The sequence below is a fragment of the Polypterus senegalus genome, chromosome 6 (genome assembly GCF_016835505.1).
Source record: "Polypterus senegalus isolate Bchr_013 chromosome 6, ASM1683550v1, whole genome shotgun sequence".
Taxonomy (NCBI): Eukaryota; Metazoa; Chordata; class Cladistia; order Polypteriformes; family Polypteridae; genus Polypterus; species Polypterus senegalus.
In genome coordinates this window covers 90,509,553-90,797,910 of record NC_053159.1, presented here as the reverse complement: position 1 = coordinate 90,797,910, position 288,358 = coordinate 90,509,553, and positions in this window count along the sequence as shown.

Here is a 288,358-nt window from a genome sequence, read left to right as displayed (position 1 = left end):
CATGACATTTATAACTTTTTTAATGTTGTGGAGGATAAACGCCTGGAGGTAGGAAAAGAGATCAGGGAACATGGGACTTCCCATTTATTATGTACTTAAAAGAATGCAGAGTAATGTGCTTCAGAATATTTTATCAAGCATACTACTGTCACAGACCCACGCTGTCAAAGCTCAGCATATCCACTTAATCGGCTTGTTCCTGTGATACAATCCTTCTCTCTCCTCTCTGACTCTTCTCAGGTCAGGTTTTGCTATCACCTTCTCTTAAATAACAGTGACTAATTAGTTATTCAGACATGATCAAAAGAAAAAAGTGAACATGCATGATGATAAATATTAGAACTGTAATGGCTGCTTATTTTCCAACCACAAATGCATATATTTTTCCATTAGCCTTTTTTCTGAAATATGAATCTGAATTTGATTTAACACTGCTCACTACTGCAAAAGGTCCATAATCTTGCATCCCAAAACTTAATATCACGTGTTACTAATGACAGTTGGTGAAGCACAATGTTTTTCTGTTGGCAAAAGATGCATTAATAATTCTAAACGTATGAAAGAAAAAAAATATTATTCATCAGATCCAGTCAATTGTTTCTTGCTCAAATGAATTAGCAGTTCTTTAGGTTTCGTTTGTCAGCCAAACTATTTAAATGTCTGACTTGTTTTAGAGAACCAGTAGGACTGTTTATCTCAAATGAAAAGGTGAATCAAATGAATGGAATAATTGGATTCACTCACTCAAATGAACTGCATTAAATTAATCCATTAAAAAAGTGCCAAGATGCCAATCGTGGCTGTTAAAGTATTTTTTAAGCTCAAATCTTTACATTGTTTTCATTATCTACTAAAGACAAAAATGAATCTAAAAAATGGTTGAATGAATAAATGAACACAGACTACTTATAACATAAGGAAGTTTGAAAGATTTATTCACTCTGAACAGCTGTGAGTTTACTGGAGTGTAGGTCTCTCAGGACTGTTTGTTTGCTAAAAGCTTTTGCTGCTAAAAACAGTTTTTTTATGTTAAGCCCTGCTGAACAAACAATGCAAATTAATTAAACATAATGGATAGGGTTAGCATTACTATAGGCTCCCTGTTGCCAGCCTGTTTTCATTTTTAAAACAGCTGCATCACAGTGTGATATTAAATCCTATCACGACTTTACACAGTGATGTTGAACAAGTTCACTTGACAGTCCCAGGAGAGCTTCATTGAAAGAGACATGCTTGTTCTTTGAATATGGTCCATAAATGTTGTGGCTGGAATTCATATAAAGAATTATGTCGAAGGCTTGGAAAATTGAATAGATTACCTTTTAATTGAATTGCTAGCACAAAGATTATTAACACTGAACTATACTAAGTTATGTTATAACAATTACAGTATATGCATTACATCATCTCAGAGCTTATATCTACCTTTACGCTTATTTGCTTACCGGACACCTTTATCCAAAGCAACGTACAAAAGACGTTGACATAATTGAGTAAACATCAGTCAGGAGGAATGTTTTGGAGCAAGCATTACAGGACAAGGTTACAAAACAGATCACCACAAGTGAAGAGCTTGGAATAAGTTGCAAGCTGTTTATACTACATTGGTACCAGGAACCTATCAAAGCCATTAAACTAGACCCATTCACAGAACAAGACTTTTCAGACTCTTCTTAAACAAATTTAGTACCCTGATGATGACATCATCTCACCATCCTGGTGTATTGTTGGATGCTTTTTGTATTGCCATGATAATGAGCAACACAAAACCCACAAAATGGCAGTGGCAGGTGTAAAAAAAAATGGTGTAAAAATTAATGTTGAAAAATTATAAACTTTTAAGTAATAAGTCAAACATAAGAAACTGTCAAAATCAGAAAACCCCAGAAAAAATGTAGAACTAATTTTTAAAGCCTCATGAAAACTCTAGAAAGGGCAAATAAAAATTACAACTATCCTAAAATGCGAGTGTTTGCTCCTTTCTTTGCTGACTATTAGTCTCTGGCTATGAGGTGGCTTTAAATGTCACCGCAGAGTCTCTTTTGGGCCAAACCTAAGAATAAGGTTTCGAGTCAGGTTCAGTCTGAGTTGGGTATCAGGACATCAGAATAACAGAACTCCACAGTTATCTCTTCTTGCCCTTGCATCCTTGAGTCCAATGAAGCCCTTAAACGGGCTTTCTCCTGTCTGTCCACATTATTAGAAGCATAACATGATCTCACATTTCTCAGTTTGAAAGTGGGTGCTGCCTCCGAGCAGGCAGACAGAAGAGAACAGGCCTCCTGAAAATGCCGTCTACTGTAATCCTTAAAAAGGCGTGACTAAGTATGTGCATCAGTGGGCTCTGATGTACCAGGGTTAGTCTCTGACTATTCACCGAAGCTGCCAGCATTGGCTGTAGCTTTCTATGATGCTGTAAAGTAAAAGTGGATTCAATAGATCTTTAAATGTCCTAAAATATACAAATACTTACAGTAAGTATAATTTTACAGTTATTTAAAATATTGATTCTGATGATTAACACACAACTAAATGGAAAATCTGGCTTTAGTAAATTATTGTACACAACACCTCAAATACCTGGAGCAGCATACCATACATCTGCAGCAGAGAATGCCCTCTGTATCAGACTTTTATCTGTAGATGATCTGTATTGATTCCAGGCAGATTTTGGATATTATAAAATCTATACATAATGCCAGCTGTGTGATTCAGCTCTCCCAGAGTATTTCTATACCATCTGTTCCAAATGTAGTGTAATTATATAACTGGCACAATCTGTGGTTTCCTCCGCACAGAGAACAATCAAATCACTTTTCTAATGTCTAATCCAATGATTTGAAAATCATTTCTTCATTTTCTGTCTAATGTAATCATGGAAGATGTACTCCCACATACTGTACATGCACTATATATTTGGAGTCTTAACAGGGTATCTTGGGTGTATTCTCTCCTAGTTAGTGAAAACACCATATAGTGAAAAAGCACAAAACCCTAAAGGATATGAACAAGTAGTGAAAGGAGCTTCACTCTAACTATTGTGAACTTCTGTAAATTACCCAGCCTGTAGACAAGTTTTCTGGAAGGTGACATTTCTTATTTTGTTATACTACTTTATTATAAGAAGCATGGCTGTTTTTGGATAATTATGCAGTTAATAGAGACAATATCAAAAAGAATTGCTTCCTTTTTTATAATTACCCACTTAAATGAAAATCATCTTTTATGTTCCTGTATTGTGTATGAGATACAATTTATGCTCTTCATTTTGGTTTGCTAAAATATTGGGGCAGAGGTAACTGTTGGTTCCTGCAGCGAAGTCCTCATGCAGAACCTGTGGAAGATTTAAATAGAAATGTGTGCACTTTACACTTAATTATGCAAATAGCCTGCTGAACTGAGATACGGGGGTCTACTGCAATTTGGCATGTATATCTCCATAATGTTCCTTTTATATTACGGCTTTTTTCAGTTTTAATGAATCAACTGTGCTAGCTTTCTTTTATTTTAGTCCACCACATTCTCCTTGCCAACTGTTTTAATGATCTGGGTGGGCTTCAGCAACTGCCTTCTTGTTTGATGACTGCCGCCAACAAACCTTTAAATAAAACAAGTGTCTGTGTATATTTTTTCATGTTTTTAATTGTAAAAATAAACCATAACAGTATTTTTAAAGGGAGGTAACAAACATTATTCCTCTCTATTATCAGTGATTTCTCAATTAATAGATAAGTCATGACAACTCATGTAACTCAGATGGTATAGTTTGTAGTAGTTATATCTATGCATTACATAATCGGATGCCTACCTTATCCAAATTGCATCATTTTAGAAAAATCAGTTTTAAAGTTAAGGTTCTGACTTTTGTTAGAAAGCATGACATTAAAGGTCACAGAAATAAACCTCACATGTAGAAAACAGGCTACCATAGGGGATATTAATTCCCACTTCAGCGGATGCACAACTTGCCTTGAGCTATTCCAGTGTGTGCCAGAGGTTACAGTCAATTGAGACCAAAAGAACATCATTATCATCCAGAAGCAACAAAAATCCACTTCTTAACTATAGAAACTGCTATTCAAGACTCAGCTAAGCTTTGATAACTCATCAATGAGAATGATCAACAAGAGAACAGACCAGAAAAAAACAGTTTCTACCGGTCATTCTGGTAGCTCTGTATCCTGTAACCGAGCATTTTGACCAGTGTGTCTCAATTTCAGGTCCAGCTTACTGTTAAGTGTCTACAGTGGGATGTCAGACTTTTCAGAATGTCTCTTGCTTGGCAAACATTTGTTGTTTATGAGTCCTGTATCAGATAGAGCCTGACAAAGGCCACCTATAATATTGATAGATTTATTTATCAAATATATTAAAAAAAATTTACATTGAAGGAACGATATGTGAACTTCAGAGATACTGTTGTGACTTAAAAGATCAGTCTACATATTGAACCATCTTAAATCAGACATTACTTTTAAATGTTGGAGACACCAATTCCCTAAACACTAGACAAAGCAGTATGTACTTTCACAAAATTACATTTTTTTCATTCCATTTATAATGTCTAAACTTATATCAAAGTCAATTCAAAAATATACTTAAATTGAACAAACCTTTATTTACTTGCTTGAGATTTTCATTCTTATGAGGGATTTTGATTTCAAACAGTGAAATCGCATGGCAGAGGCACCTAAAAAAATCGTCATTGTGACATCACATGCCTGGTGACTGTACATATGATATAGCAACAATGGTGTAATATTGTACAATACTCTTTACAAAGCATAAACATACAGTAGGAATAAAATTTGAATAAATAATTGTTGCTATGAGGTTTACAATAGTTATGTTTTGAAATATCACATTGGTTTGTAAAAGTGAACATAATTATGTGTGATGGGGTTATGTCTGATGTGTTACTATGATAAAATTAACTTAATAAATTATGTAACTATTACAATTTCAATACATTGTTATGTTTTGTGAATATAAACACACTTTCATACTGTTATGATATTATGTTGTTTTTAATTACCATTAGTTCTCATATAAGTTTTAAAATTCAATTTTAAACCTATTTACGTGTTTTTGAGTAGGGTGTTTTTAATTTTCCAAAGTACTGTGAAAAAAATTTATTCAAGGTTTTTGGAAATTTATATTTACACCGTTGGCGTTGCCATTTTGTGAGCCTGCTGCTAAGACGTGGAAGCATGGTGGCACAGGTCGCAACATCTGACATCAGTAGTGCGATTGTTTAAAAGATCACCATTGATGTTCAAGTTTGCAACTATTCCTGTAAAAAAATTCAAGTACAATTTTGTTTATTTTCTGTCTGGTTCATGTCTTTTTTTCAATTGTCACACATGTGTACATAGGAGGCAGCTAAAGGGCTTGAATGAGGGTAATTCCGAGCCAGACCGGGATGTAGCAGAGTGCATTGAATCTTTTTCTTGCTTTTCTACAGACCGTTCATGGGAAATCCCGCATGGTCCTGATGATGTCAAGCCTTCTTCCGACCCCTTTGATGTCACTTTTGGGTCCATGCCTATGGATGAAGACCTTTTGCGGGTCAGGCCCCTCTGATGTAATTTCCGAGCCCGAGCCTATAGAGGAAGACCCTTCCGGTTCTGACCCCCCCGATGTCACTTCCTATATTGGCCTTTAAAAGCCGCCACTTTTACCCTATCCCTTCAGTACTATTTTGGACACAGATTCATGTATTTTTGTGCTATCATTTTTTTCAATTTTGCAGCCAGGAAACAATATAGGAGTGGTTGCCCCAGACCTTGCTATGGCTCTTGGTCAAGTTTGTAACACAGTACACTTTTTGAGTAAGATTTTCTAGTTTTCATTTGGGTTTGTTGATAATGCTGTCTGATTTTTAGCTATTAACATGTTAGTCTTCTGATCCTCCGGATTAAAATGTAAATGTCTCTCTGTTTTAGTCAGTATATGTACAATAGAAATGTGCTCTTTTTAATCTAACATAGATTACAAAAGATTTAATTTGCTACTTTAATTGAGATGGATTTTAAGAAATATAAATTAATAGTAGTGGGTGTTTAGGTGGATTGGTGATGCTAAATTGGCCCTAGTGTGTGCGAATGTGTTTGTGCATATATTTGAATGAATTGCCTTGTGATGTACTGGTGCCCTATCCAGGGATTGCTCCTACATTGCACCCTATGCTTGCTGGAATAGGCTCTGGCCACTTGCAACTCTACTCAGGATTAGACAGGCTTTGAAAATGGTATGGTATAAATGGGCACTAGGGCTGCCTATTTGAACATTGCTATTTGAAGATAATTTGAATTTATTTAAAAAGGTTTTACTGGAAGAGCTAACATTCAATTATAAAAAAAAACGTTTTTGTTTTGTTTTGTTTTACCCGCACTAATTTTGGCATGAAGTTATTCGACACGCTATGCATATCTGCAGTATTTTACAGATCTGTTTTTGTGCTTTACTTTCATAATTAGCCTTTTCATAATATTAAATGATTAGCCTGTTATCTTAATTTGTAAAACCTATAGCCAGAGCATTTTTTCTGCCCCTGTTGCATTGCTGTGCATTTTGATCAACAAGTGTACTCAAAGTACTCAGAGCAGTTTTCCTAAACGCTTCTCCACTGCTCTTAAAAGTATAATTTTGCATTGAATTCTGTCCCCTTCAAAACCTGAGATCTCTGACTGTTTATTACTATGATCTTCTCATTAAAGCAAACAGGAAACAACTATTATATTTTTGAACTGCTTTTTATTACAATGCTTTTTGAGTACGGAGTTTTCAATTTTCCAAACAAGTACTGTGGCAAAAATGTATTTAAGGTTTTTAAATGAGCCTCATCAGTGCTGTCCAATACGTTGTGTCCCACAGTTTGTCTCTGCTTTATGTGGCTTCTGGTTTGACATGCCGTTCTTAAAACAATCCATGTGCTCAGATGTGAATGAGGTTAAAGATGAACAAAAAGGATTTTTAAGCAACTTGGCACCTTGATAAATAAAGTGATTTCTCACAATACCAAAATACAATTACTGGAGTTACAATCCCCTCCATTAAAGTGATTGAGCTGGAAGATCGGAACCTTTAGAAATAATATCCGTATTACTGGTCTTATAGAAGAACATGTGAGAGCAGTGAGGCTGTTTTATAAAAGCCACCAGTTATACTTTTATCCTGATTTCTGTCCTGCCACTGTTTAAGCTAGAAAGACATTTATTCTGGCAATAAAGCAATCTGATGGAGTCGATCTATAGCCATTTTATTATATCCTACCTCTCTCAAGTTTTCCAAAAGATCAGGTTATTCAATCTATGATGATCCAAAACTAGCAACTGAAGCTATTTACAACTTTCATACCTACTGAACTTGTATTCGGTTGTGGAGTCAGCTGGGCTTTTATTTCTCTAAGCTGCACTGGTGCCTTGTCCAATTCCTCCATTTTCTGGTGTTTTTTGAAAGGAAATGAGGATTGCTAGTGAGGATGACAGGTTTTTTTTATTTTTGCTCCTTACAATCAGCTTTTCATCTATATTATTTTCCAATACTTCACTTCAATGTCTATTGCCTTTGAATGCCCAAGACCTCAGGTTAAAAGAGTTAGCGTGCTTTATTATTTGTGGCATGCTAGATTATCTGTGGCTTAAGAAGACCAATGTTACATTGTTACAAAAACTAAATTCCAAACTGACAACATACAAAGACTTTGTAATTAGTGCTACTCCTTTGTGGCTTCAGCCTTGGTGGACTCCCAGAAACAATATTTATTGACTGTTTTTTGCGCATGTTGCAAGAAAAATCTTTGGAAGTGATTTCAGATAAGCTTGGCCATTTCGGCTGTGTATTAGTTGAGCCTGCTTAAAATATATTTTTTTCTATATAAATTCCCCAACCCAGCTATCAATTGTCATTTCTTTCTCATAATACTTTTCCCTTTAAAACAGTATATAAATAAAGTCAATGTATGTGTGTGTATGTATGTATGTATGTATGTATGTTCCAGCATCATTTCCAAACGGATGGAACGATTTTCATGAAACTTGGTACATACTGTATGTTTCTCATTGGTCGACTAAAAATACTGTAGGGTAAAATCAACCCTAACCTACGCCCTTCTGGGTAGGATGGGGGGTGATCTTTCAGTCTTGTATGCATGTTATCATCCAGTTGACACTCGGAACGACCACCAGAGGGCGAACTGGAGGTGACTGCCAGAATTCTTAATGTTTGAGCACCACCGTGCCCCCTGTTGCTTTTCATATTAAATAGAGCTGGCCGGTTCCAACCGCAAGACAAGCACATTAGTGAGTCTTCATTGTTTGTTAATTTATTTTTATTTTTAAACTTGTGTTTTTTTCAAACAATTAAAAAAACAACTTCATTGTCCTCCCAGGAAATGCTGGATATTTCAGCTAGTGTATTCATAAATCTGCCACTTGATAAACTTCTGCCCCCATGTTCCTCACTTAGCTAGGTCACAATGCAAATTTGTATTGTCTCTGAATTCCATTTACTTAACCCTTCTGCTAAACTTTTCTTCATTATATTGTGTGGAATTTTTATTTGCATTCTAGGACTGACTGTATTTTTATTATAAATTCTCTAGCGGCAACATTGTCTGAATCAATATTGGAACTAGCCATACTGGCTGATCACAGAGCGTCTATGATCGAAATTGTTCTTCCCAAAGCTTTTTCTCCGTGCCTCTTGTTAGCAGTTTCATACATCCCTGCTTCACATCTCAGAGTCGAATACCAAACCTTCAGTTATGTTTGACAACTTTTTCAACAACAAAATTCCAACTCCATTAATGGCCCTGCGTACATCTGACTGGCTGTGAAAGGTGCTATTTGTGACTCAGACAACAGGGTCTCACATTACCAGTTCAGATTATTAACTACTTCTATGAGTTCTATTCTTTATTTTGTCTTGTGTTTTATCTTGAAAATTCTAAATCTTCCTCTGTAGAATACTGTTTGTTTTTTGAAACCATATCTCTTCCCAATTTGCTGAGGGTGGAGTAATACTAGGTTCCCCAATTTCATTTTCCAAGCTGGAAGAGGCCATTGGTTTTACGAATTTAGGGTGCTCTCCACAACATGATGCTTTGCAACATTGAAAATGTTGGCATTTTGGAAGCAACTTATTCCCCCTTACTTACAAATGTTAAACTCCTCCATGTCCAAATCCAAACTGAACTCTTCAATTAATTCAGCCCTAATTACTGTGATTTTAAAACAAGGCAAAGACCCAAAACATTATCCCAGCCATCTATCCATTCTTGCAAAATAGTTATAGCCAGACATTCACATGTTAATCCTTCCTTACCAGAAAGACTTCACTCGTTCTCACCAGTCTGATGATAATGTGTTGCCTTTTTCACACTCTTGAACTTTTTCTAGTCCAACAGCTTTATTGACTCTTGATGCCAAAAAGACCTTTAATCACATATGCTGGAATTTCAAGTGACAAGTTATGTGATCAGTGGGATTTGGTGAAACTTTTATTGATGTGATTCAGACATTGCATTCTTGTATTATTCTCACAAATTCAAAAATATACCACCCCTTTCATATTTTCAAACATGCCACACAAGGTTGCCCTCCCTCTCCTCTTCTTTTTAATTTGTCTCTGGAGCCCCTGGCCACTGCCCTTTGTTCCCTTAAACCAGGGGTGTCAAACTCCAGTCCTGGAGGGCCGTAGTGGCTGCAGGTTTTCATTCTAGTCATCTTCTTAATTAGTGACTAATTACTTCTTTTAATTAACTTAAATTAGGCCCCTTAGTTTTTTCTTTTTCCTTAATTAGCATTCAAACAATAATGAGACACAAAACAAGCCACCACATCAAACAATATCTGAAAATAAACAACAGTGAAGGTCTCAATAAGGTTGATCTCTCAACTCACCAAAACACTTTTGACAATGTTGTTATGAAAAACAGAAAATCAACAGTTTTGGAAATGTCAGCTGTGGCAGAACGAGAGCAACAACAAGCCATGGAATTAAATAACGAGTTTAATTAACAGTAAGAATTGGCTTCTCATTAAGAAACTGGTTGGAGTTTGAAGACCCAGTTTAGCTGGTCATCTGTTGGCTCGTTTCATGTCTCATTTCTGTTTGGCTGGATTGTAATGAGGAAACAAATCATTCAGAGGACTGAATCCTTCTAACAGTGCTATTAAAATGTGAATTAGCAGTGAAAACAGGTTACTGATTAGGAAAAGGGTTAGAATGAAAACCTACAGCCACTGAGGCCCTCCAGGCCTGGAGTTCGACACCCGTGCCTTAAACAAATCACCTGAATTACTGCTTACAGTTCACCTGAAAAAATATCATTATATGCTGATGATATCCTATTATACATTGGTAACGCTTCTTACAATTCTTTCCACATGCTTAAGGTACTTGAGTCCTTTAAAAAATCTGTCAGAAAATTAACTGAAAAAAATATTCACTTTTTCCATTAAACACTTTCCTGAATTAATTCCTACAACTAACTCTCTTAAATATTTGGATGTTTACGTTACCTCAACGCTACAAAAAGCTGTAATACCTAATTATTGTACTATAATTAATTGTGTTCAAGATTCACTCACTACATGGTCATTGCATCTCCTGTCATTCCGTTCCAAGCTGGCAAATGTTAAATGAATAAACTCCCCACCTTAATTTTATAACTGCTATGATAAACCCCCCCACCCCCACTCTATTTTCGTTGGAAGTTAGATCCTTGATCACTAAATTCTTATGGAATGTAAAGAGGCCCACTGATACTTTTCTACCCTAATTTTCCTAATGAGACTTTATTTTATTTTATTTTTTTTTTTTATTAATTTTATTACAATCAATACATAGCAATCAAGTTTTTACAAAAAAAAGAATTATGTTAAGAACAGATCGGTCCCCACCCCTGAGAGAGAGAGCAAGCCAAACGGTGTAAAATTTAAGGCTTGTAAAAATACCTAAATTAATAAATTCTCTGTGCTTTATAAACTTATTTTAAAATATTACTGATTAGATCCTGCCATGTTTTGAAAAAAGTCTGTACGGATTCTCTAACTGAGTATTTGATTTTTTCCAATTTCAAATAATATAACACATCGGTTTCCCACTGACTTAAAAGAGGAGAGTTTGGGTTCTTCTAGTTTATCAGAATGAGTCTGCGTGCCAAGAGTGTAGTGAATGCAATCTCAGTTTGTTTGTCCTTCTCCACTTTAAGCCCCTCTGGAAGAACCCCAAACACAGCTGTTAATGGGTTAGGAAGGATTGTGAGTCCAAGGCTGTCTGAAAGGTAATTAAAAATTTTGGTCCAGAATGAAGTTAATTTGGTGCAGGCCCAGAACATGTGACCCAGTGAGGCTGGGGCTTGGTTGCAACGATCGCAGGTTGGATCATGCCCTGGAAACATTTTGGAGAGTTTTAGTCGAGACAGATGTGCTCGATATATAATTTTGAGTTGTATAATTGTATGCTTTGCGCATATGGAGCTCGAGTGAATTCTCTGCATTGCTACTTTCCACTCCTTTTCTGATATATTAATGAGAAATCTTTTTCCCAGTGTCCTCTTGGATCTTTGAAAGGAAGGGATTGTAAAATGATTTTATATATTGTAGAGATGGAGTCTAATTCCTTAAAATTGAGCAATAGTTTTTCCAGCGTGGATGAGGGTGCAAGATGAGGAAAATCTGGAAGGTTCTGTTTAACAAAGTTCTTGATTTGAAGATAGTGAAAGAAATGTGTAGCTGGAATGTTAAATTTGGAATGTAATTGTTCATAGGATGCAAAGACATTGTCTATATAAAGATCTCTAAGCAAGTTAATTCCTAATTTTTTCCAGATAATAAAACTGCATATGTTTGTGAAGGTTTAAAGAGGTGGTTCTCTTGCAGGGGTGCCACAGATAGAAGCTTCTCCGTCTTAAAATGCTTTCTACATTGGTTCCAGATTCTAAGTGAGTGGAGCACAATTGGGTTATTAGTGTATTGCCGATAACGTGTGCTTATTGGAGCGCAGAGCAGGGAAGAGAGACTTTAAATTGTTATTATTACTGTTATTACTTATTTAGCAGATGCCTTTATCAAAGGTAACTTACATAAGTAAATAAATGTTACCATTGGGCTTTTGTTTTGAGCCCATTTTAGAGGTGGTGGATACATCCTTACAATTCTCCTTCCTGGTTTGCCATGGAATCTAGTATAGCTGCCCCTAGATCCCAATTTTTCCTCCTCTTCACAGCACTTAAACTAAAATCTTGTGCATAAAATCTGGGACCTTTGGTCTCCTCTAAGTTGATGTTATTATGGTGCAGGGTTGAAAAACTGCAAGATTGTTGTCCAAGGTGTCACTCACACACATCCATCTTCAACAATTCATTCTTGGGCCCCCCTAACCATTTCAGCTCTCGGCGACATGTTTAACAACACAGAGCTCTGGTTCATGTTTGGAATTTCATTCTCCTCTCTTTTTTCTTTTACTTACTACTAAGGTCTATTCTCAAAATGTTTAATGTTTCGCTATCTTTAGCTTTTCCCTCCCATCCACTTTATACTTTCGGTAATTCTCCATGCCTTTCCTTGAGACACATGATATTTATGTATGCTTGTTTGCGCAAGACATCATATCAACCTTTATCAGTCATCTGTTTGGCAGTGGGACCTTCCCTGAACACTGCTAATTTCTTGAAATCTAGTTTTACTATTTTTACTAATATTCTCTATTTGTCTATGAACCCCAGTGTTCAAAACATTTCATTTAGGATGGCTCATTGCACTTATTTTACTCTCCAAAATTATTTTCGTATAGGTCTATCCTTGTTGACCCTTCTGCAAGTTGGGCATCCCAGGTACATTTTTTCATCTCTTTTGGAAGTGCCCCCAGTTTAGGCTCTCTGGTTGTCAATTGCTTAATTTCTCTCAACTATCTTTTAAATGAATATCCCTTTCCTTTTTCAGTTTTGTTCTTTTATTGGACCTCTTGTCTCTCGCCCACTCCTCTGTCCAGCTGCCTGTTTTGCCTAAGCACAATAGCTGCAAAGGCATCTCTAACCTCTTGCTGGAAACCTGATATTTCTGTTTCTTTTACATTAGAGCAAGGTTCATTTTTCAACCTCAGTCTTTTGGAACTCTCAGCAGCGGTGATCAATGGGGTCATCTGCTTCATATGGTACAGATGGGCATGCTCTGGTGCAAATTCTTCATCACCTGTGGTTGCCATCACTTTTTTCTTCTTTCTTAAAATGTATCTTAACAGGCTATGATGTTTAGAATGTGATTCCATCCTATGTTTTCCTCAAGCAATTTTCCTTTCACCTATTTTTTTTCAACACGGCACATTTCTGTGAGTGGTTAGCGTGGAATAGAATGGAGTGGTTTTTATACATATACAGTCATTATTATTGCCTTACTTTAACTTTTTATTTAATCTGGTCCCTAGGACTACTATTTTTTCTGTTTCTCATTGTTGTCTTTTATATTCAATAAATATTTAATCACCAAAAAAAAATCAGTCTTAAGATAACGTAATACAATGTTCCTAGCACACTTGGTAAACATGATTCCTGTTAAAGAACTAAATTCTGATGGAGCAAGCACCCTCTGCTTGATACAAATGAGGTTTAAATCATCAGATTACTACTCTAGTTACATTAAAATGCTACCATTAAAAATATAAACAAGATTAATAAGTAAATCTGTTGACTGTAGTTTTCAAAGTTCCTTCATTGGATCTACATTTGACACAGAATGTTGTGACAGGTTTTGTCACTTATTTGTTTCCCAAACTTAATAATTTCCATACTCTACAGCATGCACAGTGATGCAAATCTTCTTAAAATTCTAAGGAAACAGTAAACTTTTAAAGGAGGGAACGTCTACAACTTTAGCACACTGAACATATGAAATGGTCTTCCTACGAATATAAAAGATCATCTGTCTACAGCAGCATTTAACTCAAGGCTGAAAACCCATTAGTTTAACATTCCCCACCTGTTACTATTGTTGGTAAAACTGCTGATATTGCTTATAGTAATATGAATCATTATTATGATCCTTTACAAAGTATTTCCCATTCGTTTACTGTATGTTATCCACTGTCCTAAAGTGTTACATTCTGTCATTGTTTCTTTGGTTAAGTTATCTGTTTTTTTCATGTGTTCATTGTTTAGGATTAGAATGTTAAAAAAATTAAGAAAACCAGAAAAGGTAATGAGAATAACTGCAATATTACTATTAAGATGATGACTTTTATTTTAGTGTTCCATGTCTTAAGTGGCAGTTAATACATCTTTAAGGATAAATGCTACCTTTATCTCTTTATTTCTCTCTCCCCGTCATCTAAAAGAATTCATCTTATAGTAACCCCACCTTTCCTGGAACATTCCATTTATCTAATTTTATTCAAACCTGAAAAGGGAAAACATCATTGTTTTGAAAGTAATGAGTAAGTAGATCTCTCGAGTCTTAAACTTTCACTTCCAAACAAATTACAATGTGTTTTTTTTTACTAAATGTAATGCAGCTTCATAAATTTGCATACATTATGAATAGCTTTTAAACATTTGTTACATTTATTATTTCATCTCCAAAGTATCTATCCCATTTTAGTACATGAAAACACAAAAAGGAATGAGAGCGGAAGAAAACACTCTGGGGAGCTGATAAGAGTCGATAAAGTCTCTAAACTAAAAAGTTGCGATACAGGTTTCCTAGCCAGGTAAGTTGTGGTTATGTTAGAATCTTAAGCTGGAATTACTGACAGCAGGCTACTGCTCATTTGTCTGTTTCTTACGGGAAAGGACACCATTCTTGACTGGCAGGCATGCCACCACATTGACTATCTCAGGGAATAGTGAGTGTGCTGGTTTCTTCAGAGACCTAGAACTCTAATGTCTACCACATAGTAAAATTGGGTCAGTAGAAATAATTCTGGCCTTGAACCCCTACCCTGACCACAGAAGAATCTATGAATCTTAGCACAGAGCAATTTAAACCTACTTGAGGCCAAAGCAACTACTGAGTTTAAAGTCATTAGGGCAAATTTGAAGTGAAGTTTCAGTGGTGGAGCAGTTAGCCAGTGTGCATACATGTGAGTGAGAGTGAGAGTGGTAGTAGTAGTAGTACAGTAGTAATGATGTCAAGTGTACAGAGTGTTGTGAAATTATATATTGCATGTCCGCCCCGGACACAGACAGACAGGCAGACACTAAATGTCCCAAAAACACACACGTTTATTGCCTTCTGTATAATATACAGCACCACAATGCTTAAATCAGCCAATTTGAGTCCCTTCTTTCCTTCAGTCTCTCAGTATTTCTTCCGCCTTTACTCCTCTTCTCCCAAGCTCTGTCTTCTTCCTCCTGATTCCGGCTCGTCTACTGGAGAGGCGGCCTTTTTTACTCCAGGTGCTCCATGACGATCTGCCAGCGGCACTTCCTGGTGTGGCGGAAGTGGTGCATGAGCACCCAGAAGCACTCTGGGTGTTCCTGGAATTCCTTCTGGCAGCACTTCCAAGTGTGGCGGAAGTGCTGCTGTCCAGGTTTCCATAATCATCAGGGTGCCCCCTGGTGGTGGCCACGGGCCGCAATAGGGATGAGCTTCTAAGCTCTGATCCTGTGGCCCCCATCATGCAGACCAGGGCGGCTGCTCCCTCATGGCCCAGGATAGGTATTGTCCCTCTCCCAGTCCTTTCAGGCGTCCCGGCTGAATAGGATCCCCAGCCGTCCACCACAATAGATATGTTGCAACTCACTTGTATTATTGTACAAAGAAATATAAAATAAACTGATGGATAGATTGAAAGTGTAAAACATGGATAAATATGGATACATCATAATATATTATATACAGTATATATTGTAAACAATGCACAGTACAAAGATAAAGGTTTGGGGCACCTGCAGGCAAACCCTGTATTTTATAAAACAAAATAATGAAGACAAATTTAACATGTGATACAAGAAATATCTTTTAAGATGTGAGTCATTCATTAGACTTAAAACGGTGGTCTTGCTGGTTATGAAGTTGCTGAAAAGGAAGTGATGTTATTTGCCCTCGACTTTGCCTCCGTTTACAGATCTTCAGGAGAAAAGAGAGAATAAGTGTTATAAGGCAGCTCCAACCGGTTGTTCAGAGTGGAATTACAAGTCAAAAAGTCCTGAAATTGTCTCCCACGGACATATATATATATATAACATATATATATATATATACACACAGTGGAACCTCGGTTCACGAACGTCTCAGTTCACGTACAACTCAGTTCACGACCAAAAAGTTCACCAAACTTTTGCCTTGGTTCACAACCACACACTCGGTACATGAACAAGCCCTTTCGGTTTGTACATGTTCAGTCTCTCCCTGTGCAGCGAGCGAGCGAGCAAGAGAGAGAGAAAAAGAGAAATAGAGCTAGCCAAGTGCCTGCTGGGGAGGGGGAGGGGGAGATTGCTGCAGTGTTTGCCTGCCTATCTGCCTGCCTGTGCAGGGGTGGTGGAGTTGGGGGGAGGGGATGGTTTGCGTGCACGTACTGCCTGCCTTGTGCATAGGGGGAGGGGGGGTACAGTACGTGCACGCAAACCATCCCCCCAACTCCACCCCAGCACAGGCAGGCTGAGAGAGAAAGAGAGCAAGAGAAAGCAAGCAAGCCGCGTTCCTGCCTGGCTTTTTCATTTAACCTGTTCATTGTTCTCAGTCAGACGTGCACTCTCTTTATGTTTTACAGTATTTTGTGTGCTTTTGCTGTTAACTATGGCTTCTAAGCAAGTGAAGAGTGGTGAGAAGAAAGTTTTGAAGAAAATTGAAATCGAAGTAAAGAAAGAAATTACAAGAGGTGGAAAAACTGTTTAGCAGTTTACTCATTTACCAATCTGAGAACCCTCGTGCTTTCAAGCAGCATAATGTAAACAAAGCCAGACTGCCAGTATTGTGGAGGGCAAACATGAAGGGTTGGGTCACAAGAACTTTCTTTTTGGAATGGCTGCATGAGGCTTTCGCTCCCACCAGCTAAACAGCTAAAAACACCAGAAACCCAAGAAATCAAAAGAGAGAAAACCCCTGAAGGAAAACACTTCATGCCAGAATTCGACTCATGCAAGGTTAGTTTTCTTGGTGGTTTTTGTATTACGGATTTTTTAAAAGTTAATTTTTCAGTTCATAGCGTGAATTGTTGCAATGTTACTTTTCTCTTTTTTCAAATGTTCGTTTTTTTCCCTGTGGTTAAAACTCATTAAAGTGTTTACAGATGGAGGTGTTCATAGCGCGATTAGTTGCAATGTTACTTTTCTTTTTTTTTCAAATCTTCCTTTTTTTCCGCTGTGCTTAAAACTCATTTTAAAAAAAGTGTTTACAGCTATCGGGCTGTAAAGCTAAAATAGCATGATCTTGTTACTTTTTTGGTTGCTTGTGGTTGGTTTTTAAATACACTTCGGATTTGTTTTAATGTTCCTTTTTTTCCCGCTGTGCTTAAAACTTATTTTAAAAAAAGTGCTGCATATGCTGCTGACAGGGGGGAGGGCAGGGGGTGGGTGGTGTGTGTGCTACAGAGAGAGAGAGAGAGCGTGAGCTAGCCAGCTCGTATAGCTGAGCAGGGGATCTGGGTGTTTTGTGTCAGTGTTATTCACTGTTTTTACATTAGTTTACTATTACACTGTGCATTCTGTGGTGTAATTAACTATATTTGTGCTTAATCTTTACATATATTTACATATTTACATACAGTTCGCACGGTCTGGAACGGATTAATTGTATTTACATATAATCCTATGGGGGGAAACTGCTTCAGTTCATGACCAACTCGGTTTACAACCAAAGTTCTGGAACGAATTATGGTTGTGAACCGAGGTTCCACTGTATATATATATATATATATATATATATATATATATATATATATATATATATATATATATATATATATACAGTGGAACCTCGGTTTTGAGCATAATTGTTCGAAACGTGTCGCAATCCAAAGCACTCGTATATCAAAGCAAATTTCCCCATAAGAAATAATGGAAACTCAGATGATTCGTTTCACAACCCAAAACTATTCACATAAAAATGATTAATAAAAAATATTAAGTAAAATACATAATACAAATTAACCTGCTCTTTACCTTTAAAAAGAATCATGGCTGCTGTGAGTTTCTAAACTCATGTGATTCCACCTAACGGGACGAACACGGAAGAGCGTCCCAAAGCAATTCCAAAGCAGTTCGTTGTATAAGCACATCCAAAAAGATCACAGACATGCTATAAGCGCCTGTCGTTAATGGGTCATACAAGGAACATTATAAAGATCCCGCTACAACAAGTAACAGCGCTGTTGCTGTTTCAAGCTGAATAAAGCTGGTGTTAAAGTACTGAAACTCAGCTTTGTGTTTTGGGGAGCAAGATGGGGACTCGCACTTCACAGCGCACACACACACACAGTCACAATGCTGTAGTAAACAGTATACGCTCGTACGGATGTTGACTATATGAGTGAGGCACACAGACTCAGACGGAGAATAGGAGACGATTGCCAGAGAGAGAGAGAGAGAGACGGGCGAGCAAAATAAGGAGCGAGAGAGAGAGAGAGACGGGCGAGCGAGATAAGGAGAGAGAGAGAGACGCGCTGGGCGAGTGAGCGAGATAAGGAGAGAGAGAGAGAGCGCTGGGCGAGCGAGCGAGCGAGATAAGGAGAGAGAGAGAGAGACACGCTGGGCAAGCGAGCGAGTGAGATCACATGACGCTTAGCAGACAAAGTGTATCCATACTACTCGTATTGCAAGACATCGCTTGTTTATCAAGTCAAAATTTATTAAAAATTTTTGCTCGTCTTGCAAAACACTTGTAAACCAAGTTACTCGTAAACCGAGATTCCACTGTATATATATATATATATATATATATACAGATGGATGTGGGCCTGAGTAAATGAGCAGGACAGACACAACACCTTTAAATAAAGCCCTTGTTAAAATGGGCGAGGAGAGATGCCAGGAGAGAGCTCTACTTTTGTATCTTGTAAATAGATTAGGATTCTTTTTATTTTCTATGAGTGAGTTAAGATAAAATGTGTGAAAGTAAAAATTAGTGGGAAGCTTTTGTGCATCATTCACCAGTAATTATCTAAAATTTAAGTGACATGAGATGCAGCTTTTTTTAATCCTATCTATATTTTTAAGGATTGATAAGCTATTCAAAGCTGTCTTAATATTGCTTTAATTGACTATTTTTGTACCAGTGCCAATAAAACCTGTGCTAGGGTGGCAGATTGGTCAGCACAGAAGTTTCCCAAGCTATTGGGTTTGTGTTCAGCTCTCTGATAGGACAGTGTGTTTTGAGATGTGACATGGACTCCCTTTGTTTGTGTAAGTTTTCTAAATCTTTTCCAATTTCCTCACCCATTCTAAAGATACTAAGTTGAATGGCTACTCTAAGTTCAGTCTTTATATGTGTTGTTGCATCCTCTGCATTCCCTGTTGAGACCTGGTTCTTGTCTTGCACCTTGTTATGCCAGGTAACAGTACAGCTTACCCTGTTACTCTTGAGTAAAAAAGTGTACTCAGAAAATGGATGAATGGAAATAGGGGTGGTCTATTTTGTGGTTGCATTAAAGGTAAGAAGAGCAATGCCATTTGATAACCCCCAGAATCCTACACCAAATATTAATAATATAATGGCTATTCAAAATATAACAGCATTCATATTGCTATTTCTGTCTTCACACCTCACTGTCAACTCATTCTTCATAATAAAGCATTAAATATGCTACTGCGTTTTATAAAGCTAGTCATTCTGCTGAGGAGCTTTAAAGGATCATTTCCATTAATGACAATAATATCCTCTTTTTGTCAGTTCTGAAGGCTAACTGAACCCTGCAATAGTTGTTGGATGAATGAAAATCAAGTCACCTGATGATATTTCTTGCTACTTAAACCCACAGCACTATTACTAGCAGTGTAAACTGCCATCATATCAGTGATTTAATATTCTTCTCTTTACTTCTCGCTTCACCTCAGTAATATTTTCGGTTTTAGATCTGATGAATTTATTCTTTTGAATTCTGTAAAAAGGTTGGCATTCTCTGTGGCTACTCTGTGGTGTGCACCTTTTTACTGAGTGAACTTTGATGAATTTCCATAGCTAGTGAACCATGTGATAAGGTTGTTTCTATCTGCTGCTTTCTGGTCAGAAGGGGTCAGAAGTTGCTAATCTACAAAAGAGCAAAAATAATTCAGCAGTTCAGTGCTCCCTCTCATTTCCCTCAGTCTGCTGTGATTATGAATTGCACCTTCCTGGCTTTCATCGATCTCATTAACCACGATGCAGTGCCAGGCAGTCCCAATCAACATTTGATTTTATCTTTTACAAGCACCCTCTTCCCTACAAGGAAATGCATTAATGGATAATCTTTAGTGCATCACATGTTTCAGATAATTTAACACACCCGGTCTTTTACAGTGTCAATGCTTTGAAGGCTGCACTGAAATTGTATACCTTTAATACCTGCTACGGGAATACAATTGCTCTAAAAAAATTGACTTCTAACTAAATAGTCTCTTTATATCCTGTCTTTTATACATGAATGTTGATTAACATTAAATACAATGTATAAAGCTTACACTTTAAAGCATTATTTACAAAAATCAAGAAATAAAATTGTTTTTATTTGAGATGACCACTTTTTTCCAGGTTTAGTTTTCACCCTACTGAGATTTTCAACTCCCAGTTTCCGATTCTTTCCACTGGAAGCGCTAGATAAAAATTAAGTCACTCGATATTTGTATATAAAAGCCATCATGAAACATACCATCAGAACATACTTTTCAGAGTAAACAAGATTGTGTAATAGTGTAGATGATAACCTATTAGAAAAATTGTTAATTGTTTACCAGCCTAAACATGCCACTGTGTTATATGGATTGTGGCAGTGACCAAACACAAAATTATGAAATCAGCAGGTGGTGTAAAATAAAATGTAACAGGCTCTACCAGTAGTTTGAAAGAATACAATTGAAAATTGTACTATGTTGGGCTCACAAGAACTTGTTTCACTTTGACCCAAATGCAGTTAGTATGGAAACCTACCCAATTTAACTAGCTCATGAAATTGAAATGGCAACGGGTCAAAACAAAGGAAACAAGAGCATAGCATAAACAGCTGTGCCCAAAAACAGAGAAAAAAGAAAAGAGGACAATCTGTCCTTTCTTCTTCTTCTTTTTCTACTATAGCTGAATAGTATTTGGCCAATCAACTTTAAGATACATGATACCAAGTGAACAGGAGTATGGTTCAAACTAGTAATAAGGAAGGAAAATTTAACAGTAATTATGTTGTTACATTTATTTTGGGTTTTTGGCACCGTCCTTGCATGGCTTAAGTCATAATTATCAAACTGATGTCTTTACATACAGAAATGGGCTTAGAGTACATCATCCTTATACTCTGAAATTAAATATGGTGTCCCCTCAGTACTTGGATTTTTTATTGCTATCACTTGACATGCTCTTATTGTAAACTATCATTAGAAAACATATACAAACAATACCCATCTATATGTTTCTTTTAAACCCACTTATTTTTCTCTGATGGTGTTTTAATTAATTGTGTGAATGAACAAAAGGAGTGGATGGATGAGAATGTCTCTGACTACAAAAAATACTGAAAAATGTTAACTTATTGGGCTGGACGATGCAGACTACAACAATATTCTCTTACTAGCTGTTATGTTAGTTTTATTGATTCAGCATGCAACTTAGGCTTTATTTTTGAAACCTTTTTTCAACCAAACCAAACTTCCTAAAACCTGTTTTTTCATCCTAAAAATACTGAAAAACTGGGACTTTTTAAAATATGGATTAATTCATGCAATTATTTCTCATATGATTGAGTACTGTAATGCGTTATTCACAGCCTGTTCAAGCTGTTCTATGTGAAGCTTTCAATTAAGTCAAGATCCTGCTACAAGAATTATTACAAAAACTAGAAAGTACAAACTCATAACTTCTGTCCTTAAGTGTTAACACTGCCTCCCATTTAAGCTTAGGGTTGATTTCAAAATATTCCATCTTACATATAAAGCTTTAAATGGCGAAGACTGATTTATCTAAACTTATCATTATTTACAAACCAGAGCATGCATTAAGATCGGAAGCCTACTAAAGAGTTCAAGGATGAATAACATAAGTTTGGGAGGTCAAGCTTTTACAGGGTCCTGAAGCTGTGGAATGATTTGCCTGCTAATGTAAGAGATGCCCCATCACTCTCAGCATTTAAATTCAGGCTGAAGACTCACTACGTTAGTATACTTTAGTAAACCTTGATTAGAGCTTCTGCTAAGTTGTATGTCTTGAATCTCTATCTTTTAGTCTCCTATACAAAAATATAAGTACTACAAGAATTATGAAGTGTTACTAACTCTCCTCTATTTTCTTTCTCTTCTCATTATCCTGCTGTGACACTTGGTGCCATTGATCTGTTTCAAAGCTGTTTTCCTGTTTGTGGAAAGGCATCTGAGATACTGGAAACCTTGAAATCAATGACTGTAAAAATTGAGTGGTCAGATTAGACAGCCCAACCTAGACTCTGCTGTCGAATGGTCAAGAGGGGATGTGCAACCAGTGGGCCAGGGTTCTCTAGGACTTGACTGTGTCTGGCTCTATTTTTAGCTTTGTCTGTTCAACTGATTGTAGATGCCCAGAGGAACAGGAAGACTGGAGTTTCTGTTTTTTTCTCTTCCATTGTGAACTGGCCATTGTTCAGTAGTTAATTATTGGAAAGATATTGCTGGCCCTTATGTTAATCAGTTTTGAACCACTATGTTTCCATCCATCCATCCATTTTCCAACTCGCTATATCCTAACTACAGGGTCACGGGGGGCTGCTGGAGCCAATCCCAGCCAACACAGGGCGCAAGGCAGGAAACAAACCCTGGGCAGGGCGCCAGCCCACTGTAGGGCACACACACACAAAGCACACACTAGGGACAATTTAGGATCGCCAATGCACCTAACCTGCATGTCTTTGGACAGCGGGAGGAAACTGGAGCACCCAAAGGAAACCCACACAGACACGGGGAGAACATTCAGACTCCACGCAGGGAGGACCCGAGTATATTTCCTGACAGTTTAATTAAATCTGTGTCTTTATGTATACCTATTATGTAGTTAATTATTTGTAAAGTTTGTATTTTGTATCTACCTCTAACTTGTCATGACATTCTGCATCTAAACTCAGTAAAGAGCACCATACAGAAAGAAACTGGACTGAAATGAATTAGGAGATTTAATATGAACAAAGTTGTAAAACATATATACTATAAGTGTCTAAATAACATCCTAAGCTTGTTTCAGTCATTCTGATTGTACTAAATTATCCCAAAAAGCCATAATAACTGCAAATAATAAAAGAAACTTTAATAGAATGAATAATTGTAACTCAAACATCAATCACATGTAAAACTATTAACTGTCACAGAAAGCAAGGCATCTGGAACATGACTTATTTGCTCAGTATAGGCTTCACGTTGCAACATTACACATTCTATAGTTTATAAGTGTTGACAACACCTATAAAATAGCGAGTATTGTATCCCAATGAAGTGTGAAGACTGGTTCAACATAATGTGCCTTAGTCTGAGATGAGTAATAATGACCCCATCCTTTCCCTTTTTACCCACTGCTTTCATTAACTTGTTTTATATTCTTGATGTCTCCCCATCTGTTTATAATCGACCAGTCTTGCCATGTCTTGATGTCTCTAAACACTACCAGTCCCTTAGCTTTGATTTTGCAAAGTGTAAGTTCTATACCAGTCAAGAAGAACCAATTACATTCCATTTCATACTTCTGCCTGTAGGTACCCACAGAAGCCAAACATGTAATTCAAGGCTTTCTTAAACAAAACAGTGATTGTGATTAATCAATTCAAATTTTAAAGGGATAAAACGATGTAGTTAACAAAAATGAAACAGGTTACATACGCGGCGTGCTCCATACTTTAGTGATTTTGTGAACTGGCAGCTAGTAAAATGTTATCCAAAACCTGACAAAGGTTATTGGGTTAGCCACAATGCAGGCAGGCAGCTGTTAAAAGATAATCATTTTATAAGCACTATGTTTCCTGTAAGGTCATGGGGAATAGGCATGATGGTATACATTTTTCTAAACTATTGGGTGGCTTCAGGCACCCATGTATGCAACAATTGGAGTCTAACTTCAGAGTTTAGTGAGAAAATGACACTTGTACCATCAAGTGTGCCTAGCACTTTAAATGTGCTGTGGAACTCTGGAGTGCAACGCGATCTGGGGCAGCCAGAGGAAAGTCCAGGGAAGAGGGATACTGAACTTTCTAGGTTTTTCCGGATCTCAGAAATGGTTCTGGCGATTGCCCCTGGAATGATAATGTCAGGGATGATGCCCTGGGTGGAGCGAGTGAATGGTACTTACAAAATATGGTTGCTGCGCTGAGCATTTTTGCACTACGTCTTGTTGTAATGTGTTTTCAATTGCCCTAATCGATTTTGGTGTATTACTATCAATGTCCTGGGTTCAAGGATGTTATACCAGCTACAGGAAACCCAGGCAGCACAGTCAGAAAAATGCTAATAGTTCGGTTGACTCACAGAGTAGGCAAGCACAAAAAAAAACTGTCAAGAAAACATCAGGAAATTAATCATAATCGAGGATGTAGCTAATAGTCAATACCAGGAGAGCCTAGAATTGTGCACCGAAACCAGAATGCAAACCAAACTTAAAGTTGTAAAAGATCGTAAAGTATTCGTGAACCATGATTCTCTCAAAAATACATCTTTGTTTTTAAAGTAATATTTAAAAAAAATCTTACTCTTATCCAAAAGCCTCTTCATCTGCATGCACAGATTTTCCCAGTTTTCTTCCAAAATAATGCAATAATCTTACCATTATTCCAAGTCTGCTTTTACTTTAAATGAAAATGCACACAAAGACCTCATAACTGTGCCCTATGACATCACACATTAATCACGTGACCAAAGTACATTCCTCTCCTACTCTTTGCAGCACCATTTATTTAAAGTCAAATAAGTCTTTGCAGGTAGAACAAAGCAAAATGTAGTTCTGACCTGATATTTGATTTGTGAAGTTTATTTTTTGGAATAAAGTTTTATTCCTCAGAAAATATTACCTATAATAAAAAAGAGAGATTTGAACCTTGAAAACTCATGTTATGTGAATGGCATATGAGTTGTAACAGACAATTTACAGAAGTGATTAGGAAGGATAATAGGATGTTGCTTTAGCAAACGGAGATTAAGAGGAGTCATGATAGAAGTGTTTAATATCACGAAGGGAATTTGTGGGGTAGATGCCAGCTGTTTTTTAAAACAAGCTCTTCAACAAGAAAATGTGGGAACAGATGGAAACTGTTCAGGGAATAATTTGGCACAAATGTATTTTTTTTTACCCTGAGAAGCATAGATACATGGAATATGTTAGTATGTAATGTAGTAGACAGCACTTTGAGGAGCTTGAAAATGAACAGGATTTATTGAAGAATATATTTAGTAAAATAGTCCATTTTCATGAAAAGTTTACCTCATTCTTATAATGGTAATACTGTACATAATTCCTGCCTATCTTGACTGCTCAACAGCATTTTGAGCCCTGCTGTTTTCTTCCTTTGATGAAATATGCAACATGCCCAGCACATAGTAGAACACCCAAAGAAATGGGAAATAAACTGCTCCAACAGATACAACAAAAAACAAGCATCTTGCAGAAAAGGGCTTACATTATTTTCTTTGTTATTTAAAATAGGTAAAATTAAACAAAAACAGTAATGCACAGAAGAAAAATGCTTAATTGTGTTACTTGAAACAGAAATTTCAATTAATGTGGCTTTCAGGACACATTTAGCTATACTCTCCAATTACCTGTATGTGTCAATTTTGTAGAGCAATAATATTACAGTGCCTTGAAAAAAAAACAGATTTGCACTAGATTTTACATATTGTTTTATATACTGACTTAATTTGTGACTGATGAGTTGAGTTCATTATAGCTTTACTTGTATACTTACTGTATTTGGTAAGCAAAACAAATAAGACACCTAAGTTCATACGGAACATATTTAAACTCTCCTAAAGTTTTCTATAAATGTTTCTATAAATAAATTATTTCCACTGATATTTATATATATATATATATATATATATATATATATATATATATATAAACAATATAGATACAAAGTATAAAAACAAGTGAAATACAACATTAGGTAAGATTTGATTATGTCTAGACAAAATTTAACTGAGGGCTTAAAGTTGTATAGTATAAAGTAATGGAAGACTTGAAGGTGTCACTCACATGCGCATGGGGAGCAGTGTAAGGACCCGACACTCACAGCGACAAGTCGTGCCAGGGGACAACGGCAGCGTACTAACCTCTCTCTCTATATTTCTTCAGAAAGACAGAGTGTCTGCCGCCGTAATATCGCCCGGATGATCCAAAGAGTCGCAGCACTTCCGGGTTACTTTCTTACCTCTGGTACCCCGGTGATGACATCAGCTACCCATCCAGCACCACAATTTTCCCAGCATCCCACCGTCTAATTTCCAGTCAGTATACCCCTCCTCCTATGTCTTTGAGTGATTTTGAACTACTGACCTTGACCTTTTTGTTACAGTATATGGGGCTGAAAACCCCAAACCTTTATACGACTCTGTTTTGTTTATTACAAAGGAAAGAAACATAGTTGCTTGCTCGTATTCCCTATAGGTACTAAAGAGGTGCTGTATACCTTTTACATGCTGACAATGACAAAAATCTTCATTTTTACTGTACTGTAAGTTGGGAGCTCTAAGACAAATTAAGGTCACACATGCTTGTAGTCGTGTCACCTGATTGCAGAGAAGTCTATCCGTAACAATACGGTATATTATGTTAAACAGTTACTTTTTCCATGAATAAAAATATTTTTATTTATGTGAAAGTAGCCTGCTTTTTTAAATTCTTCACGAGAAATGATAGAATAAAAACGTACAAATTAGATAAATAGAACTTATTTTTGTCCCCCGGGGAAATTTGTTTTTTTTACAGAAGATTTTCAAATAAATTAACATTTAAATATGCAGATAAATAAATATATACTGTATATACACTCACTATGACCAATGAATGACCAAAAAAAAAAGACATTTTGAAAAGAAAGAAAACTTCTAACTTGGCATTCACATCCACAAAGAGGCATTATGCAGGTGTGTTGTTGTTGGTATAAAGGAATCCCTATAATGTCTTTTTGACATACTGTATTTCTGGCGAATAATTTGTTGGCTGAAAATACTCAGTGTGTCATGGAGAGGGTGTGCAGCATTGTTCATAATGGCTCACAGTTTTGTTTTAATTCTAACCTTCATTTCTACCTCCATGGGGTCCAAAATGCATACTATAACTGAGCCTGCCCTTTTAATTAGCTTGTTTATTCGGTGGGCCTCTCTTGAAGTGATGTTACCAGCCCAGTAAACCACCGCATAGAGAACAGCCAGAAGGTTAAGAAAAAGCTGAGGGAGAATTAATATTTTAATTGTCAGGCAACATTAAATTGACTAATTGTGCTTATACTATTTTTGGACTTGGACTGCATACATTTGTATACTACATTGTTATATTTTGCATATTCATTGAAGCAATTACAATATAATGCCTTGTTTGTATCATATTATTGATTTCTGAAGGAGACAGTTTGAACCTGTGTCCTTCACACTAGAAATACAGTTTGTCTGGATTGTAAATTTCCCCTTGGAATTAATAAAGTATCTATCTATCTCTATCTATCTTTACATAAAAAAACTGAGCAAATAACAATATTGCAGTGATGTATTTAATCTAAACTACTAATAATAAAGTTGAAGTGAGGAAACGCTTTATTATATAAGACTTTGCAATGTTTAGTACGCTTTGCTTCATTATCACTTCCATTCTAATCAATGCATAGGGAAAGTGTTCAGATCTGTTCAAGTGTTACAGTTGTTAAAAAAACAGTCTGTGAATTCTAATTTCATGCAACGTTATCTGTCCTTGTTTCAGTGAAGGAGCTTGTAGTGCAGTGTATTTTATTTGACTGCATAATCCAATTCAATTGAGGTACTGCAACAAGTGCATTCACAAGTACCCACAGGGAGAATGTGCAAACTCTACACTGACAATGCATCTGGAAAAGGAGCCTGGAAAAATGAGGCAGCAGAGCTAACTATATCCCAAACATGTGTACATTAGCTTGCTTAGTGACTTTAATTTGGTTCATTAGGAGTTTGTGCAAGGTGCTGGACTAGCGCTCTGTCCAGGGTTTATCTATTAAACAACTTGCATTGTAAACCCAATCAATACTCCTTGAGCGATTTAACAAGCCAATGCTTCTTAATCTTCTTGTGCTAACCATTTCAATATGCAAAAGGAATTTAAGTACTGGTTCGCTTGCCTATATCGATATTATTACTTTTAGACACATCAAAGGCCACTCATTCATACATTAACAAATCTACTTTAGCAATACTTTCAGTATTTACTGTGGGCATCATGTGAATGACATTACGCCGTTTTCCATTAGTTCCTAGTTAGAATTTTCAATTAGAACACCCACTTTTTGTTTGTCCAAATTCAGATCATGATGTCAATCCAAAATAGTGATGTAAAATGCATACTTTAATGAAAATGTTATACTGTTTATTAGCAATCTGTTTATTTAATCAGTTGTGCACACAGTGCTGTCCAACGTCTAACTGTGGACATGTTACTACAATGTTGGAATATGTAAAATACAGCCTATTGCATTGTTATAAACTTTTATTCCAATGGAGCAAGCACAACAATGGTTTGCATTTCATGCAACTTGGTAAAACTCAACAAACTCAGGTGTGAAATCATTCCCAGCTGATCTGATTTCCAAGTTAATTCGAATGCAGCATTAATTCAAATGATTTTTCTTATTCTTCAACACCTTGATTTCATCGTACGGGATGCAAAGGGAATAATCAAAGAAACCTGTCATACAAATGCAGTATATCCTAACAAGTGTCACACATGTGTGCATGGGAAGTAGCTAAAGGGCTTGAAAGAAGGTAATTCGGACCAGTGGGTGGCAGAGTGCACTAAGCCTTTCTCTTTTTTCCCTGCAAACCAAATGTGGAAAATTCGGCCTGGGCCCTTGAATGTCACTTCCGCTTCCAGCCATGAGAATGTCACTTCTGGTTACACCCCTGAAGATGTCACTTCCTCCTTAAATCTTTAAAACCCACCATGTCTGTACCAAACCTCAGTTCTGTTTTGGACTCTTGTCTGTAAAGACCATTTTATCTCAACCTTTTCGCTTTAGCAGCCATTTTAAAAGTATATGGAAGGCTGCCCCAAACCACTTTTTGTGTCAAGGCTCAATTATTTATCACAAAAGGTATACTTGCAATTTGAAGTAGACTGAGGGTTTAGTGCTCTGTCCAGGGTTAGTTCCTGCCTTATGTTAAATGCTTCCAGGTAGTAAAATACCCGGCCCTTTCAACCATGAACTGGTCACAGTGAGTAGGGAAGAGGAATAAACAGATGAGATGATGAAAAGATACATTTGTGTAATTTTATTACTCTCAGATTGTACACTTATTTTGTAACTATGGGAAATTTTGAAAGCAGAGGAAAATGATTCTCAAAAAACATTAAAATACAGAGTGAGTCGAAATTATGTTAACATTAATGGATTATTTTTATCTCAACTACACCTCTCCAGGTCAATGGATAGGTTGTGGTGGACCATTGCCATGGCCTCCACAGTCCCCTGATTTGACACCCTGTGATTTCTGGTTATGAGGTAATTTAAATGAGTGCGTGTATAGCAGAAAAGTTTGTGATATCAATTACCTGAAGGACAGAATACAGACTGTGGTATCATCTATTCCCCGAAAAAATGTGTGTCCAGCCTTTAAATGGTACTGTTGCTCGTTGGTTTTTGTGTGTTGGACATGATGGCGAACAGGTTAAAACATTCCTGTAAATCAGGCATCACCAAATGGTGGACCTCGGTCCAGATCCGGACCAAGTGGTGGTTCTGTCCGGACCCGTGACCAGTCTGGTAAATTCACGACATTAAATAATTTTCATGGAGCATTATTTTGGACGGTCGTGGCTATTGATAGCAGGCGCTGCTACTCCAGTTAATACGACAATAGCTTCACTCAGTGCCAATAAAATTGTTAGTTTACAACAGCAGAGAGGAAGAGGGTTAAGTTAAGAGACAACATGGCTTGCTCCAAAAGGCGGAAAGTAGATGATGAAAATCGTTGTTTTAAAGATGAATGGACGGAGAAATATATGTTCATTCTTCCGGCGAGCAGTTCAAAACCGGTTTGCCTCATATGCTCCGAAAACGTGGCATTAATTAAAAGCGGCAACGTGAAGCGCCACTACGAAACAAAGCACAGCTCTTTTGAGCAAAGTTATCCCCTGAAGTCTGAGCTGAGGGCACGCAAAATAACCGAACTGATGACTTGATGACAGCTGTTCGCTTTTTCCAGAGGAAGCTGGACATTTTCAAAGAAGATCTTGAAGGGGAGTGTGAACACTTTCCAAAACTGCAGGAACAGATTCAGGGTGAGAGAAATTTTTCTCCCTATGTGGACTTCATTAACAAGCTGATTGGAAATTTCAGTAACAGGTTCAACAGCTTCTGCCTTGGGGAACAGCTCCTCCTGCTAATCCAGAATCCTTTCCACATCAGAGAAGTCAGAGGATTTTCGAAGCAGGCGACTCAGACATTCAAGTGGGCACATGCAGGATCTTTACAGCTTGAGCTCATTGATCTGCAAGGAAATGCTGCATTAAGAGAGCATTTTGAGACAACTGACCCTGCTACTTTCTGGTTACAGACTGTTTCTGAGAGTGTGTTCCCTGGTCTAACCAAAGTAGCACTGCACACCTTGACTATGTTTGGATCAACTTAGAGCTGTGAGTCAGCTTTTTACACTATGAACATTATCAAAAACAAGTACCGTTCTAGGCTTAACAATGAACACCTATATATCTGCATGAGAATGGCACTAACTCCATTCCAACCAAGATTTAAATTACTGGCAGGGCAGCCACATGCCCATTTCTCTCATTAAGAAAAGTAAAAAAAAGAAGAATTAAAAGAGAAAAGTTCAAAGCTGTGTTTGCATTTCGCCCCCTAAAAAGCCACTAGTTAAAGATGTGGATTTTTTTTTTCTTGAAAAGTAAGCCCTCAATTGTTTTTAGGCTGGGATCTCCTTATTTTAAGAACAAGGAAGAGAAAATGTTAAGTCAATGCTATGTTTGCACTTTTTAGTTATTGTTTTCTGCATTGACTTTTTTACTTGAAGTGTAGGCCTTCAATTCTTCAGGTTGGGATCTCTTTAATTTAAGAGAAAAGGAGTTATTCCACTCTGTTTGCACTTTTTAAAATTTATTTTATTATGTTTCTGTTCTTTAATCTAAAATAAAGGCCTTGAATTTATTTGCTATAAGGGGAAGGCTACAAGACACAAGATTGAGTTTGGTTCGGACCTTCTACTTGGACGAAATTTAATAACTGGACCTCAGTGACTTTTAATTGAATACCCCTGCTTTAAATCATCTTACACATATGAAGTATGTTTTGAGAATAAATTGTTTCCACCATTCAGATGTTAACATAATTTTGACTCACTCTGTACTATATTTTTCAATTGTGACGCCATTCATACAGGGCTGGAGAGTTCTGTAATATGCTAGGAAAAATAGTAATATCAAAATATTAAATGACATCTACAGTATATAGTTACTGATAATATCAATAAAATGAAAACATTTAATACTGCTATGTCAGCAGGTTCCACATACAGGTAAAATTCTGTTACAACGAATATCTTTACAACAAAATTTTCATTACAACGAAGTTTTTTTATGGTCCCGACAGTTTCCCCATATGACAGACACTATAGAAATCTTGTTACTACGAAGTACATTCAGCAGATACTTTCATTACAACAAAGTGCCCAAAAGACCTTGAAATATACACTCAGAGACAGAGCAGTTAGTTCTGTGGTTGCAGCTCAGTTGTGCACAATGATCCCCAAACAGAAACAGTGTAATTTTTTTCTTTCTTCAAACTTTCCTCATACTGTTTTTTTGCTGTTTTTGTTTCCGGTGGTTTTCAGTGATACTTTTTGCTTATTGCTCGTCAACATTTTAAAAGCATCCATTGGAATTTAACTCATTTTTACCCTCCTATAGAAATGGCAGACGAAAAAACGACAACAGTTCACATTAGAAAAAAAAACTTGAAATTCCGGTAAAAAGAAAAAAGACGTTGCCAGTGAATTCTGAATTTCGCCTTCAACTTTGTCAACTATCTTGAAAGACCGAGCAAAAAATGAAGAAAAATCTTGGGTTGCAAATATATGTGAACTGCTGCATTTGAAGACATTGAAAAAGCAGTTTTTATGTGGTTCAGTGATGCTTGTTTAAGAAACATTTCTATTAGTGTGCCACTCATTCAAGATAAAGCAAAGTCACTGTTGTGACATTTATAAACTCTTTTGGTACTTCAAAAAGCATCCCAAAGTGCGATCACTGCGTCTGTGGAAGACTGTTTATCCATTGACCGGCAAACAGCAGGCTCACAGCGCCTCTGCAGCTCACCGCCGAAGCAAACAGAAAAGATCTTGATGGGTGATGCAAAGAACATTGTAAATGCAAGGAACAGAATTACTTGGCCTCTGACCTAGCCTAGCCTGTCTGATTGCTTTGTCTGTTTATAGGAGAGTGGCAGATCACACTACAATAAATAACCGTGCTGTTCCTGTTTCAAGCTGAATAAAACTGGTTTTACTAAAGTACTGAGACTCAGCCTTGTATTATGGGGTGCAAGACATGGACTTACAGCGTGACCATGATCTTTTAGGATTTGCTTCTGTGATGCTTCGCTGCAGCGTTGTTAATCTGCTGTTGCCCTGCCCTGGCAATGGACAAACAATCTTCCACAGATGAGCCAAACGTGACGCACTTTGCCGTGTCGTCCCGTTTTTGGGGCCCCAAAAGAGTTCAGAAACCTCATAATATGAAGAAGAAGAAAAGGATTATTTGGCTTCTGATTGATAACTGTGCTGCCCACAACATGCTGTCAAATTTAGGCCCCAAAAGACTTCAGAAACCTCACAATATGAAGAAGAAAAGGATTATTCAGCTTCTGATTGATAACTATGCTGCCCACTTCATGCTTCCACATTTAGATAATGTTCGCGTTGAATTCTCCCCATCCAATTGCACGGCAGTGCTTCAGCCATTGAATTTGGGCATCATTCGCAATCTTAAAGTGTATTATCACAAGGAAATGCTGAGAAAAATTCTCATCAGCATAACTTGTAGACAGGAGGAAATTAAAATTAACGTGAAAGAAGCAATTGAAATGATTACAAACGTCTGGACGCAAGTTAAAGAAAGCACTATAGCAACAAATACAGAATCTCATTACTATGAAATTTTCATTACAACGAAATATTTTTTAGGTCCCTGGCACTTTGTTGTAACAGAATTTTACCTGTATGTTAATGTTAATTTTAAAATACAGTAGACTAACCACAGTAGATTATTGTTATATTAGCCAGTTAAGCTAGTGGAAATTAACATTTGAGCATCCTGTGAAGAAAACCCCTTTTATATTAAAGTATTGAAATTAGTTAATAATTAGAGAAAAATATTTTTACAAACCTTATTTTAACTGGGTTCATTCTTTACTGTGCGCTGTAGGTTAAATCGTGTTCATCTCATTTAATTAAGTTTTAACTCTACTGTAGTTTTAGATATCTCAATGAAAAGAGAAAAAAACAGTTTTTGTGATGTAGTTTGTGTTAGAGACACCAAATGCATGAGGACTCCCTCTACAATTCACACCACTCTTCAGCATTCAAAACGGTTATCTTACTAGTTATTACCAGACCATTATGTTCCACATGGATAATTAGTATGTATGTCTACAGAAAAAAACTCAGGGGATTTGAATGCAGCAGGAACTATTGCTATACATGAGAATGCTATCTCATGAGAAAATAAGATTAAAGTCCTTTCATCTTGCCAGACTGACATCACATCCAAAGAAGATTCCTAGCATTCCTGGCTCACAGCCTGAATAGTTACGTGCTTCCAGCAGTCTTACTGTAATTTAACTTATATTGTTGCTATTTATTGCACTGCATAACTTCTCATCTTTACATCAGCACTGCAATCTACCCAACGCTTTTTTCCTGTCCTACCCTGCAGTCTGCTAACCCATTCTAGTAGTCCTAGCCTCACATCTGAGTCAAGTCTTAATAATGCATTGGGTTCACAGTTAAATATACCTTCTTACTCTTAAAAAGTCAATTGGCCAGTTTCATACGTGCACAATTTGTGTTGTTACAATGTGTAATGTTTCTTTAACTCATCTTGGATAAAAGCTTTTGCCAAATAAAAAAATCCTAAACAAAGGATGAAGTGCATAGTGGAGCTGCCTTATGGATTCAGCATCCTGGGTTAAATTCCCACATCCATATTTTGTTTGTGTGCATTTATCACATTCTCCTCATGTCTGTATAATGGTTCCTATTCTCCAACTTTAACAAAGTTGCACAGGATAGGTTAATTGTTAATTCCAAATTGTTCCTGTGTGGGTATTTTCATGAGTGAGGGCCTATAAAGGAATGGCTCCTGGTCCAGGTTTGTCTTCAGCATTGTACCTAATGCTACTTGGCTAGATTCTGGTCCCACATAAGCATAAACTGGATTAGGAACATTTGAAAATGTATATGTATGAAATAACATTAGCAATGGCTTCAATATTGTTATGACTTAAAGATATTATGCAGCAATAAAGTGTAACAGAAGTCAAACATGCAAAATATGTAAGGATATTAAAATATATGAGGCTATGTTTAAATCAAAGTCTTATGAAAGAGAATTTAAAATCTCTAAGATATAAATTAATAAAAATTATAACAATCAGGCCAGAGCATAACAAGCCAGGATTGCTGAAGCACTGACAGGTATGCAATTATGCATTGCTCAGAGCATATGGTGGGAGTGGGCACAGGCGATGAAGGTGAGGCTAAAGCCAGAGGCGGTATATGGTAGGTAAAACAGTAACCATGGATTTCAAGGGGCAGAGATTGTATAATAAATAGGGGTACCATGTTGGAAACTGGCATTCTAGTTTCAGGAGAGAGAGTAGTATAAACTTGTGCTGAAAGCTAACAAATAAGTTAACTTGTCTATTTGACATATGTGAACAGTATAGTAACTGCGTTAAAGAAACACAGAGGATCTCCCTAGTTCATGCATAATTATGGTGTGCTTTGGGGCCGTGACACTGAAGAAGAAGGCTGTACATGAGACAGTGGGATTGAGGATAGTTTGGAAATAAAAGTAGTGTTAAGGTGTCTCCCAAGGCCACAGCAATGGCAGATTTATAAGTAATTACTGGTTTATACAGTATCTGCAGTGCCTTTCCCGGGGTTTGTTCCTGCATTGCGCCCTGTGTTTGGCTGAGATTGGCTCCAGCAGACCCCCGTGACCTTGTGTTAGGATATAGCGGGTGGGACAATGACTGACTGACTGACTGGTTTATATAATTCTGTGTGTTTGTTAATAAAAGTAATTAATTCTTCACAATTCAATTTTGAAATCAGAACAATATAATTTTGTTCTTCTTGTCCAGCTTGCAAAGAAGATGGAATTTACTCCATGTAGGAAAAAAACTGTTTTGATAATTGACAGTGGTAAATGATGCATTTTCAATATTCAGTAAAAATAATCATCTGAAGTTAAATAGCAATTCACTGAGATTTTGGTTGGCAAAAATAAAGACCATGAGACAAAGTCATGTCAACAAATGCACTTTAATTTATTTTGTACTTGGCGTAATTCCTAATAACCTTGTCTATACTGTGATGAGAATATTCCATCTTGTATATTGCCTATAAATATATCAAGATTGACCAAATTTCAGTCCTAAAGTAAAAAAAAAAGTATGTTGTTATTTAATGTGTCATAAATCCAATAGTATGATATGTTCATCATGTGGTAAGGTTTGACCTTGATCTTTCATTCAAAACCTACACTGCAAGCAGAAACTCTTTCATCTATGGAATACTCAGGATTTGCCTTGTAGCAGAAAAAGGATGCTCTAGTTCAGATATGTGATTGTATTCCCAAAAATGATTACCACAGCTCTGTGGTTATACGCCTTCCTTTCAAATATTTCTTGCCTAAAGCTGTTCAAAAACCTGCAGACTGAATATTTAAAAAGGGCTATAGAACAGCAGCATATCATCTTTTATATTCTGATTGTAGTGGCATAAATTCAGGCTCAGCCATGGCTGTATACTACAATTTCTTTCAAGGACTCAAGTTTGCATCTGTAGTGATCTTAAAGAGAAGGAAATCATAGAATTGTATAATAAACAGACTAGAAAAATGGCATATGGTTTGAGAAAACACAAATTGTTTAGTAGATCTCAGAAGGTAGCAAGTTGTACAATTATGAAAAATACATATATCTATAAATTATATCTATCTATATATACAGTATTTAGATAGAAGGAGACTGGCTGTGTGATCTAAGCCTGAAAATGAGCTTTGCTTCTTCTGTTTTTCTTTTAAAAGTATATCTGAAGCCCTCTTTAATAACACAAACAGATAGATTAGTGAGGAACTATTACTGTGGTGGTACTACTGTAGACATTAACACACTATGTTATGAAACATAACAGGAAGTTCTGACAGATAGTTAAGGAATATCCGACTCCGGCAATATGATGATAATTTTGATAACTAAGTTTACAATATTACTAAGATAGATAAAGAAGAGCTGTACTAAAAGGCTAAATCAATGTAAGAAAATAAGTTCAAGCCCTTAAAACCACGTTTGAACAAAAACAAATGTACATAAACATAAAGCAAGGATCTTAAAGTGTCACTACAACAAAATAACATGCTTGCTATGGTTAGGATTCATGTCGTCTACAGCTAAAAAATGTTTGTACAATAGTTAACGAAAGAATCTGTTTAATAAACAGAATCTGATGCCCAGTATTGTATATGCTGCTTTAAATCAGTGTTAAAATGCAACAGGCAAAATGAAAGTAAATGTAATACTGAGAAACATAAAATTAAGAATCAGTCCATTGGGCTTACACATTACATCTTCCTGCTGCAGCAGCCAAAATAAAATTGATTTTGTAATATTACAGGAACCAATGTAAACATGTTAATTATGGAAAGAAAAACCACAATGTAATATTCTCGGGAACCATTTATTGTTTAACGCAGACAGATTTGATCAAATGTCTCAGAGACCAATATACATTCTCAATTATGTTTTAAATTATACTCAGACATGGAAGAATATTTTAATCATAATCTACCTATTCCTGGATTTTGCATCACATTATAAATTGAAATTGCTTCATTATGGAATTGATAATGCAAGTGAATTGGATCAGCAAACACCTTTTTCCTTCTAAAGAAGATGGAAGCAGGCCAGATCTTTGAAGTTTAGGGTTTCATGCCAGATCAAGAGGTAAAGCAATGCTGCTGTGATTATCAGAAGCAGTGCACAGCACTAAGAGATTAATGGTCCAAACTTTTGTTGGCTGCACTTTACAGACTGAAAGGCCTCTAAGCTCTTTATTAAGAATTAATTTAGCCTTATTATTAACACTGCCATGAGATAAACCATTAGCCAAAGGGGGACTGAGCGGGATGGCACATTTTAAAGCCCATCTGGCAGGATATACTTTCTCAGTGGGCTTCACTGGTTAATAATCAGAATATCTCAACATGAAGCAACAAATCTGGTACCTTTATTTAATGCTGTAATGGCACCAGATTATGGGGCATCTTAATGAATAAGCAATAAAACCAGTCCAATATATGTTTAGTATCCTTAAAAAGAGTGTCTATAATGTTATGATGGAAAGAGAACTAATATCTTTTTATAAACATCTTTCATCTTTAAAAAAGGGTGCAAAAGAAATCAAGCATACAGCAATACACTTCTAAGTTGCAAAGATCTATATTTAAATCTTTTATATTAAGAATGCAATCAGCTTCGTAGATGGAATTGATTGAAACCGTGCTACACTGTAATTACACTGCATTGTACAGTTAGTGTACATTGTAAATTACATTACAATGAAAGGTCCTACATACTTTCATAATCACATTTTAAATGTAATTATCACCCATGGTGTTAATGTTCAGAATGAAAGTATCTCTTCTGGTAATGGAACCATTTCAGATCATTATTTGATTACCTTTGATTTGCTTCTTTCCTTGCCAATAAGTGCTTAATTTAACAAAAACCATGAGACACTTAAACAGTAATGTATTTTAGGATTTAGTGACATTATATAACCTCATATCTGAGTTTGCAAACTAATAATATAAATGAGAATAGATAATCAAAGTGAAAAAATTAAACTTGTGTTACTTAGAAAGCCATAAATTAGTACATAAATGAAGACCAACAATGTTGCAGGAATCAGTGCGTATGGCCTGAAAGTATTATAATTCACAAGAAAACTCTGAAGAAGGCAGGTTCAGTTTTTCAGATGATTAAATGAAATTTTATTTTGAGAACAAAAACTAACTGAGAAAACTGCAATGAATGTCATAATTCCAATTGTTATCAACAATGATTTATTTTTTTCACAATAAACTAGGTGACAAGCTAATAGCATTTTACGACACCATGTCAGACCTTGCACCTGTCTCTTTAGTAAATTTAAACCTTAAGTTAGGAGAGGACCCTATATATTTTTTTTTTGTTCTTTATATTGCCTTATACAATTTCTCATATTAGGAATTTGTTAGTTTTCGCATACCCCTTGGGGTCATTGTACAGCGCCCCTGGAGCAACTGAAGGTTAAGGGCCTTGCTCAAGGGCCCAGCAGAGTAGGATCTCTTTTGGTGGTGACGGGGATTCGAACCCTCAACCTTCATGATACCAGCGCAGATCCTTAGCCTCAGATCGACCACTCCGCCCTATACTGTATGTCTCATTTCCAAAATGAAAACTATTATCTGTCCTTTAGACCCAATTCCATCTATTTTGTTGAAAAACTCTCTTGCAGTTGTTGTATGACCAATATTTCACATAAGCAGTAAATAATGTTCAAATGGCATTTTTTTCAGATTCCTTCAAGCAGCATCTGGTTGGCCTTTATTAAGTAAATCATGCTTAGATCTGAATTTTCTAAATACTTACATGCTGCATTAGCAATGTAAAATTCTGGATGAATCATACCTATTTGTTTACGTTGTAGTGGGTAGTAACTTTGTATAAAGTAATGCAGTGGCAAATAATCTTATCAGCAAATGCTAGAAGTTTAACTGAATTGAATCGGTATGAAATACAGAATTTATCTTTGACATAGACTTAATTTTATTTTATTTCTTTCTAAAACTGTTCATCTTACTTGTAACTATTTACAAAATTCTGGGTTGTTTCCAAAACTAGGACAAACATCTAACTTGGGAGAGTTGGACTTAAAACCACTATCTCTCTTTCTATGTAGTCTCACACATGCATGTCTGTAGATCACCCCCAGGGCTACCCTAAGATATGTGGAAGCACCCTAGGCCAAGAGGGGGAACTGTTGCTAATCATGTCCTATCCTAGTCTCTCTATATCATGGAGGGCACCTGACTCAACCCGTTGCGGTCTCCTGCCTAAAAGTCACAGGGAAGACGAAAGGAGGTATCACTCTGTGAGCAGAGTACGACACAGGATGGAGCTTCTGTGCGATTCACCTTCATGGAGGAACTAAGAAGTTAAGCTCACATTTGGCTACCTTTTGTTTTCTGTTATTTATCACTGCTGTGGTGGGCTGGTGCCCTGCCCGGGGTTTGTTTCCTGCCTTGCGCCCTGTGTTGGCTGGGATTGGCTCCAGCAGACCCCGTGACTCTGTAGTTAGGATATAGCGAGTTGGATAATGGATGGATGGATATTTATCACTGCCTCCACACCATTGAGTGCTTCTATTCTGTTTGATTTTTAGTTGAAGTAAAGAACATATATATACCTGTATATATATATATATATATATATATATATATATATATATATATATATATATATATATATATATATATATTCATTCTGTATGTATGCATGTGTGTGTATATTTATTTTAATTTATTTCATGATGCATGTCTGTTTATTTTTCAACATTATATTCTGTGCTTAGTAGTGACTCAGGACAAACTTTAACTAACAAACAGGTATCGCTAGCCAAGCAGAGGCAAGGTATGTTCCAAAACGTAGCGAGAGGTAGATCAATTTGAATGGAGGCTGGTGTGTGAATGAGGAGGGCCCTCCCTGTCTTGCCACTCCTGATGTCACACTTCCCCTACCCCACGGTCCACATCCTTTGTCTCAGATTTGTGCAGATAAATTGCTCATATAAGCAAACTATGATACTTTGCGCAATGAGAGATGTAGCAAAATCATCTGGAATGTTCAAGTTAACTATAAAAAAAAACATCTAAATCTGTTAAGTAGTCCTTTTGTGAAAGAGAGATTTATGTTATATTTCATACTATACTTGTGACTACTTGTGAAAACGCTGCAATCTAAAAAAACATTATTATTTTCATTAGCATGGTTCATCTATTCAGAAATTGTTTTTAAATTAATAACAAGCATTGACAATACAATGAACCTAGAATGTGATCTGTTTGGTCATAATACAAAAATAATGGAAAATAGTTTTCTTTTCTTAGAAAGTTATTTATCAAAAGCAGCTTCTTGTCCATAATTACATTTTTTAGAAATGTATTATATTTAGATGTACATTGTTTCCCATTTAAGTTTGAGTAATCGCTGCATGATTACTATCTTTCTTTCCAAAGCTTCAAAAATTGGTTGAGATTCTTCCAGAGAATTAGAAATCTTCTTCAGAAAATATTATTGGAGTATCAATCAGGCAATCACCCAATGAACAGCAGGATAGATTTTTCTGTCTGGAAAAGGAGCTGCCACTGAAAAAATGTAAGAAAGGCTGAAGAACAGCACAAACAAACCAACTAAATAGCTAATTACAGGTTCAAAACTTGAAGATGACAAGTTTTTAATCCATCGTTTATTTGAAGAAATGTCATCTGAATTGAAGATTTAGGATTGTCAAAATTAGCAATTAATTGCTGTGAAAAAGGCATCAATCAGCATGGTTTAAACTGTTTATATAAGAATCAAACTGCTATGTTTACTGAAATTAGTCTTGAGATGAAATTGTCATCAAATTTTCTTTATTACATGTTGGAAATCTGGCCTAAATTCACTCATAATTAAGTTCTGAAATACAGTCTGGACATCTACAGTATATTTGTACTGAAGTACTGTTACAGAGCACACTATGAAAAGTTAATCTACAAAGAAAATATTAAGTATAGTAGTACAGTAGATTATATGTAATGGGATTTTTTACATTTTAACAATATTAAGACTCTAGATTAGCTAATCAGAGAGACAAATAACTTTCACCAAGTAGATATTTAATTTATTTTCCCCAGAAGAGAAAAGAAAGTCAAAAACTTAATAGTACCTAAGGCCTACAATGAAAATATGCTTAAAGTTGCAAAAATACTTTTGGCTGATAGCAATAATGAAGCTGAAAAAAACACTCAACTTTAATATTATTGTAGCATCCCTGCCAGGTTGAAGCCTTTTTTTTTGGAGAGACAGTTGGTTCTAAATTGAGGTAGGGCGGTGTACAACATGGAGGACTGACAGCAAGTATTGATTGATGCAGTAAGGGGGACAGGAGGAGGATGGAGAGGTTGGTTGGAGAGGGAGCTAGAAGGTTTAGTGGTGGGGTTACGAAGTGAGCGTACTTTCCTTTGTTTGTTCAAGTAAACTTTTGTGAGACTTTATTACGTCTGTCTGGTTTTTTTTTTTTTAACTTCTCTTTTCTAACCTGACGCGGAGGTCGCTACATTATGTTTCAGGAATATTATGTTGAAGGAATAAAAACCATACAAGATTCTTGGAATTTTAAATTAAAAGGGGAATATCTTTGCATATTAGGAAAACCAAGTTGGCATATACAGTAATCCCTCCTCGATCGCGGGGATTGCGTTCCAGACCCCCCCGCGATAGGTGAAAATCCGCGAAGAAGAAACCATATGTTTGTATGGTTATTTTTATATATTGTAAGCCCTTATAAACTCTCCCACCCTGTTAACATTATTAGAGCCCTCTAGACATGAAATAACACCCTTTAGTCAAACGTTTAAACTGTGCTCCATTACAAGACAGAGATGACAGTTCTTTCTCACAATTAAAAGAAAGCAAACATATCTTATCTTCAAAGGAGCGCCGTCATAAAGGAGCGCCGTCAGGAGCAGAGAATGTCAGAGAGAGCGCTCGCAAAGAAAAGCAAACAATCAAAAAATCAATACATGCTTTTAAGTATACAGAAGCACCACGATAAGGTGGCATTTTGTAGAGGAGCGTCCGTGTCCTCTGTGCAAACAGCCCCTCCGTCAGGCAGAGAGAGTGAGAAAGATAGAGAGAAGCAAACAAGCACCGCGCGGGAAGCATATCTTATATCATTGAGGAGTTTTAGTTTATATGTAATACATGTTCTGATTGGGTAGCTTTTAAGCCAACCGCCAATAGCATCCCTTGTATGAAATCAACTGGGCAATCAAACTGAGGAAGCATGTAACCTAAATTAACAGACCCATTGTCCGCAGAAAGCGGCGAACCAGCGAAAAATATGTGATATATATTTAGATGTGCTTACATTTAAAATCCGCGATAGAGTGAAGCCGCGAAAGTCGAAGCGCGATATAGCGAGGGATTACTGTACATGATTAATACATATTACACATACTGAAAAACAGATCAGAGTAACACTAAAACTCCATAACACCAACATATTGACAGAAAAAATAAAATGTTATTGCCATTTTTGGCTTCATGTTGAAGCATATTTATTTACAAAATATGTTTGTCCTGTGTTTGGAATACAGAACTGGCAGACAGTTATGTGTGAGATGATTATTACCTTCATAATAACATACAGTAGATATAGTTACTTAATCTATGAAATAAAAGTTAGATGTGCACAGTACAGTTTTCAGTTTGCATGTTCTCCCAGTGTGTGCCTGGGATTTCTGTGGGTTCACGGGTTCCTTCCCACACTCTAAAGACATATTAGTTAGGTAAATTGGCATTGCTAAATTCATTCTAGTGTTTATTGGAGTCTGTGTGTGTTCCCCCTGTGATGGAGTGGCACCATCCCCAGGTGTTATTCATGCATTGCACTGATGAGTATTGGTACAGGCTCAGCTGCCCTGCAACCCTGCCCAGGATAAGCAAGCTTGGAAAATGGATGGATGTATGGATTGATATGTGTGTGACCAAAATGCAACACATCACCAGGCACAAGCACTATATCTAGCAAATACGGCTTGTCAAATGTGAACCTTACATTGAAACCTCTGAAGCTTACTTTTGCAAAAGTGATTAGGATATAAATAATATTAGCAGTGAATGGAAATACGCTTGTGTAGTAGAGAGCAATATATAAATGAAAGATTATATTATTCAACAGGTTTATGTCAACTGTTTACCTTTGTGCTATAAGTCTTTCTCCAATTGTGTTTAAGACTAGAGATTAAGGTATAATGATAGATAAGGTCTCAAGTTAGCTGACCTAAGGTTCCTTTTCTGGCAGGTCATCTGGTGGGTAAAGAAAAAAACTTTAGATTATCTTGTAATTGATCAGTTATATTGCAGATTTCTCTTGAACACATGTGTAAATCACTATAAAGAGATCCGAAAATATAAAACAGAACACCAAACACTTGCCCACAAGTCCAATACCTCTGAAGTACTAAACCAGGCCATGGCTCTGTCGTGAGATAATGTACTCAAAACTACCATCTAATGGATGATCATTTTGTTTTCAAAAAACATTACTTACTACTTTTTATGAATGCAGCCTTTTATGAATGCAAAGATTTTGGCTGAAGGTAGGACATATAAAAGCAGATGGCATCATTATTGAAGAAGTATGATTTAAAATGAATGATATCAGCATCCAGCCGACAAAAATAGAAAGAAATGCAGGGACACAGGTGTGGAATGCAGTCAATACAAACTTCAAAATCTGAAGGGGCTAAACACAAGCGAAAACATTAGATAAAAAAAGTAGATTTCAGGAACATAGCAAATGTCAAAAATCCTGAAATCATTAAAGACGCTGAAAAGTCACAAAAAATTGAATCTTGAAAATTGGCATGAACCTGTTAAATAATGAGGCAAACAATTTTTGACAAGCATCAAGTGACTGCTATTTAATTACTGAACATACGGTAATGGTTGTGGTGCCTTTCCCTTTGATATATTGTCAAGTGTCCCAAGGTTATTAAGTAGTAGAATGGAAGTCCAGCCAGATTCTGTGGAGCTGTAGGAGAGATTATTAATCACTAGCTTGTTAACTAGACACAGGCCCAGCAATAAAATACACCTGAAAAAAAAGGTGAGTGTGACTGACAAAGAAAAATGTTTGGTTTAATTTGTCTTTGGGTTCCTCACTCTGTTTCTTCTCTTTCCACATGTGTGCCTGTTGTGCACAAAATTGCTTCACACACAAATTACTATAAATGCAGTCTTACTGCTTATGTTTTGCCAACCTGTTCACAAATAAGTACCACTCTCTCACACCCTAATTAATAAAACGTTTACAGCCATTAAAGTGTCATTACTATATTTACAACCATTAAAGTGTTATTACTGTAACTTTTTTCAAGGAAGAAAAATAATGCAACATACAGTTAACTCTGAAATAAGTAGGTTTGAGCGCAGATGTATGGATAGATGGCAGTTATCTCAAAAAAAATCATTGTTGATTCTAGCCTTCAATGATTTTTGCTTTTAGCCCTTGCTTTTGCAACAGATGGACCAGAAATAGGACAGAGCCCATCCGTACAGCATTGAGCATAAGAGAGAAACAAACTCACACCCACAACTATGCATCATCCCACTGGGCCAGTGAAGAATCACACACAACTTAACAAATTTCTATAGAATCGTTAGTGTGGTCCAGCGTACTGGGACAAAACCAAAGAAGAGAATGTGCATACTACACACACACACATTACTTGGTGTGGGGTTTCAACCCTGGACTCTTTCGCTGTATTCATATCCTTAACCAGTGCAGAAACAGAAGTTAACTATTAAGAGCAGTGGTAGTTAAATAGTAAAAAATATGCTATGTAATGTACTAACAAAAATGTGACATTTTCTTCAATGTGTGGGCCACAGACTCGATTATTGAACTGATGTTATTCAAAAACACAGCTCCTAAAAAGAGTCTTTAGCTGAGACGGTAGGTTTCACAAACATGAAAAAAACCCTGTAAAGTCCCTCAATCATGGCATTCAAACTACTAGATTATAATGAAAGAATCCAGCAAAATTCTGGGCAGTAGATTACCTGATATGGACTAATTAAAAATGTTACATTAGTAAAATTATTTTTGAGCAAACAATTCCTATAAGCCATGAGTTAAATTGTGCAATTCCTATACACCATGACTTAAATTGCAGAGTGATATTTACATTATGCAAGCGTGTAGCATGCACATTAATTCATAAATAATTGAATCTAAATTACCGCTTAAATGATATTACACAGCAATTTGTTCTAATTATTTCCATTTTAGGAATACTACAAATAAGACCCCCTTCTTTACCAATGACAAATGCAATTATTAGCATTAGCAAATCTATCTATTCTAAATGTTTCAATCATTTTTCCTCCAGATTCTACACTTTTAAAGTGATTAGAACACATCTGCTACAAAAGATGTTTTCCACTTTTCTATCTAATTAAAGCAAAGCAAAAACACTCTTGCAAAGTCATTTGGAAAATTTTAATGAGACTAAATGTACCATTCACAGTAAATCACTTTCTTGTTAAATCACATCAAAATTATTGTTTTTTTTTTAAGATGTTCTTTCAACTCTACTACACACAGTTATGTATTTATCAATTTTTCACACTTAGTAGTAGGCAGAGATTTACAATCAAGCTTTTTAAGGCCAGAAATAAATGTTACTAGTAATTCTGCTTTTGACTCTGTTGTGATCAGTTACAGATTAAGTAGAATTTAAAGGACATTACTAAATGAACGTGGTATCTCTTTGATCTTTATGCAGCATTTTCTTTCATTTCAACCATCTATTCATCTTTTCTTCCTTCCTGCTGTAAAGTGGGACAGCAGCATGCTCACTACATTTGTCTAAAGTAAAGGTGTCAGCTCACAGTAAAATCTTTCCTGTTGAACAGTCGTGTCTACCCATGGGAATTCCAAAAGGGAATAGGAGGTGTAATTATTATATTGAGCAAACTCAGGCAGATACTTTTAATTCCTGAAAGAATCTCTCAAATTAGCAAGCCTCTCACGCCCACGTTCAAAGTGACCCTTCTATTCCTACAGAGGACTACCTTCATAGTGTGGATATTTTGCTGAAATTTGTTGTTTTATTTGATGCGATATTATGTGAAGGTATTTTTTTCTTGAACCTATTATTACTGTGTCTCAGAACAACATGGAGTTTGTAATATCTGTGCATGTACTAAACACAATGCAATAAAATAAAAATGCACATAATGTTTGCTGGTTTCTGCATGTGACCTTCTACTCACATTATTTTCTATCATTAATTTTTACAGTGTAGCTGTACATAGTTATTGAATTAACCACAAGGATTTTTGAACAATGAATTAGAAACAGCAAGGAGCTCTTGAAATTAATTTCTTTGGCTGCACAGAACCCAAAGCACAAAACTACTTTAATGACTAAATAACGTTAAAAAAAAAAAATACTATAAGTTTCTTAACTTTCTTGGAACAACTGTATTTTTGGAGCCTAAAGTGCACTTCAGAATTACTTTTTATAAAATATTTAAGCTATACTTTATATTATTTTAAGCTTAAGAGTTTAAAGCATGTGAGTTGTTCACATTAACTGTAGGGAATAAAATGTATACAATTCACTAAAGTTAACAATTAATTGTTTATAAAAAGAAAGTAAACCATATGTATTATAAATGGAGTAGTAGGAAGGTGCCATATTAGAATGCTGTAGGGATCTACACATCATTCGTATCAATACCCCTCTAATGGAATAATGCACACCTTTTTCCCTGTTGAATGTTGTTTGAATTATAATGATAAGATGATATAAAGCCCTAATATGGATCATAAATACGAAATGAGTAAGCATCGTAACCTCTCTCCAGATCACTCATGCAAAAGAAACCTATGTGCCTACTTTTGATATGTGTGAATATGTTTGCGTGTTTGTGCGGTTTACAGCCCAGCCTTAATTTGTGTTATATTTTGTATTTTATATAGTATAAGAATAAAATAAAAAGAATGATTGTTGCTTGAACCTTAATACTCTTACTATTTACATCAGAAAGTCAAGAGGACTCTCAGTTCTAGTTGAGTCATACTGGTGGGAATATCTGGATGTGACAAAACTTCCATTAATTTATTGATCTATCTGTAGGGTGTCAACATTATGGGTTACAGGTGAACAATCAAAAGTGTGGAATGTGATTTTAAACAATTGATGTTTTTAAATGTCAGAAAAACTTTCCAGATGAGTTCACAGAAGCAGCTACTATAGTATAGTTCTTCTGAATGAAAAGCCAAGCCATGCCACCGTGTATCGTCCTGTGATGTGTGACCAGCACACAGCCAAAGTGGAAGGCAGGTCAGGGCACACCAGTTATCCAACTGGCGCAACAGAGTTTAAAATAAATGCTAGTTTATTAAGCAAGTACAAAATGCACAAACAATGACCACGAAGGCAGACAGGAGTTCAGATTAGAAGACAAAAAAATCACAGGTGTACAAAGGTGTACAAAAGTACATGATGAAATATCAAAAGAGGTAAGCAAAGTTTAAAAAAAGGAAAAAAACAAGCCCATAAAAAGTATTAAACAGGAAGCGCAATGCTACAAGTACCTACTTAGCCTATCACTTATATTTCCAGTTACATTCAACTGATTTCTTGGGCAAATTGCAGGAAAAAGAAGTGGCAATGGGGCAGAACTCCTGCAAATTCATGACAGTGGGCTTTTCCAGTAGGATAGAGCTCTGTGCCACAAAGCTTGGAAAATTCCGGAATGGTCCTAGGAAAATGATGATCAATTCAGCTTCACATTGAGGCCCCCTCTAACACTAGTTAGCAATAGTCCATGAGCTCCTACATCAGTACGATTTTCAAGTAAAGGTGAACATCTTTGTGCAACTTAGAGGTTTACTGAATTAGAATTGGTACTGCCTATAATGATATTAACTTCATTAAACACACCTTTGTAGACTATTTATTACTAGTATGCATATTTCACTTGTTTCTGTTTAAAAATACAATGGGGACAAATTAATAATTTAAATATATATTATTAATACTTGGTATTTTTAAGTAAACACTATACCTTGTGTCCAGTTGGGGGCACTAACAAGCTCCCAAACTCCAGAAACAACCCAACACCAGTGTTTAATTCTAACAGCTCTTCAAATACAAAGAACAGGCAAAGACTGAACACAGCTAATAACCACAATCACAAACGTTTCCTTTACTTCTCTCCTCACGCTGAGTATTGCCTGCTGCCTCCCGATTCTGAATCCTCAAGCTATGGCTTCTTCTAAGATGGACCTGGAAACACTTATGGTGAAGTGATGTGGCAAACTGGAAGTAATTCCAGGAAGGTTCTCCCCTGGTAGCGCCCTCTTTTTGGACTCCAACTCCCATGTAGCCCTGTGGCTGTTCAGACTTGGACTCTGTATGAGACAAACTCCCACCTAGTATAATGGGGGATGAACTGCCCTTGCTGTCCTCTCTTGTGGTTCTTGTGGCCTTAAGGCTTCCCAGATGGGTATTGCTCCATTTTGTCCATCTTTGTGTTATGGTATCCCAGCCAGGTAAGGACTCTACATCCATCCTCAAAGAAATGCCCATCTGTCCTCTGGGGCATCTACAAGATTTTACTACCTTGCAATGAAATATCTAATTAATTTAATTAATAGTGTATTTAAGTGTGCAGCAAGTTTAGACTTGCTAAAAAATTCAGATTCTTTCTCCAAGATTAAGTTTCTTAAAAGGGGATTCATGTACTTGCAAGAGCAACACTAAACTAAATTTTCATTATTATCAAGGTATGGAGGAAGCTTAGAGATAATGTTAATTTGCCTCAGTTACCAAGCATGACTTGCCATTAATCCTCTTTGGTACAACTGAAACCAGCTAAAATAAACCTGGCTTATTTAATTAAATGAGGCTTACTCACTAACCTTGCTTCAAGGAATACCTCCCTGGTTTTATGGTCAAATTGTCAGCATTCCATTTAGGTTTCTTTATTGCAATTTTTAGACTCCTTGCAGTTTTTACTTTTTTTCAAGTTTTTTACATCACCTTTTTCATCTGTTCCTGTCCTTTTACAACACGTTATGTCTTTGTATTTTTTGAACATGTTTTATTGTTTATTTAGAGGTTGTATAGATTAAATTAGGTAAATTTTAATAATCCCATGGGGAAATGCAAATGCATATAGCAGCAGAAACATAAAAAACAATGATACAAACTCATAGGAAATAAATAAACAAACTTAACAAGTACATCGGGTCAAAGTATTGAATTATCTGATAGCAGTGGGCAGAAAAGACCCTCAGAGGTGCATCTGAGCACACTGTGGTGGAATGAGCCTGTGGCTAAAAGTGCTTCAACAGAGCACCTATGGAGTGGATGGAGGGGATTTTTCACGGTGGCATCCAATTTTGCAACCATCCGCTTTTCCACAACAGCTTCCATTATATCCAGGATTCGCCTTCTGATTAAGCAGGCCTTCTTTATAAGTTTGTTCAGTCACTGTGCTTTTTTGTGCTCAGGTTGCTTCTCCAGGAGACTGCAGCATAGAACACCACACTTGCTACTATGGACTGTGTCTCCTTAGCAAGAACAGTCTGCTCTGACCCTACTTGTACAGCTCCATTCTGTTGTCAGACCAGTCCAGTTTGTTGTTTATGAAGCTCTGCACTACTTGCATGTCCTCCCTCTGAATGGTTACTGGTCTCAGAGGCTTCTTGGCAGTCCACTACCAGCTCTTTTGTCTTGCTAATGTTGAGTTGGAGGTTGTTATCCCTGCACCACAAGACAAGTCCTACAAGACTTTCATGTACTCTGACTTATCTCCATTAGTAATGCAGCCTGTGATGGATGAGTCATCGGAAAATTTCTGTAAATGGCAAGCGCTGGTTGTAGCTGCGTTTTACCCAAAATTACCAAAGTTCTGCAGCTTCAACTCAAAAAAATGGGATTTAACAAAAGCCTGACACGTAGAAATGATTCCACAGACAAAATATCTTGGTTTTTGAAGGTTTAGTTAAGTTTTGAAGTAAAACAGTTCACACAAAAAGAAAAAATTTAAATAACAAAAAAGAAAAAGTTAATGTTAAGAAAAGTTCAATTCTAAGCTTAATCTTGTTACATCACAAATCGTTACTTCTCACTTAACATTTCTGAACCATTTCAAAACGGTCAGAAAACTGTATGCTTATCCCATTTCTAAGCTTAAATGGGTCTTTCAAGTCCTTCATTACTGGGACTTGTTCCAAACAAACTGAGCTTATTATCACACTGTTATTCAGTTATAGTAAGAAGGTTCTATCTCTTGTTAACTATAGGGGGAAAAGACTATACCATAAGCTATGACTATGAAAGACATTAATATTCTATTCAAATTAAGCAAACATCAAAATGAGTTTAACTCAGACACTTTAACTTTCTAAGATTGGCTCTTACACTGGTATTGTGCTGGAAATCTGTTGTGTAGAAGGTAAACAGGAAGGGATACAGGGCAGCTACCTGAGGTGCTCCAGTATTATACACCATCATTTCTGACACACAGTCCATAAGCCTCACAAACGGCTGTCTGCTGGTCAGGTAGTCCATAATCCTGGAGATTATGGGAGCATTAAGATTTGAAGACTTGAGCTTTTTTCCCAATAGATGAGCCAGATTGGGTTAAAAGCACTGGAAAAGACAAAGAAAATTACCCTGTGGTAACAGCTTTGTGTAATTGAGAGTAGGTTCAGTGGAGCATGTAGATATGAGCATCCTCCACATAGCTAATAACCACAATAACAAACAATGCTTCCTGCTCTCCTCATGCTATAAATATATACAGTAAATCTACAGTATATATTGTGATGTGTGGGCCACAGACTTGCAGAAGAGAGAAGGAGGTGAGTCCAGGTTTCCAAAAATGTAAGCTTTATTGTTGTGAAGACAAGAACAATTGTAAGCATTTTCAAATGGGAGCTGTCAGTTCAGCACTCAAAAAAAAACACAAGCAAGCGGTGATGCTGATGTCATCCTGCATCAGCTCACTTCTTCAGATTAAAAGAACAGATGCCTTCCTCAGAGAAAAGACAGAAAGTGAGCACACAGCCAGGTCAGCAGCTGGTTTAAAATGTTCCCTGCATCAACTATTGGATGACAGGTACGTTCTGCAGTGAGCCTGCAAACTTGGAGTTGAACGGGCAACGGACAACCAATTCCTACCTGCTTTAACACAGCTTTGGGGTTGTTTAGTGCCCATTGGATGCTGGGATCTCACAATATACAGTATATTTGTATCCTTAATGTTTCTGCTTATACAGTATTTCATGATTATTTTGGGTTAATACTGCACTTCATTTTTACATAGTACAATTACAAATATGTCTACATACAGTAATCAATGAAAACAATCTGTTTTATAGGTCACTTGCTAGCAGCCTATTCTCTCATTAAAACTTTCTTCTTTATGTACTCATTTATTTATTAAGTACTGTATAACATTTTAAATATAGCCTATGACCCGGTGTAACATGGTTCACAAACAGATGCAGGGATGAATGGTTTTTAAATGTGGTTAATTGCTGGAGCATCATAAAAGTTTAAAACTAAATCTGAAAGTCAACACTAAAATATTTATGAATCATAATTTTCTTCTTAAGGTATAAAATATATCACTTAAATAATTTATAAAGAGTGTATAAAAAATACGTTAACCAAAATATTCTTCAGGATTTTATGTGTTATTTAAGATACTCATCCATTGTAAATAATTCAACAAAGTAATTATCAATGCTATAATTGTAAATTAAAATAGTTGAAAAGTTAAAAAAATTAATTATTTTGGGAAAGATTTAAACATACGCATTAGATTGCCACTGGACTGGCCACTGGCAGATATCTACAGACCTACTGACATTAGTTAATTGGTTGTGCAGTGTTCCTTACACCATAGCTTTTATGCATGCAGCCTTTCTAAATAGTGTGTTGAGGTTAAAAAAACTGGGATAGCACATAATCTTGCACAACTACTTCCTGGTGTGACTGTGATAGAGCTGAGTAATCTTTTTACATTTTAATTTGCTCTCTCTAGTGAAATGTTCTTACTTATTTATTTACTGTCCTGCTGGCTTCTACAACTACTTGCATGACTGACTCATCTGTCCTGCTCTCCGTGTGTGCCGCTTATCTGTCCCACAAAGAAAAATGGAAGAAATCTATTCCAATTTATTTAAAACTGAAAGAAAACTCATTCTTTTGACACTGTTGCCAGTAAAACCATATTTGGAGAATTCACACATTACTTTTCCCTTTCTTTTCTTAACTTTACTTATCTTTTCTGGGGTATATCTGATATTGTGTATAAAATTCTTCCAAACTCGGTACACTCTTGTCATTCATCCTGGGATGGTCTGTAACAAACTGTAGCTAGTGTATCAGCACAGACAAACATATGCAGTTTAGTATCACAAAACCTCACAGCTCCCTCTTTCATATTCATATTGTATGATTGCACCCAATCAATGTAAGTCATCATTATAAATACTAAGTAGGAATTATAAAATAGTAGATCATAATTAAGAAACACATTCAGATTCTTTTTTTTGGGTAGAAGCAAGCGTCCATACAGTCGCTGTGTTTGACACAGTAATAATTTGTTTTGATATGTTTATAATGTTTAGATAATATAGTATTTACTAGTAGTGTATAGTGGCAGTCTCCGCCCTCAGGGCCGGGTTAAGGTGGGTGCTATTGATGCTGCAGCATTAGGCCCATTCCTGAAATAGGCCCAGATGAAAACAGACGAGAATTTTCCGGAAGCTGAACAGTTTTCCTTTGCTATATTAACCTCAAAATAATTCTTAGAATGAATTTTGAAGTCCGACTTTCGGACGCCTAAACACAGTGTAACTTATTATACAGTTACTATTATTCTTTGTGCTGTGACATACTCTATAACGTTGTCGTGTTTATTGTTAACCGAAGATTTCAAGTTAATGCTATCAATTTTACGTTAAACAGTTTACTTAGTAATTTAGCTGCATTTTTTGCAATATCTTAAGGATTCTTGCCACTTTATTATTGTTCGGTAAGTGCCACGTAGTAAATTTTTCACCTTGAAAGTTAGTTGTAAAATAAAAATCAATGGCTATTTAAATGGTTATCTGTAAAGGTAAAACTAAAAGCTGGCCCATGGGCCCACCATGGGTGTTTAGAATTTTTAAAATCCTGAACAGGATTCTGGTCTATTATGAAATTTAAATCGTGGACAAATTTTTACCCTCAAGAGCCTGAACTGAGTCACTTTGACCCAATGTCTCTGCAAATTCATTTTTTCTTACTCTGTTTCGTAAGAGAATTGCAAAATTTTGTGTATTTCATTGTTAGGTTTTCTGCATTAAGTGCACTTTTCAGACAATTGCTATTGAATGTTGATGTTACATAGTTTGATGTTAATCTTGAGTTGTTACGATACTACGTTGTTATTATTATTCATGTTCAATAAAGGCTGTCTGGTTGCGTCGCAAGCAATTAAGGCTCCTTGGTCGGTCTGAGTGCGCATGTACGGTGAGTGTCAAATGTACATGCAACAAATGCCGAGAAAAAATAGGCCTTTTTTGCACTGCAGCATCAGGCCCAATTTCATCTTAATCCGGCCCTGTCCTACCTAAGGTTGCACATGAAAATGGATGTTTATTTTTTACTTCCATGTAAATGGAAGTTTGGTGATGGGGTCAAAAATTCACTATAGAGTTTACAGATTCTGAATCTATGATGTTCAAAATGTCTACAAATGTTCAATTCAGCATGGTGTCTGTATGTGTATTTGGGTGTGTGTGTCCGTGTAACTAAGGAAAATTGAAATTAATTTTTTTTAAACCTTAAAATTATAACTTCGTTTGGAAAATTATTTCATTTTCTGCATTACATAGAGCTCCTGGATGACTACATCCCAGCAAAAATAGGTTACATTTTAGAATGAGCAGTTTCTGAGAAATCCACCCATGCCGAGGTCTATGTACAACAATCACTCCCAAAAAAACGTTCTTCAAGCAGTGGCATTGTGTTTGTCTAGTTACCACCTTTAAGGGAATTGTTTTTGATCCAGTTTGGCCCAGTACTTGAAAAGTTCTTTGACCTATGGTAACTACATCCAATTATAACCGCCATTGAAATTGATTAATTTAGCCAGGATTTTTCAGTCTGCTCCATTTAGCCCTGGAACCAAGCCTATTGCTGTGCAACATTTTTGCAAGAGTAGATTTGGAGATAAATAATTTTTTCATGCCCCAGATTACCTGTAGCCTTGGAGCATAAGCTGTTCTCAATAGTCAGGAAACTAAGGATTGACTACTGCAATGAAGATACAAACAAGCAATAAGTTGTTACAAAGGTTCCTCTTACTCACAGCGGAGTCTCCCAATTACTTGCCTCCCCTCCACCGCAACAGTTCAAACTTGCAATTTTCACTTCTAAATTTTTTTATAACCATCGATGTTTTCTGGTTTCCTTCTCAAAACATGATCTCCTTCTTGACACCCAGTGAGCTTGAACTGCACTTTTTTTATAAAAAAAACAAAAAACAAAAACACACTTTGCCATGGACCCGGGTGTGGTGGAAGTGTGGCCAGAAGTAGTTCGTTGGGCACCTGGGGTCCTTCTGGGTGCCCTATAAAAAGGGGCCAATCCCCACCATTCCTGGGCCAGTGTCAGGAGGAAGAGGACAAAGCCTGAAAAGGAGTAGAGGCAAATGGACTGGTGGCAGAGAAGGGACTGTTGTGGTCTGGTGATATGCACAATTGACCCTGTAAATAAACTGTGTGTTGGGTGCTAAACTTGTCTCCTGCCTGTCTGTGTCCGTTTTGGCTTTCACAACACATAAATACACACACACCACAATAGATGTGGAAAGAGGCATTAAGCCTCCCCTGTATTAACATGTGTATCTATTCAGCTTGTTCATTTTATTTGATCCAATGTGTTTAGTTTCAAATTAAATATTAATGTTGTTAATTTTATTCAATTTCATGTGCATTTTACTCTACACTTATTTGTGTACATAATAAATATAAGTTAATATATAATTGATTGAATATTATTGTACAGTACAATCAGTTGAACTGTATTATAAAATCTTCCATTGATTGATTTCCTGCTGCATCACTAATGTGTAATTTATATGGAAGTTCTATACAGTATGGACCATTTCATACCAAATTTTTGATATAGTGATAAATTATAAGAAACTATATACATTGAAATCACTCCACAGATGTTTTGTAGAAGTATTAATTGAAGAAGAGGACAGATATCAAACAGAAAATAGAAGATAAGTTTTTCAAACTTTTTGTTGAGTGCACCTATGTGTAGAGATCTGTCAAGCACCATCTTCTGGACTGGGATGAAAGTGAAGTGCTTATGAAAGTGGTCTGCATAGATTTGATGTCATAATTCAAGGTGAGAGGAGCAAATTCCAGAACTAACCATAGTAATTTTAGGATTTTAATAACATACAACTGGTTATAATCAATGTTCCCTCTAAGCGGAGTATGTGAGCAGTTGCTCATATATGTTAGAAGCAATGCTCATAGATTTGACATGTTTGTTCGCATAAAGACCTGACTTTCAAACAAAATTAAACTATCAAAAAAATAAAAATTAAGCTAAATGAATTAATGACCCAATTTAAATGCATTTCAGACATAGTTGTGGTATATGAAACTCTGCTGTTGTTTCTTAGTCACTTTATCCATGTCCAAGTGAAAAGCTGAAAAGTGTTCAATGCGTTCACTGAAAAAACAGTGTTTGAGGTTTAAAACAGAATGGTTGATGTTGGAATGTTTTGTTAAAATTAATCTACCATGTAGCGCTGGACAGCATGTGCTTCTGGGAGAACGCTTTAACTACTCTGAAACAGATGGTGTCATTTTCAACATATGCTTGGAAGCAGGATCTTTTAACTCCTGGACGTCAGTGAAAGAAAGCATGGAGCGACTAGAAAGTGGACCATTTCAGTTTGACCCAGAAATCTCATATCAATTCAGTCACAAAACTTAAACATCAATCAAAAGGCTAGTTAAAAGAAAACGATTAACAGAATCTAAACAAGAACATGATGACAGAAAAGAATTTGTGCTGTGAAAACAAGTGACACCTGATGAGGCAAAAGTTTTAATAGACAAAATTTTGCTTGCCTTAAAAATAAATTCTTCATTGTTACAGATCCAGAATCATATTGTCAAGCATGCAAAAATACTGGAAAGTTGGGAATATAAGAATTAGGCCTTTGATTTCGTCAAGTGCATAATTCAACAATCAAAACTTATGTATTAAATGAAATTAGAAATTCAGACGACCACACTTTGCCAATGAATCAACTGAAATATCAATTTCAGAAATGTAAATTTTATATATAACATTTAGGAATTAAAACAAATCCATTTATAAAACTGTATTCACTGCCATAATATCATCAACATCATGTGACAGTTTATCTGTTCTTAGGACTATTCAATAGTTATACTGTATATGGAAAACAATTTCAATTTATACTAGATGGTAACGTTTACCTCTGATGGCCCATCAGTCATGTAAGGGCAAGAGGAAAAATATAGCTGCTCTTTTGTGGCAGTCTATTCTATGCTTATCAGAGCAACATTGTGTAGCACATCGTGAGAACCCGCATATCCATGAAAAGTTGAAAGATATTTATCTAATGAGTGTCATTGAGACTTTGCTAAGGGCTATTTAGGCAATTTTCTGCAAGCCATCTATTAAGAAGGAAAATTTTGAAGAACTTGTCAAAGTTGCAGAGGCAGAAGGAATTGCATTTAAACCAATAAACAAGGTTCAAGGTACTGATTAATGAAAAAATAGAAACTGGAGCTGTAAAGACATTTTCAAATATGGTTATGTTTGCTAAACAGCAGAATTACTTCAAGAAGTTATTTTCACTTTTGGACATTTGTGGCATATTCCAAGCCTTAAGTACATACTGTGAAAAGAGGATTTAAGCTAATGAAAAATATAACAACAAAACCTAGAAATCATTTAGATCAATTTTTTTTTATTGTGATCCAATTTTCTGTTTTTTGTATTTTCACAATCCACTGATGCTGTGGAGCATCATCCAGTGGATCCATCCCACTTATAGAATCACCACTGATTGTAGTCTTTCTCCCAAGGGAAATTTCTGCTGATAATCATCCCAGTAGGTGGCAGTGGAATTGATGTCCCCTAGGAGAATCAGTACATATTGTTGTATTTTACATCGTTGCGATTTCACCTTGTCCACAGCATCCATCGCAAGGCATTCTGCAAATCATTCATGACCATGTCCCATTCAATAATATTTTGATTCAGGACTCAGCGTGACCCAACTTCAAACATTGTGCCAAAATGGGTCATGAGACAATGATTTAGATGCCAAGCATTTGGATAATTTCTCCATTAATCTCCCATTCTTTCCTGTTCTCCCCCTATCCACCTCGCGCTTCTATTTATCATGAGGACATGGATCAGATGTGGCAATTAGCAGCTCCTGAGAAACAATTGTGGATGTGGACGACTCCTCACCTGTGCACTTAAGCTAGGATCGCCCGCATCACAAATTCCCCGAGAACCAATTGAACACACATACCATGCCCCCTCGCTAAGCCACGAGTGTGGTGATTATTTATTTAAAAAATGGCCTTTTTTACTTGAGCTGTGGACCTGCTACACCACGCTGTCCAGTCGTTGTACGAGAAAAAAACCCATGTGCAAAATCGTGGATGAAGCCTTGTGGATATGGTTTCTTCAGAAACATCGAAGAGGTACACTACATACCTTAGAAATATTTTTCTACATGAAAATAGGTATGTGTCGGATTAACCGGTGAAAACAGCAACTGGCCATGGGTCCAGTCCTGAGGTGGCCGGTTAAAAGGGATTGTACTGTAATCATATGTGGGATTTTCTTGCGCAGTATCAGACATGCATTGCTAATACTGGTGCTCAAAAATTGTTCGATTTTTAGAATTTGCACACACCAAGCCACTCATTTTGGTTATAGTCAGATGGTAAGTCTGAAGCCTGTAACTCAAAACACAAATGTAGATAAGAAGATAAAAAAAGAAAAAAGTGCTAAAAAACTCGTCCTATTTATTATCTAAACATTGAAAAATGTGAATTGTCTAGCACAATTTTATCTGTATACCAAAATTATGACCCTGTCACAATGCTTTGCCCATATATGCTTATCTGTGGAGTTTTATACTTATACTTTAAGATCAAAATAAATAAAATGCATTTAACTAGATGAAGTACCATTAAGCTGGGAAAATATAAAATAGGGGCCGGGACTAGGTTTTGGTAGGTCTGTTAAGCATTAAACAGCATGCAGAAAAGTGATATTAAATAGTTTACTCAAGTGAAGAATCTTTTTATAAACTCAGCGTAGCATTTTGTGCTGCTGTCAGTTGAGTTATAATATGTTGGGATTTTTTTTTTTTGAAGAGAGAGCCAATATTGCATTTGCTGGCAATATGGTGGAGTTTGGGGGTTTGCATCATAATTAAATATTTACTCTGACTTAAAATTGCAAGCAAGGCACCTGTTGACAAGTTACCAAATCATTTAGAAACAAAACTAGAGTGAAAGTACTGTACAAATATTCAGTACACATGATTTCTGAACTCTCACAAACAAACTACAGGAACATTTAGCTCAAAGAGAGCTGTAGAAGGGGTTGTTTTAAAAACAGTAATTTTGCCATGAGCTACAGTCAATTTAAAATGACTACAGGGGTTTTATGTGTGAACTTTGACAGATCTACTGAAATAACAGTATCTTCTGGGCAATGTGGATAAAAAGACTTTAAATTGAACTGTGGAAAAAAGACACAAACTAGGCTAAGAAAATGCCTTGTCTAAATGACTTGGAAGTTTTCCAGATTTTCTTTGCCTTCCAGTTGTAATGGATTTGAGTTAATGGCATCTTCTGTTTAATGGATGAAACAGAGTATTATTGGCCCTCGGGTAATTAATGGATGGTATTTCAAGAACTAAATAACCAAAAGGCAATTAAGCTAAGCAATGATACACTGACTTGGCCTCTAATCAAATAACACTTACAGGTATGGTAATTATAAAAGAGTATTCACTTTTCATAAATAAAAGAAAGCAGCAAATTGAAAATGTTCTGTGTAGTGCTGCAGTTACCGTTTCAATAAGTGTCAAGTCACAACTGAAGAAAGTGAAATACATGACAGAGATGCAATTAATCCAGTGAGCTCAGAGGCTGGTCAATTTTCTTTTTCTCCTAGAAGATATCTCTATCATAAATAGGTTTTATTAAAAACATAAATAACATATAATCAGTACGTGATTATTTATTTGATAGCATTATAATAAATATGTTCAGCAAATGAGAGTAATAAAATCTGAATGAAGCAAGTAAACAATTTTAGGTGGGGTGTTTAAAATGTTTTAGTTGAGAAGATACTGTATATGTGATGTCATTTCTATGCTTTAAGAAAAGGTATATGTCAAACTTACAAAATAATATTTTATTTAAAGTCATTTGGAATCTTACTTGAGTGTCACAGTCTTTGTTATTCTGAAGAAAAGCTTTTTGGAAGAGTTATATCTCTAAATATCATGATCTATTTCATTGAGCTTAGAGCTGGGCACAATAAAGGAACCTTTTCAAACACAGATACTTAATGCAAACATTTCCCAAGTGTATTGTCAGTTGCTATGCTGGAGAAATGTGTATTAGTGACAGAAAACCAAACTTTTCAGCCATATAGTTCTTCATTTTTTTATACGTGGTGTGGTCATCTGAGGAAATGACAGGCTGATACACAGGTACATTTTGGGGAACCAACCAGGTCGCCCCCATTTACTTAAGGTTTTAAATAAAAATAACACACAACAGCATTCAAAGGAAATATATGGCAGCGAATACTGCCACCAAAATAACATGATCTCTATCAATGGCTTTTGTCTGCTGTTAGCTGAGAGTGGAGGTACTTTCCATTGGTTGCCTGGATAAGAAGTGACCCCTTCTTTCAGTTAGTTACATTTATGGCCCAGGGACTAAAAGGGGCAGAGTCAGTTACCTTCACTGGGTGTTTTTTCTGCACTGTGGAGGAAGAAGAAGACAAGATAGTTAGCGGCAGTGACACCTCTCGGTCCAGTGAGGTACTTGGAGGTTGACCTGTGACACCCATACGTGACAATGGTTACACTGTTGCACAGTGCCTGACAGCCCAAGGAGACAGGTTTCAATCCTGGCTCAGTAACTGCAAATAAGGCTGTGTAATAACTAATATATTTACAGATTTTAAATAAGTGCAGCCTATTTTGCTTTGCAGAGCCGTGAATGGAATTTAGAGATAGACCTTGCTGTGTGTAGTAATGAACAGTAGTCAGAATTACATATTGTAAGGTTACTTTAAAAGTCTGAATACTCATCTCTGTGTTCAGGTCATACCAAGTTCTGAATCTTCGATGATGACATCAGAGTAGAAACGATTGATATACCTGATTGAAATTAGACTTTATTGTTTAATTAATTGCTTCCTCTCCTCTCATCACTTAGCTATCAGATGTGCCCACTTTATGAATTGTGCTCGCTGCTCATGTGAATTTATACGTTGTGTGGAAGAATAATTTTAGGGTAACATAGCTTTCATCTTAAAGAAATAGCATAAAAGGTTAATAAATGTCAAAAACCAGTCAAAGATCAAACGAAAAACAAAATGTACTGAAAGATGACAAAGAGATGACTACGAAATCAGCAGATATCTTGCAAAGAACCAGAATGAACAACTGTTATATGCACAGAAATTTCAAGGGTGGTGGCTCAACTAAAAGGTATAAAAAGAACCAGAATATAATAGACTTATTTTATATAAGTCAGGCGAGACTCTACATAGGAAAAGTCAGGCTCTGCATTCAGAACTAAACCTCTTGAACATGGAGAGAAAGCTAATAAGCTTTTAGCTCAACAAATTCACAAGCAAGAAGTGCGCAACGCAATCTCAGTAATCACCAACGTGAACGGAGATAAAATCATCGACCACAAAAATATAATGCACACTTTCAGAGACTACTATAAATCCCTATATACTACTGAGTTTAAAGAAGACAATACACAATCTAATGCATTTCTGGATACATTACAAATACCACAAATAGACACTTTTAGTGCGGAGGAACTTGATAAACCTCTGGCGTTATCAGAATTACTAGATGCTATAAAGTCACTCCAAGGCGGGAAAGCAGCAGGCCCTGATGGCTACCCTGCAGAATTTTACAAGAAATTCTCCGCTCAGCTAGCTCCCCTCCTATTAGCAACATTTACAGAAGCCAGAGATAACCAAACTCTTCCTCAAACTTTTCGCCAAGCACTAATCACCGTTTTTCCAAAACAAAATAAGGACTTATTACAATGTGCATCATACAGACCAATTTCACTTCTGAATAATGACGTTAAAATACTCTCTAAAATCATAGCTAGAAGGATGGAGAAAGTGCTCCCTCGGTAATATCACAAGATCAAACTGGATTTATTAGGGGCCGACACTTATCTTCAAATCTTCAACGCCTGTTTAATGTAATATACTCACCAACTAAATCAAACACCCCAGAAATATTATTATCATTGGATGCAGAAAAAGCATTTGACATGATTGAATGGAAATACCTTTTTACTACATTGGAGAAATTTGGGTTTGGCCGAACATTTGTGCATGGATCAAATTACTGTATACTAACCCAGAAGCTTCAGTTTGTATCAACAACATTTGTTCAGACTACTTTAAACTAGAACGTGGTACTAGACAAGGATGCCCTTGTCACCGCTACTGTTTGCAATCTCCATTGAACCACTGGCAATACATTGTCGAAATACTGATCAGATAAAGGGGATTATCAGAGAAGGACTGGAACAGAAAATTTCATTATATGCAGATGATATGGTACTGTATATATCAGACCCAGAAAATTCTGTGCCTGCAGTCTTAACAGCACTCACAGAATTTCAAAAGATCTCTGGTCTCAGAATTAATCTGAATAAAAGTGTACTCTTTCCAGTGAATTCTCAAGCATATAATATTAGATTAGATACCCTACCTTTTATCATTGCAGAACAGTTTAAATACCTAGGGTAAACATCAAAGTAAACATAAAGCTCTTTATCAACAAAATTTCCGTCTGCATGGAAAAAATTAAGCAAGACTTGCATAGATGGTCAACCCTTCATCTCACACTAGCTGGAAGAATTAACACTGTTAAGATGAATATTCTTCCTAAGCTTTTTTATTTCAAAACATTCCAATATACATTAATAAATCATTCTTTAAGCAATTAGATTCAACAATAACCTCATTTATTTGGAATTCAAAACATCCACGCATCCAAAGAGCGACCCTACAAAGACAAAAGGCAGAAGGCAGCATTTCTCTACATAACTTCCAGTTTTATTACTGGGCAGCAAATATACAGGCGATAAAAACCTGAACACAAATAGAAGAACATACACAGGCTTGGTCCGCAATAGAAGTAAAATCCTGCAGTACTTCTTTGTATTCCCTGCTCTGTGCTCCAATAAACACACGTTATCGGCAATATACTAATAACCCAATTGTGCTTCACTCACTTAGAATATGGAACCAATGTAGAAAGCATTTTAAGACGGAGAAGCTTCTATCTGTGGCACCTCTGCAAGAGAACCACCTCTTTCAACCTTCGCAAACATATGCAGTTTTAATATCTGGAAAAAATTTGGAATTAGCTTGCTTAGAGATCTTTATATAAACAACGTCTTTGCATCCTATGAACAATTACATTCCAAATTTAACATTCCAGCTACACATTTCTTTCACTATCTTCAAATCAGGAACTTTGTTAAACAGAACCTTCCAGATTTTCCTCATCTTGCACCCTCATCCATGCTGGAAAAAATATTGCTCAATCTCAAGGACTCAGACACCATCTCTGCAATATATAAAATCATTTTACAATCCCTCCCTTTCAAAGATCCAAGAGGACACTGGGAAAAAGATCTCTCAATTAATATATCAGAAAAGGAGTGGAAAGTAGAAATGCAGAGAATTCACTCGAGCTCCATATGCGCAAAGCATACAATTATACAACTCAAAATTATATATCGAGCACATCTGTCTCGTCTAAAACTCTCCAAAATGTTTCCAGGGCATGATCCAACCTGCTAATGCTGCAACCAAGTCCCAGCCTCACTGGGTCACATGTTCTGGGCCTGCACCAAATTAACATTATTCTGGACCAAAATTTTAATTACCTTTCAGACAGCCTTGGTCTCACAATCCCTCCTAACCCATTAACAGCTGTGTTTGGGGTTCTTCCAGATGGGTTTAAAGTGGAGAAAGACAAACAAATTGTGATTGCATCCACTACACTTTTGGCACGCAGACGTATTCTGCTAAACTGGAAGAACCAAAACTCTCCTCTTTTAAGTCCGATGTGTTATACTATTTGAAATTGGAAAAAATCAAATACTCAGAAGATCCGTACAGACTTTTTTCAGAATAAGCTCTTTTTCTAAAATAAGCTCTTAAAGCACAGAGGAAGCAATTACTTATTTACGTATTTCTTTGTCTTCTGCATTCATCTCGGCTTATGAAATTTATTAATTTAGGTATGTTTACAAGCCTTAAATTTCACGCCGTTTGCCTTGCTCTCTCTCTCAGGGGTGGGGATTGATTTGTCCTTAATTCAATTTTTCTTTTTGTAAAAACTTGATTGATTTGTATGGATTGCAATAAAATTAATAAAACTTCAAAAAAAAAAGTAATTTGGGTGTAAACCAACAAACTAACCAGAATAAATATATGCATTGATTGACACCTCTATGTAAATTCAACAGTATATAAAATGAAGGTCTAAGTTTGTTTCTCTGATCATTCCGACCATGATGTAACAGACTGCTTTTGAAGAATGCTCTCTCTGAGGCATTTTGCAGAGACGTAATTAAAATATACAATAAACAGTTTTTCTTCTGCCAAATAATTGATTTGTCCTGTTAGAGGATGTTTCTTTTTTAATAAGATGTTAAATTTCTACCACAGGTCAAAATTGTCTGGACGTGTTAATGTGGTTATGTGAAAGGAAGAACACTTTAATGGGCTACTCATCTGTCAATGTTGACTGCAGCATTACAAACAATATTTCTGACAAAGATAACGCTCTGCACACCACTACAGTATATATTAGGTTGTCATATTTCAAGCTCAGTAGAACTGTGGTTAGTTCTGGATTACTTGGTTTTAATCATGTCTTTGGTACCTGTGAGGTGTTTATACGTTTTTCCCATGTCTGAGTGGGTTTTTTGAAAGTGAAATCTGGTCTTAATCCCATATCCCAAAACATTTTAGTTTAGTTTGCAAATCTAATGTTGCTCAGCATGAATGTGTGCCCCCTACATGGCCAATCCCCACCTTGTGCCGATTGCTACCAGAGTAGGTACAGGCTCCCTCAGCACTGGATTGGATAAGTGGGTTAGAAGATAGATATATGGATGGATGTTTTAAATTTGATAAAACTTAAGAAATCTTTTAATGCACTATGTATTTTAGTGCCCATGCAAATTAATTATTATTGCACAAATTTGTGCTTCATGGCCATATTTAAATGTTTGTAAATGATTGAGATCTAATTATAGACACTATTAGTAAATCAAATTTAGTGGGTGATATTAAAAAAATTCTAAAGGGTTCATTCATCAGACATCAAAAAGTAATAAGGATACATATGATTATCAGTGAGTGCTACTGTGTGGCACTATACACTGGCAATCAGTTTAGAAGGAAAAGGCTTTTATTAAAAATCAGTTGTAATGATTTGTTTCTCATTAATTTCCAGTTTCTGCCAAGTCTACAATGTGTTTTCAAGCACAAGTCCACCATAGTCAATAAAATCCTATAAAACATTGGCTCCTAACCTGGGTGCTGCAGTCCACTAGGAGGCTCAAGTAAAATTCCAAAAGCGCAGCAAGATTATTGAAAATTATTATAAAATAGCAGCAAAATAATTAAACCATTAAAAATCAAGCGACAGCAGGAGTGACAAAATTACTTATGAGTCCCCCCTTCATCAACGTTCAAAACATGTTACATACTGTATGGCCCAGAATGACCTTTAGTTTTCTCAAAGACCACCTCAAATATTTTGTTTTATATTTTGGCTGAATTACTTTTAATAATGATAATAATAATCATTTTTTAACATTTACACCTGGCATTAAAATGCATCTCCATCAGTGTAAACTTGGAGCATGATGAAGCATGGAGATCTCACCACATATGCACAGCAATTCAGGGTTTAGTGGTTACCTTTATCTGTGCACACTGTGCATTTCAGCTACTAACCTGTAGTTAAAATAGTAACGGTCTGCTTGTAATCACCCAACAAAAAAAGTGAAAAGAAGGTGTCATACCACACTGCCATAAAGAACTTTAGTGTTGTAGCATAATGTCAAATTTGTGACAGTCTCATGAAGGAAATGGTACCTCAACTTCAGTCACACTGCTGCCGCCACTGTGTTCACTTTTTAAAGCCAGTAACTCAGCAGTGACTGCTGCCTTTGCTCTACGTGATTCTTTTGACTTTTCCAGTGAATTGTTTGTTTTATGTAGAGAGAGAACACATCTGCAATTCTAATCCAGAGAATAATGGAGCAGCCACTGTAATTAGGTTATGAAGAAAAATCAGCAGTAATTAGTTCTGTGTTTTAAAAATTATTTTTGATTTTTTTATTTGTAGTGTAACAAAGGCGCTATATAGGCACCTGACCCGACACAGAAAGACACAGAGGCACGTATAAAAAGTAAAAAGACTTTTATTTTCTTCAGCTGTGGGACACGTCTTCCCCGTGCCACACAGCCCAAACACAGTCCCAAAGCACAAAACACAATTCTTCACCTCACTCCATCACTCCTCCCAGACAAGCTTCGTCTTCTTCCTCCCAACTCTGGCTCGTCGAGTGGTGGTGGCTGGGCCCTTTTATAGCCCACCCGGAAGCGTTCCAGGTGATTTAACCACCTGGTCCTAATTGCACTTCCAGGTGGGGCTGAAGACTCGTCCAGCCGGGCTGTGGGAAGCAGACAGCCCCCCCCTAGCGGCCACCCCGGGCCCCAACCAAGCTGTGGAGCCCTGCGGGTGGTTGGGGTAGACTGCCACCAAGCGTCTCGGGGGAGGTACTGGAGTGCCCATGGTGGCTCCCCCGGAACATAAGCAGCAGGGGCGTCCCTGCCTACCATGGAACCCGGCTGGCCTTTACAGTAGAAATACTTAAGCCGTCTGTAAGAGCCTAATCCTTCAAGTTAATGTTAATGGTAAATTTTCCTTAGTCTGCTTAACTTGACCTTGAATATAATATAGCTTAACATAGATAATAGAATGCTCAGTTTAACCCCCTATAAGTTAGAGAAAATGGAATGTTCATAATCTTAACTCTGTGTGACAGTAGAATAGCTCATAGATTAAAGTTAGACAGCTAGAAAGAAACATGAACGGTCAGAATGACATTAAGGGGTTTCTGACCGTCTGTTGCATTGTACTGGGCATAGAAACCTTAAGAAATGTAAACTAGATATTTAAGAAGAATATCATAAGTTGACACCTTTTCCTTTTTTTGCATGTATTATCAACCTTTTTCTTTATTTTTATGTGACTATTGCTTTGAATTTCACTAAAATCCTTAATAACGAAAACACTTGCTATGGAGTATTTTTGTATGACAAGTCATACTAGTGCTGGAATATCTGTCTGATAGCCGCATTTGAACTATTTTGAATCATTTGTTAACCTTTGTCAAGCCCAGTTACACAGTCTATGCTTAAATTAAAAAGTAATACTTAAGCCAAGTGAGCAGTGAGAAGCTTTTGTTTTTATCAAAAATATCTACATTGACAAATTCTGTATTTTGTTAATTACAGGTTATTATTTTTCCTTCAGAAATGCTTCCTCATTTTTTATTATGTTTAAGAAATGCAGGCACTAGTAACAATTACTTAATAAAAATGTATTCTCTTTTAAAAATAGTATAATATTCCTTTAAAAAACAGTAATAATTTAATTATATAATATATTTTTTTTAAATAAATATAAGTCCAAACACAAGCACCATTTTCAATACAGCACCCAGACTACAAGAAGAAAAATACCATGGCCTGTGAAGGGGGACCTTCACATATTCTGTTACTTTACTGGGTTTTTTTGGAAGAAGGTTGAGAACCACTGTAATAAAAAATTTCCAAAAAATAAAAAAGAAAAAACATTGCATAGATTTGCATTCATTATTAATTACTATAGCTGAACTCTGTAAAATGTTTCAAATAAGTTGTGATCATCAGCAGAAATGTGAGTCCTTTAGGTAGATGATTATGAAATGCCATACTGCCACTAAAGATGTGAGTCATTCTATAAAAGGGGGTGTTTACTAACAGATATGACAGCATTTTGCACGGAGCATGGGTTAAAATAAATTGATCAAGATCAGCGATTTTCAACGGTTCACATGTTTGCAAACTAATTAAAAACTTATTTGAAGAAATATGACACAAAATCCGTATACAACACAGATTCTATAACATTTTATATGATTTTTATATCATTATTTTAATAATATACAAACACTATATGTGGACTATAAAGCAATACATGTATACTTTTGTGCAATTTAACCAGTTGGCATCTCTCAACTTGTTAAAAATTTGTATGTAATTAATTTATATGAACCTTTACTTTAATAATATACACATTATGTTTGTATTGCTAGTGCACCTTGCTGTGTAATTATTTCAATGAACTTGTGGTATTGTCGAGCACATAGTGTCCCTATTCATACCCCACTACGCAGCGGCTGAATTTGATCAGGCATTCACACATATTATAAATAATAATAATAATAATAATGTTATTAATTCCTTACTTTTTATAGCGCCTTTCTTACAACTCAAAGCAATTTGTAAAAATAAACAAATAAATAAATAAAATAACAGAAAGGAAGCCCCCCGGACACAAACCAGTGATCATTTAACTGTGAGTCAGCAATCTTACTCCTACCACCACCTCTTCCTATTAGATACGCGCATTATAATTTTGAACACCACGTTTTTTATTTTCGTTTTTTATTTTATACTGCCATAAACAAATTATATCAAAAAGGTTTTTTAAAAAGCCAATTTGAAGCAAAGAGGGTAAGTAATAACTATTTTCTTTTGTAAGTCAATCAAAAATGCTTAAGCCTAAAAAAAGATTGCCCTGTCAAAATAAGAGACTCTTTCACCTTGTTGACGTGAATCATCTTTAAATTAAATGCTGCCAACAAGGAATAATAGAAATCACCGCGCTACTTTCTAACTTTGACGAACTAAAGTTTTATTGGGTGAAAAAAAATGATCGTCCGTGACAGATACACTTAATCAGTAGTATGTGCGACCCACGATTTGTGAGTTTGAGTGTTTGTGTTGTGTACGCGCGTGTGTGTGGTTTTCTCAGTTTTACAATAAAAACAGACATCAGTTATTTGTGAAGCAGGAATATTCTGATCATTCTGGCCCCTGATAGACATTCAGAAGAAACAGCGCTATTCCAGTGTTTTCCTCCATAACATCCTTTCAGCAAACAGGACCAAGTTCCTTGCTGAAACAGATCGCCATTTAATGAAATGCTGCCAATACGGAATAAGAGAAATCACCGGGCGGCTTTCGCTTAATGATAAACCAGCATCTGTTGAGGTGAAAAAATGGGAGGTACTGCGGTTGCTGTCAATGCTTCCTGGTAACTCAGCTTTTGAGAAGAATCTGTTTTATGGGGTGAAAGAATAATTGCCCTTGACAGATACGCTTAATCAGTAGTACGTGCGACCCACGATTTGTGAGTTTGAGTGTGTGTGTGAGCGTGTACGTGCTTGTGTGTGGTTTTGTTAGTTTTACTAAAAAAACAGTTAAACATCACAATATTTGTAAAGTGGGAATATTCTGGTCATTTTGATCCCTGATGAACATTTAAAGAAACAGAGCTGCTTTCCACAAGGCAGCTTTCCACCAATGATAAACCAGCGTCTCATAAGGTGAAAAAATGGGACGTACTGTGGTTGCGATTAATGCTTTCTGGTAACTCTGCTTTTGAGAAGAATCTGTCATGGGAGGGACAAGAGGGAGCGAGTGAGGTGGGTACAATGAGCCATGGCGGGATGGAGCGAGGCGAAGAGACGGGTATCTGTGCGAGTGTTTTAAATAATGAAAGGAAAAAAAGTACTTTGAAATCGAGGACCCCCAACCAAGAAGGCTTAAGAAACAAAACTCGACAGACAAACATATGCTACTTGTATAAAATGTGCATATAAATTACAACAGTGTTGAAGCAATGATGAAGCGAAAGGGAGATGCTAAACATGGGTGGCCGCGTTGTGCCTGCCCATAAATTCCAACCAATGTATATATCTGAACGGATCTATCTGAACCAATATATATATCAGAACGGATGTATCTGAACTGATGTATATATCTAAACCAATCTATTTTAACCAACATATGGTTAAAATTATACTTTGGTATTTAAACCAATGTATATCAACCAATATATATATATCTCAACTAATATATATATTTGAACGGATGTATTCAAACCAATGTATATATCTGAACAGATGTATCTCAACCAATGTATATATATTAGAACAGATCTATGCACACCAATTTATATATATCTCAACCAATGTATCTAAACCAATGTATATATCTGGTCGGATGTATTCAAACCGATGTATATATCTCAACCAATATATCCCAACCAATGTATATATTTGAACCGAAATATGTATCTGAACGGATGTATTAAAACCAATGTATATATTCAAACCAATGTATCTGAACCGATATATATATCTGAACCAATGTATATATATTTACGAACCAATCTTTTTTTTCCTGAGCGGCCCCTCATAATATATGTGTATATATATGTGTATATGTGTATATATATATATATATATATATATATATATATATATATATATATATATATTATATGTCATCCTATAGTGTCAAAATCTCATCCTCCACTGTAGAGGAGTTTTAGGTGAAACAGTGTTGTGATTTTTGATGCGGGTGAATCACCCTCAACATCAATTTTCAATCTGCTCTGTAGCGTATGCTGTCAAGTCGCGAATACACCTTTCTTTGTGTCTTCAGTTCTGACGCGAGGTTTTGGATGTTCCCCAAATCAAGGCGCTGCAGCTTTGAGGACAGATGTCGCATTTTTTGTTTGAAAGCATTAACTGAGCTCATCATATTGACCATGGAGTTCTCTTTTCCTTGTAGCTGTAAGTTCATTCAACATGTTATTAACTTGCTTGCATTCTGCATGTTTAATGACAAGGAGAAACTTTTTCTCCGGCCAGAGGTCTTGAAATCTCAGCAGGAATTTCAGCCTAGCCATCTGTCTCAACAAAGACCTATTTTATCATCTCTCCATCTTGGAAGAACTTCTTATGCTTAACGATGGAGTGACTCACCCGGAACAATGCTTCAGTGTGTCTGCCTTTGCTTTTGAATTCAGCCAAGTAAAAAATGAAGGCTGTTCGATTAACTGTGATTTTAGTTCCCTCTCCTTTCTTTTTCTCAGATCGCTTTTCGGAAGGAAGTCAGTTTCATAGTTTTTATGAACAGTTTGAAAGTGTTTTCCACATTTTCCTTCTTTGGAATAGAAATGATAGATTGACAGATCAGACAAATGCACTTCGATTGTGACATTGTGAGAAAAAAAATCCTCTTCCAGTTCCACATCCACCCCATACCCTCCCCAAACAATTTTTTTATAAGATCGCTTCTTTAGTCGATATAAATTGGAAGGCTAACTAGATCACAGCCAGAGTTTAGCAGTAGCTCGCGCATTTGATCGTGCGTGTGGGATGACCAGTGTCTTAGAAGAAAAGTGATCTCAGACTGGCCGCCCTGTATGTCAATCAAGTGGCAAATGCCATAGGGAGGATATATGATAGACTAACATTTAAATTTTATTTTTTTTTAATGCAACGCGATCTACCTGCACTACCTTTGTGATCTACTTGTCGATCGTGATCGACACATTGGGCACCCCTGGTATATATACAGTAGGTTCACATACCTGTAGTGCTTGTCAACATAACTCCTGAAGGTAAAAGAGATCTTAATAAGACAAGGCACAAGCACACCACAAGGTAAAGAGCCACAAAATGAATGAAATTAATCTTTTGGTTGTGTTCTATAAAAGTTAACAAAGGAAACTACAGTATGTAGGGACGTTAACATGCCTGTTTTGGGCATCATTAAATCTTTATTATTTATATTCCTGAATAGCATATGCTTTGTATGCAATACTTTTATTTTAAAAAAAATTAACCAAATATGCTATTCCTTTTTACAATAATTTTTAAGCATGCATATAGTTTTATGAGCAGTACTGTATTTTTTAGAAAATTTGTATAATTAATTACAAGTGTAAGCTGTGCATGCCCCATAAAGATTACAACTACATTAAGAGGCAAAAACCGCTGTTGCATGGCTCCTTAATTACAAGAAAATAGTAAGATTAACAGTGGAGTCGGCAATGTTCTAAAACAGAATAATTTCTACACTAAATGTGCTGTTGAACATTGTGGATTCTCATTTTATATTTGTTTGGAGGTCACAAATATATAATGTATCTAATTTATAAGACCTGTGAACTAGATGTGCTACATATTTAACATATTAAGGATACACATTTTATTGAAAATATCTTTTTTGTTTTAATTAGGAGTCTGCAGTTTCAGAAGATTTACAATCTAGGTCAACAGCTTACGACAGTGGAATGTTATAACGTCACTGGTAATTATGCTAATGCATGTGTCACTGATGTAATTAAACCGATTCTGTATAACCAATGTGTAGAAGCTTATTTTTTTTTCATTGTGCATTAATAACTGTTCTATGATATTTAAAATGGAGCATTCATTTTGCTGCATTTCTCTTCAAAATATTTTCAGTGCAAAGTCTTGTATTTCCACTTATTTGCGCTTTACAATTTCTAAATATTTTTGACAAAAAATGTATTTTCTACTTTTAATTTGTGGACATATGTTTGCTTTCTTCTTTCTCAGAGCTCACACAAAGTAAACCAAAGTGGTATCAGTCACTTGCCAAAAGGATTTCATTTGGAAAATGACTCTTCATTTCTTTACATAGTTTAGACTACAAATTGAAGACATACTGTAATTATTTTTATAAACAGATTTTATAAAGTAGATTTCTCTGTAAATAATCTAGAAATAATAAAACACATGTCATATCCTATGTCAGCATTTGCTAAAGTGATGTCTTCAAAGATTCTGACACATTGTTATTAGGCAATCAATATTTATAAGTATAGCATATGTGACACTTGAACAAATAGAATGCGCGTACTGTTTGGGATTAAATGAAACATCACTGTAAGATCAGCACAAAAAATAACTCATCTCCATTTAAGATAATCTCCTATATCCTCCAACATCTCAAAGATGTGCATGTTAGGTGTTGTGGGATACAAAATGTGCAAAATTATTTTCTGTATTTTCATTATATTTTGCTGAAGACAACAACAGATGAACTTAATACAGGACATATCAAAGTATATCCTCTTCCTGATTGTACCTCATTTTTAAAACAGCTGTTCCAACAAAGAAAGGAAGACATGCTGGTGCCTAAGGCTATCAATTAGTTTATAACCTGGGCATCTGGGACAGCAAGTAGCTAAATTGGTTTACAGCCGAGGAAAGGAAGACATGCCAGTAGGTACTAAGCAACAACAAAAAGTTTTGTTTGGGAAAATGGACAAGTGAATTCTTTCATCATATTGACAGTCAGCCAATCAGAATATCTAACAATAACATCTTGCAAAACCCCCCAGTAGAATTCTATAATAAATATGCTTCATCTGAGGAAGGAGAAGACAGCGACGTCAAGAGAACAGAGCGACATCAATTTTCGGCCATTTCCATCTGATCGTCAGAAAAGAATGTAATGAACAACTACGAGTGCTAGATCAGAAGCCGCCTAGGACATTCATCCTTGTCATCTTTACTGTCTTTACTATATATCCAGACTTTGCTATCCACAGTTTCTATTATTCTTTGTTCTGTTTGGTATTATTATTCATGTAATAAACACCATGCTGCCTTTAACTTTCTATGCTTTCTCTTCATGTCTAGAGTGATTGAAGTAATAAGGTAGATTTATTTGAGCACCTGGTGCAGCTGGAGGTTTGCTATTACCTCTGTGCTGCAAGGTTTATTAAGGCTTTGGGTGTGAACTCCACCCAATAGTAGGGAAAAGTACATAAGTACATACAAGTAAGGCATTCTTGGCTGATAAATGGTGTATAGTCAAGGATGCTGAGTCTTTGTGTTTTTGAATATATTCTTGGAGACCAAAAGTAATATTTAGGTCTGAGATGTATTTAAAACATTGTTGTTCGTGGGGATAATAAGTAAGTCTCTTGATGTGCTGAGACAGTGACAGGCTGTGTTATTCCTAAGGCACTTGTGTGTAGCCTCATTTGGAGGACATTGATTGTCTCACTGACTGTATCACAGAATACGTTAACTTCTGTGTAGATAACACTGTACATTTAAAATCTGTACGCTGCTTCTCTAACATCAAACCATGAGTAACCAAATACATTAAAGCTCTTCTGAATGAAAAAAAAGAGTGCATTTAGGACAAAGAAGCAGTGAAGAGAGTACAGAAACAGTTGTCTGTTAAAATAAAAAAGGGGAGGGACAGCTATAGGATAAAGCTGGAACAAAAGCTGCAGCAGAACAACACCAGAGAGTTCTGGAAGGGCATGAGGGCAATTACTGGCTTTAATTCAAGCTGCCAGAGGACTGAGGGTGGCAGAGAAAAGGCAAATTAATTTAAGCAGTTTTTTAGTAGGTTTGTCAGCATGCCTCAGTCCAACCTCTGTGGCTGACAATGTATCGTTGGACACCACCATCAATACCTCACCTGCTAACTTTTCCCTCTCCCTCCACTTATTACAGGGGAAAGAGTGAGATGAATCATTACCTCCTACCCCCTCCTTACCAGCTGAACCCTACTCCGCCCTTTGTTCTATCCACAACACTGACACAACCAGACCATCCACCACCTTTATAGAAGACCAAGTTGTGAGAGAATTACGCAGACTTCATTCTAACAAGGCGGCAGGCCCAGACGGCATCAGCCCAAGACTGCTTAAAGTCTGCACCTCACAATTCTGTGGTGTACTACTTAGGAATTTCAACTTAAGCCTGAGTGTTAAAAAAGTGCCAGAGCTATGGAAAACATCTTGTCTGGTTCGTGTTCCAAAGAAGGCACATCCTAGAGCACCCTCTGACTACAGGCCAGTGGTGCTCACTACACACATCATGAAAGTCTTTGAGAGACTAGTCCTGGAAATACTTCACCCACAGGTTAAGTCAGCACTGGACCCTCTCCAATTTGCCTACCAGGCGAGGATTGGAGTCGAAGATGCAATCACCTACCTGCTGCACCATGCCTTTAGTCACCAAGACAAGCCAGGAGGAACTCTCAGGATTTTGTTCTTTGATTTCTCATGTGCCTTTAACACCATACACCCAGCCAGACTGGGGATTAAGCTATCGGAAATACAGGTGGATGCTCCCTTAGTTTCATGGATAATGGACTATCTGGTGGGAAGGCCACAGTTTGTGCAGCTACAGGGCTCTGTGCCTGATACTGTGCTGTGTGGTACTGGTGCTCCACAAGGGACAGTTCTGTCACCATTCCTTTTCACCCTGTACACTACAGATTTTAGTTACAACACAGAGGGCTGCCATCTGCAGAAATTCTCTGATGACTCTGCAATAGTTGGTAGTATCAGACATGGAGAAGAGACGGAATATAGGATGGTAGTGGACAATTTTGTTGACTGGTGTGAGCTGAATCAACTGCAGATCAACACCAGTAAAACTAAAGAACTGGCAGTTGATTTAAGAAGATCGCGACCTCCAGCCACTCCCCTGTCTATTAAGGGTATGGAGGTGGAGATAGTTGAGGAGTACAAGTATCTAGGGTGCATATGAGAAATAAGCTAGACTGGTCCAGTAAGTCACTGGCCATATACAAGAAGGGTCAAAGTAGCCTGTATTTCCTATGCAAGCTCAGATCTTTTAGTGTCAGAAGCACTATGTTGCGGATGTTCTATGACAGTGTGGTTGCCAGTTCCTTTTTCTTCACTGTGGCATGCAGGGGGAGCAGCATGAAAGTAGCAGACATCAGGAGACTAAATAAACTAATTCAGAAGGCTTCCTCTGCGGTAGGAGAGAAACTGGACAGCTTGAAAACTGTGGCAGATCAGGGAATGTTGTCTAGGCTTTGGTCTATCATTGAAAATGCTAATCACCCACTTCATAGTGTTGTGGTTTGACAGTGGAGCATCTTCAGCAGTAGACTGACTAGCATCAAGTGCTCCACTGAACGTCACAGAAAATCCTTCCTCCCCAAAGCCATCAGACTCTATAACTCCTTTTCTGGTCACTCACCCATTCTTTAAGCTATTATCCTCTTTCTTTATTGGATATCCAGGTACATTTTTCAAGTACTTGAAATGTGCAACATACTATCTGTTCTTGTGCAATAAATGTTCTTCTCTTCACATGAGAATAACCTTATTTGTTCTCAGAATGTGCAATATTAACTTAAGGTGCAACACTCTGCACACTAGTTTGATACTTACATTTATTATACTTTATTTATATTTACATTATTACTTTATAATTGCTCTTAGTGTATTGCTCTTAGTGTAACATGTCCCTTGTCTGTTGTAACATAAGTAATTTCCTTCGGGACTAATACAGTTTTCTGATTCTGATTCTAGTTTAAAGTGCTAGAAGTTAACCAGCTGTGTTTGTGTCATTCATGGGGTACTGTTGAATTTCTGTGTGTATGTGTATATCTATGTATGTGTGTGATAATCTTAAGGTACGACAACAGACCAATCTGGTAACGAACCTGATGAGTACACTTCAACAACAACAACATTTATTTATATACCACATTTTCATACAAACAGTAGCTCAAAGTGCTTTACATATTAAAGAATAGAAAAATGAAAGACACAATTATAAAACAAAATAAATCAACATTAACATCGAATAAGAGTAAGGTTCAATGGCCAGGGGGGACAGAAAAAACAAAAAAAAACTCCAGACGGCTGGAGAAAAAAATAATAAAACCCCTAGGTAAAGGATAAGTAGTGGGAGATATCACGAAAATACATTAGGTTTTTAGCAACACTAAGCAGACCTGATGCCAGAGTGCAAGTGCATTGTTGTGTGCTGCCACCAGGATAGATTCATAAATTGATGAGTAGAGGGGAGATGGGTGGATGGACATATAAGGAATTTGTCACTTTAAAATAAGTTCTTCATTGTAGAAAATAGCTGTATACAAAAGTTATTTGTTTCTCTCACATACTCTAAATAGCAAACCCTTTCCTTTTTATTTAAAACTAGCAGAATACCCGCGCTTCGCAGCGGAGAAGTAGTGTGTTAAAGAAGTTATGAAAAAGAAAAGCAAACATTTTAAAAATAACGTAAGATGATTGTTAATGTAATTGTTTTGTCATTGATATGAGTATTGTTGTCATATCTATCTATTCATATTATATATATATATATATCAAAATACCTGCGATTGGCAGCGGAGAAGTAAAAAGAAAAGGAAACATTTTAATAATAACGTAACATGATTGACAATGTAATTGTTTTGTCATTGTCATGAGTGTTGCTGGTATATATATATATATATATATATATATATATATATATACACATCTATACACATATATATACAGTTATATATATATACATATACACACATACATATATATACATATATATACACATACTGTATATATACACACACACATATACATACTGTATATACAACATATACATATCTACATATATACTGTATATACACATATATATACAAATCTACATATATATATCTACATATATATATATTAGGGGTGGGACTCGATTAAAAAAATTAATCCAATTAATTAGAGGCTGTGTAAGAATTAATCTTGATTAATCGTATGTAATTGCACACGTAAATTTGCCCCAAATCGCAAATGTTTTTTTTAATTTAAAACGGTTTTAGTGGGCGACAGAATCAAATAATAGACATGGACATGAATATTGTAAACTGAAGCTGTTTTAATTTCTGAAAAAAGTTTTTAAACTGCATTTGAATTCAAAACAGAAACAAAAATATCATTCCTGGTTAAAATTGGGCAGACTTAAAAATAAAGTGGTAGTTTAAGTACTTTAAGTACATTTTCAGAATAGTATTGTCTTTAAATAATAATAACCAAAATTTCAACATAAAGTGCAGTTTTCTTCTTAAAAAAATAAGTCAGAAACATAAAAGGTAATTTGACCAGCTTACTCTTTAAACTCTCAGTAACATTAGCCAAAATTATTTTGTACATTAGGCTAAAACAGTGTGATCATTGAACATTTTGTAATTAGATGTATTTAGAATTACTAACGGTCACGGAAGTCCAATGATCCCCAGTAAGAGCCACAAAGTCCGCTTTCTGTAATGCATCTAATTTTGCTTGCTTTTCAGCGTGCACAAAACCATGCTTTTATCAAGGCTTCGCTCGGGTAGTCGAAATGATCAGTCGTAGGAACGAGCTTTATTCCGACTCTAACATTTTTGTAGCTGTGATGTGTGCATCAGTGTAATGGATGTACCAGGAAATCATGCATTGACAAAAGTTCCCGTTTGCTTGGAATTGAAAGTGTGATTAAATGCGTTATTTTTTAACACGTTATGGAGTACATGCATCGAAGCTTCTCAGCTGTGCTTGTGCTAAGAAAGGGAAAATTTTAAAAATAACGTAACATGATTCTGCGTTAACCTAATATTTTTCATACGCCCCAAACCAAGGAGATGCGAAGGTAAAATGAATCGGTAGCTGCGTACATAGTCAGTACACCCTCTCGAATCGAACCTCGAATGTCGGCGTTAGAGGCTTAAGACTCTACAATTAGCCACAGCGTGTGGCTTGTCTATGCTAAAGTATGTATTGTAGATCGGGGTATATATATACATTTATATATATATACCCGTGTACCGCAGTGGAGAAGTAGAAGTTATGAAAAAGAAAAGGGAACATTTTAAAAATAACGTAACATGATTGTCAATATACAGTAATTGTTTTGTGAGTGTTATTGAATGTTGTTGTCATCAAGGATTTGATTATCATTATTTCTTTCAATCAGGCTCGTATTTGTAGGATGTGTTCAAGTTACATTCCGTGTTTGTCAATCGTTGTAAAGATAAGAGGTTTCATTCATCGATTAGTTCCTTACTGCATCAATAAACAGCTCGTCTTCCTTTTTATCTGTGATGTGACAAACTGCATGCACGGGTTTTTTTACACTGTCTTCCTTGCTTTGTTTCCTCAGTAGCTACACTTATGAATATGATTGTATGTATAAGACGCTTCATATTTTTTTTACACACACACATAAACATATATATATACATATCTATACATATACACATATATACATACATATATATCTACATATATACACACATATACATACATACACACACATATATACACACAAATACATATATATATACATACATACACACACACATATATATACATATACATACATATCTACATATATACACACACAGCTATTTCGTATCAGTGCAATACGCTGTTTGTTAAAACGGTTGACTCCCGCTCTTATGTGCAATAACAAATCAAATCATTCAGTTGTCTTTGCTCATATGTCATTTTAGAGCTGGACGCCTGGCATCTTTTTTTGGCCACAAGTTTGTTTCTGTTTGGTGTGAGGTTCTGTGTTGTGGAGATTCTCAGGATGGATTGCAGGTGCTCATCAGTGAGGCGACTCCTGTGTGCTGTTTTGTTAGTCTGTATCACTGAGAAGAGCTTCTCACACAGATATGTGCTACCAAACATGCACAAGGTTCGAGCCGCATGTAGACGGACTTTTTTTGTTCTTCAAAGTCACCAAAGCGCCGTGCAAACTCAGTGCGCAATAACTCTAGCTTCGCAATAACTTGCAGCATCATAAGGTAGACTTGATTAACACGATGAGTGTTCGGCAAGGCAGCTGAAGCGCTGCATTATGGGATCTGTAGTTTATTGTGTTACCAGCGCTTCATATACCCGGGCTTTAATAACAATAATACAGTATATAAAATGATCTCGTGGGCGGATATAATTACACGCGGGCGGATGTGGCCCGCGCCCTTGAGTTTGACACATATGGACTAAATAGAACTTGAAAAGATATATTTTTCAAATGTGATCGCGCAATTCAGATAGAGTTGACGCAAGACTACAGCCTGCATGCCTCAATGAGTCATCCTCCCTCGCTCTTACTTTTTACCGTTCATCTAATGAATACACTGAGTATGGCTTTACCAAAACAATCATTGATGGCGAATAAAGTATCCATTATTCGAGTATGTAGAGCGGGATATATATATATATACATATATATATATATATACCAGCAGATCGCAGCGAGAAGTAGTGTGTTAAAAAGGTAGAAAAGAAAAGGGAACATTTTAAAAATAACGTAACATGACTGTCAATATACAGTATTTGTTTTGTGAGTGTTACTGAGTGTTGCTGTCATCAAGGATTTGATTATCATTATTTCTTTCAATCAGGTTCGTATTTGTAGGATGTGTTGTGTTCAAGTTACATTCCGTGTTTGTCAATCGTTGTAAAGATGACAGGTTTCATTCATCGATTCGTTTCTTACTGCATCAATAAACAGCTCGTCTTCTTCTTTATCTGAGACCTGACACACTGCATGCACGGGTTTTTTACACTGTCTTCCTTTAGCGGACATTGACTTTTTCCACCGTGTGCTTTGTTTCCACAGTAGCTGCATTTATGAATATGCTTATCAGACGCTTCATATTTTTTGCTGCCTTTTCAATTGTGTAATTCGGTTTTGTTCAGCTCTTTGGAACTGTTGCTTTTTATCTGTGCACTGCGTCAGTTCACGTGAGCCACTTGGTGTACATGCATCGAAGGTTCCCAGCTGTGCTGGTGCAATCTCGTGCTATGTCCATAGCTTTATTTAATGTTACCTTAGTCCTGGCACTTAAAACTTTCTCTCGCAGTTTCGCTGAGTTTGTGCCAAACACCACCCTGACCATCTCATCTTCCTCTCCATAAGCACAGTCCTTCACCCGTGAATATTTACCCGTGGCAGTTTGCTATTGGATTGCCGCTGACGGACGGCCTTATATGGGCAGGCACTAAATTACAAATGCCAGCGGCAGCCTGTCTATGAACTTAATTTAAAGTGTAGGTTTACATCGTGCTTTGTTTCCGAAGTAGCAGAACTCATGAATATGGTTGTATATGTCACTCGCTCGCTTCTTATTGTTTCGCTGCCTTCTCAATTATATAATGCATGTTTTCTTGAGCACTTTTTTGAGGTCTTCCTGGTTTTCTATGTACTGCGTGATTACGTGGGAGGCGTGATGATGTCACACGAAACTCCGCCCCCACGGCGTTGAAGCTCATCTCCATTACAGTAAATGGAGAAAAACTGCTTCCAGTTATGACCATTACGCGTAGAATTTCGATATAAAACCTGCCCAACTTTTGTAAGGAAGCTGTAAGGAATGAACCTGCCAAATTTCAGCCTTCCACCCACACGGGAAGTTGGAGAATTAGTGATGAGTCAGTGAGTGAGTCAGTGAGTGAGTGAGGGCTTTGCCTTTTATTAGTATAGATAAAGTACTTCACAGATGATTTTTTTATTTATTTATTTATTTTTAAGAGTTGAAGAATTTTTAAATGCTGAAAGACTTACTTATGATTTTTGTAAAAGTACTGTACTTAGACTGATATGTAACAGGACAGTGGGTGTAGCTGCATTTACCCAAGATAATCAAAAGTTCTGCAGCTTCAGTATGCTTCATGGGATTCTGGCAAAAGCTTGACGTGTTAAAATGATTCCAAAGACAAATGTCTTTGTTTTAAAAAACTTTAGTAAAAATTCAAAGTAAAACAGTTCATACAAAAAAAGAGAAAAGATTGGTATTGCAAAGAAAAGAAGTTATTCTTTAAGAGAAGTTCTGTTTAAAGCTTATAAATCATTTCATTTCTTTAAGTTTGCTTCTACCGCTGGGCCATTTCTAAACGGTCAGAAAACAGTATATCTATCCCATTTCTATGCTGTCAATGGGTCTTTCAGTCATTGCTAGTATTGGGACCTATTCTAAACAACAACTGACTTAATTAACACTGTATCAAAGATATATCTAAGAAGGTTCTATCTCATGTTAATTTATAAGGGACAAAAGGCTATACCATAATCTACAGCTAATAAGGAAAATTATATTCTATTCAAATTAAGCAAACACTAATATGAGTTTAACTTAAAGCATTAACTTTCTAAGATTGGCTCTTAAATGGGTATAGGATATGCATTGACGAACTGCTTCTGTAATGTAGTTACTTTCCTAAAGATGGCTACACTGCATTTTCAACAACATTTAACCCTCTTGGTGTTAATCCCAAGTGTGACTCATGTTCAGAATGTATTATTACAGTTAAGCCCGAGTCAGACTTGGATTAATGTGTGATGATCCGCTTTACAGAGTTAAGCCCAAATAACTCTCAAGACAGTATTTTTTTGTCATCTAGTGGATAAAATAACATTCTATGCATACTTTAATTAGAACTGCTGATTACCTATGTATCTTGTATTTCTGTTTGATAGTCATTTGTACAGAAATATAACATACAATATTTATAAAAAAGTTACTAACCCTCCACTATTCTGTTTCTCTTCTTGGTCTCTTGATTTTGTACTTCCAGGCTATACTGCATATGGAAAGGTCAACTCAGATAAAGGAGCATTGGAATTACTAGAAAGATTCTGTAATCAAATTGGATGGCCAATCACAGACTTTAAACTCTAAGCACACTATAGAATGCCCAGGAGGAGGGGGTAGGTGGCTAATTGGCAGATTTTTCCAAAACTGTGTCTCACATTGTTTATGACTTTCCCTTTTACAATTTTAATTTTCTCCATTGTCAACTGGTTATAGTTCATTAATTAATTAAAAGATCAATGTTGTTTTCCATTTTTGTTTAATCAGTTTCTACTTCTCCATTTTAACACATCTGTATTTTTATTTGTACTAGTTATGTATTTAGTCATTAGGATGATCTATACTATCTTAACTAAAAATAGTTCACAGCACTCTGCACCTGCACTCAGTGAAGAGTGCTTTAAAAAAAAAGTTGTAATTGTAATGTTTTTTATGCATTTTGCCACTTTAAGGTAACATCAATATTCATGAGTGGGGCAGAAAGCCCCCACGAAAGCACAATGGTGTGTAATCTGTGAAGTCAGTTTTAGAACAAACAGAAAGTGAACCGTTAGTTGAATCGAGCGATAATGATGACAATATAAATTGATCATCAGATGTTGACACACACAGTGAAAGCGAAACATATGGCACCGTATGTGTACAATCTTCGTAATATGCCTGTTTTAATTCAGTTCATCTGAAGGTTCACTGTGGTGCAATTAGATGCATGTCAAAAAGGCAGAATGATGGCGATTAGGTAGTAAGTCAAGAAGTACGTTACCCCTAGGCACTGTCCACAATGCATCGACTGTGATTTGTGTCACGTTTCGGGAAATGTGAAAGTCGCTAGTCCTTTCACTTTGGTAGCCAACAACCACACAAGGACTAACTACATCAATCAGGTGAATAGGCACTAACATTCTACCTTTTCATACTCAATCAACAGAAAAAAATATTAAAAGTGTGAAAAGAAACACGCTTCTACTGTCGTGATTGTGACATCAGACTGTTGGTGACTGATTTAAAACTGATTTAAGATTTGTGATGTAAGATATCACATGAACAATGTGTACTATATCTGCATCAGTACTGCAATGGATGCTAAATATTTTTTTCCAACTCCATGTAGGTTGACATTTTGATATATGCATATTTCTGTTACAAATAAAAAAAAAATTTCTTCTTGGGAAAAATTCAACATTTTGTATTAATTTTTCCTGGGCTAAACATAACGCTAAGGTGGCTACTATATCATTGATTACTTTTCCTACTATGATATGTTTCCACATGCAATAGTCAGAAAAATATGCATGCAAAAAATGATACATTATATTAGGTGATAAAAGCTTGAAAAAAATTGTGTGGTATGTCTAGATTGAAAGTGATTGACAGCTACAGTTAGAACTCCAAAAATAAGGGCAACAAATCTAAATGTGGAAAAGTAAGACCCTCCTTGGATACAGTATACTGTGACTTTATTCCAGTATAGTAGTATTGTAAGATTTATGACTTGGAAGTGAGGTTGAACACATTGGAACAATAGTCCTGGGCAGTAATTTTTGCTGGATGGGCAATTTTGGAGCACGGCTGAGAGTTAATTAAAGTAATTTAAATAATACATTTAATTGGAAATCAAGCAACAAATATTAAAAAGAAATATAAACATTAAGGGATCATAGCTGAAACCATTCTATTCAATTTAGATTAATTTTTCATTTTAATAAAATACAGATTTTCTTAAGATAAAAACAGAAGAACATTCCTAATCTAATTAGATTGTCATGACTGTCTGAGGTTTAGATAAGATAAAAAAACAAAGATAGGAGAATTATATCTCTGGGAGAAGAAAACAATAAGATCATCAATCTGGCAAGTAATTGTTGGGTGACATTTTTGCAAAAGGGCAAATCTATTTTGTTTGTTTGAAAATCTTGTAAATGTCACTTATTAAGAAAACAAAAAAAGGACATATTGATTTTAATTATGGCAAAGTTTTGATTAGCTCATGAAAGAAATAAACTTAAATCTATTGTAATGCTCCAATTTAATTTAAAACAAATGAGATTTTAAACTAAGATTTAACCACCTTTGTCCTTCATGGATTTGGTACTTGGAATCGATACAATTAACGGTAGCAACTGCACACTATAGACTGAAGACTAAGTATCTCCAACATTTGACTCAGAACCCCAGATGTCAAGCTATGATTTACATTAAAATGTGCAATAGGTGATGACTTGAGCTATTGTAAGTAGAGGCTACTTTATTAATCTAACCTAAACCCTCCCTATATAACTATCTTTCCAGTAAACAATGGAATTGTGTTATGTATGTGGGAGTACAATTCAAAGGAAAAAGGAATGGTTGCAGACATGCAAGCCTGAAAGTATCAGGAATATTACTCATGCTGGATTACTCATAAACAACAGTGCCATTACCTAAAAATGTCCATCTAGTGACAGTCCTATTGGGGGTGACTGTTTTTGAGGTGACACTTGAGATGCCCCTACTATGTTTGCAGAGAATAAAGGTAACTTGAATCTATTCATGATTGCCTCTTGAGTAGCACAAAGTATTTATATTAGAACTTAAAATGTTCCACCCACATCCCACTGGCTACTACTGTAAAATACAATCTGGATTTATTTATTACTAACTGGAGCCCCTGGCTGTCTTGATAGTATCAAATGGTAAGCTGTCATTAGGAATGGGCTTCACTAGTGTTTTGTTGTGCACTTAACTGGAGGTTCTAAAAATCAGATTACTGAGACATGCACTTCATTTATGGTAGATGCTAATAAAGAAAAGAAAAGGCCTGAAGACTTCACTCCTATCTGATAATTTCTTTTACATTTCAGTAAACACTATAAAATGTCAAGCTTTTCCTTAAAACAGTGCAATAATACTACTCTCGGTGTGATGTGGATGATGTATAAAAGTATTGCTTTTAGATTTTGGATCTAAATTGAGTAAACCTTTCTTAATAAATCATTCACAGAATAAATGTTCAGATCTTTTTAACATTAATTGAAGATATAAAAGTTCTGTGTAATTGGTTCATGCTTGTTTTCACATGATTTATTAAATCACATCTCATGTGCCATTTCAGAAAAAAGAAATGGCGATATAATTTGAGGTTAAACACTCAATCTTTGTGAAACGTACCACATATTTTTTCATTAATATTTTGCATGAAACAAGGGAAAATGGAACATAAACAAACTAAAATATTTACCCTTTGTAGTTACAGTAGTAGAAATCTACAGAGAAATCGAGCAGACTTGAAAGATAAAAACAATGTTTTTGCCTTTGATTCTAGATCTTTCATGTACTTTTTCTTTTGTATTTACATATGAAAATCATTTCTAATTCTGTTGTTCACCTTCTTGCTAATAAATTTCATAAAGATTTGGCAACATGGATAACTCTACAATTACATTTATACAAATAGAGTCCATGATTAAACAATGGCAATTGCACACCATTGGGCTTTCCATGAAATTTTAAATGAGGCATCAGCGCACAGCAGAGTTAGCACTAGAAGCGGAGCACATGGAAAGAAAAATTATACAGGTGCCGGTCATAAAATTAGAATATCATGACAAAGTTGATTTATTTCAGTAATTCCATTCAAAAAGTGAAACTTGTATATTAGATTCATTCATTACACACAGACTGATGTATTTCAAATGTTTATTTCTTTTAATTTTGAGGATTATAACTGACAACTAATAAAAGTCCCAAATTCAGTATCTCGGAAAATTAGAATATTGTGAAAAGGTTCAATATTGAAGACAACTGGTGCCACACTCTAATCAGCTAATTAACTCAAAACACCTGCAAAAGCCTTTAAATGGTCTCTCAGTCTAGTTCTGTAGGCTACACAAACATGGGGAAGACTGCTGACTTGACAGTTGTCCAAAAGACGACCATTGACACCTTGCACAAGGAGGGCAAGACACAAAAGGTCATTGCTAAAGAGGCTGGCTGTTCACAGAGCTCTGTGTCCAAGCACATTAATAGAGAGGCAAAGGGAAGGACAAGATGTGGTACAAAAAAAGTATACAAGCAATAGGGAGAGGATTGTGAAACAAAACCCATTCAAAACTGTGGGGGAGATTCACAAAGACTGGACTGCAGCAGGAGTCAGCGCTTCAAGAACCTCCAAGCACAGACGTATGCAAGACATGGGTTTTAACTGTTGCATTCCTTGTGTCAAGCCACTCTTGAACAAGAGACAGCGTCAGAAGCGTCCAAAGTTATGTTCTCTGATGAAAGTAAATTTTGCATTTCCTTTGGAAATCAAGGTCCCAGAGTCTGGAGGAAGAGAGGAGAGGCACAGAATCCACGTTGCTTGAGGTCCAGTGTAAAGGTTCCACAGTCAGTGATGGTTTGGGGTGCCATGTCATCTGCTAGTGTTGGTCCATTGTATTTTCTGAGGTCCAAGGTCAACACAGCCGTCTACCAGGAAGTTTTAGAGCACTTCATGCTTCCTGCTGCTGACGAACTTTATGAAAATGCAGATTTCATTTTCCAACAGGACCTGGCACCTGCATACAGTGCCAAAGCTACCAGTACCTGGTTTATGGACCATGGTATCCCTGTTCCTGATTGGCCAGCAAACTAGCCTGACCTTAACCCCAAAGAAAATCTATGGGGTATTGCAAAGAGGAAGATGCAATACGCCAGACCCAAAAATTCAGAAGAGCTGAAGGCCACTATCAGAGCAACATGGGCTCTCATAACACCTGAGCAGTGCCACAGACTGATCTACTCCATGCCACACCACATTACTGCAGTAATCCAGGCCAATGGAACCCCAACTAAATATTGAGTGCTGTACATGCTCATACTTTTCATGTTCATACCTTTCAGTTGGCCAACATTTCTAAAAATCCTTTATTTGCATTGGTCTTAATTGATATTCTAATTTTCCGAGATACTGAATTTGGGACTTTCATTAGTTGTCAGTTATAATCATCAAAATTAAAAGAAATAAACATTTGAAATACATCAGTCTGTGTGTAATGAATAAATCTAATATACAAGTTTCACTTTTTGAATGGAATTACTGAAATAAATCAACTTTGCCATGATATTCAAATTTTTTGACCGGCACCTGTATATTTTCCTGAAAACAATGAAAAGAGCTAACACATATGCTCTATGTTCCCAAATCCAGACGTGGATAACTTTTTAGTGTTTAGCTGCAAGTTTTAATGCTTGTTCAGTGAAGAGTTCAAGTTCGATGTTGGAGGAAATACATTCAGTCATGAAATCTATCATATTTGTTTGTAGAGAACAAATCTCAAAACATTCTCAGTCCAATTATAATCTGAAAAACATCAAAATGTGCTCTGGGTAAAACTAGTATGTTGTCATGGTCAGTAACAGGTTATTTTTTCTCAGAAAAGATTTTAATTAAATGGCCAATATGACTGTCCATTGTGTATAGACAATACCATAATTTTTAGGTTTAATTTGAACTCAATTGTTTATTAATTCTGAAGCACAATTCATTTAAATTTAGTGATTTAGCTCATTTAGCATTATATTATATATTTATACCTTTCTTTTTGAATTAACTGTTGATTGTTTCAGTATAGTTAGCCATTAACCATTTACATATATTTACATAATTGAGAAACCAGGACGGTTAAAAGTGGCATCAAGTTTGCCAATATTTTAATATGAGTTTTTGTAATTCTTCACACTAGTCCTGGTGAGTCCCAGCTTTTAATGTGACTCTACTGCAATTTAATCTCACACTTTTGCAACCATTGTTAAGCTTACAATTATGAAATGGCCTTCTGCAAATTCAAACAGCTCAAATAGCTATTACAGCCTAATTATAAAAATTATTTTTTCTGATTCACCCATTTTATATGGCATTCCCCTCCAGCTGAATAAAAGAAAGGCACCAAAAGAAGTGGTGCCTAAATGTGCAAATCATTACATCTTGACACAAATAGAGTTTGCCAACTAATTGACTACCCAAGTACCATTCCAGTCTGCAATAAAACAAGACAATATTTGACAATGAAGGGACTGGAAAAATATTGCCTGGTCTCACATTCCTGCTTATGCACACTGAAGGAAGAACAAGGATGTAGACCCTATATGTTGAATACCAAAATAAATAAAAACTGCAGCCTGGTGGTGGTGTGGAGTGTGTATTTTTGTCATCCATTGGTTTTCTTAGTACAATATAAAAAAACACATTTTAATGCCACATTTGTTTCTTGAGTTGCACCATTTCATGAAAGTAATGTACACTTTTGAAAGTTAAATTGAAAAATCAATGAATGAAAGTGGCCTTGACAGTCACCAAATCTCATTCCAATTAGGCATCTACAAATTTTTTATAGAAAGAGTTATTCAGATTAGAGATTAAATTATAGAAACCACTTGAATCAATATGGGTCATCTGCCCTGTTTCACACTTTCAAAATCTTGGTGCCTCCATAAACTAATGACTTACCATTCAATAAGTGTGGCTAATAAAGTGGTTTATGCTATTTGTTTCTCTTGCTGTTAAGCAAATTTCTGAGTGAATTAGTATTTGTGGTAAGGAGAATAAACCCTGTCTCCATCATGTGAGAGCTGTTTGGATTTATTCTCATGTGAAGATAGTACAATGAAATTCTTACTTGTATCTGTCATAGATTTCTTTTAAATAATATATTAGATTAGACACCCTACCTTTTATCATTGCAGAACGGTTTAAATACCTAGGGGTAAACATCACAAGTAAACATAAAGCTCTTTATCAACAAAATTTTGCCGTCTGCATGGAAAAAATTAAGTAAGACTTGCATAGATGGTCAACCCTTCATCTCACTCTAGCTGGAAGAATTACCATTGTTAAGATGAATATTCTTCCTAAGCTTCTTTTTTTATTTCAAAACATTCCAATATACATCAATAAATCATTTTTAAGCAATTAGATTCAACAATAACCTAATTTATTTGGAACTCAAAACATCCACGTATCCAAAGAACGACCCTACAAAGAGCTAAGGCAGAAGGTGGCATGGCTTTACCCAACTTTCAGTTTTATTACTGGGCAGCAAACATACAAGCTATAAAAACCTGGACAGAAATAGATGAACATACACAGACCTGGTCCGCAATAGGGCATCCTGGGACATGAAGTCTGTTTTCTCGGCCCTGTTAGGTGCCGTGGGTGCCACCAGGGGAAGCTCATAAAGGACCTGGAGACTCATAATTCCCCTGATGATTCATCATTTGACCCGGAAGAAGAGGAGGAGCACTTCTGGGTCAAGGAATATATAAAAGACTGGTTGAGACCCAGCAGGGAGCCGGAGTTGGGAGGGAGTGTGACAGAGCTGCTGGGATTAGAGAATTGTATTTGTGATTATTGATTTATCGTTTAGATCCACTATATATATATATATATATATATATATATATACACACTATATACACACTATAAAAATACCCGCGCTTCGCAGCGGAGAAGTAGTGTGTTAAAGAAGTTATGAAAAAGAAACGGAAACATTTTAAAAATAACGTAACATGATTGTCAATGTAATTGTTTTGTCACTGTTATGAGTGATGAGTGTTGCTGTCATATATATATATATTTACACACACACACACATAAACATATATACAGTATATACATATCTATACATATACACATATATACACATACACATATATACATACATATATATATCTACATATATACACATACATATACATACACACATACATACATACACACACATATATATATATACATACACACACACATATATAAACATATATATACATTGTCAGGGATGCCAGGGGCCATGACCCGGCCGGGACGCCAGGAGGGACCGGAAGAGGGTCAGAGCCCTGCCTGGATCACGTGGGGTTTGCCTTCCGGGTTGCTTTGGGGCCACGGGTCAAGGGCATGGAAGCCCTTCCCTGTAGGAGCCCGTGGTCACCGCCAGGAGGCGCCCCAATGCCTTGGGGACTTGTTTCCCCAGCACTCCCGCCACACCAGGAAGTGCTGGGGGGAAGACTTTGGAGGATGCCCGGAGAGCAGCCGGGAGGACAGCCGACACTTCCGCCACGCTGGGGCGTGGTCAGAGAAGGAATGCCGGGAACACCAGGTGCTCATCCGGGTCGTCTATAAAAGGGGCCGTCTCCATTCATTCGGGGCTGGAGTCGGGTGGAAGGAGGACGAAGCAGTGGAGAGTGGAGGCGGCCCGAAGAAAGGCATTGTGGCCAGGATTTTGAGGACTATTTGGGGTTTGTGCACGTGACTGGGTCTTTGTGACCATTATTTGGGGGTCTTGGTGACCTAAGTACTGTAAATAATTTGTATAATAAACGTGCGGTGGTTTTAAAACAAGATGTCCGCCTGTCTGTGCCCGGGAGGCGTTCACATCTGGCGTAGTCGGCAGGATGCTCCGCCTGTTTCAAGGCGGAGACCTGATCAAAAAAATATTGTTGTGGACGGCCCGGGCAGCAGGGGACCCCACCCACGTACCGCGGGTGCTGCGTGCACACAGCCCCGCTGGGTAAAGGAACCCCACGGACCGCCAGGGGTCCGCAGGAAGGCCATGTTTCCCTGATGCGGGCAGGTGGCGGGCCTACAACGAGTGCAGCGGTCTCCTACAAGCAGGCCGTTGCTGAAGGCGCCCGGGACCGCATGGCGCCAAGAAAGGCCACGCCGAGGAAGTGTCCTCGGTTTGACGAGTCCGGAAGGTGAGTTCCCTGCCTACGCAGCCGCCCATGGGGACCGGGCGTTTTCTCTTTGCAGGCAGGGACCTCCCGGATCCACGCCGGTGGCAGGCGATGCTGGTCTGCGGGCCCGCAGCGGGGCAGCCGCGAGGGCTGTGGAGGAGGAGACGCTGCAGCTCGAAGGCGCTGGCAACAGCAGGGCTGCCGGCAGGCACGCCGCCACCGCAGAAGGGGAGGCAAGATGGCCGCGGACCAGAAGTCCCTCCCCCTGACAGGCACGCGATTGGACGGTGTGTCTTGCGGGCCCGCCGATGACTGCAGAGAGGCGGGACCAAGGAATGTCCATCACGGGCAGGGGGGAGACCCGATTGGGCCGGAGGAGAAGGCCCACAGGAAGTGGCCGGCGCTGGAGGCTGACAGAAAGGTAGGCTCCGCGTCGCTTCACTTCCCGTCTTTGCCGGCTGCTTTGGCGGAGCTGGGGGTGTCCCTTCAGCCCACCGGGCAGCGTGTGTTGCAGGTGCTTTGTAACCTCCGGGCTGAGGTGCTGGAACTGGAGAGGAAGGCGGTCACGGCGCTGAGACTGTTTCGATCACCAACGGGACGGCGCGACGCTGGAATCTCCAGCCGGAGAGTTACAGCGGAGACGGTGAGTACAGCCGACTCCGTAAAGCATACGGGAGGGTCTGCTGAAAAAGGCTGTGATGACAACGATCAGTTCCGAGTAAGCAGCCCTCCGACAGGAGGAGGCGCGCCGCTGGCTGTATGCGCTTGGCGAGGGGAGTCCGTGAGGACGCTGAATGGACACGGGCTGCTAAGTGCCCGGTCCTAGCGCCCGCCCGAAGTCGGCTGCGGTCTTGCGCCGCACTATAGGGACGCAGACGGGACAGAGGCGCTTTTATTCCATAAGGAGTCTCAAACCGTCATGGCGTCCCAGAGTGAACGGAGGAATAAAGGGCTGGGTGCCGATTCCTCCGATATGAAGGGGACGCAGACGGGACAGGGGCTCGCGTTGGTTAATACGGAGTCGCACACCGTCAAGGCGTCCGAGAGTGAAGGGAGGATTAAGCGGCTGGGTGCCGCTTCCTCCAATATGGTGAGACGCGCTGCTGGGTGCACGCAGACCGGCTGGCTGCCCTCTGGGAGAGCAGAGGGAATCCCTGAGGCCGGCGGAGAGAGAGCAGGCGGTGCCGACGGCTCCATCATTGAGAGGGACACGGAAGCCGCGGAGAGGGTGCCGATCAGGCAAGTGCCGGGGCGATTGGAGGGGGAACGCTGCCCGTGCGTGGCACGAGCTGGGTGCTTTGGCAGCGGTTCTGCCCCTGTGTTCTCTTTTGTAGGGACGGACCCCGGGCGAGCTGAAGGAGCCCCTTCGTGGCGGAGACAGCCCTCTGATGTCGGGCCGCCTGCGGAATAATCTCTGCTGGTGCGCAGGTGCGCCACAGCTGGAGGAGCCTACGGGGAACGAGTGGCTCGGAACAAAGGGGCGTGGAGGCCTCGGAGGGGTGCCGATCGAGGAGGCCCCGGGTGCCGGTAAAGGGGAGCACAACCTGTGCGAGGCACAGGATGCACCAAGGGCTGGTGCTCGGATTGTGTCTCCGCCTGTCCCTGCTAGGAGTGCGGGCCGACCCCGCTATCCTCGAGTGGGGCCCGCTTGGGCTCTGCTGCCCTCGCTGGACGGGTCGCCTTGCCCACGAAAGTGGTCTTCGCTGGCTGTGGGCACTGTCAGGGATGCCAGGGGCCATGACCCGCCGGACGCCAGGAGGGACCGGAAGAGGGTCAGAGCCCTGCCTGGATCACGTGGGGTTTGCCTTCCGGGTTGCTTTGGGGCCACGGGTCAAGGGCATGGAAGCCCTTCCCTGTAGGAGCCCGTGGTCACCGCCAGGAGGCCCCAATGCCTTGGGACTTGTTTCCCCAGCACTCCCGCCACACCAGGAAGTGCTGGGGGGAAGACTTTGGAGGATGCCCGGAGAGCAGCCGGGAGGACAGCCGACACTTCCGCCACGCTGGGGCGTGGTCAGAGAAGGAATGCCGGGAACACCAGGTGCTCATCCGGGTCGTCTATAAAAGGGGCCGCCTCCATTCATTCGGGGCTGGAGTCGGGTGGAAGGAGGACGAAGCAGTGGAGAGTGGAGGCGGCCCGAAGAAAGGCATTGTGGCCAGGATTTTGAGGACTATTTGGGGTTTGTGCACGTGACTGGGTCTTTGTGACCATTATTTGGGGGTCTTGGTGACCTAAGTACTGTAAATAATTTGTATAATAAACGTGCGGTGGTTTTAAAACAAGATGTCCGCCTGTCTGTGCCCGGGAGGCGTTCACAACATATACATACATATCTACATATATATACACACACAGCTATTTCGTATCAGTGCAATACGCTGCTTGTTAAAACGGATAACTCCCGCTCTTACGTGCAAGTCTGCGTGGATATTATGAACTATCGTATTTGTTCAAGTTCTATTTAAATTTTAAATAGAAGGAATTTTTATTTAGTCGACAGAAATATCTTTGGTAGGAATGGTAAAAACAGACAGGAATATTATTCGTGAATAAATCAACTCAAACCTTAAATAACTTAAAAGAACAAACATTCAAATTTCTTTACTCTTATGTAAATTGATATAAAAAATAAACTTAGATTTTAAATATCCCAAAAGATTTTGCTCTCCATAAAAATATATCCTTTCAAAATTATACAAATTCAAATATGAACATGCTGCATAACAAAACCTGGAAATATAAATAAAATGTGTTCCTTTCAGCAATAACAAATCAAATCATTCAGTTGTCTTTGCTCATATGTCATTTTAGAGCTGGACGCCTGGCATCTATTTTTGGCAACAGGTTCGTTTATGTTTGGTGTGAGGTTCTGTGTTGTGGAGATTCTCAGGATGGATTGCAGGTGCTCATCAGTGAGGCGACTCCTGTGTGCTGTTTTGTTAGTCTTTATCACTGAGAAGAGCTTCTCACACAGATATGTGCTACCAAACATGCACAAGGTTCGAGCCGCATGTAGACGGACTTTTTTTGTTCTTCAAAGTCACCAAAGCGCCGTGCAAACTCAGTGCGCCGGTTTATCAGCAAAGTGCGATTTGGGAACACCGTAGTGACGACTTGGTTTAACATTACTTGGCAACAGGGAAAGTTGCACTGGTGCATTTGTGTCTCCCATAAAAGCAACTTCACTTGAAATCACTTTGTGATTGTGCACGGGTAAAACGTCCGCTGGTGTCAGATTCTTATTTAATTCTTCTGCTTTCTGTATCTTCTGCATTGCATTCAGGTCTTTCAGCCTCACTGATGAGCACCTGCAATCCATCCTGAGAATCTCCACAACACAGAACTCCCTGATGTTTTGTCTCATAGTGCCGTCTTAGATTAAATTCTGTAATTACAGCCACATTAGCTCCACAAATGAGACACACGGGTTCAGTAAACATATACTCAGCCTCCCATCGGTTTTTAAAGGCTCTATTTTCAGAATCAACTTTTCTCTTCAGCATCGTGTGAGCTAGCTTCGCAATAACTTGCAGCATCATAAGCTAGACTTGATTAACGCGTAAGTGTTCGGCAAGGCAGCTGAAGCGCTGCATTATGGGATCTGTAGTTTATTGTGTTACCAGCGCTTCATATACCGGGCCATTAATAACAATAATACAGTATATAAAATGATCTCGGGCTGGATATAATTACACGCCGGGCGGATGTGGCCCGCGCCCTTGAGTTTGACACATATGGACTAAATAGAACTTGAAAAGATATATTTTTCAAATGTGATCGCGCAATTCAGATAGAGTTGACGCACTACAGCCTGCATGCCTCAATAAGTCATCCTCCCTCGCTCTTACTTTTTACCGTTCATCTAATGAATACACTGAGTATGGCTTTACCAAAACAATCATTGATGGCGAATAAAGTATCCATTATTCGAGTATGTAGATCGGGATATATATATACATATATATATATATACCGCGTATCGCAGCGAGAAGTAGTGTGTTAAAAAGCTAGAAAAGAAAAGGGAACATTTTAAAAATAACGTAACATGACTGTCAATATACAGTATTTGTTTTGTGAGTGTTACTGAGTGTTGCTGTCATCAATGATTTGATTATCATTATTTCTTTCAATCAGGTTCGTATTTGTAGGATGTGTTGTGTTCAAGTTACATTCCGTGTTTGTCAATCGTTGTAAAGATGACAGGTTTCATTCATCGATTCGTTTCTTACTGCATCAATAAACAGCTCGTCTTCTTCTTTATCCGAGACCTGACACACTGCATGCACGGGTTTTTTACACTGTCTTCCTTTAGCGGGACATTGACTTTTTCCACCGTGTGCTTTGTTTCCACAGTAGCAGCATTTATGAATATGCTTGTATGTATCAGACGCTTCATATTTTTTGCTGCCTTTTCAATTGTGTAATTCGGTTTTGTTCAGCTCTTTGGAACTGTTGCTTTTTATCTGTGCACTGCGCCAGTTCACGTGAGCCGCTCGGTGTACATGCATCGAAGTTCCCCAGTTGTGCTGGTGCCATCTCGTGCTATGTCCATGGCTGTATTTAATGTTACCTTAGTCCTGGCACTTAAAACTTTCTCTCGCAGTTTCGCTGAGTTTGTGCCAAACACCACGCTGACCATCTCATCTTCCTCTGCATAAGCACAGTCCTTCACCCGTGAATATTTAGTGGAGTTTGCTATTGGATTGCCGCTGACGGACGGCCTTATATGGGCAGGCACTAAATTACAAACGCCAGCGGCAGCCTGTCTATGAACTTAATTTAAAGTGTAGGTTTACATCGTGCTTTGTTTCCCAAGTAGCAGAACTCATGAATATGGTTGTATATGTCACTCGCTCGCTTCTTATTGTTTCGCTGCCTTCTCAATTATATAATGCATGTTTTCTTCAGCGCTTTTTGGAGGTCTTCCTGATTTTCTATGTACTGCGTGATTACGTGGAGGCGTGATGATGTCACACGAAACTCCGCCCCCACGGCGTTCAAGCTCATCTCCATTACAGTAAATGGAGAAAAACAGCTTCCAGTTATGACCATTACGCGTAGAATTTCGAAATGAAACCTGCCCAACTTTTGTAAGGAAGCTGTAAGGAATGAACCTGCCAAATTTCAGCCTTCCACCCACACGGGAAGTTGGAGAATTAGTGATGAGTCAGTGAGTAAATGAGTGAGTGAGGGCTTTGCCTTTTATTAGTATAGATATATATATATACACACACACACACACACAAACATATATACATATACTGTACATATATACATATAAATATATCTACATATACACATATGTACACATATGAACATATATATACACATACATATACATACATACATACATACACACACATACATATATACATACATACATACAGACACATATATATACAGATCTACATATATACACACATATATACATATCTACATATATATATATATACACATACATACAAACATATATATATATCTACATATATATACTGTATATAGCAAAATCCCCGCGCTTCGCAGCGACGAAGAACTGCTTTTACATTTTTATTAAGAAGAAAAGAAAACATTTTTAAACTGAGGGAAAATATACCAATAACTATCTGTTAAGGATCTCTTTGTATACCACTTTGTCAGTTCAGCACTCCGGTTGTAATATGACGAAGCTGCGCACTGAGCTTACTCTTGGGAATGCAACGTATAGTTGTCCAGGAGAAAAGCAATGTTGCCTCAAATCAATGGCAACCTTTTATAGGGTCAGTCCCTGAGACTTATTAATTGTCATTGCGAAGCAGAGCCTTACTGGAAATTTGAGGCATTTGAATTGAAATGGGAGATCAGAGGGTGTAATGTTGATGCGAGGAATACATTCAGAGTGTGGCGCTCTGCTGTTTTTTTGTGTAGCTGCCTTCACACAGCTTCTCTGCTGCTTTATAAGCGAACGCAATATAAAGCTGTCGTTTCTCCTTGCTTTGCGGTTCTGTACTATTTTATTGTTTGTTTATTACGATTGTTATAGTTATTGTGTAGCTATTCGTGACTTACTTTACTGTTCAGGTACCCATTTCCTTTATTTAATCCGCGGCTTGTACGCTATTTTTTGTTCGTTTATTACGATTATAGATATTTATTGATTCCCTTCTTTAGCTGACTGCCTGCTCAGATAAGGCGCTCCGCTGGTTTTTTGTGAAGCAGCCTTTACACAGCTTCTCCGCTGTTTTATAAACGAACGACATATAAAGCCATCCTTTTTCCTTGCTTTGCCAAGGAAGCTGCCTTTTTATTTAATCCACGGGTTCTCCGCTGTTTTATTGTTTGTTTATTACGATTATTATAGTTCTCTTTATATATCACTTTGTCAGTTCAGCACTCTGGTTGTAATATGACGAAGCTGCGCAAGCTCACTCTTGAGTATGCAACGTATAGTTGTCCAGGAGAAAAGCAATCTTGTCTGAAATCAATGGCAACCCTTTGTAGGGTCTGTCCATGAGACTTATTACTTCTCATCGTGAAGCAGAGCCTTACTGGAAACTGGAGGCATCTGAATTGAAATGGGAGATCAGAGGGTGTAACGGAGATGAGAGGAATACATTGAGTGTAGAGAAACTCTAGAGACAGCGTGTGTATTAACTTGTGGATTTTTCTGTGAGTATTTGGTGGCAGCGTGACGAAGTTGCTCCTGCAAGACCGCATTAGCTGTGGAGCTCAGCTCGAAGCATATTCTTTTCCTACCTTGTCAATTGGGTAATGCGTTTTTTGAACAGGTACTGCGTTCAGTTAGTTCACGTAAGCTGCTCTCGTGTGATGTTGCGATGTCCACGGCTTTATTTAATTTTTATTTAATGTTAGCTAAGACTCGGCACTTAAAAGTTTCTCGCTACAGCAATTTTAACTCCGTTACAAAGTGTTCCAAAGTCTCGTTTATACCTCGTGTCTTCTCATTAAACTTGTATCTCGCGAATAAAGTATTCTGTGTTTTTCTTCAGCGCTCTTTGGGAGCTCTTCCTTCTTTTTTACGTACTGCGTTCACAGTCACTTCACGTGATTACATGGGAGGTGTGATGATGTCACATGCAGCTCTGTCCCCCACAGCCATCGAGCTAAAGTCCATTACAGTATATGGAGAAAAATAGGTTCCAGTTATGTCCATTACGCATAGAATTTCAAAATGAAACCTGTCCAACTTTTGTAAGTAAGCTGTAAGGAATAAGCCTGCCAAATTTCAGCCTTCCATCTACACGGGAAGCTGGAGAATTAGTGATGAGTGAGTGAGTCAGTGAGTACATACTATCTCTATTATACTAATAAAAGGCAAAGCCCTCACTGACTGACTGGCTGACTGACTCACTGACTCACTTATCACTAATTCTCCAACTTCCCGTGTAGGTAGAAGGCTGAAATTTGGCAGGCTCATTCCTTACAGCTTACTTACAAAAGTTGGGCAGGTTTCATTTCGAAATTCTATGCGTAATGGTCATAACTGGAACCTATTTTTTCGTCGATATACTATAATAGACTTCAGCTCAATGCCCATGGGAGGCGGAGTTACACCTCCCACGTAATTTAGTGCCTGCCCATATAAGGCTGTCCGTCAGCAGCAATCCAATAGAAACACTGCCGCTAAATATTCACGGGTGAAGGACTGTGCTTATGCAGAGGAAGATGAGATGGTTAGGGGGGTGTTTGGCACAAACTCAGCGAAACTGCGAGAGAAACTTTTAAGTGCCGGGTCTTAGCTAACATTAAATACAGCCGTGGACATTGCACGAGATGGCACCAGCACAGCTGTGAACCTTCGATGCATGTACACCGAGCGGCTCACATGAAATGACACAGTGCACAGACAAAAAGCAACAGTTCCAAAGAGTGCTGAACAAAAACCAAATTACACAATTGAGAAGGCAGCAAAAAAATATGAAGCGTGTGATACATACAAGCATATTCATAAGTGCAGCTACTGTGGAAACAAAGCACATGGTGGAAAAAGTCAATGTCCCGCTAAAGGAAGACAGTGTAAAAAAAAAAACCCGTGCATGCAGTGTGTCATGTCTCAGATAAAGAAGAAGACGAGCTGTTTATTGCAGTAAGAAACGAATCAATGAATGAAACCTGTTATCTTTACAACGATTGACAAACACGGAATGTAACTTGAACACAACACATCCTACAAATACGAACCTGATTGAAAGAAATAATGATAATCAAATCCTTGATGACAGCAACACTCATAACACTCACAAAACAATTACTGTATATTGACAATCATGTTACATTATTTTTAAAATGTTCTCTTTTTCATAACTTATTTAACACACTACTTCTCCGCTATGTATATATATACCCCGATCTACATACTCTCAAATAGACAAACCACACGCCGTGGCGCAATGGTAGAGACTTCGCCTCTAGCGCCGACATCCGAGGTTCGATTCCAGAGAGGGTGTGCACTGAGTATGTACACGCGCTTCCCGATTCATTTTACCCTCGCATCCCCTTGGTTTGAGACATATGAAAAAATATGCGGTTAACGCAGAAAGACAGATCACCAATTGAAGCTTTATGAATAATGGATACAAGATGCGTTCCTAAGACTGATCGGAGGCAAATTTCATTTCAAAAGACTACCCGACGGAAGCCTTGATAAAAGCGTGGTTTTGTGCAAACTGTCCAAATACGAACCTATTTGAAAGAAATTATAATGAAATCCTTGATGACAGCAACACTCTATAACGGTCACAAAACTATTACATTCACAATCATGTTACGTTATTTTTAAAATGTTTCCTTTTCTTAGCACAAGCACAGCTGAGAAGCTTTGATGCATGTACTCCATAACGCGTTAAAAAAAAATAACGCATTTAATCACACTTTCAATTCCAAGCAAAGGGGAACTTTTGTCAATACATGATTTCCTGGTATATCGATTACATTGATGCACACATCAGAGCTACAAAAATGTTAGAGTCGGAATAAAGCACGTTCCTACGACTGATCGGAGGAAAATTTTGTTTCAAAAGACTACCCAAGGAAGCCTTGATAAAAGCATGGCTTTGTGCACACTGAAAAGCAAGCAAAATTAGATGCATTACAGAAAGCGGACTTTGTGGCTCTTACTGGGGATCATTGGACTTCCGTGACCGTTAGTAATTCTAATTACATCTAATTAAAAAATGTTCAATGATCACACTGTTTTAGCCTAATATACACAATAATTTTGGCTAAGGTTACTCAGAGTATAAAGGTGAAGCTGGTCTAATTACCTTTTATGTTTCTGCCTTATTTTTTTAAGAATAAAAACTGCACTTTATGTTGAAATTGTTGTTATTATTATTTAAAGACAATACCATTCTGAAAATGTACTTAAAGTACTTAAAATACCACTTTATTTTTAAGTCTGCCCAATTTTAGCCAGAGATGATAATTTTGTTTCTGTTTTGAATTGAAATGCAGTTTAAAAGCATTTTTTTTTTCAGAAATTAAAAGAGCTTGAGTTTACAATATTCATGTCCATGTCTATTATTTGATTTTGTCGCCCACTAAAACCCTTTTAAATTAAAAAAAAAACATTTGCGATTTGGGGCATATTTTCATGTGTGATTACATACGATTAATCAAGATTAATTATTACACAGCCTCTAATTAATTAGATAAATTTTTTTAATCCAGTCCCACCTCTAATATATATATGTTGATATATATATGTAGATTTGTATATATATATGTGTATATACAGTATATATGTAGATATGTATATATATATGTGTGTGTATATATGTGTATATATGTATATGTGTATATATATATCTGTATATATATATTTATATATATATATATATATATATATATATATATATATATATATATATATATATATATATATGTGTGTATATTGTAAAAGAGACAAGAGGAGACAGCATAAAGGTAAAGGTTTGGGGTTTCCGGCCCCATATACTGAAAAATTCTCCACAGTCAATAAACAAAATTGATCATATGCATGACACCGAAAATGGCGTTGGCGACCATTTTATAAAGGAGGAGCCGGAAGTGGAGGAATGCTGGGAAGGAACCGTGAGGGAGGATGGGACCGATGACTCCAGGAACAATGGCGGAGGAAGGGCGGAAGTAACGTGATGCGGGAATGAGGCTTATGGTGGTGGAGCGTCTTTTTTCCTGGAAGAAAGCAAAGGAGAAAGGTTAGTATCCCGCCACTCCCTGCCGACGAACGTCTTCCGAAGCGTGTCAAGGTCTGTCCGCGGTCTCCTATTGGCGCGTGTGTGACACGACCCCCCCCTCAGCCCAAGACCGTCAGGTCGGGTGGACCTAACCGAGAGGTTGTGGATACGAGAGAGGGCATCGGCATTGGCCTGAAGGTTGCCGTGACGATAAGTGACCGTGAATTTATACGGTTGCAGGTCCAGAAACCACCTGATGACCCGCAGATTCGACTCCTTGTGTAGGGACATACACTGAAGCGCAGCGTGATCAGTCACTAGAGTGAACTCGCGACCCAACAGGTAGTAACGGAGATGGGTTACTGCCCACTTAATGGCCAAGGCTTTCCTCTCCACTGCCGCATACCTGGTCTCTCGGTCTAGCAGTTACCGGCTTAAGTACATCACGGGGTGTTTGACACCATCGACGCTTTGGCTCAACACGGCACCCAGGCCTGTGTCTGAAGCGTCAGTCTGGAGAATAAAAGGGAGCCCAAAATTAGGGGTCCTTAATACAGGTGCCGACGTTAGGGCCTTTTTTAGGTCACTGAATGTGTGTTCCGTCTTGTCGTTCCATACCACATACAGGGGAGTGCTCTTCTTTGTTAAATTGGTCAAGGGTGCTGCCCTTTCAGAGAAGCGGGGTACGAACCGGCGGTAGTACCCCGCCAACCCCAAGAAAGCCTGCACCTGTCTCTTGGTATTCGGACAGGGCCATTCCAAGATGTCCTTCATTTTGGAACATTGGGGTCTCACCTGTCCTCGTCCCACTAGGTAGCCTAAATACTTGGCCTCCTTCAAGCCAAAAAAATACTTACGGGGGTTAATGCGGAGGCCGGCTTTAGCTAGTGTCGTGAGGACAGCAGAGACCTGCAATAGATGCTCCTCCCAGGTGCCGGAATAGATGATGACGTCATCTAGGTAGGCGGCACTATATGACCGGTGGGGCTTCAGCACTCTATCCACCAGACGTTGAAATGTCGCTGGGGCCCCGTGCAGCCCAAACCTTGTATTGCCAATGTCCGCTAGGGGTGCTAAAGGCCGTTTTCTCTTTCACAGATGCCGTTAAGGGAATTTGCCAATACCCTTTCGTCATGTCAAGAGTAGTCAAGTATCGAGCCGTACCCAGCTGTTCAAGTAGGTCATCAATGCGGGGCATCGGGTAGGCGTCGAACTTGGAGACCTGATTCAGACGTCTGAAGTCATTACAGAACCTCCAGGAGCCATCCAACTTGGAAACGAGGACAATAGGCCTGGTCCAAGGACTATGGCTCTCCTCAATAATGTCCATATCCAACATCCGTTGCACCTCCAGTTCCACTTCAGCGCGTTTTGCCTCCGGGAGTCTATAGGGTCTCTCCCGGACGATTACTCCGGTGTCCGTGACTATGTTGTGCGCAATCAGCGAGGTCCAGCCTGGTGACTCGCTCACTACTTTGGGAACGGCTCGGATTGCCTGGGTTATCTCCTGCCGCTGTAGGTGTCAGCTCGTCACCGAGGTTAAGGGCAGATGTGCTTGTGAATAGGGAGAGGGACCTACGAGTGTCGGGAGACTCCTCCCTGTCCTTCCAGGTTTTTAATAAATTAACGTGGTAGATCCTCTCACTCGGTCGATGATTAGGTTGTTTAACTAAATAGTCGACGAGCCCCTTTCTTTCCTTAACCTCGTAAGGGCCCTGCCAGTGAACTATCAACTTAGAATGGGAGGTAGGGACGAGCATCATCACTCGATCCCCCGGATGGAACTCCCGGAGGATGGAGTTGCGGTTGTAACACCGGGCCTGCGCTGCATGTGCACTGCACGAGTCACGTGGTCGTTTAGGAGTGGCCTGATTTTAGCAAGCCTGTCGCACAGTTGCGCCACATACTCCAATATATTGGAGGGGGGAAGGGCCTCAGCCTCCCAGCCCTCTTTTAGTATGTCCAAAAGTCCTCAGGGTTGTCGCCCGTACAATAACTCAAAAGGGGAGAAGCCCGTATAGGCATGGGGTACTTCCCAGTAAGCAAAAAGCACGAGCGGTAGGAGTTGGTCCCAGTTCCTGCCATTGGCGTTGCCTACTTTGCGGAGCATCTGTTTAAATGTCTGATTAAAACGCTCTACCAGCCCGTCTGTTTGAGGGTGATAATACAGACGTCTTCAGGTGCTTTATCCGGAGTAATTTGGCGACCTCCCTGAATGTATCTGAGGTGAAGGGTGTACCCAAAGAAGACCTCACGGACCAGGGTACACCCTTCACCTCAGATACGTTCAGGAAGGTCGCCAAATTACCCCGGGTAAAGCACCTGAAGAAAATAAGTTGACTAATTCCCGTGCGATATTTTTTGTGTTAGCGGAGCACAGGGGAACCACCTCTGGGTATCGGGTAGCGTAATCCACCATGACCAATATATATTTATGGCCGCGGTTTGAGGGTTCCAGGGGTCCTACTAAGTCCACCCCTATTCTGTCAAAGGGAATATCTATCAGGGGTATAGGGACGAGAGGAGCGCGGTCCCTCCTAGGAATCTGGCGAATCTGACATTCCGGACAGGATTGGCAGAAACGGCGGACCTCCTCGTTGGTCCTGGGCCAGTAAAAGCGGAGTTTTATCCTCTTTTTTTCGCCCCAAGGTGGGCGTCTAGGAGGTGAGCATGAGGTAGTTCACATACCTCCCGCCAGAAGGTACGCGGAACTAGCAGCAACTTCCGCACCTCGCCCTCGTGTGTCGCCACCCGATACAACAGATCATTCTCATGCACAAAGAAGCTGACGTGGTATGGATCCGGCGTGGAGACCGCGGGAAGGGTGCCTCGCCCCCTCATAACCAGACCCAGTGAGGCTCCGGAAGCGGTGTGTGTCTTACCGCATTTTTTGTGTGACCAGTCTTGTCCCACAATTACTGGATAGGGGGGTTCGGGCAACACTGCGACCATCAACTTAGACAATTGCCCCTTCCAAGTGATGTAGCACTGTGCGTAACGGTATGACTTGGTCTCCCCATGCACGCAAGTGACTTGCAAATGTTACTTAAGCCACTGTCGCGGTAATACATAACGGCGAACGACAATGGTTATGTTGCTGCCGGAGTCAAACAGAGCCACCACCGAATGCCCATTCAATTACACCACTCCCGTGTTCGGACTCGCCAGAGGGTGCGGTGGCCCAGGTGCAGTCCATCGGCTCTGTGGTTGTGTTCAGGGGACAGGTCAGCAGTAGGTGGCCGGTCTCACCGCACTTGTAACAGCGCGGGGAGGCCGGCTTTTCTTTGGGTTTCTGCGGCACTTCCGCAGCGCATCGAGAGGACTCGGGGGTGGCCGCCCGTCCCTGTCGGTTCCCAAGAGCTTGCCTTTCCGACCCCCCGGCTCGGAAGACCACGAGCTGATGTTCCAGGACTTCCAGGAGTCCTGGCATGTCCTTATAAGGGTGGCGCCGGACCTGCCGGGCGAGGGAGCTAGGCATGGCATTTACCAGGCCCTCACAGGCCACCTGCTCGACAACCTTCCGGGCTTGGGGACCCTCTGGCCGTAGCCAACGCCCCTTTTTTCCCCAGAAGTCGAAGGCCTGTGCTCGGGCCGGCTTCTCTGGGTCGAATTGCCAGCTCCGCCATTCACTCGCCTGCTGGCCCAGCGTGATGCCGTAGCATGCCAGGATCTCCTGTTTTAGGAGGTCGTAACTTGCGCCCTCCTCCTCGGGGAGATCATAGTAAGCCCGCTGCGAGGGTCCCTACAGGTAGGGCGCCAGAATGGACGCCCACTCGGACCGCTGCCACTCGTTCCAGGTGGCCGTCCTTTCAAATATGCCCAAGTATGACTCGCTTCCGTCATTGGTACTAGAGGCGGAGGCGTTGGTCGAGGTGGGTCGGGCCTTACCCTCTGGGCTTCTGCCAACCTGGCCTTCGTTGCCTCCAACTCCCCCATGGTAGCGGCTTGCACTTGCTGCAGGGATAGGATCTGGGCATTCATTCCCTGCAGCACTGTGTTGAGGTCCTGTCCTTCAGTCATTTTTTTCGGAGCAGTATCCTGCCGGCTACGCCACTGTAAAAGAGACAATAGGAGACAGCATAAAGGTTTGGGGTTTCCGGCCCCATATACTGAAAAATTCTCCACAGTCAATAAACAAAACGATGGTCAGATACATAAACAAAATTGATCATATGCACGACACCGAAAATGGCGTCGGCTGCCATTTTATAAAGGAGGAGCCGGAAGTGGAGGAATGCTGGGAAGGAACTGTAAGGGGGGATGGGACTGATGACGTCAGGAACAATGGCGGAGGAAGGGCGGAAGTAACGTGCTGCGGGAATGAGGCTTATGGTGGCAGAGCGTCTTTTTCCTGGAAGAAAGCAAAGGAGAAAGGTTAGTACCCCGCCACTCCCTTAGCAAGCAGTTTGCTAACTGTAGCATGGGAGATGGGTGGTCTCATAGGGTGTCTTACATTGAAGTCTGCTGCAATGACCCGGTTACTGCGTTCACCAGACATCAACACAATTTCTATCCGCTCCTCACGTGTTAACTTCTGCGACATGTCAATGGCTGTAAACAAAGAGAAACTTGTAAATAACTCATGAAAGAATAAAGTTATGTTAAAACCAAGCACACCATTGTTTTTCTTGTGAAATTCCCAATAAGTTTGATGTGTCACATGACCCTGTTCCTATTGAAAAAACAAAAGTTGGATCCAAAATGGCCGACTTCCAAATGGCCACCATGGTCACCACCCATCTTGAAAAGTTTCCCCCCTCACATATACTAATGTGCCACAAACAGGAAGTTAATATCACCAACCATTCCCATTTTATTAAGGTGTATCCATATAAATGGCCCACCCTGTAGTACTAGCCGTGCCCCACGGCTCTGTCCACCTAGTAGTGAAACAGGACAGTGAGGAGGGCTCCACCCAGCTCCCTACTCCTGACGTCATGCTTCCCCCTTCACTCAGCCCTATGCCTTGGATTAGCACGAATATATCGCTCCTGCAAGCGAACTATGATCCTTAGTGGGATGAAAGAAGTCGCAAAATCAACCAGAATGTTCAAGCAAATTTTAGAAAAAACCCGATTTAAATCCATTTTATGTAGTTCTCTCATGAAAAGTAGACAGACAGAAAGACATGTTGGATTTTATATACATAGAGATATGTCACGCTTGTGTGTTAGAGGATCACCTTCCAGGCTTGTCCTGTCCCTTTTTCCACCCACAGCTCTGAGAAGACACCCAATAAGTGCTGTCTGAGGGCTGACTCCACCTGTTCCAGATCATGGGCTATAAGAACAGGGCTCTCTCAGGAGGAGGTGTCTCATTCTGGGTATAAGCAACCCACCAGACCAATACTGAAACGAGGCTATATATATATATATATATATATATATATACTAGGGGGCTCCACCCCTGTTTGCTTTGCTCGCCCACCCCCGTGTTTGGTTTACCAGATATACAATTTAAAGAGATTGTTATTTTCATGGGAATTGTTACATATGCATTATTTTCACTTTTACTTTAAAAACGTTTGTAAAAACAATACTTTGTCCTTTATCTCTGACCCCATGCAAAGTTACATCTCTTTCTCGCCAGATGTACAGTATAATGCTGCTTGCATTGTGAAGGGGGAGCAGCTGAACGCACAGTATGGATATGCCGTCGGATCATCTGCTGTCTTTTTGCTGTTTGCAATCTGTCTGTTCTGCTTGTCGCATGTCATTGTTTTAAGAGCTGGAAGCACACGATGCTTGTCTGCCAAAAGCAATCCAACAACTGCTAGGTTAGATGTCTGTTTTAAATGATGGCTCACTTTGTGTCTCTGCCACTCGCGTTGTGATCGCTTCTCCGTGATCATAAATATACACCTGACTGAATTGTGTTTTCTTTGAAATTAAACTTGTCGTTGCTTTAAATGTTGTGGGACCACAGGTTCTCATAGCGTATGGTCCATTATTGTATAAATCTACGTTTTGTGCATTGAATGATGCAAATGCGAAAAGACTTTGTTTTCTGCTCTTTGCCTTTTATTTCTGACCTCGCTTTGTCCTGCTATTTTTTTAGTTACACCTGGTCCTGTTGATTCATTTCCTCTTGTTTGCACTAATACGATCTTTTGCCGTCAACGTTTCACTTATAACGTATTGTCCTTTATACGCTTTATATGCACTGAGACCCGTGTGTCTGTGTGTGCTGCGTGCCTTTACACTACTAATTTTTTTTGCTGGCCGTGCTCCGATAGTGCTTGTAAATAGGGTGTGTCTTGCAAGAATCTCATGTTCTATATCCCCACGAGACGCTCTGTGGCCATTCTCTTTCATCTCGGGGGTCTTTTATTTGTCTTCCGTGATCTTAACGTGAAGATTACGTATCGTCTCCTAGTCATTCCCTCCCACATGATTTTTTTATAATAGAGAGATATCTATATATTCATTCAACTCACCCATTGAAGAGAGACAGACAAATCAACTCTGCACTCAGCAAAAAATAAAAAAGTATAAATAGGTAATTAGTAGTAGCAGTAACACTTGTTCAGTTCTTATTTGTTTAATGGTAAACCTAAATTATTTATCTGCTGGTCAGGGTCATCCAACAGTCTCTCAGATGGTATAATTGTTGTATATTCTTGTTTACATCATTATATCAGTATATTAACCTTAAGAATAGAATATTAAACTTTCTACTTACCACACAGACTGGTGATGATTGTCTTACAGACAGAGACATTGAGGTTGGTCTTCGAAAATGTTGATCATTTTGCTCTTTTCAGACAACAACAGGCACAGTGAATTTAGACAAGAAGTATGCATGGAGGCTCTCTTGGCTGTCTTACTATCATTCACACTAGAAGTGAGTCTTTTAGCTTAGCAAATCATCATGAGCAAAGTGAGCAAAATTCATGTGAATTCACACCTGATGAATACAGTTGCTGTCAAACATTTGTCAAATGTTTCTGTTAATGTACAAAATATTTCTCCCCTGGTTTCTCTGCACCGCATTTGCTGGAAAAACACTGACAGCTCAACTTCTGTTGGTGTTTTAATTCCAAACAAGTTGTATACAGTGCTGTATGAAAACTGTCAGCAGTGACTAGTTTTGACAGAATGTGGCTATTTTGATGAAGTTCCAGCATTCTTGAAACCTGATTTTTTAGGCTTGTTTTGTTGGCAGTCAGGAATCTGATATCATAAAGTAATGCAACTCATTACCGCAATATACTCCAGTTGAGCTTCTCCATGAAGTTTTCAGAATTATGACAGGTAAATACAGGGTGGTTCATTTTGAGGAGAACCAAACATCCCAGTTTTCAGTTTTGCTATTCCCTGTTAATTGATTCATCAACAAAAGCACTTGATTAAAAAAATGTCTGTCTGTAGCTTGGCTAGACTCTCTTTAAGGCTTTCAATAAATCAATATACCATATTACTGATATTTTACCATCCTGCAGACCCTTGTAAATGTGGACAAATCAAACAGTTTAGCAATAGAATACAACAAAAGAAACACTATTTTTGGATTTTTTTTGGAGAAGTAACTGTGTCTCAACAATAGTCTGCATCCTCACCCTCAATAATTTCCCTCAGATATTTTATATGTAGCACTGAGAAAAATGTGATTTTTTCCTGATGTTGAACTCTGCTGTGTACCAATTTCCCTCTCAAGTTCAAGATATTGTGGTCAGTCTGTGCTTGTTTTTGAATCCCTATAAAATATGACCCCTCTAAGTTGTCATCAGTTATTTATGTTTAAAAGGCATCTGCAGACTGCTTTGAAACTACCAGCACAAAATGAGAATAAATGATGACAATAGCAGTGGATTCAAGTGATACTAGGAAACTTTAATTTGTGAATGCTTTACTTACCTCCTTTATATCCAGACATTGCTAAAACACAATGAAAACATAACCTGGTACACTATATGCATGTAATGCTGCTTTAAATTTTTGATTATTAAGAAAACTACACTTTCAGTTGACATGTCTGATTAGTACAGAAGGCACACAGTTCTTTCTTTGAAAGAATCATTGTGCAAGTGACACACAAACTGCAGCTGTCTCTCATTTTGCCTTATCTTTACATAAGATTTTTTACTCAATAATGTTACTGTAGCTTATGCAAGATCATTTCAGAATTCTTACACATAGTCTAACATACATTTAATTTCTCAATCATGCTTAGAGAGCAATTTAAACATTTTAAGAAAACTCTCAGTATTATTTGCTCCATCATTATTTGTGGTGTATCCATGAAAAATAATTTGTACCTTTCATTCATGCAGGAATTAATTTTGTTCATGTCTAATTGATTTAATACTGTTACCTGGTATTGCAGAACTGCTAAAAGTACAGGCTGCTATACTATGTATTTTTGATTTCTTCATGTTCTGTGCAAACGGTTGCATGTGTTTTCAATCACAAAAACCAAAAATTAGCATTTCTTCGGCTGCATTCACCTACATCTGAATGTTTTACAAAAGTCTGTGTTTCTCAATTTGCTGTATTCCTGCCATTAATGTCTCTACTATCAGTGAGCTGCCAGACCTTGGGACTTACAAGTGATGAGGGTTGTCAGCTGCTGAAAAGCCTGTTAGATATGCTGTACATTGGTTATAGGAAACTGATACCGATGTATTTCCACCTGCATCATGTATATCCAACTGATATAATGTTGACTGACTTTTGCAAGCTTAAAAGCACAGTGAAGGGCTTTTCAGGAGCTATGGAGATGCCATGCTCGCTAACTATTAAACTGTTATCTTGGCATCAGATATATAATTCTGTCAGATGGAGATGGAATTTGTCTTTTTAAGGATTTGTGAAATAATTTGTTTGTCCTGGAGCTTTTAACTGACCCTGTGTCCTATATAAACCCTGGGTACCTTTTTACATATATTTTTTGCTGTGTACTCTGTATTTACATTCTGGTCTATAATTTCTAACTTTCCTAGCTATAATTATATCCATTTATATTGCTTTTTTATCTCCCATATTTCTTTTGTTTAATCTTTTCTTCTTTACCTCTAAGTCTATTCTAAAGGATGTATTGTACTTAGCTATGACTTCTGCAAAGCTACCTCAAACCTCCCATTGGAAATCTCGTATGCTGACCTTTAAGCTTGGAAGTATTATGACTGGGAGTCCCAAAGTACATAAGTCCCAAAAGACCTTCCAAAAATACCCACTAGAGAGGAGAATCCAGTCAAAAATCCTGGATAGAAACAAAAAGGACCACAAAGAATCTTTATAAAATAAAAAAATGTATTCTTCATAAAGAAAAGCTCTTCAATAACATTGAAGGAAATAGGATTTGCCCAAAACAATAAGAGAGGCCAATACAACCAAAGTACAAATTCAGAAAGCTAAAACAAAGTCAAAACCGGAATGAAATCAAAATCCAAAAATCACAATAAACAATGAAGATCACAGTAACCCACTACTACCTAGAATTTTTGAAATGAACCGCCAGGAACTGTGGTGGATCCTTTAGATTTTATAGGATGGAGGACAGGTCCTGGTGTTGACTGGCGGGTGGCCCCACCTCCTACGGAACCATCAACAAATTACATGGAACATAACACAAGCAAAGAAAAGCAGATAATTAACAAAAGTAACATTAACATAATAAACAAAGGAAAAAAAGGCCCTATGACAAACATCTGAACTGCAGCCAGAGTAGGAACCTGGCTAAAATATAACACTTTCTTCGACCTTTAGCCATCTGGACCTAAAATTGACAGGTGGTAAGAACTGATGCAGTTTATTTGTGCCTAAGTAGCTGGTGTTTGACATGGGTTCTCTGTTTCCTTGTACACTGGATCCTATGGGGGTTTGTAGCTGGACTTATCTTTCTTTTCATTTACTCACAAAAAAAAGTACACTCTATTCAATTGCATCTTTTTTGAGTTAGATGGTGGTGGTGGAGTTATTTATTTTTATATATTTCCATTATACTTCCATTTTTATTTGTCTGCATTTGTTTATTTGATTTTGTTAGGCAAAGCCGTTGAGCACACAATATTTTGGTAAGTCATTTCATAAACAACAGGAAACGGGTTGTGCCTACCACTATCCCCCATTTTCAAAGACTGAACCAAATTCATGGGTCTAGGCCCAATTGGCCTAAACTTGGCTGTGCCAATTCCTTTTGTAGCCAATCAGATTTAATGTATAACATTGTCAATTATATTAAACTTATGTATATAAGACATTTATATCATATTTCATAACTGTTGTAACAATCAATAAGAAGAGATGGTGTCCCATCACATGCACTGAATTCTCAAACATTCTGTCTGATTTTTGAAGTAAAACTGCAAGATGTTTCCTACAAAGAAAAATACATGGCTAAATTTGTATACCTTATGTAATTCTGTACTTCTATTTACTGGCACATCAATTCAATTTTAAAGTAACTTACTATAGATACAAAAGAAAAACAGTTCACTGTAAGGAGTACAGTAAGGTCCAGATGTTTTATTACCATCAGTGTTGTGTTGCACAGAGACAATGATGTCTTTCAGTATCCCATCTGCTTTGTTTTTTTCTGTATCAGTGTGCACAGATGTTTAAAAGCAGCAGGGAGGCAGTGAAATATTAGTATTACAATTTTTCACGCACCAGACCTACGATCATTGTAGATGTAATTAACTTTGGTGGAGATCTACTTTGCATTTTCAGATACTGACAGAAGATACTGTTGGCAAGATTTCATTGTGCCAGTATTTGGTTTATTACTTAATCTAACAAATACAATGGAGTCTGAGTTTTACAATCATAACTGTACCCATTAACAGAGGAATGAAAAAATGTATTATTTTTAAGAATATATTTAATTTTTGAAGATATTTCCAGTTCTTTTATTTGTCAAGCAGTAGTTGCACTCTTTGCTTCCACTCAAGCATAAGAACCTGTACAAATTATTGCATGTTTTTAATATAAGTGTCAAAGAAGTGGCAGCAAGTCCACTGCATCCCTTGCCAAGCTTTAAAAAAGCAGTTTTAAATGGAACAAAGCTAAATAATAAAATTGGCACTATGCAGAAGTAGAAAAATTACAAATGCTATCAAAGGTAATTGAATTTGAGAAGTCACCAGCATAAAAGAAAACACAATTAGGCTTGTTACTGAAAAGAACAGCAGTCCTTACAAGAACATGTTAAAGCTGTGTTTGTCTCGATATATTAAAGCTTCTCCGGTGATCCTGCAGGGTTTACAGCTGTGGATTTCCTATTTAAAACTATGATGACTAGATTTCAAAAGATGTGATTGTAGTTTAATACTAGATGTGAGTCTGGGTACTGGAAGCTGCAATATCGTACCAATAAGTAGGCTGTTTGCTGAGAGCAGAAGGCTTAAACTGGTCCACAGACAAACAAAAGAGTACCGATTTCATATCAAACTGAATGTGCTACAGTGCTATGTCTGTTGGATAATGTGCATCTGTAAGGTTTTTCTTTTGTATTTACTTTATATTTACTCTTCACTTCTCAAATATTTTATATTGACAATTTTTATCTTTTCAAAGTCACATATTCACTGAGCATGAGTGTGATAGTCCAAGTTGTCTCCATGCTTCTTGTTGCGTCAAGGAGTCTCTTGAACCTGAGCCCTCAATAGTCATGAACCGAGGCAAGCTGGGCAAATTAGGACACACGCATGTAGCAAGGGGTACGTGCAAATGGTGTCAAAAGGTTTTCATTAAAATCAATGAAAATCCAAACTGTGTCCAAATTAAAGTGCAGTGTAACAAAATCTTGTTCTAAGCAATAAATAAATAATCCACAAAAGCCAGTGAAATCTATGGAGGTTATAACAGCAGAGATAAATAATAAAAGGAAGTTAAAAATCCAGAGACACTCCTTTTGTTTTAAAAACATGACCCCAATGCTTCCCTCTAAAGCCTGGCATCTCCTCTACTTATCCTGTCCGGATCATGCAGTAAGAGGAAATGCCTGCCAACTGGTGTAGTCAACCTTTAATTTTTGCCAAGCCTGTGACATCCATGTGGCATCGCACAGAGCCACACACCAGTCTCCTGCTGCCAGCCTCTAGGCTGTCCGCAGGTGACACCACATAATGGGCCGCTTCTCCTTCCTAGTGTAGTTCAATAGTCGCGCTCCTTCTTCAGCCCCAAGCTCCTCTACCTTTCTCTATCCCTCTTTAACACTGACTCTCCCAATTCTACCTCTAGCTGCTTCTCTCTCTTTCTTCTTTAAAATCCATTCTTATTATGCTTTTATCTTCTGACCTCCATCTCCTTTTCCCTTCTGTACCAGCTCTCTTTAAATGGCCTAATTGTGTGCAGATGTGACACTCTGCCCACTCTGAGGTGTGAATGAGGCACCTGATTGATCCACTTGCATTTGCACATGAATGTGCAATCAGCCAAGCACCACAATAAACATTGGAGATGCACTGTTACAAGCACATCAGCACCTGTTCTGGGCCTGGATGCGCTTGGGATGCGATTACGTGTTTAAAAATCTATCCTGCTTCACAGATCAGTTATGACAATGACTAGTCTGGCATGTAAAAAGTATTATTCATACTAGTGACACTACTAGAGAAACCAGTGAAGCAACAGATATATAGATTTTTAAAAGTTCAACTCACAATGACAGAAATATGTGGTCAAAGCAAGGCTATAGTCAGGTCAAGTTATACAGAGTGTCATATAAACGAGTCCAAGACATTATAAAGGTTTGAGGCAGCCACCCATATATTGCTTTTCCCAGCTGCAAAAGGGTATTCTTAATCAAATAAACGATGTGCATATCACAGAGTCCAAAACAGAACTGGCTATAGTAGCCTAAGATGGAGACTTTAAAGGTCTTGAGAGGAAGTGATGTCATCAAAGGGGCCGGAACCAGAAGTGACATCATCAAAGGGGCCGGCTTCGGAAGTGACATCTTCAGAGGCGCCGGAACGTTGCAGGAGTTCCCGGGAAATGTTTGTAGGGAACTGAGAAAGACAGTCAGTCCCCTGGTCAGATGTTTTATTACAATTACTCGAGCCCTTTAGCTGCCTCCTACTCGCACCTGTGTGACAAGAGCCATTACACAGTTCAAGTAAGAGAGATCACTAAAGGTTTATTCTGCTGTAGGTAAGTAAAATCAAAGCCCACACAGATGCAACATGAAGTAAAACAAATTATAATCTTCGTTTTATTAAATTCCTTAATAAAAACAATCACAAAATTATCATTCTAAAATCAATAAAAGATTCTTCTGCTCCGTACTAGAAAGACCAAGTTAATTCTTTAATATATCAAGATGAAATTAACTATACTTTAGGAGAACACTTCTCACCTTGATGCAGAAGGTAATTAGCAGGACTTGCCGTTGTGCTCTCTGTGAAAATAGTGTTTGTTCAATCAATAGCCCAAGAATAAGCTCTAATGCAATGAGATAGGTAACTATTGGATTTTATGTGTTATGCCAGCCACTTTAGATCAGATTAAATACATATTATTAATTCCAAGTGGAAATTTAGATGCATGTTTTTCCAGGTTAATTTGCTGGACTAAAGCACAGACAACACCCACTTGTTTTTTTAGTACCAGCAGACTCCCCACTTATGGTGTTAACATGGTTAACTGGACTGGAAAATTTAAGAAACTGTAGTTATTGGCAGAAGTCAGAGAAACAGTTGCCAAAAGCAAAGCACTGAACTGTAAACAAACTCGAAAGAAAGATTCCTAAAAGTCGATAGCCAAGGGAATCACTATTCTCTAAACCTAAATACTAAAGCATATACAAAGTCAGGAAGAGTAAAGCAAAGAGTTAATAACCAAAAGATGCTAACAACTGGAGTTCACACATTAAAGTTGGTTGTGGTATGAATTCTAAATCTCTGATTGGATGTGCTGTGGGGTTATAAAGCATAGGCTTAGGGACGTGGCGTATTGTGCCTTTTGGGGGTAATACCCATAAGAACAGTGTGGCACATCATGACAACACAACCATTTCATATTGAAGGCTACAATTATTAAAAGAAAATGGCAAAGTGGCAAACTCAAAAAACAGAGGCAGTAACATTCTATTTTCATGCAGTTTAAATTGAAAAAACAAAACACTCAAAATGCTAATGTGCTCTGTTGTTTAGAGTTTAAAATTTATTTGCAGCAAAAATAGGCCAAATTCATAACGTTAGGTGCAAGCTAGAAAGAACACATTGCCCAGGCAAATAAATAATTCTGGGGTTATACTGTATGCATTATACATGATATTATTATTAACTCTGATCTAAACTTTAAATTGCATATTAACCAGATTACTAGGACTGCATTTTTTCACTTTAGGAATATAGCAAACGTTAGACCTCATATAACTTTATAAGATGCTGAAAAATTAATTCACACTTTTGTTTTTAGTCGACTAGATTACTGTAATGTATGCTTAACAGGACTACCTAAGAAAGACATCAATCTGTTGCAATTAGTGCAGAATACAGCAACCAGAATCTTAACTAGAAAAAAGAAAATCTGAGTGTCATTACATATGTTACCCATGTCATACAGAATTGACTTTTAAATATTACTAATGGTTTATGAAGCCTTAAATAATTATGCTCTGTCCTATATTTTGGAATGCCTGTCCCCCTACACTCCAAGTTATAACCTTAGATCTTCTAGGTCTGTTTATAATTCCAAGAGCCAAGCTTAAAAGATGTGGTGAGGCAGCCTTTTGCTGTTGTGAACCTAAATTCTGCAATACTTTGCCTACAGAAATTTGCTAGGCTAATACTGTGTATCACTTTAAAAAACTGCTAAGAACCCATTATTTTAATATGGGTTTTTTATAGCTACATTTTAGTTATATTCCTAATAGACTGTATTGGCATAGAATTATCATATTCTTCAGGGATCCACAATATGTAATAATCGCCTCTATTCTTTGCTGCTTTCTCTGGTTCTTTTGGGGTTGCGATCTGCGCCCTCACCCCCTGATCAAGGAACTATGCACTACCCCCTTAGATGTTGGAATGAAGGCAGGTGTCTCAGATGTCCATGAGATCAACTTCATCAAATTCTTATCATGTGAAGCATGAAAACTAAGAGGTTTTATTTTGGAACATTTATGTTAGGTAAAATGCCTAATGGGTGCTGGGTGGTCTTGTGGCCTTGGAACCCCGGCAGATTTTGTAATTTTCTCCAGCCTAACTGGAGTTTTTTTTCCATGACGTCAGACCTTACATTTTTGTTGTTACTTAATTCTTTAATATTATTGCCTAATCTTGTTTTCCTTATCTTGTAACATTCTCTTTGTCATCTTGTGAAACACTTGGAGCCACAGTGTTATATGAAAATGTGCTATATAAATAAATGTTGTTGTTGTTATTAGTTAAATCTAAACCCAATCACAGGAAGAACAAAGTAACATTATTGTAATAGCAAGTTAAGAGGAGCATTACCATAAAGGTTTGAACCAGAGACAAAAAGTCTAGCACATTGGGTAGCGTGCGTAGTGCACAAGCAACTGACTATTGTGATTTAAATAATTGCTTTAGACAAAAATAAAGGTTTGGGGACCGTCCCCATATATTGTCGGCGAGACAATAAGCAAAAAAAAAGATGCTGATTCAAAGTCTTGAATTACAGTGAATACATAATTTAGACAAAATGGCGTTTATATGTAAAAGAAAAAACATGTGACAGGAAATGGTTGGCAGTCTGGAAGCTTTACAGGAAGTGACGTCATCAGGGATGGCCGGAAGTGACGTCATCGCGGCCATCTTGAAAACCCGAAAGTTGATTTATTATTTCCCGTCTTGGTTTCTGTTGGCAAAAAGAGTTCAGGTAAGCACCACGTGACAACCCCTTATCTCGCGATGTTTCACTCACCTTTAGGCTCTCTGACTGCCTCCTAATCGCACATGTGTGACATGACCCCCCCCCTCAGCCCAGACCCCTCAGGTCGGGCAACCTGCACCGCGAGGTCGTGGACACGAGAGAGAGCATCTGCGTTGGCTTGCAAGGAACCCCTGCGATAAATGACACTGAAACGATAAGGTTGTAACTCCAAAAACCACCTAGTGATGCGTGGGTTTGACTCACGATGAAGGGACGTCCACTGCAAAGCGGCATGATCCGTCACCAGAGTAAACTCGCGTCCCAACAGATAGTATCTCAGAGCCGTAACAGCCCACTTGACCGCCAAGGCTTCCCGCTCCACCGCAGCATACCTGGTCTCTCGTTCCAGCAATTTCCGGCTAAGGTACATCACGGGGTGTTCAGCACCATCGACACCACTGACTCAGCACGGCACCCAATCCTGTGGCCGATGCGTCGGTCTGGAGAATAAAAGGAATAGAAAAATCAGGAGATTTTAACACAGGTGCTGACGTTAGAGCCAACTTCAGGTCACAGAATGCTTTATCGACCGCATCGTCCCATACCACTTTCAAAGGTGCCCGTTTCTTTGTTAAATTAGATAAGGGCAAAGCAATTTCAGAGAAATGCGGTACAAAACAGCGATAGTAACCCGCTAACCCTAAAAATGCTTGAACCTGCCGCTTATTCATCGGACGGGGCCAATTCATGATGGCATCAATTTTATTACATTGTGGTTTGACAATGCCCCCCCTACTACGTAGCCTAAATATCTGGCCTCTTTTAATCCAAAGAAACATTTCTTAGGATTAATACGAAGCCCAGCTGACGCTAGTGTGGAGAGCACTGCTTTAACCTGCCCTACATGGTCCTTCCACGTGCCAGAATAGATGACAACATCATCCAGGTAGGCAGCACTATAGGAATTGTGGGGCCGTAGCAGTGTGTCTACCAGATGTTGAAAAGTAGCCGGCGCCCCGTGCAAACCAAAAGGAAGGACCCTGTATTGCCAATGTCCACTGGGTGTACTAAATGCGTTTTTTTCTTTAGCGGAGTCCGTTAAGGGAACTTGCCAATACCCTTTAGTCATGTCAAGAGTAGTTAGAAATCGAGCGTTCTCTAACCGATCAAGTAAATCATCTATTCGGCATGGGATACGCATCGAACTTAGAGACCTGATTAAGTTTGCGGAAGTCATTACAAAACCTCCACGAGCCATCAGGTTTAGAAATTAAGACAATTGGACTAGACCAAGGGCTATAGCTTTCTTCGATAACCCCGAAGTCCAGCATTCGTCTAACTTCCAACTCAACTTCTGCTTTCTTTGCCTCCGGGAGCCTGTAAGGTCTCTCTCTGACAATCACACCAGGGTCTGTTATAATATCATGGACAATCAACGCAGTACGTCCAGGTGTCTCATCCACTACTTTGGGGACAGACAAGATAGCACCCTCGAGATCTTGTCGTTGTTCAAATGTTAACTCGGGACCAAAATTTAAATGGGCACATGACTTGAAGAGAGAACGAGGTTGTCCAGAGACAGGATCAAGATCCCTGTCTTTCCATGGCTTTAATAAATTAATGTGGTAAACTCGTTCACTCGGTCGACGATTAGGTTGTTTCACCAAATAGTCCACGAGTCCTTTTCTCTCTTTTATTTCATACGGGCCTTGCCAATGTGCTAATAATTTTGAGTGGGAGGTTGGAACAAGCACCATGACACGATCACCCGGGATAAACTCCCGAATGGTGGTGTTTCTATTATAATAACGAGACTGCGCTGCTTGTGCTTTAACCAAATTGTCTTTTAGAATAGGTCTAATTTTCTCTAGCCTATCGCGTAATTGCGCAATATATTCAAGAATATTTGAAGAAGGGAGGACCTCCTCTTCCCATCCTTCTTTTAACATATCCAAAAGCCTCTGGGTTGTCTTCCATACAATAACTCAAAAGGAGAGAAACCTGTAGAGGTCTGCGGGACTTCCCGGTAAGCAAACAAAACGAGAGGAAGTAACTGATCCCAGTTTCTTCCATTCTCATTAACTACCTTACGTAACATCTGTATTAACGTTTGATTAAAGCGTTCTACCAGCCCGTCAGTTTGGGGATAGACCGACGTTTTCAGATGTTTTATTCGGAGTAATCTGGCTATTTCCCTGAACGTCTCCCAAGTGAAAGGAGTCCCTTGTTCTGTTAAAACCTCTTTGGGGATCCCAACACGAGCGAATATCCCTACTAATTCCCGTGCGATGTTTTTTGTATTAGCTGAACGCAATGGGACAGCTTCCGGGAAGCGAGTGGCATAATGGACTAACACCAAAATATATTGAAATCCTTTTAACGAGGGTTCTAATGGTCCTACGAGGTCGATGCCGACTCTTTCAAATGGGATATCAATAAGGGGAAGGGGAACAAGAGAAGCTTTTGTCCTTCTAGGAATCTGGCGAAGTTGACACTCCGGACAGGAAGCGCAAAATCGTCGGACCTCCTCATTTATTCCCGGCCAGTAAAATCGGAGCTTTATTCTCTCTAAAGTTTTATCGGAGCCTAAATGGGCTCCTAGAAGGTGAGCATGTGCCAATTCACACACTTGTCGCCGATAAGTGCGTGGTATTAGCAACGATGCTCGCACTTCACCCCCGTGCTCTGCCACTCTATATAATAAATCATTTTTTAGTACAAAGAACGGCATCGGTGGCATGGGATCTAGGGTTGTATAACCCTCTGTGGATACTATAGCATTCTTAGCAAATTTTAAGGAATCATCGTTCCATTGTTCTCTTTTAAATGAAGGAGTTAATCTAAATTGTGAAGTTAAGATTTGAATTGGGTCTGATGTGCCCTCAAGGGGCGGGGCATCTGCCTCCACGTCCTCCACGTTAGCTGTATTGGCTCCCGCAGAGGACGATGGGACATCGATTTCTTCGCACTGGGTGCTTGTATCAGTCCGTGCTACTTGGGGACATGGCGTGGAGGCAGTCGGAACAGTATTTTCCATGACTAAGCCTAAATTTCTCACTGGTACAGTTATGTCTTTACCGCTGTTAATTTTATTACAGTCTCTTCCAAGTATAACTGGAAATGGGGGTTCCGGTAATACAGCCATGTTCATATTCGTCATATTTTGATTCACTGTCACCACACATCTGGCTGTTTTATAATACCGGATATCCCCATGAATACATTTGAGACTAGTTTTTAGTCTAGTCCACTGTTGCGGTAAAACAAAACGACCAGCAACAATAGAAATGTTACTCCCGGAATCAAACATTGCCCTTACCTTTCTGCCATTGATAATAACTGCACCTGTATAAGGTAAAGATAAAGGATTATTCACTATGGCACTATACCTTTCTCCCTTCACCAATGAACAGTCCATGGGCTCGCAGGGGCAGTTAGGAGACAGATGTCCAACCTCTCCACACTTGTAACAGCGGGGTAGGTTAGCTGGTCTGTCCCTTCTACGGACGGCAGGTTCGGGAGCTTGTCGGGGGGGCTCAGGAGCTGCCCCACGTGCCTGTTGGGTTCGGCGAGAGAACCGTTCTGATCGCCCCGATTTGTAAGCCGCCCAATGACGCTCTGCAATCTGGATCAGGGTGTCCATGTCTTCAAAACTATGTTTTCGGACCTGCTGGGCAATATGCTCTGGGAGGGCATGCACAAAGGTTTCACATGCGAGTAACTCTGCCATCTTATGGGAGTTATTAATGTCTGGCTGTAGCCATCGACATACCTTTCCCCAAGCTTCAAAGCCCTGGGTTCATATTGGCCTCTCAGGGTCAAACTGCCACTCCCTCCATTCCCTTGCCTGCTGTTCCGATGATACGCCGTAGCGTTTGAAGACCTCGAGTTTTAGAGCGTCATAATTAGCAGCCTGCTCCTCGGTTAAATCACAGTAGGCTCTCTGCGCCGTTCCCTTCAGGTAGGGAGCCAGTTGGTATGCCCACTCCGACTTCGGCCATGCGTTCCGCTTAGTGGTACGCTCAAAAATCAAAAAATAAGTTTCGATGTCATCTGTTTCAGTAAGGGGGGTCAGTGCAATGGGAGGTGACCAAACGACCTCCGTCCGTACTCCCGCTGTGGCACGAGCTTCCGCTTCAGCCAATTGGGTCCTTGTCTCACCCATTTGAATTTTCAGGGTTTGAAGATCCCCCATGATGGTGTTCAAAACCGTGCTTAGGTTCTGTTCTTCAGACATCTTCGAACAGGATCCTGCCAGGCTACGGCAATTGTGATTGAAATAATTGCTTTAGACAAAAATAAAGGTTTGGGGACCGTCCCCATATATTGTCGGCGAGACAATAAGCAAAAAAAAAAGATGTTGATTCAAAGTCTTGAATTACAGTGAATACATAATTTAGACAAAATGGCGTTTATATGTAAAAGAAAAAACATGTGACAGGAAATGGTTGGCAGTCTGGAAGCTTTACAGGAATTGACGTCATCAGAGTTGGCCGGAAGTGACGTCATCGCGGCCATCTTGAGAACCCGAAAGTTGATTTATTATTTCCCGTCTTGGTTTCTGTTGGCAAAAAGAGTTCAGGTAAGCACCACGTGACAACCCCTTATCTCGCGATGTTTCACTCACCTTTAGGCTCTCTGACTGCCTCCTAATCGCACATGTGTGACACTATCTAAGGAGTATGGATAAGCTCCTGGGGCCTCATGCATAACGCCGTGTGTAGAATTCACACTAAAACATGGCGTACAGACTAAAGCGGAAATGTGCGAATGCCACAAATCCCAGTCAGCGTGCATTCACTTGCTGCCCCACCCCAACTCCTCCCAGAATTATGCCTCTTTGAATATGCAAATCAATATAAATAGCCCTTAAGCTCAGCGTTCTGTGAAAAGGCAACGGCAAAAGCACAGGGGAAAATAGAAGAATTTCAGCAAATACCAAGTGGAGGCAAGGAAAAACTTAATATTTGTTGGTTTAAAGAGTGGTATAAACAACAAAAAGTAGTTGATCGAGTGACATAGTGTCAGAGAAACTTGAAAGCTCAAGTTCACAAAGTTGTAAAGTGGCCGAAAAAAAAAAGGAAGTTTGTAAGATATCAAAGTCGCTGTGAAAAGGCGAGTTGTAGCCCACCGTCTGAGTGTCATGTGAAAGCTTATTAGGATACAGAGAAAAGAAAAACAAAATTGGGACACAGTGAGAAAAAAGCTCGAAATGTCAACTTTAATCTCGAAATTTCCATTTTAATCACATAGTTTATTTTGTCATTAAAGTAGAACATCATAACATTCATCTTTAAATCATTTAATTTACTACTTTCTCAAATCCCATCATAACTAAAGTAGCACGTTAAATGCTTTGTTTTGTATGTGTTCTTCTATGTGCTCTCTGTGTGTGAATCACTACATGCTTCTTAAACGGGCTTTTTCTTCCTCTGACAGGACACAGAATCAGTTACATTCGTGATATTGCAGCTCTCTGAATAATTTATATACTGAGATATATACTTGATATCATTTTCATGATGATAGGAATTAAAGCATGTTATTAAATATGGGAACACGGTGGCGCAGTGATAGTGTTCTGGTGGCGCCCCATCCAGAGATTGTTCCTGCTTCCCGCTAGATGCTTGCTGTGCCATACACAACCTTGAATGAAATAATTTATTGCAGCAGTACTGCCTCTTTCAGACATACTAACCTCTAATTCCTGTCCTTCCTTTTGTTTCTTCAAGTAACCAATCGCTACACAATCAGCTCTGTAATAGATGTTAAGCCATCTGCAAGTTTAGAATATAGATTCTTCAAAACCTTTAAGGAACATTGAAATATCTTCGTAGTACATGTTTAATTATTCTGTCCATCTGTCCTTCCAGTGTTGTGCCAGCCCCAGCAAGAATACAGCACGAGGCAGGAACAATACCTTAACAATCCCTTGAACTAGATAACACTGCAATACTGTGTCCTCACATGTTTAATTATTAGCAATATAGATTATTTAAATGATGTTGCTGCATTTCATCTTAAAAATGATATCGTCATCATATGTAAATACACACTTTATAAAGTGGTCAGGCTGTGCAATATTATAACTGTATCCCAAGGTTTACAGTGAAGTGATTGAGTGTGTTTATACACATGGGATGAAACTGTTTCTGAACCGCGAGGTCAGTACAAAGACTCTGAAGCGTTTGTCGTATGAGAGCAGTTCAAATAGTCAGCATGGCTGAGGCAGTGTGCGCTAGATGCTGTATACCGATAATTCTCTTTCCAATCAGCTGCTGTAGAGCTATGATTTCACACTCGGATACAGTGGGATAAATACTCTGAGTGGTGCATTGAGAGGAACAACGCTAAAGCAGCTATGGTATTTGGAATAGTTTGGCCATTCCGTGGACCATTATATTGTTACAGGTTAATTACAATCAGATAATATGCGGTTAATTTCTGTGTATCTGATAAAGCCGTGTCAGGGATGTGGATCTAAAAAAGAAAGGGAAACCACACCGGAACAAAAGCACTGCTTTAAAGTTAGGTGCAACCATTTTGCAAAACCAAGTGGAGAGCTTGCATACACCAAGCATTTAGATGTTGTCAAAATGTGCGTGGTTTTATACATTACGATTCAAGCATGGAAACAGGAGTAGGCAACATTTTTGTGCATATGCACCGTTCATACTTGAGGCCCCTGATCTGGAAAGGTGATGCCAGATGTGTCATTATCCACATCTGTGGCATACAATATAAGCAAAGTTTGACAGGTGTGCCAAGATACAGTATAAGTAAAGTTTGATAGGTGTGCCAAGCATATTTTAAGACTGGGGTTTTCAACCTCGGTCCTGGGAGCCCACTGCAGCTTCACGTTTTTGTTTCAACCAGATTCATAATCAGTGCCAACAACTGATAGCACTGATCTTGTTTAATTAGCTGGCATTTTTTTCTTGTCTCTTACTCTACATTCAGAAAAGCACAGCAGCATGATCTTTACATATATACAGTATAACATTTAGAAATATTTCTATTTTTGCTATTGATTTAAACGCTTAACTGTCTTTTGTTGATTTCATTATCTTTTGCCCTTTCTCTGTGCAGTTTGCGCCCTTCATTGTATAATTGTAGAGCAGACACCCAAGCAAACATCACTGAATCATGAAAGGCTGCAGCTACTTTAACGTCAGACCCGCTAATTAGTAAATAATGGATTAATTAAACAATTAGAACACCAGGAAAAGTAGAATGAAAATCAAGATGAAAATATTATTAAAAAGAAAAAAATACATTATTCCCATATACAGTAACTGCATAATACATTTAAATAAAATATTTTTTTACCAAACTTAGTCTTCAAATTTCTACATTGTTCCCAAAACACAGAATTTGGGAAATAACAGTTCACTTAACTAGCCCAGGAGCTCAATTAAAAACAGAAGTTTCCTGCAGCCACAGTGTCTCCCCAGGACTGAGTTTGAGAACCCCTGTTTTAGAACATAGGTTACTAACATTCTATGTGATACATGCTGGCCTAGATAAATAATATAAATAATAATATAAAGTATATTTCATATGTTAAATGTAGCTCGAAGTGCTTTGTCATTGAAAAAAAAACTTTCCTCCTGTTTCAAAAGAAGGCAGTCACAGAGCCTAGATAAGAATGCAGAACATTTCTTTATTTGCACAGAGTTTTGCATAAATGTCGCAATCCAGGGAGAGAGCAATCAATTAAGCAATTCATCATTCTTTATAGTTTTTTATTACCATTATCTCACCTAATACATCACATCATCTGATTGTTAATATGTGGAACTTTATCACCTTATCCAATTAACTAAAGTCCTACTCATTTTGATTCTCCCATTATTCTAAATGCCACTTCCTTAGAAGGGGTTTTTGAGGATCGTTCAAGTGATCTTATCACTGCTTAATAGGAGTGTTTGGGCTTCCCATTAGTTTACCCTCACTTTCTAGATGGGTGTTTGTTACTCATTTACTTCATTCTAACCCTGAAAAATTCTGTTGGTGGCTTCTGCAAGATGAGACATAGACCTCATGTGCTCAAACTTTAAGCTACTGTACATATAGTTAACCCTTAAATTATATTCAATCCTTTTCCTGATGTTTAATAATTCATTCTGTTATAGCTTAATATATGTATATACTTGTACAAGATTGTCATCAAAGATTACAAATTCTACGTTTGTGAAATCCATACTTTCTCTGCAAAGAATTATTTGTTTTTTTAAGTCCTTGAAATGATTTTGTTATCATGGCACTGATTTGTGCTTAAAATAGACCTTTTCGGCCGATGTCATAAAGAGCTTCCTGTTTAAACGGGGCTGCGAGATGTGAACTCAGGTCTTCAGTGCACCTCATTTGATTCTTTCTGGCAAACAAATTTTCAAAACAAACCGTTTTTTACGACTCTAATCAGAGTTGGAGTAATAATTATGTTGGCGTGGTCATTTTAGATCTGAGATTGGCTAAAATTTAAACAATGACTGTTGTTAATATCCAGCCGTCAATACTCAGTTTGCCAACAGATGTCAGAAGGACGGATGCCAAAACCGGACTATCCAAAGACTTTCGACGTACCAAGCAAATGGCGATACGTTCTAAATTACTTATGGTTCTGGAGCTGTCGAAGGGTTTAAGTCAGTTGACGATGTTAGTCCTGGAAAGTACGCCCCACCAAACCAACGTTCCAAAAACCAACCGAACTTACTGTTATCTGCACAAACCAACATCAACTTAGTATACTCGGCCGTCCAGCGGTGTCACTGAAGCATTCGAACATTCTTAGCCAATCATGCAATACTGCGTCCACGTTTGACATGTTATGTTCTAACTACAGATGAAGAGTCCCATTGCATGGTTCTAACTTGTATTGAGTCGTGGTATTGACGCGAACACCATAAATACGGGGTATTGACGTAAACACCATACATACAGATAGTACCAAATTATATATAAGGATAAACTAAAAATTTCATAATTTACATATAAATATTACATTGTAAAAACCATTAATATATATAAAAATAAATAGTATAATGTTACTGAAATAAAAATAACAAAACTAATATAAATAATAAACAAAATAAATAGGAAATATAAGTACGTTAGACATAATAAGTGAAAAGTTGCCAAAAACCAAAACATTTCTTTACGAATATTCGTTTTAACAATATCAATGCATAGAGGAACAGAGGAAAGGAATACAAAAACTCCAGGAAGGGAAACCCTATAAAAAATAAATGTCTCATTGCATTACTGGACTAGTGAAGACAGTGTTTTATCTCTTTTGGCCAAATGTCCATACAGCACCTCCTGTTATTCCACCATTATATTAAATCACTCTAAGTCAATAAACTGCAGAATTTTGATGATGGCAGAATTGTTTTCCAGGAGGTAGGGTATTCCATACTATATGTGGGAGATTTCAAGAACAGAGACATTCCATTCTAGGCTACTACTCCCATTTGTTTCAACCCAGATCCTAAACCAGCTGCTTCATTTTCCATTTTCGCTATTCCTTGTTCTACATGTAATTTCAGTACTTTTCCTCTGTATTATTATGTGTGTGACTGTCTTCTTACCAGCACTCACTCTCACAAGAGTGTCCCCGTGAAGACTGCCTCTTAGACTATCATTATTTTTGAGGCACCTTTCTTGCATCCTATCTGGCTTTATACTTGTCATCTTGAAGGCAATGCTCTCTGTGTGCCTTGTACACCTTTACTCCTCCTCATGCGTCTCACACTTACAATTCCTGTTTCATCTATGTCATCAAAGCCAAACTGACAAATCATATTATTCGGAGAGATTGGACACACAGACTTTAATATTTTATTATATAGTAGATTAATAGATAACTACTCATTTTACTTTAGAACCTACTGCATAGACCCCAAAGAACTAAGAATGCAACTAAGACACAATAACTAAAAGAATACCTAATAGTTAAATACAATTTTTTTATATATATTTTCAAAAACTCTCTGCTATGTAAGCAGCCAGGAATTTTTTTTTTTTTATTTTCATAAAAGTGCATGATAAATGTGGAAATAGAAGTTAAACAGTAGAAAAAGTAATACATGTAAGATGTACAGAGTACAGTGAAATTATTCTTTGTGTGCAACACATCACCAGATTCAGGTTGTTTGCCTCTGTGAGGCAATTGATCTCGTGCACATATTCCCACACAACATTTCACCATCATTAACATGAGCTGTGTAATGTGCTTAGGTGGCCAGTCAGGGTTCAGTCATTTCCAGCCTGGTCAGGTGCTTTCACACTACAACGTGTCTTCAGCATGGGTTATATTCCTAGTGTTAATGGACATTTTAAGCTTGAAGTAGTGACCTATGCTAAAGTATGTGCTAATTAGTTTAATAACATTAACTGCCTTTTTTGTTTATCATTTCTAATTCAATACAAAAATCATGTTTTGAGTTAACATGGCATAGTTTAACTATGCAGTGTTATATATTATTGCAGAAGAATGCTGTTAAACAGAATAAAATATAATATTAAGTTTAAGTGTACAGTATAAGCCTACATTTTTTAAAGCACTATTTGAAAGCATTAGCAAAAACAGAATAGGCCAACTTGTACATCAATCACGGTTCAACTGGTATGTATAAGAAGTTATGAAAGAGTACTAATTAGAATACAATGCTATTTTATATGCATGTCTGGTAGTTTTCTGTTATGGCAACTTTTACTTCCATGTTTTAAAAATAGAACACAACCCGTATGATTAGTGATGTGTCCACAGAAAGGCATTTTAAAAGAAATGTTTATTAATTTTACAAAGCAAAAAAAAACAAATGTTCCCAGAGCAGACCTGTTTTAATGACATCAGAATCTTATTGTAATTAAAAATCAAACTATAGGTCCTTTATTATCACAGTCACTGAAGAACCTATGAAACACTTTTTTATTTACCAACTTTTGAAAATATTCAATTTGAAATACTAAGTAAATTGCATGCAAAGTAAACTTGGGTTAAAATAAAAAAAAATAAATTGAGTTCACAGAAAAATAACCTTAACTATCTGTATGTAAGTCTAATGTGATGGCACGAAAGTCTACATAATTTTATTGATTTTTTCAAACTGTGTCTGGTGAAAAAATAAATCTTTATGTGGGTGATCCATACCAGAATTCTGTGTGGGCTGACAGGTTTTAAGCTGCTGATTTGACCTGTTATTTGATTCAAGATAAAAAGATTTCTTTTACACAAAAAAGATGCTTATTCAATTTAATGACTTTTTTTACCCAAATCCTACATTTTTCACTTATTGATCAAAGAAGCTGGTGCTTAGAGATTTTTTAAAATGACTAAAATAATCCTTCATTTCCTAAGATATCCCTGAAGGGATTGTGGTGGCATAAGAAACCCATGTAGGAACTCTTCTGAAATAAACAACAGATTATGTGAGAATTCTACTGAGTCCTATTATGTCTTCTAGGTATTATATAAAAAACCGCTCGTATGGGATTTTGAAGCTGTTTAAATACTTCAGAAACCTTGAAACAGGACAGACTGCAAAAGGAGACATAGTAATGGTTTTTTGTATAATACTATTTTTTTTCCATGTCCATGATATAACTCTGAATGTGTATGTTCTAAGATGGAAATGCTATTTTATGCCTAAGAGTAACAATATTACATGAACAACATGTCATCTTATTAACTATTATTAGTCAATATCTGCAGATGTGACTCATATATACTCTGTATATATATACAGTATGCATCTTACTTCCTTATCCAGTTTTCCTAGTGAGGTTTGCTACAGAAACTGTCCTTGTATGAGGCACCATACCATGGTGGGACATGTTCACAATCTCTTGCATTTGGCTACCTTACCAAACAATTTAACCTTTGTATCTTTGGGATGAGGATGCAAACCAAAGAAAACCAACATAATAATGGGATAAATATATTTTGATGGAAACCAGAGTGTCAGCGAGCCCAAACCCCAACATGAACACACAAGCACAGCCCCGGGTTCAAATAAAGGCTGACTTATTCACCAAAATCCTCTCCAAAGTTGCAAAAGCACAAAAACACAGGTTTTCTCTCTTAACAATTCCATTTACCTCCACAGTTTATCTCTCCACCCCACTGCCCTCCTCCAGTAGTGTATTGCATCTCTTCCTCCCAGCTCCGACTCGCCTGGCTAAGGGAATATGGATCCTTTTATTAATGACCTGGGAGTACTTCCGGTGCCAGGGCCCCGGCCTGATGGAAGTACTTCCGGGTCATACGGAAGTCCATTACAGCAAGGAGCTTGTCTCCCTGCAGCACCCTCTTGCAGAACCCATTGACTTCAGTTTTCCACTGGGTGTCTATATCCGGTGCTATTGCCATCGAGCGTGCTGGGGGAATAATAAACACCCAGCAATATATTTTCTTTCCAATGGGCTGTCTGTCCATCCTTTCCAATCCATTCTTCTGGGTCTGCTCCTTCTTTCCTCCCCAGCTGGGATGCTTGTCTGCCTAATAGGAGTCTTCCGTCTGGGTAAGGAACCATCCCCTTTCCTGACCAGGATGCCTGTCCAGCCCATATGGCATTTACAATATATATATATATATATATATACACACATATATATATATATATATATATATATATATTTATACAGTATATACACACACACACACACACACACAAGGGTCGTTCTTAAAAGTTTCCACACTTTTATATTTTTGTTGAGAATGGTGAAGGTAGGAGGAGTAGTAATTGGTCATTTCTGAGAGTGTCATGTGACTAGTTCTGTCTGGCAAGCCAGCTGCCCTTGCAGTTTAGTATAAGAGTTGTCACCCAGTGGTGAAGATGGCTACTAAACTTTAATTGTGCCAAAGAGGAATAACGTTCTGTCATGCGCTTTTTGTGTGCTCAGTATGCGGATAAAGTTCTCTCTCGTAGACTCGTCTATGAGTGGATTGAAATGTTTGAAAATGGCCATAATAATGTGATGGATGCAGAGCGCTCTGGACATCCAGCTACAGCCACAACCACAAACATGAGGAATGAAGACAAAACTGTGATGTGAAAGCAGTGGTGCATCAGTGGCTACGCGTTCAACCAAAAACATTTTTGCTAATGGCATTAAAAAGTTGGTATGATGCTGGGAAAATTGCAATGCAAAGAAAGTTTACTATGTAGAAAAGTGATGTACAGTAATCCCTCCTCGATCGCGGGGGTTGCGTTCCAGAACCCCTCGCAATAGGTGAAAATCTGCGAAGTAGAAACCATATGTTTGTATGGTTATTTTTATATATTTTAAGCCCTTATAAACTCTCCCACACTGTTAACATTATTAGAGCCCTCTAGACATGTAATAACACCCTTTAGTCAAAAGTTTAAACTGTGCTCCATGACAAGACAGACATGACAGTTCTTTCTCACAATTAAGACTGCGAACTTATCTTCTCTTCAAAGGAGCGCTGTCAGGAGCAGAGAATTTCAGAGAGAGAGAGAGAGAGAGTGTGACAGAAAAGCAAACAATCAAAAAATCAATATGTGCAGTTGCACACCGCGATAAAGCAGCCGCAACAGAAGGGAGCAATGTGAGGGTAGTCTTTCAGCATTTTTAGAGTAGTTTCCGTATCTTCTAGGCAAACAGCCTCTGTGCAAACACCCCCTCCGTCAGGAGCGGAGAACGTCAGAGAGAAAGAGCAAGAGCGCAAGATTAAAGCAAACAATCAAAAAATCAATACGTGCTTTTGGGCTTTTAAGTATGCTGAAGCACCGCGATAAAGCGGCATTTTTTAGAGGAGCGTCCGTATCTTCTAAGTAAACAGCCCCTCTGCTCACACCCCCTCCGTCAGGAGCAGAGAACGTCAGTGAGAGTGAGAGAGTCCGAGAAAAGCAAACAATCAAGCACCGCTCGGGAAGCACATCGCATATCATTGAGGAGTTTTATTTAATACGTAATACATGTTCTGATTGGGTAGCTTCTAAGCCATCCGCCAATAGCGTCCCTTGTATGAAATCAACTGGGCAAACAAACTGAGAAAGCATGTAACATAAATTGAAAGACCCATTGTCCGCAAAAATTCGCGAACCAGCAAAAATTCTGTGACATATATTTAGATATGCTTACATTTAAAATCCGCAATAGAGTGAAGCCGCGAAAGTCGAAGCGCGATATAGCGAGGGATCACTGTAATCTGTTTTTGAAATTCTTAATAAAGAGTTTTAAAAAAAGTGTGGAAACTTTTTGAATGTTCCTATATACAGTGATCCCTCGCTATATCACGCTTCGACTTTCGCGGCTTCACTCTATTGCGATTTTTTTCTCATACACGCTTACATCACTACGCATGCGCTTTCTGAGAACTTTTATCTAAGCCCCACGATGGCTCTTAAACGTGCTGCTTTTTCTAAGCCTTCTGACAATAAAACTAAGCGCCGGAGGAAGATGCTTACTATCCAGAAGAAGGTGAAACTCTTGGATATGATCAAAGATGGCAATACCCTACAAAAGCCTTCTCACGCATATGAAAAGACAGCGCCAGCAACTGCCTTTCAAGATGTTCTTCAGCCATGCACCCAGACATCTACTGCCTACTCCTAGTACTCCTTCAGCGGAAGAAGACATCGACGCACCTGCTGAAGATACTGCACCACCTGAATACTCTCCTACTGAGGTCGTGCCTTCATAGGTTAGTGGTTGTGTGTAACAACTGTGTATGTGTGTAATTAAATGTACAGTACAATGATCTACTATATAAAAGCGGTCGGGATTGTCCCACCGTCCCGTGAGTGCAAAGCGTAGCGGTATTCCGCTTATCAGACTTACTACTTGCGGCTTGCAGTATGAAGCGACGCGATGTGAGCAGAGTTCCCTTGCTTTTGTGCACGATGCGCTGGAAAAATAGACAAAATTATGTCTCTGGAAATAATGAATGTTGGAGTACAAATACCTCACCGTGTAGTAAATATCAGGGGAGATGGTGCTTGCTTATTCTCATCTATAGCTTATTTAGTGCATGAAACTCCATCTTTAGCGGTACAGATTCGGGCTGACATTGTACGACTTTGGACAGGCACTCGAGGGAATAAAAAAACATACGTTTTCGGGAGATGTTATGAATGGGCACTTTGATGTTCTCATTCCCTACACTTACATGCCTGATGTAGACATGGAGCACACATAAATTGAGGATAAAAGTCAGTCGCCTTAAAAGGCGGGTGAGCCTAGTAATAATATATTTGTAACATCAAATATGTCTTATTTTGTCTAATATATTGGGTAATACGAGTGTAATGGCGACTAAATGGTGTTATTTCATGTCTATTGGGCTCTAATAATGTTAAAAAACTTATTTAGAAGGTCGTAAACAGGTTTTCTGTACTCTAACTGCGAAAATATTCGATTTATAAATAAAGAATCCTACTTTGCGAAAATTCATTTATCACAGTAGAGTCTGGAACGCATTAACCGTGATAAACGAGGGTTCACTGTATATATATAAAATACACTTTAAAAAATAACCATTGTTAAAACCTAAATAAAAACAGGTATAACCTGTTTCAAGCAGACTGTTTTTCCAATCCAGCAGAAATTTTCAAAGGAATGGCAACTGGGAACCTAAATTGGATCATAAGCCACTCATCATCGTAGGGAAAAAATCCTCCTGGTCCCTCTAAGCTAATTCTCTTTGTATAAGACTATTTGCATAGTCTTAAAGCAGTGCCAAAACAAACCAAGTTATATGTAATCATTAGGTTTTAATATAACATTAACAATGTATTTCTTGTATAGCCCAAAATCACACAAAGGAGTGCTGCAATGGGCTTTAACATACTGTTTTTAATAAAGGCTTTGACTGTCTAAGAAAAAAAGAAAAAACTCTCAAGAAAAAAAAAGAGAGAGAGTCCCCTTTCCACATAGGTTGCGCATTTACTTGGTTTAAAAAAATCCTCTTCACAGATCTAGTTGGCTAATCTATCACTGCCACCTCAGGAATACAACTCATTAAATACAGAACTATCACATATTAGGATACAGATTTGTTCAGAGACCTGGGGCCTCATGCATAACGCCGTGCATAGATTTCACACTAAAACATGGTGTATGGACAAAACTGTAACTGTGCGTACGCACAAAAAAATCCAGATGCATAAATCTGTGCATTTGCCAACTTCCACGTTCTTCTGCTCTATTAATCCTGGTCAGCGTGAAAAAGGTAACGCACATGCATGCACCTGCTGCCACTCCCCAACTCCTCCTAGAATTACACCTCTTTGAATATGCAAATCAATATAAATAGCCCTTAAGTTCAGTGTTCTGTGAAAAGACAATGGCAAAAGCATGGGGGAAAAGAGAAGAATTTCAGCGAATACCAAGTGGAGGCAAGGAAAAACATACTATTTGTTGGTTTAAACAGTGGTATAAAGAACAAAAGGAAATTTATCGAGTGACATAGAGTGTTGTAGAAACTTGAAAGTTCAAATTCACAAAGTTGCACAGTGCCCAAAATAACAAAGAAGTTGTCAGATATCAAAGTCGCCATGAAAAAGCGAGTCTTAGCCCACCATCTGAGAGTCATATGGAAGCTAATTAGGGTACAGGGAAATGAAAAAAAATAGGGACAGTGGGAACAAAAAGCTCAAAATGTCAACTTTAATCTTGAAATTTCCATTTTAATCACATGGTTTATTTTGTCATTAAAGTAGAACATCATAAACTTCTTAAAATTATTTAATTTACTAGTTTCTCAAATACCATCGTAACTAAAGTAGCATGTTAAATGTTTTGTATGTGTTGTTCTATGTGCTTAATGTGTGAATCACTACATGCTTCTTAAATGAGCTTTCTTTTCCTCCGACAGGACACAGAATCTATTATATTCTCTCTGAATAATTTAAATACTAAGATGTATACTTGATATCACTTTCATGATGATAGGAATTAAAACATGTTATTAAATTTGGGAACACAGTGGCGCAGTGATAGTGATGAGCTGGCGCTCCGTCCAGAGATTGTTCCTGCCTCACGCAAGATGCTTGCTGCGCAGTGTGCAACCTTCGATGAAATAATTTATTGCAACAGTACTATCTCTTTTAAACATACTAACCCCCCAGTTCCTGTTCTTCCTTTTCTTTCTCCAAGTACCAAATCTCCACACAATCAGCTCTGTAATAGATGTCAAGCCATCTGTAAGCTTAGAACGCAGATCCTTCAAAACTTTTAAGGAACATTGAAATATCTTTGTAGTACATGTTTAATTATTCTATCCACCTATCCTTCCAGTGTCGCCCCAGCCCCAGCAAGAATACAGCACGAGGTAGGAACAATCCGTGAACTGGGTGCCAGCTCTTTGCTAGCAGTGTGCCACCATGTCCTCACATATTTAATTATTAACAATATAGATTATTTAAATGATGTTAACATTTTATCTGTATAATGTAATAAACATATTTTGCTGCATTTCATCTTAAAAATGATATTGTCATCATTTGTAAATACGCGCTTTATAAAGTAGTTTAGGTTGTGCAAATTTAATAACTGTATCGCAAGTTTACAGTGAGGTGATTGTACTAATAAGTACAAACAGTTCTACAAGAAGCACTTGATGGACTGATTGATTGTGTTTATAGTTCTTGGGATGAAACTCTTTCTGAACCGCGAGGTCTGTACAGGAAAGGCTCTGAAGCATTTGCTGTATGAGAGCAGTTCAATAGACAGCATGGCTGAGGCAGTGTGTTCTTGATGCTATACCAATAATTCTCTTTCCAGTCAGCTGCTGTAGAGCTGTGATTCCACACTCAGATACAATGATATAAATACTCTGAATGTTGCAATGAGAGTAATATGGAAAAAGATTATCTGCTATGGCAACCCCTAATGGGGGCAGCGGAAAGAAGAAGAAGAAGGTGCAGTGAGAGTAACAACACTAAAGCAGCTATGGTATTTGAAATAGTTTGGCCATTTCATGGACCATTATATTGTTACAGGCTAATTACAATCAGATGCCTTAAACTAATAAACACTATGCGGTTAATTTTAGTGTATATGATAAAGCTGCGTCGGGGATGTGGATCTAAAAAAGAAAGGGAAACCACACTGGAATAAAAGCAGTGCTTTGACTCTGGGTGCCGCTAGTTTGCAAAACCGAGCAGAGAATTTGCACACACCAGGGTTTGAGCTACTGTAAAAATGTGCGTGGCTTTATGCCAAGTTTAGGTTTTATACATCGCAATTTCAGCATGGAAATGGGAGTACGCAACATTTTTGTGTGTACACACCGTTTATACATGAGGCCCCTGGAGATCTCGGCCAACAAGCCGTCTCCTCCCTACTGGCGATTCTACAACTCAGTCAGTGCTGGGCTCGCCAATCTGAAGAAAGGGCAAGTCATCAATGCCTGTTCAACTGTTTCCAGGTTTTGGCTTTATTTGGGATTTACTATTACAACAAGATGAATGTATAAAAGATTAAAAAGAAGTTAATCTGTCACTATGAAAATGAAACAAACAATTTAGAGCAGCAAATCATTTCCACAAACTGAAAAAAAAAACAAATACCTTCAAAAGATTATGAAATCAAGACACATTTAATTCACATCAAACTAGTTAAAGATAAGACAAATGTAAAGGTATGTAACAAAGATTTGCATGTAGCAGTGCTATGAAACTTAGAGCGTCTGTGGCTGTAATATTTAATTGTAACATATTTCTTAATTAGAAAGCAGATTATTTATTATAATGGAATATTTTGCTTGATTAGATGTGTTACCTTCATTCTTTGTCTGTACTGTCAGACGTTATGTCTTGTGTATGTGTGTCAAAAATTTTTTCGCAGTCCTGATGTTAAGTGAAGTTGTTGATTTCTTGATTTCTATTCTATTTTTCTTTAATGTTAGTTTAATGCGTTAGACTCTGAGTCACTCCTCAAATAGTATACTGTTCTTTACCGTTTAAATAAGCTGCAGGTAATAATAGAGAAGAGGCTAGCTTGGTTGATTGCATTTTTCTTGCAAAGTGAGTGTTTTCATACACTATTTACGAAGATGACAAAATGTAAAGGACTAATACTCATCCTTTAGGAATTACGCAATAATTGTAGATTTTTGTTAAGAAGTAAATTAGACAGGTAGAATTTTGTGATGACGTAGAATGACAACAGAAAGAACCATACATTCCATCAAAAGAAGAATGGACCAATTTCATTAATTGACAGCAGTCTTTTAGACTGTGCTTTCTCAATTTTTTTATTTTAAATAAATTTGCAAAAATCTCAAGTAAACTTTTTTCACATTGTCATTATGGGGTGTTGTGTGTATAATTCTGAGGAAAAAAATGAATTTAATCCATTTTGGAATAAGGCTGTAACATAACAAAATGTGGAAAAAGTGATGCGCTGTGAATACTTTCCAGATGCACTGTATATCGTTCTACAATTCAGCGCAATTTTCACAAAGCATATCTGCATGGCAGGGTGATGAGAAAGAAGCCCTTTCTGCACTCAAGCCACAAACAGAGTCGCTTGTTGTATGCAAATGCTCATTTAGACAAGCCAGATTCATTTTGGAACAAAGTGCTTTGGACTGATAAATTTATGCACCTGTCTAATTTTGTTATGATGCATATTGCATATTTTCTGTTAAACCAATAAACTTAAATGTCACTGCTGAAAACCATAAGGCATGTCATATATTAAAAGTAAGTTGCTACTTTGAAAGCACAGCCAATGATCAACAAAAATCCAAAGAATTAAGAGGGGTTCCCAAACTTTTTAATATGACTGTAATTAGTCTAAAATAATGTTCCATTATACAATAATTACAAGAATAGCCCTGGAAGATCATGTAAACTGCAATAAAAAATTAGTAAATACTATGTCATGACTTTGCATCTTTTTCAATTTACTGTTTATTTTCTCAAATAAAGTAGAATACTGATTTTTTTGGTCTTTTTTACTTTACTGTATATCATCATATCATATCATATCAGGGCGAGCGCCCCCTTCTATGCGGTGGTGTGCTGGGGAGGCAGCATAAACATTAATGAGCAACAAGATATGATTGATGAAATGGTGAGAAATTAATGTTTCTTTAAATATGCAGGAGAACATAGTAAAAATTGTGGTAGGTTTTACACCTTCAGACACAGTCATCCAAATGGCCCATGCCACTCACAGCTGTATGTGGCATGCACTCCTCCAATTTACTAATTAAAAAAGTGCCTTTCTGTTATTAGATGGTGGCAGTAAGCCACCACTAAGTTAATTGTAGTCTGGTGTCGGATTTTTGGCTTGTAAAACATTAATTGCATTCCCAAGCTCTAGGGATTTTTTTAAGGTATGACTTGCTTCATTCATCTTCCAGCATCATTCCAAACATGTGAAATTCCTGTCAATGTTTTGTATGATTATATTAAAATCAGCTCTTTTTTGTGGAAATAAAAGGCAACTAAGTACAGTACATTGAGCAGGTGCTACACTGTTCTAAATAAAATACATTCACAAAAAAGTTTTGGTCTCAACATACATCATTATGTGACGTGAGTAACCCAGGAACATGTATCACCTCTTTTATAATATACTGTTTGATTACTGAACAAGCCTTAGCAATTTCAGATGTTATGAAAGTTGGGACTACAGATGTACTTCTTTTATATTGCATGAACTGTTGTGTAGATACAGGCCACATCTTCACCATGATGGACTGATGTCCTGCCCAGGGCTCGTTCTTGTGTACCTGATGATGCCAGATTAGATTCTGCCCACCATGAAGCTTATTTCCATCCATCCTCTTCCGCTTATCCGGGGTCGGGTCGCAGGGGCAGCAGCTTAAGCAGAGAGGCCCAGACTTCCCTCCCCGGCCACTTCTTCTAGCTCTTCCGGGAGAATCCTAAGGCGTTCCCAGGCCAGCCGGGAGACATAGTTCCTCCAGTGTGTCCTGGGTCTTCCCCGGGGCCTTCTTCCGGTTGGACGTGCCCGGAACACCTCACCAGGGAGGCGTCTAGGAGGCATCCTGATCAGATGCCCGAGCCACCTCATCTGACTCCTCTCCATGCGGAGGAGTAGCGGCTCTACTCTGAGCCCCTCCCGGATGACTGAGCTTCTCACCCTATGTTTAAGGGAAAGCCCAGACACCCTGCAAAGGAAACTCATTTTAGCCGCTTGTTTTCGCGATCTCGTTCTTTCGGTCACTACCCATAGCTCATGACCATAGGTGATGGTAGGAATGTAGATCGACTGGTAAATTAAGAGCTTTGCCTTACAGCTCAGCTCTTTTTTCACCACGACAGACCGATGCAGAGCCCGCATCACTGCGGATGCTGCACCGATCCGCCTGTCGATCTCACGGTCCATTCTTCCCTCACTCGTGGACAAGACCCCGAGATAGTTGAACTCCTCCACTTGGGGCAGGATCTCTCCCCCAACCCTGAGAGGGCACTCCACCCTTTTCCGGCTGAGGACCATGGTCTCGGATTTGGAGGTGCTGATTCTCATCCCAGCCGCTTCACACTCAGCTGCGAACCGATCCAGAGAGAGTTGAAGATCACGGCCTGATGAAGCAAACAGGACATCATCATCTGCAAAAAGCAGTGACCCAATCCTGAGTCCACCAAACCGGACCCCTTCAACACCCTGGCTGCACCTAGAAATTCTGTCCATAAAAGTTATGAACAGAATCAATGACAAAGGGCAGCCCTGGCGGAGTCCAACTCTCACTGGAAACAGGCTCGACTTACTGCCGGCAATGCGGACCAAGCTCTGACACCAGTTGTACAGGGACCAAACAGCTCTTATCAGAGGGTCCGGTACCCCATACTCCGGAGCACCCCCCACAGGATTCCCCGAGGGACACGGTCGAACGCCTTTTCCAAATCCACAAAACACATGTAGACTGGTTGGGCAAACAACGTCCCGAGTCGAGGTCAGCCATCCCCACCATATACGGTGTTGACACTGCACTGCTTCCCCCTCCTGAGACACCGGATGGTGGACCAGAATCTCCTCGAAGCCGTCCGAAAGTCGTTCTCCATGGCCTCTCCAAACTCCTCCCATGCCTGAGTTTTTGCCTCAGCAACCACCGATAAGCTTATTTCAAGCTTATTTGAATTAGAATATTTAAGAAGATTGTGTTGTTTACCTGAACTTTTGTATGCATTAACTGGTCCATGTTTTCTGCAATTGACAGGATTTGGGAAGAAACTCACTGCAGTATGTTCTCCATACTTTAAGATACAGCTTTCCACCTCCCTCTGTTAATTATTATGTAACAAATAGGGGAAACCCCTGAGCCCCAAACCAGAGACACATTAATACATAACACAATTCCAGTTGATGATTTTTATTTGACAAAACACTTTTTTTTCTAATACATCTGTTTACAGTTCTCTAGTTTCTGCTTTAGGAGTGTTGCCTGCTGCCTCCCGACTCTGGCTTTCTTTTAAACTAGACCTAGGAACTGCTTCCGGTGTCCTGTTTGGAAGAATAATTTTAGGGTAACATAGCATTCATCTTAAAGAAATAGCATAAAGGGTTAATAAATGTGGGAAACCAAATAAAGGTTATGTGAACAGCAAAATGTACACTGAAATATAAGATTTGGTTTAGGAAAAATACTGAGATGATTAAGTTTTTTTCTTTTTTTTTAGTTGGCATTGCTGTCCATCCGTTTATTTTGAACCAGTTTAATCCACTTATAATAATGACATGACATATTCATTTTGCAAAAAACTGCATTTATTATATATATTATTGTATACATCTATAAATATTTTACATATTTGATTTAGTAACTGGCTAGTCGAGTAGTCTAATATTGTAGAGAAAAGCTGAGTCCTGTGGTGAAAGAAGATAGAAACAAAAATTTTAAGGCCTGTCTTTTTTATTTAAAATTATACTTATAAAATAAAAAAATAATAATATTGATTTAATTTATTTTATTAGGAACGGATATGAAAAGCAAATACTTCTTTGGATTGTATTCTGTTCTGGTTATCCAGCTGCTGTACTCATCTTAACATCTTGAAAGTTGAGAAAATTCTCTATGGCTTCTTTGATGTATTTTTTGTAATCAATTTTTTATTGATGTTGCTTTTTCTATATATTTTATCACACCCTTTCTATTCCTGATAAGTTTTAACTTCTTTTAGAGTATTATCCTGCTAGTGAATGCTGCTTATTTTGAGACTATCAGATTAGGATTAGGATTACTAACCACAGCACCTTCAATAATTTTAAAATACATGCTATTTTCTTACCCAACATGTACCTTCAGCACCTTTCCTCTTTATATGTCTAAATGTCTCTTCTCCCTCTTTTGAGTACACTCCCAAAAACGCCTGCTTCTCATTATTTCTGAGGCGTCCTTTTCGCCTCCTGTTTGGTTTTATACTTTCCATCTTTGAAGGTGAGTCTCTCAGCATGTCTCCTATGCTGTTTCTCCTCCTTGTGTGTCTCACACTTACACTTTCTCTTTTAGTTGTCTCACCAAAGTCAAATAGACAAATCACAGCAAAGCAAAACTGACCAATCAGATTTCTCCATGGGACTGGTCATACAGGCTTTAGTGCTTTTTATTATATAAGTAGAAAGATTAGTCTTATAAATGGATGAGTGTGTTTTGCAAAAGTGTTTTGTTTTTTTCATATGTCATATTTTTAGTTTGTCTTAATTGACATTGCATTTTACATCGATTCAGTGAACCAAAAAAGCTACAAGATTGTTGTTCTGATAAGGGTGCTACCCCATAATGTGATTAGCATGGATGTGATGTTATATAGTCCGGGTACTTTCTTAAGTGTAAAAGCTCTGATTATGAAACAAATTTTTACAATTAAAAATGATAATTTCCCATCTTTTTATATTTTGTATTTTGGCACATTACTTAGTGTGCATGTTCAGATTTTTGTTTTGTTTGTTCTTTGATTTTATTTAAGTATTTTTGTTAATTTTTTTAAGTACTGTGGTAGCTTTACACTAATAAATGGTTAGTTTATAGTATAGCAGTATGCACATGTTGACTGGAAAGAGTCATATGGGTGAAGTAAGCCCTTGTCGTCTCAGCTTTAAGTGTTTGATTTATAACTTTTTTTTCGGGTTAGCATTAGGCGTTGGAGGGCTTTCAGAACCAAATTTTGTTATATTTGTTTTCTCCCACTTACTGTTATTTTTTTTGCCATCTCAGCAGGATGTCTCCAGCTTATAAATATTTTTGTGACTGCCTGTCATGACAAACATCATTTAATTTAAACTATTGAAGTGATGCTAAAGCACATTACAAAAATATGGATATACATTGAGAGAACTCAAAAAAAGCTTGATATTTTCAAAATATTCTGATTTAATTGTGACTTTATAAAGAATATTGCTGAATGCTTTAAAGTAAAATAAATCCACATTAGAACTGGTACTAATCAAAAAATTTAAACATTGAAAGTTTGTGCTTGCTCTTGCAGCAGCTAATAGATAAGCTATCATATAACACTGATTCCATCATCAGCACTTCTGTCTGATATATTTTTAACTGTAACTGGCAAGTGTAGCAATATGCCCTGACTGGTAATTCAATCTGGCCTCATAGGTTGTCAAGTTTTACAAATGATGGGCATTATTCACTTAGCAAGTATGAATTAACACATACTGTATGTCAGAAAGGTAGGAGGAGTTGATGTGCAGTAAATGATCCCCAGAATATTTTTATCTTATCCATATGATATCTGTTTTAGTCACTGTCTGATTTATTTTGACAGCTGATCAAAATATGCCCAAATTTAAACTAGAATATATGTGCTAAATGACATGAATCAATATGAAGTGGAGCAGAAAAGCATCTGTGCGACATAGACTTAACTTAAGATATTACAAAAAGGTTTCTAAGTAGCTGTTGTACAGAAATTGCTCTTTCATCATTCAAAAATCATTGACCTATGAAGGAAATAACTACTTAAGACTCACAGACTTGCAAAGCAATTATTACTAACCTCTTGACAGATTACAGGGGCCTTTTTGGCTACATGAGTCTGTAAATCTTCAATCCATCATATATTCAATCACTTTTTATTTTAGATGACACCTTCCTCAGAAAACACCATGACATGTTTTGTAGAGCAGCCAATATTCCAATTTAAAAATATAGGTGAGTCTCCATTAAACACTGGATATTTTATTTAGTTGTTCAGTTACGCAATCCTGTATATTACTTCTGCATGTGCAGTATGTACAGTAGTATACAAAAATATTTATTTCAATGTATTTGAAAGTTATATATAATATATATAATATACATTATATTTAAACACATCCTTTGCTGAAGAATCATAGAAGGTGTTGTAATTTGTCTGGCCTTCTCTGTGAGGAGTTCTCATGAGTACACTGGAATTGTGTGTATCTCTTTGATCTATTACAGCTTTCTCACCATTCTACAGAGATGTGGGTGCCAAACCTTCCAGAAAACTACCCTAAATGGTCAGTTAAAAGCTTAGAACCACACGTCCTAAGTAAACCACCCTTACAAGCAAAGACAGCCTTTTCCAGCCTCACTGTCCAGAATGTCTATAAGGGAGTAAGTAGAGCTATAAATGGTAATACATGTCTGAGAGATTAAGCAAATATTTGCCAGGTGGATCTGAGGCACTCCAAAAGAAGAATAAATGTTTCTTGCCATTATAAATAAAGCATGTTTGTCTTTAAAAATTAAAAGAAGCTTAACCACATATTGTGTCGCATAATTTGCATTATGGCTTCATTTACTCAGCATCCTTAGTTTGAACCACAGTCAAGTCATGGTTTATGCCAAGTCCTTATCTTTTCCTATTGTCTGTGTAGATTGTTGTGAATCTTTCTAGAGGTGCTCCAGTTTCTGAAGTTAGATTATTTGAGTGACTTTGGATGTGTGTTAGTATTCCTCATGATAGACTCGTGGCCCTGTCCAAGGATAATTTTAGTCTTGTTACGTGACAATATTAATTTAGCCTCAATTTCCTATTCTTGTAAGATTGGCATGTTTAAAAGTACTATAGCTAGATGATTAAAGTACATATTGTTATGTTTATTTTCAGTTTTATTGTCATGTTTGTCAGTTTTGAATTATTATTTCTCATGTTTTAGTATTTTTTCTATTACTTTTTGCTTATTTTATGTTAATTAGAGTATATGCTATGTTTTTAAATGTGCAGCCATTCCATGTGCTCAATAGGCAGGTTCAGCCTAATGTCACAGCTGCTGGGTCCTCTTTCTGGCTTTGCAAGTTGGCCAGAAAGCAAACCTATCAGAGAAATAGGATTGGAGGGTATTATAGTATTGATTTTTCATTTGGATTTTCCTGGTTATTGAATTTATTTACTTCTGTCTTTCAGTTCTGCATATTGGATTGTGTTCTTGGACTGGCTACCCCGGATTGCCTCTTTAGGCTCACCCTTTTTGATCTTAAGATAAATAGATAGAAAATTATGAGTATATGTTGCTTTTGTGCTGTATTTTTGTTAAAGACATAGATTTCATTATGCCTTTTGCAGTTTCTCTCACCTGTAAGGTATTTTTTGTGAATTCTTAAGCCTTAATTGCATTTTTTAAATTTTAAAGCACACTCCCTCTGTTAGGCCTGTGCAGGCCATAACCTGCAGATATACAGTAAGTATGAGTACTTGCTGCTTTGGGTTGAGCTTCTGCTGGGCAGAGCAGCGAAGATCTTGACCTGCTTGTGTTTCCTTTTTTAGAGGCATTATACACTTTATTATGTCTGGAACTCCTAATAATAACACACATTTATTATACAAGAATATCATCATGTCCTGCATTAGCTAAAAAATTTGGTCTTCTGTGATTTTCTACACACTTGTGAAAAGTCTCAAAAAGATTGGTTTATTGTGCTTATACAAAAAGACTGACCAGATTCTTACCAACTCTGGGTATTGCCGATATTATAATATACATGTAAATCTTTCACCATCTCATGTTAACACAGACCAGAAGTATGCCCTGCTCACAGCCTCTCATATCATATAGACCGTGTTACACTTGTGAAACTAACAATGAAAAAAGAAAAGAAAGCACATCAGACACAAATTACTAACCACAAAATGCAAAATAAAATACTAAAACAACTAGGCAGTATTTCTAACAGCTGTAATATAAATTACAAAATCAGAATTTTAATAAAGGTATTTTTGTTAGTTGGAGATTCATTTTTTTATCTTTTACTGAATTTATTAAAAGCATGTATCGTTCCATACAATCAAGTCAAACTTAACAGAACTAAATTCAATTCAACCCCCACCCATGAGAAAGAGAGGAAGGCCAACGGCCAGAGTAAAACTTTCAGAGTAGTAAAGAGGGAAAGAAATCCTTCTCCTAAATACTGTATAAATGCTTATTCTAAAATATTATTGATTAGATCCTAGTTTCAAAAAAGTTTTGAACAAATCCTCTTAGTGAGAATTTCATTTTTTCCAAGATTGAATAGTATATTACATCAGCTACCCACTGATTTAAAAGAGGTGGGCTAGGATTCTTTCAGTTGAGCAAGACAAACTTTGGCTCAAAGTGATGTTAATTGCGTACAGGACCAAAACATGTGGCCTAGTGAGGCTAGAGCTCGATTGCAACGTTTGCAGGTTGGATCTTGCTCTGGAAACATTTTTGATAATTTAAAAGAGATGTGCTTGATAAAAGATTTTAAGTCAAAACTTCACAATCACAGTGCATCTGATTGGTATGATCGTAACTGCCTTTAATAGAGCTGATGTGATTTAAGGTAGTCCCCTAGTGTACAGCTAGCTTGAAGCCGTGTGACACAATGTGCACAGTGCATTTTACGTATGTCTGAGAAATTAATTTTGTCACAAATAGTGGATGAATAAAGATTCATAAATATATGTGAGGACATTAAAATTGAGCCTGATATACTGCAAAAAACAAGATATCCAGTCATCCTTTATAGAAGGAAACATGCTTCAGGGCAATTGTTTATGTTAACATTATACATGTTTATCCTAAGACTTTGTATTACTCTTTGATGTTGTGTAGTCTTTCCTCCCTTTTTTGTTTTGAAGAGGTGAAAAGAGAAAGTTATTCCCTGCAGCATCTGAGTGCTTATACACATTAGACATATTTTACCTTTGAAATCTTACAAAATATTTTTTTCAGGTACACAATATTTTTTCAATTGAATGTTTAGTTAAAATAAACATTTTGGTTTGACAATATACCATTATTTTGGCTATTTGATTGCCATTAGGAATTAAATAAGTAAATATATATGTTTTGATTTCAAAAGAAAATTAATTTACATTACTGCTGGAAAGACTTGGCCATCATAGCTGTAGTGATTAAAAGAGTCCTGCCAAGAGTGCATACGAAATGAAATGTACGCCAATGTATACTTATGAAGTAATAAATCATCATATATTTTCACTGCATGCAATAAAATAAAACTAATTAAAATTTTAACATAGCTAAATGCCTAATTACAGATTTAGAACATCCATCCATTTCCTAAGGATTAATAATAAAGAATCATTCTGCAGTGTAAAGTAAACTGTAAAAAGCATAGACTGAAGTCTTCCTGATGTAATTTGTTTCTGGGAAACCAGTTGTTGTTTAAAGGTTGACAATACGTCCTGAGGGTCTTGTTGTCCCTTTTTTGTGTACATAAGCTTTCTTCCAAGTGTTCTCTTTGTTCAGAAGGATTGTGCAGAGATATTTTACAGAAATTCAAATAAGTCAATAATTAATGTCTTCTTTAAAATTGATGATTTCAGACTAACAGGTGGAGAATGTTTTCTGAAATCTCTTCATTTTTTCTGTGACAAGTCAGCTATTCTGCAACTGGCTGAATATTTTGAAATATAGGAGAATAATGGTAACCTGCTTTGGTGTGCATTTACAACGTTTCACTGCCTTACTGTTGGATCTCCCTCCTCATCCATTTTCAGCTTCTAGAATGGTGCATCAATGAGTGATTTGAAATGTAAATCCCTGGCTTGTGCTTGTATAAATTTGACTTCCTTAAAGAATGTGTAGCTTTATTTTGAAATCTGTATTGTCTGACTTGGTCTCTTTGTGTACTTTTATCCTTTCATTACCGGATTCTAAATATACAAAATGTGTGTCTTATACAAAAAAAAAAAAAACTAACCACATTGACTTTTTTCCCTTGTGATGGTTCACACTGCTAATAGCATTATATGATTTATTGGGGGCTTATCTGTGTGGACTAAGAAGTGGGAAGTGCATGTACATGTATATGATACCCATAAGTGATTTGTGTACTTGTTTTTTTTTTATTGAATGAGTGAGTGGCTTATGTCTCTGCTTTTGTGTGAGCGAGGTAGTTGCTGCTGATTGACTGTGTCGTTTATATGATTGATGTTTCACATGGCAAAATACTTGCTTTTAGTGTTTTGATTGGAATATTGAGAATATTAGAAAATCAATTTTAGAAGGCTGAACCTGTCAGCTTCATAAAATCAGCTAATTAACTGTACAGGGAAAGAAGGATCAGATATTTTTGAATGCAGAAATTCTGTTACCAGAACACAACCAAAGTTGTATGAGGAGGCAAAACATAATGAAATAAAATAAAACAATGCAGGAAGGTTTTTCTGTAGTAGACGTTTAATGGGTTCTTATGACATGCCCAGTACCAAAATCTGGTAAAAACATCAGAACATTTTTAAGAACAGGCCACTCAAACTTTTCATTTGTATACATTTAATTTCTCCAAAATAATGTTATGTTTTGCAGGTCCCCTGAGTACCACTATATACCAGACTAGCAGTATGTGATTCTCTGGGGGAAGAAAAAGGTTTGTGTGAAATCTAACATTAACAAGTTTCCAATTGTGTTTAGTTGCTTTTGTTCAAATCATAGCCTTGTTAGAGCCGTTTTTCTGGATAAGTCCCTTTGTTCATATTGATAAAACTATGATATAACTGTCTTAGTTGTGGGGACATTTATGATACAATAGAAACAACCCCACTTTTAACTTGTGTATCTTTGCCTATTGCTGACTCCTTCTTCTAGGTCATACTCTGCCACTGTCTTTACCCAACAAACTCTTCTTTCCTCCTGAGGGGGTATTCCATGAAACATGCTTAGTGAGTAAGCCTTACTAAAATCAAGATGTTGCAATTATTTGAGCTAGTTTTGGATCCTTTAAAGAGACTTGGGAGAAGTCACGCTTGGGAGCGAAGGCAATAAAGTGCCATGTCTTAGCCTGGTGAAGCTTAGTGTAGTGTTGTGGGTTGAGAGTTCAAGATATTCCTATTCGATCAAAAACAAAACCTTGGAGAATGGTTCTGGACTTTTTGTAGCTTAAAGGTGAAAATTCTCATTTAAATTAATGCTACATGTTTGTTACAATTGGTAAAACTTCATAAACTACACCACAGATTAAAACAATGAAATAAAACTCTTTAACTTTTCAAGTCTGTCCAGTAATACACCATATATCACATCGGTTTCACGCTTAAAGTCACAGTTACTTAATCTGCCAATATTGCACCCTCTCTTGTACATTTTGATCTCTTGTAAATTTTATTGATGATTGGTTGTCGGGGCTTCTGAAATCAGATTTGTTTGGTAAACGAGGCTTATTCAAGTAAGGCGACCTCAGCTAAGTCTTAATTTCATGGAATACCTTACCTGGTCTAAATCCTTCCACTGTTTTTAGCATCAATGTATCTGTATGTATCCTTCACCCTTATTTATCACTTGGGTCTATAGAGATGTTCTCCATGAAGTCACATAAAGTATTTTCCTTGAGCTACACTCCTCACATAATATATGTCAATGTTCAACTACATTATCGTTGTTTTAGTTTGACAAACAACACTTTCCAGTTGTAATTTTTGTTAAAACGGCCTTAGTTCAAGATGACTAGATTAAAATGTAATTAATGTATTGATGCTTGGCTGGGATTTTAGATGGGTATCAATTAGCTATTAGACTTAAGCTAGGACAACTGATTCCTAATGTCTCTAAAAATGGAGAATATCACCAACTCAGTATTTAAATTTTAACAGACAAGTGGCAGAGAACATTACACTGGACTTCTTAACAAATGCTGATGAAAAAGGATGCACAAGTTTGATAAAATATTATAATACATCAGTAGAACAATTTGGACAAGTACAGGCCATTCAGCTAAACAAAGCTAGCCAATTGTGTTCACCATATGTGTCCAAAATAACATCAAATTGAGGTTTCACATTGTCCTTCTGTTCTTGTTGACTATCTTAAAATAATATTTGGGATCCACTGTTTTAATTATTTTTACAATTTATAATCCTTCAACCATGTCACATTTGCCATTTGTATTTGTAAGTCTCCACAATGGGTACCTTGGCATGAATATCAGATGCAGGAGATGCAGAGAAGACACATCATTGAACCCTAAAATTGAATATGGGCATTTTCAGTTGTCCTTGCAGAAAAAAGGATAACTCCAAATTGTTTTGTTTTGAATGTTGAAAATTAAAGATGTTGTGATTAGGATCATTGATTAGGATTAATAAAGTTAGAATTCGTGACATGATAAGTTACATAACTGTTTGCAATGGCTTTCAGCTTTAGTCTTAAAGAGTATCCATTTGCACATGAAAATATATTATGTTTTTCAGAGGAAATGTTCTATGGCATTGTAACATTATAATTTTTGGTCTCTATAATATTCCTGTAATTTTGGAAAGGCTCATGGAATGAATACTTGAGCATCTTACAAATGATTTGTCTTTGTAAACAACATCTTAGTACATGAGATGAATAAAAAAGAAAGGAATTATTCATTAGCCTTTGGTCCTAGACAGTCTGGGACGTGGTTGGCTTAGACCATCCAAGTATTACCTCTTTCAATGGGAAACCTGTCCTCTTATTGCCTTTAACTAAAGAACTATGAAATACATTTAAACCCATCATTGTGCAATTGCCATGAGAGCTCTAAACTAAACCACCTTTTTCAGTGATGTCAGTCACAATCAATCTACTGATACACTTTTTCAGTAAAAAAGAATTGTACTTAAGATTTTTTTTTTTTTAACCAAAAGTCTGAAAAGTCTACCTGCACTCACAAAACATCTGTCAAGTAACTGTGCATCCCACCCTTGTAATATACAATGATGCCCTTGCCATCATAAACATAACATATTGAAGAAAGAAACCAAAAAAGGGCAATATAAACAGGACAAAAAATACGTTGAAACACATCCACATCTTACATCTCAGTTTTGTATGTTGAAGAGTTGAAAAGTTAAAGAGTGGTATCTTGCCACGTAAAAAAGTGCAGAGAATTCTTAGCTGTGCTCAAATATATGTATAATATATATATAAAATCTATAAAAATGAAAGATTTTTGCAGGTTATTCTACACAACACTCAACTCATCATCTGCCATTGCAGGAAGAATCAATGGATGACATTAAAGACAAGTTAATTGAGGCAGCTCAGACAGACGAGCATTTGATTTATCTTTCTAACTGCATAAAGATGCTGAAGTGTGCAGTAACTACCAAGAAGAAGTTGCTCATGCTTTAGATGTAAATGTAGTGCATGTAAGAAGAAATGAACTGTCATTTTTGCCAGTGTTTAACTTTTTAAATTAAACTGTAATTTAAAATTCCCAGAGGCACTAATTCTGATTGTTAATATAATATTATTCTCTGCACTTATTAAATATGTTCAACAGTGATTTCTAGATATTCCATATATCACTCTGTGTCTTTAAAAAGGTGAACACGTCTATTTTACATTGTGTTTTAAATGTATTCTTTCACCTAAACAGTCCATTTCTTCTATTAGTGTTGTAAATTTCACTGCCTCATCCTTGTTTATACCATGCTGCTTTTTCCTTTAAAGAAAGAGCAAATTGCCTGTTTTCAATTGCTCTGCCTGAAATGTGAAATAGGCTTATGATGAAAAAATTCACATTTTGAGCGTGACTTGATAATAGTTCTGTGTGCAATCTCCACAACCTCAGCAAAGAACAACAATGAGCAATGTGCCCACAGAACTGTATGCAGTATTTTAAAATATCAAAGTAATTTCTCATATCTAACATAGAGAACTTACCAATCTCCCCTGCCATTTAGCTGTTTAATATTAGTTCATTTATAACAGAAAGCTATACAATGCATTTCTTTCCCCTAGATTTAATAATGACTAGATTTGTTTCATTTTACTTTGCAACAATTCTCACTATCTTCTCTGTTATTCTAAAACCCTGTTCGGTAAAAGGGTATTACCCTTCCTTCTGCCTTCTGTCCAATTTGATGTTTTTGCTTCCTCTTACCTGTTTTTCTTTCATTATCCACAGTTTCTTCTTCATTATTTCACAGTTTCTTCATATACCTAGATAATCAATCACTCCTCACAACTTTATATCCCTCCAGTGCTATTCACCTTGTTCTAATTTATTTGAATATGCTCTGGGTGAAATAAAGGGCTACATACAGTATGCTGTGCAGGACATTCTTGAATATGTCTACAAGCCTTAAAGCTTAAAAATAAGAGGTATTTTCACACAGACCTTCTCACAGTACTGGCCAACCTTAACTAATGGTATAAGAACATTATACCGTTACTGTTCTACATCGCACAACCACCCTTTTCAGATCTTCCATGTACCTTTCAATCTAGAATTTCATACTTGATTGCCACCTTTTTTTTCAGACATGGAAATGTATTTACTTTATTGGAACATATTTTATAAATACCAAAGAGATGTAAACACTTTAAGAAATGATATACAGGTGCTGGTCATAACATTAGAATATCACGACAAAGTTGATTTATTTCAGTAATTCCATTCAAAAAGTGAAACTTGTATATTAGATTCATTCATTACACACAGACTGATGTATTTCAAATGTTTATTTCTTTTAATGTTGATGATTATAATTGACAACTAATGAAAGTCCCAAATTCAGTATCTCGGAAAATTAGAATATTGTGAAAAGGTTCAATATTGAAGACACCTGGTGCCACACTCTAATCAGCTAATTAACTCTAAACACCTGCAAAAGCCTTTAAATGGTCTCTCAGTCTAGTTTTGTAGGCTACACAATCATGGGGAAGACTGCTGACTTGACAGTTGTCCAAAAGACGACCATTGACACCTTGCACAAGGAGGGCAAGACACAAAAGGTCATTGCTAAAGAGGCTGGCTGTTCACAGAGCTCTGTGTCCAAGCACATTAATAGAGAGGCGAAGGAAGGACAAGATGTCGTAGAAAAAAGTGTACAAGCAATAGGAATAACCGCACCCTGGAGAGGATTGTGAAACAAAACCCATTCAAAACTGTGGGGGAGATTCACAAAGAGTGGACTGCAGCTGGAGTCAGCGCTTCAAGAACTACCACGCACAGACATATGCAAAACATAGTTTCAGCTGTCGCATTCCTTGTGTCAAGCCACTCTTGAACAAGAGACAGCGTCAGAAGTGTCTCGCCTGGGCTAAAGAGTGGTCCAAAGTTATATTCTCTGATGAAAGTAAATTTTGCATTTCCTTTGGAAATCAAGGTCCCAGAGTCTGGAGGAAGAGAGGAGAGGCACAGAATCCACGTTGCTTGAGGTCCAGTGTAAAGTTTCCACAGTCAGTGATGGTTTGGGGTGCCATGTCATCTGCTAGTGTTGGTCCATTGTGTTTTCTGAGATCCAAGGTCAATGCAGCCGTCTACCAGGAAGTTTTAGAGCACTTCATACTTCCTGCTGCTGACGAACTTTATGGAGATGCAGATTTCATTTTCCAACAGGACCTGACACCTGCACACAGTGCCAAAGCTACCAGTACCTGGTTTATGGACCATGGTATCCCTGTTCCTGATTGGTCAGCAAACTCGCCTGACCTTAACCCCATACAAAATCTATGGGGTATTGCAAAGAGGAGGATGCAATACGCCAGACCCAAAAATTCAGAAGAGCTGAAGGCCACTATCAGAGCAACATGGGCTCTCATAACACCTGAGCAGTGCCACAGACTGATCGACTCCATGCCACACCGCATTGCTGCAGTAATCCAGGCCAAAGGAACCCCAACTAAATATTGAGTGCTGTACATGCTCATACTTTTCATGTTCATACCTTTCAGTTGGCCAACATTTCTAAAAATCCTTTTTTTGCATTGGTCTTAATTGATATTCTAATTTTCCGAGATACTGAATTTGGGACTTTCATTAGTTGTCAGTTATAATCATCAAAATTAAAAGAAATAAACATTTGAAATACATCAGTCTGTGTGTAATGAGTAAATCTAATATACAAGTTTCACTTTTTGAATGGAATTACTGAAATAAATCAACTTTGTCATGATATTCTAATTTTATGACCAGCACCTATACAGGCTGTGGATTTCACTGTTTTCATTTTCAATGGCTCTTCTGCCATATACCGCCATATTTCTTTTGATTGGGTAGAGCCATCTAATAAACTGTTGGTGGATGCTAACCATTCAAGTCATGTGCCTGTAAATGTAAATATGATCTAACATCATATAATCATAATGTCTTCATATCACCAAACCAGATCCAACAACAGGCACTGTTGATGATGTCTGTGGGCCCTGAGCTTAAACCATCATTCAGGCCTAACCCAGGAATATTTTGAGATCCATGAGAAAACGTACGTAATGTCAGAGGTTAGGGGTTGCCCAAATATCTACAAAAACAAAACACAAAAACAGCAAATAGTTTGGGATACAATAGGTGTGTGGATAATCACATGCAAAAACACAGAAACAGCATGTAACCTTATGAGTGCTTATAAATATATAAATAGACTAATCAGTCTTAGATTTGTGCAACAATTATTGAAGATAATAGAATATATCATGAAGCCTGAACAAGCATAACCTCAGGAGAACTGAGTGATGAGTCACTGGATTCCTGACCGCTTCATGTGTTGTAAAGTGTAGGTCCAACAGAAGCATTTTGATGAAGAACCTCTTCTTCAGGGCACAGCAAGTAATTCTGAACTTATAAATAAATAAATATATATATATATATATATATATATATATATATATATATATATATATATATATATATATATATCAAATACCAAACTGAAGAAATTGAACTATCTATTGTATAAGGTCAGGTGTTCTCAGTAGTAGATCCATCATCAATCAAAATGACCAAAAAAGAAAGCTCTATTAACAATAGAATCAGTAATCATAATTTAAGTATAACCAGATGTTTAAGCAATTAAGGAGAAAAACTCACCAGAATATAAATAAATAAATAAATAAATAAATACTGAAAAGATCTTGGGCGGCACGGTGGCGCCTCGCAGTCAGGAGAGCCGGGTTTGCGTCCCGGGTCCTACCTGCGTGGAGTTTGCATGTTCTCCCTATGTCTGTGTGGGTTTCCACTGTCCAAAGACATGCAGGTTAGGTGCATTGGTGATTCTTAATTGACCCCCATGACCCTGTAGTTATGATATAGTGCTTTGGATAATGGGTGGATGGATGGATGGATGAAAATATATTGGCTGAGGGGCTTGAAACTAGCTAAAAGGAAAACAAAACAGATACATACCTGGGTCCCAGGGTCTAAGCGAGATGCCCCAGAGTGAGTGACGGCTGACCCTGGTGCAGCCCAGACTCCAGTAAGTGATTGACTGAGTTTAGGCAGCTTCCTCCTCTCATTTTTTTCTGCATGCTTGGCTTGTTCCTCAGATCAGGAGGTACTAAGATGAGAGAGTGAGCCTGAGGAGATGAGGTCTTGGTGGTATAGTGACCAATGCCCCTGCTGCGATTGATTTTTACTTTTACTGTGTGTGATTAATCTGTGTTAGTACCATATTGTGTGTGTGTGTGTGCATCTTTGTATGGTGGTGTGATATTGTAGATTTTCTTGCCTGGTGCACCAAATAGGTCAGAAGCAACCCAGGCTGATTGGTCCTGTGTATGCACATATAGGTTCTGCATTATACTGTACAGGGCAGCTTGCTGCTTTGTGCCAAGTGCTGCTGGGATTGGCTAAAGTTCTTCTATGGCCCTGAACTTAAGTATGCCAGAGAATGTTATGTGAGGTTATATTTTTAAAAAAATGGCAATTACTTAAATCAGTTAACTTCTTCAATAATTGGTAAATTATGAACTGATCTGATATTTGCTTTAGGTTAGTTTCATTATTTTTTACACTATTTTCGATTTTTGTCAAATCAGAATGTGCCCATGCTGCCACCTTTGACTGTCATTTGTCTCTCTTCAAATCTTATCTTGTCTCCATACTGAATATATTTGCTTGTCACTGTAAAGAATCCCCTCTATCATTTCTATTTCATATGCCATAACTGAAAACTTTATCATTCTTTTTCTTTAAATAATAGCTCTTCTCCCTAGTCTCCCATTTCCACACTGCTTTCTCTGATCTAATTAATGTATTCAGTTTCCTTCTAAATATCCTCCACTTTATTATAGTCATGTTCTGATGTTAGCATGTCTACCTGGAAACAGGATAGAATTTTTTGGCTTAGCTTCTGAATCACTTTCAGCAGTCTGTCATTATTTTGCTTGGTGCTCTTTGATTGTTTTCTTCCTTGACATTTGCTAGAATACTCTTATTATATTCAAGTGAACATATAATTAGACCAATTATTATAATGGAGAAGGTAAAATGTGATGAAAGCTAGAAGAGCATGTTCCTGTCAAGACTTAAAACCAAAATGCTTTGATTATGTTTAATATTTTCCAAAATTTTATTTTTGCACTTGATGAATTATTTTTTAATTCAGTATCAAACATGTGCTTTTATTTTGTCAGAATGGATGTTGAGTTATAGCATTGATTAATTTATTATGTATGATTTCTGAGGTTTGTTCAATATTGCAGCTGTCAAAGGAATACAAATTAATTCAGAACATTCAGCTCTGTGTTATTGTGATGATGATGAACTTTGCAAACAGTGTTAATACAGAGCAATTAAGAGAATTAAACATTGTCAGAATATAAATATGCATTACTTAATTACTTTTTGTTGTGATTGCTTAATGGTTAAGAAGTTATTTGAAAACATGCACTGTTTTACTTATATCATGTAATTTTGATAAAGAGGAGCAATTATTGATTTGTTTTTGCAAATAATATGATGCCATAGTTTAAGTGTCTCTTTTGAAACACAAAGGTAAGAATTAACTAGATTGTTAAATCTCGTGTCAGTGATTGTGATGGACTGGTGTCCCATTTATGGTTAGTTCAAACCTTGCACCCAATGCTGACACGACTGGCTGTGTCCCTTCATGTCCCTGAAGTATACACTTGTACAATGCTAACTCTTCCATGTTGATGATCTGCCTTTGGAAAAAAAAAATTGAAATGTAATTGTCTGGGGTTAATGGGGCCTAAATAAATTACCAAAATAATACACCTCCAGCCACGCAAGTGGCATAGTAGGGCAGCATGTTTGTGCGACTAGAATGGATCTCAATAGCTTTTATTCTCACAGGATACCAACCTTATTAATGAAACAATCAGTTTTGAATAAATCTTTTTATTCACTAGTTAAATTTCTTTAAAACCTTCAGTAGGACAGTATAATATAAATAGCATATGTCAAAAAAAGATTAAATAGCATTAATAAGGCTTAATGCAACACTCAGCTGTTAAGCCAAATAAATAGCCTTGCTTATGCGTAATACATAGCCACCATGCTACACAACAAAAAATGCAAAACAAGAATTGTTTGAATTAAACAGACAGGTCATGAATCTCAGTCTATCTTAAGTGTACTTAAAAAGGGAAAACAAGAATGCCTAATATTTCAGATTGTGTAGTTAAAAGCAAGGGATTACAATATTACCCTCTGTTCTGAACAGTCTGTGCTAAAAACACATATATAGGAATTTTATGCAGAAGTTTAGCCATGAGCAGGAAATGCTCTTCCTTTACTTTCCAACAAGTGAGCGAGTGGCTTTTCCTCCCAGGTGATGACATATTTGCCTACTATGTGCTGACTTCAGTTGTCACTTGTTCATCAAGACATCAAGATTTAATAGCATTTGCTCTGGCACAGCAGATCATAACAAGACCAGAGCATGCATTCTACATCAGTTTAACAAAGGACTTTTTTTAAATAAGAGGGAAAATTGTGGCAACTAAATTGTGAAATCGAACAACCTGAGTTATGTATTGGCCTGATGACTAAGCTCTATAAACTGCACAAAAAGTTAAACATAGAGGTTTGTATCAACATTCTTGTGAATGAGCTGAAAATGGAGTGATAATTTTCAATTTAGGCCAATTTATGACTTCAGTATTACACTTATGTTTGTTTCATCATCAAAACACCCATTTTGAACCCAGTTAATCAAGTACTGGGTTTGTGGAAAGTCAATTATTGAGTACACTCTCACACATACCGATACATACAGGGCCAGTTTAGAGAAGCCATTAACAGATCCAAATGCTTTGGCCAAAAGGGAAATACAGGGAAGGATAAGAGTGTGACACCCTCATTAACATATGTTCTGCTTGTGGCAGAGAAAGCCCCAGAACACATCTGACACCATTTCTGACATGTCATTTCAATACTTGTCCTTTTCAGTTTTCCCAATATATAAATTTTCATCTGCCCAGAAGTTGGTATTCACTTTTGAACTAGCCTCAGACCAGAATGGAGTCCCTGTGTTCTATGCCTTTTCACTTGGATACTAGTCGTCATTTCATTTTCACATGTTTTTTTTTTTTTGTTCTTTTCTGTTCACACCATTTAAACTTAACATGTGTGTCTTTGGGATGTGGGAGGAAAATTGAATTACCTGGAGATTTTTTCACACAGACAGCACTCAGGCTGGGATTCAATACCAGAATTATCGAGGTATGAGAGATCAGAACTAATCTCTGCGCCATGATACTGCTCTCTTTATTTGTTAAGGCTCAAGATTATTGTACAATTTGTATTGCATATTAAGTGAGAATATATATATTGTATATTATATATACTGTATATTGTCAAGCTTGGGTCACAGAGTTGCACCAGAGAGAGGAAGGCAAGTACAGTAATCCCTCCTCGATCGCGGGGGTTGCGTTCCAGAACCCTCCGTGATAGATGAAAATTAGTAGAAACAATATGTTTGTATGGTTATTTTTATATATTTTATGCCTTATAAACTCTCCCACAATGTTAACATTATTAGAGCCCTCTAGACATGAAATAACACCCATTAGTCAAAAGTCTAAACTGTGCTCCATGACAAGACAGAGATGACAGTTCTTTCTCACAATTAAAAGAATGCAAATGTATCTTCTCTTCAAAGGAGTGCACGCGTCAGGAGCAGAGAATTTCAGAGAGAGAGAGCACTCACTAAGAAAAGCAAACAATCAAAAAATCAATACGTGCTTTTAAGTATGCTGAAGCACCGCAATAAAGCGGCATTTTTAGAGAAGCGTTCGTATCCTCTAGGCAAACAGCCTCTGTGCAAACAGCCCTTCCGCTCACACCCCCTCCGTCATGGAGAGTGAGAGAGACATAGAAAAGCAAACAATCAAGCACCGTGCAGGAAGCATATCATATATCATTGAGGAGTTTTAGTTAATATGTAATACATGCTCCGATTGGGTAGCTTCTAAGCCATCCGCCAATAGCGTCCCTTGTATGAAATCAACTGGGCAAACAAACTGAGGAAGCTTGTACCATAAATTAAAAGAGCCATTGTCCGCAGAAATCCACGAACCAGCGAAAAATCCGTGATATATATTTAGATATGCTTACATTTAAAATCTGCGATAGAGTGAAGCAGCGAAAGTTGAAGCGCGATGTAGCGAGGGATCACTGTACAATAAAGTAACTTTATTGATGAAAAAACAGAAGCAAGTCCCAAAGCTTTATTCAAAATACAAGTTTTTCTTCAGCACACTGCATGCGGGAAGAATTGTGACAATCATCCTGCTTTAGCTTGCTTCTCCAGGTTAAAACAACACAAAGCTTTCCTCATCAAGCAGGTTCAGCAGCTGGGAAGCACTGGCTGGGTCAGAAGCCGACTGAAGAAGAGAGGACAGGAGAGAGAGCAAAAGCGTAAGTGGAGGCTCAGCTTTAAATGTCCTAAACATCTTGCAACAAGTACGTTACGTGATAAGGGCACAAAGCTTCTTAGAAGTGAGTTTGTTTCCTATTGAAATACTGAATTTATATGTGCAGCTGCTGGTAACAAACAGCAGGACAGCCGCCACCATCTCAGTCGCAATATGAATATTGTATAATTTATAGTTTGTATTGTATGTTAAGTGAGAATATATGTATTGTATATTGCATGATACGGGGGTGGGCAAAAAGTAGGTTTACAAATGTGAGTACGCAATTAGTATCATTTCTTATTGTAGTACTGTATTATTGTATTGTTATGAATTACTGTATCATTTATTTGTATTATTTTTCTTATGTGTCTTATTCTTGTTATTATTATTAAAGTGTGCTTGAGTGTAGGGAGTAGACTACAAGAATTTGTAAATAATGAAGGCCAGAAATATGAGCACTTACAAGATTGAACCTAAGTGCACTTTGCCTTTGTGACTTTCTTTAGCCTTAATAAAGTTAATAAAGCTATTGAGTTAATAAAGGTTTTGTAATAATCATAACCCATATGCCTTGTTCCATACGAGCAATTGTAAACCTAAAAGACAAAAAATAAGAGTTGGGGAATTGTCCCTGTATAATGTCCAGCGATCTTTGTTGAAAATGTTTAAAAATAATGGTGATCAAAAGCATAACAGTTGATAACATACAATACATTGAAAGGTGGGCAGCACGGTGGAGTTTGCATGTTCTCCCTGTGTCTGCTTGGGCTTCCTCCAGGTGCTCCGGTTTCCTCCCACGGTCCAAAGGCATGCAGGTTAAGTGCATTGGTGATCCTAAATTGTCCCTAGTGTGTGCTTGGTGTGTGGGTGTGTGTGTGCGCCCCTGCAGTGCACTGCCGCTCTGCCTGGGGTTTGTTCCTGCCTTGAGCCCTGTGTTGGCTGGGATTAGCTGCAGCAGACCCCCGTGACCCTGTGTTAGGATATAGTGGGCTGGACAATGACTGACTGACATTAAAAGGTGTTATTTATACAAAATGGCAACCAGAAGGAAGTAATGTTGGAAGTGACATTATAACTGTGGAACCAGAAATGACGTTATCAAAAGGAGACCAGAGGTGATGCCATCAAGGTGTGACCGGAAGTGACATCATCGGTGGTAACGTATGCAGAAGTGATGTCATCAGAAGGTACCCAGAAAGTGATGTTGTCTGCGGGAGTCAGAAGCGGAGATGATGTTTGAAAATAGGAGCCATTTTGAGTTTATTATTTTTCTTCTTGAATTCTGACAGAAAATGGAGAGAAGCGTTAACACCCGAAACAACCCCTTTGTCTCATGAACTTTCACTCATCTCTGGGCTTGTTGGCTGCCTCCTAAGTACACGTGTGTAACTATATATATATAGTGTGTTGTATAATGTACAGTTTGTATTTTATATTAAGTAGGAATGTATATGTTGTAGTCTTCAGTTATAAAATCAGGTCAAGTCAAGTTGGGGAGAATGCAGTGGTACAGTGCGTTGCCGCACCTACTACACAACGAAACAACTTGGAATCCTGGTTGGCAACCCCCAGGCAGACACACGGTCCAGTCCCACCCTCCGAAAATGACCCTCTATCTGCTGCAGCCAGATGTTACATGAGCGACCCTTGGCCTAGTCCATTTATTTATAAAATAAATTTCTACAAAATAATCATTTTTATTTTTCCCCTACTTATATATTGACAGGCCAAAATCTATTCACCTCTTAAAATTAAAGAAAAGGCCTGGCACCTAAAGTAGCAGTTAATATCTAAGTCATCAAGGATCAAGAGTGAATTGCAGGTGATCATTGAGCTGCTTAAACTATACTCCTTCATTTGACCCTCGCTTAGACAGGCACAATGAGAGAAGCAACACTTAAAAGAAAAATGCAGCCATATTACACTTTTTCATCACCTTCGTCTTCACTCATGGGCTTTAGAATGTCTCCCTATTAGACTTTCAATCGTAAATTGCCACTTTCAAAACTATTAAGGATGTGAGTAAGATGAGTAAGATGAAAGGAAGCAACATCAGATTTATTAGCATAATTGTTTCTTCTCCTACTTCTTTTTGACCCCGAAGAAACAGTACATTGCATATTTTAAATTCTGCATTGCCTGATGTATCTGTAATTGCACACCTTTCAGCTATGTGGAGGTGAAAGAAAACTAATTTCCTTAGCTTCTAAGTATCTTAATGAATCACTTTTTACTCCACATTGTTTTCTTCACAATTTGGACTACTTTAACAAGTTTCACAAAAAATTATGGAAACAAAAATCTAATAAACACAAAACTATGTCAGTTGTACACTGTATGCTAATTGGGTAGCATCTTTTCTGTTGTGGGTAGAAAACTTTCACCCAAAATTTAAGCATAGCATAGCTTCTTTAAGAGATTTTTTTTATTACTGAACTGGCAGTCTTCTGATTTAAAGTCCAATTCTAAATTGATTGGTGATGTATTTTTAAAGTAGTTCAAAATAGGGTCTAGGAGGGACCATGAGTAGTTCTCATCCTTTTTAGCCTTAGTACCTAGTATTATCATCTTTTGTTCAATGATGGCCCCCAGGCAATAATATTTGGTTGAAAAACATTTAAAATACAGCAGTACACAATCGAAAACTGCTCCTACTTGGTGTGACAAGTAGGATGACAAATGGAATATGATATCGAAGAGTAGTGAAGAGAGTTGTGTAGACTTAGTTTAATGAACTCGATGACCAACTATATTATGGTATGTGTTATGTACATGGTCCAGGGGTGAATTGTGTGAGCATTTCAACCACTGAAATAGCTTTTTTTCTTAATTTACTCACGGTCCTGTGATAGTGACATGCAATCCAAACATGGATCATGACTTAGTGGTCTAGAAACACTGTTCTAGCACATCAGAAAACACGTCCATAGTCCAGACAACTCTAGAGTGGAGGCAGAAGGCTTAACTGAACACCAGGGGAATGCAAAACCCCACTCTTACTTGGGTTAGGCCCTTTCCTTCATCCTTTACCTTCTTACCTTTTACTTTTGAAATATATGCATGTTTACAATAGATTTTACTTTATGAATCTTATTCATTAGTGGTTACTATCCTTAATCTTTAATTATGACAACTTCCTACATTGCAAATTACTCTAATATTTACTTTATTCAAAAAGTTGTAATAGCCAGTGGATCAGTAAAATGTTTAAAATATTTGAATTTTTTTTTATAATAGACATCACCTGAAAAGCTCAGAGTATAGTAAATATAGCTACAAAAAAGGTTAAAATCTAACAGAAAATTATATGCATCTAAAAAACTAACAATAATGTTTAAATACAAAAAGAACAAAAGCACTATATGTGGTTAAATATGACAGCATGGTGAGTGCTTTTGGGATTTCCAGTGATAACACAGTGAGCAGGAGGAAGAAAGGAAGACAATCACTAATACCATCCTTCCATTCATCCATTCCATTATCTACCGCTTATCTGAGGTCGGGTCGCGGGGGCAGCAGCCTAAGCAGGGAAGCCCAGATATGCCTCTCCCCGGCCACCTCCTCCAGCTCCTCTGGGAGGACCCTGAGGCATTCCAGGGCCAGCCGGTAGATATAATTCCTCCAGTGTGTCCCGGATCTGCCCCGTGGCCTTCTCCCAATGGGTACCCCTGCAGAGAAAACTCATTTCGGCCGCTTGTATCCGTGATCTTGCTTTTTTGGTCACTACCCAAAGTTCATGGCCATAGGTGAGGGTAGGAACGTAGATCAACTGGTAAATCGACTGCCTTGCCTTTTGGCTCAGCTCTCTCTTCACTATGACAGACCGTTGCAGAGCCCGTAATTACTGCGGATGCCGCACCGATCCGTCTGTCAACCTCCCACTCCATTCTTCCCTCACTCGTGAACAAGACCCCGAGATACTTGAACTCCTCCACTTGAGGCAGTACTGTGCTCCCAACCCGGAGAGCGCATTCCACCCTTTTCCGGCTGAGAACCATGGCCTCAGATTTAGAGGTGCTGACTCTCATCCCTGCTGCTTCGCATTCGGCTGCAAACCACTCCAGTGAGAGCTGGTCATCACTGTCCGATGAAGCCAACAGAAAGAACCACATCATCCGCAAATAGCAGAGATGAGATTCTGTGGTCACCGAACAAGACCCCCTCCCCTCCTTGGCTGCGCCTAGAAATTCTGTCCATATATCTTATGAACAGAATCAGTGACAAAGGGCAGCCCTGGTGGAGTCCAACCTCAACAGGAAACGAGTCTGACTTATTACTGGCATTGCGGACCAAGCTCCTGCTCTTCCTGTACAGGGACTGGATGGCTCGTAACGACGAGTCTTGTACCCCGTACTCTTGTAGCACACCCCATAGGATGCTTCGAGGGACACGGTCGAATGCCTTCTCCAAATCCACAAAACACATGTGGACTGGTTGGGCAAATTCCCATGCCCCCTCAAGGATCCTTGCCATGGTATAGAGCTGGTCCAGTGTTCCACGGCCGGGACGGTATCCGCATTGTTCCTCTTGAATCCGAGATTCGACCATCGACCGAACTCTCTTCTCCAGCACCCCTGAATAGACCTTACTGGGGAGGCTGAGGAGTGTGATCCCCCTATAGTTGGAGCACATCCTCTGGTCACCCTTCTTAAAAAGGGGAACCACCACCCCGGTTTGCCAATCGAGAGGCATTGCCTCCGATGTCCATCCAATGTTGCAGAGACGTGTCAACCAGGACAGCCCCACAACATCCAGAGCTTTGAGGAACCCAAGATGAACATCGTCCACTCCAGGGGCCCCGCCACCTCGGAGCTTTTTAACTACCTCGGCGACCTCAGCCCCTGTTATGGACGGGCCCCCCCGGAGTCCTCCAGCTCTGCCTCCTCTAAGGAAGACATGTTGGTGGGATTGAGAAGATCCTTGAAGTATTCCTTCCACCGGTCAATAACATCTGCAGTTGAAGTCAGCAGGGTCCCATCTCCACTGTACACAGTGTTGGTGGAGCACTGCTTTCCCCTCCTGAGGCGCCTGACAGTTTGCCAGAACCTTCTTGTTGCCGACCGAAAGTCATTTTCCATGGCTTCCCCAAACTCCTCCCATGCCCGAGTTTTTGCCTCTGCAACAGCTGATGCCGCCACACACTTTTCACACCGGTACCCCTCAGCTGCCTCTGGAGTCCCACTGGTCAACAAGACCTGATAGGACTCTTTTTTCAGCTTAATGGCCTCTCGAACCTTAGGTGTCCACCACTGGGTTCGTGGATTGCCGCCACGAGAGGCACCGACAACATTGCGGCCACAGCTCTGTTCTGCTGCTTTGACAATGGAGGCTCGGAACATGGCCCATTCAGACTCAATGTCCTCCGCCTCCCTTGGAATGAGGTTGAAGTTCTGCCGGAGGTGGCGGTTAAAGATCTTTCTGACCGGTTCCTCCGCCAGATGTTCCCAGCAGACCCTCATTATTCGTTTGGGTCTGCCTGGTCTGTCCGGCAGCCTCTCCCGCCATCTGATCCAACTTACCACCAGGTGGTGATCAGTTGACAGCTCAGCCCCTTTATTCACCCGAGTGTCCAAGACATAAGGTCGCAGATCTGATGACACGATTACAAAGTCGATCATCGAGCTGCGACCTTGGGCATCCTGGCACCAAGTGCACTTATGGACACCCTTATGCTCGAACATGGTGTTCGTTTTGGACAATCCATGACCAGCACAGAAGTCCAACAACAGAATACCACTTGAGTTTAGATCAAGGAGGCCGTTCCTCCCAATCATGCCTCTCCAGGTTTCACTGTCATTGCTGACGTAAACGTTTAAGTCTCCCAGCAGGACGATAGAGTCCCCAGGAGCTGCACCTCGCAGCGCCTCTTCCAGGGACTCCAAGAAGGCTGGGTACTCTGAACTGCTGTTCGGCGCATAAGCGCAAACAACAGTCAGAGTTCTTCCCCCAACTCGAAGTCGTAGGGAAACAACCCTCTCATCCAATGGGGAGAACCCAATGTACAGGTCTCGGGCCTGGGGGCCATAAGCAAGCCCACCCCTGCCCGACGCCTGTCACCCACATCAACTCCATAGTGGAACAAAGTCCAGCCTCTCTCAAGAGGAATGGTTCCAGAGCCCAAACCATGCGTAGAGGGGAGCCCGACTATATCTAGCCGGTACCTCTCAACCTCTCACACCAGTTCAGGCTCCTTCCCCGCCAGACAGGTAACATTCCATGTCCCAAATACCAGTTTCGACAACTGAGGGTGGAAATCCTAGAGTTCGCACCTTCGGCCACCAACAATATCACATTGCACCCGACCCCCATGGCCTCTCTTGCAGGTGGTGGGCCCACAAGAGAGCGGAACCAAGTTGCTCCTTCGGGCTGAGCCCGGCTGGGCCCCATGGTTGAAGGTCCAGCCACCAGGTGCTTGCAAGCGAGCCCCTCCCCCGGGCCTGACTCAGGGTGGGGCCCTGGGTGCCCTTTCCCAGGCAAGAGAAACGCTGATCCTTATTTTAAGTCCATATGGGGTCTCAGGTTCGAATTAGTCTAGATCTTCACCTCAGACCTGTTTGTCTTGGGAAGCCCTACCAGGAGCATGTAGCTCCCGACAACATAGCTCCGAGGATCACAAAACCGCGCAGGCCCTTCTGCCACGACAAGGCCTCGATCCAAGGAAGGCAGTCAATAATACAACCTATTAATATCGAAGATCAAACTGCCAATGATGATGTCACTAATACAGCCTATTAATATCGAAGATCAAACTGCCAATGATGATGTCATTCTTTGGTGACCATTAACTACACCCCTTCCGGTCAAACAGAATAAAGAAAACAGAGTGAAGGCAGACATTTTTTGGATCACCTTCTTTAAAGAAGGAACAGCCTACTACATTATGTATATGCTGCTGATATGAATGACACTTACTTATTGTTTTGAGCTGATTTCAACACTTGCCTTTTCGTAACCGAATAGAATTTAGACAAGGACCTCATCTTAACCATCTCCTTCTCATTTACTATACATGTACTATATATTTTGTGGGGTGTGTCCGTTCTTAAGTGGTTACTGGAGCAAGGGCCTCGCTAAGCTGGTACAGGGCTGGGTAGAGTTTCAGAGACAGTGTCCAATAGACAGTGAGCACAACAATGGCAGCAGGAAAGAATCTGCACATATTAGTTCAGGAACAACACAAGAAATAAGAATTTGTTTGTCCCATTCATCTTCTGTGTGCCCTGAAATGGCAACAAGCACATGTGAGAGGGTGAAGCACCATTAAGAAAGCAACTAAAAATTTGTCAGAAGATTAGGACGTCACCCAGAGTGACTTAGCATGAAGTCACAGTTGGAACTCCAAACACGTTAACACCAGAAGACAATAGATTGGTTTGTGCTGTCCATTAAATAGTGCAATAAGCTGGTGTGCTGACTTGTATTCCTATCCATTTAAGGGTAAAGTTGAGATCAGGGGTGCAGAGACACCAGGAGCCACTAAAAAGAGATCTTGCCTATTGTTTCTGTAAGCAAATATAGGGGTCCCCACACAACAAAAGTGCTTCTGGAATGTGACCAAAAGTGACTGTACGATAAGGTTTAAATGCGTCTCCATGGCATTAAGGTCTGGACAGCAGACAAACAGTAAATTGGCAGGAGAAAGAGATGCCAAAATCTGGAATGACAGAAAGACAGAGAGAGACGAGGTAAAGAATTGCATTAGAATGGTACCTTAGTAGCAAAGTGGATGGGCCACCCTACTAAATTGACAGGGATACATAACTTTGTCAGGTCCAGAGGATAAACCATACCACCTGTACTTTAGAACAGGTCATCCACCTGAAGCTAAAAATGTTCAGTTCCGGCCAGTACTTGGGTGAGAAACCTAGGGTTGTTGCTTGAAGAGGTGTTGATGAGGCCAGAAGGGGGCACTTACCCTGTGGCCTGTGTGTGAATCCCAATGCCTCAGTTCAGTGACGGGAACACCGTGTTGTGATTTTGACACTGTTCTTCAGATGACATGTACAGCCAAGGTCCTGACTCAGTGTGGTCATTAAAGATCTCTTGGCATCTTTCAAAAAAAGTAGGCTGTATTCCGATGTTCTGTCAAAATTGCCTGTCACAGCCTCATATATTCTGGCCCTCTAATCATCCTCTCTCTTTAATTAGCTATCTGTCTCTACTCTACTACTTCACCACCAAATAGCTAAAGTGGTGATCGTACTGTTGCAATAATGGCACTGCTGTCACATCTTCCGGGTAGGGGCCACACATAAATACTTTAATGTTCTCATTGTCATTGGGCAGGGGCAGAACCTATCTTAGCAGCACTGCACGTAAGGCAGGAGACTGACCTTGACTCACACACACAAACCCACAATTGGGACAATTTGTACATCTTTGGGAATGTTACAAGAAAAGTGGAATAGAGAAGAATCCATGAAAACACAGTGAGAACATTAAAAAAAACATCCAGGTGTTAGATTTGAATCTTCATCATCAGATTCATGATATCCCACCATGCCATCCAATTATATTCATTAGGCTATACATCATCTAATTAATAATATTTATTAAATAAATTACAGTTTTCATTGTTCTCTGCTTTTGAAACAACATACTCTTTATCTACATTCCATTATAAATATTGCGTTTTGAATTCCTTTTTAGTATAGTGCTAGAATATTAAGGAAATAGGACTTAAATGCAGTACGTTGAAAAAGTGTATTCATTCTTAAGGTTGAGCGGGATTTAAAGAATAGTTATGCAAAGTGAATTTTCCTGCCTAATAAAATGCACGTATCAGAATTTTAACTCCAAAACTGTTTATCATAGTGGTCTCATCTTTCATTTGTAACCTAAAAAACACTGATGAGTTTCAAATTGTATAATCTAATAAAACCGACTGAAGCCTGGCTTCTTGTTCCCTGTTGTTATATGGCAAGCATTACCAGAAACACACACAGAAAAAAAAAATAAAACAAAAACAGCTTGGCCTGTAGGTAGCAACAGCACACATGACAGAGAATCAGTGAAACTTTAGAGAATGAAGGACTGCCATTGCTGAAGCAGAAAAAAGAAACTCGTTTAACTTGAATGAAAGTGCATGTCTGTGGAGTGAAGAGGAGAAACGTATTTACACTTAACACCATTCCAGTGATGTGTTATTTGCATTTCATTTATATTTAAAATACGTTTCTGAACGTTTTCAGTGCATTGCATATTACAAATGTTAGTAAGACCTTGACATCTATAGAGCCTTGAATTAGGTCAATTCACTCATCTCCACACAATCTGCCCTCGGATTTGTTTTCTTTTTTGTACAGAAGGAGATTTTAAAATAGCTGGAATAGTGGTGTTTTGGCTCTAAAGATTAAAACTTTCAAGGTATGGCTATGAATCCAAAACACAATTTTGTCCTCTTGTGCCTATGGATACTAGCTAAACTTATTTACAAATCATTATACAAAATACACATTAAGCTATTTAGCTACTGTCCAAAATGATACTGATTTCATCAGTTTTAAGGAAACAGAAAGTTATGGCTAGGTAATGAAAACATTTTAAACATTAAGCAGGCAATAAAACAAAACAGAACTCTCACAAGGGACTCCAAAGACACTCTTTTTAACATCACATTAGAAGTAACAGTTTTAATCTTTACTTATTTCAAATTGGCATAATACAGTGATGTGCATTTTAAATAGATGGGTTTTACTTAATTTCTGTAAAGAAGACGGATTAAGAAATTAACTTGAATGGGCAGTTAAACATGTACAGTATGAGAAGACCTTGAAAATGATAAAAACACTGTTAATTGTTGGGCTTCAAAAACTAAGTGTTCTGCTAAAGGACGGTAGTGCTAATTTATGTGCCGCACCTTGAACAGCCAACAAAAGCAGTCACTTTAGTGTTTCTGCGATGTGCTGATGAAATTGTCCAAGAGGACTGATGGAGTAATGATACAGCATGCAAATGAGCTTTCAGTGTCAAAAGGAAGTGTGAAAAACATAACTGATACATGGTGATGTGGTAATGTGCCTTACTGGCATTACCAGCAATTAGATAAAATTAGTTAAGTGTCCTCTGCAGTGTTAAGAGAGATGCATTTGTTTGAGCAAAAAAAAGGACAAAAAAGTATAAAGAAAAGAAACTTTTAGTGATATGAGCGCCTTTTAGGGAGCGTCACAGCGGGTCACGTGTAAACTGGAGAGAGGGCCTTGCCATTGACTGGCCAGGATGGCATTGTTGGTCTTCCACTCCTGCGCGTGCCTCCCGTGACCTCATAACTCTATATGAGCAAAATAAAATTGTGCAATTCGCCTTAATATTAGTTTGCCGCAGTTTAGAAGTAGGAACCCGTGTTTGCAGTTGTCTGGGCAGTAGCTCAGGGAAGGAAAAAAATGGTTACTTTCATTTTTGGGAGAAGAGAAGTCCGCTTCTCAAAGGCTGGCTCAGCTACGTGTGCACGCAGCAGCTGCTCAAACTTTTATAGTAATTGTGTGGGACAGGAGACGCCACCTTTTGCAGACGCGTTGTCCTCATCGTGTGCCCGCGGAGGGATGATGTAGAGCAGTTTAATTGGTCGGCGCAAGAGCGCCAAATACAAAAGGGAATTACGGCCTCTAGAGGGGGGTTTCTGGCTAGATCTTGCTAACAGAAAGGTACTTAGTAGAACTCCGCTTTAACTTTACCAAGCACTATGGCTTGTGCCTTGATTATTGTAAATATTTTTTTCATGTATATATATATATTTCGATAAATATCTCTGGATTAACTTTGGTGGAGGTATTTATTGGGTTGTGGTTATTGGTGCACTGTTTATTTTTGTATATACACTTTTTCAGTATTTTGAATATTGTTGTTTTTGGTGAATCCTGTACTATACACTGTTTGAAGGAGCAGCTTCCTGACTTGGAGCACTGTGGAGGAAGACAGCTTCATATTGGTTTGTGTATATGGATTTCACTAGTTTGTTTGCATTATTCTTTTTCATTTGGGACTTTCAGTCAGCACTATAAATACTGTATATAGTCACTATTTTTGGGCTACATTTAATTACTGTTTTTGTGTGTCCTTTACGGTATTGGACTGTGTATTAGTATATAAATTCCACAGGACATTATTTTTTGTTTTTCTTTATGTGCACCTGTAAATAAAACCTCACTTTATTTTCAAAAAACCCAGTCCTTCTTGTGTCCGTGTCTCCCTGTCTCACACCATCATCCTGATCACGCTCGGTCCCACATGCTACACACCTAGAGTGTAGGCTGGTGATCCCAATTCCCATTACACGGGGTGTCACAGGTGAGTTCACAAAGGCAACTTATCGATCCAAAAAGTTTGCATAAAGTTGTATGTTTGCTAAGGATGAATTCTTTTTGTAACAGATCATCCCTGGGTATGAATCATGGATTTAGTACTTTGAACTAGAGACCAAAAGATAGCCAATGGACTGGTATCAGTTAGTTTCTCAGAAAAAAGAGTTTAAGGTTAAAAGTCATGTCTTTTTGGAAATTCACAAATACTGATTTTGGTAGACATTATATAACATATTAAAACCTTAAGTTGGATTTGTACATTCATACTCTTACAAAGAGTTTAAAGAATGTTTACCCTTAGAAAATGTTGCCAAATCACTCTTTTAAGACAACATTGAGTTAACATTTTAACACAGGAAACAATAGGAAAACTTCAGAGAATAGTTCTTTCCCATCCACACTATAGCCGAGATGTTTCTCTCTCAGATATTCGCCTTTTTGCAGATCTCAAAGATGCCATTGATGGGAAAAGGTTTGAGAGGAAAGATGAGTTGTTGCAGCAGTTGTCTTAGTTTGAAATTTGATTCTTAGTTACATTTCTGAATGTTAGTTTTGTTTAGTTCATTTTGTTGAAAGTTGTGTTCGTTTTTAATGATGTCCCCCAACAGCATTTTGTTTACAGTAACATCCATTTTGTTTATAGTATGGGCACTGCATAATGCAAAATGTCTATATGACTATAAAAGTTGACTATCATATATACTCACGTATAAGTCGGGTCTTGAAACCCAAAAAATTGTTTAATAAAGCCAGACCCCTACTTATATGCCTTTTCAAAAATTACTTTTTTTTTTTTTTTTTGACATCTTCTTGCCTCCCCCAATCTCACATCAGTTTCTCAGATGCATCGAATTTTGTTGCAGCAGCGTAGTTACCAATTTCTTTCTCTACTTCAATGACATTTAATTTTAAACCAGCTTCATATTTTCTCCTGATCGAACGCTCCATAGTAGATAAGGGATGCTCATATGATAAAGGTGTATGAGGGTGTGAGATACAAAAAACACAAAACAGTGCAAACGTCCCTTCGGAATAGTTAGGATATTACCGTGTGGTCACTGTGAAAAGGCGCTATATAGACGTGCGACCCGACACAGACTGGACACGAAGGCACATGTAAAATATATAATCTATTTATTTTTCTTCGCCTGTGGGCTCACGTCTTCCCTGTGTCCCACAGGCAGTACACAGTTCCAAGCACAAACACACAAAGTAAAATACAAAGCAAAGCACACTCTTCTTCCTCCAGCACTCCTCCCAGGCAACCTCGTCCTCCTCCTCCTGATTCTGGCTCCTGAGTGGTGGTCGCTGCCTCCTTTTACCAGGCACCCGGAAGTGCTTCAGGTGCTTGATTGGCACCACACAAATGTGGCGAAATAACTGCCCAGAAAGGCCCAGCAGCTCCCGCGGCAGCACCCCCTGCAGAACCCAACAGGGCTGCACCAAACTCCAACCCCCATGAAGCCCTGCGGGAGTCTGAGGCACTGCTGCAACCCAGGGGGGCTTCCCTCTACCGTTCAGGGGGAGGTATTGGGTCTCCCATTCTTGCTCCACCGGAATATATGCTGCAGGGGCGTCCCGGCCAGGCATGGGCCCCGGCCACCTACCACATCACGTAGGCACAAAAGAGAAAGAGAGAGATTTGGAGTATGCGCTGATACAGCGCATTACCTCATCCACATAGAAAATAAAGGCAGTGTGCTCCGTGGTTACTCTCTCAGGTGGGCGTTAGCATATCATAATCTCTTGGACCAATAGCTTGAGTTTTCTGCATTTGCCTTATATGACCGAAATTATAAAATACCAGAAATTATACAATAAAATCAAGTCCTGACTTGTTTGTGGGAGAACTAATCCGCGCGTATATACGGTACTCATTATGCTGTGTATCATAGCTTTGGATTTTACTTTTCAATTATTTTGCTGAAAACACATTTTGATTATGACCTTTTCTTTTGTTATTTTTTGACCACAAATGATACTTTAGTTCCCAACTTAGCTGGCAATTCTTTAAGCCTTCAGTGTATGGAAGGTAGCCTGTTATTTCACTCTGCCTTTGCTTTGTCTTTTAATGTTTCAATTTTTTATGGTCAATTCCAAATAGAAGACAATGCAAGAAGATCTCAAATCAAAGTGTGTGGCCACCAAGAGGGCATATTAGCTCCCCAAATCTGACACAGACTGACTCCAGGCACAAGTCCTTTTATTTTCCGCTGTGGAACCCTTATTTTGTTTCCCAGTGCACAGCACAATAATAAACACAGCACAGCACAGCAGTTTCTCTGCTTCTCTTTCTCTCCATCTTCCTCCTCTAGGAAGCTTTGTCCCTTGTCCTCCCAACTCTGGCTGCTTGAGTAGAGTGAGGTATGATGCACTTGGGAGCATTTCAGGACCCATCAGCATTATCTGGAAGTACTCCCAGGTGTGGTGGAAGTCCAAAGTAGGGCTCTGCATCTAACCCCAAGGAGACGCGCTTGCTCCTCTGAAATCCCCTCTTAACACTAGAATTACCAGAGCTTACGAAAAAACTCGTAATTCCGTCCCACCTTAAATCACTTCTTAAATCCCTTCACACCTCTCCACCAGCGTCCTTTGTCCTCTAAATGTACTGATAAAGAGAAGCTAGGAGCAGCCGGCTATTCCATCCCCCCACCAATTTAGAACGTGCACGAACTTCTCTCAGCTCATGCCTTGATTGAGTATCTGGGAGTGAAGTGGAGTTTTAGAGTGGAAATAATAGATTGTTATTTGGAACACATGCATTTCATGTCTGTTCCGTTTCTACAGTAATTTGTGTAAACACATTGTTAAAACAGAAACGTTTTTTATATTCTACTAGTAGATGACAAAATGTAGGCATAAACTATATAATGTATGAAGCCTGAAGTCCAAATATCAAAGAAACGCTTTCACAAAAGATACAAATATAACACAATTGCGCTTTTATTCAAAAATATAACTGCAGAAACAAAAAGCCGCCTTGGTGAATAAAAACCAACTCACGACTTTCAGCCAAATCAGGGAAGGAAGTAGTCTTATCATCAAAGTAAATACAGAGGGTTTACCACAAGGTGCAAACCACTGGTAAGCTTCAAGCATAGGATGGACAGATTAGACTTTCCCAGAAAATATTTTTTAAGAAACAGTCCACTTTTTGAGCAGTTTTCTTTGGACAAATGAAGCTAAGATCAATTTGTGCCAGAATGATGGATGGAGAAGAGTATGGAGAAGAGAAGGAACAGCCCATGATCTGAAGCATACCACATCATCTGTGAGACATGGCAGAGGCAGTGTTATGACATAGGCATGTGTGACTGATAATGTAAGTGGGTCAGTGGTGTTTATTAATGATATGACTGCTGGCAGAAGTAGCAGAATGATTTCTGAAGTATACAGGGATATACTGTTTGCTCAGATTCAGACAAATGCTTCAAAGCTGACACTTCACAGTACAGTTGGACAATGAGCTAAAACATATGGTTTAAGCAAACCAAATGCGTTTCAAGGAAAAGAAGTGGAATATTGACCAAGTCAATCAACTGACCTCAACAAAACTGGACATGTATTTCACTTGCTGAAGACAAAACTGAAGGTAGAAAGTCCAACAAATAAGCATCAACTGAAGAGAGCTGCAGTAAAGGCATAGCAAAGTATCAGTAGGGAGGAAACCCAGCACTTATATCCATGACTGCAAAGAACTTTTAACCAAGTATTGAAGATTGTCATTATATTCATGATTTTGTTCATTTGTCCAAATGCTTTTGAGCCAGTGAAAATGGGGTGACCATGTATAAAAATGCCTTTTCTAAATGGCTGATATAATGCTTTTGCTAAACCCCTTGAATTAAATCTGTAAGTCTACACTTCAATCACATCTTGTTTGCTTCATTTCAAATCCACTGTGGTGGAGCACATAACCAAAATTATAAAAATTGTATCACTGTCTCTCGTGACCCTGTAGTTAGGATATAGCGGGTTGGATAATGGATGGATGGATGTATCACTGTCGAAATGCTGTAGTTTTACTTAGTTTTAGTTTCCCTTTCTCAGTAATGCACAATGTGTTCTTCTGTTAAGGATTAATCAATTAATTGACTGAATTAGTTGCATAACAAGGCAGGTGTACTGAATAAAGTGACACCTTAGTGTAAATAATAGCACTAAATATCAGTAAAGAGAATAGCCTCATCTGAAAGATTCAATTAGCTCATAAAACAAAAAAGTATTATGCATTACTGCACCAGCAGCTCTAGAAAGAATAGGTTGGGAGCATGCACTGATAGAATAGGTTATGCTAAATTAATGGAATAAATCATCATGCCTGCTAGAGGATTATTTCAAAGATAAGGCTACCTGTAATTACTTTTGTTTATCCTTAAAAATTATGAAACAGCGCATAATGGAAAATTCATGTTGGTAATGATCATTAATAACATCAGCAAGGTAAAGGGCAGGGAAGCTAGCCTCTATAAGTCAGAAAAATTTTGAAATAATATCTAAACTTAATCTTGTTGTAAAACATAAAAAGAGGACAAATGAGTTCATCTTGCAATATAAAATGTAACAAAAAACTAATTTTGCTTGAAATTAATGTATAAATTATTTTTATGGTACCCTGCACAGATAGAAATGATCTTAGTTCAGAGATATGCCAAAAATGTTTAAACTTTTTAATGTGTTAAAATAAATGTATAAATCAAAATAATATCCAGATGTACAAGTTTAAAAAAATTATTTCAATTTATGATTTAAACATCTGCAAAAATGCCACTAACAAAAAGGCTTTCCACAACAATTGATTTTAAAAAATCTGTAGTTTACATGTACTCGCTAATCTCATAAAACTGTTTTACTTATTAACCTTAAATATGTTATTACAATGAATAAACTACAAAGAAAGATATACAGTAATCCCTCCTCGATCGCAGGGGTTGCGTTCCAGACCCTCACCCCGAGATAGGTGAAAATCCGTGAAGTAAAAACCATATGTTTGTATGGTTATTTTTATATATTTAAAGCCCTTATAAACTCTACCACACTGTTTATAAATATTCCCTGCACAGTTATACAGCATAATCCCTTTGTATTCTCTTAGATATTAGGTAAGATTCATTGAAATTATGTATGTAAACACACTGTTTATATACAGTAAAACCTAAATATTATTTTAAAGATATCGAGTGTCTCCAATATCACATATGTTACAGCCATTACGATAGACAGGCCACCAACAATAAATACGTACAATGCAAGAAAAATTGTATACAGTAAATGTGTGTACAGTGACACTAAACTTACGTATATATACTAAGTACTGTAAGTAGAAAATTAATTATGGTTACTCACCAACAATGACACGATGACTTATCCAATAACAATGAGTTTAGTTTTACTGCACAACAAAGGAGAGCGTTACAGCCCTTCTAAAGGAGCCTCTTCGGGTGATTGTGTAGCACTGCCGTTGTTCTTCTTCTGGCAGTCTTCAATCCAAATCCCTAAAGCAGATTCCATCCAGACTACTGCCTTATTACATCCACTTACAACTTTTTTTGCACCCTGGTTAAAAGGACACTGTGGCCGTAGATCTTATATTCCTTTCCTACTTTTTTAATAAAAAGTATCATAGCCTCATTGATGCTGGAATGGCGTCCTACAGCGGTGTAGCTTTTCCCTTCCTTCAACAAATCCAAAACGTTTACCTTTTCGGCAATCGTTAACATCTTCCGTTGGCACAGACCCTGAAGCAGTAGCAGGAGCAGATCGTTTTGGACCCTTAATGAAGTGCTTGACTATGCACAAAGATAAACACAAAAGAGAACAAAAGTTAACTCTTTACACAGCGAAACACGTTGATGCTGAATGAGCGAGAAGAGACGTCCTGGTTAACACCGCATTCAGCACACAGGAACTTAACTGCGTGCTCTGATTGGGTAGCTTCTCAGCCATCCGTCAATAGCGTCCCTTGTATGAAATCAACTGGGCAAACCAACTGAGGAAGCATGTACAGGAAGTAAAGAGACCCATTGTCCGCAGAACCCGCGAAGCAGCGAAAAATCTGCGTTATATATTTAGTTATGCTTACATATAAAATCCTCAATAGAGTGAAGCCGCGAAAGTCAAAGTGCGATATAGCGAGGGATTACTGTAATATGAAGTAATCAGTCAGACATACCAATATACAGTATATAGATATCCAACTGATTACCAATGCTTCAACTTCTTTACACAGTAAAAAAAAATGTTTTTCTCAATAAAACATATTACAACAGCATTTCTGAATTTGCTCCACATTTCACTAACAAATCCTACCAAAAACAAAATCTGAGTTCACAAGATACAAGCCACACTCTGCCAAAATGAAAAATTTAAATTGGCTCAACTAAAAATAACTTAACACGTAGAACAGCATTAAGCCTGTGTAACATAAATTCTAGTTCTGTGTCAATGTCATCTCTAATTGGTGTAACTAAACCAACTACGTTGAATAAACGTACCTACATTTTGGCAAACTTTAATGTGCTTACTCAATCAATTAATATATATTTTTTACAAACTTGAAATGCACATTGCAATCAGTTACTTAAGAACTTTTAATATATGGAGCAAAAAAAAATCAGGACATTCTTAAAAACAGTATTTCCTTATTTTCTTAGACATGGCATTACAATTATATTTTATTATAGTAATACTATGAAATATGAAAATATCTTATGTAAATGTTTTTGTATTGAGCAGATTCAAATTTTGGCATCTTACATACTCATCAGTCAAATCTGACAGAAATAACCACAAGCCATGCCGTCTCTGATGTTCAAGAATCTCAATTTGAAAAGGGTTACATTAGTAATTCTAAACTGCTGTCTTTTTGAACAGAGACTGCACAGCATAAAGTGATTCTGTCATAACATTAAAACTAATGTGCCACTGAGATAGCATTTACCAGAAATAACAATAGTTGTAGAAAAATAAAGGTAAAATCAAAAGAAAAATGAATTCCTATTCTACAGATCAGAGACACATTATGCTTTAAAATTTATACTGCATATTCTTGAGTGACAGCACCCTATAGGAGTATCAGTCTTCAAAATTCAGGAGCACCTTCTGAACTGTTTCAAAAGTGTATTTCAGTTCTTTTGAGTACTGAATGTTTAGAGCATACAGAAGGCCAACAAGTGTGACAAACACAACGGTGTAGCTCTTCAACTTCTATCATCATAGCCATGTTTATTGACACAGATCCGGAATGGGTCTCATGGTGCCTCACAACCCCTAATATTCCTATCTTCATTTCTCTTGTATATATTTCTTAGTCCTAAAAATTTAAAACATAATGATTTGGTTAAAGTGTGATTAATTAAACAATAGTTTACAGTTTTCCAAAACCAGGTGAAAGTTTGTTCACAAATTTTATAGCTTGTTGATAATTTAGTTTTACATTTACAATGGAACTTACATAATATATTGTTGATAGCTTTTCATATTCTCTTAAGTATAGAGGTAGTCCTTGTAGAACAGATGACCTGCTGTGTTCAGCAGCATCTGCTATTTGAAATGTTAACAAGAATGATAGTCTTAGAGTTATTCAAAGAAATAATGTTTGAACAAAATGACAATTTAAGAAAGATTTAAATAAAATATATACAGTATATATATATATGTATATATATATATTTGACACATTTTTTCTTCTGCATTAGAGTACATATGCAAATGTCCATTTGTATTAAATAAATCCAAATTATGAAATGGTGCTGTGGATCTGCAGATTATTCAAAAATGTATACAGTTATCCAAAGATAAAATATATACTGTATTAACTTGAATAATTTTAATTGTCAGTTTAAAATAAAGTGAATAACTCATGAATATTGTTAATTACACCCCTGAGGTTGCTGGTCACACCTTAGGTTTAATGTTGAGATTGTCCCAATATTTCTATATATTTCACCATTAAAGTAGACTGTAAATGAATAAATTATGAATTTGTAGTGGGTGGCACAGTGGTAATGCTGCTGCCTCGCAACAAGGAGACCAGGGTTTGCACCCCAGGTCCTCCCTGTGTAGAATTTGAATGTTCTCCCCATGTCTGCATGGGCTTCCTCAGTGTGCTCTGGTTTCTTCCCACTGTCCAAAGACATACAAGTTAGGTGAAATGGTGATCCTAAATGTGTGTGTGTGTTCACCCTGAAACAGACTGGTGCCCCTTCCAGGGTTTGTTTCTTCCCTATACTAGCTGAATAGACTCCAAACCCTTCAGCCGTGACACTGATCTGGAATAAGTGGGTTAGAAAATGACATGACTTGAAATAAATTTGTGGTCCATGACGCATTGGAGGGAAAATTTGCAGTTAATAGCAAAGACTCACGTACAAACATATATAGTATTATTTACAATGTTGTGACAGGGTACAGAAATGGCCAGTCGTGGAGAATATGAATAGTTCAGACACCAACCGGGTCGTCCCATTTAATTAATGGAAGTCCAACAAAAACATACCTCTTGGTGTCTATATAAGCAGCTGCCTTGGGGAAATAACAACAAACATGTATTTGGCTCTTTTCTGTGGAAATGAGGGTCAATCACTAAAGCTCTTGCCGGCAGGATGCTCTGTTTGCAAAAGATGCCTCCTTCTGAGCATCCAGGCTTCTTTTATCACACAAACCGGAAGGAGCAGGGCTAAGTGCCCTCACTGGGCTGTTTCTCAATGCTGTGAGGAGAGAAGGAGAAGAGAATGTTAGCAACAGGAGACGAAGTTCAAGCTTCACAGAAAACCTGGGAATTAGAAACTCCTTGGGTCATGGCTCCACTCAATTAAATGGTGGGGACCATGATGACAAGTCACTTGAAAGACTAGCAGTATCTACAGTGAAATTAGATAAAGTGTTCTCTTCTATATTTCTGAGTCTAAAAAGTTCCAGTAAATCTTTAAGGTGGCCTTGTCTGCTAGGAGTTCACAAATGTTCATATTGGATAGTGAATCCACTCTACAGTATATTCATTTTCTCAGAAAAAAGGTCTTTGAGGGTTGATACAGTGTCAGAGAATGATACTTTTCTAAAACTATCTGGACAAAGAATTACGCACAACAATCAGTCAACATATATCAGATTGATTCATACATGTTGGCAGTTTACATATAACAAATCAAAGGTCAAAAATATATCAAGTACCTAGGGAAGTGAGGATATTTTAAGTGACACTCCCAAGTTTTTCCGCAATACGGTAGGGAGTTAGTAAATAGAAACCAATAAGGATCTGAAGAAAAACAGTTTACCGCCAAGAACAACCATATTTAATATTTAGCAAAATTATGGTAGTCCAAAAAGAAAACCCAATAATAGCAATCCTGTTCTTTGTGTAAGCGGCCCCATACAAGCGCATAGTAGAGCTAGAAAAACTACTCTCTGTCTTACATACTGTTGCTGAACTGCAGCTCTTCTGCATGAATCAAATTAGACAGTTTTCAGGGTTTTTAATTTTTCGACAGTATTTTCACCACTGACTTGAGAAAGTTTATGCAATGCAAATGGTGTGCATGAGTTTATGTTTGGTGGCTAATGTATTTAGAATATTTTTTGATGTAGATTTGAAAGTCCTCATTAATTAAATATTATGGGGATATTTCTAATATGTTTATAGTTGCATTCATTTTTTTTTAAATAACAGTTGTCAGAAATGATTTCCAATAAATATTAATTGACTAGCACAATTGTACTTGACTTACATGTCAAGCAGAATTTTGCCACATATAGTACATATTAATAGTACTTGGTGAAAATCGATTTATACAGGCATTATTGCTTAGCTACTTGCCTTTCTGAATTCTGGCATTTTTCTGTTTTCATGGCTCATTTTCTGCTTTTTGATGTCCTGTATGACAGGTTAATATTACTCTCTTTACACTTCCAAGCAGATGTGACTGGCACTACCAAGAGCCATTTCTGCAAAAGAATTCCTGACAAGGACTCTTTTACTACATCAAGGGAAGAAGATAAAAGGGGAAACTTACACTGACCCACATTAATCTTCTTTGATGCAGCATGCTTGATATTATATCGATATTTCTCTCTCCTGACATGAAGTGCAATCAACGGTATGCTCCCAGCAGGAAAATATCCTGCAACAAACCTGATTGATTGAGTAAATTCATCAACAGGATGCAGTTCTGAATAGCTTCAAGCATCAGAGAATTTCAAAATAATAAACATATACTGTATATTAAGAAAGAAGAAAGCACAGATAAAAGTATGCTTTCTTATGCTTCTTTCAAATTGAATCTGTTTATTTTTTTACCCAAAACAAATCTTTCATTAAAAATTACACACACAGACGATAATGCAAGGACACACAATTGTTGGGACTTCCTGAAGGATTTGTAAGGTACTGCATTTGATTGACTAATCAGAAATCTTCACATCCTTGGCATTTATACTTCAAGTTCATGGAAGACAAAACAATTGCTTTTTATACCTCTTTACTCATGGTCAGCTAAAGGGAAATACATAAATAAAAAGAAAGTTTGAATGCATCCTGTTTACTGCAGGACTAAGTGACAAAGTTCAAACAGAATTATACAACTAACTCCTCTAATCTTTGTATGATCACACCAGATTGCTGCTCTGTGCCTCCTCTACTCTCTTTAGGAGCCTAGCCTGTTTTGTCAGAGAAATATAATGTGCATCTTTTTATTTCCTTGATTAGCTGTAGTTACGAAAATTGATGAAGTTACCCTAAGTACCATCTGCCAAACATCCACTGGAAGGGGGTGAGGGTTGTTTAAGACAAACTAGATGGGCTTTTTCACATATGACCTTGAATAACAACACCCTAAGGAGACCTACGGCTGACAAGGATAACACATTATGACATGCTGTACATTTAAAATTCTGTCTATATTTCCACAAATGTTCCTTTTATTTGCCTTGATTTCATTGCTATTTCACATTTACATATTTTAAAATGCCACAGGGATTTATGTGCCACTATATTAAAGTCATACTACAGTATATGCAGTTACTTAAGCCAGCACATAATTTATTATTCACAGACAGACATTGTCTGTGAATGTATTCTTTGCTTTTCTGAGCATGTTTTTCCTTGTGCAATGGTTCTGCAAGCTGGTGACAATCCCAGGAGTGTGTCTGGAATCAACCTGTAGGGAACGGCAGTCCATTACACTCAAATAGAGTCAAGATGTTTTTGAGAAGCAGATTCATAGAGTATATCATATAAGCTGATTTGTGTTTTCTATTAATTTCAACTTCAATACTATGAATACATTGTTATTTATAATAGTGCCAGAGGGAGGTAAAGTGTTGCAAGTAAGAAGGTCACTGTTGGGCTTGAGAAAAACATACACATTCCAGTGAGACAGTGCCTCAGTTTACCAGAATTGTGATCAAGATTGGTCCATTCTATGTATGCCTAATATTTGTGTGTTTTTCTTTACAAGAGCTTAAAGTTACAAAGCACGAATGTAAGATAATTGCCGTAAGGTGAACATTTATTTTGCACATCTTGGAACTTGGAATCATAGATCTGGTGTCGGACAGATTCAAGTCCTCCCTTTCTAACAAGTGCTTTTGTGGATTGTGGAACCTTACTCTCCTCAGAATCTTTAATCTTTATGGCAGGCTGAATTAACATTCAGTAATATCTCAAAATACAGTTTACTTTTTAAGATACCTGAAACTTCAAAATATCTCAAAAATATGTCGCTTTACATTTTAAAATATCTGCAATACATTTGAGATATCTCAAATGCATTATCAGAGATCTTAATTGATCTTGCATGTACGTTAAGATATCTTCAAGGCATTTCAAGATATCTTGAAATCACTCCTTGTAAACTTCTGTATTATTTCATTGCAACTTCCAGTGAATTTTAAGATATACTGTATTTTAAAGTAAATTTGAGATATCTCAAAATAAGCGGGAAGTTACTTTGAGATAACTTGAAACGCATTTTCTATATCTGAAAATGGACAGGAATATGGCAAGCAGAACTAATATTAAGAGATATATGGAAAGGCATTTTAAGATATCTCAAATAGATCTTAAAATAACACATTTTGAGAAATCTGAAATAAGACAGGAAGCTGCTTTATGGATATTTTGGAAATGTGCGGAAGTTTGTTTTCAGATATCTTGAAATATAATTAAGATGCCTTAAAAACTATGTAAGATATGTTGGAATTCACTGTTGTCTAAAATGCATGTTTAGATATCTCAAATTTATAACATCTTAAAAATGATTTCAAATAGATTTTATGATATCTTTAAAAAGACATGAAATTATTTCAGGATATCTGAATAGCATTTTAAGATATTTGCAAAGCAATTTAAGACATCTCAAATACATTTCCAGATATCTCAAAATAGCTTTCTGTCCATTTTCAAATATATTTAATCTGAAAATAGACAAGAAGTCCCACTGAAAAAATTAGAAAAATTTTACAGGAAGTGACATATACTTGACATATTTAGATTGTATTGCAGAAATCTGAAAATGCTATTCAGATATCTTGTAATAATTTTATTCAGACAAGGTGAAGCAAAACGTTCACCCATCACCAGTAATAATACAGAGAAAATATAAGAAATGGGGGAGTAGACAGAAATTGTGACCATTATTGTATGACAAGGGAAATTTAATCAAAATTGCAAAACTGGATGGCTCCTTTTATCTCAGGACCCGGGACTGCTTTCTGGTGCCAGATGACTACAGCCTGGTAGCACTTCCAGGTCAGGCGGAATCTCCTTCAAGGTGTGCATCGTTCTTATAGTTCCCTCTGGCAGCACCCACACACCCCAACAGGGTTCTTCTCTGAGAATTCATTTACCAAGATGCTCTGCGGGAATATGAATGGGAGCTCTACCAGAGGGAGGCTGCCATCTAGCACAGGGGTCCTCAATCCCAGTCCTGGAGAGCCGCAGTGGCTGCAGGTTTTTGTTCTGACCTGGTTGCTTAATTAGAAAGCAATTCTTGCCAATAAAGCACTAACAAGCTATGAAATTAAATTAACTCTGCTATGTCAGGTCATTCTCATATCCTAGATTTTCTTTCCCTTTCTATCATGCAAATGATTTGAAGGCTAAAATGGACGAGTAATTCTCAGTCCTTCACTTTTTTCTCTTCATTTTTCTTCCAAGTATTTAATTAAACCCAATAGTGCAGATAAATACACACAGGTGTAAATGTAAATAAGCTAAATGGAGAAATGCTGCTCTCTCTTGTCATTTGCATGTTATTGATAATAAGGAGCAATTAAAGTAGCTGTTTAAGACAAAATTAAACAATAAGGGCTCAAAATCACTAAAGTGAAGCAGAAGTGTTACTTTAGCAATAAGTGCTTTTTATTAAGCAACTGGGTTGGAGCAAAAACCTGCAGCCACTGCGGCTCTCCAGGACCCTGATTGAGGACCCATGATCTAGCATATTGGGGGAATAAACAGTCACCAGAGCCAGTCCTTCCTGGTCCTTCCATTTTATTTCACACAGGAAAGGTGCTGAAAACACATCTGGCCAGGATGGTTGTCCATCCACCTGGAGCTTTCTGTCCAAGTAAGGAACCTTACCCTTTCCTGGTTGAGATGCCCATTCATCCCATATGGCACTTAGAAGTGCTATATATAAATATCATAAAGCATTTACACAACTTCTTTTTTAAGTCTTTGTAAATTATAATAATGATAAATATTTTACATAATTAATGAAATGCAGCAAAGGCACTTCCAAGCCAGCCTATTCAATGATCTATGGCCAACTTGAAACCATGCTGCCTCAGACTACTGATGGGGCTCATCACAAAGGCAATATGAGGACAGGAAAAGTTTCCAACAGTAGTTAACAATGTAATAATAAACAGTTTGATAATTTATTATTTCCGAAAAAGCTTTTGCCAAAATGAACTGAAAGAAGTTAATGGGAGTTGTGAAAACTGGGGCCATGTTATTTATGCAAAAAATATTTACGACAGAAAAAGTAGAACTCAAATCACATAATGAGATTGGACGAAGAATGCAATGCTGAAAGAGCAGTAAGTCATACTGGATTGACAGTTCTAAGAAATTACTTCAATGACTCCAGTCAAGAAACAGAACAAGACACAAGTGAAGTGAATTTTGTGATGTTTATAGTAATCAGAATGGTGCATATTGGGGAAGAAGTAAAATCAATAAGAATAAAAATTAGTCAGATAGTCAGATATAGTGACGTGCAAAAGTATTCAAGACTATGGCCCTTACAAAGAGTGCTTTTTATATCCAGAGGCATATAATGAACTCACAAGTAGTACCTAATTATGTTTAATTATGGTCAAATGACTGTTACCTTTGTGTTGTTTTTGATTAATTTGTCATTTGTTTAAACCTGGAGCTTCCAAAGCACAGAGGTTTAAATACATATGCAAATACTAACTTTTGAGTTTTTTTCTTGAGTTAAATATGTACAGAAAATGGTTTATTTTGAACTTGGAAATGTATTGTTACAGTATAAGAGTTCATATTAAAAATTCTGAATGGATAAATATTTGTACAAATCTTTTATCATGTAGAAAATGTTGATTACTTTCAAGAGAGTCGAGTACTTTTGCTCACTGTTGTATACTGTAGATAGCTTTCACCAAAATTCTAGATGGAGGAAAAATGTCACAGACACATTCAAATAGTAGAAAAATCACATGTGAGAAGAAAAGACAACACAGATCAAACATAACCAATAATGTTATGAAATACAGTATTCTATAAAATGAAAAACTGGCTTCATATTTCATATCCAAGCTTTGGATTTGCTCTAGGCTTCAGAATAACAAAAATGCTTTATTGAGTATAGTTAGGGAAAGGTTTACAGACTCGTGTAGAACCTTTTGGCGTTTTTTTTTTTAACTTTAACTTTGGGCTTATTGTGGCCAGGTGCAGAAATGACAGGTCATGGACAGAATGAAAAATTGGGACAGCATCCCAGTCGCCCCGTTTAATTAAAGCAGCCCAACAAAACAACAAGCCTCTTGGCGTCAGTACAAACAGCCTCTTGGGCAAAACAACAAAAATATTTGTCTCTTTGTCACAAAATAGAAGGTAAATTACTGGAGCTCCATCCAGTGGATCACTTTGATTGCAAAAGATGCCACCATCTAGGCAGTTGGGCTTCTTATATTGCATAAACTATAAGAAGCGGGGCTAAGTGCCCTTAATGGGTGGTTTCTGGGTATTGCACGGAGAAAAGGAGAAGAGATTGTTAGCAATAGTGCCCCCTATCATCCCAGCAGTTTATCACATACCTCGATCAAGCATGTTAGGAGATCCTCCAATGCACACGCGTGACATTATTATATTATGCTTGGATTTTGTTTCATGCTCATTTTATTTTGAATTTAGCTTGGATTTAGACTTGTCCTTGTCCCAGTCCCACACTTTAATAAATGTCAGTTGGGCTTGCATTTTTACATCTTAATGCAAGTTATACTTTAGTGGCCGATGGTGTGCAGTGCCACATCAATATCCTAATTAACAGTATTTAACTTATCTATGCAAATCCAATTTTGCAGACATAATTTACATGTGATGAATAAACCTTTGAGTAAAGTGTTCTTTTTGCAGTTGGACATTTTTTGATGTTACAGAATTAAACTTTAAATTACGAAAAGTATTTAAATGTGCATCTGTTCATTCATTTTAATAATAATAATACGTTTTATTTATATAGTGCCTTTCCCATGGTCAAGTTGCTTTTCATACTAGTTTATTCCAGTTCTGGATGGTGGGCATCTGGGGCCTGTCTTGGCAGTATTAGGCACAAGACAGGACCCAGACAAAGACACCTGTTCTTTACATAATATATTCATACACAACCTCACACAGTTTCTTTTAAAGCAAAAAAAAAGATAGTTGCCATCTGACAAACACATGTTTGGCATGTGGGAGAAGAAGCAGTGTACCTGCAAAAAAACTCCTTAGACATAATGGTTGGCACAGGATTCCAACCCAGGACTTTGGAACAGTGAAGAAGCAGAGCAAAAACATACTTCAAAATGTGATGCTAAATTATAAATGCAAAGACTGAATCTAAGGAAACAAGGTGAAAATTGGGAAAGGTTACCTTTAAAACATGTAGTGTTTCCCTTTTAAATACTAAGCCCAATGGCATTAAAAGCAAGAAAACATAAAAGATGTTGCTAATTCACATCACACTATTATAATCCCTAGCATCTCCAAGCAGTAAAGGAATTACTCTCCAAGCAGATTTATTGCTCAGACCAACATGCTAAATGGAATACATTTACTTTATTTTATGATAAGCCTCAAATGTGATTAAAGCAATGAAGAATTTAAAGGCTAAGTATTGTAAACAGGTAAGTGGCCATACTAATAGCTTGGATGTACTGTGCCCGAATCCACAGTCAAGCCAATATGGCTTTCTTCACAAATTGCTGTCACATTACTCAAATGCTAGTCACGTATGAAAATGCATATTTGGGTCTTTTAGTTTTGTATTTCCTTATCAGACCATTTCTAAACACCATTAAATCATATCATTATTTTACATTCACCATTACTAACCCATTTCATTCATAAATATATATATTTAATATGAATCATTTGCATTGAATTAATTAAATAGTTCTCAGTGAAAAAGCAGGTCTCAAAGCATTTCTGCTCTATTAGATTTTGTTCTTTTTTATGTATTGAGCTTATTGTCTGAAGCTAATTGGAGATTAGCTGCAGACATCTTCAAGTGAGAAATGTCAAGGAGGTTAATAAATGGTGTTGAAAATCATAACTGGCTCACGGACTAGGTGTTGTTAATGAGCTTTTTATGATTTAGCAATGCTATTCGGAATCCCTGATACATTTTTACATCCACAAAATAAAGATTAATTTCAGAAAACCTGTTGTTTGCTTGCTTCAATACAAAAGATTACTTTTAAAGGGTACAGCATTTATTAACTTACACAAAAACTAAACATGTATTTTTTTTATTTTACTGTTAAAACACTTGATTTATATGTTTACTTTATTCATATCATTTTGAAACTGATGCCTTACAGCTCCACATACCTTTAAAAATTAATAAACTAAAACTGTCCGATGAAGCTTAGAGAAGTTGACACATGTCAAAAACAATAATAATAATGCATTTGTATATACCACCTTTCCCACGTAAATAAATAGATGCTGATAAATAGAAATGATTTTGAAAAACATAGAGCAGTGAATAGGTGAACACAATTAATGTAAAAAATACTACAATTACAAGAGGTAAGAAAATTGCATGAAAAATATCAAGTGAAAGTAAATACTTTTTATTTTGATTGAAACTGGATCAACCTTTTGTTTTAAACAAGATAACAAATATGTTTCTTTAAGCCCCTACTTTTCCAGTGATTTATAGTCAGGCACTTCATCTACCTAATCGTAGCCAGTCAGGGGCAGTAGTTTATTTTGACATCCTCAGTGGTTCAGTCACAGCAGTCTTTGAATCGCCCAGTTTGATTTTGTTTTAAGACATAGAGGCAGGCCCAAATGTGTGCAAAAACGGACAATAAATGAGCTCTTATCAGGAAATACAATGCAATCACAAGAAAAGAAGAAATTCAGGGGTTTTGGACGGCGCATGCAGAATAGAATTATTAAGAATTCTGGAAATTATGCCATGTGATGTCTCAGACACAACAGTATTTAACCCAATACTTCGCAATTCTCTTTGTCTAAGCCTGAGTATAACTCTAAAAACTTTGTATGGCAATCTTTTTAAAATACCTAAGTGTTCAAATTCTGGGTAGTGAATTTTTGTCTTTAGCATTTGTATTTAATATTGGACTTATGATCATTTTGTCTTTCTGGTTTTATTTTCTGTCTAACGGTCCTCTTCCAATCCATTTACATTACATTTACCTGCCAAGTTCCATCCTGTAGCAGTACAGTAAGTGAAAGAGAGAAAAGGAAAAAACAGCTGGATCCTGTTTTTCATTATTGTCTGTCTGACAAAAACACAACTGAGTACAAACCAGAGAAAAGAATCATAGCTTTGATTTCAACATCTTAAGTAGCAACAGATCTTATTAAACATTATTTTGATGATGATCAAAACGGACTTAGAGCTACTAATGTTTTCCTTAACTATTTTAGATTTTATTTTAAAATAACTCTCCCATTTTTTGACTTCATGAAATCCCCAGATTGAAATATTACACTAAAGTTGCCTTGGCAGCTAAATACTTTAAACTTTTGTGTAAGATGGTGGGTTTCGTTAACTTGCATCTTGTTACGAAAGGGAGTCTCAAACACAGTGAAATGAGGTTTTAAGGCCCTTAAAACAAGTCACAAAATCTGCAGCAACCGTGGCATGCAAATGTATTTTACTCCCTTGAAAACCATCATAGCTTTCTGACAAAATATTTGTACACATATTTATCCATTCAGTATTTTTAATATGAATTCTTATGCTGTAACAATATATTTCCAAAGTCAAAATAAACAATTTTCTGTAGATATTTAACTGAAGAAGAAAAACTCAAAAGTTGGTGATTGCATAAGTATTCAAGACCTACACATTAATACTTTGCCGAGAACCCTTTGCTTCAACAGCCTTAATTATTTTGGGGTAAGAATGTAGCAGTTTTGTACATTGTCCAGGAGCGATTCTTCTCCATTGTTCTTGGCTGAATTTATAGAAATCCTCTAGGTTAAAAGGATTTGACTTGACTGTTCCAAAACATTCACCTTTCTTCTTTTGAGCCATTCCAGTTTCACTGTGGCCTTATGTTTTGGGTCATTGTCATGTAAAAATATGAATCTTCTCCAGAGCAAACTGGAACAAGTTCTCCTGCAGTATTGTGCAGTATATGTGTTCATCCATTGTCCCTTCAACTCTAACAATATTTCCAGTCACTGCACATGAAAAGCTTTCCCATAGCGTGATGCTGCCACCACCATATTTCACTGTATGTACAAACATATCTGGACAGACATAACAGACTCACAAGTACTTCCTAATTATGTTTAATCTCTTTTGTGTAATTTGTGATTAATATGTCATTTGTGTAAACCTGGAGCTTGCAAAGCATAGAGGTTTAAATATGAATGCAAACACTAGCTTTTGTGTTTGTTCTTCAGTCTACAGAAAATGGTTTATTTTGATGTTGCAAATGTATTATTACAGCATATGAGTTCACGTTAAAATGCTGAATGGACAAATATGTATACAAATCTTTTATCGTGCAGAAAATTATGATGACTTTCAAGGGGATTGAATACTTTGCACGCCACTGTACCTGCAGGCTTTAGCCTAGGCAGTCCTAAAATGGGGAAACTGGCTTTTAAATTTCAAAACAGGAAAAGTTCTAGGAAATATGAAAAATGCCTTACAAGAGAGCAAATCATTAAACTCTGGTTTATAGAAACAATTCCAAATAAAGAATCATCCATCCATCCCGCTATATCCTAACTACAGGAGCCAATCCCAGCCAACACAGGGTGCAAGGCAGGAAACAAACCCTGGGCAGGGCACCAACCCACCGCAGGGCGCACAAACACACACCAAGGACAATTTAGAATTGCCAATGCACCTAACCTGCATGTCTTTGGACTGTGGGAGGAAACCGGAGTACCCAGAGGAAACCCATGCAGACACAGGGAGAACATGCAAACTCCAACACAGGGAGGACCCGGGAAGCGAACCCAGGTCTCCTAACTGAGAGGCAGCTGTGCTACCACTGCACCACCATGCCGCCCCTAAAGAATCATACTAAATTAAAATATTTATTACCAAATAGAATAAAATATAACAAAATATTCAACACAGCAAAAGGCAAACAAATTAGAAAATTCCACAATCTGTAAGGAAAACCAAACACAGTAGCAAAAATAAGTCAGAAAACCATTAAATCAAAATTAGACTTAATACAAAAAAAAAACATTCCAAACAAACTCAATGAACCATATGTTGGAGCTCTCCTACTAAAAGTCATTCATAGCCAGAGGTAGGATCCAGTAGTAGTGACGTCAACATAGCCCCATCTCCAGGAGCAACATTCGCAAAGTGCAAGGAGTACATGAGAATACACATATGTATTATAAGTATAACAAAAACAACATTAAAACATGAAATGCACATAAATCCAGGCTGACACATAACGCATCACTGATATTTCTTAAAATCAACGTGGTTTAGGGTTAACGTCAGTTACATTAGAATGCAAAACTACAGTTAGTTGACATTGTTGAGCTTCCTGTATGTGTTTGGTTCTTTTAATGTAAAGGTTATTTGAAGTTCTTGTCTGTGGAGTAGCAAATAACTTCTTAGGTTCTTTTCTTAATGAAGGATAGGAAGAAAGGCCAAAACCAGCTATGTAACTGTTACCTGTAACCTCTTACCTGTATCACTGCCTATAATGAACCCCGTGTGTTTCACCTTTGGTACCTCTGTGGGTGGTTGCTCAGTGTATGAATAAGTGCAATGGGTCCCTGTGCTAATCCCTGGACAAAAATGTAGGCCTGTTAATGTGACATTTCACAGAATAAGTTACTAAGTAGTGTGGAAAACAGTATGACTTCTTTACCTTCAAAACTCACTGTCTTTTAGGAAAAAACAGGAAAACGGGATTAGAGAACTGTGTTGGGCAAAATAGCCTATTTTCAACAAAACTGATATAATTGTTCCAATTCGTGGTTATGGAGAGTGGTGGATCTTATCCTGGCAATTCTTGGGGCAAGGGAGGAGCCAGCCCTGGCTAATTCAATAATCCAGTAATCTAGATTACGGCTAATTCAGTAATTACAGAAATGTTCTGTTTCACTTGATAAAAAGAATGCACTATATTCAGCAAAATAATATGACTCAGTGCAAACTAAATAATTTCTAGTCTATTTTAGAGTAAGAAACACAAGAGGGACTGTATTCTGTAATGTGAATCCACTCTTTATGTTATAGGAAAATCATTCGGCTGTTATGTTACCAGTTTCAATGAGTAATTCACCACAAAAGGTCAACTTTTCATTGAATTCAAAACATGTATATCTATACATGGGAGATTTTAAAGCAAGGTTTCTATGTACTATGGGTGGTTGGTGCGGTGACTTTAGTTTAAAATAACAAAGTGTAATGAAATGGCCAGTGAATTGAAATGCTGTTAAAGCAAGTCATGTAAAATGTCAACCACTGCACCACTCACAAAATAAAACTGTGTTATGTTATGAAAAAGAATCATTTATCCACCACACTAAAAGGTTATTAGTCATAACTGTATGGAAGATTTGTTCCATAAAGACAGAAGGTCACATTGATAGCCAAGATACTGTATGATTTTGGAGGTTTTCTTTTTGTCTGCATTGAAATACATTTGCATTTTTTCTGTAAAATAATTCTAATTTTGAAAACCAAAGTAAAATTATATTTAATAAATAAAGTAAATTTAACAAATGCTTTATATTTTAGGCATTGAAAGTGTAATGGAGAGGGCCTGAAGCAGACTACACATTTTCAAGTACAGTTAAAAATAAACCATGGTTTTGTTTGTACCTAATGAAGAACAAATGTGTCCATGCTAATTGGTTATGGAATGTAGGTAGATGTGTCTAGAATAGTTTGTCACCCCATAGATTAGTATATCTGTCTGAAAAAAAATGCACAACACAATTATAAAAATGATTTCCGTACTTACGTAGGTTTTCCTCTGGGCACCCTAGTTTAACTGCAACATCCCAAACATATGCATGTTGGACTGACTGGTGAGTCAAAATTGACCCAGTATGAGTTTGTCTGTGTGTATCCGCTGATGCTCTGCCAGTATATCCAGGCTTGGAACCTGCCTTCTGCCCAATGTTGTAGTGGTAGGCACTAGTTCCTTGCATTTCACAAGCAGATAAGTGAGCTACAAAATTAATGGGTAGATGGATTCATTCTCATAACTACTGTAATGTGGCCAGGAAAGCAGACTAGTGCAGACAGGAAAAAGGTTGGTGCACCACTCGGGTTGCCCCGATATATATATATATATATATATATATATATATATATATATATATATATATATATATATATATATATATATATATATATATATATAACTATGCAGTGGCAAAAAGAAATATTTTTTGTATATTGTTTTTCAGTTATATTGCCTTTTGTGTAACTATTGTCTACAGAATGAGTCTTTAGTATGCAGCCCCTAGCTGCAGCATGAAGAATTATGAATTTCTCTCTCCTTATTTAACTTAAAACTGCAAGATGAACATATATCAATAGCTGTCTGTATCTACTTGTAATTGATTAACATATTGTCAGCTATGTTGTAAATATTCTCTTGAATATTCATACTTTATAAAATCTTTGTCTATCAAAGGATAGTTGGCACCACCTGATTTGTAATACAACAGTAATTTGCCTGTATTGAAGTCCTCCAAAGCTATCTTTGTTTAAATGCATTTCTTAAATGTTGCTGAAATCTGGGGCAAGAAATTTCCTCTCTCAGGATCTTGACAGCTTCCTCGGAGTTGAAGCTCTGTTCTACTCTCAACCAGGTCAAATGTTCCTTGGACGGCTCCTGTTTATATCATTGGTACCAAAAGGAACGGGTTTCTCTTGGTCTTGTGCTAGATGTCATTCTTGGGTGGCCTTTTGATGCTACATGGGAAGAGAAGAAACCCTTAGTGTCAGCACCCCCTGTTGTTCCAGGGTGGAACTGCTTACCTCACTAGAGTCTGAAAGATCAAATTAGAAATGTAGTTTGTTTTAAAAAGTTTATTTTTCTCCAAATTCGAGCAGACATTCTGAAGAACAATACTTTATTTATTTCTAATTGTATCCTGTCTGTTCTCAAATTCTTACCACAATGGAGCTTCACTTCTACCGCTTTGACCTCCGCCAAAGAAATGGACCCAATCTTATTAGATATTTTTATGACTGACTCCACTGATTTAGTAAGTGTGACACACATGTGCATCGGGATTGTGTGGACGGCTCTGGTTAGTTGAAAAATACTACCTCTGGGCAAGAGGGGTGCGGCTGCTAATAGTATCTCCTGCTTTCTCCACAACCCTAAATAGTTGACAGGTGAGAAGGCATAGCCCCACCCCAAAGGGTGGCATCTATCCCACCTTCCTAAGGACAAGATCCATAAAGGCAGAAGAATGAAGCAATGAGGTCATCTTTCGACCCTGGAGCAGCAAGAGAGATGGCATTCTCTGTTACTTTTAATGTTAAAAGGAATGTGTTTTGTTTTAGACTTTTTCTTTGCAAAGCTGCCAATTAAATGGGGAACTGCTAGCTTGGCACCCCAACCACTGCATCCATATTCTGCAAATTTATCACATAAGTTATTGAAAAATATGTTAACTATCTTCAGTTTTTTTTTTTCAGGTAAACAGACCGAAGTATTAATAGGAAATAAATGCACTTTATGCAGCCTTTAATATTTCTCCTGATAATAATAAAAGGCAATTTTTCATGTATTTTCTATATTTAGTACATTTCTATTATTTTTCCTTTGTTTTTTTCTTAGGTTTGTATGAATTTGGCTATTTTCAGCATTGCTTGTTGATGACATAATCTGAATGCCAACGTAAAAAAATTTCTTTTTTTTTCATAACCTGTTACGATTTTTTTTACAATAAATTAAAAATAGCCTTCAGATAGAGACATTATTATATTAACTATATATCATGATTAACTTGCCATACCTCATAATAGCAGTAGTTATACTGATATACAACCTGATATATAGTAGTAACACTGCTAACACATGAAAGCACATAAATACTTGCCTGTTGTTTAGGAGGAAGAACTTGGATAATACATGAACCTTTTGGGAAAATGTTATAATTTTTAGTTATGATTTAGAATTTTTATCTCAGAGTGAACACTATTTAGGATGAATTTAGTAAAAATTGCTCAATAAATTTAAAGACATTTCAAATGAAGCGAATACACAAAATAATATATTCAAACATTATGACAATTTAATTTACCCTGAAATTCTTTAAAACAGTATATGATTATTTATCCCAATCTGTAGAAAAATTAAATTTTTAATGTACTTTATGAGCAACATAAAATTGCAGTTCTCACCTCTGTTTACCTGATTTTAATATTGGTTATTCAGAAATTAAAGTAATGTTGCAGTCAATGGTTAAAACAGCACCAATTTTCAAAAGTTAGTAAATCATTTTGACTTTATTTTTTATCATATTACATATGCTTTTGGTTCTCTCTGCCCTATAGCATTTGGGATGCCATATCTCTCAAGTGTTTCGGCTTGGTAAAGCACCTTGTGGTTATGCTTGTTGTTGGTACCAAATGATTCAGAGTTTAAGTGTAAACAACTTTGTGGTTTAAACAATGAAAAATCAACACTGCTTTACAGTTTCAGAAAGGCCACACTATTTTTTCAGTGCTGTTCTGCATTAGAGCAATTTTGACTATAAACTTAAATCATGCTTTTAGACCATTTTCCATTACCTTTATTTTTCTCCAAAAGACTGAGTAAATAAGCATAAACACTGTTCTCTTTAAATTACACATTTAGGTATTAAATCATCTTGTAATTTTGTGATCTCTTTTGCACTGACGGTAAATCATGCTTTTTCTTGTTATACGTGCTTTCAACTATCTTCTCATTCATTGTTTGAGCTTCCTGTGATGCACCTGCCTTTCACAAAGAAGAAATCTTCTACATAATGAGTACTGATGATGCCTCTGGTACTTTTTCATATTAACAGATTGCTTTAAAAATATAGTCTAACTGCAGTCCTTTTTTATGTACACTCTGTAGCCATCTCTCTACATGGTTTTGGTTACCATAATTCTAACATAATGTACATTAGAAGCTTTTGTTCCATGTTAGGTTGCCACACATTGTTACTGTCAAGGTATAATATCAAAAACTTTTCATCTAAGTTTAATTTAATGATAAATAGAGTGGGTGTAAAGAAATGACACATAATGGCTACTACCTTTTCTTAAGATGGATTTTTAACATTGTCATTGATTTTAGTTGTTTGGTATAGAATGAAGTGAGTCAAAATTTTATACATTGATTTTTGTGTTTTTAACTAACTAGTCGTGCCCTGTGGCTCCCCCCGTGTATTAGTGAAACAGGACAGTGAGATGGGCTTTCCCCTCCCCTCGGAAGGCTCTATCTCAGATTAGCATGAATATATCACTCCTGCGAGCGAACTTTGATTCTTGGCATGATGAGAGAAGTCACAAAATCCACCAGAATGTTCAAGCAAATTATAGAAAAAACCTGCTCTAAATCCGTTAAGTAGTTCTCTTGTGAAAGGTGGACAAACAGACAGACAAAGAGACGTTGAATCTTATATATATATACAGAGGTGAATGTCTAAGTCCTTGCTAGAGTCATCCTCAATAAGACCCGTGGTCACCTGCTCATCTACCAGCTACCAGAGCAGTCTGGTTTTACGGCTAAGAAGTCTCCCATCGACCTGTAAGGAAACGTAAGCAAAGTTTCTTTGCAGCCTTTGTCGATTTTCGTAAAAGTGTTTGACTTACTTGATCTACTTGCCCTATGTGACATCCTGACACTTCATGGGATCCCCGCAAAGTTGCTAAATATCATGGCCGGTCTGTACACTGGTACTGTGAGTACTGTGCGTTTTTCCCAGTTGATTTTGGGGTTCATAAGGGGTGTGTTCTTACTCCTACTCTGTTCAGTGCTTGCATGGGCTGGGTTTTGAGCAGTGTCGTGGGGTCCAGTGGCTGTGGGGCATCTGTTAGTGAAGAGAGATTCACTGATCTTGACTTTGCTGATGATGCTGTGAGCTGCACAGAGTCAATGGAGGCTCTGATTGGGGCTCTTGAGGTAAAAGGGCAAGGAGTCCAAGTGTCTGGGCTTGCAAGTGTCCTGGATAAAAACCAAGATCCAGGCCTTTAATGACCTCTTAGGCATAGCCATCGGCAGTGTGTTTATCTGTGAAGAGAATGTCAACCTTGTCGAGAGGTTTGCTTACCTCAACAGTGACATTCATGTCTCTGGTGACTCTTCCTATGAAGTCAGTAGATGGATTGTGAGAGCATGGGGTGGTCATGAGGTCAATGGAAAGAGGTGTGTGGTACTCCTGATATCTTTGCAAAAGGATGAAGGTCCAAATCTTTAAAGAATAGTGAGATTAAAAGCAGATTGAAAAAAACATAGTAAAAGCTAATGATGATTACTAAGGTGTTTAGAAAAATGAATAATGTATATGCATTTTAAACTGCAATCATCAACTCTAAAAAACACTCTTGCCTATAGCAATAGGTAAGTTTTCATTTTAGACTTTAATGCTAAGACCAACAAGTCAGGCATTCCTTACACTAGCAGACAGATTGTTTGCTATGTAGCTAAAATCTGTTCTGCAGTACTTTTTTATCAAGACGTGCATCTTATGAATTAATATATATATTATAAAATATATGCATCACAAAGTTATCTTAAGATAAAGTAACCTTAGAATATTCAATCACATCTACACACCTGGTGCTGGAAGCAAAAAAACATGGCTGCTACCATATGAAACAAAAACTGTCAATACCATCAACAAACCAACAATCCCAAGTGGTGCTGTAGTAATATCACTGTTACAATGATAAAAAAAAATGTCAACAATTGTTAATGCAAGTTCATTAAACTGAGATTCATTACACTGACAACAGAGAGTCAGTGCTGGCTAATTGCCACCAAATATTAACAAAAGACGTTTTGCATTTAGTAAACTACAGTATAAGAGTGGCAAGGCATGGCCAGTCACTCTACTTCCATGAGTGCCATGGGCAATTTACAGTATATGGGCTTGTCTGTATATAATACCTGGTTAAAGTGATGCAGAACTTTCACAAACATTTAATATAACCCAGCGGTATTAAACATCTGTACTTGTAAAATGCAATTGCTTACATACAACAAGCCAAAGGCATGCATTACCAGCATCCTTATAGTTTACATTCTAGTCTTTCAGATACTAATCTAAATCTTTCCTGTGAGACTGAATGCATTACTTGACAATGTTCTCTTGCACCTTCTAAAATATTGTTAAAAAGAAGTATTTACGGATGGAAATTAAACTGTGCACTCAAGATTATACACAGAAGGCTTTTGACAACAACAAGAATGGATTACATACATGCCAAGCAGCAAAAAATATTCTTAAATAGTTTGCATTTATGTCAGTTTCTAACCAATGTTTTTAATGCTATTGATTCAATTTGTTTATTATCAGGTCTAAAATAATGTCTACTTTTCTCTTGTTTATACTGTAATTTTCTATTTGTGTATCATGGCAGTGGTTGCTGGATGCATGTGTACACAATGGCAAGTGATGTCATGGTCGTCATCTTATTTTTATTTATAGATGAGTTTTATGTTAGATGATCATATAGAATTAGTTTAATTAGGTTAATTAGGCTAATCATCATAAAAGTGTTATTTTATATTTTATTGTTCTTGTGAATTTCAGGAATGAACTTTTGGAATATTCAGTGAATTTTGTTTCTAACCCAGCCACAGGGGATGCACAAACAAGTGTGTTTCTTCATGCCGGTCCCAAGCCTGGATAAATGGGGAGGGTTACCTCAGAAAGGGCATCCGGTGTAAAATTTTGCCAAATCAATATGCGGACAGCAATACAAATTTCCATACCGGATTGGTCGAGCCCCGGGTTAAAGATGACCGCCACCAGTACTGTTGGCCAACAGGGTGCTGGCGGAAATTGGGTTACTATTGGCCAAAGAAGAAGAAGAGGAAGAGGGAGGAGACGTGTCCAGAGGCAGGAGGAGAGGAGGAAGGTAAAGAGAGTAGAACTGAGGGTAGGAACTTTGAATGTTGGTAGTATGACTGATAAGGGGAGAGAGTTAGCAGATATGATGGAGAGAAGGAAGGTTGACATATTGTGCGTGCAAGAGAATAAATGGAAGGTAAGTAAGGCCAGGTGGATCGGAGGTGGATTCAAATTGTTCTATCATGGTGTGGATAGGAGGAGAAATGGAGTAGGGGTTATTCTGAAGGAACAGTATGTCATGATTGTTTTGGAGGTGAAAAGAGTGTCAGACAGAGAAATGATTATGAAGCTGGAAATTGGAGGTGTGATGATGAATGTTGTTAGTGCATATGCCCCTTAAGTTGGGTGTGCAATGGATGAGAAAGAAGATTTTTGGAGTGAGTTGGATGAAGTGATGAACAGTGTACCCAAGGGACAGAAAGTTGTGATTGGAGTGGATTTAAATGGACATGTTGGTGAAGGGAATAGAGGAGACAAGAAGGTGATGGGTAGGTATGGTGTCAAGAAGAGGAAAGAAGAAGGTCAGAGGATAGTGGATTTTGCCAAAAGGATGGACATGGCTGTGGTGAATACATATTTTAAGAGGAGAGAGGCACATAGGGTTACATACAAGAGTGGAGGAAGATGCACACAGGTAGATTACATCCTATGCAGAAGAGTCAATCTGAAGGAAATTGAAGACTGCAAAGTGGTGGCAGAGGAAAGTGTAGTTAAACAGCATAGGATTGTGGTCTGTAGGATGACATTGAAGATCAAGAAAAGGAAGAGAGTGAGGGCAGAGCCAAGGATGAAATGGTGGAAGTTGAAAAAGGAAGACTGCAAGGTTGAGTTTAGGGAGAAGGTGAGACAGGCATTAGGTGGTAGTGAGGAATTACCAGACAGTTGGGAAACTACAGCAGATGTAGTCAGGGTGACAGCAAGAAGGGTGCTTGGCGTGACATCTGGACAGAGGAAGGAGGAAAAGGAAACATGGTGGTGGAATGGGAAAGTACAGGAGAGTATACAGAGGAAAAGGATGGCAAAGAAGAAGTGGAATAGTCATAGAGATGCAGAAAGTAGACAAGAGTAAAAGGAGATAAGGCACAAGTTCAAGAGAGTGGTGGCGAAGGCTAAAGAAAAAGCATATCATGAGAGGTTGGACACTAAGGAGGGAGAAAAGGACCTGTACTGATTGACAGAGGCATCAAGCTGGGAAAGATGTGCAGCAGGTTAGGTTAATAAAGGATAAAGATGGAAATGTACTCACAAGCGAGGAGAGTGTGTTGAGCAGATGGAACGAGTACTTTGAGAGGCTGATGGATGAAGAGAATGAGAGAGAGAAGAGGTTGGATGATGTGGAGATAGTGAATCAGGAAGTGCAATGGATTAGCAAGGAGAACGTAAGGACAGCTATGAAGAGGATGAAGAATGGTCCAGATGACATACCTGTGGAAGCTTGGAGGTGTTTAGGAGAGATGGCAGTGGAGTTTTTAACCAGATTGTTTAATGGAATCTTGGAAAGTGAGAGGATGCTGGAGGAGTGCAGAAGAAGTGTACCGGTGCCTATATTTAAGAATAAGGGGGATGAGCAGGACTGTAGTAACTACATGGGGGTAAAACTGATGAGTCATAGCATAAAGTTATGGGAAAGAGTAGTGGAAGCTAGGTTAAGAAGTGTGGTGATGATTAGTGAGCAGCACTATGGTTTCATGCCAAGAAAGAGAATCACAGATGCGATATTTGCTCTGGGGTTGTTGATGGAGAAGTATAGAGAAGGCCAGAAGGAGTTGCATTGCATATTTGTGGACCTGGAGAAAGCATATGACAGGATGCTTTGAGAGGAGTTGTAGTATTGTATGAGGAAGTCGGGAGTGGCAGAGAAGTATGTAAGAGTTGTACAGAATATGTACGAGGGAAGTGTGACCATGGTGAGGTCTGCAGTAGGAGTGACGGATGCATTCAAGGTGGAGGTGGAATTACATCAGGGATCAGCTCTGAGCCCTTTCTTATTTGCAATAGTGACGGACAGGTTGACAGACGAGATTAGACAGGAGTCCCCGTGGACTGATGTTTGCTGATGACATTGTGATCTGTAGCGATAGTAGGGAGCAGGTTGAGGAGACCCTGGAGAGGTGGAGATGTGCTCTAGAGAGGAGAGGAATGAAGGTCAGTAGGAATAAGACAGAATACATATGTGTAAATGAGAGGGAGGTCCGTGGAATGGTGAGGATGAAAGGAGTAGAGTTGGTGAAGGTGGATGAGTTTAAATACTTAGGATCAATAGTACAGAGTAATGGGGATTGTGGAAGAGAGGTGAAAAAGAGAGTGCAGGCAGGATGGAATGGGTGGAGAAGAGTGGCAGGGATGATTTGTGACAGATGGATATCAGCAAGACTGAAAGGGAAGGTCTGCAGGACGGTAGTGAGACCAGATATATTATATGGGTTGGAGATGGTGGCATTGACCAGAAAGCAGGAGACAGAGCTGGAGGTAGCAGAGTTAAAGATGCTATGATTTGCATTGGGTGTGATGAACAGGATTAGAACTAAGTACATTAGAGGGTCAGCTCAAGTTAGACGGTTGGGAGACAAAGTCAGAGAGGCGAGATTGCATTGTTTTGGACATGTGCATAGGAGAGATGCTGAGTATATTGGGAGAAGGATGCTAAGGATAGAGCTGCAAGGGAAGATAAAAATAGGAAGGCCTAAGAAATGGTTTATGGATGTGGTGAGAGAGGACATGCAGGTGATGGGTGTAACAGAACAAAATGCAGAGGACAGAAAGGTATGGAAGAAGATGATCTTCTGTGGCAACCCTTAATTGGAGCAGCTGAAAGAAGAAGAAGAAGAAGTGAGTTTTGTTTCTGCCATTTTGATTTGTTAAACATTTACTGCTGCTTTGTTTAATGACTGTTTCTTTTTTAACTGACCATCAGTTATAATAACATTACAATTTATAGCTTTTGCCTAGTTCTTACAAACAGATTCTTTTTGTTTTACTTATATAGTATTTTATCACTTCAGATTCAGAAGAACTTTCTTGTCTTGGTAATTAATGGTTAGTCATAGAGAGCATTTTAACATCCATCCATCCATCCATTTTCTAACCCGCAGAATCCGAACACAGGGTCACGGGGGTCTGCTGGAGCCAATCCCAGCCAACACAGGGCACAAGGCAGGAACCAATCCTGGGCAGGGTGCCAACCCACCGCAGGACACACACAAACACACCCACACACCAAGCACACACTAGGGCCAATTTAGAATCGCCAATCCACCTAACCTGCATGTCTTTGGATTGTGGGAGGAAACCGGAGTGCCCGGAGGACACGCAGACACGGGGAGAACATGCAAACTCCACGCAGGGAGGACCCGGGAAGCAAATCCAGGTCTCCTAACTGAGAGGCAGCAGCGCTACCACTGCGCCACCGTGCCGCCCGCATTTTAACATAGGCAGCAATTCATTTGCAAGCGTGGAGCCATCACCAGAATGGCTCAGGGTGAATGGAACTCCCAAGTGAAATGTCTAAAAGAGAGAAAGACCAACAATGGTACGACAAAACCAATTAGACATACTAGTATAGGAGTGTGGGGTTCAGTAGTGAACAGTTCAGTATCCTGGAATGGTAACAGGCAGTGCTGTCAGGAATACCTTAGTAATTCATTTTATGATGATATCTATACTAATAAAAGGCAAAGCCCTCACTCACTCACTGACTCACTCACTGACTCATCACTAATTCTCCAACTTCCCGTGTGGGTGGAAGGCTGAAATTTGGCAGGTTCATTCCTTACAGCTTCCTTACAAAAGTTGGGCAGGTTTTATATCGAAATTCTACGCGTAATGGTCATAACTGGAAGCAGTTTTTCTCCATTTACTGTAATGGAGATGAGCTTCAACGCCGTGGGGGCGGAGTTTCGTGTGACGCCTCCCACGTAATCACGCAGTACATAGAAAACCAGGAAGACCTCAAAAAAGCGCTCAAGAAAACATGCATTATATAATTGAGAAGGCAGCGAAACAATAAGAAGCGAGTGAGTGACATATACTACCATATATTCATGAGTGTTGCCAGCTCGGAAAGAAAGCACGGTGTAAACCTAAACTTTAAATTAAGCTCATAGACAGGCTACCACTGGCGTTTCACATACACACAGGTAATGCGGGATACAAGTTTAATGAGAGGACGCAGGATATAAACGAGAGTTTTGATCACTTTGTAACTAAGTTAAAATTGTAGGTGAAGGGGTGTGCTTATGCAAATTCCGAGAGACTGTGTTTGTGGGGGATTGACAGTTAAGGCGGGTGGGGGAGTCAGGTCATCATCTCCCCTCCCACCTCATTTTGCTCTGAGCTGAGCTCCGCGGCTAATGCTGTCTTCCGAAGCAACTTCCTCAGACTGCCACCAAATACTCACAGAAAAATCCACAAGTTAATACACACACTGTCTCTATAGAGTTTCTCCACACTGAATCCTCCAGGCACTACTTACAAAAGGTCACATTGACAATCGTGTTACGTATTTTTAAAATCTTTCCTTTTCTTAGCACAAGCACAGCCGAGAAGCTTCGATGCATGTGCTCCATAACGCTTAAAAATAATGCATTTAATCACACTTTGCATTACAAGCAAAGGGGAGCTTTTGTCAATGCATGATTTCCTGGTACACGGATTACATTGATCAGCGCATCCCGATTCATTTTACCCTCGCACCACCTTAGTTTGAGAAGAAGTATGAAAAAATATGAGGTTAACACAGAAAAACAGATCACCAATTCAAGCTTTATGAATAATCGATTCGCCATCAATAATTGTTTTGGTAAAGCCATCCTCCTTCCATTTTATAATTTTTCCGCCACTAGCCATGATTAAATGAACGGTAAAAAGTAAGAGCAAAGCGAGGGTGACTTATTTAGGCAGGCATATATATGACAGCAACACTCATGACAATGTCAATCATGTTACGCTATTATTAAAATGTTTCCTTTTCTTTTTCATTACTTCTTTAACACACTACTTCTCCGCTGCGAGGCGCGGGTATTTTGCTATATATATATAATATATGAATGACCTCCAAAGAGCGCTGAGACTTTTGATATCATGAACGTGTCTGCAAACTGGGGTCTCCTGCCCAGCAAAAGTCGAGCAGCCAGCGCTGCATAGCTGTGCCGGCCTTTGATACGCTGACTGCGCTTCTGCCTTAAGTCAAAGTGAGCACTTTTAATTTTTCATCCTCCCCTGCGCTATAGCCCAGACAAGTGCAAACACGGACCCCTTTTCTACACCACGGCAAAATAATATTAAGGCGATTCACAATCGAGGCGAGGCACAAATTTGAACGTTCACATAGAAAATGTAATTTCAATGTACCTGTACTTCTTAAAACGTTAATGTTTTACTGTTTAATAACTTATAGACTATATTTCATTATTTTTCCCTTGCACTCAGTGGCCAAAGCTATACACACACATATGGACACATACAAACATACACACAAGTATATGTATGTATATATATATATATACACACACACACACACACACACACACATACACACACACACATATATATAATTTGTGTGTGTATGTATGTATGTGTGTGAATATATGATGTAGATAGGTATGTATGTATATATATATATATATGTGTATATGTAGATATGTATATATATATATCTATATATATATATATGTCTATATATATATATGTATGTATGTATGTATGTGTATATATATATATGTGTGTGTGTGTGTATATATATGACAGCAGCAATCCAAGCTGTGAGAAAACAGTAAAAAGGAGGCGTGTCAGACGTCATGGTACATTTTCTGATGCAGCTGCCGAAAACAACTTCGTGACGCTGCCGCCAAATACACAAAACAATTACTTTGACAATCATGTTACATTATTTTTAAAATGTTTCCTTTTCTTTTTCATAACTTCTTTAACACATGACATCGCTGTGAAGCGCGGGTATTTTGCTATATATATATATATATCACAGCGACACTCATAACAGTGACAAAACAATTATATTGACAATCATGTTACGTTATTTTCAAAATGTTTCCTTTTCTTTTTCATTACTTCTTTAACACACTACTTCTCCGCTGTGAAGCGCAGGTATTTTGCTATATATATATATATATTGTGAACGATAGGGGGCGCTCTCGCTCCCTTGAACCCCTGTCCACGACTCCAGACACCAGGTAAAAGTCCTCAAGTTGACTTTATTTTGTTGCCACAGTGCACAAAGCACACTCTCCACCACAATACTCATAAATCACCAATACAATCAATAAACACAATCCTCCAGCTCCCAGACGCGTTGCCACTCTTCCACCCAGCTCAGCTCGTTGTCTGGGAGTTCCCATAGTCCTTTTATACTCCTGACCCTGAAGTGTTTCTGCCCAATAGTCCACAAGTCCTTATTCCTTCCGGGTCAGGGTAAATAGTCCCTTTCTTCAACCCGGAAGTCCGTCGCTCTTCCTGTGACGAACCTCCGGGTCACAGGGCACCTAAGAAGCCCTCGGTCCTCCCTGCATTTCCCTCCTGTGGCCCCACGGCATCCAGCAGGGCTTTGCATAAAACTCCATTGTCCATGATGCCCTGCTGGTCTTCTGGGGACCTCCACGCTGCAAGGAGGGCTCCACCTGGCGGCTTGGGGGTATTGGCCGGGATAAATGGCCAGCCATCCATCACAAAATATATATATATATATATATATATATATACACACATATATACAGTCTTTGGGGTGCGAGCAACTGTTGCTGGGGGTGGCAGAATCCATGAAGGAAGAAAAATGAAAACATTATTTGTACAAAATCTTAATTTATTTATCCATTCCTAAATAATTAAATGGGCAGGCTATTTCATATCAGTGCAATTCGCTGCTTGTTAAAATGGATGACTCCCGCTCTTACATGCAAGTCTGCGTGGATATTATGAACTATTGTTTCTGTTCAAGTTATATTTAAATTTTAAATAGAAGGAATTTTTATTTAGTCGACAGAATATTATTCCGGAATAAATCAACTCAAACCTTAAATAACTTATAATATTTTGCTCTCCATAAAAATATATCCTGTCTAAATTATACAAGTTAGAAATAAAGTAAACGTTAAAAGAACAAACATTCAAATTTCTTTACTCTTATGTAATTTTATATAAAAATAAACTTAAATTTTAAATATCCCAAAAGATTTTGCTCTCCATAAAAATATATCCTGTCAAAATTATACAAATTCAAATATGAACATGGTGCATAACAAAACCTGGAAATATAAATAAAATTTGTTCTTTTCAGCAATAACAAATCAAATCATTCAGTTGTCTTTGCTCTTATGTCATTTTATCAGAGCTGGACGCCTGGCATCTTTTTTTGGCAACAAGTTTGTTTATGTTTGGTGTGAGGTTCTGTGTTGTGGAGATTCTCAGGATGGACTGCAGGTGCTCATCAGTGAGGCGACTCCTGTGTGCTGTTTTGTTAGTCTTCATGACTGAGAAGAGCTTCTCACACAGATATGTGCTACCAAACATGCACAAGGTTCGAGCCGCATGTAGACGGAGCTGGAGCATTTGTGCGGAATGGAGTGAATAAACTGTGCGGGCGTGCAGTATCGTGACTTTGCCTTCAGTGTGCCATTACACTGCAGCTCAATCACCTCCATCTGAATCTGCACAGGTGCAGTTTCCACATCGACGGCAAATGGGTTGCAAAACAACTCAAAATTCTTTTTGTTCTTCAAAGTCACCAAAGCGGTGTACGAACTCAGTGCAAAGTGCGTATTTGGGAACACCGTTGTGCCGATTTGGTTCAACATTACTTGGCAACAGGGAAAGTGGGGCAAGTTGCACTGGTACATTTGTGTCTCCCATAAAAGTAGCTTCACTTGAAATCACTTTGTGATTTTGCACGGGTAAAAACGTCTGCTGAAGTGTCAGATTCTTCTTTAACTCTTCTGCTTTCTGTATCTTGTGCATTGCATTCAGGTCTTTCAGGTTATCTTGATGTTTTGTCTCATAGTGCCTCTTAGATTAAATTCTGTAATTACAGCCACATTAGCTCCACAAATGAGACACACGGGTTTACCGCAATGTCAGTAAACATATACTCAGCCTCCCATCGGTTTTAAAGGCTCTATGTTCAGAATCACCTTTTCTCTTGGCATCGTGTGGGCTAGCTTCGCAATAACTTGCAGCATCATAAGCTAGACTTGATTAACGCGTAAGTGTTCGCAAGGCAGCTGAAGCGCTGCATTATGGGATCTGTAGTTTATTGTGTTACCAGCGCTTCATATCCCCGGGCCATTAATAACAATAATATAGTATATAAAATGATCTCCCGGGCCGGATATAATTACACGCCGGGCCGGATGTGGCCATGGGCCTTGAGTTTGACAAATATGGACTAAATAGAACTTGAAAAGAAATATTTTTTCGAATGTGATCACGCAATTCAGATCGAGTTAACACGCACTACAGTACATCGAGCCCGCATGCTATTGTGGTTTTGCCTGTGTGCCTCAATAAGTTACCCTCCCTCGCTCTTACTTTTTTACCGTTCATCTAATGAATACACTGAGTATGGCTTTACCAAAACAATCATTGATCGCAAATAAAGTATCCATTATTCATAAAGCTTCAATTGGTGATCTGTCTTTCTGCGTTAACCGCATATTTTTTCATACGCCTCAAACCAAGGGGATGCGAAGGTAAAATGAATCGAGAAGCGCGCACATACTTAGTGCATCCCTCTCGAATCGAACCTCGGCGCTAGAGGCGAAGCCTCTACTATTGCGCCACGGCGTGTGGTTTGTCTATTTGAGCGTAGCAGTTGTTCAGCACCCTTTGGAACTGTTGGTTTTTGTCTGCGCACTGCGTCAGTTCACGTGAGCCGCTGAATATGGTTTTATATAATCACTCGCTTGCTTCTAATTGTTTCGCTGACTTCTTAATTATATGATGCTTGTTTTATTCAGCGCTTTTTGTAGCTCTTCCTGGTTTTCTATTTAATGCGTGATTACGTGAGAGGCGTGATGATGTCACACGAAACTCCCCCCCACGGCTTTCGAGCTCAACTCCATTACAGTAAATGGAGAAAAATAGCTTCCAGTTATGACCATTATGCGTAGAATTTCGAAATGAAACCTGCCCAACTTTTGTAAGGAAGCTGTAAGGAATGAGCCTGCCAAATTTCAGCCTTCTACCTACACGGGAGGTTGGAGAATTAGTGATGAGTCAGTGAGTGAGTGAGTGAGTGAGTGAGGGCTTTGCCTTTTATTAGTATAGATTATGGGCTCTGGCTAGTTGTGGCAACATAGGTGCCAGAATCTAGTGCAATTTGTAATGTCAACATGATTTTCACAACAAAAAGGCAGCAGGCATGCAAAGTGTCTGAGTTAAGACAATACTAAATAAAGGTCTTATCACCTCAGTGCTCAGGCAAGTAAAACAAGGAAAACATCATGAAGAAATAGATTACTGGCTTTGAATATAGTTTGTTTCCAATTTCCGGTTTCATTTATCCATGTAGCAATTTGTTTTGACATTGATTTCAGTTTTGTCTTGTGAATGAGACAATATAAAAGACATCAAGTAAAATGACTCTAATTGTGACCTCAACAATTCATCTCCTTTGCCCTGCAAACGATGAATGTTAAAGATTTCTGCAGTATTTGTTCAAAGGGTATGTCAGTTATTCTATTAAACACATTCAAGTAGTACTAGTAAAGAACAGAAAGAATCAGGGTTCTGAGTAGAAACATACAATGTTTTCCCAGGATATTAGATGACAGTCTAACTAACCTATTGCTAAAATCTCAAAATCAACACCTCCCAGGACATTTTGGAAACTTCTAGAGTAAACCTTTCTGATAAAGCCTGTCCCAGTAACTTTGTGCAGAAGGCAGAAACATTCCTGAAAAGTGAAACTGTTCCATTACTAGACTGTATCACTCCTACACCCCCTCATTATTTCTTGTTGTAAATCAGCCTAGCGGGGATATTTTTGAAGTCACCTTTTTTCATATTTTTAGTTATTTTCTATAAAAAAAGAAAATCCCTACAATTAATTTCTCCATGGCAACAGTTCCTTTGTTTTTATTTTTAAAATGAGTTCATCTTGCATTCAGATTATGCAGCACAATATTATGACTTTAGAGCATTTTCTCTCATTATAAAATTGGGTTCCTATTGACACTCTCACATACTGAAATGTAAATATTCCCTGTCACACTGATCTAACCGGAATGCTGCCTTACTGTTTACATACACTGGGTAGGTTTTTTCTTTTCTTTACACATAGATTTGCTGAATGTAATCCATACTTGCATAAATGATTAGGCCTGAAGTGAAGGAAGTGAGATAGGAGAGTGCTAATGAATCAGAGAATCAGAATCAGCCCCTTTACTCCACCCAGGAATCATACATTTTGTTCCAAACACCATAAAAAATTAAATAAAGGAATAATTAGGATGTTTAAAGCATAACATAAAATTTGATATACTGTAGTAAAATGTTTTATTGTATTATTATAAAAGTTTGTTGAACAATGAGTTATTCCTTGTAAATCCATGTTCACTTTTGGTGATATTTAAGTGGCAATCAATTGGAAGATTAATTCAAATAATTACTTAGAAATGTGGGATTTGTGAGCTATGTTAATTGTGGTTCTGAGAAAATCTGAAGGGGTAAGAAATGACTGGTCACAAAAATGAGGTCATAAAAAAACTAATTAAAACAAATTTCTTTAAGGATTATAAGAATGAAAATGTTCAAAAATTAAGCAATAATCTATTCTTGCATTTTTAGATAAGATTCTTTGGTTTATTTGTTACACAGATTGTAAGAGCCAATCTTAGAAATTTAAAGTTTTGAGTTAAACTCATATTGATGTTTGCTTAATTTGAATAGAATATTAATGTCTTTCATAGTCATAGCCTATGGTATAGTCTTTTCCCCCTATAAGTTAACAAGAGATAGAACCTTCTTACTATAACTGAGTAACAGTGTGATAATAAGCTCTTTTTTGTTTGAAACAGGTCCCAGTAAAGAGGGACTTGAAAGACCCATTTTTTGCTAAGAAATGGGATAAGCATACAGTTTTCTGACCGTCTTGAAATGGTTCAGAAATGTTAAGTAAATAGTAACGATTTGAGATGTAACAAGATTAAGTTTAGAATTGAACTCTTCTTACATTAATTTTTCCTTTTTTTTGCTATTTCAATTTTCTCATTTTGTGTGTAAACTGTTTTACTTTAAAACTTAACTAAACTTCAAAAATGAAGATATTTTGTCTGTGGAATCATTTCTGCGCGTCAGGCTTTTGTTGAATCCCATTTTTTGAGCTGAAGCTGCAGTACTTTGGTAATTTTTGAAAAACGCAGCTACACTTTTCGTCAGAAAACTGTATGCTTATCCCATTTCTTAGCAAAAAATGGGTCTTTCAAGTCCCTCTTTACTGGGACGTTAGTTAGGTCAGGGCCTTTTAGTAATGTGCAGCATTACTGACGAAAAATGTAGCTGCGTTTTTCAAAAATTACCAAAGTACTGCAGCTTCAGCTCAAAAAATGGGATTCAACAAAAGCCTGACGCTAGCAGAAATGATTCCACAGACAAAATATCTTCGTTTTTGAAGTTTAGTTAAGTTTTAAAGTAAAACAGTTTACACACAAAAAGAGAAAATTGAAATAGCAAAAAAAGGAAAAATTAATGTAAGAAAAGTTCAATTCTAAGCTTAATCTTGTTACATCTCAAATCGTTACTATTTACTTAACATTTCTGAACCATTTCAAGACGGTCAGAAAACTGTATGCTTATCCCATTTCTTAGCAAAAAATGGGTCTTTCAAGTCCCTCTTTACTGGGACCTGTTCCAAACAAAAAAGAGCTTATTATCACACTGTTACTCAGTTATAGTAAGAAGGTTCTATCTCTTGTTAACTTATAGGGGGAAAAGACTATACCATAGGCTATGACTATGAAAGACATTAATATTCTATTCAAATTAAGCAAACATCAATATGAGTTTAACTCAAAACTTTAAATTTCTAAGATTGGCTCTTACATTTCCGGCCCCTAATTGGCTATGCAGGAGCGGAGACAATTATTTTACTTTACTTCAATATGAGCCAATTACTTTTATATTAACTATTCTTTTCAAATCATTAGCAATAACACTGCAAACAAACATTTTAAAAATTTCATATTTCAAACATTTGCTGTTTCTTGAAGCAGGCACAGTTTATTCACGGTCTGTCTAGTGTGCTGGTTTTGGTCTGCACACAAACTCTTCTGACTGCACCTTTGGCATCTGGCATTGTCTTGATGACTCGACCCATTACCCAGGAATTGCGAGGTGTAGCTTTATCTACAATTAGAACAACGTCCCCTGGTTCAAAATTTCTTCTTGGTGCAAGCCATTTTTGACGTTCCTGAAGTATTGGCAAGTATTCTTTTGTCCATCTTTTCCAAAACAAATCAGCCATGTATTGAATTTGTTTCCAGCGTCTTCTTGGGTATGGTTCATTTTCTGAAATGAGTTTAGGTGGTATTTCAGGTTTTGTCTTCAATAATAAGTGATTGGGTGTGAGTGGTTCCAAATCATTTGGGTCATCTGATGTCTTTGTAAGGGGTCTGTTATTGAGTATTGATTCTACTCTACACATCATTGTAGGAAGGTTTTCATCATCAAGTGTTTGTTGGTTTAGTGTTGAATTTAAAATCTTTCTTATGCTTCTGATTTGTCTTTCCCACACTCCACCTTGGTGAGAGGCTGATGGTGGATTAAAAATCCATTTGATTTGTTCTTGCATCATAGCGTCACTGATTTTTTTGTGTTCCAATTTTTTAATAGCTTCTCGTAGCTCTCTTTCTGCTCCAACAAAATTTGTTCCATTGTCTGAGCGCATGATTTTAACTTGTCCTCTTCTATCCGTAAATCGGAGTATGGCTTGGATACAAGAATCAGTGTCTAAGCTATGTGCGATTTCTATGTGCGCAGCTCTGGTTGTTAGACATGTGAAGATTTATGTAAGAGCCAATCTTAGAAATTTAAAGTTTTGAGTTAAACTCATATTGATGTTTGCTTAATTTGAATAGAATATTAATGTCTTTCATAGTCATAGCCTATGGTATAGTCTTTTCCCCCTATAAGTTAACAAAAGATAGAACCTTCTTACTATAACTGAGTAACAGTGTGATAATAAGCTCTTTTTTGTTTGGAACAGGTCCCAGTAAAGAGGGACTTGAAAGACCCATTTTTTGCTAAGAAATGGGATAAGCATACAGTTTTCTGACGAAAAATGTAGCTGCGTTTTTCAAAAATTACCAAAGTACTGCAGCTTCAGCTCAAAAAATGGGATTCAACAAAAGCCTGACGCAGAAATGATTCCACAGACAAAATATCTTCGTTTTTGAAGTTTAGTTAAGTTTTAAAGTAAAACAGTTTACACACAAAATGAGAAAATTGAAATAGCAAAAAAAAGGAAAAATTAATGTAAGAAGAGTTCAATTCTAAACTTAATCTTGTTACATCTCAAATCGTTACTATTTACTTAACATTTCTGAACCATTTCAAGACGGTCAGAAAACTGTATGCTTATCCCATTTCTTAGCAAAAAATGTGTCTTTCAAGTCCCTCTTTACTGGGACCTGTTCCAAACAAAAAAGAGCTTATTATCACACTGTTACTCAGTTATAGTAAGAAGGTTCTATCTCTTGTTAACTTATAGGGGGAAAAGACTATACCATAGGCTATGACTATGAAAGACATTAATATTCTATTCAAATTAAGCAAACATCAATATGAGTTTAACTCAAAACTTTAAATTTCTAAGATTGTCTCTTACATTTCCGGCCCCTAATTGGCTATGCAGGAGCGGAGACAATTATTTTACTTTACTTCAATATGAGCCAATTACTTTTATATTAACTATTCTTTTCAAATCATTAGCAATAACACTGCAAACAAACATTTTAAAAATTTCATATTTCAAACATTTGCTGTTTCTTGAAGCAGGCACAGTTTATTCACGGGTCTGTCTAGTGTGCTGGTTTTGGTCTGCACACAAACTCTTCTGACTGCACCTTTGGCATCTGGCATTGTCTTGATGACTCGACCCATTACCCAGGAATTGCGAGGTGTAGCTTTATCTACAATTAGAACAACGTCCCCTGGTTCAAAATTTCTTCTTGGTGCAAGCCATTTTTGACGTTCCTGAAGTATTGGCAAGTATTCTTTTGTCCATCTTTTCCAAAACAAATCAGCCATGTATTGAATTTGTTTCCAGCGTCTTCTTGGTATGGTTCATTTTCTGAAATGAGTTTAGGTGGTATTTCAGGTTTTGTCTTCAATAATAACAAGTGATTGGGTGTGAGTGGTTCCAAATCATTTGGGTCATCTGATGTCTTTGTAAGGGGTCTGTTATTGAGTATTGATTCTACTCTACACATCATTGTAGGAAGGTTTTCATCATGAAGTGTTTGTTGGTTTAGTGTTAAATCTTACAAATCTTTCTTATGCTTCTGATTTGTCTTTCCCACACTCCACCTTGGTGAGAGGCTGATGGTGGATTAAAAATCCATTTGATTTGTTCTTGCATCATAGCGTCACTGATTTTTTTGTGTTCCAATTTTTTAATAGCTTCTCGTAGCTCTCTTTCTGCTCCAACAAAATTTGTTCCATTGTCTGAGCATGATTTTAACTTGTCCTCTTCTATCCGTAAATCGGAGTATGGCTTGGATACAAGAATCAGTGTCTAAGCTATGTGCGATTTCTATGTGCGCAGCTCTGGTTGTTAGACATGTGAAGATTACTCCGTACCTCTTGACTAGACTTCTTCCTCTTTTGACTAGGAAGGGGCCAAAATAATCAACTCCAACATTAGTGAACGGTGGTTGGTTTGTTGCTAGGCGATCTTCTGGCAAATCTGCCATTTTTTGCTCACCTGCCTTTGCATTGTATCTTCTGCATGTTGTGCACTTTGAAATTATTTTCCTGATAGCTGAATTCGCTTGAGGTATCCAGTATTTTTGGCGTAACTGTGCGAGCACATAGTTGCGCCCACAATGTCCGATACGTTTATGAATGTGCTGCAATATGAGAGAAGCAACATGTGAATGTTTGTGTAGAATTGCGGGATGTTTAGTTTCTTCGGGCATTGAAGCTTTACTGAGTCTTCCTCCAACTCTCAGTATTCCATCTTGTATGATCGGGTCAAGTTTATAGATTCGACTGTTCTTTTAACACAAGTCTTTTTCTTTAGAGCTTTTAATTCTTCTGGAAATTCTTGCTGTTGACTTAGACGGATAAGCTCTGTTTCAGCTTTAACTAAGTCGTCTAGAGAAATTGGACTTGGTTTTAAAGTCAGTTTGTACCTTTTCATGTGCTTTGTGATGAGTGATTTTTGTTCTTTTGGATTACTTTTAATCTGACTGGCTTCTAGTTGGAATGTTTTTCTTTCATTTCTTAAGTGCAACAGTATGTCTTTAAACTTGAGAAACCAAGCCACTGCTTTCTTCAAACGATGCCAATCCGAAAAGTAAGTGATTAGTTTGTTGATGGGTTCGGTCGCCTCTTCTACTCTTGTCATGTTAACTGCACAAATTTTAACTTCTGGATCATCTTCAAAAAGTGAATCATTCAGTTGATCTGGTCTTTTTGGCCATTCACGTTCTGACTTCAATAGGAAACTTGGACCTTGTGACCATGTGGTGCTCTTGAGAAAGTTTTCTATATTTAGCCCTCTAGAAGCTTGATCAGCGGATTAAGGACAGATGTGACATACCTCCACTGTGAAGGTTGTGAATGATCTCTGATCACGGAGATTCTGTTGGCAACAAAGGTCTTGAATCGAGTGCTTTCATTTGAAATGTATTTTAGCACCGTAGGAAAAAAAAGTTTTCGTCAGAAAACTTGCTAGCTATCTAAGGCCTGAACTGGAATCTACCATTCGGGAACAGAAGATACTACAGAACTCGTCAACGAAGGAAAAGAACAGAATCATTCAGAAGGTACTGTGCACTTATCTACTATCTTCGCATGATCATAAATGAAAGCAAGGTCGCCGTACCTTAAGAAGATTTGAGAGACTGTGATATTATTAAAGGACGTCTTGGAAAAGGACATTTTGGATGATTGCTTGTGCCTTTGCCTGAGCCATTGGAGCCTTGTTTCAAGAAAGTTATCTTCCTTGTTGGAACGTCTCTATTGTGACGAAATTGCTGTCAGGAAACGTCTTGTCATTTGATCGAACTGTTGTCATGGCAATGTCTAAACAGAGCTCAAGTGAGATTGGCAGTGATCTAAGTACAGACTCGAAGTCAGAAAATATAATTAGGGATCTTAAAGATCACATAAGTCAGAGGAAAGAGAAGCTTTCCGTGTTCATAACTGAAATCGAAAGTCTTAAAGGCATTCCAGGAAACCGCTTAATTGTGGCAGAAAGATTTCATGATTTTTGCGACGCATAGAGAGATAGAAGAGTTACACGAAAAGCTACTAGCTACTTTAAATAAGGAGGGAGCGATTAAGAAACAGAAAAGACATTCGGAAAGCTCTAAGAAATGGAATGAATTTGCTGCCGTTACAACGGCATGGCTGAATGATGCAAATGAACAACTAGTTAATCAATTCGAAGAGATGCAATTTCAAGAACAGGTTCGTTCAAAGTCAAAACACAAAAGACATCTCCTCAGTTAAAGCATGCTCTTGATATTAAACTTGATTCTTTAGCCCAGAAAACCGCAGCTGCATCGTCATCTTCTAAAGCAGTGTTGATTGAACAATCGACACTTGATAGTATTCTACAAACGCTTCATGAACTTAAAATAAAGCACAAAAGCAGGAACAAACCGACACTCAGAGCTCTGCAAATGATATACTAAATGTGCTAGCGCAGAATCAAGCCGAACTTCAAAAGGGCCAACTCGAATACAATAAAGCAATTATTGAAATGACTAAATCGATAGCTGATCAAAGGAAAACACCTTCTCCAGTACCTCCAGCATCCCCAGCACTGCGTGGAGAGGTACCGCATAGACAGGTCCCTTTATTTTCAGGTGACCCGCTGACTTACGCAAAATTTATTAGAACTTTCGATCATGCTGTAGGTAATATATTAACAGACCCACAAGATAAATTGGATTATTTGATCCAATATACAAGTGGACCAGCCAAGAAATGATTGAAGGGTGTACGCTGATTGCCACCAGATGAAGGATATGAAAAGGCTAGAAAACAGCTTGAAAGTTACTATGGCAACCAAGCGTTCGTAATAGATACATACATAAGTAAAGCTTTGAAGTGGCCTCAAATTAAACAAAATGATGGGGAAGCCTTGAGAGATTATGCAACATTTCTTGATAACTGTAAGGACTCCATGACTAAAACTAGAAATCGAGCAGCATTCAGTAGCAATGAAAACATCCGCACTATCCTCAAAGCTCCCATGTTATATACGATATAGATGGCGACGTAGCTTACGAAATTGAAGATGAAGAAGAGAGAGAGATCGACATTCAAGATTTAACTGTCTTTTTACATAAAGAAGCTAAGAAATGTATGCATCCCGTTTATGGCGACGTAGATAAAAAAGAAAAAACTGACAAAAGTAAGTCTCCTCAGAAGTATGGACAGAAATCAGGAAGTATCTTCACCACCAATATTTCTGATGAAACTGAAAGGGAGACTCATGAAATCCCTATCAAAAATACTGTTAACGATACATGTGCATTTAAAAAACCTTGTGCATTTTGCAGTGATCAGCATATTCTCGAATGTAGAAAAATTCAAAGAATTGCCACATAAAGAAAGAATTGACTTTTAAAATCTAAAGGTTTATGTTTTCGCTGTCTCAAACAGGGTCATCTAAGTAAGAACTGTAAACAGAGAATGAAATGTCAGACATGTTCTTTACAGCACCCAGATATCCTGCACATTCAAGGGGACAGTGGAGCAGTATTTAAAGCTACAGCTAGTGTGGCAACATCTACTGAAACGGAAACCAAGACTGGAACTTGTACCTTTACAGGCGGAGAAGAATGCGCACTACAAGTAGTTCCTGTTAAGGTAAAATCCAAGAAAAGTGAAAGGTATGTAGAAACATACGCCTTTATAGACCTCGGCAGTAAAGTAACAATTTGCACTGAAAGGATCCAGAGACAATTGAGCCTTCAAGGGAAAAGGACGCAAGTATTCCTCAAAACTATGAGTAATTACGATGATGATTCAAAATGCTAACCCAATGTTCTGTTTTATCAGATTTACAAGTCTGTGGTCTCAATGATGTTGAATATATTGATTTGCCAAAGGTCTTCACACAGGTCTCCATTCCAGTGAACAGAGAAAGCATTCCACTACAAGAAGATATCGATAAGTGGGCATATCTTAAAGAGGTACGTCTGTCTCATATTGACTCTGAAGTTGATCTTTTAATAGGAATCAACTATCCAGAAATCTTCAAGCAGTCACGAATCATACCTAGCCAAGAGGTGGACCTCACGCCATGAAGACTGCACTTGGATGGGTAGTTGGTGGACCATACAAAGAGATCGATGACCTCGCAAAACAAAGTGGTAAGATGCCTAAACATTCAATCAATCGTGTATCAATAACAGAGATTGAAGATATGCTGCTGCAACAGTATAACACAGATTTTCCAGAGCGCAACTGTGAAGAAAAAAGGAAATGTCACAGGAAGACATCAAGTTCATGCGCATAGCTTCAGAATCTGCAAGACTGGTAGGTGGCCACTATTGTTTAAATTTGCCTTTGAAGGATGAAACACTTAAAATGCCGAATAACCGCTGCATTGCTGAACAGCGTGCTATAGGACTCAAAAGAAAATTGAGCAAAAATTCAGGTTTCCACGAAGACTATAAAGCCTTCATGAAAGACATTATAGACCATGGTTATGCTGTTAAGATTCCCAAAGAAAGCCTGAATTGATAATGAAGGCAGAGTGTGGTACATTCCACATCACGGTGTGTATCATCCAAAGAAAAATAAGATTCGAGTAGTCTTTGACTGCACTGCCACCTACCAGGGATTTCACTTAATGAACAATTACTAAAAGGCCCTGACCTAACTAACACACTCATTGGCGTCCTTACAAGATTCAGAAAGGAGCCAGTAGCCTTAATGGCAGACATTAAGTCAATGTTCTACCAAGTTAAGATACCAGACAAAGACACAGATCTTTTACGTTTTCTATGGTGGCCTGAAGGTAATCTAAGTAAAGACCTAGAAGAATTCAAAATGACAGTACATCTTTTGGTGCTACTTCTTCACCCAGTTGTGCTTCTTATGCTTTATGAGAACAGCCGAAGATGCCAGAGAGACATTTCCTGAGGAAGCTGTTAACACCGTTCTCAACAACTTCTACGTGGATGACTGTTTAAGGTCAGTGACAACAGAAGAACAAGCAATAAAGCTGGCAAAGGACCTCCAAGCTCTATGTCTCAAAGGGGGATTCCATTTGACTAAGTGGGTGAGTAACAACAGAGCAGTTTTATTGTCCATACCTGAAGAAGACAGAGCTCATGAACAAAAGGACTTAGATTTGAGCCACAGTCTCCTTCCCACAGAGCGTGCCCTGGGCATCCAGTGGTGCACAGAAACTGACAGTTTCAAATTTCAGATTAAGTTGCAAAACAAGCCCGCTACAAGGCGTGGTATCTGTCTGTTGTTAGCTCAGTTTATGATCCACTTGGTTTCTAGCACCTGCTTACTGCCAGCAAAGCTTATTCTAAGAGACTTATGCAAAGAGAAATTTGGGTGGGATGAAGAAGTAGAAGTCAAACACATTCAGAAATGGAAAAATGGATGGATGATTTGAAGTTACTTACAGACTATAAAGTGAACAGATGCTTCAAACCTACTGGGTTTGGAACCATAAAGACAGCACAAATGCACCATTTTGCAGATGCTAGTGAAGATGGATATGGCACTGTCACTTACCTTGTTTTAACCAATGAAGAGGACAAAAGGCATTGTTCATTCCTGATGGGCAAGTCAAGAGTTGCACCATTAAAGCAGGTCACGATTCCAAGAATGGAGCTGACAGCAGCCGTTGTGGCAGTAAAATGGACAAAATGCTTAAAGGTGAGCTTCAAATGCCTTACAAGAATCTACATTTTGGACTGACAGCACCACGGTGCTAAAATACATCTCAAATGAAAGCACTCGATTCAAGACCTTTGTTGCCAACAGAATCTCCGTGATCAGAGATCATTCACAACCTTCACAGTGGAGGTATGTCACATCTGTCCTTAATCCGGCTGATCAAGCTTCTAGAGGGCTAAAATAGAAAACTTTCTCAAGAACACCACATGGTCACAAGGTCCAAGTTTCCTATTGAAGTCAGGACGTGAGTGGTCAAAAAGACCAGATCAACTGAATGATTCACTTTTGAAGATGATCCAGAAGTTAAAATTTGTGCAGTTAACATGACAAGAGTAGAAGAGGCACCGAACCCATCAACAAACTAATCACTTACTTTTCAGATTGGCATCGCTTGAAGAAAGCAGTGGCTTGGTTTCTCAAGTTTAAAGACATACTGTTGCACTTAAGAAATGAAAGAAAAACATTTCAACTAGAAGCCAGTCAGACTAAAGGTAATCCAAAAGAACAAAAATCACTCATCACAAAGCACATGAAAAAGTATAAACTGACTTTAAAACCAAGTCCAATTTCTCTAGATGACTTAGTTAAAGCTGAAACAGAGCTTATCCGTCTAAGTCAACAGCAAGAATTTCCAGAAGAATTAAAAGCTCTAAAGAAAAGACTTGTGTTAAAAGAACAGTCAAATCTATAAACTTGACCCGATCATACAAGATGGAATATTAAGAGTTGGAGGAAGACTCTGTAAAGCTGCAATGCCCGAAGAAGCTAAACATCCTGCAATTCTACACAAGCATTCACATGTTGCTTCTCTCATATTGCAGCACATTCATAAACGTATCGGACATTGTGGGCGAACTATGTGCTCGCACATTACGCCAAAATACTGGATACCTCAAGCAAATTCAGCTATCAGAAAATAATTTCAAAGTGCACAACATGCAGAAGATACAATGCAAAGCAGGTGAGCAAAAAATGGCAGATTTGCCAGAAGATCGCCTAGCATCAAACCAACCACCGTTCACTAATGTTGGAGTTGATTATTTTGGCCCCTTCCTAGTCAAAAGAGGAAGAAGTCTAGTCAAGAGGTACGGAGTAATCTTCACATGTCTAACAACCAGAGCTGCGCACATAGAGATGCACATAGCTTAGACACTGATTCTTGTATCCAAGCCATACTCCGATTTACGGATAGAAGAGGACAAGTTAAAATCATGCGCTCAGACAATGGAACAAATTTTGTTGGAGCAGAAAGAGAGCTACGAGAAGCTATTAAAAATTGGAACACAAAAATCAGTGACGCTATGATGCAAGAACAAATCAAATGGATTTTTAATCCACCATCAGCCTCTCACCAAGGTGGAGTGTGGGAAAGACAAATCAGAAGCATAAGAAAGATTTTAAATTCAACACTAAACCAACAAACACTCGATGATGAAAACCTTCCTACAATGATGTGTAGAGTAGAATCAATACTCAATAACAGACCCCTTACAAAGACATCAGATGACCCAAATGATTTGGAACCACTCACACCCAATCACTTGTTATTATTGAAGACAAAACCTGAAATACCACCTAAACTCATTTCAGAAAATGAACCATACCCAAGAAGACGCTGGAAACAAATTCAATACATGGCTGATTTGTTTTGGAAAAGATGGACAAAAGAGTATTTGCCAATACTTCAAAACGTCAAAATGGCTTGCACCAAGAAGAAATTTTGAACCAGGGGACGTTGTTCTAATTGTAGATAAAGCTACACCTCGCAATTCCTGGGTAATGGGTCGAGTCATCAAGACAATGCCAGATGCCAAAGGTGCAGTCAGAAGAGTTTGTGTGCAGACCAAAACCAGCACACTGACAGACCCGTGAATAAACTGTGCCTGCTTCAAGAAACAGCCAATGTTTGAAATATGAAATTTTTAAAATGTTTGTTTGCAGTGTTATTGCTAATGATTTGAAAAGAATAGTTAATATAAAAGTAATTGGCTCATATTGAAGTAAAGTAAAATAATTGTCTCCGCTCCTGCATAGCCAATTAGGGGCCGGAAATGTAAGAGCCAATCTTAGAAAGTTAAAGTTTTGAGTTAAACTCATATTGATGTTTGCTTAATTTGAATAGAATATTAATGTCTTTCATAGTCATAGCTTATGGTATAGTCTTTTCCCCCTATAAGTTAACAAGAGATAGAACCTTCTTACTATAACTGAGTAACAGTGTGATAATAAGCTCTTTTTTGTTTGGAACAGGTCCCAGTAAAGAGGGACTTGAAAGACCCATTTTTTGCTAAGAAATGGGATAAGCATACAGTTTTCTGACCGTCTTGAAATGGTTCAGAAATGTTAAGTAAATAGTAACGATTTGAGATGTAACAAGATTAAGCTTAGAATTGAACTTTTCTTACATTAATTTTTCCTTTTTTGCTATTTCAATTTTCTCTTTTGTGTGTAAACTGTTTTACTTTAAAACTTAACTAAACTTCAAAAATGAAGATATTTTGTCTGTGGAATCATTTCTGCGCGTCAGGCTTTTGTTGAATCCCATTTTTTGAGCTGAAGCTGCAGTACTTTGGTAATTTTTGAAAAACGCAGCTACACAGATCCTTTGATATTCCTGAATAATAATAATTATAATAATAATAATAAACTTTACATAGTGCTTTTCTCGTACTTAAAGAGCTTGTTGGGAATTGTTGGGCTTGCACAATGCCATTAAGCAACCAAAAGAAACAGTCACATTTGGAGACTTCCTGAAATTAATACTACAGTAAGTCATACAGCACTTAAACAAATATGTCACATTACCCTTATTGTGTCATATCTGAACCTGACAGATTTACCTTCCGTTCAATTGCTCTTATGGCTACGGTTCCTGCTTGTTAATGCATTGGAACAGCACTCCACGAGGTTACTTCTGATGTAATTCTTGTTAAAGTATCACATGAAACAGTACTTTTCTCACCTCCCATTCATCCTTCCAAGTTCTGGTGTCTCTCCCTTCTGCCATTGGAGTGCTTTCTACCAGCACTCCTTTTGACTCAAAAGACATTTTAAGTCCTACCTGGAATCAATCCTTCTATCAAGAGCCACAACACATTTACTTTGATACCACCAGGCTATAATTCTCTTCTCTATGCATAACCCATGTTGCCTACTGTATGGCATAAAAGGCCAAATATTTATGTTAGCAACCACACTTCAATTGGAAAGGCATTATTGTACATTATGTTAATTTCTGGAACCGTGTGTTCTCTGGCCTTGTAGAGGTATTGCAGGCTCCTCACATTTAAGTCTTGACTTTTGTATAAAACTGCTGTCAGAGGCTATAGTGATTATGGGGCATTCCTCACACAAGTAACACCTTCCTCCTCTTTACTGGTGTGCTAGTTTAGAAATTTTTGGTATGATTGTGGGTCAGTTTTCACTGTTTTATGGAGGTAAAATGCATTTTTTCCAGAAAATGTTGACAAATCGTTAATCTAACATGTTGTGACCAAAAGACCCTAAAGTTTTTTGTATGTCTTTTTCAAATCAGTCACCATCTACCCCGGTTTTGTGCATGTTGATATTAAAAGCAATGCAATGATGTGGTTTATCCTGGAGAAAGCAGCATAAATCAGGCATCACATTTGTCAAATCCAATTCAAGGTTATGAGGATGGGTCCTATCCCAGAAACATTGTGAATAAGGCTGAAAACAGCTTTGGATGTGGCACCAGACCATCTGAGGGCCCATTAATGCAAAGTCTGACACACAAACAGAGCCAAACTGGACTCACCCATCAACTGATCCATCATGTCTTTGGAAGAAAACCACTAAATGCAAGGGGATAATATTAATTCTCCACACATATATCCACTAGGTATGCCATTTGAATTTAAGATGATGGACCTTTGAGATTGCAATGCTACACACTCCCCTATTGTGCTGCTGCTATCCTGCATGAAGTAACAAAATGTAATCTTACTCTTTATCTTAGTAGATGTATTCACATTTAAATACATTTTCAAAAAGTAACCATTTCTGAGCAATCTACTCAAATACGTTAATAAGAATAATTGGCTGGGAGTGTGTGTTGCCTACAGCATGTCACAGTGTTGTCAACACATACTGTATGTGTTGCCTTATGTATGTGTGTGATACCATAAGTACCATTTTATTAAAACAAGCTGTTTTTTATATTGGTTGTCACTGTCAGGAAACTGCAGGGATGGATGGAGACATCCTTGCATTAAATATTTAGTTTAGGAATCTTTTGTTTATTTTTTGGGTCACCTTCTCAACTGGCTGCTTCCTTAGGGTGTTTCTTGGCACCTGTTCACTATTTTTGGCAGTGCCCGTGGTTCTGAATAGTAGAAGGCCAGTTCCTATGTAATTTTTTTTTTATTTTCATGAGGCTTAATAACTGCCAACAAACACGCCAGGAATGCTTTCCTAGATACGTTTATGATTTGAATTTTCCATCCAAGTAAAGTTTTAGTCATGTCTAAGAAAGACTAAGATAAAGTTTCAATCACTTAGGACAAGCCTGGATGAAAATTCAGTCACAAAGGACATTCTTGAATTCAGGATCAGGCACATAGAATGTGTCTTTCATAGCATAAGATGCCCGCAGGCAGTTTCCATCACATTACCTAAGAGAGGATGTGTTTCACTTATGTGCATGGTTGGATGAAATTTCCATCACAATGATAGATGCAGTAATTGGTTAGGACTGTTTTTTTTTTGGACTGTGAAATAATGAAAGCTATTTCTTTTTTTGCTCAGGACAAGCTGCAAGAACTAAATCTGAATAGCAAAAGTGCTGCAAAGGAACCACGTTTATTGAAAGGTACTTTTCAGTAACTTGGCTGCATTTTGTTTGTCAATGTCAAAGCACATGTATTTGCAAAAACATAGCATAGAAAAAATTAAAAGTAAACTTGTTAATACTGCTTAGTTGTTCACAGAGCTGGCAATTAATGCCAATCAAAATATCCTGTTTGATCTACTTACCCAAATAACAATCTTCCCGGTAAGAACGTCCTCAGCTGTTACAATGCTTCAGAACAAATGTGAAAGCTTTGATCTTTATTTGAGGTCTTAAACCCATGAAATTTTTAAAGGTGACAGATAAAGCATCTGTAGATAATCAAAAATGTGTCAGTATTAGAAAAAAAAACTGATATTATGCACACCCAATGCAAACAATCAACTGATGCAAATGAGAAAAAATACAAAGTCACAACGCTAACTGCTTCCTCAGTGTTTAATTAATAGTAAATAATAAAGGAAGTGAAGTGGGGAGAACAGATGAGGTGAACATCACAGCTGAATGAAAATTTTAGTAATTTAAATAACAACTGAAATGTCAGCTAAATTGAGCCAGCAGTGAGTTGAATTTAATTTTCTTCAGATACTAATTGGTCTTTTTGTACTATAGAATTACTTACTTATTTGAATGTGATCATCTCTTATAGTACTTGTATTTTCAGTTTCAGTCTCTACTGTTTTAACTGTAGTATGTTTTGACTTTATAAGATTCAGATTTACTTTTACTGACTTCAGAAGTTGTTTATATACAGAGCATGGGTAACTATTACTTTTAATTTCTATTAACTTCTTACTTGAAATTTGATGTATTTGTTTACGCTTATACCATGCAACACATGTGCATCCCTAATTTACATTTTTTAAATTTTCTAAGCATTTTTCAAAATGGGCGGCACAGTGGCGTAGTGGCAGTGCTGCTGCCTCACAGTTAGGAGACCCGGGTTCGCTTCCCGGGTCCTCCCTGCGTGGAGTTTGCATGTTCTCCCCGTGTCTGCGTGGGTTTCCTCCGGGGGCTCTGGTTTCCTTCCACAATCCAAAGACGTGCAGGTCAGGTGGACTGGCGATTCTAAATTGGCCCTAGTGTGTGCTTGGGGTGTGTTTGTGTGCGTCCCGCGGTGGGTTGGCACCCTGCCCAGGATTGGTTCCTGCCCTGTGTTGGCTGGGATTGGCTCCAGCAGACCCCCATGACCCTGTGTTCGGATTCAGCAGGTTGGAAAATGGATGGATGGGTTTTTCAAAATTTTGTAAGCATTATTTAAGGGCAAGTGTTTATCTAGCAGACACATTCTAGTGGTGTTTGAGAACAAAAAATTACCCAGTATTACATTTAACTTTCCTAGACTGGACATACCTCTTTAGACTTCTTTTGAGAAAATAAGGAAAACTTCATACAAGTACAGTACTTCACATTGTGTTTGTTTTCTGTATTTGCAAAGATATACCATATATATATTTTGAAATAAATTGGTTCTAGCAAAGCAAATAAAATGTAAATATTTTTGATTTAATTGAAACTGAAAACTTTCCAAAGTTGTATCATTAGAACATCAAGTTTGTTTCAGCAATATAAACATACTGTATATGTAGATGTGTATATGGCATCGCTAGCATAGTAGAAAAGCACATGGGCAAGATATTAGACTGGCATCATTACAAAGTGGTATGAATGCCTGATTTACAGTTCCAGGATCCGCATGAATACAAATGGGTGCATGCCCTTAATGATGAAAATGAAATAACTGCTTTTTGGCAGAAGTGTACTGCGTCAGGCGCCTTTCAGATGTTTGAAATAACACAGTGTGTTAAGTATTGACTTGTTGATTTTAAAAGGAAGGCTGCATTAGTGACTCCATAATGGGCACTTCTGAGAAGGGCTGGTGGATAAATGATGAAAGGATCAAACGATGATAGAAATATGTATCTTTATAATTCTAAAAACAACATCTTCGGTCTTCTACGCATTACACAAACTTTAATCCTTCCACAAAATCTCCTGTTTTTTATACCCAGTTAATTTAATTCAAAATCACATGGGGCCAGCTGCAAGACAGGAAACATCCCTGCGTAGGGCACCACTACATCGCAGGGTCCACACACACACACGAAAACACCCACAACCACATTCACCCTCACACAGTGCCAATTGAGTATTGCCAGTTAAACTAACATTCACATATTTGAGAATGTGGAAGGAAAACCAGACTACCAGAAAGAAAACCTATACATACAGAGGTGGGATGTAAAAACGCACCAACTATACGTGGACAAAATATGTTATGCAGCAAATTGTGAAACTTTTGTGTTTGTTGCTGAAAATTCTTAGTAAAGAAAAAAGAGTCTTAAACTTTAATTACATATAAATTCCAAACATGGCTGTCTTTTATTTAAATGTGCAGATGGAGCCCTTAATGCAGCATGGCAGACTGAAAAAATGTTACATTTAGGTGCATTTACATGACACGTTTGAATATATTTTCATTTTCATCATGAACATACAGATACATAGTACATTCTTGACCCACCCTCTCCAACTTAATGCTTAATATTATAAGTTATACAGTAGTTAAACATATTAAGAGTTATGGGTGGATGCTTGGTTAAAAGAAATAAAACTTCTTGTATTTAAGCTGTTATCAGAGACCAAAATGTTATATATAATCTTGTGAAGGCACTTGGGTGCCAGAAAGCCCCAAACCCCAAATGCGAACACACACGACAGCCCCAGGTTCAAATTAAGGGTGTTTAATCAACAGGCATGGAACTCCACTTCACCTCTCCTCTCACCACCACATTGCTGTACTCCAGTCTAGTGCTGCCTTGCTTTGTCCCAGCTCTGATTCGTCTGTGGTCCCTTTTATTGAGGACCCAGGAGTAGTTCCAGAGCCCAGGGCTACTGCCTATTGGAAGCACTTCCAAGTTGCACGAAAGTCCCACATAATAAAGAATACATTTCCTTGCAGCACCCTCTTGCGACACCCATGGACCCCAGCAGAGCTTGCACAGCTATACTGCAATTCCCGGCATTCCCTGCTGGATCCCGAATGGGTGGTGGTATCAAGTGTAGCTGCCATCCAATGACTGGGGCCAAATAAACATCCCCCAGACACAGTCCTTCCCTATCCTCCTCTTCTGTCTCAGCCAGGGAAAGTGTCACACGCATGGTCGGTCAGGACACCTGACCATTTGCTCAGCGCTTCCCTCCCAGGTAAGGAACCATCTCCTTCCGATGGGCTGCCCGCCCATCCACTTGGGCAGTCTCTTTCGGGTCTCCCTTGGCCGGGATGGCTGTCTGCCAGCAAGGAACCTCCCCTCCAGGCAAGGAATCATCCCCTGCACTGGTCAGGATACCTGTCCAACCCATGTTACACTTACAAACTCATTTTCGAATATGAATGTGTTGGTACAAATGTCAGGATGTTCTAGTTAAACAGGCAGACAGTTTCAAGAACTTCCTTTCTTACAGTGTTATATAAACCATAAATAAAATGATTAACTTCAATGTTCAAAACACTGTATACATTATGAAGATAAATACAGGTAAAATTCCTTTACAACAACCTGCCAGGGACCTAAAAAATATTTTGTTGTAATGAAAATTTCGTAGTAATGAGATTCTGTATTTGTCACTATAGTGCTTTCTTTATTTAACACTAGAATTACCAGAGCCTACGAAAAAACTCGTGATTCCGTCCCACCTTAAACTGCTTCTTAAATCCCTTCACACCTCTCCGCCAGCCTTTGTCTTCTAAATGTGCTGATAAAGAGAAGCTCGGAGCAGCCGGCTATTCCATCCCCCACCAATTTAGAACGTGCACGAACTTCTCTCAGCTCATGCCTTGATTGAGTATCTGGGAGTGAAGTGGAGTTTTAGAGTGGAAATAATAGATCGTTGTTTGGAACACACGCATTTCATGTCTGTTCCGTTTCTACAGTAATCTGTGTCAACACATTGTTAAAACAGAAACGTTTTTTTATATTCTAGTAGTAGATGACAAAATGTAGGCATAAACTATATAATGTATGAAGCCTGAAGTCCAAATAGCAAAGAAACATTTTCACAAGAATAACACAATTGCGCTTTTATTCAAAAATATAACTGCAGAAACAAAAAGCCGCCTAAACATGTGACATTGACACCACTTTATTGTAACTGCTCCGTGGTTCAATAGACTCAGCCCCTGCTTGGGAATCAAAAGGTCACGAGTTCGATCCTGCGCCCTCCGTTTTGAGAAGTAAACTGCTCTTAGTCTTACTGTTTTAAAATAAAAGCATACATTTGATTTCAGTCTGTAACAGCCGGTGCAATTTATGATCCTTGTAAAGGCTAGCTTTTTTTTTTAATTCACTTTTCATTCTCTCAGTCGCGTTCAGAATCAATCCATACAACCCCATCTGACACGGCTGTTTTCACTAAAGACGCGCTATAGCTCTGCAGTGTACCACGATGCATACTAACGCCAAACACCCTCAACCTAAAGTCCCCGGGTTCTGACACACAAACGCTGGCGAAGCTGCTTTCTTCGTATCTCACCGTCACTTGCTTTTCTTTTTATTCAGTTTTATTGAGTGTTCCTGCCAGTCCCGCATGTTGCTGTATGCTGTTTCTTTTGTACCCAGGACATGCAGAGGAAAGAATGGTAAAGACCAGTAACTTCGGCGCTATATGCAATCATCAGACACTCCCCATCTGCCCGTATCGCTCAAACACAGGAACATATATTGGTGTAAAAGTATAACAAAAGTGCACTTTTATTCAAGTGCACTTTTTCCATCGCCTTTTCCTGTAAGAAGCAATGTACACACTTCTCTCTATGCTGTGGTTTCTATTACACACCTGAAAGAAAGAGACAATATATGTGAAAATATAATCGCACTAATGCAATATTATTTGAAAACGAACAGCGTCAGATCGGGTGTGAATTTATGCAGGAACTGGAAATTCTCTGATGCGGGACCTTCCCCCAGGGAAGAAAGTACAGTGTCAGGTGCTCATTCAGTGTAATAGAAACCATAGCACAGAGAGGTGTGTACACGGCAACAAGTACACGGTCGTAAATGTAGGAAGGACGGTCCTTGGGTGTGTGGGAACTGTTAATATTTGAATGTGATGATTTTATATAGCACGGAATGAAAATCTGCACTTCTTAGCATTGCACCATGCAAGCTGTCGTATCAATCGCCTACTGTAACTTGCTTTCTTTTTCTTGGTTATACAGGTAGTTTTGAATAAAAGTGCACTTGTTTTGTTTGAAATGAAGTGTCTGCGTGCACTTTTCGTGGCATTACACGTGTATTTTTGAGCATGCCCGTTTGAGCAGTATAAAAGTATTGAAAAGTATAACAAAACAACGGGCAGATGGGGAGTGTCTGATGATTGCATATAGCCGAACTTACTGCTCTTTACTATTCTCTCCTCTGCGTGCCCTCGAGTACAAAAGAAACAGAATACAGACGCGCTATAGCTCTGCAGTGTACCACGATGCATACTAACGCCCCCCCACCCGGTTCTGACACACAGACGCTGGCGAAGCTGCCTTCTTCTTCTTATCTCACCGTCACTTGATTTTTTTTATTCAGTTTTATTGAGTGTTCCTGCCAGTCCCCGCATGTTGCTGTATGCTGGATATTTTCACATGTATTGTCTCTTTCTTTCAGGTGTGTAATAGAAACCACAGCATAGAGAGAAGTGTGTACATTGCTTCTTACAGGAAAAGGCGATGGAAAAAGTGCACTTGAATAAAAGTGCACTTTTTGATACTTTTACACCAATATATGTTCCTGTGTTTGAACGACACGGGCAGATGGGGAGTGTCTGATGATTGCATATAGCGCCGAAGTTACTGGTCTTTACCATTCTTTCCTCTGCATGTCCTGGAGTACAAAAGAAACAGCATACAGCAACATGCGGGACTGGCAGGAACACTCAATAAAACTGAATAAAAAGAAAAGCAAGTGACGGTGAGATACGAAGAAAGCAGCTTCGCCAGCGTTTGTGTGTCAGAACCCGGGGACTTTAGGTTGAGGGTGTTTGGCGTTAGTATGCATCGTGGTACACTGCAGAGCTATAGCGCGTCTTTAGTGAAAACAGCCGTGTCAGATGGGGTTGTATGGATTGATTCTGAACGCGACTGAGAGAATGAAAAGTGAATTAAAAAAAAAAAGCTAGCCTTTACAAGGATCATAAATTGCACCGGCTGTTACAGACTGAAATCAAATGTATGCTTTTATTTTAAAACAGTAAGACTAAGAGCAGTTTACTTCTCAAGACGGATGGGCGCAGGATCGAACTCGTGACCTTTTGATTCCCAAGCGGGGGCTGAGTCTATTGAGCCACGGAGACAATTACAATAAAGTGGTGTCAATGTCACATGTTTAGGCGGCTTTTTGTTTCTGCAGTTATATTTTTAAATAAAAGCAAAATTGTGTTATTCTTGTGAAAATGTTTCTTTGCTATTTGGACTTCAGGCTTCATACATTATATAGTTTATGCCTACATTTTGTCATCTACTACTAGAATATAAAAAAACGTTTCTGTTTTAACAATGTGTTGACACAGATTACTGTAGAAACGGAACAGACATGAAATGCGTGTGTTCCAAACAACGATCTATTATTTCCACTCTAAAACTCCACTTCACTCCCAGATACTCAATCAAGGCATGAGCTGAGAGAAGTTCGTGCACGTTCTAAATTGGTGGGGGGATGGAATAGCCGGCTGCTCCGAGCTTCTCTTTATCAGCACATTTAGAAGACAAAGGGCGCTGGAGAGGTGTGAAGGGATTTAAGAAGCAGTTTAAGGTGGGACGGAATTACGAGTTTTTTCGTAGGCTCTGGTAATTCTAGTGTTAACTTGCGTCCAGGTGTTTGCAATCATTTCAATAGCTTCTTTCACATTAATTTTAATCTCCTCCTGTCTACAAGTAATGCTGACGAGAATTTTTCTCAGCATTTCCTTACGATAACACACTTTCTGGGTACGAATGATGCCCAAATCCAATGGCTGAAGCACTTCTGTGCAATTGAGTGGGAGGAATTCAACGCAAACATTATCTAAATGTGGAAGCATGTTGTGGGCAGCACAGTTATCAATCAGAAACCAAATCATCCTTTTCTTCTTGTTCATATTGTGAGGTTTCTGAACTCTTTTGGGACCCCCCTACCCCTGACCCAACGGGGCGACATGCCGAAGTGCATTCCGAAGCGTGATTGCCGTGTCTGTGGAAGGTTGTTTGTCTGGAGCAGGGCAACAGCAGGCTCACAGTGCTTCAGTGACACTCCACAGAAACAAATCCTAAAAGATCAGGGTTGCGCTATAAGTCCCTGTCTTGCACCCCAAAACACATGGCTGAGTCTCAGTACTTTAGCAAAACCAGCTTTATTCAGCTTGAAACAGGAAGAGCAGAGTTATTTATTGTAGCGTGATCTGCCACTTTCCTATACACAGACACAGAAGTCAGACAGGGTTGTGACCAGGTTAGTGGCCAAGTAATACTGTTCCCTGCATATACAATGTTCCTTGCATCACCCATCAAGATCTTTTCTATTTGTTTCGATTGCAAGCCACAGCAGAGCGGCGAGCCTGCTGTTGCTCCGGCAGTGGAAAAACAGTCTTCCACAGACTCAGTGATCGCACTTCGGGACGTTCTTCGGCATGTTGACCAGTTGGGGGAGGTCCCAAGAGAGTTTAGAAACCTCACATTTTCTTGAATGAGTGCCGCATTAATAGGAATGTTTCATGAACGAGCATCACTGAACCACAAAAAACTGCTTTTTCGATGTCTTCAAATGTAGCAGTTTGCATATTTTTGCAACCCCAAATTTTTCTTCTTTTTGCTCAGTCTTTCAAGAAATTTGACAGTGTCAATGGCGAAATTCTGAATTTATTGGCAATGTCTTTTTTCTTTTTTTCTGAAATGACAGCGGCAAAAATGTAATTTTTTTTTCTAATATGAACTGTTAATGTTTTTTTGTGCTGTTTCTATAGGAGGGTGACAATGAGTTAAATTCCAATGGATGTTTTTCAAATGTTGATGAGCAATAACCAAAAAGTATCACTGAAAACCACTGAAAACAAAAACAGCAAAAAAATAGTAAAGTAAAGGAGAGTTTGAGGAATGGAAATTTTTTTTTCTACGTTTCTTTTTGGGGATCGTTGTGTACAACTGAGCTGAGACCACAGAACTAACGTCTCTGTGGATGATTCAGGCATTTGAAAGTCTTTTGAGCACTTCGTTGTAATTAAAGTATCTGCTGAATGTATTTCATAACAAGATTTTTATAGACTTGTGTCATATGGAGAAACTGTCAGGACCATAAAAATACTTCGTTGTAATGAAAATTTCATTGTAAACATATTCCTTATAATGGAATTTTACCTGTATATTTTGTAAGCATTAATTGATATTGTATATTGAAGTAATGTCTATTACTTTCTTAATTGTACAAAACTGCACTGGTTCCTATCATTTACCCCATCTTACCAACACTAGCTTTGTCTTTACACTGGATACAGTTGGTCGAGATGGATAAGGATAAAGATGCACACTGGCATGATAAATGTTTTAAAGTTCAAATATGGTGCACTTGCTGTTAGTTGGCACCATGACACTGATTGCAGTGGGAAGCATAAATCTATCAATTTTTTGTAGCTGCTTATTTAGGATCATGTGCTTCGAGTAAGGAAGGTGGTACTTAGTATAGAAAAGGTATAAAATGATAGATAACCATGCACAAAGTGTTAGGCATTTAACCAGTAGAATATACTGTGGTTTTCAAACATTGCATGGTGGAAAATTGTTGTGTGAATGTAAATACTTGTAGAGTATACAACCTCTCTCGAAAAGCAACCTTCAACATATTTGGAGCCAATCTACTGTTGCTAACATAATGTTGATTAAATCTTATTTTTTTCTTTAATTCTGGAAAGAACACATGAAATGGAGAAAAATTGTGAGTAAAATAAGATTCTGTGAATCAAAGAAGATAGAGAGAAGAAAAGCAAAGTTTGAGCAGCAAGGAAAACTTGGGATTCATTGGCCAGGTCCTAGACAGCTACTGTGTTTTAACTCATCCAAAGCTGCTGCAGAAGAGTACAAGGTGCTATTGTCAGGGCAAAAATACAAAGGTGCAGAAAGTTGACTTGAAGAATTTCAGTCTCTTAATAAGCAGAAAATTTGGGAGGGCTTAGAAATTATGGAAATTTGACAAAAGAAATGAAGAATCAAAGCGGAAGTGGTATGAGGTAGAATGACCAAATAAAAACAGAACCATGCTGTCTACATTAATAAATTAATCTTGTGAGCAGGATTTTTTTCCTCCTTTTTTGTTATTCTCTTAAATAAGCTTTTGAGGACATTAAATTTGATGCTAAGCAAAAAACATTCACCTTTGCAGTTGAAGCTTGGTCCTTGTCAGACACGACCTGGAACAGTTGTCAATGTGACCTGGTTTTGTAACAAATTCAATAAGTATAGAATATGCAAATTAGCCCTTGCCTTTCTGAAACCTAAGCGCCAAGGGAAATGTCCTTTAAACACCAGTGCATCTGCTCCTTTACATTAGTAGACCAGGCTTGTCTGTCAATATTTGTTTGATATTTATTGACCTTACTTCATCTCTCTTTTGCTATTCTGGCTGGTAAATGCTTTTTTAACTCTCCTTGGTTGAAAAGCACACATTTATATGGCTATGCCCTGTTCTATCCACGTGAAAATACTCTGGTCACATCTGGTCTTCTGGAAAGCCCTGGAGTAAGAGCAAAGCAGAGAGCAAATGGAGGCGATGTGACTGTGACAATGTGACAACACAAGATAAAACTGCATTGGTTGCCTGACCTTCAAGTAAAAAAATACAAAAACTACTGATATTTGTCCATTTGACTGAATATATTTTTGCACTTTATGCAAAGTCTGTAGACCGCTACTCTGCACTGCCACTGAGTAACTGTGCGAATAATGTGATATGCTTATATAATTCAATATACCATTCCACTATGTCTGTAGGCCACCTGCAGATTAACAGCTTCAGAAACCTAATGATGTGAAACAGATTCTATGTTGAAAGAAACTTTGCATTTTATGCTAAATATTTGGCCGATCCTGGAGTTAACAATACATTTTGATTGTATTTTTCACTTCAAGTGTTTTGGTTATTTTTCAAGTTTACATTTACTAACCTAGATAGAAATAAGTGTAAATGTTACATTTCATTTTGAAAAGTTTCAGGTAACTAGAAAATGTTAAGTCCACTACAAATTTAGAGTTGATTGCAAAGACTTATTTGAATATTTAAATGTATAATAATCATAATCAATACTCAGCACCCCTCCCCTAACCTTTTTTTAAGAAAGCCATATGAACAAAAAGGTAATTTATTATGAGACAGTTTCTCACATTTTAAAAAAATACAAACGAATAACACAACAGAGATATAAGTCTGGCAGACTATTTTTAAAAAAGAATTTAATCATTCTTGGCAAATTCTAAAATAAGCTTTGCACTGTTCTTGTAGAACAAATTACATTTTTTCCAATCTTTAGATTGCCTGTCCAGGGTTTGTTCCTACCTTGCACCCTTATGCTAGCTGGGATATACTTCAGCTCTCCCCGCAAACCTGTTCAGGACTGAGCAGGTTAGAAAATGACTGACTGACCAATCATTAGATTATATCAGGGCTATCCAATTCCAATCCTAGAGGGCCGCAGTGGCTGCAGGCTTTCATTCTAACCATTTTCTTAATTTTTTAAATTATCTAATTTCTCCTGTTAATTAACTCCTTTTGACTTATTTGCAATTGACTTGCTATTTAAGGTACAGACCATGTAATTGTATTTTTTCTTTAATTAACAATAATGAGACACAAAGTGAGCCATCACATGACCAGCTAACCCATGTCCATCATACAATATCTCAAAATAAAGAAAGGTGAGGGTCTCAGTAATGTTGATCTGTTCAGTTCCATAAAACATTTTGTTGGTTCTCTTAGAAAAAAGAATGTCAACAGGAGCAGTTGTCAAACAAGTAAGAATATATATAGTCACACAGGAGTACATGGGAGGCATTCAATGGGCTTGGCTGAACATGGTAAGCCGGAGCAGGGGTGTACTAAGTGTATATGTTTAATATGTCACTGTGCTCTCTACAAATATTTTATAAATCTACTTTTATTTCTACTCACATGTACAGCTAATGCAAACCCAGATTTAGCACAGGGGCTCATCATTTAGAACTGCTAGGCAAGCATTAGAAAACAAGACTGCATGAAATTGTATCCTCTTTGCCTTTTTTGGAATTGTATTAGTCACCTAAGTGGGGGCCTGCACATGAAGAAAAGGTATAAAGCCTTGGAACATTGCCCAGCACACCTTTGAAGCCGACGGACAGATGGAAGATAACGTCATCCGATCCAGAAAATCCTTCCAATGCAGTGACGAAAATGGCAGACTCTATACATCGGGCCCCCACTTTTGAAGGTCTTGTCATGGCTTCCTTTGTCTGTTATGCCGCGTAATCCGTCATTAAAGAAAGCTGTCCAATCCAAATTTGAACAGAAGCCTACCTAACTCCACCTCTGCTTCCAGAACCCACCCTATTATTAACCTCATTTCTGGTTCCAGCCCCTTTGGACACTCCCCTTCCTCCACAGCAGCTATACTGTAGAAGCCAGCCACTTTTCCTCATTAGTCAGTCCTGTCTTAGACACAGTCTGAACAGGCTACTCAGCTGCATTAAATTTGATTGATTTACCACTTTGTTTTTTTGTAGGACATTGAATATACCTTTTTCTTGTCCCTTTTTGCCTCTTCACAGTATATATATATATATATATATATAGTGTGGAACGAGCCCCCAGACACAGACAGGTAGACATGTTTAAGCACCACCATACGTTTATTTATAACTAGTATTTACAGTACTAAGTGCAAACACAAAACCCCCAAGACTCCCCAAAGTCCAGGCCTCACACTCAATGTCTTTAGACTTCAGGCGGCCTCCACTCCTCTCCACCAAGCTCTGTCCTTCTCCTCACCCGACTCCAGCCATTGTATGAAGGGAGGCAGCCTCTTTTATAATCACCCGGGCGTGCTCCAGGTGTTTCCCGGCAATCTTCCACCAACACGCCCCAGTGTGGCGGAAGTGCCAACTGCATCCCAGGAAGCATTCCACGTGTCCCTGCTCCTCTTCCCCCCAGCATTTCCGGGTGTGGCAGAAGTGCTGAGGTCCAAGGCTCTCCAGGCATTGGGGTGGCCCCTGGTGGTGACCATGGGCCCCTACAGGGCTGAGCTTCAATGCTCTCTACCCGTGGCCCCCAAAGCAGCCAGGGCAGTCGCCCCCTTGTGGTCTGGAGGAGGCGCAAGCCCTCCTCCGGTCCTTCTGGGTGTCCCGGCTGGGTACCACCACAATATATATACTGTATATATAGCTATACTAATAAAAGGCAAAGCCCTCACTGACTGACTGACTGACTGACTGACTGACTGACTCACTCACTGACTCATCACTAATTCTCCAACTTCCCATGTAGGTAGAAGGCTAGCTTATTCCTTACAGCTTACTTACAAAAGTTAGGCAGGTTTCATTTCGAAATTCTACACGTACGGTCATAACGGTCGACAACGTCCGCCATGTTGAATGTTTTTATTTATGGCCCCATCTTCACGAAATTTGGTAGGCGGCTTCCCTGCACTAACCGAAACTGATGTTCATATATATTTCGGTGGTATGACACCAATGTTGGCCGCCATATTAAACTTTCCAATGTCACTAATTCTCCAACTTCCCGTGCAGGTAGGAGGCTGACCCCATCTTCACAAAATTTGGTAGGTGGCTTCCCTGTGCTAACTGAAACCAATGTAAGCACTTATTTCGGTGGTATGACGCCACTGTCGGCCACCATATTGAACTTTCCAACGGTCTTTGTTACTTATGGGCCCATCTTCAAGAAATTTGGTACACGGGTTCCCAACGCTAACTGAATCCTACTTACGTACATATATACGTTCATAGCCTGCAGCTCGGTCACCGTGTGAGGCGGTGTTGGATCCCCCATCCCAACGCCTCCCACATTGTTGGCTGCCTGCCTATATAAGGCCATCAATCGCTCCGGTCTCTACATTCCCTTCCTTGCTTCGCCACAGGATTCACGTCTCTATGCTGATAACTACAGCCTTTTTATTTAATCCACGGCTTCTGATTCTGTGCAGTAATATCAAATAAACAGAGGGTTCTCGGATGGAATATAGTAATTTGATCTAAGGATATATATTTGGTCCAAACCCAAATTTGTATATTACAGTAAAATGATATCCCGATTTTGGTCTGTGAAAGCTTTTTCTGCATCCAGAGATAATAGGATAATATGCCAGATTCAGTAGGGATATATACTACATTTGACAATCACTGAAGATCATACATGGTGTATTCAAATCTAACATTTTTACTTCCTATGTGTAATACTTTAAATTTACTGACATTAAGTTTCATCTGCCACAAATTTGCCCAGGCCTGTATGCTGTCCAAGTCCTTTTGTAATGATTTAACAGATTCCAAACTATCATCTGCAAACTTAACCAGGTTGATTCAATTCAAGATTCAAGAGTATTTATTGTCATTTCATCCATATACAGTAGTGCAGCATACAGTGAAACAAAACAATGTTCCTCCAGGACCATGGTGCTACATAGAACACACGACAACGTAGAATCCACGACACATAACATAAAGACACGTAATATATAACAAGGTGCATATATAACAAGGGGCATGTGAGACAAATGTGCAAACGTGCAACCATGTGCAACATTGCAGAGCAGAACACATATATCAGATATCAGATCGGTCCATGAGTTTTCAGGAATCTGACTGTTTGGGGAAAACAACTGTTACACATTCTGGTGGTAAGGACCCGAATGCTTCGGTACCTTTTTCCCAATGGCAGAAGTGTAAACAGTGAGTGTGCAGGGTGTGTTGGGTCATTCACAATGCTGGTGGCTTTGCAGATGCAGCATTTGGTGTAAATGTCCATGATGGAAGGAAGACAGACACAGATGATCTTCTCAGCTGTCTTCACAATCTGTTGTAGGGCATTACAATACCTGACCGTGCAATTTTCAAACCAGACAGTGATGCAGTTGCTCAGGATGCTCTCTATGGTTCCTCTGTAGAATATTGTTAGAATAGTTGGTGGAAGATGGGCTTTTCTCAGCCTACGCAGGAAGGAGAGCCACTGCTGGGCTTTCTTGGCTAAAAAGCTGGTGTTGTAGGACCAGGTGAGGTTCTCTGCCAGGTGGACACCCAGGAATTTGGTGCTATTGACAACCTCTACAGTTGAGCCGTAAATGTTCAGTGGCAGATAGTCACTCTTAGTCTTCCTAAAGTCAACAATCATCTCCTTTGTTTTGTCTACATTCAGAGACAGGCTATTGGCTTTACACCAGTCTGTTAACCGCTGCACCTCCTCTCTGTATGCTGACTCGTTGTTGCTGATGAGACCCACCACAGTCGTGTCATCGGCAAATTTTATGATGCGATTAGAGCTGTGTATTGCTGCACAGTCATGAGTCAGCAGTGTGAACAATAATGGACAGAACACACAGCCTTGAGGGGCTCCAGTGCTCAGTGTGGTGGTTCTGGAGATGTTGTTTCCAATCCTGACTGACTGAGATCTCTCAGTCAGGAAGTCCAGAATCCAGTTACAGAGGGAGGTGTTCAGTCCCAGTAGGCTCAGCTTTTCCATCAGCTGTTGAGGAATGATTGTGTTGAATGCTGAGCTGTTGATAAACAGCATTCAAATGTATGTGTCCTTATTGTCCAGATGAGCAAGAGCCAGATAGAGAGTGGTGGCTATTGCATCATCTGTTGAATGGTTCCAGCGATAAGCAAACTGCAGGGGGTCCAGTTGACGGGGGCAGCAGGGTTTTGATGTGCCTCATGACAAGCTTCTCGAATCACTTCATGGTAATGGGAGTGAGTGCAACGGGACGGTAGTCATTGAGGTTGGATACTTGTGACTTTTTTGGCACGGGAGCTATGTTGGTGGTTTTGATGCAGGTTGGGACAATGGCGGTGCTCAGGGAGATGTTGAAGATGTCATTAAAAAAAATACTTATATTCCTATCTAAATCAATTTTATATATTGAAAATAGCAGTGGCCCTAGCACTGCATCTGGAGTACTGTGTGCAGTTTTGGTCTCCAGGCTACAAAAAGGACATAGCAGCACTGGAAAAGGTCCAGAGAAGAGCAACTCAGCTTATTCCAGTGCTACCGGGGATGAATTATAAAGAAAGTTTAAAAGAGCTGAGCCTTTTCAGTTTAAGCGAAAGGAGATTAAGAGATGACATAATTGAAGTGTTTAAAATTATGAAGGGTTATTAGTACAGTGGATCAAGACTGTTATTTTAAAATGAGTTCATCAAGAACACAGGGACACAGTTAGAAACCTGTTAACTGTAAATTTTGCACAAACATTAGTAAGTTTTCCTTTACACAGAGAACCACAGACACTTAATAAGCTACCAAGTAGCGTGGTAGACAGTAAGATTTTAAGGAAGTGCAAAAGATTCATATTATATTCTTCAAATATCAATAGTTTGACATGGAAAAATGTTGTATTGTGTACTTAGTTTATGTGTTATGCAAAATTATATAAGACAGTAGGCAAATTGTACAGCCAATTATCAGGACGTAACTTACCAAACAGTTTGTGTAATGTTCATTCCTCCATAAATATTCTTATCCTGCCATCTATTTTTTACATCCTTTCATTATAAACCTACTGAAATTGACAAAGCAGACTACCACTACACAAACAAAATATAATGTATATTCATGAAAAAGTCTCTTCTTTATAATACACCATATTGTTATAGACCAGGGGTCCTCAATCATGGTCTTGGAGGGCTGCAGTAGCTATGGGTTTTTATTCCAGCCAGTGTCCCAATTAGAACCCAGTCCTTGCTGATAATGAAAGTTGGTGTTTAACTCTATGCCTTATTAGTGCCTTTATTCATCAAATACAAATTTTAGTTACTTTGTAGATCAGAGGTCCTCAATTACAGTCCTGGAGGTCTGCTATGGTTGCAGGTTTTCACTTTAACCAATTTCTTAATTTGAACCCTTTTATTTACTATTAAAGCAATATGTTCTTTAGGCTTAATTTTAGTTCTCTTGCCTGTTGCCATTCAGAACCCTCAATTGTCTATTTTAGATTTTAGCAGCTACATTTAAGTTTTAATCGTTGCCTATTTTCTTAATCAGACATTAGTTAATAATGAGATGCAGATAACTAATAAACTAGCAGCTCTCCAGCTAACGTGCTTATTATTTGAATTGCAATTATTTCACAACACAAAATATGCTACTTGTATCTGCTAAATGGCTGTCATATGCAGTAATTTCATATATTATGCCACAATTGCCTACCTGATACTAACATCTGAGATTAATCATGTTCTACTGAACACAGACATAAAAAAGATTTTTCTAGAAAACTCTTATGAATCCATAGCCCTACTGTATTAGCAGGGGCTACAACTAAAATCCATCTTTACTGCTTATAGGCAGTTGTTCATTAGGCAAAATGACACTTTGACAAAATATGAATAAAGCATGCACAGGCTGTTCATAAGCAGTTATTTTCTGTTTCCGTTGACCTTTGGAATAGGGATAACCATGTTTTACCACTTATTCAGTCAGTCAGTCAGTCAGTCATCGTCCAACCCACTATATCCTAACAAAGGATCACGAGGTCAGATGATATTAAACATTACTTGTAGGTCATCTGAAGGAATGCTTATTGCTGTATTAGGCTACACAAGACTTCATGATCAGATGTGTGTAAAACTCTTACTTTAAGTCATTTTTTATTCCCTTTTCGAGGGCTTTATTTTCCAAACTATGTATATTTTACCATGATGTCTTGGCATCTCCACCATGCAAAATACCCTAAATGTACAATTAAAAACCATACTCTGTTGAGACTAAGGTAGTTGATGGGAAGATGTTTTATTTTATTATTAGATCATCTGTGATACACTCCTAATTCGAAAGGTACAATATAATCTCTTAGGTGTTTTTCTTAATGGTGGATAGAAAGAAATGCCAAAACCAACTATGTAATTATTTTCTTTACCCTCTTACATATCTCACTGTCCTTATTGGACTCCATGTATTTAACCTTCAGCACCTTTAATGGAAGGCTGCTTGGTGACTGGGATTGTCTTTTATTTTCACTCCTTTATTTCAACCCAGTTTACCACAAATACAGAATTCCACAAAGCATCCTTCATGCCCTTAAGCGAACTCAACTAGACAAGGAATGAACAATCATAGCACTCGGCAATGCCGGTGATCAATAATTGGGCAGAGTTATTGAGTTTAAGCTTTTACTTGCTATCACACATGTGTGATTAGGGGGCAGCCAAAGGGCCCAAAAGAGCGTGACAGAACAACGGGCAGGGGGTTAGAGGTGGAGTATTAATGCCTTTTCTCTTTTTTCAACAGAGCGAACAAAGAATAAAAGTAACAGTCACTGCAATTCAGTTACGGAAAAACACTTCTGGCTTCACTTTGATGATTCCACCTCCAAGCCCTCCCCCAGAAGGAGTCATTTCTGGTCCCCTTCCAATGACTTCACTTCCATCCTCCACTGAATACATCAATTCCTGACAACTCATGTTCTACATAAATGTCCCACTGTAAAGATCCTGGTTGTTCAATCTGTATGTTATGCACACTTGGACCATTGTACCAGTCCTTCATGACTACCCTGCCATGACTGACAGTATACGGGGAATTCACCCAAACCTGAGTTTGGTCTGTGCTGAGTTTATTTCTTCACATTGCACAATACGTAACAGCAGCAAATATAACCAATATAAAGAATTATTCAATCTGAGTAGGTATATGCAGTGTTAATGTGGTCTTCACTCAGTCTCAGATGGCCCAGTTCCTTTGTAGTTGATTATATTTTCATAATCGAAAGTGAAAAGATAGGTTTTGTTCAGGAAACAGAACTCCTTGGAAAGCGTCCTGAAAACTGAACTGAGATTTAACATGCAACATTGACAGCTGCTTATTGTAACTTCCTCCGTGGTTCAATAGAATCAGTTCCCACTTGGGAATCAAAAGGCCACGAGTTTGATCCTGCGCCACTCCGTTTTGAGAAGTAAACTGCTCTTAGTTTTACAATGTTAGAATAAAAGCATACATTTGATTTCAGTCTGTAACAACCGGTGCAATTTATGATCCTTGTAAAGGTTAGCTTTTTTTTTTAATTCACTTTTCATTCTCACAGTCGCGTTCAGAATCAATCCATACAACCCCATCTGACACGGCTGTTTTCACTAAAGACGCGCTATACCTCTGCAGTGTACCACGATGCATACTAACGACCCCCTCCCAACCCGGTTCTGACACACAAACGCTGGCGAAGCTGCCTTCTTCGTATCTCACCGTCACTTGATTTTCTTTTTATTCAGTTTTAATTGAGTGTTCCTGCCAGTCACCGCATGTTGCTGTATGCTGTTTCTTTTGTACTCCAGGACATGCAGAGGAAAGAATGGTAAAGAGCAGTAACTTCGGCGCTATATGCAATCATCAGACACTCCCCATCTGCCCGTGTCGTTCAAACACAGGAACATATATTGGTGTAAAAGTATAACAAAAGTGCACTTTTATTCAAGTGCACTTTTCCATCTTTTCCTGTAAGAAGCAATGTACACACTTCTCTCTATGCTGTGGTTTCTATTACACACCTGAAAGGAAGAGACAATATATGTGAAAATATAATCGCACTAATGCAATATTATTTGAAAACGAACAGCGTCAGATCGGGTGTGAATTTATGCAGTAACTGGAAATTCTCTGATACTGTCCTCACATTTTCTCAGCTTCTTAAAACACAGTAAAGTTATCATGCAAGCTTGAGGTCAGATTTCATGGAAATCAAACGCTGCACCACACTGCAAACAGACTGGCTATAAAAAGGTCCTCCTTTCCTTTCAGCTTTCCCAGAATACACTTCACTCCGGTTCAGCTTGATAGTTCTTTCAGGCCTCAGTTGTTTACCTAAAATAAGTTGAAGCAGTCAGTCAGTGGAAACGTTTGAAGCATTTCTCCATACAGAGAGGTTGTATCTGAAACTAGTGATATAGTTGGTGAAATACTATTAAAATACTATTAAAACCACAAAGGTAAGTAGAGCAGAACACACTATCACTTAAAGAAAAGTACTGCTACTTAAGTGAAAGTTAAAAAAAAAAAAAAAGTGTCATGTCAAAAATCTAAAGTCATGTTGATTTAAGTATGACTTTAAATATACTACAATATATAGTATGTTTTTACAATAAATTAAATCTGGTACTTCTAATAAAAGTTGAGTAACCAAATGGAACAGTTTTTAAACACTATTTTATATCTCTCTATTATAAAAAAATTCCTGTGGGAGGGAATGACTAGGAGACGATATGTGATCTTCATGTTAAGATCATGGAAGACAAATAAAAGACCCGCGAGACAAAAGAGAATGGCCACGGAGCATCTCGCGGGGATATAGAACATGAGATTCTTACAAGACACGCCCTACTTAAAAGCAATATCATAGCACGACCAGTAAAAAAAATCATTAGTGTAAAGGCATGCAGCACACACAGGTATAGGGGTCTCAGTGCATGTAAAGCGTATAAAGGAAAATACGTTATAAATGAAACGTTGACGAATAAAAGATCGCATTAGCGCAAACAAAAGGAAATTAATCATCACGACCAGGTGTAATTGAAAAAAAAGCAGGACAAACGCGAGGTCAGAAATAAAAGGCAAAAAGCAGAAAACAAAGTCTTTTCACATTCGCATCATTCAATGCACAACACATAGATTTACACAATAATGGACCATACACTATGAGAATGTGGTCCCACAACAGTTACAGCAACGACAAGTTTAATTTCAAAGAAAACACAATTCAGTCAGGTGTATATTTATGATCATGGAGATGCGATCACAACGCGAGCAGCAGAGACACGAAGTGGCAAAAAGGACAGCGGCTGTACATGCTTTAAAATGATCAAAGGGCAGCGCAACAGCAGCTGCCCCCCCTTCACAACACAAGCAGCGTTATACATCCTGCAAGAAAGAGATTTAACACTAGAATTACCAGAGCCTACGGAAAAACTCGTAATTCCGTCCCACCTTAAATTGCTTCTTAAATCCCTTCACACCTCTCCACCAGCGTCCTTTGTCTTCTAAATGTGCTGATAAAGAGAAGCTAGAAGCAGCCGACTATTCCATCCTCCCACCAATTTAGAACGTGCACGAACTTCTCTCAGCTCATGCCTTGATTGAGTATCTGGGAGTGAAGTGGAGTTTTAGAGTGGAAATAATAGATCGTTATTTGGAACACACGCATTTCATGTCTGTTCCGTTTCTACAGTAATCTGTGTAAACACATTGTTAAAACAGAAACGTTTTTTATATTCTAGTAGTAGATGACAAAATGTAGGCATAAACTATATAATGTATGAAGCCTGAAGTCCAAATAGCAAAGAAACATTTTCACAAGAATAACACAACAATTGCACTTTTATTCAAAAATATAACTGCAGAAACAAAAAGCCGCCTTAACATGCGACATTGACAGCTTCTTATTGTAACTTTCTCCGTGGTTCAATAGAATCAGTTCCCGCTTGGGAATCAAAAGGCCACAAGTTCGATCCTGCGCCACTCCGTTTTGAGAAGTAAACTGCTCTTAGTCTTACAATGTTAGAATAAAAGCATACATTTGATTTCAGTCTGTAACAACCGGTGCAATTTATGATCCTTGTAAAGGTTAGCTTTTTTTTAATTCACTTTTCATTCTCACAGTCGTGTTCAGAATCAATCCATACAACCCCATCTGACACGGCTGTTTTCACTAAAGACGCGCTATACCTCTGCAGTGTACCACGATGCATACTAACGACCCCCAACCGGGTTCTGACACACAACCGCTGGCGAAGCTGCCTTCTTCGTATCACACCGTCACTTGCTTTTCTTTTTATTCAGTTTTATTGAGTGTTCCTGCCAGTCCCCGCATGTTGCTGTATGCTGTTTCTTTTGTACTCCAGGACATGCAGAGGAAAGAATGGTAAAGAGCAGTAACTTAGGCGCTATATGCAATCATCAGACACTCCCCATCTGCCCGTGTCGTTCAAACACAGGAACATATATTGGTGTAAAAGTATAACAAAAGTGCACTTTTATTCAAGTGCACTTTTTCCATCGCCTTTTCCTGTAAGAAGCAATGTACACACTTCTCTCTATGTTGTGGTTTCTATTACACACCTGAAAGAAAGAGACAATATATGTGAAAATATAATCGCACTAATGCAATATTATTTGAAAACGAACAGCGTCAGATCGGGTGTGAATTTATGCAGGAACTGGAAATTCTCTGATGCGGGACCTTCCCCCAGGGAAGAAAGTACAGTGTCAGGTGCTCATTCAGTGTAATAGGAACCATAGCACAAAGAGGTGTGTGCACTGCAACAAGTACACGTGTCGTAAATATAGGAAGGACGGTCCTTGGGTGTGTGGGAACTGTTAATATTTGAATGTGATGATTTTATATAGCACGAAATGAAAATCAGCACTTCTTAGCATTGCACCATGCAAGCTGTTGTATCAATCGCCTACTGTAACTTGCTTTCTTTTTTCTTCGGTTATACAGGTAGTCTTGAATAAAAGTGCACTTGTTTTGTTTGCGAAATGAAGTGTCTGCGTGCACTTTTCGTGGCATTACACGTGTATTTTTTGAGCATGGCTGTTTGAGCATGCTCAAACACAGGAACATAAGTTGGTGTAAAAGTATAACAAAACAACGGGCAGATGGGGAGTGTCTGATGATTGCATATAGCGCCGAAGTTATTGCTCTTTACCATTCTCTCCTCTGCATGTCCTGGAGTACAAAAGAAACAGCATACAGCAACATGTGGGGACTGGCAGGAACACTCAATAAAACTGAATAAAAAGAAAATCAAGTGACGGTGAGATACGAAGAAGGCAGCTTCGCCAGCGTTTGTGTGTCAGAACACTTTGGGGGGGTGTGTTAGTATGCATCGTGGTACAACACAGAGCTATAGCGCGTCTGTATTCTGATTCTTTTGTACTCCAGGGCATGCAGAGGAAAGAATGGTAAAGAGCAGTAACTTCGGCGCTATATGCAATCATCAGACACTCCCCATCTGCCCGTTGTTTTGTTATACAGTACTTTTACACCAACTTATGTTCCTGTGTTTGAGCATGCTCAAACGGGCATGCTCAAAAAATACACGTGTAAGGCCACGAAAAGTGCACGCAGACACTTTATTTCGCAAACAAAACAAGTGCACTTTTATTTAAGACTACCTGTATAACCGAAGAAAAAAGAAAGCAAGTTACAGTAGGCGATTGATACGACAGCTTGCATGGTGCAATGCTAAGAAGTGCTGATTTTCATTTCGTGCTATATAAAATCATCACATTCAAATATTAACAGTTCCCACACACCCAAGGACCGTCCTTCCTATATTTACGACACGTGTACTTGTTGCAGTGCACACACCTCTCTGTGCTATGGTTCCTATTACACTGAATGAGCACCTGACACTGTACTTTCTTCCCTGGGGGAAGGTCCCGCATCAGAGAATTTCCAGTTCCTGCATAAATTCACACCCGATCTGACGCTGTTCGTTTTCAAATAATATTGCATTAGTGCGATTATATTTTCATATATATTGTCTCTTTCTTTCAGGTGTGTAATAGAAACCACAACATAGAGAGAAGTGTGTACATTGCTTCTTACAGGAAAAGGCGATGGAAAAGTGCACTTGAATAAAAGTGCACTTTTGTTATACTTTTACACCAATATATGTTCCTGTGTTTGAATGACACGGGCAGATGGGGAGTGTCTGATGATTGCATATAGCGCCGAAGTTACTGCTCTTTACCATTCTTTCCTCTGCATGTCCTGGAGTACAAAAGAAACAGCATACAGCAACATGCGGGGACTGGCAGGAACACTCAATAAAACTGAATAAAAAGAAAATCAAGTGACGGTGAGATACGAAGAAGGCAGCTTCGCCAGCGGTTGTGTGTCAGAACCCGGTTTTGGGGGTCGTTAGTATGCATCGTGGTACACTGCAGAGCTATAGGGCGTCTTTATGTGAAAACAGCCGTGTCAGATGAGGTTGTATGGATTGATTCTGAACGTGACTGAGAGAATGAAAAGTGAATTAAAAAAAGCTAACCTTTACAAGGATCATAAATTGCACCGGTTGTTACAGACTAAAATCAAATGTATGCTTTTATTCTAAAATAGTAAGACTAAGAGCAGTTTACTTCTCAAAACAGAGAGCCGCAGGATCGAACTCGTGGCCTTTTGATTCCCAAGCGGGAACTGATTCTATTGAACTACGGAGGAAGTTACAATAAGCAGCTGTCAATGTCGCATGTTAAGGCGGCTTTTTGTTTCTGCAGTTATATTTTTGAATAAAAGTGCAATTGTTGTGTTATTCTTGTGAAAATGTTTCTTTGCTATTTGGACTTCAGGCTTCATACATTATATAGTTTATGCCTACATTTTGTCATCTACTACTAGAATATAAAAAACGTTTCTGTTTTAACAATGTGTTGACACAGATTACTGTAGAAACGGAACAGACATGAAATGCGTGTGTTCCAAATAACGATCTATTATTTCCACTCTAAAATTCCACTTCACTCCCAGATACTCAATTAAGGCATGAGCTGGGAGAAGTTCGTGCACGTTCTAAATTGGTGGGGGGATGGAATAGCCGGCTGCTCTTAGCTTCTCTTTATCAGCACATTTAGAAGACAAAGGACACTGGCGGAGAGGTGTGAAGGGATTTAAGAAGTGATTTAAGGTGGGACGGAATTACGAGTTTTTTCGTAGGCTCTGGTAATTCTAGTGTTAAGCACGCTCGGGGCCGGAAATAAAGGACAATTATTGTTTTTATAAAGGCAAGGCAGTGAGCCATCATTTAAAACAAGTCCACAGACATTTAACCTAGCAGTTATTGTATTGCTTTTGCCTGTCAAGCACCACGTGCTCCCAGCTCTTAAAACAATGACATGCGACAAGCAGAACAGGCAGCTCGCAAGCAGCAAAAAAACAGCAGATGATGACTTGACGCCATATCCGTAGCATGTGTTCAGCCAGCCCCCTTCACAACACGAGCAGCATTATACGTCTGGCGAGAAAGGGCCGGAAATAAAGGACAAGTATTGTTTTTACAAAAGATTTTAAAGTAAAAGTGAAAAATAATGCATATGTAACAATTCCCGTGAAAATAAAATCTCTTTAAATTGTATATCCGGTAAACCAAACACGGTATTTGGGCAAGCGTAGCGAGCATGGGGCAGAGCCCCCTAGTATTTTACAGAAACAAAACTTACATTTAAAGTGCTTACAAATATTTTCAAATGGCCCACTTGTGTGCTATTAAAACACAGCTTTCTGCATTTCAGACTAAATTAAATTTAAAGTACTGTCTTTAACATACTATCCTGTACATAAGCTTCATTCCAGCACTCAAAAAAAGAACTTTGAATTGAATAACTTTACAAAGGCCTTGCCTTTTTGGCGCTGATAGCATCACATACACCTGTGCTTTTGATTTTGAGTGACAGGTAGAGACAGCAATTCATCAGATGTGTAGCATGCAATGAAATAACAGGAATTAAACCAACATTAATGTCATGATCCTGCCTAATGGCAAAATCAGAGTGAAAGCAGGTCACTTGTAATATGAAATACTATTAAAATTTGTGTTTTATGTGTATGTTAATCTAATTTTTTTACCTGTAAATTCATTTTTTGAAGATTTTTTCTCATTTACATTTGTCTCATGTAGGTTATGTGAATTATCTTCTTGATTATCTTTGTTTTGTTGTTAACACCATTGGGATGTGTCATATGACCTTAATTACTGCACTTGCAAAATCACGGAAATGTAATTAACCCTGTAAATGCACAAAAGCTTTACAATGTATCATCTCTCGTGTTATACCCCACATTTTTCTTTTCTTTAGTGCAGTTACCTTATTTACTGAATAGAACCTAACGTTAGGATTAATTACTGGTTTTTGTGTTTCATTTGGCCTTTGACTTGAATAATGTTTTGCCTTTTGAATCTTTGTTCCCTTATTATTTTTGTTTTTCCAGTTTTGACTCTTTTCTGTCCCTGACAATGTCTTTGTCAGAAAAAAAAAATATTTCCAAGCCTTTTATCACTTACAACAATCCTTGGATATTGCTTATGTCATGTAACACAATGTCTGCCCCAAATAGCACCACAATAGCAGGCCTCACCACCTCAAACAGACAGGCCTCAAATTTAAATAGCAACCCAAAAGTGGGGAGAAGGTTTAAAAGTCAGTCAATCCATAAATCCATAAAGAGTGGAAAAAGGCATAAAATAAACTTCAGATCCAATGAAGACTAACATAGTTCACTGAGCATTTAAGTATTTATTAAGAAAATTCAAAAGTAAAGAGCAAAATTTAAGGCAGGCCCAACAAAATAAAAAAAAGCCTTTTTTTGTTTTGCTTTGTGTTTTTGTTTTTCGCCTACTCTAAAGCGCACAGATATCTTGCACTACTATCATACAGCAGACAGGCATTGCTAGACATTGATAACTCACACAGTACCCTAGAATTTACTGGTTTTATACCATCTGAATCTTCTAGTAACAAATCTTCTAGTATTGTTATTCCATGGAAGACCCAAAGAGTGTCTGATTTAAAATGAACATGTCGTAGAGCTGAGCGTAAATGGAGGAAAACTAATCTAACTATCCATTATGAGATATTGAAGGCTAAAATAACAGAATACAATAACACAGTCCGCCTTGAGAGGCGCTGCTATTTCTCTAAGATTATAAATAACAATGCTAGTAATCCCAGAGTCTTATTTTCTACAATTGATCATCTGTTAAACCCAGGTAACTCAAAGGAATGCCCCTACAGATTTTATTTTTTTTCTCCAGCTTTTGGAGTTTTTTTTTTTTTTCTGTCCACCCTGGCCATCGGACCTTACTTATTCTATGTTAATTAATGTTGACTTATGTTTATTTTTTATTGTGTCTTCTATTTTTCTATTCATTTTGTAAAGCACTTTGAGCTACATTTTTTTGTATGAATATGTGCTATATAAATAAATGTTGATTGATTGATTGATCTGAGCTACAGTTCATTGTTCACTCCCGCAGCCAACACCACAACCACACTCAGGAAGTCCCCATAGCACCTAGCTCGAGTGACCAAGCTGACCCCAGGAGAGTGCTCCGGAGACGGCGACGCAAGCGAGGCAAGAGGGGAGGGCTCCATGCTAGGCTGAAAACACCGCGCTAGCCGACCACCGATACCCAGCCTCTTGCTAGCCATTATTACAGCTGGTCAAGAGGGCTCATCAGCAGCTGTACTTTCCGAGGAGGCTGAGATATGTCTGACTATTTGATATGTCGACTAAGATCCTCTGCAACTTTTACAGCTGTATTGATGAGAGTATCTTGACCAGCTGTATTACCGTGTGGTACGGCAACACTACTGCTATGGACCGCAAACGCCTGCAGTGAGTGGTAAAGACTGCTGAGAAGATCACCAGGACCCCACTGCCCTCTCTGCATAATCTACAACTGCAGAGTTTGCAGAAGAACTGCCTCGATCCTCAGAGACCCCACTCGCCCCCAACACGAACTGTTCACACTTCTACAGTCAGGCAGGAGGTATAGAAGTATGAAATGCAGGACGTCCAGGCTAAAGAACTCTTTCTTTCCCAAAGCCATTAGACTCCTAAATAACTGACTGGAGTTTAAAACCATGGTTCACCTCATTCTATCTACCTCACACAACTGTATTTGACTTGTCCATCACACACCTACCTGCACATTACACTTTATATTTCTATTCTGTTTTTATACTTTACTAGCCAACCCGCGGTGTAGCATACGCCGCATAATCAGGCCGCTTTTTAAATGATTTTTAAGCACAGAGGAAAAAATAAACATTTGAAAAATCCGTAATTTAATAAACCACCAAGAAAAGTAACATTGCAACAATGCACGCTACGAACCAACATACAATTCTCCGTGACTCCTCCGGTTTTCAGTCACGGACAATTGTATGTTGGTTCATAGCGTGCATTGTTCAGTACGCACTGCCCGCTTATGTGCCCGTCCCCAACTCCCTACCTGAGTCGCTTTCGTCTGTGTACAGTCCACACGCACCTGTGAGTCACGTTGACTGTTAATTTTCCAAACACCGCCTCAGTCGGTTTCCACGTTGATTTTTCATTGTTCTTTGCGGTTCTGGCTGCTTTTTTATATATAATCCACCAAGTCACCCGATCATGGGGGGCTTTACAAAGGACAGGGACGTAATCAGTGCGAGCATATGACCCGCACGTACTGGGAATTTCTCGTTCATGGGGAACAATTGGAAGCCATGGTCTCCATCACGAATGGGGTTCAACGGCTTACCCACGCCTCCCTGCGCCGGGTAGACACACGTTGATCCATTTAGTGTAGCGCGCGTGCAGTACCGGACATACAAGTGCATCACAGACCTGTTAATGCTCAATCTCACGTGGCTGAAAGCCACTTCTCCCTCTAAGAATTTGGACGCCGACCGCTGTTGGGTCGTGTAACTATTTAGCAGACGGGAGTCTCGTTCGTTTTCGGAAATAACCAGCCAAATCGCTCCACCAACTAAGAACTGCCATGCACCACCACCCACAGAATCGAGAAAGAGCTATCAATCTGTCAATCCTGTCCGTGTCCGGGCCGGGTGAGGTTTCCTGTGTTGAGTCAAATGAAGCGAAAAGCTCCACACCTGGTGGTGCCCTTCCGTCAATTCCTTAAAGTTTCAGCTTTGTAACCATACTCCCCCCTGAACCCAAAGACTTTGGTTAACCGGTTGGCTGCCCGGCGGGTCATGGGAATGACGCCGGATCCCTGTTGCGGGCCTGCATTGGTGAAGCAGGTGAGACGGTAATGAAACAGAGGCACAGGGCTTATTGGTTTTTAAAGACTGCTTCCTTCACTGGGTTTTAACCAATGCACGGAACGAACAAACACACAATCGTCCGTGCGGTGCTCAGGGTGGAACGGGAGGAGAGGAGAAGGACATCCACTCCGCTCCCTCCGTCATGCTAGTCTGCCGATTTCTCGTTCAGTATACACTGCCTGCTCATGTGCCCACCTCCAACTCGTCACTCAAGTCGTTGTCATCTTTGAACAGTCCAGATGTACCTGTGACTCACATAGACTTTTCATTGCTCTGTGTGGTTTTGGCTGCCTTTCTATATATAATCCACCAAGACACCCGACCACGGTGGGAGGGGGGTGTGTACAAAGTGCAGGAGTATCTAAGAAGACGCATGTTTGTCGCGGATGTGAATTGCTGTATGTAGCGTGTAAAACAGTTTGCTATAGTGCATGCGATCGTGCGTCGTAACCGAAAACTCGTTTTTTAAAGACTGCTCACTTCATTGTGTTTTAACCTCAGTTGTAAAGGAATGTTTTAAGGATCCCATGGGATACCCCTCGCAAACAGTTTTACATGCCGCATATGGCGATTCACCTCCGCGAGAAACATGACTCTATTAACAGTCAACATGGGTCGGAGCTGCATGTGACCTCTACAACAGATGAATATAAATGACGCCGGTTTTTCTGTGTCGTCGCGTCCGAGTTGGTGGGCGTGGCTCTGTGAGTTGTCGTCGTATCCAATGGTCTTGGAGTTGGTGGGTGTGGCTCCTTCCTGCGTGCGTCATAGGTGTCTCACTTGTCGGCGGCTTAGTGAATCCACGCCCCTTCTGGCGTGCTTTCCATGGTTGTCTTGCCTTAGTCAATTATATATATAGATGCTGCCGCTGTTACTTATTATCTATCTGCTACTTATTATTTAAGTTTATCTTTATACGTTGGTTTTGTCATTTGGTGTGGACAGCAATGAAAGAATTTCATTGAACAGGGAAATGTGTTTCCTTACTGTGCACATGACAATGACTTGAACTTATGCAGGCATATTGCTGTTGGTATGAAGGGGCCCCGATAGTGTTTCTTGACACACTTCTGCTGAACAATTCGTTGCCTGAAAGTCCTCAGTATTTGTCAGAGAGAGGATGTGCAGGGGGTCCAGAGTGCATCCTATAATTGGTACTGCTTTGTTAATTAGTCTGTTGATTCAGTCTGCCTCTCTAGTAGTGATGTTACCAGCTCAGCACACCACAGCATGGAAAATCACACTAGCCATCACAGAGTTATAGAAGATGTGAAGGATATCACTTCCCACTTTAAAGAAATGCAATCTCCTTAGGAAAATGATCCAGCTCTGCCCTTTCTTACATAGTTCCTCTGTGTTCTGAGACCTGTCCTGTGAATAATTAAGCATTATATGTCCAATTCTTTGCCATATCAGAATTTTCCTATTTCTTCTTGTTTTTCCCATTGCCCCCAGACATTTGTAATGTATTCTATAGAGAATTCCTCCTTTTATACCCATTATCAAACAACCTTTCAATTGTAGATAAAAAAGTAAGTCACAATATTAGTTAACAAAAGAAGGATTTTATTAAAAACATTGTAAGGTGATTTAATAGATTGTCTTTTTAACTTATTTATAGCAGACGAGGTTAAATACTGTATATACTTGTATTAAAGTTTTAATTTAATATATTGAGTAACAGTATGAAGAATTTTATATTTAACTTCCACAATGTTCTGCTTTATATATTGGAATGTCTATATCCACTCTAGCAGCTTTATTAGCAGCTTTTTTGGTCATGCAATCAACCCACTCATTTATATATACTGTATATATATATATATATATAGAGCCATAGAGCTCCATCATACACATATAAGGATTCACCCCTCTCCTAGTCTCTATCTGAGTAATCAATATCATTTATCATGATAGTAAGTAATAAATAGCTGCAAAAATTGCCTTGGGGTGCCATTCTCTAACTTATTTCATTTTCTGAACCACTTTGGTGGTTCTGAATTGGCTCTAATATGAGTGTGGAGGTGTGTGTCCTGCAGTGGATTGGTATACCATCCCAGGTTTCTTCCCACTTTATTTCCTATGAAGCCAGTATAGCATCTGCCTCTGAATTGAACTTAACATACATCTAAGAACAAATGTGTGTACTCTGTGTAATACTTCTCTAGTTCTGTTTTTCATAGTTCTTTTGGCCGCACTTCTTTTCATTGATGGTTTTCAGACCTGAAAAATCAATTTTTGTTATTTTTTTATTTTGGTATCATTTTGTGTGCCTTAGAATTACACAGATAAAATGTGCAAAACACCAATAATCTGTTTGTAGTTGCCTATTTCTGAAACTGAAAGGTTTTATGCTTTTTTAGGTTAATTAATTTCAATTATATTTATACATACATTATCTTAAAATAAGAAAAAGCAAAGGCTGAATATAATCAAATAAAAAAAATCAGATCAGACAGAGAGTGCATCCTATAAGGAAGGCTTTTTGGACATGTTCAACCCATACATATGGGAACTGCCAATGAGCGGAATTGTTGAAATAAGGAGAACAGAAGCAATAAGCAAAAAGAGAGAATTTGAGTGTATTATCAAAAACTAATGTATTTCACTTTTCAGTAGGATAAAGGTCTGCCACAGAACATTATCCTGCTGGGAAATATTGTAACAAACTTAGATTGGAAAGAAAGAAACTCTTGGAAAAACCATGAAAAACAACACAATTTAAAGTCAATTTTCAAAAGCAAGTGTTTAAATTATGGGCCACATTTAATCACTTTGATACAAAAGCAGTGTTGGAAAAGTCTCAGACTTAGATTTGTTTATGTATCTAGCAGGGAAGCCATGCTCCCTGGAAATGTGTTCAGAACTACAGCCATACTACAACCAATATAATCCCTCTCCAAGAAATATGGTAGTAAAGAAAGAATATATATATATATATATATATATATATACTAATAAACGGCAAAGCCCTCACTGACTCACTCACTGACTGACTGACTCATCACTAATTCTCCAACTTCCCGTGTAGGTAGAAGGCTGAAATTTGGTAGGGTTATTCCTTACAGCTTCCTTACAAAAGTTGGGCAGGTTTCATTTCGAAATTCTAAGTGTAATGGTCATAACTGGAAGCTGTTTTTCTCCATTTACTGTAATGGAGATGAGCTTGAAACCCGTGGGGGCGGAGTTTCGTGTGACATCATCACGCCTTCCACGTAATCACGCACTACGTAGAAAACCAGGAAGAGGCCCAAAAGCGCTGAAGAAAACGTGCATTATATAATTGAGAAGGCAGCGAAACAATAAGAAAGCGAGTGACATATACAACCATATTCATGAGTTCTGCTACTTCGGAAACAAAGCACGATGTAAACCTAAACTTTAAATTAAGTTCATAGACAGGCTGCGCTGGCATTTGTAATTTAGTGCCTACCCATATAAGGCCGTCCGTCAGCGGCAATCCAATAGCAAACTGGCACGGGTAAAAATTCACGGGTGAAGGACTGTGCTTATGCAGAGGAAAATGAGATGGTCAGGGTGGTGTTTGGCACAAACTCAGCGAAACTGCGAGAGAAAGTTTTAAGTGCCGGACTTGGTAACATTAGATACAGCCATGGACATAGCACGACATGGCACCAGCACAGCTGGGAAACTTCGATGCATGTACACCGAGCGGCTCACGTGAACTGACGCAGTGCACAGACAAAAAGGAACAGTTCCAAAGAGCTGAACAAAAACGAATTACACAATTGAAAAGGCAGCAAAAAATATGAAGCGTCTGATACATACAAGCATATTCATAAATCCAGCTACTGCGGAAACAAAGCACACGTTGAAAAGTCAATGTCCCGCTAAAGGAAGACAGTGTAAAAAAACCCGTGCATGCAGTGTGTCGGGTCTCAGATAAAGAAGAAGACGAGCTGTTTATTGATGCAGTAAGAAACGAATCGATGAATGAAACCTGTCATCTTTACAACGATTGACAAACACGGAATGTAACTTGAACACAACACATCCTACAAATACGAACCTGATTGAAAGAAATAATGATAATCAAATCCTTGATGACAGCAACACTCAGTAAAGCTCACAAAACAATTACTGTATATTGACAGTCATGTTATGTTATTTTTAAAATGTTCCCTTTTCTTTTTCATAGCTTCTATAACACACTACGTCTCCGCTGCGATACGCGGGTATATATATATATGTATATATATACCCCGATCTACATACTCGAATAATGGATACTTTATTCGCCATCAATGATTGTTTTGGTAAAGCCATACTCAGTGTATTCATTAGATGAACGGTAAAAAAGTAAGAGCGAGGGGAGGATGACTTATTGAGGCATGCAAGCAAAACCACAATAGCACGCGGGCTTGATGTACGAAAAAATATATCTTTTCAAGTTCTATTTACTCCATATGTGTCAAACTCAAGGCCCACAGGCAACATCCGGCCCGGCGTGTAATTATATCCGGCCCGAGATCATTTTATATACTGTATTATTGTTATTAATGGCCCGGGGATATGAAGCACAATAAACTACAGATCCCATAATGCAGCGCTTCAGCTGCCTTGCCGAACACTTACCGCGTCCTCGCCGTCTCTTCAGTCATTTCCTTACTTTGTGAAGGAAGCAGCTTTCTCAGAGCTTCTGCACTGTTTTATAAACGAACGATATATAAGAAAGTCCTTTTTCCTTACTTCGCCAACGAAGCAACCTTTTTATTTAATCCACGGGTTCTCCGCTGTTTCATTGTTCATTTATTACGATTTTTATAGTTATTGTGTAGGTTTTATTTAATCCACGGGTTCTCTTCTGTGTTCACTGCGGTGTCTTCTTTCGTTTACGAGCTTTGCCAAGGAAGCAGCTTTCTCACAGCTTCTGCACTGTTTTAAAAACGAACGACATATAAGAAAGTGCTTTTTCCTTTCTTCATCAACGAAGCAACCTTTTTATTTAATTCACGGGTTCTCTTCTATTTTATTGTTCATTTGTTACGATTGTTACAGTTATTGTGTAGGTTTTATTTAATCCACGGGTTCTCTTCTGTGTTCACTGCAGTGTCTTCTTTCGTTTACGACCATCGCCAAGGAAGCAGAAACTTAACAACCACCGAAACTTTGTAATGGCACAAGACTTCAGGTCACATCTCTACAAAACAACCTAATTGAAGCAACTATATTTACTGGCAGTGCCTCAGGTGACACAGTTTTTATTCCTCACATCCCCGTTATACCATCTAATATCCCATTTCAATTCAAACGCGTTCAATTTCCAGTAAGGCTCTGCTTCGCAATGACAATTACTAAGTCTCAGGGACAAACACTACAAAAGGTTGGCATTGATTTGAGGCGGAATTGCTTTTCACGTGGCCAACTGTATGTTGCATGCTCAAGAGTGAGCTCAGCACAGAGCTTAGTCATATTACAACCAGAGGGCCGAACTGACAACGTGGTATACAGAGAGATCCTTAACAATACATTTTTTACAAATTTTCGTTCAGTCTAAAAATGTTTACTTTTTTATTAATAAAAATATTCAGACAGTATTTCACCGCTGCGAAGCGCGGGTATTTTGCTAGTATATATATATATATTAGTGCTGGGCAATCGTGATTAGTCATAGACAATCACAACAATCACATTGTTATGCACAAAATTCAATAATGAACTCAAAAGTAGTGTATTGTGTGTATTTGGTTTGTAAACAGTTTAAACAAATAAGGTGCTTTTTAACAGCAGTATTCACTTTACATAGTAGCAGTTAGAATATTTCTTGTAAATGTCAACTTAAACATCAATGTAATCAAATCAAATATAAAACCAAAGCTATTTGCCACTGTCATGGCATTAACGGTTTATCTAGTTTGTTATAGAAAAACAAGTTACCCTCAGAGTCCAGAGCCATGATCACAACATTATAACAGGCAACTTCCGAGCAACAGCAAGTTAACATTTCTAAATCTGTTTTCTTTTTTATCTGAACAGATAGAAGAAACATTTTCTTTTATCAGGGAGCAGCATAAACAGTCTATGTTCAGAAGCAACTCTTTGAGGGCTAATATTTTTTCCAAAAAACTAATTTTTTTGAATAGTGCACAAAGCAATGGTTTCACACATAAAACGTCTGTTTCTGCATGTTTTACAAGCCAGCAGGAATGCACGGTGGGTTGGCTGTCTTTGTGAGACAGGTGGGTGGGGGTGGCAGCTGCAGTGATGCGCAATATGATTTGTACCTTCTGTCATCGTAAGTGTCTGTCCTTCCATGCAAACGTTGCCATAGGTGCATCAGCTACATGAACGTGTTCAGCACCAAGATCAGCTGGAGACGGATCAGTTAATGCTGGTACCTCACTTTCGTTTTCGATCTACATCTCCAGATCACTTGCATCAAAATCAGTGTCTGATTCAGTGATAATATGAAAAAAGTTTTGCTTTGAGCATTCAATTTGGTATCTCTCCACATGCCATTTTAGAAGCAATTTGCTCTTCACTCTTACTTCTTCTTACTCATGCATGCGCAGGGAATCAAGGTCAAATCAAAAAGCACTGTAACAAGAAGATCACTGATCTCTATGGATCACTAGTGAGACTAATGCTTTCAAAATAATAATAATAACAAAAACTGTGTTAACGCGTGATAAAATAATTGTCTGTGTTAATTAATTAATGCATTAACACAATAATAACATGTTAACTTGCCCAGACCTAATATATATACAGTAATCCCTTGCTATATCGCGCTTCGACTTTCGCGGCTTCACTCCATCGCGGATTTTATATGTAAACATATCTAAATATACAGTATATCACAGATTTTTCGCTGGTTCACGGATTTCTGTGGACAATGGGTCTTTTAATTTATGGTACATGCTTCCTCAGTTGGTTTGCCCAGTTGATTTCATAATTTCATACAAGGGACGCTATTGGAGGATGGCTGAGAAGCTACCCAATCAGAGCATGTATTATGTGTTAAATAAAACTCCTCAATGATATACGATATGCTTCCCAAGTGGTGCTTCGCATACTTAAAAGCTCTAACAGCACCTATTGATTTTTGATTGTTTGCTTTTCTCTGCCTCTCTCTCTCTGACATTCTCTGCTCCTGATGGAGGGGGTATGAGCAGAGGGGTTGTTCGCACACTGGCCTAGAGGATACGGACGCTCCTCTAAAAAATGCTGAAAGACTACCTTCACATTGCTCCCTTCCTTGCAGCTGCTTTGTCGGGCGGTGCTTCGCATGCTTAAAAGTACCTATTGATTTTTGATTGTTTGCTTTTCTCTCTCTGTCTCTCTGACATTCTCTGCTCCTGACATGCACTCCTTTGAAGAGGAAGATATGTTTGCATTCTTTTAATTGTGAGACGGAACTGTCATCTCTGTCTTGTCATGGAGCACAGTTTAAACTTTTGAAAAAGAGACAAATGTTTGTTTGCAGTGTTTTAAAGTCCCTGTCTCTACAACCTCCTGTGTTTCTGTGCAAATCTGTGACCCAAGCGTGGTAATATAAAAATAATAATATAAATGCATGGTTTTTACTTCGCGGATTTCCACCTTTTGCGGGGGGTTCTGGAATGCAACCCCCGCGATCGAAGAGGGATCACTGTATATATCTTTTTTTTTCTGAGTGTTGCACATTTACATTGAAACAATATTAATTAAAGCATCGTTTATACCAGTTTATTAGACTAGTCATAGTTTATTCTTAAAAAAAGTCTCTTAAGGTTTATCTACATTCTGACTGTCTGCTTCCAACCATTTTTAAGTTTGAGTCCCACATCCTAAAATTTTGACTTATCCGGTGATTCTAACTGGAATTTAAATAGGCCATTTTAAAACAAGAAATGTCTTCCGCTTAAAAAGTGTAAATTTAATTATTAGCAAATTGTGGGTTTTGGCTAAAATTTCACAACATTTCCACCATTAATCAGCCTCTAAACCTAGGAGAAAAACACAATCTGGGCAGCATACTCCATTGGGACAAAATATAGGTGGTAGCAGTGAAAGAAAGAGGGTCAGAGAGAGAGAGAGAGAGGAGGAGAAAGTGATCACTAGCCACCTGGTCCTGCAGAAGTTTCACCAGAACACATCACTTTGGAATTTATGACCCAGATGAGCCATTGGTCACCACTGCTGAGAAATTCAAAGGGGTAAGGATGGAAAAATGAATCTTACCAAAACGTAAAACAAAAAGAGACATGTAATTTCCAGCTAGAGACTCCTTTGCAGATATTATATCTAGAGAAATCAGACTTCACTAGATGTAAGTCAGGGAGACAGAGAAAGTTAAGAGGTCCAGCAATAGAAAAATTTGCTAGAATTTTGCATAGAAACCAATGTTAGTGTGAAAAATTGTAGAGAGACTGGGGGCAATTAGAACTTAATTAATTAAACCATAAGGACCCTTGCACAGACACAAATAAATTGATGCCACCGGAGGTAGGGCATAGAGAGTAACAGAAATCATAAAGCTTTAACATTATATCTCAGACTCAGCTGAAATCAAACTTTACAAACCCAATCTCACTTGAAACAAACTTCTTCAAGTCCACGAAGATGGCATGTATTTTGGAGTAAACAGCAGCTTCACTAGAAGATGGATTGCTATTAGCAGGCCTTGTTTCTACTGGGCTTGCTGACCTAGTGCGAAACTTCCAGCCAGATGATGATACAGGATACACAATGAGAAGTATGCCTAAAGTGATATACATAATTTTTATTTTGGGGAGCAAATGTAAGTGAGAAAAAAGAAGCAGGTGTTCTCTGAGAGCTGATCTAGCCAACACCCATTCTAGCACCCAGGACCAAGTGATCCATATCACTGCACCATTTTTAATGTGTGTTTTATTGTGGGTGCTGCTCTGTTTTACTCAGTTTTTATGGTCTGGAAAACATAGTCGCTGGTCAATCCCATTTGTGTCACAAGACAGGACATCACTCCATTATGGTAATCTCGTTATGGAAGCAATGTATTACAAATGAACAGTCAAACTGAATATCAGCATGGTTAGTGCTAAAGATGTTTATTTGTGATAAATATTACTACTTTGTACTTTTTCACAACAAATATTGCTTTGATATGTGGGTTTTGTCACTTTCTGTATGCAATTTTTTAGTCTCTTATTTTTGCTTGTATTTGAACAATCCCTACTTTTTCAGATTTTGCTGAGACATCTCCTGGTGTCATTCTGTTGGTGTTTTAGCTGGACAGACTTTTTCTGAAGATGACAACATTACATTTTTTCCACCTGTTCAAAGTTTGTCTCTATTATGTTAATAATTTACAAAATGTTTTGCTGTTGGTGTAGGTCTCTCTGTAGACTGCTGAACACTTAAAACACTCTTCCTAAGGTAACGGGGGGTCTCTTTACATCAAAGCATGGCATATTACCATTTATTTAAAACCAAAGCAACTTGATTTACATTTTTACATTATATAGGGTGTGGACGCTAGGGGTCACTGTTGCCCCTTTAAACCCAACAGACTGACACGCAGACACAGGGTAAAACCACAAAGAAGTTCTTTAAATTATTTTCCTCTTCAAACAGTGCTCCCTAAGAACCACAGCCACCATAAACAATTAAATAAACAATTACAATATTCTTTCTCTTTTTCCTCCACACCTCGCAGCAAGCTTTGTCCACCTACACCCAAATCTGGCTCACTAGCTGGGTTCCCAGCAGTCCTTTAAATAATCCTTGACCGAGTCTCCGAGTCAGCTGGATATTTCATTGCATATTATTCTTTAATTTGCCCGGAAGTACTTTAGGGCTTCCGTCCTCCTGACTACCTAGTACTTCCTATATGGCTATATGGAAAGGATGAGTCCCCAGGTCCTTCAACAGCTCCCCCTGGCGGCACCCACCAGGGTTGAGAAACCGAACTCCAAGTCCCAGGATGCCCTGCGGGAATCCAGGGCACCACTACACTCCGGGGAGCTGCCACATAGTGTTTTGGGAGAGGCAAAGTCAACAGGTAGCTGCCTTTCCCCATCCTTCCATTTTAGGGGCATCCCAACCGGGGCTGAAATGCCAGCCGTCATACTCATTTTGTTCTACTGGTTGGCTCCTTGATAGTAACATATGCTACCAAATGTTGTTGCACCTTTTTATACTTTGTTGTCTGAGATAAGGTACTTTGCAGTTCATTTACTTTTAAAAATGAATTAGTTGATTGTTATATATAAATAAATAAATTGCGTTGTATCAATGTTAAGCAGGTTATACCAGCTGCAGGCAGTCTGAGTATCACAAGTGTGGTAGAAGCTGTCATCTTAATTTAAGAATGAAACTTACCCTCTAAGAAATCTGATAAAAACATTTTAGTCAGTAATCAGGCAGGAGAAAAGCTTGTCCATCTGCGTCATTTATTATACCTGCAGCACCATGTTGAGGAGGGTGCATCTCTCACAGCAGTCTGTTAAAGCATGGTGAGAGTGGTCACAGAAACAAAGAATAGAAGTTTATTTTATAAACTATTGAATTTATATACAGTTTAAAGCAAGGCAATCATTCCATACTCTGATTGGTTAAAAGACATGAGGTGTTTAGCATAGAGCACAACCAGACTAAATAAAAGTCTTTCTCCATTATATCCTTGTTCTTCAATATCTCCTAGGTTAGATATTACCCTTGAAATCTCCATGTGTGTGACAACTGTCCAGTTTTATTGTTTACATGACATCTGCTGATCTCTTTATCATACATTTGGTGTATTACATCTACCCGCTTCAGTTACATTTATCTGTTTTCCTCATACTGTATGCCTAAACAAGTTTTGACATTTATTAACCCTTTTATACCACTAGGATGGGTGCTATATTTTAATATGGAAAGCATATCAAGATAATTTATCCTAAATGACTATATAGCCATTAAGTCTATCTTTTTCTTCCACAAAGGTGCCCAGTAGTTGCTCTGAATAAGGATGTATCACCAGCAGATCACCACATTATAATGGGCAATAAAACAGTGGTCCTGGTAACTGAATTGACTGGGTTATCACTAAACACCCAGTCAGCCACTGATTTGTTGCCAGTGCCTCACTGTCATTGGTAAAGCTAGTGCTGCTAGAATGGATAATGCTGGTGACAATATAAGTAGGCTTGATTATGCTATTCAGGCTAACAAACTTAGGCATCACCCTTCCTGGAGCATAGATCCACCAACAGCAGCTCACCTCTGCCTTGGGCCACTTCATCAAGTTATCCCCAGGGGAAACCTCACTTCTTGATCTCAACTTCAAGGTCACATTGGCAGGTGTTCTTTTGCCTGTCTCACTTAACCTGTGAATTTCACAGTAGTACTTGCCTAGAGTAAGCATTTATCCTATCCACCTACTGTATATCTTTTCTGCAGTTCTTTTTCCACTGGTACCTGATGTGTTCTCTTCCACAAATCAGTGTTAGTGATGACTTCAGGGCAGCAGATCTGGAAGATTTTTCTCCGAAAGCTGCACTTTCCTGATGGTGTTTTTTGTTTTCCACCAAGTCTCTGTCTCATTTAGAAGGACTGACTTCACATTGAAGTTGAATGAGTTTATCTTTATGCACTGTGATAACTCCTTGGAACTTCAAATGATCTTCAGCTAGACGATGGGTGCCCTAGCTTTTCCAATTCTAGCAGTGACACTATGTACTGTACGTCAATGACACTATATAAGTAGGTGTGGTTTTTTCCTCCTGAAGTGGCATTTCTTTCAGAGTGAATGGGTTAACACGAGTTGTGTTGATTAACCTTGTGATTAATGAAGGCCCTGCATAGAACTGGTAAGATGCTAGGCTCTTTAAAGCAAGATGACAGTCTTGGGCTGCATGAAAAAAATAGAAATTTAAATGTAGAATCTACTAGAAGGCACTATAGCCAAGCCATGCACATTTAATGTTATGCCTCATGATTGGAAAGTTACCATCTTGTGTGGTTTAAAATACTGTTCTCTGCCAGGAGACCTATAGCAGGCAAGAATACCTTGGAATGAGAAATGAAAAGTAATTGAAAAAATAAACAAAGAAAGAGAGCAAGCCAAGATTTACCAGTGCAGACAATTGATTAGAGTACATTTACAATCATGGTACATGAATGCAGAAACAACCACTTGCATTGAAAACCAAATTTAGAGACGTGGGATGAGCAGCAAATTTGCTACTTTATAAAAACTAGGTTTCTTGACACCTGTGTAGATAGGTTCTTCATGAGATTTTATTATTGTGTTCAGTGCATTTTCTGTCTCATTTATTAACCTTTCTATAGTTTATTATAAAACCCTTTCATAAACTTTAGCAAATGAAAAATGAGAAGGCGTTAAAGAAGATTCACATAAAAATGCAGGGTCACCGTAACATGCAATATCAATATCAAACTAAAGAAAACAGTCATCAAAGAGTTGAACTGAATTTTAAAAAGGATTGTGTGAAGCTTAATGAAAATGTATATATAATTTATTGCTATATTAAATCATCCAGAAGTATTTTCCAATCTGCAAAAAAAGCAGCTTATATAAACAGAAAGTAAAATTTATGAGTAGTACTGAAAGGGCATCTGGTGTCAAAAGATAGCTTGAAAACTGTGCTTTTTCAATATTTTTAATATTAAAAATGAAATAAAAAAGACAGTTATTTCTTTGAAAAATGTAACTGTCATTTTGTTTGTGAATCGTTATTTTGTTCTTGATGCTCTCTGCCCCATAGGTTAAAGGACACAAACATCAGTATTTTTCAAAAACACTTTTCATTTTATACTTAATTTTTCTTGCTTTTCTTTGTTTCTTTTTAGAAGAATGAAGACTAATTACTAGAACCTTTAGAGAGTATGGGTTAGAACACAGAATATATTTTTAGTTTATTAAAAAAAAATTGTAACATTTTTATATTATTTTTAAGCATACAATCAAAATAACATATTTTAATATTAATGATGAATTTGTCATGTTAATCAAAAAGTTAAGTTATAAAAATTTCAATTATGAAACCAAAATACTATTTTTTTGTTCTCTGTGAATCAGTAACAGCACTTTCATTTTTAATTTGTTCTAAGAAGTTAAACATTGCATAACAGCACTAAATTCTTTAGTTTATAATTTATTACTCATTTCGTGTAATCAAAATGATTTAAATTAATGCTACCATATTTTTATGTCTTCTGTACTTGCTTTGCTTATCTAAAAAACTTTGTGTTAAATGTGATCCATCTCCTTAACACTTTGTGTTCAATGTGATCCATCTCCTTAACACGAACCTTCACGTTTTTCTTTGTATTTCTCACATTGTAGAGGTAGATAAATACAAGTATTTATAAATATATGAAGAAACATCAGAAATAGACAATGTACATCCTCTTTTCTGTGACTGACTTCAATTTCCAGGCTTAATGTGAGAACATGTCCACCTTTGTGTCTTGCTCTTTATTTATGGTATGCAAAATTGATAAAAGTATCATGAGCTATTTTAATACAGGTTTACTGACTGTTCAAATGGTGCCATAAAAAGTTCAGGAGTATGAGATGGTGCATAAGATGGAGACAATTTAAAAATCAAATGACTGACTTTTGTTTTCAATAGGATCCCTAACTTCTCCAGGTTCTGTTGTTTCAAACAAGGTACAACTTGCCTTTATACCCCCTATTAATCATAAGAAACTAAAAGAAAACCAGAAGCTCGGAGAGCATGGCTGAGTTTACAAAATTTGACTGAGACAGCCAGACAAAGAAAGAAGCATCTTCACACGTTTAGAGCAGCGTTTTGAGTAGGATGATGTCTCACCATAAAAGAAAACCCCCATGATTGAGCCAAGAAGTATGAACATGATAATAGAGGATTTTGAAAATAATGGATCTGATGTAGATTCATTCAGCTCTTGTACCTAGGACTCTCCAAGGTGGGTTGTATTGGATGTATAGTGTATGCGATTTCCTGCTTTCTTCCAGCATTATAGTGATGCAAAAGGAGCATTGTTATATTATATATTTAGGAATTAATGCTCTGTATTTAAATCTAGTGTTTGTTACTGTTTTTATTTTGTATATGTTCAGGGATTACTCAAAGCTCATAATAATATTACAAATAAACAGTTTGTGCAATTACTTCATAAATGCATATGCGTATGTATGTATGTATGTTTATTTATATATAATGTAGGAAAATAAACAAGAAAGCATAACATTTTGGGGCACCAGAGATGATCCATGTTTATTTGATCTTATCTGGATTGGAGTTTGCTGTTGACTGACTTCAGTTTGTTAGAGGTGGTTTTTATAACGCCTGAGGTGAAAGAGGCAATTCCAGTTAAGATGAAGAAGTGGTGTCAGAGTTCCTCTTAACAATTCTCAGATCTAAGCATAAAAAATGAAAAGATGTAAGAAATAGCACCAGCCCGAGGTCCAGAGTAGAATTACAATTACAAAACCCCTGCAGACGTCCCTTGCTCACATGTGTTTGACACAACCCCAGTCAAGATTACTTTGGGTTGGACAGACCAATCTGAGAGGGTGTGGAAATGGAAGAGAGCATCGGCTTTAGAATGAACAGGACAATGAGGTCCAAAAACTGTCCGGTAACCTATGGATTCAAATCCTAGCACGCATGGTCAGTTACCTGGGTAAATTCACACCCTCAGTTGATGAATGGTGTATTTAATCACCAAGGTTTCCTTTTCCACTACCACATACCTATTCTCCTGGTCTGGCAGTTTCTGGCTCAGGTACATAACAAGGTAGTCACCACTTTTGATGGTTTGGCTCCTCATCACGGTACTGACAACAAAGGAACAGTGAAATCAGAGGTTACTAGTCCAGGTGCTGATATAAGGGCTTTGGCATAGTAACCTGGGCTCACTTTTTTGTCAGATCTGTCTAGGGCCCAGCCCTCTCAGAAAATCAGGGCACAAAATACCAGTAGTAGCCAGCAACACTGAGGAAAGACAGAATTTGACTCTTGGGGCACGATTGGGGCTACTTGAGAATGGCAGAAACTTTTAAACATTTCCTTTTGACTACTCCTATTCTCACTATGTAACCTATATATTTAATCTTATGGAAAACAAAATAATACATTTTTTAATTGATGTGAAGGCCAGTGGAACTCAGTCTTTCCAGGTGACAGAATATATGACTACGTCATCCAGGTTGATTACATTTTAGCCATTATGGTCCGTAGAACTGTATGCACCAGATGTTGGATGCTGTCTGGAACTCTGTGTAGCCCAAAAGGAACAATATGGAACTCCCAGTATCCTCTGAAGGTGTTAAACACAATATTTTCTTTAGCGGATCCTGTTAAAAGAATTTGCAAATACCCCTTTGTCATATCTAGAGTCACTTGAGGGGATTATCCACTTGTGGCATGAAACATGCATAAAGAAAATGATCTGTTTGACCTGGCAGAAGTCATTGCAATAGTGTCAAATACCATCCAGTTCTGGTACTAACACAATTGGGCTAGACCAGGGACTAAAACTTTCCTCAATTACATTTAGTTCCCTTTTTGTCTCTGGGAGGCAATACAGACATTCTCGGACGATCATCCCAACTTGGTAATGATGTTATGCTGAATAGGCTCCTTCCATCCTGATTTCTTGTCTACTAGATATTTATTTCACAATTTCTGCTTCCAGCTCCTGTCTTTCATTTGATGTCAAATTGCTACCAAAATTCAGGCTAGTGGTCCATGTGAATAGGGACCAAATAGGGCTGGAGTAGAGATCTCTGTCTCTTTCCTACAACAGCTTTAACAAAAGGATGTGATAGATCCACTCAGTGGGTCTTCAGTTTAGTTGTTTGATTAAACAATCTACAAAACCCATTTATATTTTGATTTCATATGGTCCCTGACAATGAGATAATAATTTGGAGTGTAACAGAGGAACCAAAAGTATAACACAATCACGTGGGGGGAATTGCTGTAAGGTTGTATCATGGTCATAAAGATGAGCCTGTGCTCTTTTCAAATACTCTATATAGTCTTTTAATAATGCTTAAATTTTAGTGAATCTGCACGGATATTCTCAAGAATATTAGTGGAAGGAGTTCAAAAGGCAAGAAACCAGTGGAGGCTTGTGAGGCCATTTGTAATGCAAAAAGAACAAGAGGGAGGAGTCAATTCTAGTCTCTCCCATTTTCACTAACCAGCTTCCATAACATCAGTTCGAGCATATCATTGAACCTTTCCACTAGACCAGTTGTTTTGAGGATGGTATTCCCTATGTCTTTAAATGTCTGTTACAGAATAATGTGGCGACCTTTGTGAATATATCTAAGGCGAAAGGACTCCCTGGTCCATAAGGACATCTTTCAATATGCCCACTTGTGAAAACAGCCTAAGTTCCTGGGCAATATTCTTTGAATTAACCTGCCTAAATGGGATGGTTTCAGGGGAAAAATGTGGTATTGATAAGGATCCAAATGTATTTATGCCCTGAGGTCTAAGGTTCAAGCTGACTGACAATGTTGATGCTGATCCTTTCAAAAGGTTTGTCAATGGGAATAAAAGGAGCATGGTCCCTACAGCAAATGTGTTAGAGGTGACATTCTGAGCAAAAATTGAAAAACAATTGACCTCCTTGTTTGTTCCTCATCAAAAAAGTAGCCTAATATGTTACAGGGTATAACTGGTACTGCTAGAGGTAAGCAGGCACCAATTCACAGACTTCTCTGCAGAAATGACTGAGAACTAAGAAATTCTTTCTCAATTCCCCTTCATGTTCAGCCATACAATACATAAGGTTGTTTTCTAAGACAACATTTAGTCTGAGTGACACAGTAAAAGTGGTTCTTTGATTGTCATTTAGGACAATTGCATTTATTGCAAATTTTAAGGATCTGTCATTCCATTGCTTGCATTTACATGGGCAATTGTCTCAACTAAAATTGCAGTTCCTGTAAAGAATCCCATTGAATGGCCACATAATTACATGTGGTATTTCGAAGAGTATGCAGTTTCGGGACATTTTGAGAAAGTGGATTGCCTTTCATAATCAGGCCTTTACATTCCTCTTGTTGTAGTCGGTTCTGCCCTAGTATGACCAGGGAAGAAGGGCTGCAGAGAACAAGAACCCACATAATATGGATGTCACCCTGAAAAACAATTGTAAGAGAGGCAGTCCTTTACCGCTTGATTTCCTCATGGATACAGGTAATACTAGTCTTTCCTTGACAGCACTGTTAGTGGCAAGGTGAAACAGCCATCCACAATTTATATGTTGCTCCCAGAATCAATGAGGGCAGTTTCTGAAAACCTATTGACTAAAATAACACCTGTAATGCTGGGAATGCACTTATGCACTTTTTTAGAAATCACACTGCATGATAGAGTCACCAGTATTATATGTGCTAAAACTCTATGAGCTTGTTTGGTCTGATTGAAATGCACAATGTAGTGCTCAGGCTATATGTGTACATGGCCCCAATGTACAGTTTTACCATTGACATTCTGTAATGGCTTTACCCATTAAAAAAATCAACTTGACATGCGGATGTTTGAGGTGCGAACTATATGGTCAATATGAAGGCAGATGGCCAAGAGGAACTCTGACATCATTCTCTCTGAACCCCAGCAGTCCCACCCCCTTCCATCCCAAAGACTATTTAAGAAATGATCAGTCTGAAGTCTGCTTCATTGATTGACAATTAACTGATGGAGACTGTTATTTGTCTTCAGGACTTTCTTTTGTGGGCTAGTAAAGCCACAAGACTGACCAGACAGTCATTTTATCACATTTTGTTGCAAATAAAAATACCAATGGGGAACCCTCACTAGACGTGCAACTTTTTTGCATTTTCCCTCTTTATTTTTATACTGGCTATAGTCATTATTCCCACACAGATTCCCAGACATTTGTCCTAAGTTATAAACTTAGGTTCTTGTAAGCACTATCACACTTCCAAATCCTAGTATTAAAGCAATACCTACTTTAACATCATCAATCCTTCATCCACAACCACAAACCTAATGCAAGAGGAAGAATTTTAACCAAACTTCTCTTTTTACTCTGTTTTCCCCTTCCCTCACATGACTGTCAAGTAATTGTGGCTGTGCTACTTGAAAGAGGGTGTCAATTATAATCCTAGAAAAATAAAATGGGGTCACAGAGAGTTCGGAGGCCAGCTTATGAAAGTCTGCTTTTATCTAAGTTCATAGGTTAAAAATATAAATAGAAAGGAAGTGAGCACTGCAACAGAGAAACAAGTTAGACAATGTAAGCATGGAGTAACATTCAGGTGCACTCCTAGACTAAATTTGTATTGAGGATCTGTGTTACGTCAGGAGTGGCTAGCAGACAAATAGGTTGAAATAACCTCTCTAAAAATAAATTAATCAGTAATTCAGCTTGCAAAGAATGTCTTAAATTGTTTTTTTTTTAGTTTACAAAAATTTGTACAGTGCACTCAGTACAAAATATCCTAACATAAATGGAACCTTCCCAACAAATTTCCTTGAAGAAATATACCAAACAATATAATTGTTCTACTGGGAGCTGAGTTGTTTCTTGTAGACAGAAGAGCAGATATGACAAAGTCAGTAGGTGCTTTTCACATTATATGTGAATGCACCTTACAATGGCTAGAATGTCTTCTTGTGCTTTGCTGAACTGAAACTGTCTGTTTCTATACTAGGTTCTAGTGGTTGTCTAAACTGTTCTGCCAACCCATTCTGTCCAGTTTGATTATCAGTGGTATCTTGTTTAAAATGATTGTTTTGATCTCACCATTAAATCTGTTTTTGTAAACTTGTCCTTGAAAAACCAGACAAAAAGTGTTTTGGAGAACTTTAACATGACCTAATATTATACACTGTATGTTTCACCGTTCACTTTACTTATAGAATAATAAACCATTCAAATAAGTTTTAGAATACTGTATGAATGTGAATGGAAGACAATAAAACTGGATAAACCTTTGAGCTATTCATTAACATTTAATGGCTGCAACATATCTATTAAAATTTACTACAAATACAATTTTCATAGCATTTGAGACTTATATTATTATTAATCATAAAACAGAAAATAAAAAAATCACATTAGAATCTGCTATAAAAAGACTATGGTCACCAGGTGTGGAAATAAGGCTGACTCATTTTAATGAATGTGTTTATTCACACTGATTATACATGGCTGATATGAATGAGTGCAATTATTTAGAGATGCCTTACAACGCAGTCATGTGTCAACACTGTTTACAAATATGGTGTTAACCCACCATAGTTGCAATGCTTAAGGCAGGTAGAAAATTGCTCCCTGGAGCTACTGCCCCTGAATTCAGCTCATGTCATGTGAAAGTTTACATAATGAGAAAAATCAGGGCAGTGTAGTGATTCATTCAGAAGTTACCATATATCTGAATCTTAATGCAGTGACATAATGGAAAATGTTTGGCATAATACATAAACAATACAATTTATTAGTTAAACAATCATTTGAAGGACACATAGTAAAGGTCATCAAGGACTTCTTGTGTGTAAGTCATTAGCACCACAATAGCTATACTTTTCATGGTAATTTTGTGAATAATTTACACATGGCAGCTATTAAAACCAACTGTTTCTACAATAAAAATAATAATAGTTTCTAATATTTGCAAGCACAGGTGTAGCAAATTCTTCATGGTTTCAGTCATGCACAGTGTGAGCATTTTATAATTAACTTTTTCAATATTTTTCTGTTTGCTTTGTAATTTGGCAGCATTTTTCATACTAAAATCTAAATCATTAAACATTGTTTATAGACCAAGTCTGCATAACTTGTTATCCATGGATTGCTCACATCCTTTCATCCCAAATACCCAATTAACAATTTCTCATTATCTTAAACAATGATTGAATTAATTAAATTGTTAATTAATACTAACAAGAATGTCATAAAAGTTCAGAGACTTGTTTGATTCATGACCAGGTTTCTTTGTAGTCTTTTCTCATTCTGTGTATCCATGTAGATTTTGCCCAGTCATTCCTGTTTCCTCCTATAGAGTAATGCCACATGAATTTTGTAGTTTTGCAGCTTTAACTCAAACTAGCATAACTGTATGAAGTGTGTGAAGCAGATCCACTGGCCACATATTCACAAATTCTACTACCATGGTAGTTTAGATTATTAGATTTAGATTATTATTAGTTTAGAAATATGGAAAATTATTAATTTTTATTTAATTTAATAGTACCATTTAATTGGACACTACCACCATCTGGAGAAAATAAATTAATTTAATATATAAATGCAATTTGATGTTTTTAAAGATTTACTGATAAGAAAGATAGTGGAGGCAGTGGATGTTGCATTAAAGAACAAAAGAATATATTTGAGAAGCAAAAGGAGACCATTCATATTAATCCAGCTTGTTTGCTTAGCTAATAACTAAAGTGTCACAATATCTCATATACATACAGTATGTTACATGTCTCAAATATAAAAGTTTGTCAAGGTTTCTACTTCAACTTGATAGTTGGTCAAAAATTCCCACAACTTTTTACATAACCAGTCCCATATGGACTTCCCCTTAATCTCAATTGATGTCCTACATATGTAACTTACCATTAAGTTGAAAGAGTACCACAGGATCTAATTTATCAATGCCTTTCAGAATTCTGAACAGCTGGATTCAGTCCCCACATAGTTTCCTTTGCTCAAGATTAAACAGGCTTATTTCTCTGAGCCTAGCAATATAGGACTTGTCCTTAAGGCCTAAAATGCACTTGGTTGCCCTTCTCTGCACAGCTTCAAGTGCCACTATGACTTTCTTGACCATAATTTCATGCAATACTCCAGACGCAGTCTAAGCACAATGTCTCTTGATTTATATTCAACAGTTTTTTTACAATATAAACTACATTTAATTTGCCTTTTTTAACTGCCTCTGGCAATTACTTAGTTCACTGTTTCCCAAACTCGGTCCAGGGGGCCCACTGTGGCTGCAGGGTTTTGTTCCAACCAGATTCCTAATCAGTGAACAACACCTGATAACACTGAGCTCATTTAATTAGCTGGTATTTTTTTTACCTTTTATTCAACATTCAGAAAAGCACAGCAGCTTGATTTTTACATTTATAAGACATTTAGTAATATAGTAATCCCTCCTCGATCGTGGGGGTTGCGTTCCAGAACCCCCCGCGATAGATGAAAATCCGCGAAGTAGAAACCATGTTTGTATGGTTATTTTTATATATTTTATGCCCTTATAAACTCTTCCACACTGTTAACATTATTAGAGCCCTCTAGACATGAAATAACACCCTGTAGTCAAAAGTTTAAACTGTGCTCCATGACAAGACAGAGATGACAGTTCTTTCTCACAATTAAAAGAATGCAAACATATCTTCTCTTCAAAGGAGCGCTGTCAGGAGCAGAGAATGTCAGTGAGAGAGAGAGAGCGTGACAGAAAAGCAAACAATCAAAAAATCAATACGCGCTGTTGGGCTTTTAAGTATGTGTACCGCAATAAAGCAGCCACAAAGAAGGGAGCAATGTGAAGGTAGCATTTTTAAAGTAGCGTCCGTATCTTCTAGGCAAACAGCCTCTGTGGAAACAGCCCCTCTGCTCACACCTCCTCCGTCAGGAGCAGAGAAAGTCAGAGAGATTGAGAGAAACCTAGAAAAGCAAACAATCAAGCACATCGTATATCATTGAGGAGTTTTATTTAATACGTAATACATGCTCTGATTGGATAGCTTCTAAGCCATCCGCCAATAGCATCCCTTGTATGAAATCAACTGGGCAAACAAACTGAGGAAGCATGTACCATAAATTAAAAGACCCATTGTCCAGAGAAATCCGTGAACCAGTGAAAAATCTGTGATATATATTTAGATATGCTTACATTTAAAATCCGCGATAGAGTGAAGCCGTGAAACTCGAAGTGCGATATAGCGAGGGATCACTGTATTTCAACTTTTTCTATAGATTTAAATGCTTAACTCCCCTTTCTCAGTGCAGTTTTCCCCCTTCGTTGTATCTTATTAATGACAATTAAAAACGAGCAGAGCAGAGCAGACACACAGGCAAACATCACTGAATCATGAAAGCCTGCAACTACTTTAGTGTCAGACCCACTATTTAGTAAATAATGGATTAATTAAACAATTAGAACACATGGTAAAGTAGAATGAAAATCAAGATGAAAATACTGTTAAAAAGAAAAAAAAATACATTATTCCCATATAACTAATTGGCACATTTTAATATATTCTTTTTTTTTAGAAAACTTGGTTTTTTAATTTCTATATTATTCCCAAAATACAGAATTTGGGAAATAATAGTTCATTTAATTAGCCCAGGAGGAACAAAAATGTGCAGCCACAGTGAGTCTCCAGGACCAAGTTTGGGAAACACTGACTTAGATGAGGAAAATGTTATGACAACATAAACCCTAAATCCTTTTCAGAGGTTGCTTTCTTCGCTATAGTGTCATGTAACACTTTGCACTTTTCAACATTAAACTCTATTTTCTAGGCATTCACCCAATTCTGAACAGTGTTACTATCATCACTCTACTTCATATGTAGTTAATGAGAATCAAAATCAGCCTCTCTATTATTCCTTGAAAGAGTGGGATGAAGCTAAAAAACCTATAGCTAACCCACTCCGGAAGATGAGGAATGTACTTAGCACAATGCAATGTTATGTTATTTACAACAGGTGATACTTGCCATGAAGTTTCAGCTGTTGAATGTCCAGTTTTCTTAAGGAGTTACCATTAATTTTCTAGTGTACTAATAATTTAAATTCAGAAAAACATCACAGATATTCCTCTGTATTGTACTATTTTCTATGTCTCTTGCCAATCCTGTATATAAAAGAAAGAAAAAATTATAATAGTTAGTGACATACTTGTCACTAAAGGAAATGCTGTAAGATAGAAAAAAAATGGTGAGAGTTTTGATATTCATTGTCACAGGCATGTTGATAAGGAAACCAATACCTGTGGCTGAGTAGATGCTAAATTGCTTACGCACAAGGGTATGTATTCTGCAGATAAACCTCTACATATCAAGTTAATCTCCATGACCAGAGCCTGAGGTGGCAGAATACATTTCAAAATAATAAAAATTGAGTGATTTTGAGAGATCTTTGGAGATGCTAATTTGCTGTCTGTTTGTGAAATAAGTTCCATCCATCTTTCTACAGCTGCATGGTTAAGATAAAAATGTTGCCTTTAATGCTGCTTTAACACCATGCTGTTATAAGTGTCACGGCCAAGCAAATCCGTATCTAATTATTGTTTAACAGCTGATACAGATGCAACCCTTTAATTAACAACAGGCACGGACTGAGATCTCACATCATTAGCAGTATTATCTCCAAATCTGGAGAATTTTAATTTCTTCCACTAGGTGGAGTACACATTGATTCATCCACTTATCAATTTTTACACTTGATTTTGCTTTATGATTGGAACATGCAAAAATAAAGATGTATACTAATACTTTTAATTAATTAAAAAATTCAAAGTGCCTTTGTTATATGACCTTTTATTTTTATTTCCATATTAAAAATTAACCAATTTTCTCATTTCTTTTGGTTTCTAATTAGAGTAGAGACAGAAATGCTTAGCTGGATGTCACCTCAATGTATTAAACTTGTCTCCAGTACTATCGCATCTATTTGCTTATGTTATAATCTATTTTATTTTTCATTTCTGTATTAAATAATTAATCATTTCTTTAGCTTCCTAATTAAAACAGAGACTTGGAGGCTTAGTCAGAAATCAGCTTAATGTATAAAACATTACTGGCCTAAAAAACAGTTTGGTGGTCTTACAGGAGACCCTCCAATAGCCTTCTTCTCTCACCTGAGCCTATGAATTCATGCTAATTACATGAAATGCATTAGCGTTTTTAAATGAAAAAGTTTCAAGGATGAATAAAAGGAAGAAAAGAAAAACATAAGAACAATTTATAAATACAGAAGCACATAGACAAAAATGATCAGCCTCAGCAAAAAAAAAAGCTTAAAACCAAACAATGCAAAATATTCTGGAAAAGAAAGTTAAAAACAAGGAGAGTTCAATTGTATTACCGTGTATAAGGTACAAGGAAATTCTGACTGGTATGCATCTTCATAACTTTAACAATAATACAATATAACCTAATATAATATGAAATCAGAAAAATGTAGCATGTGTGCCCTGGCCCCTTCTATTGCATTGAAGTCATTTTCATGCTGTAAAGTTGGAAAACAGTAGTAGTCCAGCAAAAGAAAAATGGAGAATGGGAGCAAACATATAAATTAAAACCTAAAACATATCTACCAGACTTTGGATCTGATAAAATACTCCTTAATGTATGATAAACAGACATGAAGAGTTCATATATACTCAAACAGTGAAAAGATTAATAAGAGGCATGGACTGAGATCTCGCATCATTAGCAGTATTATCTCCACATCTGGTGAATATAATTCCCTCCACTAAGTGCAGCAGACATTGACACATTCACATCACTTTTTATGCTTGATTTTGCACAAACAGGGGTTCATTGCTCTATGATTGGAATTTGGAAAAATAAAGATTTATACTAGTATTTTTAGTTAATAAATCAAAGTGCTTCTATTTGCTTGTGTTATATGTCCTTTTATTTTTAATTTCCATATTAAAAATGTTACCATTTTCACATTTCTTTAGCTTCCTAATTAAAATAGAGACAGAAATGCTTAGCCAGATATCAGCTAAATGTATTTTAACTAATAAACATATAGCAAAAGATTTGTCCATTACTAAAATAAGTACACGAGAAAGCTTACTGTTTTCTTACTCACAACTGGCACACATGCAGTTAGAAGAAACCCATATTTAAACCCAGTGGGGACTGAACCTTTCAAGCACTCCTCTCTATCTGTAAAATAAAAACCTGGACATATTCTGGCCAACTGTTGTAAAGTATTTTTGTCTTCTTAATTTTGACTGCGGGAACAGGCTGGTTCTTGTGACACCTTACCAATGCTGAGAAGAAGCTGCCATTTTTTAGATATACATGTAGGTGGAAATGGTGAACTGTCAAGCTAAAGTTTGAGCTTAAAGCATTGTAATTTGTGGATGGTTTCATCTTTCCTCTGATTGGGCACTTATGTGACATAACCCAAGTACTGAATGTATTGTTTGTCTTTGGTTTTAACCTAAAAAGACAAAACCATCCCTCTTAACATTCTGTATAATATCATGGTTCAGCATCTGTTCAGGAATACAATCCAATAGGGGGATGGCTAGGGGTATGGTGTTGAATTTAGCCCCCAGTTATTAGTGGCATTCAGGTGTCCTTCTCATAACTGTTATAATAGACCACTGTAACTTTTCGTCTTTCCTGCATTCTGGCAAACAATACCATTTTCCCCCAGTGCATAAATCTATTCAGCTGGTGTTCATACTAAAGCAACTGCCTAATGTGTGTTTGTTCTCCCACCCACCACCTGTCTTTCTGTAAATACAGGTCAAATTCTGTTAGAATGAAGTGCTGAAAAGGACTGAAAAAGATTCAATATAACAGGGATTTAGTTAAAATGTATTTGGAACTTTGGTCTTTTGTTACATACAGTTAATAAAGCTGACTGTCAATAGCAAAGTCTATTTTCTTTTTGCTAGCATGATTGGTAGCGAGAAGTTCCAACTTTTTCTGTAAAGTAAATTGCTTTAGTTACATAAATGGTGCTCCTTGATGTCCATAGTGCACAATCAGTATTGTTAGGCTTCGAGGTCCAGGAAAGGGGAGGGTCCTCCTTGGTGTCCAGAGCACCCACCAAAGCATGCCCTTTAACTTTCATAAACGCCGTCCCCCTATTGTCGCCTATTGGATTGACCAGCTCTCTTTTACTGCCTTCTGTTCTTTTGTGAGTCACTCTTTTTATTTTTTACCTGGAAAAGCTTTAAACAAAAAGATCATGATAAAAAGTTTGAGAATATGAAGGTAACATTTGTTAATAAGAATTGTTGAGTGTATAAATTTGCAAACACAAAATTCAAAGACGTGTTAAAATGCTACTGCGCAAATTTATAAAACACATTGAAAACTGGCTGAATAGCATAAACATGAGGGAAGCTCAGCAGTCAGTACTTTTGCTGAAGGGTTAGCCAAAAATTAATACTCAAGCTAATTAATGTGCTCGGTGAAGTCAAACCATACCTCGAGAAACATAGAAATAAACAACACAGTAACTGTGGTAAACGTCCACAGAGCCACACATACAGCTGAAGTTAAATATGATTGACAGCATTCCTGTCTCTAGATACCCTAAATATAAATATATAATCTGATGCAGTTGGTATTATACTACTATTATAACAGCAAATTTTAACTTGTGCTCTACAAACAGTGAGGTGAAATACTGCATGTTTAATGCAAATCTATTAACACTAGAATTACCAGAGCCTACGAAAAAACTCGTAGATCCATCCCACCTTAAAATCCGTCTGCACCTCTCCCAGCATCTTTTGTCCTGTTAATGTGCAGATTAAGAGCAGCAAGCAGCCGGCTATTCCATCCCCCACCGTCGCAGAACATGCACAAACTTTTCACAGCTAATGCCTTGATTGATTATCTGAGAGTGAAGTGGAGTTTTAGAGTGGAAATAATAGATTGTTATTTGGAACACACGCATTTCATGTGTGTTCCGTTTCTACAGTAATCTGTGTAAACACATTGTTAAAATAGAAACTTTTTCATATTTTAGTAATAAATGTTACAAAATGTAGGCATGTAGCCTTCATAACAAAAAAACGCCTGAAGACTCCCTAGCACTTTTGCAATATTCGTGAACTTGGTGAGGCGTTAGCTATCTCTGAAGAATTACCCAGTGCAGAGGACATGGACCCATCTGTGCTTGCTGCCCCACTGGCTTTTGTAAGAAGACACTGGTGATACTATATCTTAGTCGTATCGCTGGCATATGAGTCCTACTAATCTTTGTCTCGAGAAAATACCTTCAGATAGACATTGTTTTAGTGAAGACTTGAAGCCTTGCCCTCTGTTACTGCGGTGTTTCAATTGCACGATGTTGAGCTGCGGAGTTAACTTCATTTCAAAGTTATGTCTTTCCATCTGTGTCATTAGCATGATATTGTTGTTGCACAGCGGTGTTTATAGCACATAGGTCTTTTGTAGTCACAAGTGAAGTGCATTGCAAGTACCACAAAAAATGTAAAAGTGCATGCATGTGCCATCTAGTGGATGTGGTTAGCATGAGCAGAGCGGATTACTCCATACACACACTGGTTTTTCGTTTATATATGTTTAATAAGCCCTTTCCCAAAATTACATTCTTTTGTCTGCTTTTGTTCACATTAATTGAGCTAACAGATACTCTCTAGTAATTAATGGTGTAGAAATAAACTTTGATTAAAAAATAAGTAAAGAAATAGACAAAAACACTTGCGGCAGTGTGTTATCACACTTTCTAAGAGCAAAGGTTTGCTGCAGCTCTCAAGTGGCTACTGCTGGAAATTAAGCATTTAAAATGCATTTTCTTTTAATCAGGATGTGAATCTTGCAATTGTAAGTCTGTTTTGTTAATTTATTTATGAAAGCAAAAGTAGTGAAGTAGTTAAGTAACAAATAACACTTATTATGTGTGGCAGACAACCGGGGACCTTGCCCCATCGGGACACCTGGAGAAGGGAAGGACTAGGAGAGGGGCAGTCCCCCTGGATTACATCAGGGCCACAGATGGGGAGCTTAGAAGCTCAACTCTGCTGGGGTCCATGGCCACCAGGAAGTGCTGCCGGAAGAGGAGCCAAATGCACCTAGAGTGCTCCCAGGTGCCCATGCAGCACTTCCACCATAGCAGGAAGTGCTGCAGGAGGTTCATTGGGGTTCACTTGGAGAACATCCGGTTGCAACATAAAAGGGGCCACCTCACTCCATTCGGGGAGCCGGAGTTGGGTAGAAAAGAACAGAGCTTCCGAGAGAGAAGTGGAGGCGGCAGAAGAAAAGAGAATAGAAAGAGGACTGAGCCGTGTGAGGTTATTGTGGCAGTGTTGTGCTGTAGAAAAGAACAAAAGAAGAATAAAATGCGTTTTGGACATCTGGCTGTCTCAGTGTCTGTCTGTGTCCGGGCTTCTTTTACATACGTATGTAAGATTAGTGTTTTCTGTATCCCAGACCTATGAAGTGTATAAGTAGTATAATATTGCAGACCTAAAAGTTTAAATACTTCTTACCTTTCAATAACTAGATTTATCTATGTAAATGTCATCTACAAGCTAGGCAGAAAAAAAAAAAATCTTATGCCCACTAGATGACCCATATTACATTTTCATGAATGACAGAGGTGACATACCTACAATAACTGCTAGACAAAATCATGGCCAAAACGAAGGCAGAGATCATAGCCAAAAATCCTTTTAAAAGTAAAATAGCACAAATGGAAAAAAAATTATAACACTGTTAAAATGTATGCACACATGTCTTAATGTAAAAGAAAATGAAGACAGACAGGATCACAATAAAAAGCTCAGGTACAGATTGATGAGTTTTGCAGACTGAACTTTAATATGTTCATCTTAGCAGATTGTAAAGTTAGAAATTGGCAAAAATGTTTTGATAAATTAAATTTATCTCAGCTGACACATTTCCAGAAATGTGTGGTAAGAAAAAGCTTGTGGCAATGAAATGAATGAACTTTGACACTGCTAAAATAGAAAACCTGTTCTATTTGTACAGGACACTTATGTCCTGACCTATACATAAAGTTGTTCTACATTTTAAGAGGAAGTAAAAAACATGATGGGTTTTGGCAGGTAAAAAGTAACAATAAAAAATAAATATCTCGGGAAAGAAAAGATATGGAAAAAAATATCTGGGAGAGCTTAAATTGGAGAAATGCACACAAATAAACATTAGCATGCAGGTACAGTCTAAATTAGTGCACAAGGTTAAAAACTGTGATTATCTTTCACAAAGTAGTTCTACAGTAACCTCTGTATAAAAATGACACTTACTCAATGAAGTTGTTGTTCTTAGCAGAAATACATTAACACAACTCTGGATACACTATAGAAGAGTGTGGCAAATAACATTTAAAGGATTACGAAATTCTAAAGTGTTCTGCTTATTCTTAAGAAACATTCACCATGTTTAATTTGACATAAAGCCAGTCTCTTCATTTACTTTTTCTTTCCTAGTTGGGTATAATAGTAAATTTATAAGGAAGCCTCAGTGATAGAACTTTTTTTTCTTCATTTCTTTGATTTGGTGAATGCAGGAACAGAGATGTGATTGGTGCTATTTACAACTCCAAATCAGAAAAAGTTGAGACAGTGTGGAAAATGTGAATAAAAAAAGAAAAAAGGAAGTTATAAATTCTCCTCAAATTTTATTTCATTGCAGACAGTATGAACACAAAATAATTCATGTTCTTTTTTTGTCAACATCATTTGATTTGTAAATAAATATCCATTCTTGCCATTCAGGCTTGCAACAAATTTCAAAAAAAGTTGGGGCAGTACAGCATTTACCACTTTGTACAGTTCCCCTGTCTTTTAACAACACTTTAAAGACGATTAGGCATTAAAGAAATCAAGTGACTAAGTGTTGCAATTAGTTTGTCCCATTCTTCCTGCAAACAACGTTTTAGGTGCGCAACAGTACGGGGTCTTCGTTGACGCATTTTTCGTTTCAAAATACACCAAACATTCTCTATAGGAGACAAATCAGGGCTGCAGGCAGGCCAGTCAAGCATACGCACCCTCTTCTTACGCAGCCATGCCTTTATTATACGCGCAGTATGTGGTTTGGCATTGTCTTGCTGAAATAAGCATGGGCGTCCCTGGAAAAGACGTCGTCTTGAAGGCAGCATTTGTTCCTCCAAAACTGAGATATACTTCTCAGCATTGATAGTGCCATCGCAGATGTGCAAGTTACCTTTGCCGAAGGCACTGACACAACCCCACACCATGACAGACCCTGGCTTTTGGACTTGTATCTGGTAATAGTCTGGATGGTCCTTTTCCTCTTTGGTCCGCAGCACACGGCGTCCATTTCTTCCAAAAAAGATGTGAAAAACTGATTCGTCTGACCACAATACACGTTTCCACTGCACAATGGACCATCCCAGATGCCTCCGAGCCCAGAGAAGTCAAGGGCGCTTCTGGACACTATTTATGTAGGGCTTCCTTTTGGCACAGAACAGTTTTAGCTGCCATATCCTAATGTAACTATGTACTGCAGTGCTTGAGAGTGACTTCCTGAAGTAGTCCTGAGCCCAATCAGTTAATCATTTATTGATGAATTATAGTTTTTAATGCAGTGCCGTCTGAGGGCTAGGAGATCACGGCCATTCAGTTTAGGCTTGCACCCTTGGCCTTTGCGCACGGTAATTTTTCTAGATTCCCTGATTCTTTTCCCTATGTTATGCACTGTAGAGGTAGAAATGCCCAAATCTCTTCCTATCTGTCTTTGAGAAACGTCTTTCTTCATCATTTCAAAGATTTTTGCCCACACTTGGTGGCAAACTGGTGATCCCCTGCCCATCTTTGCTCCTAAAGGAGTAGGCCTTTCCTCGATCCTGCTTTTGTACCGAATCATGATTGCAATCACCTGTTAACATCACCAGTTTCAAATCACATCATTATTTAGTTATTATACCTCATTACTACCCCTGAATTGACTCCATCCCAACTTTTTTTAGAATGTGTTTCAAGCCTGAATGGCAAGAATGGATGTTTATTTACAAATCAAATGGGTTTGACCAAATGTTTGGTCAAATGTAGACCAAAAAAACCATGTATTATCTTGTGTTCATACTGTCTGCAATGAAGTAAAAGTTAAGGGAAATTTGTAAATTACTGCTTTATTTTTTTATTCACATTTTTATTTATTTATTTTTATTTTTTTTAATTTGTTTTGTTGTTTCCTATCTATGATTGTCTGGAGTGCTTACATGGTGGTTGCATTCAAATAATTAATAAAAGGAGTGAGTGTTTACAAATCATTACTTTCAAATATTGTAACAGCAGGGATAAATATTGTAGCGTCTTCCCAGACGTAATGACGATCCGAGACGGTCACTTGGTTAGTCCTTTCTTTATTAAATAAAAAACGGTTGCTGTTGGCCACAACTACGCCGAACAGGCAGAACTCAAAAAAACAATCTCACAGCGAGCGACATGACCGAACTTCTCCCTGTCTCCACCCTCCTCGTTACAACCCAGCGCCCCCGCCTCGGCTCCACCCCCATCCCTCCGAACCTCCTTTACCTTCCACTCTATTACATGAGAAATAACAGGGACAACAGAATAAATAACTGAGGGATGCAAATCACAGAACACAAACTGCAAAACAGAACTCTACAATAAAGAACAGAACGCTACACTGCTCCCTCCCACTAAGACCCTCGTCCCGAGGGTCCCACAAAAAGTCCCTGAGGTGCCCGGGGGGTCTTCTCAGTCTCCGAGGCCTGCGGGATGTGAACGCAGGTGGCTGTGCCTGTGGTCCCGCAGCAGGAGGGTGCAGCGCAGGGGGGGAAGTCAAAGGGTCAGCAGATGGAATAGCAGCTGGGAAGGGGGTGGTGGCCACCCGGTCCCTTTGAGAGGGCATGGGCCGCCTAGGGCTCTGTTGAGGCCTGTAGGGTGCCAACCTGTCCCTGTGGAGGGCCACCCGCCTTCCCCTAGGAGGGAGCTGGACTCTATAAACCACCTCTCCCAGTCTTTCAAGCACTCTACAAGGGCCCACCCAGTGGCAGTCCAACTTAGGACAGAGACCCTTATTTTTTCGGGCTATAGACCCAGACCAGATCCCCGGCCTGGAAGTCATGACCTTTAGCCCGCATGTCATAACACCTCTTCTGTCTTATGCCTGCTTTTGTAGCTGGTCACGGGCAAAGGCATGAGCTGAATCCATTCTGTGCTGGAGCTTGCTAGCATATTCCGGCCCTGGCGGAACAGCGGCACGTCAGGGGTCTCCCAAAGGTCATCTCCGGTGGTGTGCGCAGTTCTCGTCCCAACATGAGCAGGGCTGGTGTGCATAGGGTGGAGTCCTGTACCGCAGACCTGTAGGCCAATAAGACGAGGGGAGGTGAGTGTCCCAGTCCCGCTGGTGCTCTGCCGTGAGGATGGCTAACTGTTTCACCAGGGTTCGATTGAAGCGTTCAACCAAGCCGTCGCTCTGAGGGTGCAATGGTGTGGTCCGGGTCTTCCGCATGCCCAGGCGTATGCACATGGCTGAAAACACAGCCGACTCAAAGTTCCTTCCCTGGTCACTGTGGATGGTCTCTGCGGCTCCAAACCTTGCAAACATGCCCTCCACCAGGGCATCAGCCACGGTCTCTGCCTCCTGGTCTGGAATGGCATACGCCTCTGGCCACTTGGTAAAGTAGTCCATTGCAACAAGGATATAACGGTTCCCCTTATCTGTACAGGGAACGGGCCCATATGTCCACCGCGACTCTCTCCATCGGGGCTCCCACTGCCATCTGCTGAAGTTCGGCATGGGACTGATGAGGGGGACCCTTGTGCGCTGTGCAGAGGTCACAGCGACGGCAGAAGTCTTCCACGTCCCTCCTGACCTGACCCCAGTAAAACCCTTGCCTGATGCGACGGAGAGTCTTTGCCACCCCAAAGTGACCAGTCCCTGTGGCACCATGGCATGCCTGGAGGATATAGTCCCTCAGGGCCCGGGGAACCACCACCTGCCACCTCTCCTCTCCAGTGGCCGGCTCCTTCCAGGCCCTCTGCAGTACCCGTTCTCTACCCTAAGGGCATCAAATTTCTCAAATAGTCCTTTGGAGGCAGGAGAACACCCTGCCACCTCCTCCCACTGTGGTTTGCGGCCTGCCTCCACCCAGCGTAGCACCGGCTGTAGATCAGCGTCTAGCCCTTGTTGAGCTCTCCACTCTGTTTGGTCCAACATTTGAGTCAATCTGCAAACCGGTCCACCCCTCACATATAGCATCTTGCTCCTCCTCCCCCTTGATCTCGGCCTCCCTGGCCTCTCTCTTCTCACAGTACTTGCAGCCCGCATGCACACAAGGGCGTCGGGACATGGCGTCAGCATTAGTGTGCGGGTTCCGCCCTGTGCTCCACTGTGAAGGAATACGATGCCAGCTCCTCAAGCCAGCGGGCTATCTGGCCCTCTGGTTCTTTAAAGGACATCAGCCACTGTAGGGCAGAGTGGTCGGAAGGACGGTGAAAGGGAGGCCGCACAGGTAGTACCTGAAATGTCCTATGGCCTTAACAACTGCAAGGAGCTCCCTGCGGGTCACGCAATAGCGCCGCTCAGCTTTGTTGAAAGTCCTGCTAAAATAGGCCACTACTTTTCCCCTTCCTCCCTACTTGGCTCAGCACCGCCCCATCCCAACACCACTGGCATCCGTGTCAAGGATGAACGGCCGACTGGGGTCGGGGGGGGTGAGGATCGGAGCGTTTGTCAGTGCCATCTTCAAGGAGCTGAAGGCCTGCTCGCACTCTGGTGTCCACACAAAGTCACAGCCCTTTCCTGCAAGCGGAACAGGGGTGCAGCTATACAGGAGAACCCCCGGACGAACCGCCTGTAATAGGAGGCCAGCCCAAGGAAGCTCTTCAAGTCCTTGATGCTGGTAGGCGTCGACCAGTCCCTTACCGATCGGACCTTGTCCTCCAAAGTGCTGATTCCCTCACCCCCGATCCTGTGTCCCAAAATTCCAGTTCCTTCCTCATGAAGCAGCACTTTTCTGGGTGCAGCTTCAGTCCTGCTGCTGCTATCCTCTGTAGGACTCTCCTCAGCGAACCCAGTGCCGCCTCGAAGGAGCCCCCATGCACAAGAATATCGTCCAAATAAACCAAGCATTCTTGGCGGGGAATGGCATCCAGGACCCTTTCCATTAGCCGCTCAAATGTGGCTGGGGCGTTACAAAGGCCAAAGCTGAGGACCTTGAACTGCCACAACCCCCGCCCGGTGCAGAAAGCGGTCTTGGACGGGCCTCTGGGCTGAGTGGGACCTGCCAATAACCGCTGCGTAGGTCTAATGAGGAGAACCACGATGACCCCGACACCAGATCCAAGGACTCATCTATGCGGGGTAGCGGGTATGAGTCTTTTTTAGTCACACTGTTCAGAGGCCTGTAGTCTACGCAGAACCTCATTTTCTGACTCTTCTTTTTGTGGACCATCACAACCCCCGAAGCCCACGGGCTATTGGACGGCTCAATGATCCCTGCGTTGAGCATTTCCTCAATCGCCGTGTCAGCGGCCTCCTGATGTGCCAGGGGGAGGCGGCGGGGCGTGTCTTGATCGGCGGCGTCCCTGTGTCGATCTCATGGTGGGCCAGGTGTGTCAGGCCAGTCTCTTCTGAGAGTGCGAAGATGTCCTTGAATTCCCACAACACCTGCCACAGCTGCTCTTGTTGCTCGGGTTGCAGGCCATCACAGCTGCGCCTCCAGATCTCTTTCACTGCCGTCAACCTGTCAGCCTCCCCCGACACCGGCTGTTGGACCAAGGACTGTGGCTGTACATCTCCCCTGGTGTGGATGACAGGGTGCACGGGACAGGCGGGTCCACCTGCAGGGGTAAGTCCTCCATCTGATGGGTCCCCGCTGCTTTCGATGCCGCTGGAGGTGAGCTTTGGGACTGCGCAGGTCGGACCATCTGCACCATGGGACCCCCCGGGAACTGTAGTGTGTTTTTCCCCAAGTCCAGTACACACCGAGCTGCCCTTAGAAAGTCTAGGCCTAATATGCACTCATCCTGTACAGCTGCAACCCACACCTTAAAGTCCACTACTAGGCCACCTACCCGGATGTTCACCAGCCCCCGCCCCAGCATGGGAGTTAACTCCACCGTCACAGTTGAAGCTTGACGGATGTGGCTTCCAACTGCGTCCCTGCTGGAACCATGTCGGGTCTGAGGAGCGTGGCAGTGGAGCCCGTATCTATTAGAGCTACACAGAGCGCCCCCTTCAGGGTGATAGGGACATGGCAGAAGTCCCCAACATGAGTCCAGCCAACGACCCTGATCCATTCCGCGCCGTCGTCTGCTTCTGGGGAAAGCTGAGCCATACTTTGCAAGTGGGCTCTATCCCCCGACGGACCCACGGAGTGGGACGGATGAGTAGGGGTCTGCGGCGTCCCTTCTACGCAGACCCTGGGCCGTTTCCCTGTCAGTCAGCACGCTTTGGGCACCGCGCTGATGTGGCCGCCCTGGCCGCACACCCAGCAGACAAGATCTCGCGGCGAGGTCGGCCGCTCTGCGGGGGCTGGAGTGACACAGCTCGAATCATCTCTGTCAGCTCGCTGACCCACGCCGGCCTCTCTGGTCCTTGAATTTCGCTACCCACGGCCCTTGCAACAGGGCTACAGGTGAAGGCATCAGTCTCAACCGTAGCTCCCACCAGCTCCCTCTCCAGCGCTATCTCTAAAGCGTTCTGCAGCGTGAGGGTGGGCCAGCTGCGTCTGTACCCGCAGATCCCTCGGGGACAGAGCCCGGATGAATTGGTCCCTTGCAAGCTCGCTCTGCACCACGGCTGGCATGTGCGAGTAAGCCCTCCTCGTCAGTGTTTCAATCTCTGCAGCTAAAGCGGAGCGCTCCCTGTCAGTCTCTGTCTATTAGCTAGTTCAGAGCGCAGGACAGCGGGCTGATTAAATTGTCCAAACCGCGCTGCAAGGCCCCAACTAAGGCCTCATAGTCACCCCGTTCTTCTGGGCTAAGTAACAGCAGACAGCGCGAGGCATCATCCGTGAGGCACAGAGCCAGCTGAAGTGCTTTGATGTCTTCGGACCATCCCGCAGCCTTCGCCAGCAGTTCAAATTGGGCATAAAAGGCCTCCCAGTCAGTCTTACCAGAATATTTGGCGTTTTCATCTGCGGCTGGACACATAGGGGCCGCCATTTCTGTTTCCGTTCGCTTCCCCCCTTCCTGGTGAGTATTTGCGCGCCAGCGCCGCCCCCCGCCAACCCCGCGCTGAATCCGGCGTCAGCAGCTAGCTTCCTGGCCGTCTGCCTCAGGCGAGCTCGTGCTCCGTATCCCAGAGCGTCTATCCTACGTCCCGGTAATCAGCGTTATCACCGTACTCCACCTCCTCCTTGACTTTTGGTCGAGCGCCTGCGTTGTCCCGCTGTGCGGCCATGCTGCTCACGGTGATAGCAGGGTTAGCTGGAAGCTGCTAGATAGCTCACCCGAAAGCCGAGCACAATCCGCGGTTGTTAACTTCTGATACCAGTGTAGTGTCTTCCCAGACGTAATGACGATCCGAGCGGTCACTTGGTTAGTCCTTTCTTTATTAAATAAAAAACTGTTGCTGTTGGCCGCAACCACGCCGAACAGGCAAAACTCAAAAAAACAATCTCACAGCGAGAGCGACATGACCGAACTTCTCCCCTGTCTCCAACCTCCTCGTTACAACCCAGCGCTCCCCGCCTCGGCTCCACCCCCCCATCCCTCCGGAACCTCCTTTACCTTCCACTCTATTACATGAGAAATAACAGGGACAACAGAATAAATAACTGAGGGATGCAAATCACAGAACACAAACTGCAAAACAGAACTCTACAATAAAGAACAGAACGCTACAATATAATTGTTTCATTGGACCCATTGGTTATTAAAATTTATTGGGACGTGTTTAATGTGGATCCCACCAGTGAAATTTCATCCTATGTCATAGATAACATGCTATTTCAATGGGGGGAGGGCTACATCTATACTAATAAAAGGCAAAGCCCTCACTGACTGACCGACTGACTCACTCATCACTAATTCTTCCCGTGTGGGTAAACGGCTGAAATTTGGCAGCCTCATTCCTTACAGCTTACTTACAAAAGTTGGGCAGGTTTCATTTCGAAATTCTACACGTAATAGTCATAACTGGAACCTATTTTCGTCCATATACTGTAATAGACCGCAGCTCGATGGCTGTGGGAGCCAGAGTTGCGTGTCGCATCATCACGCCTCCCACGTAATTGAGTGCCTGCCCATATAAGGTAAATATTCACGGGTCAAGGACTGTGCTTAGCATATTCATAAGTAAAAATATCTGAATCACAATCTGATGTTAATTATATTTTGTCCATGAATACTTATTAAATAATTCCAAATAGTCTGTCCGCTTCCTTTCATAGCTTTTCTGATGGTTGTGCTGCTTCCAGTTATGTTTTTTCATATTAAAGCATTTAACCAATCACATTTCAGCCATCATTTGTTGCCAGGCAGAGAGGCCTTCACAATCCGTTGTGCAGGCACTCTAACACAGAATAAATGTCGATTAACCTGTTGCTTCAACCAATCAGATTTTGAGTTGGTGTCAGTAGGGCCCTCTAGCAGGCGTACGGCAACGTCACCGTATTCAGACCCATTGATTGGATAGAAGCCAATATGAGGAACTCTACGAGGCCACTGAACGCACCGCAAGCGCTCCGAGCGTCCTCACGCGCACTACAGCCAACTCCATTTCAGGATTCTGGACAATATTATTTGCCAGACACAGACCAGATTTCAAGACCGCGAAAACCTGATGTTTGTCACGCTCCTCGAGCCCCAGAAGATTCGGGAATACAAGAAAAATTTCATGCATGCAGCCTTCTCCAGTTTAACACAAGAGCCACGGAGCGCTTTTTGATCTGTCTCGGCTAAAAACAGAACTGACTGTAATGTATGCCATGGATGATTTTGCAGGAAAATCTCCCACTGATCTCCTTGACTTCATCAGAAAAATCTGAATGAGAGCATGGGGCAGCTGTTCACATTGGTATATTTGGCGGTGACCATTCCCGTGTACACTGCTTCTGTCGAGCGGACATTTTCAGCCCTAAAGCGAATTAAAACTTATGCCAGAAATACAACAGGGCAGGTTCGACTTTCAGCATTAGTTTAGATGGCGATAGAAAGGGACTTTTTGATGAAACTGAAGCGCACGGATAATCCGTACAACAGAGTAATTGAACTGTTTTTGAGAAAAAGAGGAGGATGGATTTTGTTTACAAATAATCCGTATTTTTGGTGAGTAAAATGTTGCGATTTTCCTCAATAATATTGCAAGTTTATGAGTTATTATTGATGTTTTTTTATGTGTGTCACGGCTGTGGCTGCAGTAGAAAGGTACTTGCCCACCCCTGGTTTGTCTATTCAATAAAGGCATTTATTGTGGCTACAGGAGTTATCTTTATATACGCTGACGTCCGAGGTTCGATTCCCAGAATTAGGGCGAAACATATGCCGCGTACTCTTTGCATTATTTGACAGTAAAACTATTTCTATATATATATATATATATATAGACAAACACACATACATATATATCAGTGCTTCCCAATTCATTTTACACTCGCACTCCCTGTGACGGACAATCCCGATTTCGCACCCCGTTGGTTTGAGAAGAAGTATGAAAAAATATGAGGTTAACGCAGAAAAACAGATCATCAATTGAAGCTTTATGAATAATGGATACTTTATTCGCCATCAATAATTGTTTTGGTAAAGCCATACTCA